General features: G+C 51.8%; 1 protein-coding gene across 1 annotated transcript; it reads right to left on the bottom strand.

The window, feature by feature from the left end:
* Positions 1–55,899: 55,899 nt before the first annotated feature.
* TRABD2B (TraB domain containing 2B) lies at positions 55,900–271,212 on the bottom strand. The gene is made up of 7 exons (XM_045548085.1): positions 270,781–271,212; positions 268,140–268,700; positions 90,233–90,379; positions 83,399–83,573; positions 67,667–67,757; positions 64,570–64,842; positions 55,900–56,386 (listed from the first exon to the last, which is right to left on the bottom strand). The coding sequence occupies exons 1-7, from the start codon at positions 270,880–270,882 to the stop codon at positions 56,158–56,160; spliced, it is 1,578 nt and encodes a 525-aa protein (XP_045404041.1). The 5' UTR covers positions 270,883–271,212; the 3' UTR covers positions 55,900–56,157.
* Between the last annotated feature and the right edge of the window lie 15,830 nt (positions 271,213–287,042).

Raw genomic sequence — 287,042 nt, 5'->3', positions numbered from 1 at the left:
GCCACTATCTTAGCATCTCCGGAACTAAAATTCCGTTTCAGAGAGTGGGCATTGGTGTTGAAGACTCCAACGTGGACAATCTCAGGGCCTGCAGGGTCTGATTTTTGCTCAGCACATGGAATTAACCTCAAAGCTTTCACCACCACACCCAACACCATGCATATCCTTCACAGTGAGGAATCAGACTCAGGAGGGGAGGGGGCTGCCCAAGGCCCCGCCACCAGGGTCCTGGCTCCAAGGGGCCTTAGACGGACAAGGCCATTGTGATCCAGCTCCTTGGTCTCTCTCTGAGTTCCTCTCCTAACCCTCCCTCCTTTGCACCCGCCTCCAGCCCCACTGGCCGCCTTCTCCTGGCACCTGCTGGGCACACTCTTGCCTCAGGGCCTTTGCACTCCTAGCTCCTCTGGCCTGGGATGCTCTCCCCAGACATTGGCAGGGCTCCCTCTCACTTCTTGCAGGTCTTTTCTCAGAAGTTACCCTATTGGTGAGGACTTCTGTGGCCACCAAATGCATAATTTTGTCACTGACCCCTTCCTTTTATATCCTTTTGCTTTGATGTTTCTTTGTAGCACTTATCTCACATACTGTACATTTTTCTTATTAGATTAACTGTTTCTCCCATTAGGACATAAACTCCAGGAGGGCCGGGATTTTGTTTTGCTTTGTTCACTGCTGTGTCCCAGCAGCTAGAATAGAGTCTGTCACACAGTAGGTGCCACTACATACATATTAAATGAATAAATGAAACGAAGTCTCAAACCCAGACCCTCTTCTCCCGTCAAATGCCACTGTTACTGTCTTTTCTTGCCTGAACACGGCAATAGCCTCCTCCCTGGCTCCCAAGCCTCCTCTTCAGCCCAGAGTGATCTTTCCTCTACGGTAAATATGACAATATCATTCCCCTTCTGGAAACTCTTTGCCCTCTTTTCTTTCTCTTGATTCTATCTTTCCTGATCCTGTAAAATGTAGGTCTAAAATAATATACATGAGTGTCTGACCCGTGGCGCACCCTCAGTAAGTGGTGGTTATTGTCATCCCTGATGACACAGGCATCTGGTCAGAAGGTGCAGTGAGAAGCGAGGAGGCTGTTTCAAGGTGTGGTGGGTGTGGGTGGGGGTGGGACAGCATGGACAAGCACATGGGCGTGGGACAGCGTGGTGTGAATGGAGGGACCGCAGCCAGGCCTGGCACGTCCATGGGTGCTCTGATTCCAGTGGGAGGATTCTGGGATGTTGGGTGAAAGAATAGGTTGGAATCAGGTCCCAAAAGGCACTGACTATAAAACTGAAGATCTCTGCCCTATTCTGCGGCAGTGGGAGACCTCTGTGAGCTCCTTCAGCAAAATTCAACATGTTGCCAAGCACTGAGTAGAAGGCAAGTACCATGGCGGCACTTTCGCTGAGTAGGCGCCAACGGAATCCTGGATCTGTCCTTAGAAATCTGTGTTACTGTCTCCATTCTACATATGGGGAAACTACAACACAGGGAGCTTGAATAACTTTCCCAGGATAACCCATACAGCAAGGATTTGAAGGTGATCTTAAATCTTTGCAATTTTTTTTTTATATACCATCCAGAGGCCTAGTGCTTATCAGAGCTTTGTTGATGGGTGACCCCAAACAGCCTGGAGGCTGGTGACGTCTGGCCCGAAAACCAGCTCCTCCCTGGTCCCCAGAGCAGGCTCCAAAGCTCCGAGCTGTGACTCAGGCCTTCACACAGCATTTTCTGGACTTGGAAGTCAAGAAGAGAATTCATAGTACTTTGGAAAACACATTTTCTTTTAAGGACCAATTTTTTGTTTTCATTTCAAACAGCCCTAGCTGGTGACGAGTGGCGAGCAGAGGTGCCCTGTTTTCCATCCCAACACCTATTTCCAGGTGGGGGTGGGGAGGACTCCAACCCGAAATGTTATTTCAAAACCTTTCCGGGCCTTGCAGCTCCATTTCCAGGCCACATGCTGCAAAGCAAAGCATGATTTCCCATTACATGCTGTTGCCCTTTCGGGTCTGAGCACCTTTCAAAGTGGGAAGACCCAGCCTGCTCCAACACCTTCCCTCCTGTCCCCATAAATAAAGTGTCACCACCTGATGTGGAGTTTAAATAAATAGTCTTGCCGGGCACCCGATGGCCACACTCCTGATAGGTGAGCTTGCCAAGAGCAGCAAACTCAGGTTGCTCCTCCCAGCCCTTCCAAAGAAAGAAGATGAAATTGGTGTTTTGCAAATGCTCCCTGCCTGCTTTCTGCCCTCTGAGGTGCATTCCAAAAAGGAGCAGGCCAGCAGTCTTGTCATCTGACGGGGTGCCGACAGAGATGGATGGTGCTCTCCCTGCCAGAGGAGGCCACATATAGACACTCCCAGATAGCCAGCTGCCACTTTATTAACAGCAAAGATCCCCATCTGAACCAGGCTGGGAAAGAAAATATTTATGCTTGCCTGTCAAGAGAACCTTCATTTTTCTTCTGGGGGAGGCAGCCAGGGTGCTAGTCTAGGGCTGAAGGAGTGTGACATGTCTGTGCGGCTGCTCCAGGCTCTTCTGCAGCCCAGCGTTGATGAAGACTCCAAAAGATCCTCTGCACAGCTCTGGATGGGGACAAGGGTGAGGGGGGAGGGGCGGTTTCAGGAGAGCTTGACGTGGAAGCTCAGGGCCTAAGAAACCAGAACACACCCTGGCTCCTGTTACACTGTGGATGAGAACAGTTGGGTGTGGGCGTGGGGGCTACAGTTAGAGATCTGGCACAAATGCACCATTAAATGATCTCATTATTAATTAAAAACAAGTAGCTTCACTAATCTGAGAAGCAACTTTGTACTGAGAATAAAATAATTTTGTATCATCAGAAAATGCCAGCACTGGAGCTGAGCCTGTCGTTTAAGCTGAGCACATATTAAAATCAGTTTATGCTGTTACTGTTACCATGGTCGTTATTTTGAACAAAAGTTGAAAACCAATTCTTTAATGGTTTCAGGCATGCTTGTGAACCTGCACCTGGAAGGACCGTGCCACTCTCTGGGAGACAGCTGTACCCAGTTGCAGTAATTGAGTCACAAGGTACCACCAGGCTGAACAAGTCAGGCAGCCTGGGGAATGGAGGCTTTGCCTTGTAGGTGTGGCAGGACTGTTCTCCTTAGACCCTAGTGAGGTTGCTCTCCCCCGACTCTGAATGCTCGATCACTTATCATCCCCACGGAACACGCTCATTGGAGTCAGGAGATCTGGTTCACATCCCAACTCTATCACTTAGCAGTTGTGCAACCAAGCCTGAGCACCTTATTCAAGTTTTAATCTCCTCTTTGATAAAATGGAGCTAATAAATGTCTTCCATTTGGGGCTTTCCTGAGAATCAAGTGGGGGAAAGTATGTGAAGTGCTCACCACAGTAAGAGATAGACATGTGATACGCAGCTGTGGGGGGGGGCACATGACATTACAGTATCTCTCTAGGAGTGTAGTGATAATTTTTATTGATATGTAATGAATGCGTACTAATGTGTGCAAGTATAATTCCTAGTTCATATCTATCTTAGTCTGCTCAAGTTGCTATAACAAAATATGGACTGCATGGCTTAAACAACAGACATTTATTTCTGACAGTTCTGGAGGCTGGGAAGTCCAGGATCAAGGTGCCCTGCAGTTCGGTTCCTGGCGAGAGCTCTCCTCCTGGCTTGCAGGTGGCCACTTTCTTGCTGTATCCTTGCATGGCAAAGAGAGAAAGAGTACTGGTCTCTCTTCCTCTTCTTATAAGGGCATTAATTCAATCATGGGGACCCCCCACCAAGACCTCATCTAAACCTAATTACCTTTCCAAGGCCCAATTTTAAATACCATCACATTGGGTGTTAGGGCTTTGGAACAAATTTTAGGGGAACACATTCAGTCCATAACAGTATCTATATGTGATATTTGTATAGTTCTTATCTGTACCTGCTTGTGAACCTATATGTTGTATAGGTGCTAATGTCTACTTACGTACTATGAGTTAAAAAATAGAACAATGATAGCACGGGTGTTTATAGATATTTGCATACACCTGTGTGTGGGCCTATGTACACGTGAGAGTGTAGCACAGGTTAAAGTCACAGGCTTAGATTGCAAGTGAGTGTGTTTGTGTGCAGCATGTGCACACGTGTGTATGCAGGCGTGGATAGGCATGGCCTGCACTGCAGCAGGCAGTAGGCAGCTACCCCTCAGCCCAGCATGGCAAGTCTCCTGTTGCCACCAGCCCATGGTGCTGCTGCAGAGACCTGGGCAGACAGACTCAGAGGGTCTCTGGGTCTGAGGATCCATCAAGCCTGACATCCTGGGCTGCAGGTGCCTGAGGATTTGTCCTGTGCTGTGGAAGAGCCCCTGACCCTCAGAGAACAGTTTGTCTGGGGAGGGGATATGGAGCCTGTTCTTAATGTTATGGGGAACTTTATTAGCTCACCTCCCTCTAAGCACGGGACCCATCGCCATCTATTCAAGTGGATCATTTATCTCATTGATAGCCTTCCAAGCTCCAACTCAAATGACATTTGCTTAGCAATTGGCCTATTTGAAAAAGCCGATGTGTTGGAGCTGAGGCACACAGACACTGCACCATCTTTCTGAGCTGGGCGTGCAGGGAGACAGGCCCATGGGAGAGGGTAGGAGGGAGGTGCGGGGCATTCAGTTGGTCAAGGATCCCACGGAAACAGGCAAACACATTATCCACTCCAGCACAGGCAATTTTTTCTCCAGGGTGGCTAATTAGCAGGCTGCTGCACAGGTTCTCTACTTGACTTGCAGAATTAGGATGCTCAGCACAGAGATCTGTGTTTATGCTCAAAATCTGTTGTCCTTCTTCCCCAACCAGGAGAGGAGCTCTGTGAGCTCTGGAGCCTGGAGACTGCTCAGCTGGCATTTCAGGGGCCTGAATGGGGCTCCTCCTTCAGAGAAATTCCTTCTTTGTTGGAGGCTTCGGAAAATGGTAAGCCCCTCAATGCAGGCAGAGGCACAGATATCTCTTCACTTACATAAATGTGACACAAAGGCACAGTCACACAAATCTGCCCAGAAATATAGGTGCCCACCCCCAGACACACACACATGCACAGAGAGGTCCAGACCTTACACAGCACACCCACTGCACGCACTCAGAGATACCAGAGCCTACACCCATACCCCCAAAGAAACACATCCCTGCACACATACACCTAGACATATGTGTATAGCAGATGCACCTTCACAGGCTCCCGGGAACATATGTGTAGGAGCACACATGAAGACAGAGAAGCTGCTTAAACAAATCTACGTAAAAATTCTCAGAAACCAACATCGGTGACTCTAAATCAGAATCAGAGATGAGATCATTTGAGAATGAGATATCAGATGCAATATCAGATATCTGACAGCAGACTCAGAACTTATGTGACAATCAGAATTCTCCTATCAGTGTCACCAGGGAGCTTTTTATAAATACTCATATTGGGCTCCCAGAATCTGGTTAAGTCATCGATTGAGATATGATAGTGGCCATGTGAATTTTGAAAGGCTCCCTTGTATAATGAACACAGAACATTTTATCGTTAAAAATAAAATTAAATTAAATGGATCATCCCCAGCTATTAAGAGAAAGAACAATTTGATTTGGTGAGAACTGTTAGGATTTTTCCTAAGTGATGGCTTTTCTGTTTTGTTGTTTCAAGAACAGAATAACTTGGAATCAAAGTTTTCCTGGTTGACTTCTTTGTCTTTTTCAAATAGATAAGAGCAGTGACAACAAATATTATACAACTTGTCCAGGAGATTTTGATTCACCTACAAATCAGATGTTTCAGACTCACTGTCTAAACTGGGAGGGCCTCTGTTCCCACCCCTTCCTGCTACAGATAAGAAAACTGAGGTTCAGGTAGGGCAAGGCATTGCTCCAAGTCATAGAGCCATTAGTGATTTCTGTGAGTTAATGTATGCAGAGCACACAGTAAGTGCTCAGTAAGCGTTACTGCTATTATTGTTGTTACCATTATAATCACAAGTCATTATCATTAGCAGAGCAAGGCTAAGAATCCAGAACTCCTTCCTCCCCATCTGGTTTCTGGAGTCAGGATCTCCCTCCGAGTTGAGAAGACCCTAAGCCGGCAGTAGAAATCTCAGTCCCCCTTCCAGTCCCATCTTCCTTCTCTAATTAAGCCCTAATGGAAATACTCCAATAATTCCACTTCCCAGTGAAAAAGTGGAAGGAGGGGTGTTGGCATCAGTAAGGGTGGCAGCATGATAAACTCTGAAGGGAGGTCCTGTCTCTGTGAGATGCTTCAAAGGACAGCAGCCTCCGTCAGCAACCTTGGGGGAGGCCAGCCTTTACAGACACGCCTTTGAGTAGCATGGGCAGGACCCAGCTGTTGCAGGTAGTGGGAACGGCAGCGCCCTTTCTGCATGCAGCTCCCTGGGGAGTCTCTTCAGGCCAAGGAAAGCTTGTGTTCTAACCACTTCTCCCTGAGCCAGGACTGCTGGGTGGTCTAAGGGCAAGAGGGCAGAATGGGGGTGCGGCAGGGCAGGCCTGAGCGCCTTGGAGTGTGGGGGGTGGAATCTGTGTGAGTGGGTGGGGGGTAGGGAGGTCTGGTGCAAAGGGAGAGCTGGGGTGTCAAGAAAGTTTGGAGGCACTGGGGGAGTAGGAGGGACCAGCAGATGCCAGACAGCAGGGAGGGTTCAGGGAACCCAGGGGGGTCCATGACAGGGAGCAGGGAGACGAGACCCCCTTCCCAGAGACCCTGGCATCCCAGGTGGCTGGCGGGAGGGGTCCGCCGTGGGGCACTGAGACCCCCACACTGTGTGTCTGGGGCTCCAGAACATGTGGCCGACACGCCCCCGCCCCCCGAAAGGCTGCCGTTTGGAAAGCATTTGCAGACACATGGATTGTTTTTAAGTTAATGCTTTTTAATTCGCTGTTTCCCAGTTGTCGTTTTTTATTGAAAAGGCGGATTCTGCCGGTGTGTGTTCCTTTGTGGGGGCGAGGGGCGGGGGTACCCTCACCGACAGAGATCCGATGAGAGAGAGTCAGAGAGACAATGAGAGGCAGAGACAGAGACAAAGGCACAGCGAGGCACCAGGGACGGTAAACATGTCAGGGAGTGAGAAAGGCAGGCTGAGAGGGGCGCGGACGAGCCTGGGCCGAGCGCCGGGAACCCAGGAAGGGGAAGGCCCGGGCGCAGGGCGCACGGCGGCACTCCAGAGGCAGGGGAGGATTCCGGTTCCAGGGGACCCCGGGCGATGCCCCCACCTCCGACTAGGGCCCCTGGGGGTGAGCTTGCTTTCCTCCGGCTGGCCCTCTGGCTCTTTTTGGCGTAGACGAGGCTGAACTGGCTACAGGGAGAGGTCCGGAAACGGACTGAGTACGCAGGCCCCAGGTCGGCGAGGGCTAAGGATCTGAAATCAGAGAAAAAGAGAAAGGGAGAGAAGGGGACCTCGGAGTCGGAGGCGTTTCCCCAGGCCCGGGCAGACCCTTAGTGTTCGGGCTGGGCCTGAATCCCGCGCGGCTTTCGGAACTGGCGCCCGTGGCCTGCTGTGCCGCCCAGGGCGAGCGTCCTAACCCCTCTGAGCCCTGGCACTGCCACCTGTAGGAGAGGAGCGCTGGTGGCCCATTCGAGGAGGTGGCGGCGCTGGTGGCCTTCAAGCAGGGACGAAAAGGCTTGGGGCCCGGGAACACGGTTCAGTCTCCAACACCTCGGCTCAGCGGTTAGGGCAGCAATCCCGGGGATTCTCGGCCGTGGTCGCTGCCCCGGGGGCTCATGTTTATGCAGGACTCGCGGCGGATGGGAAAGAGCGGGGCGCTAGCGCTTCCTTCCTTCGCAGCTGAGAACCATTTGGCCCCCCCAGGCCCCATCCCGCGACCCCTCCTCTCCCCATCTGCGCCGGGTTCCCGCGAACCTTCCCCAGCGGCGTCTTCAAACACACAGCGGCGGACACACAAAGACTCTCGCATGCCAGCACGCGATGGTCGTGTAGACACTCGGGCACACACAGATACACGAACAGACACACGGCGCAAGGTCCTGGGGACTCGGGGTGGAACCCTGGTCCCCCAGTCCGGGCGGAGAGGGCTCCAGCGGAGGGGCAGCAGCTCCCCAGCCGCTTTCACCCTGGGCGCGCAGCTCTGAGGCCGGGAGTCGGCGAGCTAAAAGCCCGGGATAATTAGCGCTAATTACATGTGTGCAAACAGCCAGGCAAAGGGCTCGGGCTGGGGCCGCCGGGCCACCCCTCCCCCCGCCTGACCCGGGCAGTCCCGCCGCGGTGGAGGGCTGTCGCAGCTCCGGCCGAGGGCTGGGGGAAGGGCGCGCAGGAGAGCCTCGGGGACCCGGAGTCCGGGTGCGCCGTAGGCCTGCGGAGTCACCCCCGACCACACACGCGCGCGCGCGCCGCGCTCTCCAGAGATGGCAGGTCACAGTCGGGCCAGAGACTGAGACCAGAACTGGGTTCCGAACACCCCCTGCCCTTCGCACTGAGCGGGCCCGAGCGGGGTCGGGCTGAGATTGGGGCCCTTAGGCTTCTCCGATTTTTTTGGCCTCCGGAGCAACCCGGCTTCTGCGGAAGATCGGAAGCGACTCTCTGGTACCCGCTCCGCGAGCGCAGCGCTCCCGGGTAGAGCAGGCTGGAGCTCAGGCCACGGGACTGGGAAGGGACGGAGCCGGGTGCCGGCGTGGGAGGCCAGCCCACTCTGCCAGGATGAGGAGCCACACGAACCCCGAAAGCGCAACCCCTCTCCGAGCCTTAGCTTGCGCGTCCATAAAATGGGAGCGCGGGGGCCGTGCATACCTCGTGGGAGGGGCTGAGTCCTAGGGGAGGGAGAAAGGGCTTTACACCAACTCCTCACGCGTGGATCGGGTTTTACAGTCTGCACTGCAAGCCCGAACTAGCGATCTCATTTTGCGGGCTTGGGAGGCTGTCGCGGGCTGGGCTGGAGTGGCAGCGGGGAGAGGAATGACATTTCCGTAATTACAGACGAAGCTCAGAGAGGTCAAACGTCTCACTAGAGGTTCCACCGCGAGGAGGCAGCTGGGTTTTCCGACTTCAGATTTCAAGTTCAGACCGCGCAACTCTCTGCCACCCCTCCCGCACGCCCCTGGAACCCCAGGCACCTCCGGGCGCTGGGTGAAGACAGAAAGCCGAGAAGCCGCGAAGCCGCGGGCGGGAGCAGAGCTCGGAGGGGCCGCGGTCGGCGGGTCCGGTAGCCGGGGCTCGCTGCGGGCCCACGGCGCCCTCTCGCGCTCGTGGCCGGAGGTGCGCCCGGCTCGGGGTCTGGCGGGTGCCCGCGGTCCCGCTGGCCTTGGACAAGGCATCTGACTCCGCGGCTTCAGTCTGCGACTGTGCAGGCGAGGGTCGATTTGCTGCGGAGAAGGTGACGTAAAGTGACACGAAGATGCACTTTGTATACTGTAAAGTACCGTGCGCACTCGGTCACAGCGTGTCCACCTCTGTCCTTGATTTTCACGAGTCCAGCGACGCCGGCAAGGCGGGAATGACCATCCCCGGTGTACAGACGGGATAACCCAGGCAGGCCCACGGCCACCCACTGGAGAGCAGTGGAGCCAGCACCGGGCTGGGTCTGCTGTCCCTCCCTGCCTGGCACCTCGCTCCCTTGCTGGGGTTCTAGCTCTTGCCGACGTTAAGGAAAAGGGTCTTGGAGTCAGACAGACTCGGGTTCGAATTCCAGTCTTGTACTGACTGTGAGGCCTCAGGCAAACAACAGAACCTCTCTGGGCCTCAGTTCTGAATCTGTAAAACTGGGATGCTGGTGCCCCTCGGGACCATTAGGGGAGGGGTGGATTAATGAGCCTGGGCTGGTGACCTGAGTACAGCACCTGGTACCTGCACCATATAGATGCTTTAATTGGGGAAGATGGCAGTTGCTGTGACTACCCCAGCTGGGGGAGGGTGTTGGAGGCTGGAGGATTACACCCCTAACCATGAACCCAGTGTGGGGCGGCTGCTGGACTTGTGCTCAGTGCTGGTTGCCACTGCCAACGATCCTGCAATCCAGCGACCTTCTCCAGGGCCTTGGGTGGGTTGTGGGAGGCCTCCTCCTCCTTGCAGGTGGGGGCACACGGGCCCCAAGATGGGAGCCACTTTCCTGGAGCCACACAAGGAGAGGCCTGGGGCTCCAGAGACATGGAGGGCAAGGATACCCCAGGAGTGAGGGCCAGATCTTGGTGGGGGAATGAGCAAAAGGGGAGGTGGCAGGTAGGGTCCTTGTTCTTTAGAGACAAGACCCAGGAGGCTTACAGGACAGATTGGGTCTCATGGGCACCTAGAGGTGACACAGTGGATGGCTGAGCAGGAAGCACATTTGTGGCTGAGTGATAAGAACTGAAGAGCTGTGGAGCTATAGTCCTTTCCCATCTGCAAGACCCCGGGGGGCTGGGGCCGTTGTCCTCAGAGTGAACCGAAACCAGTGTGGGAGTGTGGGGCTTCCTGAGACCTAACTGGGAAGACAGGTACCTGGCTGCAGGTGCAGGGAGGTTGTGCAGTTTGAGCCCTGTGGTTCTCAAACCCCTGGAGCATCAGAATCACCTCGAGGGCTTGCTGCAACACTGGGGTTCTGAGGGAGCACGTTTGGTGTGGGTGGGACAACTGGCACTTCTAACAAGTTCTCAGGTGCTGCTGCTGCTCTGGGACCCCACTTTGGGAATCGCTGCCCTAACCTTTCAGACAGCTTCCCGGCAGCCTCCCCAGCTCACCAGCTCCACATTCACAGTTCGTCTGTCTGGGCAGCTCTTCTTTCAGGCAGGTTGTTTCAGAGAACATTCCCTGGCCTTGCCCTCAGTGTCAGCAGGAGGAAAGTGGCTGGGCCTCCGAGCCCCTCCCTCCTGGTCCCTTTACTCCAGTGGCTCAGAGAAGAATGACTTCTCCATCTGCCAGATAGGGCAGCCAGGCAGACTTCCTGGAGGAGGAGAACTGAGGTTGAAGGACACCCAGAGGTGAGTTAGGGCCACAGCCTGGCTGTGGTGGAGACTAAGCCAGAGTAAGACCTTGCAATGGTCGCGTGCGTCTGCATGGCAGGGACTTGGGGTCCTGCTCCAATCCTGCCCTGAAACACACATAGCCCAGGGCAACAATAAACACTCAAATGCATGAACTGTTGCCAGCCAGAAGTGTCACCTGGGACAGGCCCAGGTGGCTTCACAGTCCTTCAGGTGGTGGTTTGAACAGGAGCAGGCAGAGTGGCCTCAACGGCTGCCCTTCCTGCCTTGATTTCTCCATCTGAGGAATTCGCCTCATGTGTTTGCTGTTTCCCTGACCTTCCCAAGCTGCCAGCAGGGTAATATATGGAAATTGCTTTGACCTCCTGAGAAAAGAGGGTCTCCAGGAATAGAAAGTTCAGCCGCTAATCCTGTCCCCCCAGACTTCCCACTAATTCCTGCTTCCGATGTCAGCCTGGCAGGTTGAGTTTAGCAAAAGAAAGAACAACTTAGAGGGATGATGGTTTTTCTAATGGCCCCAGTTCTCCAAACACACCCACACACAATACACACGCACACACAGCCTGGTCACAGACCTGCCCACATGCACAGCCTTCCCCACCCTCACTCACACACATGTCTCCCACGGAGCAGTCATAATTGTGGAGAATAATTAAAACTAACATTTGCACAGTGCCCTGCCATTAACAAAGCAGTTCCACCCAGCGCTTTTGCTTAATCCTCACTCTGACCTGAGAGGCAGGGATTATTACTATTATTAACTGAGGCTCAGCAAGGTTAAGTGACTTGCCTAAGGTCACTCAGCTAGTAGGTGACAGGCATGGCTCCAACTTGGGTCTCCTGACTCCAAATGCTGTCCTCTTGCTACTGGCGCATGCTTCTGCAGGCAATCGTGCATGTTCGTTCGCTTGTTCATTTATTCATTCTTTTATTTTTCCCCTACCTCAACAAATATTTATTGTGCATCGGTCATGAGCCTGTGCGAGGTGCTAGCTGCTTTGCTGCACCTTTTCACCTGTCCTCAAAATGAGCTGGGGACTTTTTCCATCCCTGTTTTATAGTAGGAGAAATGGGGCAGAGAGAGTAAATAAGTGACAGAGTTTAGATCGAGCCCATGGTGAGACTCTTCCAACCACCCCTCTTCTAGGCAGGGCTGGAAGAGCAGGTAGCCTGCCCAGGCCCCATAGATCAGAGCCCCCAGCCCGTCCCTGTCACCCAGACATTTCAACTGAACAGGCCCAGAAAATCAAGGATAGGATTTTCTCCAAAATGCCATTGGCATCTCTGGGGACAGAGTCACATTTTCCTACTGATTACACAACACCGTAGCATTTACAATAGTCACTCCATCCGTCAATACCAGTCGGAGGCAGCAAGAAACGTCCCCCTTCCCCCTACCCTGTACTGACCCAGGCTGAGAGCAGAGGCAGGATGGAGGGAAGAGGGGACATGGCCGTGCCCTTCACAGAGCCCAGGGAAGGAGAGATGTGCTCCGCTGGGGAGTCGGTGGGGAGGAGGCTGGGGAGGAGGCTGGGGTTGTCTGGCATTGATGCCCATGGACCTTGGAGTCATAGACTTGGATTCAGATCCATGCTTTGTATTCCCTGGTTATGTAACCTTGGGCAGTTCAGTTACCTCTTCTCTAGAAGCCTCAGTTTTCTCATGTCCACCATGGGTATAATGACCCCTCCCTCTTGGGGTCTGTGCAAACTGGATGAGACTGTGTTCCGAGCAAGAATGATTTGCAGGCTGGTTGACCTGAGTGGAGACATGGTCTCAGACCTCAGCCTGGGCTGGCTATCCTTTCCTCTCTTGGAAGGGCAAGCTTGATTTCCAAATGGGATTATCTGGCATCTCCTCTGTTTTATGCCCCCAAAAGGGTCTAAATGAAGGCAGATGGTGAAGGGGGTGACATTTGTTGTGCACCTGTGATACCAGGACTGTGCCAGGCATGCTCAGAGGTCTGAGGCCAGAGGCCTTTTCCCTTGACCCTGAGCCAGTGGGTCAGGTCCAGGCAACCCCAGGGAGCAGAGATAGGATAAGACTTCCAGGACTTGGGACAAGGAGCCAGTGTCACAAGGGCTGTGTGTGTGTGTGTGTGTGTGTGTGTGTGTGTGTATGTATGTATCATCATGGAAAGAACATGGGTTCTGCTGCTTGGATTTCTTTCCTCATTTATTTAGTAAGTGTATATGTATATTGAGTAAATATAATTGAGCACCTACTATGTGCTGCTAGGTGCTGGGGCTACAACCATGAACAAGATGGGCAAAATTGCAAACCTTATAGAGGCTGGATTCTAGTCGAGGAGATAGATAATGTTTATGTAAACAACAACCAAAAAACGGGTCTTAGCTCTGTGGTATGTTTTAGGGAAAGCCTCTTGGCCTCTCTGAACATGAGTGCCTCTCTTTGGGATGCTCCATAATGACTCCTGCCTTTCAGTGCTATTCTAGGAGGATGTATGTAAACAGAAAATGCATGGCTGATGGGGAAGCCCTGTGCTCCCGTGCATGGCCCTGTGTGTGTAAACATGTGGGCTTGCCAGCACCCGCTTTCCTCGGCTCAGTGAGCACAGCACCTGTGGGACTCCGGAACTGGTCCCAAATTCCATAAAATCCACAGCTCCTCCCACCAGAAGTGTAGGGAGGAAACATATGGCTCCGATATCCTGACTTTGGGTTTGGTTTTGCCCCAAGACAACACATCCTGCAAATTTCTCTGCTTGGAATGTATTTTACCAAGCCAATCCTCTTTCTCTAATAGCTTTCGTGTTAAGGAGGGCAGAGGAGGCTGAGCTGAACACTGGGAATGCCCTAAGCCTGGGGATAGGTCTGGCTTGGGTGAAGGGGACATGGACCTGGCCCCAGGTGGTGGAAAAGAGCCCAGTGAGGGAGGACTGACAGCAGTGCTGCTATCATCAATGACATCATCCTCCAAGTCTTCCCTCCCTAGCTCTGAATAAGTAAAACACTCACACTCTACTGTACCCAAAGAGCTTGACACCAGTGTCTGAACACTGGCCTCACAGTGGCTCCCAACACAACTCATCCAACCCTGTTCAACTCCTGCCAGCACTGCCAAGCCAGCTCAGTCCAGCTCAACCACGTGCATCCCAAACCTTCCAACTTGGTCTAGTCCAACCTACCTGACACCTCTTGACCCAGTGGAGTTCCTCCCAGGCAACCCATTGCACCTTATCCCAACCCCGCCTAGCTCAATGGTGGTAGATACTGTAGAGTGGTTCTGGGGCCTTAAGGAGCTGACAGTCAGCAAGGAACCAGGGACCTCAGTCTACAACTGCAAGGAACTGGACTTTGCCAACAACCAGAATGAGCTTGGAAGTACATTCTTCCCAGAGCCTCCCCCTAAGCCCCCAGCTGGCTGACACCTTGATTTTGGCCTTGTGAGATCCTGGGCAGAAGATTCAGATGAGCCCACCTGGATTTCTGGGCTACAGAAATATAAGATTATAAATGGGTGTTGCTATAAGTTACTAAGTTTGTGGTAATTTGTTGCACAGCAGTAGGAAACTAATATGCCCAGCCTATTCCTACACTCTCAGAATTATCTTGATTTTCTTTCCTAATCAACTTGGGAGATGAATTATAGTAGAATGAGGAGAGTAGAGTATTGGGCACAGACACACTTAGGTTTCAATCCTGGCTCAGTCGGCCACCAGCCATGTGATTTCAGCTAAGTTATATAACCTTTCTAAGCAGAGCTTTATTCAGCAAAAAAATATGTAGATAATAACTTTCCTGGTCAGTTTGATTGGAAGATTAAATGTAATGCACATTACATGTCTGACACGTAGTAAAGCTTAAATATTTCTTTTATTTCTTTGGGATAGCAATTAGTTAATATTAAGTAACAAGTTCAAAGGTATTAGAGTAAGTGAAGCCATTGTTTTCACCACCATCATTAGTAGTAGGACAATATTAATAGCACAACAGTGACTTGGCCCAGAGGAAGAGCTACTAGTGGAATTGATGCTGCGCTGATGACGAGGGGTGCCCTGCAGACTGCCCTGCGCTAGAGGTCACTCAGCCTGTGTCTGAGCCTAGCTCTTGGATTAGACAACTGGAAACACGAGGAGCCCGGGCCACAGGAGGAAAGACACAAGCAGTGAAATGGCCCGATGTTCAACAGACGAGTAAATGCGGTGCTCTGGAAATGAACCCACTGGACCTCCCTGTCTGGCCAAGGGAGCAGCGGAGCCCAGCGCGGCCTTCCTCCCTCCGGAGCCGCACAGCAGGCAGCGCTGCGCCCACGCTGCAGCATCTCGCTCCCGACCACGGAGGCTATCAGGAATCAAGCTGTTTCCCGTTTTCCTCCCCAAGTCTAAACTTTACGAGTCATTGGCTAGCGCATGGAAGGAGCAACTTTTGCTCCAGGGAAGGATAGGCAGGCCGACGCCAAAGTCCTGCTCTGCTTAAAAAGGCTTGTGGTTGCCTGAGCACGTGGAGAAGGAAGACCTGCTTGATTTCTCAGAGATCTTGGGGGTGCAGCATTTTGTCTCTCCTGCTTCCTTCCTGTGCCCACAGCCCCACCCTTACCCCACTATCCCTTGGGGCTGCTGGGTTCAGTGGTAACATGTAACCAGGCTTGTCAGAAAGCTTGAGTTCTAGCCAGCAGTGTGCCCGAGCTGCTTTGTACCCCCTGGCGAGAGCTGACTGTTAAGTATTTCTGTCCAACTCCGCTATGCAGTGACCTCACTCGAATCCGCCATGGCGAGAGGACACCACAGACATTGGCAGGGGCACAAATCAGGTTTCAGTCCCCTGGAGAGCTGGTGTTAAACATTTACCAGTATGCAGATGCTTCTAGCCTCGGTGGCCTGGGGAGGGAGATTCCTGCCCCTCTCTGGCCTCTGTTTCCTCCTTAGTCAATGCCTTACATAGCCTCTAAAGGCCTTTCTTTTTAAAGCTCATTAGATGCCAAGGAAGAGAGAGGAAGTGCTGATAACTAAATTACTGCTTTCATAGTAATACTTTAAACAATAAAAATAGTGCTCAAAGTCATCACCTTTAGAAAGATTTCTTTCTATGCTAACTACCATGTTATGTATTTCATCCAAACCCCTCTCCTGTCTTACTCGAACCATGCACGTGCCTTATTCAGTCAGCTAGTGAGCTACTTCGGGCTGAAATTTTTTCCCCCTTGGCTCTGAAATTTGAATACTTGCATATAAATCTGGGCTCCACCACTTTCTAATTTACTTCGACTAAGTTGTTTAATTTCTCTGTCTCCGTTTCCTGTATTCTGTAAAATGGGGATAATAATAAGTTTCTACTTCCTAGGGTTGTTATGAGTATTAAGTGAGAAAATCCAGGCAAAAGGCTTAGACTAGTGCCAGTCGCATAGTAAGTAAGCACTAAATAAATATTAAACATCATTATCCTTTCATCTGCGGAGCCCACACAGGCCTGGTCCAGGGTTGGTCCCTGATAGACATTTGTCCAGGAAAGGAAGGGAGGCCGATGGATAAGAGATGATAGAGAGAAATACTTCCTGTTAATAACTAAATGGATCTTCCACATTCACATACCTCAGTCCTCCCCATTTACTGTCACTTACGTATCTCACGATTGCCCTCCTAGGTGTTCTAGAAGGAGTCGGGAAATCATTCATTCAGTCACTCCACAAGTATTAACTGAGCATCCATGGTGCCAGGCCCTGGCTGCATGCTGAGGCCACCAGCAGGAGTGGGCTCTGGGCTTCGCTGAGAGTCAGGGAGCCCTCCGGCCACCTGGCGAGAAGGCCCTGAGGGGCCGTGAGCTTCGTGCTTGCTGGTACAAGGGGTGGAGCCAGGTTGAGAAGTTGGGATGCCCAACTCCAGGGCCTGTGCCCTGTTTCTGCTACAGCCTGCCACCCTGGACCCTGGGTGAGACAATCCTGTGTATGAACCCTGGCTCTGATATTTATTTATGAGATATGTCACTTGTTCTTGGACAGACCCGCATTTTTCTAAGCCTTGGTTTCTTTGTAAGTAAAACAGGGGTAAAAACTTCCACCCGGCTTCAAAGTTCAAATCCCCGTATGTGAAGGGCAGAGGGGATGCCGGCGGCTGGCACACAGGGGCACACTTCGTACATACTCTTCCTCCCTCTGGACCACAGTCTGATGAAGGGGGGAGGCTCACATTTGTTAAGCTTTGTGCTTTAATCTCATGAGAATTTAATCACAGGAATTTCCCTGGTAGGTCCCTCATTTTTCAGATAAACTGAGCCCCAGAGAGGTGAAGAAACTTCCCTAAGTTGCCCAAATCTTGTGTGTGGTAGGGGAGCAGGGTTCCAGCCCAGCTTTGCAGCCTGAGGTTGGCCACGGTGTAGGCCCCTGTCCCAGCTGGAGGAGAAGCCACTGGGGACCTCAGGCTGGAGCAGGCCTAGGTGGGCCGCGGGGACGGGGGCAGGCCTGGGCCATGGGCGCGTGGTGAGGCTGGACTAGCAGATCGGCTATCCCCACACAAATAAACCCAGACGTGGGGGCCGGGCCTGGGACTCACTGGGGACTGCTCCAGGGCAGGGCTGGAGTTTCACTTTTCGCCCAGCTCAGATGGGGAGTGACAGGGCTGGGGGCTGCCTGACAGTTCAAAGAGGATATGTGGCTCGGAGGTCGCAGTTCAGTGGAGAAGTCATTCCCCAGCCCCCTCAGCTGGGAAAATGTGTTCAAGCTGTTCCCCCTCCTGGAGTGCTCTTGTCTCCCTCCCCTTATCCCTCCGGCTGCATTGCTGGGGGGTGGGGTGGGTGGGGAGACAACTGTGAGACCCACCAGTCCTGGCTCCAGCCCCTCCTCCTGCACGAAGTCTACCCTGGACACTCCTGCCCCCACCAACCTCTTCATCTCCTTCGCTCTCATTTCACTGAGCACCTACTATGTGCCAGGGCTATGCTGGGCACTGGTGACACTGAGACAGAAAAACCCTGTCAGCTGCAAGAGCTCATGGGTTGGGTGAGAGAAACAGACAATGTCAGTACAAATTGGTAAGAGCTAAGACAAAGGTAGTTTTTGTTTATTGAGCACTTGTGATGAGCCACAGGTTCATATGTATTATATCATTTCATCCTCACAAGAATTATAATCCCTGCATAGTTATTTTCATTTCATTTGACAGCTGAGGAGACTGAGGCTTTGGAGGGCAGCCTGCCCATGTCACAGGCAAGACCCAAGCCTCACTCTTTCCACCTGCTCCTGCCCTGAGCTCTGGGAAGGGAAGTGGGTTAGGAATCCTTCCTCAAGGAGGCTGTACTGGGCTGTGCCCTGAGGGAGAAGGCAGTGGCTGGTTGGCTTTCAGACGAGTCTGTGCAAGGCCCCAGGGAGCTGAACGCCAGGCCTCTCTTCGGGGCTGTGCTTTGTTCTTCTTACGGCTTTGACTGATGATTTTTGCCCGTGCATCCTCTTCCCAGGCCTTCCCCTTTTACTCTGCTTCCCAGCCCGCAGGGCCTCTTTCCCTATATGACCTCATCCATGCCCTTGGCTTCAGCTACCATCTCTCTGGCAGTGGCATAGGCGTCTGTCTCTGTCCCCTGAGCTAAGACCCGTGCATGCCACTGTCTACTTGACCTCTTCAGTGTGATGTCTTAAAGGGACTAGGAATGCCAACAGGCTCCCAACAGAATGCCTGCTCCAGGACTGTCTGTGCCTGGCACCAGCATCCCCAGGACAGAGTCAGCCGGGTGCCTTTTCCTCCCTCACCTCCCCAGCTGAGCCGTCGCCAAGGCCTGTGGATTCTATGTCCATCCATGCTGCCCATCTCCTCCCTGCCTGTGTCTGAGCTGTCATTGTGCCTGGAGTGTGGCACCAGCCTCCTCCCTGGGCTCCTCTCTCAGCTCCTGCTCTCAATCCAGTCCTCAACACTGTCGCTAACAGATCTCTTGGAAGCACACTCCGTTCTGCTGCTACATCCATGACTTGCGTCGCTTTTAGGATGAGACTCCAATTCCTTCTGTGGCTCCCAGGGCCCAGTGTGACCCAGGCCTGCCGACTTCTCCAGGGTTACCTGAACCATCGTGCCAACCACAGTGGGCTCTTCGTAGTTATTTGAATGTTCCAGGCCACCTCACATCCATGAGGCATCGAGTGCACAGATTCCGCTGCTGAGAGTGTCACTCCGGACTCTGGGCCAGCCCCAGTGACTGCCCCTGTACCGGCCAGATCTCACCTCAGACATGACCTCCTCAGGAAAGCTTCCTCCAAGCCTCGCAGTGGCCCACCCTCACATGTTGTGCTCACTGCCCCTGAGCTGTTCCATCATAGCACTTACCCATCGGTCACCTCATAGTGATTGAAAATGACACTGTTTCTCCACGCGGGCAGGACCATGTGTATTCTGCTCACTGCTGTACCTACCCCCAGCGCCCAGCACCATCAACACTTCCTTAGTGAAGTCTCCTTCCTCCTTCATTGTGCTCTCTCGGCCATGAGCTCCTCCAGGGCAGGGCCTAGGCCCGGGTCCTCTCTGTCCCCACGCAGAGTCCAGTGCCCTGGCCCTCAGCCAGTGCTGCCGGGGCAGATCCCCAGCCACAGGTGTGGTGTGGTGGCAGAGGCTGTGACAGTGCAGGCTGAGGCTGAGATTGGCCAGGGCAGTGCCGAAGGGCATCTGGGAACCGCACCCTTCACCCCTCAGAGAGGAGATGAGCCCAGACATCAGCACTGGCTTGCTGTGTGACCTGGGGCAAGACCCTGCACATCTCTGGGCTTTAAATTACTCAGGGGATGGGACCCATGACCTTGTGTCTCAGTCTGAGATTCCAAACTGATAAACTCTCTGATCCTGGAAAGAGACTGGGATGTTGAGGACCCACTTGCAGAAGTCTCTGGAGAGGGTTAGAATGGTTCTGAAGCTGTGGAAGAGAAAGGTCGGGGGCTCAGGGTCGATGATGCTCTGCGTCTTGCTCCAAGAGCATGTGAAGGGACAAGTACAATATGTCTCAGCCTCCACCCGCTCCCCCGTGCCTGCTAGCGCTCACCCCTGGGAGCAGCCTAGACATCTCCAAGGTCACTTTAGGACCGGGAACAACATACACCTCGTGTCCATAAAAAGGCAGTGGCAGCAGTGGCAAGAGGCCTTGGCCTCCCAGAGAGGTGAGTGCTGCCAGTAATCTTGCCTTTGTCCTTTAGCTCAGGAACCTGGCTTCTCATCCTATTTTACAGTGGGGTAAACTGAGGCCCCAAAAGGGAGAGTTGTCCCCCTGTGGCCACGCAGTCATGTACTGAATGGCAGAGCTGGCACCAGAGCCAGCCACTTGAGGTCGCTGCTCAGGGAAATGCAGGTGGGTAAGTCAGGACTGGCTGTGCCCAGGGGCAGGTGCACTGGACAAAGCCCTGGGCAGGGAGGCAGGAAACCAGGTTCTAGATTTCCCAGCTCAGTGTTGTGACCCGGGCACACTGACCTGCTTCTCTGGCCCCAAGTTCCCCACCTGCCTGATGGGAGAAGAGCAGGGGATCAGGCTGAGGGGGCACAGCAGGTGGGGGAGCACTGAAGGTGGTCCCTCAGCTCCCAGAGCACCAAGAGGGTGTGGCGGGTCCTGTGGGTGGCACAGCCTTGCCGGTGATAACACTGAGGGGCTAGGGGCCAGCCCCCTTTCCTCTGCAGGTCACTCATTTACCAGGGCAGAGGCCCCAGTGGAAGAGGCCTGGGCAGGATCTTAACAGGACTGACCAAGGAATCGGCAGCTGGGGGGCTGAGGGGAAAGTCGGAAGGAAGGAGGCAGGACACCACTCCCACCTCTGGGGCCACCTGCCTCCCTGGCTCCTCAGAACCTCTGGTCAGGTCCTCCCGGGCACAGCTGGCATTTTGGGCAGGCAATTCTTTCATGCAGGGCATTAGCATCAAGGGCTACTCACTGTGACAAAATGTCCCCACACATTCCCTAATGCCTCCTGGGGGTGGCATGCAAGTCCCTCTGGGTCAGAGTCCATCTGGCTCAGTGCACTGATTGAGGCCGAGGCCAGGAGAGGACCAAGGTGTTGTCCAGAGGGAGAGCAAGGTATTCATTGCCCAGTGGGGAGACTGCCTGGGTCTCTTTCCCCTGATCCTGTCACACTCATGCCGATGGCTGCCATCCAGAACCTGGGCCCCCCCTTAGCACACACTGCAGGCAGCCAGGACCAGGGCGAGCAGCACACTGCAACCTGTCAGGACTTTAATCCACAGTGGGGAGCTCCGGCATCTCCCCTTCCCTCTCTGAGCCTTAGTTTCCTCAGCCATAATGTGGGGAAAAATAGGATCTCGAAAGACACCAGAAGTCATTATCTTACCAGCCCGGTGGGTGCACACAATACTCTCCTCACCCCTACCTGCCAAGGGTCTGCCATTCCAGGCTGCCCGTCCCTGGAGAGACCAGCAGCAGGGTGCAGTAGACATCACGGTTTGAGTCCTAGTTCTTCCATTTGCTGCCTTTTACAGTTCTGCGGAGGTTACTTCCTCTCTCTGAGCCTCAGTTTCCTCCTTTGTAAAAATGTGGAGAAAGGAATACGTATGAGAATTAACATGATATCACTATAGTGCTGGGCACTTTGGGGGCACTTGGGGCATTCATTCGATATATACTGTGGCTATTGTCCGCATTGCAAGGGTGGAGTTGACAGAATAAAAGTGGGGGAGGGTAGCTGGTCAGACTGGGCGGCGTGTGGTGGGAGGCTGCTTGGGCTGCAGAGCTTCCAAGAAGCCCCAGTCAGACCCTGGGCATGAGCACAGCCCTGTCCACGCACACAGCCCACATGTGCACTCCTACAACCCAACTATCCACCAACACAAGTGTGAACATGACCCTGCTCCTCCAGAGCCAGTACCCCCTGCCCCACCTGTTTCAGGGGATGAGTCAGAGGCTGAGAGGGGGGAAGGGACTTGCGGCAGGAGATGGCAGAATTGGAAGGGCACCCAGAACTCCTGCTTCCCTGACTGGCTTGCCAGTGTGCCAGCTGTCCCACGTAGATGTACAGGGGCAAGGGTGCACACCCAGGTACGCACCCACGCTCAGGTGCGAATGCACACGGACGGTGCATTCAAACGGGGGCCCTCGGGGCAAAGGCAAAGGCACTGCATACACCAGGCCACTGGAGCTCAGGAGGGTGACCACGAGGGAGACAGCCCAGGGCACCGACACTGGACGCCAAGCACACCCGCCCAGCCGTCCCCCGCCCCGGCCTGCTCGCCGAGCCGCCCTCCTCCCCGCAGCCGGTGCGGCCCTGGCCTGCGCTTAACCTGGGCGGGCGGCGGCTGGGCCGGGGCCATTATGCGGGCGCATGGCCGGCCGCGCCAGGGCGCAGAGCAAACTTAACCTTCATTTGGGAGCGCCCAGCGGCCGGAGCGCGCGGCGCAGCCATCGATCGCTGCTAATGGCCTCGTCTAAATGCGGAGCGGCTGCCTCCGCCCCCCGGGTCAGGGCGCCCCCGCCCTCGCCACGCACTCCGTGCAAAATGGTGTTTACCAAAGTCAATATTGGCCTCCCCGAGCCCGGGGCCGGATCTGGGCCGCCACGGCCTCGTCCTCCTGGCGTCCCACCCGGCCCTGGCCCTGGCCCTGACGAGGAGACTTTGAGGGCCAGACACAGGTGAGCCTCGCCCAGGGTCTCCCAGGACGGGACCGAGTCTCGGGGCCTCCTCGCCTGGGCGTTGTGCAGCCCCGCCCCAACCGGCAGCGCCTGCCCTGGGAAGAGAGAGCAGGAGGCTTGTCCTGCAGTGCACCTCGGCTTGACTCCCGGCTCCATCTTTGTGTAAATCTAGTTAGGTCCCTTCCCCTCTCTGAACCCTCAGGGCCATCGTTTTTTAACACCTTTCAGGAAGGGTTGTTGAAAGGATGGCTCCAGATACAGCCATGTCAGGTGTTCAGCACTGAACCTGATCCTCAGAGGCGGCTCTGACATAAGGTAGGGTGGTGTCCGTCCCCCACCTTGTCACTCTTCCCTGTCTCCTGCCTGGTCCCCTTCTTCAGGGCACTGTTGAGTCTGCTGCTGTCGGCATCAGCTTATCGGGGGCAAAGCACAGACCCTGGAAGATTCTCCATCTGAATCTTGGCCTCACCGCGGACGAGCCTTGTGTCCTCTGATTCCTGGTAGGTAAGTGTGGGATCTCAGGGCTGCCAGGCAGATCTGCCCGCCCGGACAGGTGGGTGTCTGAACTGGGGGCGATGAGGACCACACAGCCATGCAGCACAAGTAACCTTCGTGAGAAGCCTGGAACGTGCTTTCCAGGCTGTAGCCCGTAAGCCAAGTGCTGAAATGGCTTCATGTTAAGTTCACTTCATAAGAAAATCCCCTCCTCATTCGGGTCCCCTTTCTTTCCCACGTTGGGGATCTTCGGATTGATAAGAAAAGCATGGTAATTGCAACTTCCCCTCACTCCCCTTTTGCTCTCTGTGCCTATCAGAGAAAGGAACTTTTAAATGAGAGCCAGAGAGAAGACTTGGGGACTGGTCCCAGAGTCTGAGCTCCTTGGCCCTCCGGGTTATGGAGAGACTGATAACCCGAGCCCGCCATCTGGTGGCGGTGACTGTGCTTACAGCCTTGCTCCTAGCATGAGGTCACGATGAGTCCCTGGGCACTTAGAATCGTGCATGAGATCTGAAAGTCACAGACTCCTAGAATCACAGGACAGTACTCCCTTAGGATTGGGGAATTTTAGATTCTTGAGATAATTGCATTCATGGAATGTTAGAACAGTAATAACAACAATAATACTATTCCTCGACAGCTTTCTCTGTGTCAAAGCTCTACAGAGAGTGCTTTGTGGGAGCTATTTCAATTCTTTCCCTTTCAACATTACATGGTGATTGTTTATCCCCATTATATAGGTGAGAAAACTGAGACTCTCATTAAGCAATTTGTCCCAAATTATACTATGATAAGCAGTGGGTTGAAATGTGAACTCCAGGTCTCCCAACTTCAGATCCATGCTGTTAAGCACCACAGTTTACTATAGACTCTTAAGATAGTACTATCTGGAACTGCCGAATTTTAGTATCAAGGGATCGTAGGGTACGAGAATCTTAGAATTGGAGAATCTTAAGATTTTGGAATCATAAAATGCTGGGAAGAGGGCATTGCAGGCTCAGGTACCATGGACTGGACTGGGAGGGTTTCTAGGGATCTCTGGTTTTGCACGTGAGGTCAGACAAGGAAAGGGCGTGGCTGCACTGTGCCACACAGGGTGGGAAATCAGGGCTTCCTGTCTCCTGACCCAGGGTTCTTTCCACTGTGGGTTTCTCAATCAAGGCTTTTCCAATTATGCTCTTTTACAGCCACTGCAATAAAGCTGTGGACTTTTGCTCCAGAACAGCACATAAAATATCCCATTATTTGCCTCTTAACCTGAGCTTCTGTTTTACATCTTAAGTCTAAAGTGTAAGGCTCATAAAAGGTAATCATCTAAGGCCTGTTCAAAGAGAAGCCATAAATTGGCCATTTAGTCCAATCAGTGTTTATTGTGCTCCTACGGGGTACCCAGCCAGTGCTGGCCTATGCCCCATGGAAAGGAAGGGGGAGCATTAACCTCAGCCGTGACTGTGAGCTGCTTAACTGTGCTTTGGGGAGGAGTGCAAAGACACAGAGTCAGCCCAAGAGACAGAAACATTGCAGGAGATGTCATTCGATGGTTAGGCAAGAGATGAGGTGGAGGACATGGAGAGGCCAGTGTGGGCTGTGACAGGGTCTTCACAATAATTTCATAAGGTTGTAAGGACAAACTGAGCCTCAGAGAGGTTAAGCAGTTTATCCATAGTCAAATAGCTAGTAAATTCTGCAGCTAGGATTTGGACCTAGGTCTATCTGATTTTGAACAGTTTGCTTTTAACCACTGTGTCACACTGCCTTGGAGTTGAGCCTTACATGACTATATGGCTGATGAATAGTGACCCTGTGAGGTCTGTGGATGTGCAAGGCTGGAAGGCAGGAGGAGGGTAAGCTCAGCCAGAAAACAGCCCCTCCTCCGTGCCCACTCGCCCTGCTCACTCGAATCTCATTCTGACCTTCAATGCCCAATGCTTGTGAGTTCAACAAGAAATCAAGTCTTCTTGTAGGCCTGGCGACCCAGAATTCAGCTCCATCCTTAGCCTGCCTTGGGTTGGGCCTAGGCCAAACGACCTTAGGCAGCCAGGGGACAGTCAAACCCTGTTCCAAACCTAACTAGAGGATCCTCCTTGCTATCTCCCCACTTTCCTACCAACTCCGAAACCTCCCCAAGACCCACAAAAGCCTAGGTTCATAGCTCAAAACTATTTTACAAACTGAGATTGTCATATTACTATTATTTTACTTTTTAAACTTCATACCTGTTGCCTGTCAAATTATCACAGAAGTACAACTCTTAACAAAATAATGCTGGCCCAGCACTTTGAGATGACGCCAATACATACAGAACAGGAAAAATTGAACTTAATGGTAGACTCTAGGTAGACTTAGCTTGAAAGCCACTTTCTCCAAACCTCCCTTGTTGGTCACATGTGGCTGAAAGGATTTTCACACTGACTGTGACTCACCAGTCACTCCCTCTGACGTGAGAGCAGGACAGGTCTATCCTGGCACCGAGGGACAATCAAAACCTAACTGTAGGATGATTAATAGGTGATGCTTTTGGAGAAAGATCTTGATCAAAAGGGGAAAATGTGAAAGTTGTCAAGATCAAAAGGGAGTCACTTGTATTAGAAACCCCGACAAATGGAGTCAGGGAAGATCATGAAGGGAGGGTTCTCATGCATGAATTTCTAATCATGAGAACTACCACAAAGACTCTACGAAAGCCACAACCTTGAACAAAGGCCATTGCAACCTTACACACACATGACTACTCCTGCAAGGATATCTGCCCAGCAACTGCCTGTGCAACCTTGGACTGGCACTACCCTTGTTAATAATCCTTATAGCCAAGGATAGTTATCTCAAAACAATTATATAATTATCTTCATTTTTTTCTTTAGAAACCATTGTCTGTCTTTACCTCCCTGCACATAGTTTACTTTGGCATGCATATTCCCATTGCGATGCCCATTCCCTAATAAATATCATTTTCCTTTAGAGAGCCCTTTAGGTTGACCTTAAACGTGGTCTGACCTATGACTGCTTTGACCAATAGAATATAGCAGACGTGACATTATGCCAGTCTGGGCCTGCCTTGAAGAGGACAGGCAGGTTCCACTTTGGTCTCTGGGAGACTTGACCTACCATGTAAGAAGTCTGGTCATTCTGCTGGAGAGGCCATGTGGAGAGGCCCTGAGACTTCATGGACCGGAACCAGCTGCGTTCAGCCCTCCAGCCATGCCCACCAAGACACTAGACATCGGCATAAATCTATCTTGGATCCCAAGCCCAGTTGCTAGCTGAAAACTACTGAGTGATCTCACTTCACACTCTGTGGAGCAGAAGAACTGCCCAGCCAAGCCCTGCCTGAATTCTTGACCTATGAAATCAAGAGACATAATAAAATGAGTGTTGTTTTAAGCTACTGAGTTTTGGGATAGTTTGTACATAGCAGTTGGTAACTGAAACAATGACCAAGGGCTATCTATGTGGGCTTGGAGAGAAAGACTCACTACTATTGGTATTTTATGAAATATTGTAAACTATATTATTAAACGTCTAATGATAAGATGTTGAAACTTTTCTTAAATATTTTAACGTGTTATAAACTTAAGCACATTGTTTTGCACAGCATAAACTACAATTACACATTTTATAATATATTTTTGACTCTTCCAAACTTGTGAAACAAACAGATAAAACATATACAAAACAGAATTATTAAAACATATGACTATGTTGCCATTTATACGTATCCTAAAGCATCAGTTCCATGGGCTCATTTATTTCTTTATTACTTCTGTACTTAATGTTATACGATCTTAGTTTTTATCTATTTATCTTGATACCTAGCTAGGGTGTAATAACTTTCCAGACTGAAAAGAAAAGTAATAGTAACTCAGCAGGATCTGGGTTACCAACCATGCGATTCTTGATTGGGCCTGGAATGTGGTTTCTTCTCCCAAGGGTTTTTAAAAGGAGCCATGGATCAACAGGCTGGGCTGCCTTTTTTTTTTTTTTTCCTTAATCTTCACTTGTTACATCAGTAAAATTTGTTAAATCTGATCTTCTACACTGTCTTCAGTTTTTATTGCAACCCACTGTCTCTCCCCCAAATTTTATACATTGCAATTCTTGCTTGGCCAGTGTTACATTGTCCTGTCATTGTGACAAATGGATCTGGTCTGTGAGCATTATTTAAGACCACTAGATAGCTTTTATTATCTTGTAATTAGTGGGGTCATCTAGAGGTTTCATAGGAGGTGAAGGATTGGGGCTGCACGTCTTTTCTCCTCCCTAAGACATTCAGCCAATCCATCACCGAGGAACACCTGGCAGGAGGCTCACTCTGCTTGGTTACCAGCCCACGTGCCTGCCGCGGCTGGCTCCTCCGCCCAGGCTCAGCCTCCACCTGACTGCCAGTGAGACCCGCGGTGCTGCACAGTCCTTGTGGTTCGCGACACAGTTCTTGCCTGTTCCATAACTTCTTGGCTCACGCATGGCTTCCTGTGATCTTTCTCTCCTGTTTCTATAGCTTGAAACAAATATGTGGCAATTCTTTATAAAGACACACATTTACTAAAAAAAAAAAAAAGACAAAAACAAAATATCCATATGTGAACATCCCCAACTAATTGAAAAAATAAAAATGAATGGATATTATTATTTTACCTTTTAATTACAACCACCTTTTTGTATACTTTTTATTAACTTTTTTTTGGAGTGTCAGAATTCATGGCTTTTCATTAACTTATCTTCTTCTAACAAACTATATTTCTTCGTCTCCTTCCTGTCTTCCTTCTTCTTGCTGTTTAGATGATCACAGCTTTGCCAGTGGAAGGTACCTCAAGCTTGCTCACCCCTTTATTTTTCATGCTACGCTGATATCCTTTAAAGCAATCTTGGTTTCTGGCAACAGCAGGATGCTTGATAGCCATTCTTACTTTTTGTTTTTTCTCCAAGGCATAGAACCACCTACCATCTGAAAGATCTCAATTCTCTTTAGTGGAGGATAATATTAGAGCCCGGGATCTGGGTGCTGTGACCCAGCTCCTCTGTTCAAGCCTCGTGTCATGCTGCCACATGGGATTGGAGGTGGCTGTGCTTCAGACCCACGGTGCTCGGCTAGGGCATGCTGCTCTCACCACCAGGGCCTTGGCAAGCAACAGCTGCTGCTCTCCCCTCCACTAATCTGGCCTAACGTCCCCCTAATTTCTTGTGGAAGGGTGGAGATAGTCTATATCTTTTGATGGGAAGGTTCAGAGACAATGGAGGGGTATTCAGTAGAGAATAACATAATTTCTACTACCTGTGGTTTCTCCTAGAGCCCTAAAGTCTAGATGCATTCTAAGATCACTTGCAAAGCATTCCCTGCCTACCTCCCCATCTGTCTCTACAGAGAAGAGGCTGGAACACTCCCTCCCCTGCCCTTAGCCAGCCAGAAATCCACTGAGGGTGTCTATGTTAGAATTTTGGACCAACCACCACAAGGCCCAATGAGAGGGAGTTTTCTCTCATTTCCAGTCTAGCGGACACTGGTCCATCCTCACCAGTGTCAGGATCGATGGCTGGCCTGGATGATTGGCAGTAGGAATGTCCATTTCCTGATCCTTTTTTAAAAGAATGAGGTCTTATCCTAAGTGCCCAGGACAATCACATCATCAGAAAGCAACCACTGAACATCAATCAGCACATTTCCAAAGTCTGAGCCATTTAGGCTAAAATAACCTGTGGAGAACATCCGTAGCTCAGGTCAGTTTGAGCCATGTCCAGCCTGGCTGAGTTCATTACTGCCATTGGTCCTTCAGGTATCCTGTCTGGACATCTCTCTCTAAGTTCTCAGTTTAAACTGTCTGGTGAACTACTATTAAACAAGAACACACACGCACACATATAATGAAGTCTAACTCACACAGAGCAAAAAAATTTTTTTTTTATTTCTGTGGGGGTTTTTTTTTGAGACAGTCTCTGTCGCTTGGGCTAGAGTGCTGTGGAGCCTGCCCCAGCCTCTAGAGTAGCTGAGACTACAGGTGTGCACCACCATGCCCAGCTAATTATTTCTGTTTTTAGTAGAGACTAGGTTTTGCTCTTGCTCAGGCAGGTCTCAAACTCCTGACCTCAAGTGATCCTCCCACCTTGGCCTCCCAGAGTGCTAGAATTACAGGTGTAAGCCACCACATCTGGCCTTTATTTCTGTGTGTTTTTTTTAAAGGACAATAAAATCTACAGAAACAGCATTCACCACAACCACATGTGACAATTTACATGACTAAGCTATTTAACATGTTCCCCAAGAAGAAACTGGAGGGTACTTGCTTTATAAGATGTTACTAAATGGCCAGTTTTTGTGTTTTCCCAAAATGAATAGATATTTTTCCCCAAAGCCAAAAATCACATGTAGATTTTTGTTTTTCTAAAAAAATTATTTATTAGCCAGATGTGGTGGCATGCACCTATAATCCTAGCTACTTGGGAGGCTGAGGTGGGAGGATCACTTGAGCCAAGGAGTTCAAGGCTGCAGGGAGCTATGATCATACCCCTGCACTCTGGCCTGGGAGTCTCTAAAAAAAATTATTTTTAAGATAGAATGAATTCACATGACTCTAACTATAGAAATTATAGAAAGATATAAAGATACACAATGAAAAGCCTCCTTCCCACCCCTGTCTCCAGCCACCGCTCCCTTCCTGAGGATCCAGTGTCCCTTTCCACAGATATTTTATTCATTTGCAAATGAATGTTTATATGGTCTTCCCCCACTTCTTAAAAACACTGGTGGGAGCACACCATACACTGTGTTCTGCATCTCACTTTTCCCACCTAACAATGTATCTTGCAGATCATTCTGTAGCAGCTCATAAAGAAAGTTCTTATTCTTTTCCATGCCTGCAAAGAATGGAATTGATGAATGTACCTCAATATATTCAGTGTCCCCATTGATTAACATTTAGTTTGTTTCTAATTATTTACTATTACAGATGCTGCTTACAGATAATTTTTATACCAACATCACTTTGCATGTGCATTGTATCAGCAGGATAAATTCCTAGAAATGGAGTTGCTGGAACACAGAGTATGTACATATGTGCTTTGATGTTGCAAAATTGCCATGCAAGGGAGCAGAACAAGTTTGCACTCTCCCAGTGATGTGAGGCAGTTGGCTTCCACATATCCTTGCCAACAGAGTATATTATGGAACTTTTTGATCATAGTCAGTCTGGTAGGTGTAAAAGAGATCTTGGTGAAGTGTTTTTTTTTTTTTTTTTTTTTTTTAAGAGCTTCTGCTCTGTCACCCAGACTGGAGTGCAGTGGTGTGATCATAGCTCACTGCAGCCTCGAACTCCTGGGCTCAAGCGATCCTGCTGCCTCAGCCTCCCTAGTAGCTGGGACTACAGACATGTGCCAACATGCCCAGCTTAGTGGAGTCTTAGTTTGCATTTTTTTCCTATTGTAATTGTGAGCATCTTTCCATATATTTAAGACCTGCTTAAATTTCCTTTTCTTTGAATTGTATGCCATATCTTTTGCCTATTTTGGGAGGTGGGGTAAGGTGTTGATCTTTTTAACTGATTTTCAGAGCGTACATTTTAAATAAAACTTACTTTTGCCTGTGATATCAGTTGAAAGTATTTTTCCCAGTTCATCATTTGCCTTTCAACTCTCTTATAAATAGTTTTTAGATGTTTTCTTTTCCATATGAACTTTAGAGTTTGTGAAGTTCCAAAACCAAAAAAAAAATTCTGTTGATACTTTTATTGAGTGTTTTTACCAGGAAGAAAATATATAGTCAAGTATCAGGTTTTTTCCATTTGTGGCTTCTTGATTTTGTCATATTTAGAAAGGTCATCCTTGCTCTGAAATTATAAAGTCATTCTCCTATGCTTATTCTGAACTTTTATTTTTTACATTCAAATCTTTGATTCATTTGGAATTTATCCTGGGGTAAGGTGTGAGGTTAAATCTAACTTTCATTTATCCCAGAAGTCTACCTAGTTGTTTCCATACCATTTATTGAATAATTCATCTCTTCCCTACTGATTTGAGATGCCACCTTTACAATACACTAAATTCCAGTAGGTATTTTGCTCCTCTTCTGGAATTTTAATTCTGTTCTGTTGATCTCTGTGCCAGTGCCACATTGTTTTATTAAGTGTGGCTTTATAAATGTTTTAACTGTAGGGTTAGTCATCCCTCCTTACTCTTTTTTAAAAGATTTTTCCAGAATATTATTGCACACATTTTACCACATAAACTTCAGAATTGAGTTGTTCAGTTCAAAAAAAACACTGTTGCTCCTTTCATTGGGATTACATTAAATTTTATATAAACCTAAGGAGGACTGACATCTTTACGATGCTGTGTCTTCCCATTTGGGAACATGATCTGCCTTGCCCTTTGTTCAAGTATGTTTTTATGTTTCTCAGGAACGTTTTAAGGTTTTCTTCACGTAGATCTTGCATATTTCTAGTCGAGTTTATTCCTAGATATTTTATTTTTATTGTTGCTATTGTAAGTTTTTTCCCATTACATTTTCTGATTGAATGTTAGTTGTATAAATTGTAGCTATTTATTTTGTATCCAGTTGAATTACTGAACTCTCTTAGTCTTTCAGTTGGTTCTCTCTCAGGTTTTTACCTCCTCCTTTTCATTTTTTTATGCCTCAATTTTTCTTGTCTTGTCTTACTATTATACATTGGCTAGTACTGACAGCTTCAGGGAATGCATTATTTTTAGTGGCTGCAGAATATTCAAGTAAGTGGATTTGCCATAATTTACCGAGTCAGCCTTCTATTGTTGGGTGAGTTGGTTGTTTCTACATATTTGCCATTATATGCAATGATGGACTAAGTATCTTTATGCATGAACCTCTGCCCACAGGGTGAAATCACTAGACCAGTTTTAAGGCATTTGTTCCAAACAGAATAAAGCCTGTGATTTTAGAGAGAGAGAAATGGTAGCTGAGAATAAGAGAAATACTTGTTTCCCCTCACATGGTTTCCTCTGTAAATGTAGGTTCCTCTTGATGCCTAGCATGGGGCCTTAAGTATTGTTGTTGCTCTTGAAATATATGCGGTATTGTAATAGCAATGAAATTATTAGCTAAAGTTAAGTAGAGAAAATCAACTGGAGAGAGGGAGGGAGAGACAGGCAGATCGAGTGCTAGGAGAAGATTCCGCTTTGAACGACATTCATACCCCTCCCTGCCCTGCCGCAGTTTTCTGTTTTAAAGTCTCCACTGCGCACTTAGGGGATTGTAGAAATGGTGATGTCTCAAAGCCAGGAAAATGAGGTGTGAAGTCCCAAAGACGTGCCCAGAACACGGCGTAGAGCAGGCCAGGGCAGAGCTGGGCCCGGCTGGGCTGGACAGCCGTCAACTGCTCCGGGGTCGGCCCGTCTCACGGGCGGACTGTAGGTGGCGCTGTGGCCGCAAAAGTTTTGGGCTGAGGACTTTTGGCAAAGCTGTTAGGAATCTCTTGGAGGGAGAGAAGAGGGAGAGAAGCAAAGGAGGAGGAATAGTGGACTGGAGAGAAGAAGACACACACACACACACACACACACACACACACACACACACACACACACACACACACACACACAATAACTGTGAGAAGGAGAAAGGGGATGCCCCAGACTATACTTGGTCCAGAAGAGATAAGATAAACTGAGGGCTCATTCATTCGTTCAATCACTCCCTAAGCATTCACTGAGGCCCACCTTGGGCCTGACGCAGGATGATGGCGATAAAGGGTGGGCTGAGCAGCAGCATCCCTGAGGTCGGGTGGCTCGTGAAAAGCGAGAGTGACCGCGTCCACCAGGCCCCAGGAGTCAGCAGTGGCTTACTTGAGTTGGACGCGGTGAAGGGCTGTGATGAGGGACGGGCCTGCCATTGGGAGAGGGGGAGGATTGCCGGAGATGGCTGCCCAGGGGAAGGTACCTGAGGTGAGATGCGAAGGGAGCCAAGAGTGAACGAGGGGAGGAGGAGACTCGTGGGCGAGAGAGGAGCACGTGCACGGGCCTGCGGGGAGAGGAGACAGGCGGGCAGGGGTGGAATCCTGGCCAGGCCAGAGCAAGGGAAGAGGGTGGGGGAGGAACCTGGACGGGGTGGGGAGCACCATGCAGCGCCCTCTTCACACCAGAGAGGTTGGTCTTTGTCCTAAAGGCATGGAAAGGGCTGAAGGGTTTTACGCAAGGTAAGTGATGTGCTCAGAGCTGGTTTTGGAGAAGATTGCTCTGGCTGAGGTGTGGAAATGGATCGGGAAGTCGAATAGAGACAGGGAGACTGTGGGGAGTCCGTGCAGCAGCCAAGTGAGCTGCCTCGGCTGAATGCACTGGATGTGGATGCAGGATGTGTGAGTGAGAATCCCGAGGGGTAAAGTTGACAGCACCTGGCCGGTGAGTAAGGATAGTCCCTGTGGTTAGACTCCTGACATTGGCACCTGGAGGGATATTGGTGCATCATGAGGCAGTGAATCTCAGAAGATGACCAAGTGTGGGGAAGAAGATTATGAATTTGATTTTGGACACTTTTACAGGGACAACCATTTTCCTTTTCTGTTATGCCTTCCCTGGCTCATGAAATAGGCACACCCATGTCAGGAAGAGACGCTTTCTTCTGTCTGCCTCCTCCCTCATCAGGAGGGAAATGACTTATCTGTGTGGTTACAATGAACAGGTGTGGCCTTGCCACCTTCTCTTTTTCACTGGGATCTGCTTGCCAGGAGTGTATGTTCTGTTCTGCTCCCTCTTTCATGGAGAAAGCACGCTGGGGCCAGAATCCAGCCTGCCTTCTGGAGCCATCTGGGGTTTTCACCCCCTTTGCTGTTCCCCTTACGGTGGCTCAGTGGCATATGGATGTGATTCTGTCAGATCATGTTTGCTTAACTGACCCAGTGCTCACCAGTGCTCACCAGGGCTCATCACCCCCAGGACTTGAGTCAGGGGAAGTTTCAGGAAGCAGGATTGTGGCCATACATCTAAGTGGCCTTTTCAACCTGGAGTCACCAGTACTAAAGCTGGTATTTTGATCTTCTGTTATGATCCAATATCTTTCCACTGGTTCAGAATGGAAGAGAGGAGAGAGGTTTATTGCTCTAAAGACATCTAAGTGCAGACGTCAAATAGATTGGCAGCTTGGAGAAGAGGTCTTGCCAGAGAGAGAAATGTGAGTCACTATGAAGAGATGAGAAAGGAGGAGACTTGAGAGGCCCCTAGACTGAGACTTGGGGAGCTACAGAATACAAAGGCTTGGGACAAGCGGACAGTCTTGCAAAGTAGACAAGACAGGGAGGGTAGAAGGAAACTCAGGAGGAGGTGGTGTCACTGAAGCCCAGAGAAGAGGGTATTTCAAGGAGGGAGTGGCCAGCAGGGGCAGGTGTCTGTTAGGGAGGACATTGACCTTGGCAAGCCATGTTTGGAGAGTGATGGGGGCCCCATAACTCAGATTGTGGTCGGGGGAAGAGAGAGTGGGAGGTGGAACAGAGGTAGCTAGTGTAGACAACTCTTTTGGGGAGTTTTTAGGAGGTGTAGGAGTAGACATGTCATTCTTTGTGGTTGCCCAGTAACTATAGCATGTCCTTATGTTTGGAGAATTCCCCGTCTATGAATCTTGCTGAGAAAGAGAACCTGTCTCTCCATACATTAAGAACCAGATGGGTAGTACTTGTCTTCCCAGCTGCCCTTGAGCTAGAATGGGCACAGGAAAGGGCTCATCTATCAGAAGTGTCACCCCAGACTTGAAATCAGGAGCTAGTGAAGCACAAGAGGAAGGACATGGAGGAATGTTTTCTAAGAGCAAGGGTGGCTGTAAAAAGAAGAGTTCCAGGGCTAGCAGAGGCAGCAGAGCTGGCAACAGTGAGTGGGGCTCTCCGTGGCACTAAAGGAAAGGGGAGTAGGGGTGGTGGTCATGGTGATGGTGGTAGGGGTTGGTTGTGGTGATGGTGATGGTGTTGGTGGTGGTGATGGTAGTGGGGGTGGTAGTCATGGTGATGGTATTGTTGTTAGTGGTGTTGGTGCTGGTATTGGTGGTGGTAGTGGTGGTTATGGTGATGGGGGTGGTTGTCATGGTGACGGTGTTGCTGTTGTTGGTATTGGTGGTGGTAATGGTGGTGGTGGTGGTTATGGTGATGGTGGTAGGTGTGGTTGTCATGGTGATGGTGTTGTTGGAGGTGTTAGTATTGGTGGTGGTAATGGTGGTGGTGGTTATGGTGATGGTGGTAGGTGTGGTTGTCATGGTGATGGTGTTGGTGGTGGTAATGGTGGTGGTGGTGGTTATGGTGATGGCGGTGGTGGTCGTGGTCATGGTGATGCTTAGTGATGGTGCTGTTAGTGGTGTTCTTGTTGGTGGTGGCGATGGTGGTGGTGGTGTTGGTAGTGGTAGTGGTGGTGGTTATAGAAGCCAATCCAAGCTGGTTTCCTCATCCTCCTGGGAATTCTATAAGCCAACCAAGTATTCATCTATGTATGTATGTATCTATAGTTTTCTAGATCAACTTCACTGAGGTGTAGTTCAATGAGTTTTGAAAAATGTACACACCTGTGTGATCACTTCTCTAATCAAGATATAGAAGTGTTCCTCCAAAAAGTTACCTTGTGCCCCTTTACAGTAAATTTCTTCCCCCTCCAGGCCCAGGTAACCACTTATTTGTTTCTATATCTATAGTTTTGCCTATTCTAGAGTTTTATACAAATTCAATCAATATTGCTGTATCTGACTTCTTTCCCTCTGCTTAATGTTTTTGGATTCATCCATGTAAGTGTATGCTTGCCGAAAGTAAACATGTTTATCCACAGTAGTTCATTCCTTCTTGCTGCTCGTACTCTACCCTGTTTAACATGCTGCAGTGTGCTTCTGCACTCACTGGGTGAATATGAAAGCTGTGTCCAGCTTTTGGCTACTATGAGTAAGGCTGCTATGAACATTTGTGTACAGGTCTTTTTGTGAACATATGTTTCAATATCCTTTTAATCAGTTCCATTTTTGCTTAAATCAGCAAGAGCTGGCTTCTGTTACTTGTAGCTAAGGGATCTGGCTGCAATAGAAGGAGAGAAGGGAAATTAGCTGGCAACTGGAAGGGGATGTTGGGTCAAGGAGAGGATTTTATTTTTAAGATGTAAAAGACTTGAACATGCTTAAATATTGATGCCCATGATCTGTTTGAGAGGGAGCTGTTGAGAGAAGAGAAAATTGATCCTGTGAACCCCTGCAAAGCAGGGAGGGTGAGAGCCCAAAGCCCAGGCAGTAGGAATATCTTGGGAGGGGAGCACAGGCAGAGCCTTGAGTGGAGCAAGGGGAGATCATGAGAGGACGAGAGGGTGAGTGTGGAGGGAGGATAGTAGGAAGTTGGGGGAGCTTCCATCTGAGGGCTTCGACTTCCACAGGGAAGCAGACAGTACGTTAACAAACTGAGACTGAGGGAGGAGACAGGCTGTCAGAGGTCTGGGGACAGGGGCAAGTATGCCATGGTCATTGCAAGGAGGGCAAGAGGGCACTGACTGGAGAAGTGAAGCAGCAGTGCCTGGCTGCGTTAAGAGCACAGCTGAGGCTAGTGACTATGACATGGAGTATTTCCATGGGAACCCATTGTTGATGCCCCTGCAGAGCTGAGGTGCTTGGAGGCAAGCCCGGGGAAGGGGCTGAGGGCATGGGCAGCTCTTCCAGGAATTAGGGGGCTGCATTGAACATCCTTGCTCTACTACAAGGATCTAATACAGTGCCCTGCATGTGGCAGGTTAAATATTGGTTGAATGGATGAATGAGTTAGAGGCCCTGGGGAATTAGAGCTTAGCACTGGTCTGGTATAACCTCCCCACTGTATAGAAGAAAAACCTGAAGTATGGAGAGGGGAAGGGGCTTGGCCAAGGTCACACAGGCAGAGATGGGATTTGCTCTCAGTTCTGCCCAATCTCAAGTACAGAGCTCTTTCCACGACCTCTCCAATCACTGTTGACTGAATGGACAAAGGTCTGTGTTCAAATCCTGTCTCCAGCTGACGTTGGGCAAGTCACTTAAGTGCTAGAAAGCATTATTTGCTCCATTTTATAGATGTGTATACTGAGTCTCAGAGAAGTTAAACGAGACTAGGGCTCTGTAGCTGGGAACAGGTAGAGCAGGGATTTCATACATTCCCTCATTTAACCGTCACTTATTGGGGAAGATTAAATTTTTGGTCCCGCGTCTTCACTCCACCGTAGCAGGACTACACATCCGCACTCTTGGCCATGTACTTTTGCAGTGAGGGAGGTATACTTCCTCCTTCCTGGCTGAACTTGGCCACATGACAGTGGAGAGTTAGTGGGTGTGACATGGCAGAGGACTTCAGGGAGCTTGTGCTTTGGTGATTGCCACAAGAAGCACACGCTCTAGAAAGCCACTGTCCCTTCAGCCTGCCCCAGAATGCACATACATGGGCCAGACCTGAGCCCAGCTGCAGCCTGGAGCCCAGCCTGCTGCCCTTCAGTCTGGACACCGTACTCCACTGAACCCAGATTAGCACAGCCATGCTGGCGTTGACTTGCCGTCGGCTCCTGAGCAGGAGAACAAATGCCTGCTGTCCTAAGCCACTAAGTGTTGGGTGGCTTGTTACGCAGTTATTGTAGCAGCTGCTGACTGATAGAGGACCAGGTCCTATTCTAAGTGCAGACTTGGGTTACAGAGATGACTCAGATGTTGTCTCTAGTCTTGGGGGCTCACAGTTTATTGGAGGTGGGGGTGGCATCACTTGAGGTTTCTTAAAAATCAAATTCTAATCTCTAAAATTCATATCTAAGAGGCAAATGCAAATTTTCTCAGTGATTCTTTTAAGGGCACCCTTAGATTATTCTTGGAAGATGAAACTGACATTTTTTTTTTTTAAACTTGCTGAATTTCTGCAGTGCACAAATGACAGAATCTGTTTTGTGATAACAAGAGGCAGGTGAGCTGGGAAGGTGACTTTGTTGGATGATGTCATCCAACAGTGTGTTTAATGGGCTGGAAGACAAACCACAGCAGCTGGTTTAATGAATGAGGTTAACTTGATTCTTGATCCTAGAGTTGTGTAAAAAGGTGGATGGTAATGATTTCACCATTTTATTACTTTTTTCTCAATGAAGAATAATGATGCTTATGAAAACATGTTAGTTTGCAAAGTGCTTGAAGCAATTTTCAACAAAACATGAGTTTTTAGTGAGGGTTGAATCCACGGGATGAATCCACAGCTGTGCGATCCCACACAGAGGCCATCTCCCGGGGCCAGAACACCTTACCTCCGTGGGGCTGCTTCCCGATGTTCCATAGGGGAGCCCGGCTGATTGATCTTATTACAATGTAAAAATAGTGACTTTAATGTTCATCTCTTAGAGTAAATCTGTAATGAATGCACAGAGGCTCTTTGGGGAGAACTCAGAAGATGCTTGTCAAAGTTCTCAATCTTAGGGTCAAGTTTTTTTTTTTTTTTTTATCAATCCCTTGATGGCTGACAGGGTGGGAGGCATGTGAGCTGCTTTTGCACTGAAGGCAGGAGCCAAGGAAGAGGGGGGCTGAGACAAAGTGGGGGGAGCTATTGATGATGGTTGAAGATCCTGGAGAAGGTAAAGGGAGCGGGGTGGGGTCCTAGGCAGGAGTGGAGGGGCCGATCTTGGAAAGGGAAGGGGACTCTCCATCCCTTGACCATGTGGAAGTAGCTCGTCTGATGCACGTGGGATGGTGCAAGGCAGAAAGCTGAGGAAGTTCAAACCAAAGGCCTCAGTGAAGTAGGAGGCAAAGATCTTCCCTTGTGAGTGAGGGCTGGGGCTGGGAAAGAACAACAAGGGGGTGGCAGCAGAATGAGGGGGTGGCACAGGGACCAGGGGCTGACAAGGACCAGGCCTGGTGGTGGTGGTGGTGGTTGGCGGGGGGGTGGGGGGGTGTCCTGATGAGGCCAAATGCGTATGTAAGTTCCTGTCTGTTCAGCTGAGTGACTTTGCTTCCAGGCCTGTTTATTCTTCATGATTCAGCTCCTGTAGTGCTTCCTCCAGGAAGGCTCCTTTGATTCCACTCCCATACATGCTGGGTGCTCTGGAAACCTGGTGTGTTTCTCTGTTACAGAATTCTTCCTTTAGCTTCGTGTCCTCAGCCTGTGCAGTCCATGGATCTTGGCTGGTCCTGGGCCCTGGAAGTCTGGGTGGGGGCGGGCGCAGACTCAGCCCGGCTCCCCTCCCCTCAGCCAGACTGGGCCAGGGATGGACATAGGGCAAGTCTGCCTGTCCATCGCCCCTCGCCCTTGTTTCCCCCGTCCCACCTCCCCCGTGCCCTGTCTGCTCCTTCTCTTCTTACTTTACTCGCCTTTTGGCCCTTGGACTGAGCAAGTCCCATCATTCTGGGGCCTTCCTGCAGGTTGTCCATGTGCCTCCTGCCTGTGGTCCCGTCCTCCTTCAGGGACATAGCTTCCCCATGTGTAAGGCGGGACACCACGTGCTATCTGGGGTTGCTGGGGCCACTCACACGAGGCGATCCGCATGCAACACACGGCACAGAGCCCTGCACAGTGAGTGGAGGTCCCACTGGCCCCAGAGACCTCCCGTCCCCCTACCGAGGCCCTGCTCTCTGGCTCCTCACTCACTCGCACGCCAGCTTCCTTCTCCCGGCCTTGGTTTTCCATCTGTAAGTCACCAACATCAACAAACATATTTATTCCCCAGACCGTGAAGCCTGAGGGCAGGGCCTGTGTTTCATTCACCACCTGCAGCACCCCTGGTGCTCGCCATGGGGCCGAGGGTACAGATGCGCTCAGTCGCCGTGGACTTCTCACGGCTGTCATTATTTCTGTGACACTTTCTGTCACTGTAATCCCGAGCAATGCCCTTACTAGTACAAGGGTGCAGCCCGTGGTTTGTATCAGAAAGGCTGCTGTTAAGTGGGGTTCACTCCCACAGGGCCAGAAAGAACACTCTTTACTTCAGGTCCCAGCCACACCCTGAGCAGCAGGTGTCACTTACTGGGGTCCTCAGGGCCCTGCCAGGGCCTGACACTGAGCATACACCTCAGGTCTGGCCAGCAGCTCAGTACCTGAGTTGGGGTCAGGGACCAGGCCTCCAGCTGGCCTGTAATTATACATATCTTATTAAATATGTGACCCTTATCTCACCACAAACAGAGCTTTTCAACGTTCACAGCACAAACATTTTTTGAGAGCCAGCTTTTATTTTTTTAATAACTCAGGACTTTCCTTTGGGATTGTTCAAGCCATACCCTGGAATGAGAATTATACCCAGCTTACTATGTAGTCAACACAATCGTGTTTAATTGTTCTAACGGGCCACACCGTTGAATCCTGAGATGGGTCTCCTGTGCGCCCTTACGAATGACCTGGAAAGAATAACGATTGCCGACACCTGAGGGCAGGTCCTGGTGCTGGCCTGGTTTGGGTTCCTTTTCTCCTTGCCCTGCCTGGTGCCACTGTGCGGCCCTCTCCCATGGCCTGGTTTCCGAACGTAGCCTGCTTATTGATCTGGTTGGACCCAGAGGGGAACCAAGAGGAAACAACTTTAATTTTTTTCCCAACCACCTCCTTCAACAGGCTATGTGGCAGACCCATTCCCCATCCCCGGAGGACCTCTCACGTAGATCCAGTAGCTTTCCCTGGCACAGCCAGGTATTAGAAGAGTCTCCTTTTCATGTATAAACAATTCCCATCTGATCAAAATCAGTTTAAATTTCTCACCAAATTCAAAGTGTTTGTCTACCCCTAGCTCAAGGTCAGCCCAAACCCCTTGCCCTCTCTGGAGGCTGCTTCTGGCTCCTGCAAATGATGTGTAGGGAGGGGAGATGAGAGGAAAAGAGGACATTGGAGCCCTCTGTGGGGGATGTCCCAATGCTGGCTCTTTCTCCGGTCAGGGCTTCTGTGTGGGTTTTTTCAGTCACTGTGCTCTTCCTGATGTGGGTCCTCCCTGGCTGGTATCTCCCACCTCCCCGCAGCTCCTGCTCTGACAGTCCAGTCCCACTGCCTCCTGCCCCTGCAAACCCCCACCCTCAATCTTTCCCATCTGTTGGCTGGTTGGGACAATTTGGGGGGCATTATGAAGCTCTGAACCAGTTTTGCTGGCCCTTGGCAAGCCCTGCAGGGGTGGACTGGCTCCCTCCTAAATGGCGACGCACTACCTTTAGCTTTGAGGCCTCAGCTGTGACTTGCAGAGACCAGAAGTTCCAAGTAACATCCTATTATACAAGACATTAGTTCCTTCAACTCAGATGCTCAACTTTTATCTTAAGCGTGGAAGAGTGGTTATGTCTGCAGGTTCTGGAGTTTGACACTGGCTGGACAAATCATAACCTCTCGGAACCTCAGTTTCCTCATCTGTAAAGCAGGAACAATGGTCTTTACTGCAAGGATGTTATGAAAATCTACTTATTCTTTAGGTATCAGGTGGCACACAGCAAGCCCTCAGTAATGCAAGCTCTTATTTGTGCGTTTCTGAGGAGTCCTCGTTTCCCCCCATCCCAGAGTGGACATCAGCTCTTCTTGCTAATCCAGGCACAGCTCCCTCCTGCAGCAGTTTGCCTGGCCTGCAGGGCTCTCTTTGACAGTAACAGTGTATTTTGAGCATCACTATCTTTACACCTCAGGACAACCTTGCAGGGTAGATGTTATCATCATTCCTACTTAGAGATAACAAAACCGAGACTCAGGGAGGTTGCTCCACTTGCACAGGGTCAAATAGTATAAAGAGCAGAACTGGGATTTGACCCCAAGCCTGTCTAATTCTAAAGCTTACATGTTCTCGCATTCATTTTGCCTCCTTAACCAACTCGCTTTTTGTCCTATATCTTTGTTCCCTTTGCAAAGAGCAACTCTTCCACACTCTATGGACATATTGATAATAGTGGATCCCTTTGAATGAAGTCACTTCCTGGTTAGAGTGCACCCTGGAAATGGATCCCCCACTGCCCAGTAGAATGACACTTCCTGTGTTACATAATAACAAATATACCCACAGCAGCTTTGCAGAGGTAATATTGACTCCATCCATTTCCTGTCTACTGGTATTTAAACTATATAAAGTTGCCATTTTCATGGAAAGCGTCTAGTTACTGTTGATTCAGTGTCCGCCAGGTACCCAACATGGGATTAGTCAAGAAGGGGAAAGTGTGTTCTGATCTTAAACCTAGAATCTATTATAAGAGCTAAGATGTAAAAAATTGCCAGCGATGCCAAGATATATATGGTAAATACCTGTGAAGGGGTGCAGGAAGTTAATACCAGAGGAACTCAAAGCAGAGACCAGTCTGGTGGCGGGGTGGGTGGGGACGGGTAGGGTCTAGGAGAGGAGGTCACATAAGGCTTCCTGGAAATTTGGGGCTGGTGCTGAGCCTTGAAGGCCGGGTAGAATTTGGAGAGGTGAAGGCGACAAAGACATATTTGGTGTGTTTGCAGCAGAGAGCGAGCAGGGGCCCGCAGAGGCAGGAACCCAGCATGGGTGCAGGGACGCATTCTTCCAAAAGAGTCTCTCTTTTACAACCGTGTGCCTCTTTGCTCCCTGCGTGGGGATTTTTATAACCCCATCCATCTGTTTGCAGTCAGCCTCAGGTTTGCTTTGAAATTCAAAAGCTGAAGGGGAAGTGTTATATTGGAGCCAGAGCAGCAAGCTGGGCAGCTTTCTCTGAGAAGGAGGGAGTGGCCTCATGGAGCATAAACCACTGCAGGCAAAGCACCTCTCCTGTTGGCCTGAGTCCCTGTGAAACTTGGGACCAGAAGTGTTTAAAGGGTGGTGGACGACCAGCTAGGGGAGGAGCTTCTGGCACAGGTCTGAGCTGGCAGCCTTCGTGCCCCCAACAGGCAGCCCATGAGTGTGCGAGGCCAAGTGCGGAGATTCGGGGGTCCCTCAGCGGGGGCTTCGTGCCTGATCTGGATCTGTCCGTCCTGTGTTTGTTTCTCTTTCCTGCTCTGGCAGACGGGCCTGGGCCCGCTGGGAGAGTTGGCTCAGCCCTCCGTGCCTCCTGAATTCCCTGGCCCAGCTACCACCCCTTGCATTCCTTAGGAGCCTCGGTGTCCCAGAGAGACAAGATTTTTTCCATCCTCTCAAATAAAAGGCTTTTAGTGGCAGTCATTGATTAAGTCCAAGATCCACAGTCTGGACTTCCAAGTCCTGCTCCAGACCCCCCACTTCCCTCAGCCATAGGTGCCCCAAGACCGCATCCTAGCTAACGTGCATGGCCTGCCCTGACACCTCCCCTAGCACGTCTCTCCACACACTCGCACTCCTCTGTCATTCATGCGGCCACCAGAGGTCCACAGCCCCCCTTTTGAAAGTGCTCCTGGGTGGCTCCCCTTTACACAGTCTGTCCACACCCTACACTGCATGGCTGCTTTCCTGCCTCTGCTTTCAAATACCCCCCGAGTCTGCTCTCCACGCCACGACCAACCACTTCCCCTGGCTGTGCCTCGGTGCCTCTGCTCGAAGGTGTGTGGAATGCTTCTAGCGTGGATCTGGAGCTTCCCCACGTGGCCTGGAGAAGTTAAAGGGCCCCTTTGAAAAAGAGTCACACTGCCAGGCTGGCAACAACCGGCTGGTGGGCTTTATTTAGCATTTGATGCAAATTATTTTTTTAGAAGGAATGGCTTCAAAGCCTAGAAGTTGGAGGATGGAGAAAGATCTTGAAATTCTAGCCTGTCAAAAATTAGAAGGCTCTTTATAGATCATCTGCTCTAATTCCTGCATTTTTCAAATGGGGAAACTGAATCTCAGTGAGGGGATACCCTTGGCCTAACGTTATTTATGAAGTCAGTGGCAAAACAGGACTGGAACCCCGTTTGGGTCCTGAATTAGCTATAATCTTCCAATCGTACCACTTGGGGGCCCTGAGTGAAGGTTGGGGGACCGGGGACATTCAGGGCATGTACTTCTTTCCTCTTTCAAGAACCATGATATCACGTGTTGATGTAGATTTTACAGATACGAAACACTTCAGATCTGTTGTCTGAGTTAATCGCTGTTACAACTCTATAAATTAAGCCAACTGTATCCCCGTTTCCCAGTGAGGCAAATGAGACTAGAGGTTAAGTGACATGCCCAAGGAAGAATACCCAGTAAGTAGTCAAAGAGGGTCTTGGGCCCAGGGCTGCTGCTCTTTGCAATATATCACATCATCTCCTATTCCTCGAAAGATGTTAACCTTTTTATGAAAATCATGTAGAAAAGGCTGAGGTAGAAAGTAGAATAAACGGACTTTAGTTCCGGGTCTCAGGGACTGGTACCGCACGCAGCTCAGTGCTTTTCTTTCCTCATAGTGGAAAGAGACATTTAGAGCAGGGGTGTTTACCCTTTCAGATCCAGCGTCCCATTTTATTGTTAGAGTGCCCCTCTGCATTGAAACGGAATCCATGGATAATATGACACATCTACACATGTGATTTTTAAAAAATTAATTTAATGCCCTAATTGTAAGAAAAAAGATATAGTAGGTTATAATAAAATAACATGTAATTGGGTGTATTGATGCTTGCGCACAACACCACTTGCAGACATAACGCAGTAGTCAAAAGCTGGCCTTGAACTGTTGAGTCACCGTGAGTATGACAGCTAAAATACAGAGGGCACAGATGTATGTTGTTCTGACACCTCAGATACACAGGCAGTGTTGTCAGTCAGGTGGTGTTCAAAACTGACGAGCAACTCCTGGTAAAGTTCAGAACAAAACAAAGTTCATTCTTCTCTCATTAAACATGGAGATTGCATGCCTGTAATATCCAGTATATATTAAAATTTTGCAAACAAATATTATGTTTATATAAAATAGATTTAGGTTCTAGGCTCAGATAATTACAAATGATTTTTCCCCTCTAATGAATGTTTGGCAAGATACACAAAAACAGTGCAGGATGAGGGGGTGATTCTTTGTATGGGACTCTTAGCAGGTCACTAAGCATCCTTGACCCATGACCACAAACACCCCGCTCCCCACCCCTCCCCAACTGTATGAAAGCCAAATTTCCCCCACAGATTTCCAAAAACATCCTCTGGGTGGTGATACTACCTCTGTTGAAAAACACTGATTTGGAGATTTTCTCTTAGAAGCGGGAAGGCTCAGACTTGTGTTATACCTAGATGTTTGCATTTCTTTCAGTTTTGCTTTTGATGAACATAATTTAATACCAATCTTGGATGACACCTAGTCTTCAGGCATGAAATGAATATTAGTGTCATGTCTGCTATTTCAAAGACTCTGCTCACTCAGGGGATGCAAAAATGAGTAAGACCCGGGCTCTGCACGCACAGGCTTTGCCTCTTTAAACATTTTAAGGTGATAAGACATACAAAAGCCACAATCTAAGACTGGATGCACATAAGGCTTGGGGTGTCTGAAGGGTGTAAATGCGAGGTGGGGGACCAGGGCAGACTGCTCTGCAGAGGTAGAAATTTAACTAGGCCTCTCGAGAGCAGGAGGCTGCATCTCTCTAGCTGGGAGCACAGTGCGTGGTGCAACGTAGGTGCTTATTCTTTGCTGAATGAATGTTTTGTTTTTAACAAATCTACATGTGCCTAGTTCTGAGCGTGGGACCCAGCACTCTGCAGGCTCAGGTGTGGGGAGTGGAAGGTTCCTGAGGAGAAGCGGACTGTTTGTCCTGTGCTCTATGTCTGGGTGGGCCACAGTGTGCTGAGGCCAGGAGGGGGCCTGGGAGTCCCCAGCTCGCCCCCAACTCGCATGCGCCAAGAGGCCTCGGGTGGGTCTGCCTGTGGTGGTCCCCTTATCTGTTCAGTGAGGACCTGAGCCCAAAGGCGAGCCCTGTCCTCTCCAGCTCCCACCTTCAAGCCTTGCTCCTTGGGGGTCACCCTGTGCAGCCCAAGGCCGCAGCCTGAGCAGCACTGCCCCCTGGTGGCAGCTGCCAGCCGGCAGGAGCACCAGCGCCACTCTCCAAGTCCAAACCGCCCGGTGGTTGACTGGTCTAGTGCCTGTGTCTTCGGGCATGGCTGAGGTGGGCCACTGCAGAGCGGGTGGCGCGGGCAACCTGGCAGGGTCGGTCCCTTCTCAGGGCACTCCTGGTGGTGCCGCCAGTGTCCTGCCAAGCCGGGACCACGTTACTTCATGGGTCACTCTGTCCCTGGGACCATAGGGCACAGGGGGAGGTGGGGCTTGGTAAATACCCTCCTCCCTCATCACCTTCGTCATCATCACCACCACCACCAGCAAAGGACTCTAGGCACTTGGGTGCTACAGAGCACGGGCACATCCACGTTATCCTAAGTCCTCAGGGGAACTGAGGGTCGGGGGCATCCTTTTCCATTTTACTGATGAGAAACAGACTCAAGGGAGGACGGGTGGTGGGAAGAGATGGCCCCAGGGCATCAGGCTTTTCCTCTGCATCACACTGCCCACGGGGAATGTCCCAGCCCACTCCCGCCTGTGCCCTCAGCGGCTGCTGGGAACCCTGCCCCTGGAGGGGGGCGGCTGCTCCCCGCCCCTCGGCCGGGGCTGCTGGTCTTCGCTGCCCGCAGCGGCAGCAGTAACAGCTCACATGTGCGCTGGGCCTTGTTTCCCAAAGCGTTTTTACATCCACTATCTCATTAAAACCTCACTGAAAGCTGTGCCGGAAGTATTTTTATTATCCCCAGCACAGCGATGGGGAAAATGAGGCTGAGAGAGGGGAAGGGACCATTGGGGACAAGGCCTAGCCAGGTCCCAGGCTCCTGGGAGCTGCCCAAGACCCTGACTGAACCTGGGAAAACTTTGGGGCAAGGATGAAAGGTGAGGGGCTGCTCTACTGAATTTGGGGAGCCGGCTGGCCCCATAAGCAACCTGTGTTTCCAGCCTCCCCGGGAGGAGGCCGCCTGTCCCGAGGAGCTGTCTCCAGCGGCCGCTGTGTCCTGCCCCCTTGTCCCAGGCCCCAGCCTGCGCTGTGGATCCCAGCCGGCCTGCGAGACCCTGCGGTGTTCCCATCCCAGCCAGTCCTACCTCTGTCCTGCCACCCTCTGCACCCCCCCAGGCCTCTCCCAGCGACTCCCTGTCTCTCAGCAGCACCAACGCCTCTCCTGTGTCCTCTCTCTGCTGCCCCCCTTCTCTGTGTCCTCGCACCCTCTCTGTCCATCTTTCAATGTATTCCTTTGTCTTTCACTTACCTCCTCCTAAGTTCCTCACGTCCGCTGTTGGTCACTGTCCTACTCAGCCCCGGTCCCCCTTCCCAGGTATCAGAGAGGAGGGGGTGAGGGAAAACTAGGAAGGGACGTCTGGGAGCCTGCAGGTCTCCAGCCCTTCCTTGCCTGGGAACTTATGTCTTCAGGTTGGAGATTTTATCACTCCTTTTTTTGTGGCTGATCAGGGAGGAAGAAATGAAGAAAAAAAAAAAAAAAGAAAGAAAGAAAAACACAGAAACTATTTTGCAAGCCCAGAACCGACCAACATGAAACAGGATTTTATGAATATTTTCTGAAAATAATTTCATTTTACAATGCCGTAGCTGTGCCGGCCTGGCCTGCCTGCCTGGCTGGCTGCACTGAGCAGCAGCTGGAGCTCCCAGCCCAGCCCGCGTGGCCTGGATTCCGCCCTGCCGGCCAGGCCGGGTGCTCCCTCTGCTGTGGCAGCCCTGGAAGGTGGTGGCGAGGTGGGGCACGGGGCTCCCTGCCTGGAGGGCCCGGTGGCTCCTGTATCCTTTAGCTCACAGAAGCCCGAGGCTGGCAGGTCTAATATTATTCCCATCTACCTGTAGCCCAGATGTGGCTGGAGTGTCCCTACTCCAAATTACCTGGTCGGATCGTCCAGGACACCATACTCCTGGACGGCTGGGTCCAGGCCCTCCCAGAGCTCCTGATCCCCTGAGCTCACACACTTGCCACCTTGGCCTCTAGCTCGCTGCCTCTGCTCCACCCCACCCACGTCCACTCAGAGCAGTGGGGCTCATGGCCCCTGTGACAAGGACGGCCGTCTGCAAGTTTCCTCCCCACTGAGGAGATAGATGCTCCATCACCTTCGGTTCCTCTCCATTTTCCGATCTCCTCACTTCTTGTCCATCTCTCTCCATTCCTTCTTTCTCTTGCTCTGCTTTTCAGGAGCAAATGATAAAATTCCTCCCCGATCATAAAGAATATCTTCCCTCGGCCGGGCGCGGTGGCTCACGCCTGTAATCCTAGCTCTGGGAGGCCGAGGCGGGTGGATCGCTCGAGGTCAGGAGTTCGAGACCAGCCTGAGCAAGAGTGAGACCCCCGTCTCTACTAAAAATAGAAAGAAATTATCTGGCCAACTAAAAATATATATACAAAAAAATTAGCCGGGCATGGTGGCTCATGCCTGTAGTCCCAGCTACTAGGGAGGCTGAGGCAGTAGGATCGCTTAAGCCCAGGAGTCTGAGGTTGCTGTGAGCTAGGCTGATGCCACGGCACTCACTCTAGCCCGGGCAACAAAGTGACACTCTGTCTCAAAAAAAAAAAAAAAAAAAAAAAAAAAAGAATATCTTCCCTCCACCTCCTTGGAGGTGGCAGAGGGTGGTTTTCCTTCCTACCTTGTGCCCCCACATGGAGGCCATCTTCCAAACAGAGGGGTTGGTATTTCTAAAAGGAATTTTAGTGAATACAATTTGCTCCACCTGCTTCATGCAAATAAGGAGACTGAGGTCCAGAGAGGGGCAGACCTGGCCCAAAGTCACACAGCAGGTCACAGCCACGCTGGGGCCGGAACCCAGGGCCTGTGGTCCTCTCCCGGGAGTCCGTCTGCTGCAGGATGCTGGCTGCTGGTGCTTCTGGAGAACCCGAGGTGTTCAGGGGTGGGGGAGAGAGGCTTCCGAGGACATAGGAAGACAGAGAGGCAGTGAGCACACAGGAGCGAGAGGTCAACAGAGAGAGAGACAGAGACAGGAGATGGACAGACAGACAGCCTGGGTGGGGATCCCTTCTCCATTGAGAATTCCCAGCTCCTGTTCACACCTTCCATGTTGAAGAACTCGCCACCTTCTCGGGCAGCGTGTGCTGCTTCTGGGAAGCCCTCCCTTCCCTTTGCTGAGCTGAAACCCCCCTCCCTGTAGCTTCCCCCAAGGGCCCAGCTCTGTAGCTACCTAGAGAGGCCGCCTGTCCTTATAGAGGTGTATGGCTGGGATGGGGTGGCCCTGACGCTAACGATCGATTGTCAGACGAGGCGTCCACTTTCTCCCTGGAAGAGGAGTTCAGTAGGGGCCAGCCCAGAGCAAGGGGCTCTGCCTGTCGGGCAGGACGCATTGGGGCAGGCTCCCAGTTAGCAGGTGCCGACAATCGAGTAAGTGTACCAGGTGCAGACATTTGGGTATCCCCTCTTGCCAGCTGCTGCCTATGTCCCCTTAGCCACCCATTCCATCATATCTGAGACCCCATTTCTTGGCCACAGCTTCGTCTCCAGGGACAACTTCTACCGAGGACGAGGGGCCCCAAGGAAGGGCGAGGGCCCCCTCTCCCACTGAGCTGGGGGGTGGATCCCAGGAGCCCTCTTCCCGTGTGTGTGAGGGGCAGAGACCCCAGGGAATCCTTGCACCACTGATGGCAACCCCTAAGGAGCATGATGGGGGTGGGGAGTGGGGCAGGGCTTTTTCTCTGGAGCTTTGCGCAGAGTCAGGGAGTGGGACAGAGCTCTGCGCAGGTGCCGGGACATGGAAGAGGCTCACTGTGTTGGGCCTCAGTTGGGTCCCGCCTTCGTCCCCCTGGCCTGTGAAATGTGGGTGCCGATGGCTGCCTTGTCCACCGCACGGGCCATGGCCCACACACGGCAGCACGGAACAGCCCGTAACAGTGAGGGCAACAGCCTTGGAGCTGGACTACTTGGATTTCAACCCTGGCTCCAGCATTTATGAGCTGTGTGATCATAGTCAAGTTACTTAACTTCTCTGCGTCTGTTACTTCCTCTGTAGAATGGAGATAAGGAAGAGAAGCTGTGAGTGTTAAATAATTTCACGCTCATAAACGCTTAGAACATTGTCTGATACGTAATAAACACTCTGCAAGTGTCAGCTCCCAGTTGCGTTATGATTTCCCTCATGTGGCAGTGGGGCCACCATGTGCAGTCCACGTTGTTCTTAGTGAGCTAGAAGCACTCATTAGCCATGGCCAGAGAATTGCCTCTGGTGACGGCTCCTGGGGTTTTAGCAACAAGGAGACTTCTTCCACGCCACACTTTCCAGTGACTTGTACCCCTTGCACTCAAGTTCCAGTCACTGAGTCTCTCCCTGGTGGAACATGCAGCACGACACCTTGTATATGATGTGCTGTGATATGATATAAAAGATACAACATTTTATCTGAAGGGCATCACTCTTCCCCAGGTTCCCACTACATACAGCGTCTGTATGGGCTATATAAACCGCACCTGTGGGGCCGACCATACAGAGTGCACACCTGTGGTCCCGGCCCTGGGAAGCCACGGGGATGGGTGGGCGTACACAGATCATCTTGGCACAGCATAAGTGCGGCAACGAACAGGGAGCTGTGGGGACAGAGAGGAGGCGCGGCTGACTCGGCCGGGGGCACTGTCGGGGTGGTGAAGGGTGGGATGGAGCTAGAAAACCCTGAGGCTGGCGGTAACTCTGGCGTGCTGAACCCTGGGAGAGGAATTGACGAGAGGTCACGTTCATTCAGGAGACATGGGGAGGGACCAGATCTCAGGGGGCCTTGTGTGACCTTTGTCAACAACACTGGGGGGACACTGAAGAATTTTAAAAGCAGGGGTGATGCATGGTCACTTCTGTGGTTTGTAGAGCTCACTCTGGCTGAGGGGAGAGTGGCCTGGAGGGGACACAGCGGTGGGTGGCAGTGGTTCCAATGAAGGCCCAGACCAGAGCGGGGCAGTGGGGATGGACAGAGGCAGCAGGCTGGGTGAGGAGCCACCAGCAGGTCTTGGCGAGCAAGGGAGCCGGGAAAGGGGGCCCGAGGGTGAGCCCAGGTGCGAGCCGTGGTTACAGCCCCAAGCAGCTCCTCTGCGGGGAAGAGGTCCCGTCCCAGGCCCACCGCTCCACCACCTCTGGCCTTGGCCTCGCAGCAAAGGCAGTTCCCCAAACCTTCCCCGGCAGGAGGGGGGCAGCCGTCACACACAGAAACACCGAGCCGTCGAACTCATAATGTCTTTTATTAATATATTATGCTACAAAAATATTTTTGGCAAAATAACATTAATAGCATCTTTCTTTGTCTTCTATTATACTCTTAAAGAACTCTCATGATAATTCACAGAGGCGAGGGGAAGAGGTGACTAAAGAGCAACACTGTGACTACCTTCCAAACACATTAAGATCTGAAGCTCACGTTGCACAGTGAGTCAAGTCGGGGACCCTCTGCAGTCTCTGGAGGCTCAGGAATAGGGCAGGGGCTCTGGCCTCCCCTCCTCTGGACTGGACCCGACTTTGGCTGAGAGTCAGCCCCTGCCCACCCCAGCCACAGGGGACCCGAGGTGTCAGACAGCGTTTGTACCTGGCAGCTCATGGGAAACATCTCAGACTGGGATCTCACTCAAAGCCCACTCTCCCCACAGCAGGACTTGGGATGGAGGGGCCTTCAAGGCTGGCTACTGTGTCACCTTTCCTGCCTGCTACATGCTTCCGATCCCATGGCAGCCTGGGGAAAGTCAAGTGCTGAGCCTGGGGAGGGTCCACACTGCACTTTCATGGAGCCCCAAGACTGTACATGTCACCCCCACGCCCCAGCCCCAGAATAGCCTGGGCAGGAAACAAGGGCTGCATTTGACAGATGAGGAAATGAAGGCTCAGAGAGGGGCAGGGGCTTGCCCAAGGTCACCTAGCAACATGGAGGAGGATGCAGAGTTCCTCCCGAAAGGAAGAGCCAAGCTCCCATGTGGAGAAAGGATGGGGAGAGCTGCCAGTGCCTGGAAAGGGCCAGGTAGGGGCTCAATCATCTCTCGTGAACCCTCTCTTCCCTCCCCCAGGGCCAGAGGGGCCGAGAGGGAGGGAGCTCAGGGCCGGGGCTGGGGGCCTGGGGTCCAGTCTGCCACCTCCCAGAGTCCCCTGCCCTGGGCAGCAGGCACGCCTGCCACTGCCAACTCACAGTGGGCCCAGCTGGGGTGTAAGAAGTGGGGAGGGACAAGAGGCGGTGGGGGGGGCTGGACTGATTTCTCAACCTTACTGGTTTAGACAGCCAGCCGGGGTGGGTTTTTTGGCTGTTTAAATGAATTTTTGGAAAAATAACAATGTTCAAAGAACCTGAGCAATATGGAGCTGGGAGTGACCCTCGATGTCATCTACACTAGTCCCCTGCCAAGACTTCAACTCTCCCACCACTTCTGCAGCCAGGAACCCTCTTCTGACAGGAAACTCACCACCGTGCGGGCCCCGCGCCACACTCGGACAGCTTTGGCTTGGTGGACAGTATTCCACTGGCAGAGCTGAGGTCTGCTCTCTCTCCTTTCCTGCCTCTGTTCCTTTCTTCCTCCCTCTCTCTTTCCCTCTCTATACATCTCTTGAGTACCACCTCTGTGTCAGATGAGGATACAAACACAAACTCACAGGACCCCCCCACCGAGTTGCTCACAGCCCAATAGGGCAGCAGAAACACCACTGGACAGCCACACCACTGGGCAGCGGGGATTGGGGTAGATGCTAAGGAAAAACAGAGCAACCAGTGGGGGCTTCCTGGAGGAGGTGTGGAGTGATCCTCAAAGGATGAGCAGTTGGGTGCAAGTTCCCTTCCTTGGGATGGGGAACATACTGTCTATTCTAGATGTGACTGTGATTCAGGCTGGCTAGGCACAGGGTAGGAGGGACAAGAGACGTGCCTGGGAGGTCAGCAGAGATGGATTATGGAGGGTATAAAATGCCAGCCCAGGACCTGGGCTCTTATCCCACTGCCACTGAAAAACTATCACCAGCGCCAGTTCTGTTCTCTGCCACACAGGACACCACCAAAGCTGCAATTCCCGGATAGAACTTCTCTTGTCCTTCATGATGTTTTTAATAAACTTTTCTTTTGGTAGAAGGACTTCTCCCTCCTCTTTGGGATCTGTTGTGACAGTGGCACTGGGCTAGGTACTGGGCAGGTGGGACAAGCGGCCTGAGCCCCTGGGCTTGCCGGAGGCCAGGAAGTCACAGAGGACAGAACATTCAGCGTGAGGAAAATACGCTCAGGTCCTTCAGTGCACGGGGGAATGTGCTCACAGCATGAGATTCCAGGCTCCGGACCTTTGACTGTCAGGGTTGGGAGGCCCGTGGCGGCCCCTGCAGCTCCCTGGCAGCCCAGTTCTTACCCCTCCCTGTGGGTGATGGAGCCCCCTGCCTCCGTCTGGCCAGCCCCTGGAGGAAGACCCAGAGACACGGCCACTCCGACCTCCCCGGAAGACATGGCAGTGCAGTCAGCTTTCCTGAGAGACGGGACCCGGGGCCACACCAACCTTAGGCAGGTCACTTAGCGGGTTGGGTCTAGGCCCTCTGTCTTTCCTGCCTGCCTCAGAGTGAAAGGCGAAAGTCCTCAGAAGTGTACACAAAGCTCTCAGAGGACCGGGGGCATTTTATGAGGCTGGGCATATAGAATATTTCTGGAAGACACACCAGCAGTGGTGGACAGATCATTCCAGAGGTCTGAGTGACTGCTTATAGAATGGCGGTTCTCTGGCAGACGAGAGAATTCCAGTGCCTCAGCCGTGCCCATTCCTGTATATGTGCCTCAGATCTTCGGAGGCATAAGTCAGCAAGGAGAGTTCGTTTCAAACCCTGGCCAGCTGGTGGTCCACAGGGACCAGTGAACTTAGCTCCCGATGTCTGACCCACACTGGCTCTGGCTGTGCTGCTGGCATATGTCTACCCAGTGGGTCGGTCCAGCCATCTTTCTCTAAACACTGGAATGTTCAGTTAGGGGAGAGTTTAGAATTCCCCAATCTGCCCAGAGGAGGGATCCGGGAAAGACTAGGGCTGAATCTGCTTGGAGTTGGGGACCAGGACAGGACAACCCAGGACTGGGCTGCTTGTCCCGTCTTGATACCGAGTTCCTCTAGGCCAGGAAAGGTGATTAGATCCAGCTCCAATACAGAGCCTGGCATTGCATGTGCTCGATAATTACACACTGCATTCATTTACTTCTTTGGCCCCATGCCTGGCACAGATCTGGGCACACGGTCAGGTGACTGGACTGTTTATCCGAATGCTTCACCTTTAATTAAGCTCAAGCTCCATCTCCATACGTCTCATGCCATACTCTGCCCCAAACAGAGGGGAATCTGGCCTGTGTGTTTCTAATTCCTTTACACTTATCTCATTCAAATAGCGCTCTGCACGATCCGTTTGATGTCCAACTTCTGAGCCTGCTTTATAAGTCAGCTAAACCCCTTCCCGCTCAGAAACAGGAAGTCACATTTTTGCCAAGGATAAACTGACTCCAGCCCTGGCCGGGGTCAAGTTCAGTTTAGAGCGTGGTGCCCGTGGGGCTGGCTGGACCCTCTGAAACAGAGCTCCAGGCTTCTGCCGGGTCTCAAGCTCAAACACGTCCACCAGGGCTGAGCTGAAAAGAATTCAACTGCCTGCCAAGATGCCCGTGGGACCCTGACCATCCCATGAGCCGCCAGCATTGTACCCTCTCACAGACAGCTGCCACACTGGGCATGATGGCACTGGGGCTGATCAGTCGCCACTGCACCTGCCCGGGAAACCCCTGGTGCAGCTGTGCAGCCCTGGAGAAGTATCTCCCCTCTCTGGGCCCTATTATTACTCCTGAAGTCACCTGTCAGGTGAGGGGTCCTTTCTACTCTCCAGTTCTAGGACTCTGTGATCAGCGAGCCACCAGCCTGGCTGGGGTTCAGGCCTGGGAGTCAGCCTGCTGGGTCCTCTGTCTCCTCAGCCACCGCCTCGGGGAGCAGAGGGGCTGGGCCGGTGTCTCTGAGGCCCAGTTGCCTGCCTGCCCCCACCGGCTGCCCTGCCTCCCTAGGCCCCCGCAGCTGTGCCCCACACCCAGCCTCTGATTTGGCAGGAAAGCCTCTCACCGGCTCCAGGATTTGACAAGTCAGGGCACAAGACACGTGGCACATGCTGCTGCCAGAGCCCTTTGGCCAGAGGGACCAACATGAGCCTCTTTGGCTGGAGTGAGAAGCCTGCGCTGGCCCCAGTTTGGGTGAGAGCTGCCTCCCTTGTGCCGTGCCTGGCAGACAGCATGGCCAGACATGGACCAGGAGGCAAGTACTGCTTCTGCACCACGCTGATCTGGGGCTGCATCCCGGCTAAGGGACTTTCCGCAAGTCCCTTCACCTCTCTGGGAGCCTCAGTTTCCTCATCTGTGAAACGGGGATAGTCACATCTCCCCCCGGCGTGAGGATCAGCAATGAAGTGAATATGCAAAGTGCCTGCCACGCTGCAGGCCTGGACAAGTGGCAGCTCTCATTGCATTGCTGCTACCACTAGAGGCCCTGGCTTAACACTGCCCTTGTGTGCCCACTCTGTCCTTCAGCCCAGCTAACTCCAGTTAGCCGTGACCTCAACAGCCACCCCTGCACCCAAGCTGGATTAAAGACACCAGAACACAGAGGTCTGGATTCCTGTTCTTGCCTCCCTACTTGCTGCGTGACCTTGGGCAACCCATCTTGCTCTCTTTGGATCTCGTTTAATCATCTGTTACGTGGGGCTGCGGGCAGCTTCCCTCCGCACCGGCATCCCACCCCCACCCCACCCCAGCGCTTTGGTCGAAACACCTACCACGAGCTCCGGAGGGCCCGTTCACAGCCACTCGGGAGGTTCAGAATAGCAGCATTGTCTTTCCTAAAGCACGTCCCCAGGCCCCGGGATGCGTCCAGGGGAGGGGAGGATGGTCAGCATTCAGACCTCTGGCTCCCAAATCCAGCTTCACAAAAGCTAAGCTTGTCCGCCTGCCCCTCCCTTGGACGTCCCCACAGTGGGAGAAGCCAAACCTGGACCGAGGAGGCGTGGGCCATCCCGGAGAAGCCAGTTCAAAGCCACAGTCCGCATGAGGTCACAGATGTCCCGGTAACCTTGGTTCACTCCTGGCTCTGCCCCGGGGCTAATAAAGGGGTTATAACATAGGCCACATAAAAATAGTTTAATTGGTAGAATAAATACATTTTTCTTTTTTAATATGGACATATATTTTACAAAAGAGCCCCATAGCACTATGGGAAATTAAGATCCTTCTACAAAAAAGAAGATGTAACTTAGGTACAATAAAGCTCTAGTGTTCTAACTGACCCCGTGTGGCCTGCCCTTGAGGTGTCGGGCACCCCTGGGAGTGGTGGCAGGAGCTGGGCTGTGGCCGCAGATCCTCGCGTGGCTGGTCTGGCTCCTCTGCCTGGGGTGGCCGAGGTCAGGAGGGCCTGAGGCTGTGCAGCAGGAAGGGCGCGGCAATGGTGGCAGCCACGGCGGGGAGGAGGCCCAGGGCAGGACGTGAGCAGCTGCTCACCGAGCTCGCCGAGCTGCTGGCCGGCCCGGGTGGGTCCTGCTGCTGGAGCTGGTCCGAGAGCTGGAAGGGGGGCTTGGCAGTCCCGGTGCTGTGGGTAGGCTGGAGGGGCAGGGGGGGCGGCGAGGCGGTGGTGCTGGAAAGGAGGAGACATGGCAGTGTGACCCGTAGCCTGGTCCTGGGCAGAAGCCCTGGGCTCAGAGGTCACTTTGTCGGATCCATTTTTTCTTATAAAATGGGGAAGGAAACAAGGGACTCGGAGAGTGTGCAGGGCAGAGCCATACAGCCAGCCAGGCTGAGCTCCAGGGCCACACGGACCCTGCAGTCCCAGGCAGAAAGAATTAGTGTCAGGGAGGAGATGGATCTGGGGCCCCTCGGGAGCTGTCGACCTCCACACCCCCATGCACAGGTGCCCTGCTCTCCTGCCGCCGCCCCTCCCAGACGGCAGACATACACAGACAACAAAGCCAGCAACCCCACCGTGTCCACCGCCCTCCTCATCATAACTACGATCTATTTGGCATCCACTGTGACTTCAGCAGTTTTCGGGCCCTCCAGACAAACCTTCAAAATGGGTCTCATCACTCCCTTTCCACAAATGAGAAAACTGAGGCTCACAGAGGGTGTGGGTGGGCAGAGAGGGTACATGGTGGGCAGAGAGGGTACGGGGTGGCCAGGTCACAGAAGTGGGGCAGCACGTCCCTGGGGCAGGAGCCCTGCAGTCTGCTTCACTTTGCACAAGCACAGGTGTGTGTAGTGAAAGTTGCAGAAGTTCATGAATTTACAAAAACAGAATCCCGTTTTGGAGGTAACAGGTAAGAGTCTTGGCTCCAGAAAGCCCACGTGACAGACAGAGTGAGACAGCAGGGATGGAAGGAGACGAAGTGAGGAGTGAGCTGCTGGGTGGAACTGAGCCCGCACGCGCAGGCCTTGGGAAGCTGGAGGTGGGGGGCCCGCGGGACTCAGCACCAGGTCACTGCTCAAGTCCAGAAAAGAGACAAATTGGAAATGGATGAACAGAGAGAGAGAGGGGGGCAAGACAGTGACCGAGGAGGGGAGAGGACAAGATCATGGTGTAACAGAGAGGGGCACAAGGACAGCAGTCTGCCAGGAGACCTGTGGACCAGAGGGACCGGCTGGCGGGTAAAGAAAAGGCTGGGCCCAGCAGCTGTGGCCAAGCCTGCCCTCAGGGAGCCCCGGCAGGAGGGAGGCAGATGAAGATGCACATGCAGGCAGAGGTGCCCACAAGCCCTATCACACAGGGGCAGCACAGGGGCACGGGGCACACAGAGGGGCCCCTGTCCAGTGTGGGGCCAGGGAGGCCTCCCGGGAGAGGGGACAGTGCAGCCCTGCCTCTGGGCTGGGCTCTGTGAACAGCACTTGCCATAAATTGACCTCTAATCATCATGACAACACTTGGGGGCAGAGATGGCTGCCATCCTTGTTGTACTTAGGAAGAAGCGGAGGCACAAAGAGGTTAAGTAACTTGCTCTTGGACACACAGCAGGGCCAGGATCTGATCCGGGCACAGAGTAGGTGCTCCCTTGCAGGTGGGTGGGCTGGGAGCTTGCCCCTCCCTGGTGAGCCCAAGGGCCAGGCTGGTAGAAATGGGGCGGGCAGTCTCCATGGGGTCTGCAGTGTGGGTGCCTCCGTGTGGGGCCTGCCCTGCTTCCAGCGCTTGCCCCGCTCGCCGACAGGCCGCACATCCTCAGGCTGAGCCATGAGGTCCTAACCGCTGGCCATAATCACAGTGGCTAGAGCCCATAATCACCACCAGAGCTCAGCCCATGCCACTGTCCTGCCCAGACACCTCTCACGTAGGCCTGCTCAGCCTCAGCCTCAACCTGGGAGCACATCCGGCCTCCACAGGGGCTCAGGCTGGGACCTCGGCTTGGGAGTGGGCATCCAAAGGGCCTCTGGGCACCCAGTCCTGGCCTGATGGGTGTCAGTAGAGAGAGGGGTCCTCACTCACAGCCCCGTCCCTCCCTGTCACTGTTACACTGGTGGTGTCTGACCACAGAACCCGTTGCGTCCTACACAGTTTCGTTCCACCCTGGAGTTTACAGGGGTGATGTACCATGATCTCCTGTCTTTAGGGAGTCTCAGAGGAGGTATCAGGAGAGGAGGAGGATGCAGGCACGGTGTTCCTGAGCAGAGTGTGTGCACGTGCAACCTGAGGGGTGGGCCAGGTGGCTGCCAGGACCCTTACTCACCCACAGAATGGAGTGTGCTGTGCCTCCCCCCTGTGCCAGCCTGACCCTGCCGGGCCACCCTCCCCTTCCACGGCTGTCCCAGCCCACACCGCCCTCTCCGCCACACCTGCAGGCTTGCTGCCATTTCCCCCTGGACAGGCCTTCTTCGGTCTGTCCTCCAACCCTCAATGCCACCTGGGGTCGTCAAGCCTCCCCCCATTTCTCATTGGCTTCTCACTGTGTCACAGGTCTCTATTTACTATACACGGTTCGAACGGGTTTCTATACGTAAAGTGCTCAGAACAGTGCCAGATGCGGTTGGCTGTTTCCAGCATCATCATTAATATTTTTGTGTCCGTGTTTCCCCCACTAACCACATCCTCCACTTACGGAGCACTCAGTAAGTGCCGGCAGATACTGCTTGGTGCTATTCGTGTGTCATTTGATTATTATTTCCACTTCCAAGATGAGGAAACTGGGCTTGAAGAACATTAGCTTCTTGCAAGAGACCAGATGTGCACTGTGGCCGTCTGTCTCCCAGCCCGAGCCGCGCCACGGTGCTGTCCCCGACGGGGCAAACCCTGATGGAGAGCCCGTGGCGGGAGCCTCGCCAGGGTCGGAGACCGAGGCCTCATCCAGCCTCCGCCCCTGCAGGGGATCAGGTCTGCTCTGCGCGGGGGTCACTATCTCAGCCCCTTTCCTCCCTTTCTTTTCTAATGAAAAGAACAACAAAAACCAGAAAAACAAAAGAACCCACACACAACACAAGAAGTCCATAAACATTCCTTCCTAGCAGCTGCCCCATTTCAGCCTGAGCCGTTGGGAGGCTGGCTTCGGGGGAGCTGGGGCCCAGGCTGGCCTCGGCCGCCCCCAACATGGGAAGGCAAGACCGAGTCGGAGTTATGAAAACTACGTCTCACAAGGCGCCCAAAGGCATTTTCTTTCACACTTTGAAAACCAAAGATGAACCCCCCTTGGAGCCCACGCAGGGTTTTTATTGCTTGGAAGGAGTCCCAGGGAAATGGGGTAGGATGGGGCGGGGGGGTGGGTGGGTGGGGGACAGAGGACAGGCCCCTCCAAATGCCCCTCCGCTGGCCCACTCTGCTCCCAAAGCTCAGTCCCCCAGTCTAGAGCTCTACCCCTGCCCAGCTCACACTGGGGAAAACTGTCTCACGGCAAAGCAGCCTTGAAGCCAAACCAAACACTGTGAGCATTCCCAGTTCCCACAGATGGCTGGCACCAAGGGACTGAGTCTGCTCTGAGTTGACAGGGACCCTTACGGGGGGAAGGGCCTCTCCACCTGGGCAGAGGCACAAGTTCCATTCTAGCCTGTACTACATTCCTGGTTCGCCATGTGACTTTGGGCAAGTGCCGTCCTCTAGGCCTCAGTTTCCCCATATGTACAATGAAGGAGCAGGAACAGACCCATGGGCTTTAAAATGTTTCTAAGCAGCAGAAGCCAGAGTGAGATCTAAGGTGGAAGCCCAAGGCTGGTCCTTGAGACAACACTAGCTAGCTTCCTGGAGCACGGTGGATCTTGACACTAGAGGGTCTCTGAGAACCATTCAGGGCTAGGTTCTGGGAGTCCCAGGCCTTGGCCTTCTGGCCAGTACAAAGGGCTGGAGGGCTGTGCCCTGGGTGACATCCTTTGAGAGTTTAAGGAGATGCAGGGGAGACCAAGTTTGGGGCACACAAGGCCAGGGTGATGGGCGGCCCCACTGCCTGGGATGGAGCCCTTGATGTGATCGGGCTGGAGGACCCTGCTGTGAGTCCGGTTTGGGGCTCAGCCTCTCTGGGCCAAGCAGGTCAGTTGCAGAGATCCAAAGCAACCCGTGTGCCTGCAGCTCCAGATATCTAGGGCCTCGCCACCCCGCACACCTTTAGCCACATTGTCTTCCTTGCTGGGAATGCCTTCACCCTTCCCTCAGGCTCACTAGATCATTTCCGACCAATTCCTTTGCAGGCACAGGGCAGACTGTCTGGTGTGTTTTCAAAGAGCTTCAGGGCAGACCAGAGCTGGGAGGGCTTGTCCGTCCCTGAGATGGAAAACTGGGGTCTGGAGAGGAGATGGGACTTGCCAAGGTCACCCAGGAGAGCTGAGGCAGGGTCTCTGGACTGTGGCTCCAGGGCTCTCTCAGGGGCACCATACTGGGAGCCATCTGTCCCTGGCTGTGACCTGAGACTCTTCCTGCTCCTGAACCTCACTAGTGCTAAACACAGTACGTGCCCAACACGCTTCTGTTACACTGCAGGGAGTTCAGGGCACCCACCCAGCTCGTTTAAAGCCCTGCAGCGGCTTCCTGCTGGGGCAGGGGGCATCTCAGCCCAGAGACTTAAAGTCACAGGCACGAGCCACACTGTTACCAAGACTTACTGGCGTCTGATGCCAGCTAAGAGCTGTCCAAGCACCATCTCTCTTAATCTCTAAGCCCCAGAGCAAGTGCAGGGAGGGGCTGGGTTTGAACCCTGTTCTGCCCAAATTTGTCTGTTTTTATTTACTGGGGGATTCTATTTCCTATCCCTCATGGGGCATCTTCTGCCTCTAATCCAATGGGGTCCAGGCCTCACATGGAGGCTCTGCCCGTCCTGGACCATCCTAGGAGAAGGCCTGGCCATGCTGGGAGGAACTGGAGCTTGAGAACCTGGGGGCAGGAAGGGCAGGCCAGTAGGAGGTGCGCAGAGCCACACCCACCCCCCAGGAGCAGGAACTCTGTGTCTCCTCCTCTCTTTAAGCGCCCAGCCCATCTGCTCAAACCTCAGGGGAAACAGAGGCCCAGAGGGCAATGACCCCGGGTGCACTCAGGTCCTGCAGCCCCACCCCTGCACGGTGGTACCCACCAAGGCCCTATGTCCCATCTCGGTGCCCTGCTCAGAGGCACTCTCTTCCCTACACCTGGCCATCTTGACCACGCTATCAGTTGGATGGCCCAGCCCTCTGCTCCCTCATTTATGCCCTACCCTGCCCTCCCAAGCCAGCCGGAGACTTGGAGAACAAGAGCTGGCATGACCTCCAGAGGCAAGTCAAGGCCCTACCTGCACAAAAGGAGAAACTGAAGGCTTGCCAGGGGTCCCAGGTTGCATAGGAAAATGGCCTCTGCCCTGGCTTGCCCCCGGGCACAGCACTGCCCTTCCCCTACCCGGCTCTCCGATGTGGTGGAATTCTCGGCCACATGCTCCGCCCTTTCCATGGGTCCCCATAAATCATCCTGCCACGGGCTGCTGCTTCTCTAAACTTCCTCCGGTGAGTGTTTACACCTTGGGTAATGAGGGGCGAGGGAGGCCAGCCTGCTCCAGGTGCTGTCCAGGCCAGGCGTGCGCAGGCCGCATCCCGGCTGTCTCCCTCCTTCTCCCATTCACTCTGGCAACCTGGAGCAGTCCAGCCCGGATCTGGTCCCCAGGGCCTCCCTGTCTAGCGACAAGAGTGGGGAACTGCAGTCTGTGCAGGTGTACCAGGACAGAGGCGTCCAGGGGTGCTTCAGGGAGGCCAGGAAGGGGGGGAAGGGCAGTCACATGGTGGGGGGTGATGATGGGGACCCTTACTGTTAGGCTGGGATGACTCTCCGCGTGGTCTCTCTCAAGCAAGTTACCTGATCTGCTGGGTCTGAACGGAAGTGACTGGTACGGTGGGGGAGCTGGGCTAATGTCTGCTGGCACCCCAGCCCAAGCAGAGAGAGGAGCGAGGACAAAGGTGAGCAGGTGGCCGGGGCATGGCCTGCAGCAGGCTGCATGCAGCGCTGGATGAGGCGGGAAGGCCCCGCACACGGGTGGTGCAGCAACGGGTTCTCCTGGCGGTGGTGGGGGCACTGCAGGGTCTCAGGCCGATGGCGACGTGTGAGGGCAAGACTCAGGGCCGGGAGACCCGTGAGGACCCTGCTGCAAGATCGCAGGCGCTAGATGAGCTGGGAGAGGTGACGATGGTGGGGGAGGGGAGAGGTGGCTCCAGTGGATTTAGGAGGAAGAAAATGAGCAAAGTGGGAACAAAATTAAAGCTCTAAGGAAAATGGTTTTGTTAAAAGAGCTACCAGTGGGCCCCAGGTAACCCCCAGAGAGGTCTTCTCTGCTCCCTCTCAGAAAACTGGAAACTTGGGGACCTTAGGAGGGTGCAGTGAGTCCCCCAGGGACAATGGAGGCTGTGCCCTGCATCTGAGCCTCTCAGGGAGCCCAGGGCCTCAGGGCCTGCTCCCTCAAGCAGCAGCGAGAAACTTTTAACGACCAGGCTGCCGGTTGGTGGAAACTTTCTTCTCCAACCCAACCAGATGGAAGAAAGTTTGCCAACCACTATTTACCTGTTGGAATAGAGAAGGGGCTCCCCTCTTGCCAAAGAAAAGCTGTTTTCTTCTCCTGAAATCAGGCTCTGTGTTTCAGAGCTATGTGTTGTGAGAAGGAAGCCGTTTGGAGCCATTTGCAGGAATTTACCTTTCAGACATGGTTAGGGGCTGCGAGGTTGTGGCTGGAGCTGACAGCCCCGCCTCCTGTCGTCCCATGAGTTGGCCCCACCACTGGCCTGGTCTCCTGGTCCCCTGGCGTGCTGATCAGTGCTCTGAGTGACCAGCCTAATTGGAGCTCTTAATGGGCTGCCAGCTCCTTCATTTGCCCCGAGTCTCCCTGGCAGCCCAAAAGCCCTCCCCGCTGCTGAAGGAAGTGGTTCTCGGTAACTCTACGCCCTTGCTCCCGGTTAGAAGGGGGCGGCCCACGCTGGGCGCGTGACCCAAATGTGTCATAGCCAATATAGCTGTAGTAACACCTCCGCCTTGGGCAGGCAGGGCCAGCGAGGGCTCCGCAGAAGTACAATTCCCAGAAACCCAAGTCAAGCACTTTGAAACCAATGTCCAAAGGATCAATGAGCTCCCCTCTTACTTGCTCGAAGTCTTTTTAAGGTAGTGTGCACCATGCATTTTAGTGCACTGGACTATTTTGTCAATGGCTCAGAGACCTGGCTGGAGGAGATTCATGAAGAGCAAAGTGCAAGAGGCAGCCCCTGATTCCTGTGTGGCCCTGGGCAAGCCCTCTCCCACTCTGGGCCTTGGTTCACCATCTATAAAGGCAGAGTTGAGTCAGTGTTTCCCAAAGCTGCTCAGAAGAAGCTCCAGGTGCACGTTCAACATACAGATTCCCAGGCCTCTGTCCTGCAGGTTCTGATACACGAGGTCTGTGGCAGGGCCTGGGAATTTGCTTATTTAACAAGTACCCAAGGTGATTCTCTCCAGGGATGCTTACAAAAGTCCTGGATGGGCGATGTGTAAAGGGTCCAGATACAGACTCCGAGACGGCAAGGGCCCACTGCCGGGAGTGTCATGTCCGGGGCTGGGCTTCCCCTTCACCTGCAGTCTCTCCCTGCGACATTCCCAGTGCTCTGGCAACACTGTTCACCAAATATGGACATTCCTGCCCCAAAGTGGAATCTAGGGAGACTGCAGGCAGAGGTTAGAAGAAAGCATCCTGCTGACAGCAGGAGCTTTGGTGACAGACAGGCCAAGAGGGGTGGTGCAGGTGGAAGGAAGGGGGTATAGGAAGAGGACAGAGGGGTCTTAGTACATTAGGATAACTTCTGTGCCTGCCCATTTTCAACAAGGTTTATCACAAATCCCCCATCCACTTCTGAGACAGAGCCCACAGCAACCAGGGCATCAGTCACCATCTGTCCTATCGCTCTCACAGAGCAGGGTCCCTGTTGCAGCTCCCTGGCAGGGTCTCAGCCACTCAGAGCTTCAAGGCCCCGGGAGCTCGTGGCCTTTGGCATAGCCAGCCTGCTCCATTTCCTCCCGGCTTCACCTGCAGTCCACGGACAAGTGGACCCACCGTGCACACCAGGACATCCCAGGAAAGCTAAGTGCCAAGCAGAATTTTGTCCACTGCACCTTAAGGAAGCTTCTACTTCCTCACCTTTAAAATGCAGAGAACTATGCTTTCTCTTGTTTTGAATGGGAACGTGCCGTACAAACCCGGAAAGATGACCCTGAGGATCCTCTGTGAGTGGGAAGAGCCAGCCCTGGAGCTTCCACGCAGATTCCCACCCGCCAGGTGTCATCAGAGCGGGGACTGGCCTGGTGGCAGTGTGCCCGGCCCTGGGGGGCCCGGGTAGGCTGCCAGGTGCAGGCGCCCTGGGCAGACCTGCCCTCCCGCTCACCTGTCCTCGATGCGGACCCAGAGGTCGTTGAACTGCCGCGGCCGCTGGTGTGTGCTCTGCCTCTTGTGCCACTTCCTCTGCCGGCCAAACTCCTCCAGCTGGCTGAGGCTGTCAGGGAGCAGGAGGTGTGGGGACAGGGCTGGATCCTCCTCCTCCTCTGGCGGGGCAGTGGGGGTCGCTGGGGGCACTGTGGGGATGGCGGTGGCTGGTGTTGCTGGGGCTGGGCTTGTCGAGGTCCCCTCAGGAGTGGGCGCCGGGCTCTGGGCAGCAGGGCTGGAAGGGGCAACAGCACAAGGAGCACCTGTGTTGGAGCACGTCGTTCATGTGTGGCGAAGAATATAATTCAGTGGCAAAGCTGTCACAGCAGGAGAAAATGCCAGGGTGCCCCTGCTGGGCCTGGTGACAGTAATCCAGGAAAGCCATTTTCTGGAGCTGAGAGACAGAGCTTTCATATATTTAGTCAACAAATATCTACTGAGCACCTACCCTGCGCCAGATACTATTCTAGGAGGTAAGGTAAGTACCAGCACGACGGAAACACACAATGCCTCTGCCCTCCAGAGCTCACATTCCAACGCGGAAGGCAGAGAGACACAGAGGACGTCAGACGGTGATAACTGCGGTGGATAAAATGAAGCAGATAGGAGCAAGAGCGTGGGGTGGGGCGTGCTGGTCAGGGAAGGCGGTCTGATCACTGGCAGGTGACAGGTGAGCCCAGACGGTGAGGGAACGAGCCCTGGGCAGGTCTGTGAGGCATATCTGATCTTGGTCGAGTTCTCATGCATGCAAAACTCTGGCTGAGGGGCTTTAGGCAAGTTCCTAACTTCGCTGTGCCTCAGTCTCTTGTTCTGTACAATGGGGATACTGCAGCAAACACTGCAAAAACACACTGTGAACTGTGCGTGTTCTCAGTGGAGGCAGGACAGTCTCAGGGGGTCAGAGCTGGAGCTGGAGGCAGGTTGATGTGGGTTCACAGCCTAGCTCTGCAGGGTGCCAGCCGCGTGACTAAGGGCAAGTGACTTAATCAGCTCAGTAGCAGTTGGCTGTAGCACAGGAGTAATAATGCTACCTGCTTCGTTGTCATGAGGATGAATGAGATGGGGTCTGAGTACAGTGCCTGTCACATAAGCCTCTGTTTGATGATGGCCAACAAGCAAATGCACCTGGCAGTCAGGCAGGCACTAAAGTGCCATTTGTCACATTCCATACAGGGATACACACATGCACCTCTTAGCCTGGGAACATCCTCTACTCCTCTGCCTTTCATTCTTTCCTCTCTGTGGTCCCAACAGAATTCCTTCTGGGGCCCTCTGACCCTGGGAGCAGGATGAGTGGGCAGCTTGCAAGGTAAGGCAGCACCCAAGACGGCGAGTGGCCTGTCTTCCCAGTCCCCTCTCACACTGCACGATGGGCGAGGGGCCAGGGGCTGCTCTCTCTCGAAGGAGCAAAGGGCATTAGCTCAGCCTCTCCTCCCCCAGCTCCTATGGCAACCCCAGATTCCCAGGGTCCAGGCTGCCAGGAGATGCGCAGCTGCTGGAGAGAGAATTCAAAACAGTCAGACAAAGAGACAGATCTAGGAAGCACCTGTGGCCAGTGATGGCTTATATTGTTGGAGCCTCCTCAGCAACCTCCCCGCCCCCCACCCTGCCAGCTCCCCTGCTCCCCTGCGCAGGAGACCAAGTCTGAGAGCCCTCGGAGCACAGCCTGCAGGGGAGTCGTGGGGCCCCCTCCTCTAACGCCTGGGCTCCGAGATGAATAGGATGTTCGCCTGCTTCCCCTGCCCCCCCTGCCCTGGCCTACACAGACACAATGGGCTTCAAGGGGAAGGTCCTTGGGCCTTCGGGGGTGAGGGTGAGGGGTGTAGTGAGGGGAGGGAGGGGAACTGAATACACCCTGAGACAAACTGATTTGCACTAGGCTCAAATGGTTCAGGCAGGAAGAGCAGTCTTGTCATTTTGACCCAGAAGATGAGAAGAGATGCGGGGCTGGGATGCATTCCCCACGTGAGGGTTTGTACGGTCCTCTAGAAGTGCTATGGAGCCAGCAGGAGCTAGGGGATTGGTGGCTCAGTGCTCTGGAGGACCCTGCCTTTCCCTAGGTGACCCAGGCCTCATCTCTGAAGAGCAAGGTCTCGGTCATTTCTGAACCCCCCAGAGTGGGTATAAGGTGCGGCTAGGAACCCAGGGAGGCCCTAGAGCCACACTGCCACTTACACAAGCTGTGTGTCCTGCTGCAAGTGACTTTACTTCTCTGGGCCTTGGGCTCCTCAGTGATAAGGGGGGTTACTCATAGTTCCTACCTCACAAGGTGGTTGTGAGGATTCAGTGAGTTAAACACACTTAGAGCCCAGCACAGAGCGAGCAGCCAATAAACACTGCTTTGATTGTTCAAGCTTCTTTCAAACTCCGGGTTTCATAACGTCAGGGAGGGGGGGCTGGAATCACACTGTGGCCGCCCCTGTGGCTGATGAGGGAGGGTGCCGCATGAAGGCTGGAGCATGGGCCGCACTGAATCCCCCGGGGCTGCCCAGGACCCAGAGCCCGGCTCTCGCGACACTTCGTCCTACCGGCCTAGTGATGGTGCTGGCGCTGTGGACCCGCAGAGGGACTGAGCTGGCCCCTGCCCTTGTGCAGTTCCCAGACTGGGGGAGGGCGGACAGGAAACACTCAGGGGGGTAGAGGGCGGCCTCGTGGCTCTCTGAGCAGAGTGCACGTGCCCGGGCAGGAAAGCCAGGCGTGAGGGGCACGGAGGTGGAGAAGGAGAAGGGGGGAACTGGGTGTGTGGGGCTTGACCCAGGGGAGCGGCCAGGCCACTGCTTGTGTTCCCACGGCTCCATCTCCACTGAGGGACAGGGCAGCCACCGAGTCCTCCAGGCGTCACTCCCCCCAACCCAAACTCACCAGTCTTAAATCCTAAGCGTCTCTCCCATCCTAATGCTACCCCCACTCCCACTGCCACGCCTTGGCCCCATCGCTACCTCTGGTCAAGGTGGCTCACCAGCTCCTTCCCTGTTTCCTGCCTCCAGCCCAGCCCCTCCCATGCAGGGCTGCCAGTCCCAAGACACCTGCCCCGCCGCCCCCAGGCCCCGGCTGCTCACCTGTGGATGGCCTGCCCTGCAGGTGTGTGGTCCACCTCCAGCCCTGCCTGCCGCAGGATGTCTATGACTGTGTTGTTTCCCAAAAAGTGACCTGGAATGCAAGAGGCAACACAGGCTCAGCCACATGCCAGGCCACCAGCCACTGGGGACAGCCTTGGGCCATCTCGATTTGTGTCTGGGCCAGTGACCTAAAGCAAAGTCGAGGCCCCAGACTCCCTGAGAGGCAGTATGGCACAGTGGGCAAGTATGGTCCTGGTGCCACCCTGCCTGGGTCCCAATCCCGGCTCTGCTGCTCACTAGCTGTGTCTCCCCATGCCTCAGTTTCCTCATCTATAAAGTGGGAATGCTCGTAACAGCAAGCTCCAGGGTGTTGTGAGGATTACAAGAAACAGTGGCTGGCGTGTACTAAGGGCGCTCAGTGCTTCCTGTTGCACTGCTGTGCCTCATACCATGAAGCTGACCCCTGACCCTCCAGGCTGATATGCCCCCGGGACATAAAGCCTGGCTCCAGGAAATCCTCAAGGCCCCAGCAGGCTGACAGCTCATCTTCGAAAGTTCCACTGGCAACTCTGGGCTCCTTCCCTTAGCATGGGAGTGGGGTCCTGTGTGTTCGTGTGGGTCTCCTCACCAGGATCCCATGGGGCCGAGACTGCATCTCCACCCCCTGCACAGGCTCTGCGAGCGCTGGTGGGACCCGAGCATTCATGCACTCATCTCTCCGCCATTTATGGAGCACACCTTATAGCCCAGGTCCTGCGATGGCCACTGAGGACTCACTGAGGGGTAAGATCCCAGCGGGGGAGACCATAAAACCCCGCTGATTGCAGGGTCCAGCAGACACTGACAGTGGCCTAGAGGAGGTACCAATGAGAACCGAACCCTCCAGAGCTATGTGTGGGGAGAGGGGGCTGGTCTCCATCTCACTCCCCACCCTCTCCTCGTTTATTCAGCAAACGTTTATGCCACACTTGTTCTGTGGCCAGCTCTGTGCTAGGCACCATCAACAAAGAAGTGGATAATTTAGTCCAGACCCCAGATGAGAGTGGAACTCACTCTTCTTCCTTGGGATGCAGGCTCAAGGTCTGAGGACACAGGGGAGGCCTTTCAGGGGCTTTGTTTAAACTCCACAGGTGGCCAAGTGACCGTGGAAGCAGTCGCTGCTGGGAGTCAGCACCCAAGGACACCCTCTACCTCCTGGGTCTCAGACTCCTCCACCTGCTCAATGAGGGCAGAGTGGGGGTGGCTGGGTGCTTGCCCAGGGCCCCAGGGTGCCCGGGGCCTTCCCTGCTGTGGCTCTGCCCTGTGGACCCCTCACAAGGGCAGCACTCTCTCCTCCTGCTCACTGTTCATCCCAGACCCTGTGGGGAAATCCCTGCACTATTCCTCTAATTGCCTGTGACGGGTGGTGACAGGTAGGAGCCGGAAGGTCAATGTGCTGACAGCCCCAGGGAGGTCTAGGAGAAGGAAAGTGGACAAGCTGTCCAGGAACAGAGACACTCCCAGCAGAGGGAGCCAGGCTGGGACGGCACAGTGACAGGAGCAGAGGGGCGGACCTTGCAGCCCTCTGGCCCCGCCAGCCCCACACACCTCTGGGCTGGTTTCAGGACTCCCCAGGAGGTCTCCCAGCCCAAGATCTCCCTCTTGCTGGCCTGCCACAGTCCCTGAAGTCTCACCTGAGCATCACTGGGAAAGATGACTGGACTGGGAATGCCAGGGGCTCCAGTCTGACATCCAGCACACTCATCTGACACCTTGGGCACAGGGCACACCTGTTACCCGGTAACGCCCTCGTTTTTCGCTGTGTGAGAGGGAGGCATTGGGCTGCATAATGCCTGCGGGTTCCTCCGGCTCTCAGAGTGTGGGGAAGGTTTTGTTTGACTCCAGAGACCGCTATGGAAAGACATTCCCCTCCCTCCTTCCCTTCCTTTCCCCACTTATTCGTTTCATTCGTTTAACAATCACTAAGTGGGTGCCTATCTTGTGCCAACAGTGGCAATAGGCAGGGTCCTGTTCCAGGCACTCAGAGCCTCAAAGGTCGGGCTTTTGGAACCCAGGCACTAAGTCTAACGCACAGGGAAGCACGGGAGCTTTTGGGGGCCCACAGGAGGCGTCTACGCCAGCCCAGGGTCTGGGCAGACTTCCTGGAAGGGGCATTGCCAGCTGCAGGGTGGGATGAGAGTTAGTCAGGTGAGGATGGGAGTGAGTGTCACTGAGGGGGAGGGTGTTCCAGGTAGGGAACAGCATGTGCAAAGGCCAGGAGGTAAGCAGTGTATGTTTGGGAGCCTAACTGTGGAAGAGACAAGAACAACACAGCCAAGAACAGACCCTTCCAGGGCTCTGGCCCTGACCCAGTGCTGTTGAGGACAGAAGACCGAGGCTCCTGCCAAGACTCCATGTCTCCCCCTCAACCTGTGATCCTGAGCAAGCAGCTTCCCTGCCAACAGCCTCAGTTTTCTTGTTTGTCAAATGGTCCTACAGCCCTTTGACGGACTCCTTGGGAGCTCTAAAGCCCTCACGAGGCAGGAGGAGTGAAGATCCTTTGGAAAAGCCCAGAGTGCAGTCCTGAGTGACGTGCTGAAGGCAGTCCCTGGCTGGGCCAGCGTCACTCCACTCTGGCTTGCCCCCATAGCATGCATGATGGGGCTGGACGGGCGAGGGGAGTGGTGGCCTCCCGCACATAGGCTGCGAGGACGCTCTGCCAGCAGCTCTTGGACTGCACTCCTGGCAGCAAAGGCAATTCCTTCTCTGCTCCATGGAGACTTGTTTAAAGAGGAGTCCTCCAGGCCCAACAGTGGTCTCTGTGTCTGCCCCGAGGATTTCAAGAGCCGCCAGGGAAAACAGCCCTGCCTCGGGCTGTACAGGAGCAGCAGCAAATATTTACTGACAGCTCTGCAGCTGCTCCAGAAGGAGCATTGCTGGGGCGGTGTGGACGAGACACTCGAGGGGCCCGGGCCCCGCACGGTCCCAGCCAGCCACCTGAGGGCAGGGCACCCAGTGGACTCCAAGCACTGCGTGGCAACGTTTCACGTGTCTGCTCATGCTCCCATCCGTCCCCTCAACCTCACGAATTCCAGACCTTTACTGCTCTTCTTAAGACTCTAACAGAAGACTTTACAGAAAATGAAAGAAATCAGGAATAATCCTTTCAAATTCCCATTCTCTCCTTCTCTAAGGCGCAACTACCTCCCTCTCCCTCCCTCCAAAGCAGGGAGAACGGTATCTGCCCCTCTCCCAGGCTGCTCCCTGCACAACTCCGGAAGCGCCATTCCCAGGGGGCCTGTGCCCCAGAGCTGTTTGGTGCAAGCCGTGCGCCTGAGCCCATGTCCCCCCACCTGCCCTCTCTGGGGCTTGGTTCCACAGCACCCCACAGTTGGGCTGGCAACACCTGCAACTTGCCCGGTTCCCACACCCCCGTTCTGTCCTGGTCCTCCCGGCACTGCTCTCGCTGCCCAGCCTGTCCTCTCGGTGGGCTTCTCCTGCCCAGTCAGTGTGGGAGCCCCTGCAAACCTTGCCCTCGGCCCACTTTTCTTCTCACTTTACTCACACTCCATGGACGAAGCGTCCACCCTGATGGTTTCAACTGCCACGCAATCTGGCCAGTCTGGAATGGCCACCTTAGCCCAGCCCCGTCTGTCTGGCGGCCTATTGGACATTTTTACCTAAACATCCTCGGAGCCTACAAAGTCCAACATACCCTCCTCTCCGAGGATGTCTTGTGTCTCGACCAAGCTCTGCTATCCAAGCCACACGAACCTTGTCTTGACTCCTCTCCCTCCTCATCCTCATACAGTCAGTCCCCAGGGTCCCCTGATGTTTCCTTCTAAATGCGCTTGACTCTGGACCAGGTCACAGCACCTTCAGCCTGAATCACTGCAGAAATTGTCCCCCTTGTTCTCTCTAGTTCACCCTCCTCCCCGCAGCTGAAATGCTCCTCCCACACCCCAGAGCCGACTGTCAGAATGAGTTCCCAACCAGCCACCTCAAGGGGGACTGTGAGCTTTCTGAGGGCAGGGGCCATGCCTGGTTCATCTTTGTCCCAGAGCTAAGGCTAAGTCCAGCATGTGACAGTGGCCCCGTGAATGTTTGTTGAATGAATGAGTGACAAAACCTGTTACTCCGTATCCTTTCTGTGATCTCATCCTATCCCCAGGGGACCTGAGCTCCCAGATCTCCTCCTCCAGTGACTTGGCCCCACCTCTTGGCGATGCTCCTCCGGACTCCCCCAATCCCAGGAGCTCGGCCCTTGGACCAGCCCTCGAGCGTAGGCCCAGCTCATGCTGTCCCCAGGGGCTGGCGGACAGGCTTAGGCTTGCCTCCAAGGTCAGAAATCCTCAAAAAGGCACCACACCCATCCTGGAACCTGCAGGGAAGGTCATGGAAAGTCTCCAAAGGGGCCCCTCAGTGTTGGGGCTTAGCCTGCATGGCTCGCCCAGGCTCCCTGGGACTCCTGGCCAGGGCTCAGCAGCTCCTTCCAGCACTGACAGCTGTTCTCCGGCCAGCTCTCTGCCTCTCTGCAGGAAGACACGTTCCATTTCATCTGCTGGGGCCGAGTGGACGAGGAGAGGAGGAAAGAGAGGGGCATCGTGAGGGCAGGGACACAAAGCCATGGAGACAGGGAGGGAGGGAGGGGAAGGGCAGAGCAGAGGGCCACGGAAGAGAAGAGAGCTCCAGGACCAGGGACACAGAGCAGAAGGAGAACGGGGAGAGGGGGAGGCAGGGGCCCAGAGACAGGCAGGGAGAGACTCAGAGACAATGGTAGGGAGGGAGGGAAGAGGAGAGACACTGAGACAAAGAGAGAAAGAGACAAGGACAGGGTGAAGATATACAGAGACAGAGATAGAGAGGGAAGAAGAGAAAGGGAGAAAGAGAACCCAGAAACAAAAACAAGGCATGGTGGGAGATGCTAATTCACTGAGGACAGCAGGGATGGCTTCCTGGAGGAGGAGGCTCAGGTAGCAAGGACTCCCAGGAGGGGTGGAATTTCAGATGGATATGCAAGAGAAGACAGGCAAAGCAGGGAGGAGCAGAGGCCTGGAGGGGGACTGGGTCTTATAAATGATGGGTCTGGGTTGGTGCTTCTCTCTCCTGAAAAAAGCCAGGGTCCCACTTAAACATTTGTGCACACACAGGAAAAGGTACCCTGCTCTGAGTCGGAGTGGGTGCAGCCCCTGTGATGCTCTAGCATGGAAGAAAAGGCTCCCTTTCTTCCTGGCGCGAGCAGGCTGGATCTAGCCCCTCCCCATCAGCAGCAGTGCGACAGCCCCACCAACCCTCTGACGCGGGAAGGCAGAGAAAAGAATCCTGTCCTGGGCTCAGGACCGAAGACTGTGCTCATCAGCTGACCGTGTGACCCTGGGCAGTTTCCTTCCCCGCTTTGCACCTCAGTTGTCACACATGGTGCTGGGCCACATGGTCTCATGGGCCCTCCCATCTGTATGGTTCTTCATTTGATGTCACGAACTCATGCCTAGTGGGCCTCTGGGTACATGGTGCCTCTCCAGTGCCGTTTCATTTCATCCTTGAAGCAGCCCTTCGAGAGGCTGCCAGTTCACAGGTGAAGAAGCTGAGGCTCAGCAAGGGGACAGCGACAGCACTTGCCCAGGGTCACGCACCTGGCAGAAGGCAAAGCTTGGCCTTCGATGTGGAGATGTCCCACCCCACTGCATGTTCCACTACACCCACTCTGAAGTGCTGGCGCGAGGGATCCAGAGTTCGTGTTTGGGGGCAGGAAATTGTCAGAGACGTGTGTACCTTCCAAGGTTCACCAGATTGGAGAGACGAGTGTGCGAGTGCTCAGCAAGAACAATGCGCCAATTAACAGGGCAATTTCAAGACCGTGTTGGGGGGCTGGGGGGAGAACCAGATGTTCCCACAAAGGCTTCAAAGTAGCACGGGCTCCCCTCGGCCAGCACACATGTTTTCTCTCCAGTGAGGACGCTGGGTTTCCAGTTTTCTCCTCCTGGAAGAGGCATCCCAAGCCCATATTTATGTTCCGTCTGAAATTAATGCAAGGGAAACTTTCAAATGCTAATCTAGCTGCCAGGACCGGCCGGCCGGATATCAAGCTATGGCGGTGTTTGTTTTCCCGAGGAAGTGTGACAGGAGAGCCGGACCAGTGGGCCAGTGGGTGCAGGGACAACTGGTCTCCCAAGGAGTGTCTGGCGGGAAACTGGCAGACCTGAGCTGCCTTTCTCCTGCTTTGCAGCCCAGCCCAGGGCAGGGCTGGGGCCTTTTCAGTTTATCGAGGACTGAGATGACACCTCTCTGTACCCAGCTTCGTGCCAGGAGCTGAGACACACGGTCCCCAGGCCTGAGGAGGTCACGGTGTGGGGGGGAGATGCACAGGCAAACACTCGCAGGACAGCGTGAGCCATGCAGTGACGGAGGGACGCCAGGGGTGATGGGCGTGAAGTGGAAGGGGTGGGACCCAGACCAGAGTGTGAGGAGTGAGAAGAAGAGAGAAGGGAGGGTGTTCCCGACTGCGGGCACAGCAAGAGCACAGGCACAAAGGGCAGAGATGGTGCAGCGTGTGCCGGCCCCACCAGCAGTTCTCCTTGTTGGATGGAATATAGAGTGAGAGGGAGGTGGGCGATAGCACAGGCTGGGGCAGGAGGCTGTGCCTCCCCCACGGAATTCTGATTGCCTAGGACAGGTTCACGCTGGAACCAAAGAATACTCTCCCGGGCAACTGATCAGCTGTAAGGGAGTGAGTGCTCCGTCCCTGGAAGTGTGTAAGCAGAGGGCCCATGTCCGGGTGGAATCAGAGATTCTGCACATTTTGGCAGCTTTTACTGCCCGCGGCTCTCTGGAGGCTGCTACAACCTCAATGTCAGAAATGGAAGGGCCCCAGGGCTTCAGCTGGCCAGCTCAGCTCTGCCCCTAACACTGCAAAGATGGCACAAACTCTAAGAACAGCCACCCGCCTACGTTTCTCCAACACTTAGAGTGTACCTAACACTTGATTCCTTTCTTACCTGCAACCCTGCTGAGGCTAACAGGACTTGGTCCTTGTCACACAGGCAGAAAGGGACAGGTGTGGCATGGAGTGTGTCCATGTCAAGGACCCCTTTGTGGAGGAAGCTGCCAGGACTGGGGCTCCCCGGGTGCAGGGGAAGCTCACTCTGGGGGCAGGATCTGCTCTGGGCTTCTGACGCCTGCCTGGTGCTTGTCCAGGCTGAGGGTCCTCTTCAGGACCTCACCCTGTTGTCAACTCCTCTTAGAAGATACCACCCTTCCCAGCCAACCCTCTTGGTTCTTCTATAGTCCTCTGGGTGTGAGTCTTTTATTTCCTTCGGATCAGATCCTCTTTCCAATTACCATTTGGTTTAGAGGCCAGGAAGTCCCCTCCCCTTGGATGGGACATAAGCCCTGGGGGCTCTGACCAGCCCATGCCCTCAGGGCCTGGAGTCCACCACGCTTTCTCCACCAGCCTTTACTGGGACCTAACATGTCAGGCACATGCCAGGCCCTGGGGACCCCAAGATGAGTCAGACGTGGACCCCTGTCTCCCTGGGGGAGAACTCTCCAGACCCAGCAAAGACCACGCAGGGTGATTTCAGGCCAGCTCAGGACGGAGCCTGTGACGGTTTCCGTGGACTGTGGGGCAGTGCACAGGCCGTGGCAGTCACTCTCGACAGCATGCAGAGGCTCCTCTCCTGCAACCACAGCACCCCAGGGTCAGCCACGTGGACAGGGACAGGGGCCCACCCCTCCTGAGCCTCAGGTCACTTGGAACCGAATCTGGCTCTTAGGGTTTCCCTACAGTGTCCCAGCTGGGTCCTCAGAGACCTCAGAACACTCTGTCCCCTCTATCCCAGGGCCCTCTTCTCTCCTGTGTGGGAGTCCTGTCCTTGAGGACTTTGGGCTATGAGGGGCCAGGGACCCTGAAATCAAAGTGGCAACACAGAGCTCCCATTAATGGAGGGTCTGGGCTGTACACGTGCTGCCGGCTGGATCGCAGCCTCCCGGCAGAGGGAAGACCCAAGGGCCGAGAGAAGCTGAGCAACTGACCTGCCCAGGCTACTTCTCATAAGGACCACGCTGGGCTCTAATTCACGCAGTCTGGCTGCAAGCCCACGCTTTTCATCTGTGACCCTTTCTTCTCCTCTTGCCTTTCCCGGGAGGAGGGCTGAGCCCATCGCTGAGATCCCTAAACCCTCATTTGTGATGGAGCAGCCCTGAGACCAGCCTGGGCCACCAGCACTCCATTCCTCTCGACTCTCTGTTCCAGAGGGTCAGGGCTGGCTCCAGCGAGGGACACGCCAGGATGGGATATTCCTCTGGCTGGCTGGGTGCTCTGGGGTGAAACAGGGATGGCGACTCTGGCCAAGGACTGTGGCCCACAGCAGGTGTGCCAGCTGCCAGATGTACGTATGGTGGGGCGCAGGGCCCTTTGAAGCATGTTGGAAACTCTGAAACACTTCCGGGTATTGTGGGAAGTGTGGCAGGCCGTGGGCGCTTGCCAGGGAGAGGAGAGAGCGGCTGGGCGTGTGCTGCCCCTTGTTTTCCAGGTGAGAAAGGCCCTACATGGACCACGGCCGCTCTTCTGTGCCCAGCCATGAGCTCCAAGGGGCTGGCACCAACTGGAGGGAGGTGGGGGGTGTGGGTCCTGTCCTGAGGACCAGGGGATGATGACAGGAACTGGAAGGCAGCTGGACCTGCACCAGGGAAATTTCAACCACTTCTCACCTCCTTCAGGAAGGCTTTTCTGCCTCCTTTCCGTGCCAGTCACTCAAACCTCTGCTAGGCACGCATGCACGCACCTGCAGAATGCTGGGGCAGAAGGGACTTCGACCTCACTCTGTCTAAGCCCCTCAACGTGCACATGGGGGAGGAGAGGCTCTGAGAAGGCCACGGGCGGTCTCAGAATGCAAGAAGTTTCCATGACACCAGGCTGTCTCCCTTTCCAACCCTCCTGTCCTTGACTTAACCCTCACCTTGCCCTACTTTCTTTCCCTCCCTTAAAACCTCCTGCTTGGCACTCAACTCCCCTCTCCTCTAGCCTCTGACCACATGGTTTACCCAGCAGTACCTGGGCCTCTCTTTCTAGTTGGTTCTCGGGTCTTTTCATTTGTCAGCCTCATCTTCCAAAGGCAGAAACTAGGGACCCGAGCTTCTCACCATGGGGGCAGTGGGTGTGGGTTCTAGCTCAGGCTTTGCTGTGGGGTAATGTAGGGGCAGGGGGCACTCCTGCTCCTGGGCCTCAGGGTCAGTGCATTAATTCATTCAACCAGCTGGTAATGCGCACCTTCTCAGTGCTCAGGGAAGGGTCAGCCCAGACTGGGGGATGACAAATGTGCTGGGCATGAGCAGGGCTGTGACAGCGACATCCTGGGGGACCACAGGAGCCCAGAGAGGAGGGGAAGGGCATGCTCAGCAGCACAGAGGCCCAAGAAGCAGCTGAATGGATTTTCTCCAGAGAAACTGGCCATCCAGGAGAACGGCTTACACAGTGCGACCATCATTTTGCTCCAGTTCTAAGACTCTGACTTCCTATCCACACCTTGATTTACTGCTCTGCCAAATGGAATAATAAATACCACCCTGTCTCCCTCCAAGAAGCACTGAGGATGTGGGGGCCATTTGAGTTGATGGATATGAGTGTTCTTCAAGCAGAATGGTGTCTACCCTCCAGGGAGCAACTACTATTGTTATTAATGAAAAAGATGTTAATGGTTGTTTGTATGTTGGGCTTGCAACTCTCCCTTCTCTCAAGCCTGAGGCTTCACCACTAATCTGCTTCTGTGTCCCAGATCCACAGGCATGTTTCTGATTACGGGTCTACAGCACTCCAGCTGGGGTAGGAAACAGAGGCTGGTGTAGGCCTGGGGGCCGAATGTGCTGGACGTGGGTGCTCTGGGATAACAGCCCCAGCGTCTGTCTCCAGTGCCCCCACTGCCGGCCTTTTAACCTTCAGATCCTCCTTTCTGCCTGGACTTCCGCTTCCTACGGGGCAAGTGGAAGCAGCCCTGCATGGAGGGGTTTCCAGGTGCTGGAAGGCTCTTAGCTCCATACGTCTCCCAAGGAATCTAAGAGTGTTTGGGAAAACTATGCTAGAATGTCAGAATGCTCTCACGATAGAATGTTAGGAAGTTAGAACCATGACATCTTAGAACAACAAGATTCTGGAATGTCAGAAGTTAGAATTATATTCAGATAATAGCACACTGGGATTACAGAATGTGTGAGAACTCCTGGTTCTCAGAGTTTGAAATGAATGGGCTGTAAAGTTACTTGCTCTACCCCCGAGTCTGGCCCATGCCTCTAACCTAGTTCTTCCAGTTCCTACGTAACTCACTCTATTCCAGGAAAAAAAAACATGCTAGAGTATTCCTGGATGGCTGAATACATGAACATCCTGAAAACACCTGTTTTCCTAGACCTAGGGATAAAATTACCATTTTCTTTTAATGCTTGGGACTTAACTCTCCCACCCCTGCCCCCAAGAGGCCTGGGGCCCAGGAGAAACCACAGGACCGAATGGAATAAATTTCATTTTGTGTGATTTGGTCAAGCATGTCTTTATAGAACATTTCCTGGGTGTTGGCAATTTTGAGACATACGGGCCCTGTCCCAGATGAGTGTTGAACAGTGGGTGCTAGGATAATATCAGGACGATGCAGGCCTGGGGGACAGCAAACACATTCACACCCTAGCTGTTCAGCGTTGCTGGAGATAACCTTACAACCTGCGACTTGACAGGGCCCCGACTGCGGGCAGCACCCCCGTGTTCCACACACACACAGAGCAGATGTGCCGCACGCTTGTGCCCATCCCGGTTTCAGCAGACATTACCAGTCAATCAGGACCCCTTCTCTGCTGAGCTCTGACGTGGATTTATCATCCTTTACACCATCTCTCTCCAGACAGCCACTGCCACTCAATCACAGTTGGCCTTGGCTGAAATCTATTGAACTTCTTGTCTGGTCAGCTCTTGTGGCCAGTCTCTCTTTCATTTATGTCAGATGTTCTCCCCTCTTCAAACCAAGAGCTCTGCCTCCTCCCTCCTCTTCCTCTGCAGATGACTTCACCTTCCACTTCAGACAGCGGAGCTCGGATAGAAGCCATCAGCTGGGAATCTGCTCCCCTTTCCACCACCCAATTACTTGCCTGCCGCCGCCTCCCTGCTTCCCTGCGCTTACAGATGAGGGGCGCCTTCCTTACCCAAGTACAAACCCTGGATCTGAGCGCCGGTCCCACCCTTTCTGCCTTCTTGGAACCCACGGCTTATACTTTCCCCCTTCTCTCCTCCGTATATCACCAGCCTCACCCCTCCTAGTGTGTTCTTTCCATCATGTTTTAAGCATGCTCAATTCTTTCCCATCTTATAAAAAACAGGTGGTAGGTGGGGAGAACAATACAGTTACCAGCTTTTTATTTGGCCAAGTAGGGACTTTAAGACCCCTATCTGCCTTCTATAACCATCATTTTTTCTTTAATGTAGAAGATATTTTAACTTCAAACACAGTAGAAAGCAGATAATTTTGGAAAATAAGCCTATAAATTGAACGAATTTAGCTAATAAAAAATTCCCACCTTGTACTTAATATTTTTCTCAGTTATTTACAGATTGGAGAACGGCCAAGGACCTGCATCTGCAAGTGACTAGACTGGAAGATCTTAGGGGGTCCTTCAGGCTCAACTTGCCAAACTGCATTAGCCTAGCAGTTGGGGAACAGGTCTCCTCTCCTCTGGGGCTAACACCCCCCCCACCCCCCCACCCCCCCCCGCCCCCCCGCCCCATGGCAGCAGCCTGCCTCCTTCCAGAACGTGTCTGGGCTTGCACATTGGCCACAGCCACCTCTCAAAGAGGCAGAGCTTCCATCTGGGCCCCTGACATCACCCAGGCCTGTGCAGAGCTGTCCCACCTGCCCCAAACCTGCAGAGTAACCTCTGGAAGAGGTCACACAGTCTACAGAAACATGACAGACACAAAGATTATTCTTCTGGGGGATGTACCAGCCAAATGGATACTTGTTTCCATAAACTCATCAATATTTCTCAATGTATATAGCAAGGGCATCATGTGCAGGGGAAATGGCCAGGACTGGGATGCAAGAGGCCAGGGTTCACGTCCAAGGTCTGCCTGCATGGCCGTAAAGAAGCCATACATGCCTTAGTTTTCATCTGCAAAGTGAGGATAATAAAACCCACTTTGTGGTGTTATGGTGAAGATCAAAGGTAATGTAATCAGAGGCCTGGAATGGTGGCTGGCACATAGTGGGGGGCTTATGACAAAAATCCCTCCAGCATGGTAGAGTGTTTTAACCCTGTGATCTAAAGTGAGCATATCCAGCACATCCCATGAGGCAGGTACGTTATCCCGATTTTATAGATGAGGCTCTGAGGCCCCTGGAGGTGCAATGGCTCTCCCAGGGTCTCAACTGACATCAGCAGGGCCATGTTTTACCCCCAGGCCTGCCGACTCCACAGCTCTTAAACTCAGAGCAGGACAGAGGCAGGGCCAGACTGCCATCAGCACTGGGAACCCCAGTCTGTCCTCTCGGGCTCTCAGGGTGGGATTCTGGGGCTGGGATGGGCAGGGGTGGCTCTCATAAGCACGGGTGGGGCCAGGCAGGCGGAGTTCACTCACCTCTGCTTGTGTGGTCCCTGCCAGAGCTCTAGAGCCACAGAGCCTCCAGGGCCATCCGCTGGACCTGTAGCAGGGGCCTGGCTGGGACATCTGGCAAAACTAGGCTGGGATGTCTTATATGGTGCGTCTGTTTCCTGAGACAGTTCTTAGAGATACCCATGGACTTTGGATCCGAGAGACCTCTGCAGGAGCACACACATGCCTGGGGGATGGGCAGGTGCATTCCCGGAAGTACAGACTCTTCCTCCTGCCCACGGCCTTGGGGGTCCTATGCTTTCTTTGAGGACCTGGCAGGGAACGGGAAATAAGAGCCCAGCTGCCCATCAGTCTGGGAGGACCCTGAGATGGGACTGCAGAGGCTCCCAGAGGGGAGTGTGACGAGTGGAGTGGGTGTGTCTGCAGGTCACACTCCACCGAGACAGTGCCTGGCCCCAGCCCTGCACGTAAATCCTCCGGCCTGTGACCGGATGTGGGGGTCGGGAATTCCATGACCATAAGAACGTAACAAGGCAGGAGTGGACGTCTCTCACCACACGCTTCATGTGGATGCGTTCCATGCCAACTCTCTGACTCTGCAGCAGGCCCACCGGGCTGGCTCGACGCCCCGCACACGGAAACAGAGCCCTTGGATCGCAGCTCCAGGGCCTGGGGTCCGGTCCTGGCTCTGTCCCAGCCTTGCCGTGAGCTCTGCCCATGTCCCTACCCTCTGTGGACGTCAGTTTGCCCACAGCTATGCTGAGGGGGCAGGCTCGGGTGCAGAAGCTCTGTCCAGCTTTGACGTTCACAGAGCGGGCTATTGGTTCCAGGCGTGGCGGAGCCAGGAGTGGCAGCTGCCAGCAAGATTTGCACGTGGCTCCAGACCTGTTGTTTTTGGAGAGCTGGTCTGTGAGAGAGGAGGCAGGGCTCACTCTGCCCTGACTCTGCTGCTGGCCTAGCCCGATAAGCTCGCCATTCGAGAAGAGAGCCGGAAAGGAGGCCGGGGCCGATGGAGGGTTGGGCCGGCTAGTGGCAGTGGGATGCACAGACTGGATTGAGGTCTTTCTGGTGACCTGTCAGTAGGACTGACCAGGGACTGACCAAATTTCAGAGATGGGAGAAATGAGTGGAGCATGATGCTTGGGTGCGAGCTTGGTGCTTGAGTGGACATTTGTGCCCCCACAGAACTGGGGTTTTAGGAAAAGGAGGTGTTTCCTGGGCTGCCCGCACCGCTATGACTTTTATCTTTAGACTCTCTTGATTCCTTGCCCATAGGAAAGCGATGGTGTTAACTACCCCTAGGCTGGGGTGACCTTGGTCCTGGGCCCTGGGGCAGGCGAGACAGGGAGGCCCAGCCACTCAGGCGGGGCATGCGGGATGCCGGTTCTCTCACTGGCCTCCTCAGTGACTGTCCCCTCTGGGGCTCCTCCTAGGCCCAGGGAAGAGCCTGGAGGTGTCTGACTCAGACTGGCTCCCCATTTGAAGTCAGCTGGGGACTGTCCCAGGGCAGGATACTTGGCCCAGATGCCCACAGGAGGCAGGGCTGGGGAGGCCGCTGGATTGTGAGTGAGAGGGAGAGAGTGCACTGGGAGCATCCCCCAAGCGGCACAGATCCTCACGCTGTGCTGACTTGCGCCGGGCAGCCAGCAGGTGCAGCCGGAGAGTGGCTCACCCTCTCCACGTGGTAGTCAACATCCTGCTCCTGCTGGCTCCTCTAGGAAGCTCCTCTAGACACCCCCTCCAGGCACCTGCCCCACCTCTGGAACCTGTGGCTGAATGGCCGTTGAAATACCAGATGTCCCAAGCCAGTCCTGCCCTTCCTGTTCAGAGGAGTAAACTGAGTCTATGAGAGGGGAAGGGACTTGCCAGAGGCCACAACAGGCCATGGGAGAGCTCCAGTGTGAGCCCAGAACTGTCTGCCAGAGGTTGGTCCCAGGGGGCCTGCATCCATTTCTGAGCCCCCCCTCCTCCCCATGGCCTCTACTGCACCGCATTTGCAGAGGAGGGAAAAGAGGCCTGGACAGACGGACCCCTGGCTCTCGCCCTTGAGTTATTTGGGGCTGAATGGGAGACAGACCTCAAGCAGTGGACATACTTCATTACGAAATCAGGATGTCCACAAGGGCCTTTGTGGGTTAGACTGACTGTCCCCCTGGAGGGCAGGGCGTCGGTGACAGGGGGAGGGGAGGGCTGGGGCAGAGCTGGGAGAGCAGCCCCAGGAGCAGAGAGCAAGCCACGAGCCCTCTTGCTTAGTCCTCACAAAGCAGGAGGCAAATTCTGGCAACTTGATTGCAAGTAACATGACGGAGAAATAAGTGTTTGTTGCTGTAAGCTACTGAGCAAAAGCCGACTAATAAAGAGGCGAATACATTATCCGGGTACCAATGTAGACATTGCTGTCCCCAGCAGAGACAGCCACAGAGAAAGGAGGAAAGGGTGAGGGAGAAGAGGGAAACGACAGGGGAAGGAACAGGGAGGGAGACGTGAGGTGGGCCTTGCACCTGAACATCCGGACTCCCCTTTGCACGAGAGGCCAGGTCCCCCAGAAGAAAGCGTCAAGTTTAAGGCCCCACACAGCTGATGAGAATCATGGTCACAGCTACAGTTTCTACTATGAGGAGGGTTACTTAAACGTTGTCACTAGTCTTTACAATGATTCTACAAGGTAGATATTTTCAATTCATCACATAGTTACTGCTATCACTGCCCACTTATAGAAGACAGAAGCGAGCCTTCCAGAAGATACCAGCCAAGGTGATGTGGCCGGACTGATATGTGGAGCCAGGACTGTGGGATGCCAGAGCCCAGGGTCTCCCCACTGGCCACAGGGTCCTCACAGCCTTGGCCCTGGCTCTGCTGGGCTGGCCAGTGGGGACTGGCTTCAGCTCTGGGTTCTCACATGACTGCCTGGGGCATGAAGGGGCCGCAGAAGCTATCCTGGCCTTGGCAGGGTCACCTCCCTCGCCCACAGGGACTGTTATGAAAGAACTCCTGACCAGAAGCCAGAGAACAGCTTTGGGTCCCAGCTCTGCCACCAAGCACTGCATGGCTTTTCCTGCCCCATTCTGGGCCCCGACTTTTCTCTTGGTGAAGTAGGAGTCAGCGAGGGGCCCGCAAATCTCCCAGAATTCTGCAAACTATCCCTTCCCCACTGTGGCCCAAACCTGCTCCGAAGGCAAAGAAGCAGATCTTGTCTTCGTTCTCCTGCAGAAGCGCCATGACCCTCTTCCCCATGCGTTCGTTCCTCTTGTAGATGAGCTCCTGGCGGAAGTAGCTGTCAATCTCCTGGGCTGTCACCTGCTCGTGCGGGGGCAGGGTGGTGTTGACGAAGTTAGGCAGCTGCAAAGGCAAGGCAGAGGCTGCCTTCAGTTCCTCACGGAGCGAGTTGGACTTCAGATAAACATGCACAGCACAGCCCACGTGGGGCCGGCGACTTACCTTTAAGAGGCCCCTACAGTGGGCCATATGTTTTGTACATGCTTCTTATCAATTCCCAAACCCTTTGAGACGACCACTGTTATTCCAGTTTTACAGATGAAGCAAGCGAGAGCGGCCAGATCCAGAGACATGAGCAAAGTCACCCAACTGGTAAAGCGGCAGAGCCAGGACGAGAGCCCGGCTGCAGATGCCCCCATGTACCGCTCTGCCTTGTGTCTGCCCTGTTCAGCCTCAGCTCCCAGACGCTGAGGTCCGGGAGGCTAGGACACAGCTCATCTCACTAAGTGTTCTCACTTCACCACCCGGCCCAGCGCTGGCACGCACAAGGAATTCAGTTCAGCAAGGTGTGCAGGGTCAACTGAGCTGCCTAATGCGGCAGAAAGGCCACGGGGTCCGGGATTAGGCTGACCTGGCCTTCAGCCCCTATTCGGATGCTGTGTGGTGCTGGACAAGTTACTTAACTCTTCTGAACCTGTTTTCTCACTTGTAAGATAGGAGCCATGCTATCGTGGGGATTAAATGAGAGGAAGGGTGCTATTGTGGGCTGCATTCAGCCCTCATCACCCTACAGAGATAAGAAGAGGGGTCATCACCTTTGGTTTTCCCAATGCGTGGGCCACCATCTGCTGCCACCACCCTCTCCCTATCCCTGGCTGCAGTACTTCCCAGGACATAACCCAAACCCCTCCGTCCCTTCTTGAGGACCTCAACTCCAGGACCACCACTCCCCCAGGGCTTCCTCAACAACCTGGCGTGCAGCTGCCCAGCTCTCAGCCATGGGCACCTCACCATCACCCCATGCTCCACACCCAGCCATGGGTCCCAGGAACAGCATCAGTAGCAAGTTCTGGAACTAGGCTGAGCTCTCTGGGTTCAGGGGCAGCCTTGCCATTCCTGGTCCCCAATGCCTGGCACAAGGAAGGTGAAGGTGAACCTAGTGACGGTTCCTTGAACCCTGAACATAAAGTTGTGCTACCCCTTCCTGGCCACTGTGGCCCCTCCTGAGTTCTTCCATTCCCAACACTCTGTCTTTCCAACCTGGATGGCAGGTCCAGGTGTTCCAGCACCATCTCCTCCAGCGTGTGCATGAGGTTGTTGAGGAAACTGAGGCAGTGAGGCAGAAAATGCCCTCCCTTTCCCCATAGCCTGTCAGTGTCATTCCAGCCTCCAAGCTATTGCTCACAGGACATCTTCCACCTGCTGTCCCCTCTTCCACTTCTCTACCTTCACCTTCCTGGGCACAGAGCATGCGATGCCAGGCCCAGCTGACTGCTGGGCAAGGCAGGTAGAGACCCTGGCACAAGGAGACTAATTTCCTGCAGGTTTTAGCTCCCAAAAGGGTCATGCAGCCCAGCCTCATGGCTTCTAGAGCCAGTGCAAAGTTGTCAACACTATGAGGACAATGGAGGTGTCAATAGAGGCTGAACACTGAGGAACTCTGAAGAGGCTGGGACATCTGTCTGCCCCTGCCATCTGCTGGCCAAGGACCAGTATGCCCCCCAGAGTGAGAGGGGAGGTAAAGGGACATGCACCATGGGCTTCTCTGCCAGAAAGGCCTGATTCACTGCCTTGGGATGAACAAGACAATAAATAACCTGCTTGGTGTCCGCTAACCTTGTGCAGTGCACAACCTGCACAGATGTATGCAGCAGCCATGCTAGTGCACAATCAGGGATGGCACAGAGTTGGTGCCCAGGGATGGTTTGTTTGGCAAATAAATAAATGAGGGAATGAAGTCCTTACCCCACCCTTCACTATGGAAGTGATGACTGGCAGCCTGGACACAACAGGCCACACTCAACATGTGTGCAGCTGTAGGAAACACCAAAGGCTTCTGAGTGGGGCAGAGCACAGAGAGACTGTGATTCAGAGGGGCTATTTCTGGAAATATGACCTCACAGGCGTCTCCCCATTCCTTGCATATGCGAGAGAATGTGAAACTATGTTGTACCAACAAATAAATATTTGTTCAGTCAGTGAATGAATGAATGAGCTGAGAGGCAGCAGAGGCACAGGGGTTATGAATATAGGTCCTGAAGTCAGACAGCCAGGACAATTTGGGTTGGAAGCCCTCATTTGCTGCTTATTAGCTGAGTGGCTTCTCTATAACCAGAAAGTTACTTGGCATCTCTGAGACTCAGTTTCCAAATTGGTACCATGAGGGTAATATATGTTGTTGTAGAGATTAAATGAGTTCTGGAAAGTGCTTAGCACAGTGCATGGCACTAAGGAAGTCTTGAATTAATGTCAGCTATTATGCAACTAGCCTGCGGGTGGAGCTGGCTTCATCACCTTTGCCCTGTGATGTCAGAGGCTGCCAGTGAAGGGCGGCCTCAGCAGGGGGTAGCGACAGAGATGAGAAATAGATGGCCTCCAGAACCATTCGAGAGCCATGAAAGTAGCATTCTGCTTCCCTTCCACTTCCTAGGCTCCCTGGGACCTGTGGACGTGTCCAGCCCTTCCTCCTATGTTTCCTGACCACAAATGTACATTTGTGCAAAGATGAATCTCCACTTGTTCTTTAGGGAGCAAAAAAACAAAAAAAAAAAAAAAAAAAAATTAACAAAGACGAGAACCCAAAAGTTAAATTTCAAAGCCATGCAGGAGTTGGGCCAGAGACACTCAGCTTCCCCAGGCCGCCCGGCTGCTGGCCAGCATGGTCTGTGTGTTCCCCGCTGATGGGCCTTGGCTCTGTGCCAAGGATGGGGCCTGGGTTTGCGCCAGGGCTGGGATGGAAGCAAATTAATGATGTCATTAGACTTGTCAGGGGTCTTAAATCTTCCCTGACAAGTTTAAGTGCAGGATGCACAATAACATTTTAAAAAGGACACGTAAGGTCCCCAGGGATGGGGTGATGAGGAGATGGGTCCGACAGGGTTGGACAGGGCTGGGTGGGGCCATGGGGGTGACGTCACGGTAGACTCTCCCCAAACCCATGACCAGGACTGGGTCAGGTCTGACAGTCAAGTACTCAGGTCTGCTGATGTCACCGACATCAATGGTCACACACTTCCCGCACCCCGTCCATCCAACAGACACCCCCTGAGAACTTCCAGAGGTCTGGCCCTGTGTAGGACTGGGGGCCACGGGGCACCCTCAGACTGGGTCTGCTGCCTCAGTGAGGTGCACAGCTTCTCGGGGGGGGTCAGACATGCCCATAAGAACACTGTGGGGCACATGCTTTGAGAGGACATTGAGGGGAAGGTGAGCCCCTAGGTGGCATCTAATCGCGTGACCACGTGTCTTGCTTTGTCCAGGACAGCCCAGGTCTGTGGCTGGAGAACATTGTCTCATGCCTGTTACTCATTTCGACCCTGAATTGTATTCGACCTTTCACTCTCAAAAGTCCCTGGGTTTGGACAATACGTATATGCAGCTACTCCACACTGACGGCCGGCTGGGGTTCCGGCCAGGCTCCCCAGGGCCCGGCCTTGGATTACCCTGCTGATGCCAGGTACTAACAGTGCCAGTGGGCTGGGGGCTGCAGAGGCCAGAGCCAGGGCCATTTGCGAAAATGGGGACGGTGGGGTCAGGGGACGGTGGGGCAAGGGTGAGGTGCACCCAGGCCCCTGTCCCAACACCATCAACCCAGGCCCTGCACCTGTCCCACTGTGGCCTCCAGAGGCCGTGTCATCACCCTCCGTGCTGCAGCCAGAGGCATCCCTCTGACCACATCGCTCTCGGGTTTGAGCTCCGCGGGGCTTCCAGCTCTCTGCAGGCGCTCTCCCCCGCTGTGCCCTGGCCTTCGCTCTGCCCTGCAAGACTTGGAGTCTTCTCTGCTGGCCCTCCACCAACACAGCGTGCTCCCACTGGGTGGGCTCCACTCTCAAGCCTGGTTTCCCTGTCACCTTCTCCCTGAAGCCCTCCCCGACTGCAGACAGAGTGACTGCGGCCCCACAGCCTCTGTAGACTTGAGGCCTCCAGCTGCAGACACAGCCCCTGCTCAGCCATGTCCCTGTGGGCACTGGATCCAGCCTTGCTACTGTGACACCCAGATAGGGCTGCCTGTCCCTCCCAGAGCAGCCAGGTTCTGCCTGTGCACCCTGCACCCTGGCTGCAGCATGGGTTGCCATTCTAATCTAGGTGGCCCAATCTACCTGGTCCTCTGTCCCACTTCAAGTATGGGAATGGTCACAAGACCCCTGAGGTGGTTCTGCTTGCCAGAGAAAAATCAGTGGTCTGAACACAGGTTCAAAGAAAATCTGAGCTTGCCTTCCCCTGAGGTCACCTCACGCCTCCCTTCCTCAGCCTGGGGTCAGCCACAGCCTGGCCAGGGCCTTGTCCTGCACACCCCAACTCCAGCCTGGCCACGTCACAGCTGGGTCCTCCTGAGTGGTGACCAGGGCACCCTCTGCACCGAGCTCTGGCTGCTCGGGACTCACAGGCCTCTCCCCCAGCAGATGATGGGTGGGGCTTTGCCACCAAGCAGGTCACCAGCGAGAGTCCTAGGAGCCCCTCGGTGTGAGGGTTCTTCCCTCCTGCACCACCTAGCCGGTGTTCTCAGAATCCCGAGCCTCCCGCATTGTGGCAACGTCTCCAGCTCCCCCTTCCCTCATTGTCTACACGGCAGCAAGTACACCACATGCCTCTGTCTGCTCATGCGGCAGTTGCTCCCTGCCACGTGCTCTACACCAGACCTGAGCTGGGTGGTGGGGACCAAGAGATGGGCAGCACAGCCTTCCCACAAGAGCTCCTGCTCTGGGCTGGCCGGCACAGTCGGGACACCGGCCAGCCCCGTGGCCTAGCTCGGCTCTGGCTCCAGCCTACACTCACCCCCCCACCCCTCTCCTGTTCTTTCTTGCCTCTGGCTCATTTGCACATGGCTTCCTCTGCTGGAACATTCTGCCTCTCCCATCTGCAGCCAACTCAGGTTCTTCCGTGACCGTGCAGCTTACAGGAATCTTTCCTTCTCTCTCCAGCGCCAGGCCCCAGCCCCAAGCCCATCTAAATTAGCTGTTCCTGCCACGGGCTCAAACTGCATCCCCCACCCCTCCCGCACAGCAGGGATCACACTTTGGGGCAATGACTCCTGGAATCTGCCGTCCCCAGTGAGACTGTAAGGCCCTCAAGCGCAGCTCTCCGGGTCCCCACTAGATCCCTTTTCATAGCACTCTGTCTAGCATTATAAACTACTTCATTCATTCAGCAAATATTTACTGAGTCCAGCTCTGAGCCAAGGACTCTCTAGCCAGTTTGGCTATATTGACAAATAAAACAGACCAAAACCCATACCCTCATGAAGCTTACGTTCTAGTGGGGAGAAAAAGACAGTAAATAGTCCCTAATCAATGTCCCAAGTAGATGGTGAGTTAGAGGCTGGCAGAGGCCATGGGGAAAGGGGAGCATGGTACACGGGGGTGAGAGTGTGGGCGTGGGGCCAGGCTGCAGTCTGGGCAGAGACTGTGAGATGTGCGTGTTGGGCAGAGAGGGAGTTAGCCATGGGGTCACCTGGGAAGAGCCTCGGGCAGAGGCAACAGTCAGTGCAAAGGCAGAGGCCTGAGAGGTGGGTTCACAGGCCAGCAAGGAGGCCTGTGGGTGGGGGGAGAGAAGACGAGGAGGGCTGGGGTGGGGGCAGGGCATGGGGGCCACACAGGCCATTGCAGAGACTCTGGCTTCCACCCTGAGAAAACCCGGGAGCCCGGGCAGTGTCTTGAGCAGGGAAGCGGCCTGCTTTCTGATCCCACTGCTTCTCGCATGAATGGCTGGTCAAGCACCATGACAGAGGAGCCACAGGCGCCTAGAGGTGCCTGGGAGAATATCTAACTCCACCCAGGGGATCTGGAAGATTTCGTAGAGGAGGTGACATTTGACCATGGCCAAGTGAAAGGAACCCAGGGGGAGGAGGAGCCTGAGCACGGGCACAGAGGTTTGGAAGGACAAACTACATTAGCACAGCTGCAAGTTCCACGGGTCAGCAGACCAAGGTCTGTCGGGTGGGGGACCTGGGCTGTGACAAGGCCAGCAGAGGGCAGGTCCTGAGGGCCTTGAATGCTGGAGGAAGTGTCTCGGAATTTACCCTGAGAGCATAGGGAGCATGGCAGGGTCTGAGCAGGGGTGATCCACAGGCAGCCCCTTGGGGTCCTACTCACTGTCTGAGCAGCCTGGTGGTCATCTTTCCTCTAGGACTTGAACCAAAGCAGAACCCAAGTCCAAGCTCTGAGTAACCGTGGGCTTTTCCTCCCCTGGGCCTACATTTCCCCAGATGGTGAACGGAGCCTCTCAGAGGCCTCTCTGGTCTTGCAGGCTAAGCTCCCAGGGTCCCAGGCCCCAGAGCCACACGGGCCTGGCTCAAGTTGCTGCTGCTCTTGGTAACTCGATAACTCAACAACTAGTAAGTCGTGTGGCCTTGGGCAGGTCTCTTTCCTTCTTGAGCCTCCATTTTCCCACCTATAAAAGGGGGATTAACGCTAGCTCCTGTTTACCACAGCTAGAGAGAAGATTGCCTGCGCCTGACACACAGTAGGTATGCAGCCACTGCCAGGTGGGTCCACAGGGACCTGGCTCGAGGTCTTTGGAGCTGGTGACCCAGAGGCTATCCGGGCGGGAGGAGAGAGCCTCACCTGGGACGTGTCGTGGTTGAAGATGACTGCGTTGAGGTCCCCGCAGTTGTAGTGCTTGATGAGGTCCTCCGTGGTGTATGGTGCCTGCAGGCTCCCTGCCCGCACGCTCTCATGCTGCAGCAAGGTCTGGTTCAGGGCAAACAGCACCTGGGCCGAAGAGAGAGAGGCGTGAGAGCTGTGCTCAGGGACCCTGGCTGGGCTCCAGGACCAGCCCTCCTCCCTCTGGACTTGGGGCAACAGGCCTGAAACAGAGAAGGCGTGGGGGGCCGGCACCAGCTGGCTGGGGCTGCACGTTTCCACACTTCCTGCCCCGACTCACTGGGCTCTGCACACGTCCCGCCTGCTCTCACCTCCAGCCCTCTGCCCACACAGGTCCCCAGGGCCGCTCTGGGTCGCAACAGCTTATAGTGACAAAATAAGAACCCTGCTGTGTCTGGATTTGGGGCCGCCAGGATTTTCTTTTGACTCCTTTGCGTTCCTGTGCTTAGTGGGGCTCTAGAATGAGGATGGACTAATTTGTAATTAACAGCACTTCCAAAGCAAAACAAACAAATGAAGAAAAACAAATAAAAATCCAAGTTAGTTGTCAAGGCCCAACCTAAAGGCCACCTCCTCGGGAAGCCTTCCTGGCCCAGGGCAAGGCCTAAGGAGCTGGGACTAAGGGTCAGATCCATGCTGGCATTGATTGCGGGTGTCCTCAGGCTCCTCTGTTCTCTGGGCCACCGTGCCTGGCCCTGGGGACACAGCTGGGCCAGCCAGATCTGCCACGCTTCAGGGCCACTTGGAGTGCTATACGAAAGTCAGACATGCAGACCTTACCCTGCGGGGTCAGAATCTCTGTATTTTTAACAGGCTCCCCGGGCACTTCTTAAGCAGCCTGACTACCTTTGGCATTTAAGGATCATGGCTCCAGTGGCACACAGCTGCCCGAGGCACAGGCGCCCTGAGAGATTTTCTAGTCCAGTACCCCCATTTTGGATGGAGAAACTGAAGCACAATGAGGGGAATGGACTTGCTCAATCCACGCAGCTGGGACCGGCACTAGCTTCACGTGACTAAGTATCTTAGACTCCTTTGGCCGACAGAAGGGAGGATCCTGACCATTATTTGGGTTATTTGGCAGAGATATAGAGAAAAACGTGTTGCAATTCCTGTGCAAAATGTCAGGAGGCAGCCTCAGGCCACCTGTCCCTGCTATTTCCCCAGCCCAGCCCTCAGCCCTCAGGCCCTGCTCATCCTGTTGGCACAATGCCTTGGACAACATGCCCTCAGCCTCTTCACCCACACTGATTCAGGCCCAAGCATCTCTCATTGGGTCCACTGCAATGGTCCTTCCCATCTCTCTGCCCCTCCCAACTATCCCAGCAAGATTATAATATATTTAATTCACACCCGTGGGGGCTGCACACACCTGCCCTGCTGCTTCTGCCATGGTCATCTAGTAAAAACGTAAGTCTGATGATCTCCCCCTCTCTCTTTTTTTTGCTCAAAACTTTCCTGGGTCCCTTCTGCCTGCAGGTTAAAGGCCTAGCTCTTCAGTGGCTCCTCGAAGGCTGTAATCTAGACCTTGCTGTGGTCTTACTTCATTTCTTACTTGGACCCCGTGCCTCTAAATACCAAAAAACTCAGCATTCTTTAAACAAAACAGTCTTCCACCTCTGAGCCTCTGCATATGCTGTTCCATACGCATGGAAAATCCTGACCCCTCTGTTCTCCACCTGCAACCTCGGCCTTGGCTGTCTAGACTCTGCTCAGCTGTCTTCCCCAGGAAGCTTCTCTGACCACCTGGGGGTGGGGTGAGGCCCCTTCCCGGGTTCCCCTGGTGTCTGTGGGTGGTAAACCGACAGATTAATGGCCCAGAACCATAACACCTCCCTGGATTCATGCCCTTTGCCATGGAACTTTGTAGCTCCTTCCCATTCTGACTCTGGATCTGTTTTGGCCAGTGGGATGCCAGTAGCCATTATAAATGAAGGCAGCTGTTCCGCTGCCCTGAGAAGGCCCAGGCTAGCCTGCTGGAGGATGAGACAAGATAAACAGAGTTGTCCAGCCACAGCCATCCTAGACCAAGCCCAGCCAACAGCCGGCCAAATCCCAGACATGTGAACAAGCCCAGCCAAGATAAGCAGAGCTTACCCACAACTGGCCCCAGATGCATGCACAGTAAACACTTGTTACAGAGCATAATGTGGCAATAGACAACTGACACAGCACCGTGGGAACATTATATTGCAATTGTTAGCTACCAGCCTCCTCCACTACATTATGAGCATCTTGAAGGCAGGAATTGTGTCTTATTCGTTTTTGAATCAGCACTGTGCCTGGTAAAGAGAGGGTGTCACCTCATGCTTTCTTTATTTCTTTGAGCACCTTCCTAGGCTGCTCGTTAAGCCCTCAGAACTAGCTCCTAAAACTCTGGCACTGTGCATTTTGAGGCATGTCACCACCATGTGGCAGAAGTTCCCACCAAGAGGCAACAGTCACTTGGTTCAAGAACACATAATCTTGAAGAAGAAAGCTTGCAAAATAGGTACACACAGCCTGGCCAAAACAGACACAGGCAGCACGGCCCAGCCTGTGCTCGTGAGGTCACTTCCACCCCCTCCCGCTTTTGCTAGAGGCTGGGCAGGAGAGCGGGGCTGGGCCGGGTGCAGCAGCCCAGGCTGCTCCCCTAATGAGCTGGCTGGAGATGAGGTCAGAGCCCCCCCACCCCACCTCTGGGCCTTTTCCAGGCCTCTAGGCTCTGGCCACCGCCACTGAAATCCGATCTGCAGCCATCTGGTGTGGGGTGTCGATGGCAGCATGGTGGCTGGGGATGGATCACAGGAGGCAGTGGCCCTGTTGCTGTGGACATTGCTAAGGCAACAGGCCCTTCCTCCCCTACGGCACATGCCTCGGGTGAAAGTGTCCGTGTCGAGCTGATCCACTCCCCTCCTCTGGGCGCCTGGGACACACAGACGTTCCGTGACCACACCCAGCGGCTGCACACACCTGCCCCGCTGCTTCTCAGACTCAGCCTGGCCAAGACACCACCTGACCTGTGGTGAGGTCATCGGCCCAGGCACCCAGAAGACCCGCCTGGAGGGGAAGTGGCTCCCGTGGACCTCACTTCATTCACAGGGTCACCTCTGCAATCCTGTGGCCCTCGCAGAGCTGGGAAGTGTTCTAGAGAATTAAGTGCGTTACAATCTGCAGGGTGCTACGGACAGTCCTGGCATACAGTAAGTGCTGGATAAGTGCTTGTTACATAAAACTTAGAAGAAAATAGACCCAAACCTTCCCAGATGGGAGCTGGAAGGGCCCCGGTCCAGAGGCTTTTCAGGCCTTTTATAGCCATGGAATCCTTTCTTCTTGTTGTTGTTTTCCAAAGGAACCTTACTTGGAACTCAAAACATGCAGCAGATAAAAATGGAAACTGCCCTGGTTGCTATAAGGGAGCCAGGCTGGAGCCTGAACTCCCGCCAGCTCAACGTCCCCCTGCGGCAGGGACTCCTAAGGCCTGCCTTCCTGAGGAACCCCCAGGTACCCTGGAGCCCAGTTTGAGAACCACTGATCTCACGCCCTCATCATGTAAAGCAGGGGAGGAGACAGGAGCCAGAGCAGGCAGGAGGAGCCTTGCCCAGGGCCACCCAGTGAGCTGGGGGCAGAGTGGGCTCAACTTCCAGTCTCCTGACTCCCGCCCAGGACCCTGTGCAGTGGGTCCACGGGCACAGTCCGCGTTCATCCACACACATTGCCACACCCGTTTCATTTTTGCAGCTCTGTGAAATAGCCAGAAAGATCCACGGAATTATTTATTGTTAGCCTGTTACTAATAAGTCTGTTATAAATAGTCTATTACTAAGATATAAAATTGAGGCCAGATCATTTAAGAGGCATTCCCATGTGCCACAGTAGGAGTGTGGTGGGGACAGGACTGAAACCCAAGCTTGTCACCCCCGACTTCCCGCAGTCGGGAGGTTTGGTGCCTCCCACAGACCCCGGTGCTTCGCTTGGCCTAGGCATTCATCCCACGAGTCGTCCGCTCCCTGCCTCCTCGTTCGCCACGGAATCCCAGGGTCTCCACAGCACTCAGGAAGGACGCTGAGCCTGGACACGTGCTCTTCCCCTACGCCCCGCCCTGGATCCACCCTTTGCAATTTATAAGGAGGTCTTCCTCCGTTCATTACTGGGATTACGAGGTTTACTGAGCACGTCCTATGTGTCAGGAACTTTCTATTTCTAAGATCATGTTAATTTATTTAATCTTTATAGCAACTCTGAGCTAAGTCTATTATTAGCTCCATTTAATAGATTAAAAAAAAAACCAAAACTACAGCAAGGAGACATTAAGTACCTTGCCAGAGGTGACAAAGCTGGAGAGGGGTAGGACAGGCATTTGGGTCAGCCTGGAATGCGTCCTCTTAGCTAACCACTGCCCACTGAGGCCTCCCTCCTGTCTCTCCAGGAGAGAGCCAGCAGGAATGGTGTCTTATTCACAGAGAGGAAGCCAAAGAGGTAGAGGGGAGTGACAGGCACAAGGCCACATAGCTGGTAAAGGACACAGCTGGGTTTGAAACTACAGCTCTCTGGCAGCAGCCTCGGTTCCGACGGCCAGGACTTCAGCAGCATGGGGGCGCCTTTGCAGCATTCTCGGTGCCTCCTGCAGAGGGAAGCCACACTCATTCACTCAACAAACGTTTACTATCAGCTGCTTCTCTGCAGGGATCTGAGATTGGTGGATTCACTGGACTGGGTTTCCATCTGTCTGGAGCTCATTTTGGAGGCTATGCCATCACAGTGAGGGTGGTTTATAAGGAAGGAAGTGCCTGGCCCTGCCTCTGCCTCCCTCTCATCCACCCTGAATTCCCAAGCCTGGAGCTGCTCAGACTCCCGGGCTGCGATGCTTTCTGCTCCCGGCCACTTTGCAATAACAAACCTTCCGTGCACGTAGCCTCAGTGGCCCGCTCTGGGATAATGTTTATGATAAGGCTTTGACATGGAATAACAAACACTGGGCAAAGGCTAGCGCCGTCTCACCGCACCCCGCACCCCCCCGATCGCCATGTGGGGGGGGCCCAGCCACCAAGAGCCCCCAAGCATCCCAGGTGGCCCTCCTCGCCAGGGCTTGCAGGGCACGAGGTGGCCCACGGCATCTGCTGAGTGCGGGCCCGGATGGAGTGAGGCAGGCGCCAGGAAGGTGGGGACAGGTTTATTGTTCCAGAGATGTCTAGTAAACAGTCCTGGATGGGCGGGGATGGTGAACACCAAGGCCTCTGTTCACTGCGTGGCCCAGCGACGGCACTGCGAGGACAAGGCAGCAGGACCCCTTTGTCTAGAAAGTCTGGGCCGGGGGCCCATGGAGACGGGCCTGGCTCTCAGGCTGGAGGTCTGAGGTGGGCCAACGAGCTCTGCTAACCCGCCCTGAAGCCCTGGGGAATCACAGCAAAGACCCCAATCCACTCCGCTATGGTTACCGAGCACCTCCCACATGTGCCAGGCACTGTTCTAGGTGCCAAGGAGTTAGCCAGGGACAAAACAGACACAAATCCCTGCTCTCACAGAGCTTACCTGCTAGAGGGGTAAATAGAGAACCAAATTATTAGTAAAAATATTAATGTACAGCATGTTGGAGGCACAACAGTGATTCCACTGAACTGGAAGTTAGAACTGCCACCCGGGCACGGTGATGCCTCAAGCCTTGTGCCTCGCAGTCAACAGGTCAAGAAGGGGGTTCCTGTGCTGGCTGTGGTGTTTGAGCCCGACTGTCAAGGGAAAACTGGGTTGCGACTCCAAGAGAGGAAGGAAGAGTAAGTCTGGAATACGGGAAATCTGCTAGGGCATCTCAGTATTCCCACACCCTGGGATTGAAGGCAACAGAAAACTACAATGACCCAGTCCAGGCAGGACGACTCACGGCCCAGACCATTCGGGAATGAAGGTTTGGGTCACCCTGCCCGGTTAAGAACCGTGACCAGTTGATGTTGCTGAAGGCAAAGGGAATACAGAATCGGCAGTAGAAGCAGAATGTGGTTACAAATACCAGCTACAACCACATGACCGGTTGTAGAAACAAGGACTGTCGTTGTCATCAGTATTACTCCTCATTTTGTTACAAATACGTGTGTGCATGTGTGGACGTGTGTGGTGTGTGTGTGTGTCTATCTCAAATATCTCTGATTTCTACCCTCTCTTATCCTCTTATGATATGTAACATAAGATATATTTATTGACTTTATATCACAGTGTTTAAGTATTGGCAACTTTACATCATAGTATTTAAGTTACAGGATATCAAGAAGAAGAATACATGTTATCCAAGGACTTTGTTTTCTCTTCTGGGGAAAGAGTCAGTGCATTTTGGTTTGTATGCAGTATAACTGCATCATGTTAGGTGGAACTATGACCATGCTATTGTCTTTATTTGGAGGCTAAGTACAGTTTAAGGAGATGTGTATAGGTGCCCAGTGACAAGGGCTGGACTTGTGATGGTTAGTTTTATGTGTCCACTTGGCCAGGCCACAGTACCCAGATATTTGGTCAAAGTATTTTTTAGATGTTTCTGTGAAGGTATGTTTTTAGATGAGACTGACATTTAAGTCAGTAGATTTTGAGTAAGGCAGATTATTCTCCATAATATGGGTGGGCCTCATCCAATCAGTCGAAGGCTTTAATAGAAAAAAACCTGACCTCCTTCAAAGAAGGGGGAGTTCCACCGGGAGACTGCCTTTAACTTGAACTTGAACTGCTGCATCAACTCTTCCCCAGTTGTCTAACCTGCCAGCTTACTCTGCAGATTTTGGACTTACCCACCCACCCAACATATGATGCAATTCCTTGAAATCTCTCTCTCTCTCTCTCTATATATATATATACACATACATTCTACTGATTGTGTTTCTCTCTAAAATGAATACAGGGTTACAAAAAGAAAATAAAGCAGGAAAAGGGGTGGGGAGTGAGGAGGGAAGGAGATCAACGGTGCAAGGGCCCTGTGCACACTGAGGACAAGCAGAGACCCCGGTGGCTGCAGCTGGGTTGACAAGGAGGAGAGAGAGGGGAGAGGAGGGCCAAGGTAGGGAGCATGCCAGATTATATGGGCCATTGCAAAGATGCTGGGAAACCACCCTACACCATAATCCTTTCAGGTAAGGATTGTTATTTCCATACGACAAACGAGGAAACTCAGGCCTTGAGGATGGTGAAGTCACTTTGCACAAGAACTGGAGCTGTGATTCAAACTCAGGTCCAGCTGGCAGGTCCTGGGTTCTTTTCTGCTATCCCTGGGCCCAACAGGCCCAGCCACCTCCACCCCGCCATTGGTTAGGACAGACATATAAACAGACAAACAGGGTCAGTCTGCGAGGCCCAGATTCTGAGTGATCAGCTGGGAAGGAGGGGTGTTAGAACCTCAGCCATGGGGCACTATGAGAGTGACATATATGGGAAGATAAGAGGTCACCTTTGCCAAGGAAACCTCACCTGGTACACAGCCTCCCTGCTCTGTTTTCACTCTATGTCCTGCCTGATAGAACCTTGTTCTCAACCCTAGGACCTTCATCTATGTGTCCCCTCTGTCTGGAACCCTCTCTCCACCCACCAGTTCGCACCCCCTTTGCACCTGGCAGTAGAGCTCCTTCCTTCAGCAGAACTGTCCTGAGTCACAGACTGGGCAGGGTCCCTGGTAGGTGCCCCCAGAGCACCTGACACTTCCCAGGCCATGGCTGGACGGGGAATGCTCTGAGGGCAGGCAATTGTCTGTCTTGGTCTTGAGTGTTTCCCCAGAGAGAACACAATGCCCAACACATGCATAATAAATGCTTGAGAAACACGTGTAGAATGAAGCAATGAACAAAAAGCCGAGTGAGTCACCCATCCCAGGATGCCCATCCTGAGCAGCTCCTTGCCAGGACGCAGCACCTCCCACGGCACAGAGCAGGGAGGAGCTGAGCCCCTGGACCCTGGGCCAGATGCCTCTGTCGGCACCCTGGGCAGGGCATGCGTGGCAGCTCCGAGGCACAGGAAGCCTTCTCCAGTGTGGGGGCCGTTTCCTCAGAGGCTAGCGCCGGCCAGGCTCTGGCTGAGGTTTATTTATTTATTCTCCTTGCCCCATCGGAGGCACCAAAGCAGTGCCGACGACTTCCTTGCTTCCTGTGCAGGATCCGGAGTCTTCCGGGTCCCCAGCACAGAATCCTGTCTCCAGACACTGGGCTACTGAGCAGAGGCATCCAAATAAACACAGGGTTTCCTGGAGCTGGGCTGGCTTGGAGCTGGGAGGTGGCATGAGAGATCTCGTCACCACCCGACTCTCCACTGTGAACCCCTGGGCGAGTCACTTTCCTTCCCTGGGCCTTGGTTTACCCACCTGTGAAAAGAACTAATTTACACATTCATTGAACAGATATTTAATGAGCACTTATGTACCAGAGACTCTTCCAGGCCCTGGAGGCACAAGAGTAAACACAGCAGTAAAGGTCCCTGCCCCAGTGGAGCTTTGATTCCAGAAGGAGTAAGCTGACAATAAAGAAAGCAATAAGTAAACTTTCTAGCATGTTGGGAGTGATAGTTGCTAAGGAGAAAATAAGGCAAATAAAATTACAGGAAGTGTGGGTGTCTTGGGGGTAGACATTTAAGAGAAGATGTCCAGGTAAGGCCACCGTGAGGAGTGACATTTGAGAAAGGACTTGGAAGAGATGAGGGAGGTAGCTGAAAGTATGGCTGGGAGAAGAGCTTTCTGGGCAGAGGGGAACAGTAAGTGCAAAGGCCCTGAGGCAGAAGCAGGCCTGGTGGGTGTGAGGAGCAGGGAGGAGGCCAGTGTGGCTGGAAAGGAGTGAGCAAGGGTGAGCTAGGTGAGCTCTGTCTCAGGGAGGGGCCCAGCAGGAAGCAGATGGCACATGTGAAGTCACAGGGCATATGCCAGTGAAGTCCGTTCCACGAAGTCAGTTCGACTGAAAGAGTGATTGGAGAGCACTGAGTGATGGGAATATTCACAAAGGTGTGGGCAGGGGATGGCAGAGCAGTGTGGAGTGGCAGCAGGGGAAGTTCTACTGCTCCTAAACCTTTAAGGGAAGGGGTGGGGCAGGGACCCGAACCAGCCCAGAGCCACAGGCTTTGGGGAGGGAGCACAGCTACCACTGTGGCCTGGACCTGCCAGTGTGGCCTGGACCACGGCAGTGCCCGGGAGGGAGGAGAGTGGTGGGTGGAGGCAAGAGATGTCTCACCTCCCTTCCCTGTCTGCCCGCCCATCTCCTGCCAGTTCTCCCACTGGAATCAGGATGAGGGGGAGCCCTGGTGATATCAGGTCAGCCCAGGACACAGAGCAGGGCAGGAGTAGTAGAAGGCGGATCGGGGAAGCAAGCAGGGAGAACAAGGCAGAGAGGTTACAGTGAGGTGGGCGCTGGGGGCAGGTCCTGGGGGCTTTGGAGCTTTGCAGGCCTTTGGCTTCCCAAGTGATGGGAAGTCATGGGGCGTCTGAGCAGAGGCGTGCTGGGGAGGCAGGGGTGAAGCAAGGACGCAGGCTGAGGATTAAGTCGGCTCTGCCCTCCTTCTTCCCTTCACCATCTCCCTGTCCCGATGCCCAGCTACGACCCAAAGAACCATGGACTCGGCCTTGAGCACAGATGTCCCCTGCCCCGTGGATGCCTGTTGGCAGGACCCAGCGGTGCTGGCCACACCTCCTTCTGCCCTGCAGTGTGGGCTGACTGAGCCCTCAGCGCTTTTCTGGGTGGGCATGGGGAGGCCTGACTCACCCTAGCTTTCTTTCCTTCTTTTCTCTGAATGCTGAGTTTCTCCACCCAAAGACCACCCTTAAAGATCCCAGTGTTCCTCCTCTGTCCTTCAAGTCATGCCAGGAAATGCTCATAAATCCGGAGCCACCCACATGATGAGATTAGCATTCTGTCGGGTAAGGAGGCTGATGGCTGGGACCGGCTGGGACTGGCCCAGAAGCTTGGGGTCTCCAGGAGAGGAGCTTACGTGGAGCCTGCCCCCCAAAGCATCCCTTAGTTTTCGGTTTTCAGCACAGAGGCTGAAGATCTGGACTCTGGTGCTGCAGGCTCTGACTCGGCCCAGCTGCAGGACTCACGCTCTGAGCCACAGGCCCCTTCTGAACCACGAGCATGTGGGGGGACATCTCAGCTCTCGAAGGCCTATTGAAAGAGCCTAACATTTTGGAACATTACACCCCACCCCCTCAGGATTTACACAGTCTGTGCTCCAGGCACTTTGCATGTAGGGGCACATGTGTTCTACATAACAGCCCCGTGAGGGCGGCAGTGTTGATCCCATTTCACAGACAGGAAACCCAAGGCTCAGAGACGTAAGTGGCATCCCCCCCTCCCCGGTGCTGGGGCCCGGTGCCCACTGCCTGAGCTCTGCCCGGGCTTCACGCATCACGCCCCCCCACCCCCCGTTTCTGCTCCCAGTAACCACCTCTGGTCTCCTAACTGAATACACTCTGCAAATGAACGAAAGGCAATAAAACACACTGGAACGTTCCAGAGAATCTCCTAGACTGACCAATTCTCTGTTTCAAAGCTTTGAGCAACTTCAAGGTGAGGGAGGAGATGGACAGAGGGGCAGGTAGTTATAACGTGGTAAGTTAATGGTAAAATACAAAGGGTTGGGCCTTGGAGTGGGTTTCTGACCCGGCTGGGAGTTGGTGATGGAATCCCAGGCTCCGCTGGGTTGTGAAGGATGAGTGGGGGTGAGAGGGGAGGGCACGGACCTGCACAGTGTGTTTAAAGATGTGTCAGGAGTTAGCCCTGGAGGGATCCGTGGTGCAGGGTCTTCTGTCTCTCACCACGGGCTCTGGACTCTGCCCAGCCAGCCTGCACCAGCCTCCTCCACCTGCTCTTCAGACACTGGACAAGTCACCTGCAGAGGCCGACGTGGATGGGGACCAGAGGTGAGCTGACCGAGACCTGCGGAGGGACAGCGGTCTACACGGGAGGCAATTGGTCAGCAGTGGCCATAGTCACCGTCGTCATCATCACTATTATCAAGCAGCTATTTCCATTGGCTCAAGGAATGTCATTTTTATTTTCCTGCCGTCTCAGACCTGCCCTGCTGACATAGCTGCCTAGACTTCAAAAGGCAAGTCCCCATTTTCATTTGCAAAATCAGTATGAAATTCCTAGAGGGCCTAATTCCTCTGGTCTGACCACACAGCAATTTCCAATTTGCGGGGGCTGGGGGGGTCTCACAGGCCCTCCAGCGGTGTGGGGCCCTCCTCTCTGCTTTGGTCCTGGGCAGCGGCCAGGGAGGACTGGTTGAGTGGGGACCTCCAGGTGGCCCAGCGTGGGAGGGGAGGAGCTGGCTCTGTGAGCACTGCATGATGAGGAGAGAAACTGTAACCCGCCTTGGCGTTTGTCTGCTGGGCCACGGGCTACCGAGCGCTTCAGAGACAAGCAGAGACAGAAGGGGCAGGGCCTGACCCAGCTTCAAACCTGGGACCTGCTAGGGACGGGCTGTGTGAAGCTCTGGTCTGGCTGTTTCAGTGATGTGCTGGCAAGAATGTGGGACCAGCCCGTATCCTCCTGGAGCCTCAGCTTACCCATCTGCAAGTGGGCAGAGTAATATTGGTCCTGCCTGCCTGAGGTTAACATTCTAAAACCCTTGCAAGGCTTTGCTGCCCTTCCTTAGGACACACACACACACACACACACACACACACACACACACACACACACACACATACTCTTTAAGGGAACTTCTGTTCCCTAAGCACTGGGGTAGGTCCCAGCTGCAGGAGGTGTTCTGAGGAGGGGCCAGAGTTCAGCGTGTGTGGACAGGATTCCCAATCCCTCTTCAGTGTGCAGTCTGGACTAGCGCCAGGCCCTGTGCTGGGTGCTGGGGCCATGGACCCCGATCAGTGCTCATTCCCTCCTTGAGGAGCTCGCGGTCAGAGGTGGGGTAGAGCAAGGGAGGAGGTTCCAAGGACTTGCGACAAGATCACACACACTTGTTAAAGCTGGGGCCAAGGGATGGACAAGGTGCTGTGACAGCCCCGTAGAACTGGCGGGGTGCGGGGAGCCCAAACAGGAGATCCCAAAGGCGGTGACTCTGCAGCAATGCCCTGTGGGGCATACATTTGTCACACGGGAAAGAAAGAAAAGGCATTCCAGGTAGTGTCAACAGCCCATGCAAAGGAATGGGGGCTGGTGAAGCTGGCAGGTGTGGGGACACGTCCATGATCGTCCTGGGCCGGAGTGCAGCATGTGGAGGAGGGTGCAGGATGGACCCGGGGCAGGGAACAGAGGTGGATCCACAGCTCAGACTCTACCCACGGACCATGGGAAGCACCTGAAGTTTGTAAGCAGGCGGTGCTCAGTCAGGCTCTGGATTTAGAAGCTGCCCTCTGGCTGCTGCGTAGAGGTCAGGCTTAGGGGGCAGACAGGGCAGGAGACAGTCTTAGCCTGGGCCTGGAAAGGTGAGGATGCCCCTCCTGGGCCCCGGGTGCGCAGGGGATGCATGGAGGAAGTGAGGGGCGGGTTAGAATTCCAAATCTTTCCAGGTTTGCACATTCTAGAACCCTTCAACTCAGGGTTCTGAGGCTCTCCCATTGCCTGTCTCTGTCCCCTCTCCCCTTTCCTAACTTTTGAAGCTGGGTCCTCCATCCTCTCCTCCTCCATTTAGGGATCCTGGAGCCCCCCTCGGGGGAGTGGCCGGACAAAACAGGGGCAGGCAGAGCGGCAGGAAGGAGAGCAGCCTGCGTGGGACCCTGTGGTGCTGACAGTCCAGGGAACGGCACTCCTCCTGGTGCATCAAAGGGACAGCTGCACAGAACTTGGCCTCGCAGACAAAACCAAATGCAGTGCCAACTTCTCTTGCTTTGAGCCTGTTTGAAGTCACAGGAGATACTTCCTGGCAACAGGATGGGAGTGTTGGAGACTTTGGCACCACCCAGAGACCATCAGACGAGGGGGAGGGGTGGTTCTTCGATCCCGTATGGCTTTTCATTGTGCAGAGAGGACACCAAGCCCCAGAGAAGGCAGGAAGGTGCCCAAGGTCACACAGCAAGCCAGGGGATGTGGACTAAAGCAGGAATGAGGCACCCATCTGCTTCACTTGGGCAGCTCGGGTCTCCTATGCCCCCTTTTCCTCTCTTTCCCCCTACCACAGAAAGGGAGAATGTTTTTAGACCCAAGGCAAAAGAATGTGAAACTGAAATCTGAGCCTTAAGTTTTGGGAAAGGAACACAGAGGAGTCAGACACATTCTGGATGAGCAAAGATCGGCTTACACTGCAGATGGGAAATACTCGGTGTTATCCAAGGCCCTCTTATTGCACAGGTCTGACCTGGGAGGGTGGACTGAGTGCAAGGTGATGGGAGCAGAGAAGGACCCCCAAGAGAGCTGGTTAAGGGGGCCAGCCTGCTTCCAGCATCCACCATGGGCACAGGGAGGTCCGCTCCAACCTCTTAGCTCCCAGCCCAAATCTCGTGGGGCCTTGGGCCCTTGCTGGCATCCCAGCATGGACGTGCTACCAGGGCCCTGCTAGAGTAGGGGCAGGGGTCCTTGCTGGCCCCACTTGTCAGCCCACACATCCATCATGCCCCAGCTGACAGCTCACCTCCTCTAAGAAGTTCTCCCCTTCAGCTCCAGTCTGTGTTTGTCTTCCCCTTGTGTGAGCTACTGCAACTGGCAGGCCAGAGCTGCTTTCTGCCCTGGGGTATCTGGGGCTCCATGTGACTGAGGGTTGGTAAGAACGTGTGTGCACTTGTGTGTGTGCGAGAGATAGAGACGGAGACAGGGATAGGTAGACTGAGTCAGGACAGGAGTGCGGACTGCAATGTGTGCTATCCCAGCCACCGAGAGGCCTGACCACAGACTCACATTCATGCATGTAACGAACGCGTGTGTTTGTTCCTGTTCAGGTGCTGTGCAGGGGTTCTGGGAGCCTGAGATTAATGGGGCTCAGTTGCTCCTTTCCCGACACCAACGGGTCCCATGGATCATTCTCCACGTTCCAGTCTTAAACTGGCCCACTAGGCCCTCTGCGATCTGGTCCCAGCCTTATTTGTGTCTTCAACCTCATCCCCCTCCATGCTCTCCCTTTTGCTTTTTTCCCTCCTTGCTGCTGGAGGGCACTGTACACCGTGGTCTCAGGCCCGGGGCCCCAGGGCCTAGGCTGTGTCTCATATCCTGAGCACTCCTGACCTGATGCGGGTCCCACTGGTTCTGGGCCTAACGGGGAAAGGGGATGCTGTGTGTGGGTGCAATATTTAAAAATCATAAATGAGACTACAGAACTTCCAGACTTAAATTCCACATGGCTCTCCCCTGGTCCAGGAATAACTATGACCTTCCTAGACACGGGCTGTCAGCAATACTTGGGAGGACGCTGCCTGTCCCCCAGACCCATCTAGCCCCCTGACCTCCTCCCTTGTGCTTTTACTGCTTTATGTGTTGCCTTTATAGTTTTTTTGAATGTGCTATTTCCTTCCACTTCAGGGCCTTTGCACGTGCTGGTCCTTCTGCCAGGTATGCCCTTTCTAGCATCCTTCTTTTTTCCTCACTGACTCTACTCAGAGACAGAGTTAACTAACTCGATTTCAGAGAGTGGCTCAGGGATCGCCTCCTGAACCTCCTTCCCTGATCCCCCAGATCAGCTCAGAGGCCCCTGTTCAAAGCTCTCCTACATTCTGTGCTCTTCCTTCAGAGTACTCACAATAATATGGCTTTATATATTTATGTGGTTAATCATTTGTTTAATGTCTGCTTATTCTAATAATGAATTTAACTACCATCGATCATTTGTTCTATGCCAGGCATTCTGCAAAGTTCATTATAAATATTATTTATTTAAGTTCTGGCAACTCTGTGAGGTGGTTTGCATTTTTATCCCCATCTTACAGATGAGGCAAAGGAGGCACGGAGTGGTTAATGACTTGCCTGAGGTCACACAGCAAGTAAGTGGTAGATGAACGAAGACAGTCTGGTAAAATAAGCCATGTCCCAAACGGTCTCCTACCAGCTTTTCTGCAGACATGACCAGGGTGGGCACCATGTCGGCTTTACTCATCCTCATATCCCAGGACCTAGTCCAGGACCTGCCACTTGTAGCCTCCCACTAGAGAAGAAAGGAATAGAGAAGGAAATGGGAAGGAAGGAGGGAGAGGAGGGGGCGAGGCTGGCGTGCCAGCTGTTAGAGAGGCATCTTTGCTCAGCCAGCCCCCCAGGAGACGCCTCTAGAGGCCAGGTTTCCCCCGCTCCATACACACCCCTGGCTCCCGGATCAGAGAGTGCCAGTGTTCAGAACCAGTAAGTGTGCTTGTAGGAACGTGCTGGGAGCCCAGATGAGAGCCAGAGCTGGGCAAAAGCCCACAGTCAGTCAGAATCTCGGGATCAGAGGGGCCTGAGAAATGGCACAGTCCAGGGGATCTGCACTGTGGGATTTCTCTTTTCAAAGTACACTTTTTCCCTCCACCCCTGGCTCTTGCCACAGCTCCTTGGGGGACACATCTCAGTTTCAGGCAGGGGGGTTGTCAGTGCAGTGACAGGGAGCTCGTCCCCTGCCTGGCCGGCCCATGCCTTTGCGGGGCATGGACGTGGCTGTGAAGAGGCCCTGAAATCCTTCTCCTCGAGGCTTTGTGCCCACTGGCGGAGCCCACCCTACTTGACCTGCTTCTGAGACTGGCGTCTGTTCCTTTGGAGGTGAGAGCCCAGGCCCTTCGCCCACCCCTCGCCACTCGCCGCCTAAGCCGGGCTCCGGCCAGGCCAGCCGCACCCAGACCCACGCAGCCCTCCGGTGCCCTTGGGGGCCGCGGCCAGGGCAGGCCTGGGAGGTCAGCGAGCCTGGGAGGCTTCCACCCCGGCTCCTCCACCCCCCTTTGAAGGGGATCAGGTTCCCCCACAAACATAATTGAACGAAAATATGAGAGAGAAAAGGTCTTTGTTCTCCCATTTACAGCGTCAGAAAATATGTAACAAATTAGCCGTTTATGAGGTAAGAGAACGGGGCTGTGCGCTGCGGCAGGGAGGCAGGGCCACCGCACAAGGGGGCCTTTCAGCGGGCGGCGCGGGGGACAGCGGGTGGCGGCCCTGCAGGGCGGGGGCAGCTCTGCCCGGGGCCCGCCTCGAGCATGGCCTGGCACCCACGGGACGCAGGGCTCGGGAGGCCCCGCCGGCGCCCTGGCGCAGCCTCTGGGCAAGGCTTGGGGGGCAGGGACAGGGCGCCCCGAGTGCCACTCTTGCAGGAGTCCGGCGAGGCAAGTGGGAAGAGGGGACTGCAGAACCGGCTTCCAAACCCGCCTCTGGCCGGCACCCCTGGGTAGACCGGGGTCTCGCCTCTCCTTCTCGGGACCTGTTTTTCCATCTCTAACACAATAATCTCTAAGGGCTTGCCCAGCGCTCTCAGGGCACGAATGTCCAGCTGCAGACAGGCCTCCGTGGCTTCCCTGCTGGTTGCTCTGAACCTTGGGGGGTGGAGGGAGTTCTTGGCATTGCACATGATCTTTCTCTCACACACCTTTGCGTGTTCTTGCAGGGTTTGATGGAGAACCCTGGCTGAAGCGGGGAACAGTCACTGAAGCCAAGGGGAGGGTGGCTGGCCAGGCGGGAGGCAGAGAGGGGGACGGGAGCTTCTCTCTTCAGCCTCGTCGGGGGCTTTATTCGCTTCCCGGGGTGTGCAGAGTCACGGGAGTGGGGGGACGAGAGCAATGTGGAAGACACCCCTCGGCCTATCCAGTTTAGTGATTAAGCATTTAATGTCCTCTGACTTGTCCTGCTGTGGCCCTGATGCCTCATGACACTAAGGCTTCGCGAGTCTGTCACTCACATTCCGTGGCTTTGGCATCTCCAGATCTGGAGTTCAGATTCTGTGGTTAGACCATATGTTTCTAGGGCCTGAGTTTTCCCTTCATTTTCTAAAAATTTTTAAATTTATGATTATTGTCTAGAGACATTCACTTATTTTTGAAAGTATAAACCATCTAAAGGCAGACAAGCCCCCGTTTGGGAAAGGGCTCAGTGTGACGAGGCGTTTAACCTCCAATACGGTCTCCCAGGGCCAGGGCAGGGCCGGCCAGTGACTGCCCCGCAGGCTCCGGGGCAGGGAGTCTCCCAGCTGCCAGCCCTGGCGATGGGACTCTCCCGCCCTTTCCCCTCCAGTCGCTCCAGAGACGGGAGGCCCATGGCCCGTGCCAGTCTAAGGCATCCCTGAGAAAAGCGGGGTGCTGGGCTTCTGCATGAATATCCTGAGTGTTTGGTCTGCAGTCACAAACACATCGCTTTCCTGGATCTGATTTTATTTATTTTGGTTGGATCTTTAACAGTTCTTCACAAGGCTGAAACTGAAGCTGCCTGCGGTCCCCGGGAGACTTGCTAAAACTTCAACTGCACCCAGTTTAGCAGAGCAACTTGAAAGTTAATCAGCGGTGAGGGACAATTTGCCTCATTATTTCCAGCCCTGGAATTTGGCGGCAGATGGAATTCGGGGCCTGGTGTGGATGCGGCAATGAACACAGCAGGGCCTGTCGCCCCTTGGTATGTCCGTGCAGGGTCTGGGCCTGATATTCCCTGTGAGGGTGCGTGGTGCCAGGAAGGATTTCCCGCTTGGGAGAACAAGGGCAGCAAGGCTGCCCCATCCCAGGTTCAAGGCCACTGCTCCTCACCCGTGTCCATCAGTCCTTTAGATAAACGATTCCGAGCACTTATCTGGGCTGAGACCTGCGCTGGGTTCTGGGGAAGCAGAGGTGGAACTGGGTCTGGTTTCTGTCCTCCAGGATGCAGACCAGAGACACTGGGCCAGACTGGTACAGGAGAATACACCTGCGGCTGGCACCTTCTCCACCAAGCTGCGAAAGACACATCTGTCCCACTTGCCATCACTTTCCCAATGGGGTCCACTTGGACCCCCTGACTTTAAATGATAACCCCTCCCAGGTACCGCTGGCTCCATTTACTCTGCTGCAACTTTTCTAAATGGACTTATCACCTTCTGACACACTACCTTAGTTACTCGCTTATCATGTTCATTGTTTAGCACATCACCCCCACCAGAAGGTAAGAGATACATCTCCAGCCCTGGCACATAACACGCGCTCGATAAATGTCGTCTGAACATAGGAATGAACCGTGTGGTATTTTAGAACCAATTATCATTTCCGGGCAGCCCCCCACCGCCTTCCGCCAGCCTCAAGCCTCCAGCCTTTCAGCAGCAGGGTGCTGGTGCCTGGGGAGAAGGCAAGGCGGTGCTCACACACCACCAAGGGCGACTGCTCACTTTACAAAGCTCAGAGACAGGCTGGGGCCTGCCCGAGGTCACACAGCACAAGAGCACATGTTTTAGACAGACCTTGGGATATGCCTGTGAAACCGTCTACTCCCCAGCCAGCCAGTGGGCACCTGGCCTACTCCAAGCTTGGTGGGGTCCCAGGAAAGTGCCCCCACAGGGAAGGTGGAGTGGGAGTTCTCAGTGAGGTCAGTAGTGGTAGGCCAGGCCCTGGCCGCCGGGCTGCCTTTTCCCAGGTCAGCCCAGCCCCTCATTGCTTCTAGCACCCAGCGTCCTCTGCCTCAAGTGCCCCTCTTGCCCTGTGGGTCTCACGCCCCAGTCTCCCTCAACAGGTAGGAATAATAATAATGTGAAGTCACTGGATACCATTTATTAAATACTGAACTTCACACACACACACACACACACACACACACACACACACACACTCTCTCTCTCTCTCTCTCTCTCTCTCACTCATTTCATCTTCCCAAATCCTCTGAAGCAATTATTAATATTTCAGTTTTAAAAACAACAAAACTAAGGCTCAGAGAGATCGAACAACTTGCCAAGGTCACTCAGGTAGTGGCAGGAAGTTTTGACCTTGGAGTTCTTCCCTTCCTCCTGGATCTTTGGACGTGCCTCCCCTGGGCATGTGTGTGCTGTGCTGGTGCCCCTACCTGGGTCCTTGCAGAACGTCCCTGCCACCCCCAATGAGCACAGGTTCTCACCCTCTGAGCTGAGAGGGGCTCTGTCGTTCCCAGCAGGCTCCTAAGCTCCAGGCATCATCTTCACCTGGTGCTGCTGAGCAGGCAGCCAGCCAGTCAGCAGCGACCCACCAGGTGGCTGTTCTGCACAGGGCTTTGCACTATGGGGACGTGAGAGGCGGACAGAGAGTCATATTAACAGTCAGAGGCCCTGGGCTAGAGTCCACTCATGCACGGTTATGGCAAATCAATTTGCCTCCCTGAGTCTTCCATGTCCTCATCTGAAAAATGGGTATAAGAAATCCCAAGACTGTTTGCGGAGCCTGACTCGGGTCTAGGACCTGGCTGTGGGAGCAGGAACCTGCCTGTTTCCCCAGGGAAGGAGTTGCCTTGGCGACATCCCTGTCAAGAGGTGCTCAGGGCCGTGTCATCCCTCTGAGGCGGGAGTTCAGCATCCCAAAGCAGCCTGCCACATCCCCAGACCACTCCCATTGCTAGAAAGTGCTCTTCACCCTGAGCTGGACCCTACCTGCCTGTCCCAGTCCGGCCCACTGGCCCCCAGAGCTCATCTGTGCCCTGTGATCCCGGACAGGCCTGCAGAGATTTGGGGCAGCGACCATCCCCTGCATCAGTCCTTCTGCAGCATGGATGCCAGGCCAACGCCCCAGCCCTGGTCACCCTCTGTACACCCTTCAGACTGTCATCATCCCTCTTCAAAAGCAGCAGATGCAGACATTTGAGGAGAAAAACCTTCTACAGGGGTTGGAACAATGAGGCACTGCTGACTAACTCTCAGCCAACCAGAAAATGTAATTAACCTCACTGCCCACCCCTGCAGCACCAGGTAGTGCGTTCTGTCTCTCCCTCTCGCAGACATTCACACACACACGTTCACAAACACGTGCACGCACACTCTCAGTCACATTCGCATTCTGAAACACACCACCGGGATCTTACCCAAAGGTATGTGTTGAGGACGTAGACACGCAAACCTAGGTGCACACAGCCCCCCAGGCACGTGTGCATGCACACACACTCACACACACTCACACACACACACACTCCTCCAGAGGAGACTCTGCTCGTGCCTAGGCCCGACCAGTCCACTATGCCTTGCTCTGGCCTCTCTTCCTCCCTCCCACACCTGTGGGCTCACTCTGGGGACAGAACTGTCCCCCTCTCTACTCTGGGCATCTATGAATCCCGGAAATAAGGCCACAGCTTGGTTTTTAGGTTCTGGTGTGAAGTGCAAGTAGCCCCTCAGCTGTCTTGGGGCTCAGGCAGCCCCCTTTAGGACAGTCCCCCCCACCCCGAGCTCTGAGCTTCGCCGTCACAGGCAGTGGGGGAGTGGGAGGCAGACAGGGATCAGACTGTGGAATCAAATCCTGGTTTTGCCACTTACTCCGTGACTTTGGGCCAGTCCCTTTCGACCTCTCTGAGGGTATTTTCTCATCTGTAAAATGGGGGTGTCTTTTTCGAAGGGTTGCTGTGAAAGTCAGAGATAATATACATACTATGGTTTTCATTTTTAACCCTTTTAAGTCCTACGAGATAGGTGCTATTATCCCCATTTTAAAGTTGAGGAAACTGAGGCACACAGAAGTTAAAACAGCAACGCATGGTTGTGATTATCATTTGTCAGCACGATCCTTTCCCCAGAGGCTTTTACATTTTGGTTCCAGCAGCTGAGGGACAGGACATCAGCGATGAGATCACGCTTGTGCGCATTACTGACCCCCGATCCAGGCAGTCTTGCAGGAGAGGCTGTGGCCCCATCCAGCATGCTGTACAGAGTGCCACCTAGGCAACACCCTCAGGTCCTGGAGTATTTGACTATTTCCAAGGTGCCATCTGCCCTAAAGGCGCTCATGGATATGGCGCTGGTGCGGCATTCAGGGCATCCAAGTGAGAGGTGGGGCTGGCCCAGCAGAGCCATTGGAGTGATAAGGTCTTTCTGTGCTCATGCGTCCCCTGGGACGCTGCAGGTTCTCGCCTGGAGACCCGGTGCAGTCCGGGAGGCAGAGGTACTGAACGGGTAGCTGCACGGGGGAAGCAGACGGCAGAAAGTCTGCCAAGTCACTGCAGCGTCAGCGCATTCTTGGAGCAAATGCACTGAAAAGCCGGTTCTCCTCCAACTTCACTTCCAAGTAAGAATGAGGGCCTTGCTGTCCCGGCAGGGTCATGCTGGGTCACTGACTGGGGCTGGAGGCTTTGGGGAGAGGGGAGAGGCCTCGGAGCTCTGCTAGCCACCGCTCTACTGAGGCAGGACCCTCCCGCCACATCTGGCCTCCCTGACACAGAGCGCCAGCCTCTCCTTGCATTCCCCTAGTGACGGGGAGCTCACTAGGACCTGGGGCTTCGGGGAAGGTTGATCCTTGGTAGGCATGCCTGTGTTTGCTGGGGCGGGCAGAGGGAGGAGCAGACGGATAGGGAGGAGAAAGGCACAGCCTTGCTGCAGATCGAGACTGGGGTGGTGAGAGAGAGGCCTTCAGCCCAGCTGGACGGGAAAGCAGAGACTTTGCTACAGAGAGTGGCATCAGGGCAGCGGAGATCATCCTTTGGGTCTAATCCTCTGGGTTTTCATAACGTGGAAACAAGGCCCAGAACTGAAGCCTGTCAGTTCCCAGTTCAGAACTCCTTCTGAGAGGAAGCCACTCAAGGGATAAGATTTGAGGGGCTCCAGGAATCACCCCCAACCTCAAGAGGGCTCCCCTGGGGCCTGGCTGAAATGGTGCCCTGCTCCCTCTCTGCTGGGAGGGCTGCAGGTGCCCACTACCATGGGCGGCTTCCCAGGTTCCCGGCCTGGGGGAAGGGGTGTGTCCCGAGTGCCCTCGGAGGACGTCAGCAATTCCCGCATCCTTCCTGAGCCTGGATTTCCTCACCTGTGAGGTGGGGGCTCCTCAAACCTACCCCACAGGCCTGCTGTGGGGGCCAGTGACACACAGGACAGCACTTGGCACAGGGCTCGGGTCCGTAGGCAACGGACCCCCAGGCTGGGTGTGGGGTCAGGGACTGCGGGGAGGCAGCCCACGGTCACACATTCCACAGCCTCTTCCCTCACTCCTTCCCTGCTGGAGAAGGCAGTGGCTGGGCAGGCCTGCCTCCTCGGGCAGCGCAGACCTGGAAGGCCACTTGCTGCCAGTTCTGCAGAGGCCGGGCCGGCGGAGACCCCTTCTGCTGTGAGGGCTATCACCTCCCTCTCAGCCGTCTGCAACTCAACCCTGAGCTCTGGTGACCACCTCCTGCCCACCCACCTTGTGCTGCACGTGCCCTTTGCCCCACATTCACACTGGTGGGAGTGGATGGGGTTGCCGTGCCTGCTTCACAGATGGGGAAAATGAGGCCCAGAGCAGAGCAGCAGTGTGTCCAGGCACCCAGCTCCCCTGGCAGGTGGAGGACGTGCACGCAAACCCGTGCGTGCCTAACTGCAAAGCGCATGCTCCATGCCTTTGGCGTGCAAACGTACTGGAAGCAGAGGACACGTGGAGAAGGACTGTGAGGGAGAGAGGTCCCTACCACCAAGAGGCGGAGAGCGTAGGTGTAGGATGAATTATTGAGGGTGTCATTCGAGGATCCCGGCCCTTTAATAGTTTCTTTCCTTCCTCCGTGTTCCATTGTTCCCAGGCCCGAGGGCTGCCTGTGGAGCAGCTAATCAGGGGCAGTTACCACCGTGGCACATCATAAACAGTCTGTAAAAGGCCCAGGGCGCTCGGCTCACACCCTGACAGAGCCAGGCGGCACCCCTCCCCGGCACAGCGCACACGGGCTGCCCACAGGAGGAGGCCACCCTGGCCGGCACGGGCCTGGCCTTGCTGGGTCCCTGTCCTGGCCACAAGCCCCTGTGAGGAGGATGAACAGCCAGCCCAGTTCTACCCATGAGTATGGCAGGCAGCTTTCCCAGCGTCACAGAGCGGGCTGTGGGAGGGGCAGGGACTGGATGGCTTTGTTTCACAGAGCAACACGGGCAGGAGTAAAGGCCAGCCCCGTTGTCTACATCTGAGGTCTCACAGACTCTCACAACAGCATTTTGTAAACGCAGGGGAAGAAAGTCTCGCAGGGGACGAACGGCCTCCCACAGCAGAACTGACCGCAGGGCCTTGCTCCGGCGCCGCTGTGGCTCCCACCGCCTCCCTACGCTTCACGGCCCGACACTGCCTTCCTTAGCTTCACTGTCCCTCACCCACCTCACGGTTCTGAGAGGTCAACTGACCACTCCTGAGTCCCCCAAGACCCCACTGTGTTTCATAGCTCCACACCGGGAAGGTTCCACCTGCCCGCTGCCCGCCTGCACTGAGCACCCATTCTTCATGGGCTACGTGCTGGGAACTCAGCAGCTTCCTCCCAGCTTAGTGCCACCCTGAGGATTCCTTGAGCCCTTAGGGTTGGGAGGGTGGGTACCTCCTGCGAGCTCAGACAGCGGTCTCCGGGGGTGGGGGCTTTCCTACTCTGCACCAAGCTCAGTGTTGTGAGCTGTGCCCAGGACCACTGTGTTCCTGCCCTTGCCGAGCTCAGCATCCAGGCCCAGAGACTCCTGAATTCCTCGGTGCAAGCCCGTGAGGTCGGCTCCAGCATCACACGCAGGCCGGGGCACAAGGGCCAGCCTGGAGCTGAGCCCCAGACTCACCTGTGGTCAGAGGAGGAATACCTGGCTTCCTAGATGGAAGGACCTTCTAATTTTATCACTGCGTTGAGTTGTCGCTTAACTCATGACATATTCATTTAATATAAAATATATTTAACTCATGATGTATAATGTATTTTACATGTGCAATTTATTTTAAAATGTTTATTTATTTTAAATAAATCAGAGAGAGTCTGAGCTGCTTGAGCCGATCTAGCAGGAGCCCTGGTGTTGTTGAGAAGCACTGTCCTGGGTGCAGGGATGCTTCCAGAGAGCCATTCTTACGGAAGGTAATGCTTGTGCTGGGGCAGGGGCCCTGAGTTCTGTTTCGGCAGTGGGGCTGCGTGTGTGACTGCGGGGTGGGGAGGACGAGGGGGCCCAGAATGCCACCCCTAACACCACCCATCCCAGCAGGCTCCCCAAAGTCAGGCTCTGGCAGCTGAGGTGTGTGACAGAGAGGCTGCCAGGGGATTCCACAGCCACCAGCCCAGGGCTCCGGAAACGTCAATGCATCAGGGAAATCTTCAGGCAGCCCGGGAAGATGCGCTTGATTTGTCAAATCCAGAGGTGCGTTTTCAGCATCTGTATGTGCTCCGCAGTGGGATCAAATGCCTGTGACATCACCTCTGTCTGTGTGGCCCATGGCAAGTCCCTTAGTCTCTCTGCTCTGCATGCAGGGCCCCTCAGTTGTTGGGCTGAGAAACATTCGGGGTAGATGCAGCCTAGGGAGCTTCTAAAGGCTCCAGAGCCTGGAAAGAAGCAGTTCCGTCTCCTCGGATTCTCAGGGGACCTCGCTGTCCCCATTTGTGGTGAGGTCAAGGTCTCAAATCCCTGAGAAAATGAAGGGCAAATCGAGAAGGGGCCCATTAGGGAAAATCATCAGAACGGCCACTTGTCACTGCTCTGAGAATGGGAGCCGAGCCCCCAGCAAGGGACGGCCACCAACACTCGGACCCACGATGAGGTTCCCTTGGTTTTTAAATAGGAGGGATTTAAATAAGTGATGTCATCAAGCTGGACATCACCACCTCGTGACAGCCACTCAGGACCCAGTCTTGACAGCTGAGATGCTGGGGCTGAGGGGTGGGGGTCCAGCGAAGTCAGACAGGCTCTGCCACCCTCAGCCCAGTGACTTCAGGCTGGGACCCTCAGTTTCCTCATGTTAACTGGGGACAATAAGCCCCTCCTTGCAGGCTCGCCTGAGGTATTGACAACCCAAATGGGGGTTCAGGGGCTCAGCCCGGGACCACACACAGTAGGTGGCCCTAAATGGTAGATGTTCCTACCTCTCTAGGGCTCCAAGGTTCAGCTCCCCTCCCCTGGTACCCTCACCCTCTTGGACAGCCCTGTCCCCCTCACTGGCAGGTCCCCGGAATTTTGAAGTCTTCCAAACTTCCCACCTTCTTCACAAACAGGCCCCTGAACTGAAAATCTCCCACCAAGCCCCTAAAAGCCTCCTCCCACCTGGCGTTCCTTAATTTGTCATGTGGCCCCCCTAGCTTGGGTGCAGTGCAGGCAGGAGGGGTGAGGGGCAACCAAACTGCTTGCCCTTACCCACTCCCCTCTCACTGGGCTAGAGGGTCTCCGTGAGTGGACAGTGCCCGAGGGTCACTCGGTCAGCAACTGCTGCAGCCTTTGAGGGACACATGGCCTGCAGTTGGCAGAACAAATAATAAAGAAAAACCACTCAGCAAATGGTTCCCTTTTGTGGCCTAGGTGTGCAGAGGCCAGAGGTGCAGGGCCCTGGGTCAGCACTTTCCAAGTGGCCCCTGCTAGGATTTGGGCCCCCTGCTAGGATTTGGGCCCCCTACCAGGATTTCTCCACCCTCAGTCTCTCTCAGAAGCTGTGCCTGGTCTTTCCTAGCCTGGACGGACTGAATTTAACCCAAAGATGAATCGAGCCTCAGTGAAGCTCCTGTATCCTAGAAAGTGGGGCCTTTAAGAACAGGGAGTTTCAGACTCGCACGGGAGCTGCAGCCCCTTCCTCATGGGCCCCCGGCCACCACAGGCTGCCTCTGTTCTGCGCACGGGCTCTGTGTGCTGTGCCGGCACACGCCGTGGGCACACACCATGGGAATGGGGCACGGAGCACAGTGCTCTCACCCGATGCCTGCTCTAAGCCTGCGATGTGGGCAGGGCGGGGACGGGGGTGATTAGAGCTGGGGAAACTGAGGACGACTGGCCCAAGGTACCCCACAGCGGTCCTGTGCCTGCCTTGTCTCTTACCCTGGGACATCAGGACTGGCCTGGCCTTGGCTTTTCAAATGCTTACAAGGAGCTAATTTTAAATATCCCAGGGGGCAAGACAAAAGGAATGTGCTGGCTCCTCAGAGCCTGAGCTGCCCATAGAGTTCCTCTTTCAAGGAGAAGCCTCCCGGCCGGTCCTGGAGGAGCTTCCCTCACCCCTGCTGCCCGGGAGAGGGCAGCGCTGGCGGGCGCTGCCCAGGAGCTGCAGCTGAGGCACCGGGCTGGGGCTCGATCACCAAATCTACCTCCCCACTCTTCAATCCACTGCTCCTCTCTGCCCCCGCTCTCCCGTTCAGATCCTGCCTTCCTCCTCCGCGCCCTTCACTTCATTCTCCATCAGTTCTAAGCTCCAAATCGAAACATGGCACCTATGGCACGTTCAATGAATATTCCATGAATAAATTCACCCATGACACTTAGGACACTCTAAAAAACATACATAACCAACAACAAAAAGTCCTCTGTTGGACCCCATTGTTCTTAGGATAAAGTCAACTTCGTCACTGAGTGGCAGGGCCACTGGCCCCCAGGGCCTCTCCCTCATCTCTTGTCACTGCTCACCCCACAGATACAGGTGGCTGAACCGGGCTTCTTTGTGTCCAGCCCTCTCTGGCCTCTGGACCTTGAACTTGCTTCTCTCTTCCCTCTCCAGCCTTTTCCATGCTCCTCTGCCTAAATTCTATCCATCCTTAGAAATCCCAGCTGAGCACCACTCCTGAGGCCCTTTCCTGCCTGGTCAGAAGTCCCCCTGTGCTCTCTGGGGTCTCACTGTCCTGCCCCAGGCTGGCGGGACCTCCCTGAAGGCAGCAGCATGTCACTCTCATTTACCCCTGGCCCTACTCCCAGACCCAAGACAAGCCTGGCCCAGAGGATACCCCCCATACATCTTTGATGGATACGTGGAAGACAAGTTGCCTGTAATGACATCAAATATTACCCTTGGCAAGACAGTCGGGACAGAGGGGGCTCAGGGGCTGCATGTGCACCAGGCATTTGCTACCAAGAAATGAAGCAACTTCATAACTTCACTTGCATGAGGAAACCCTCCAGGCTGGGAATCAGAAGGAACTGGGTTCTAGAGCCAGCTCTGCCTTGTAGCCAAATCACCTCCCTTCTCTAGGGCCTCAGTTTCCCCTCCTGAAAAAAAGGACATGCCCCTGCTTTGCATGTTTTTGAGGATCAGACAACATAATGGTGGTCAAAGGGGGCTTTGACAAGTCCAGAGCTCTAGCAAGACGTGCAGGATGACTGATATTATTCAGGCACAAAGAGGTTTCTCTGAGGTCTGTTATCTCTCTTTTATTTTCTTTCAAGGAAACGGCTCAGCCTAGCCCGCCTGCATTATTGTTGGCACCGCGAGCCAGGGAAAGAGGGAGGCAGAGAGGGAGAAGGAATCTTTAAGAGAGACTCTCTGGGGGACACTAATATTTTTAATAGTTTGTGGGTTATGAAGCAAATCTCTGTTCTCCGTATTATATATCTCAGCTGAGTCCGAAGAATGTTTCCAGCGTCTTTAATGAAACTGAAGCAGTAACCCAGCAGAGAGAGAGAAAGGCAGAAAGAGGAGATTTATTTGCAGAGATGTTTGCTCAGAGAGAGGAGAAAGCGGCTGGAGGCAGGGGGCCGACTCAGCCACATTCCCCCAGCCCTCGAGTGCCCTGAGCTGTCCCTGGTCGCTGCTGGACCACCTGTCCTCACCTTTGAAGAGTACGGGAGGCGTAGCCTGGCCTCCTCTCTCCCCATGGCTGGGGGGCGCCTGTGCTTTTCCCTCTAATTGTCTGGAAAGGGGGCAAACTCGCCAACAGTTGGGGGGATAGGCTTTTACAGCATGGAAGAAAGCTGGCTGTAAGAAAGCCGGCTGCAGCCCGGAGCCTCGCTGGGAGAGCAGAATTATTAATAGGTCCTACTGAGGCCTCGGGAAAAATGCAGGACTTCATGGAGTTTAAAAGGTCAGCGTGAATAACAAAAACAGACTTTCTGGGGAGTCAGAATGGATTTAAAATACACTCAGAGGAGCCTGGGGCTCCCTTGCTCCGGTGGGCGCAGCAGGCACGTCTTTGTGTGTTCGCGGGCGTGTGTCTACACCTCTGCGTTCTGGAGACATTTGTCAGCTCCCAGGGAGCTTGCGGCCTCACAGGGTGTGTGCTCCGGGCAACTTTCAGGTGCCAAGAATGGCAGCTCGGCAGCAGAGCTCTATAAAGAGAGGAGAGTGGATTAGCTGGTCCCAAGGACATTTCCAGCTCAGAGAGTCAAAGCTGTGGGGGATGGAAAGAACCTGGCTGCTGGCACCCCGGGGCCCCAGGGTCAAATCCCTGCTGGTCACTGACTGGCCAGGTGGCTCTGGGTGAGTCGGTGCAAGGTCCCATGGGCCTTGCTGTGCAGTTCCTGCATATAGGGCTATGGGGGGGGGGGTGGAGTGAGCAGGGTCTGCACGTGCCTGACACCCTGAGCACATGGCTTTTTCTCCTCATGCCAGGTCCCTTCTTCCAAAGTCTGTCATCACTCATCCTTTATCTGAATGTTAGAAGATTTATTCAATTAGATGATTATTTACTGAATGCCTACTGTGTGCCAGGTGCTGTTCCAGGAACTGGGAGACAGTCAAACACTCCTACCACCGGGAGCTCATGTTTTATGATCACTGGTATCCACCTGTCCTGGGGTCAAGTGAGTCTGACTCTTAAAGAAGCAGCTGCATGTGGGAAGTGGAGGTGGGAACCCCAGGTCACGGGTCTAGTCAGAGCAGTCATGACTGCAGGGGAGGCACATCATCTCTCAGAACCTCTGTTTCCCAATCTGCAGAATGGGGATAACAGTAGCAATCCTCTGTTGGGGGATGATTAAATGCATGGCACCACTAGGGGCTTAATAAATATTTGTTAGTTTAAAAACATATGTAAGCTTTAAAGAGCTGTAATTCTTCCTTCCCTCTTTCCCTTTCACAGTCTTCTGAACATTTATTAAGTTCATGTTAGGGGCTGCAGTGAAGGTACCAGGAAACCCTCACAAGTCCCAACAATTTTATAGTGGGGCCTGACATTACCTGCTGATAAAACACCTGATGCTGGGTGCTACAGGCATGGAGATGAATCTGGCAGGCTTCTTGTCCCTTTTATACACAGTGTGGTTGCGTAGACTCAGCTGCAAACACTGGGGTGGGACAGAGGGAGGCGCTGGAGCTTGTGGGAACCGAGGGAGGCATCTAACTCTGCCTTGAGGAGCTGGGAAGATTTTGTGGCTCCCTGAAAAAGTGACCCCCACCCAGCCGTCACAGTCATAGGCTCCTAGTCTCAGAGGGTCCTTATTTTTCTTAACTAGATACTCTTCCTTATTTTACAGGTATAGACATTTGGACCATAAAAATTGTGTCCTAGGGCACACATGGCAAGTGGCAGAATCCACCAGGACTGACACCCAGGCTAGTAATCCCTTGGAACTTGCATTTCAGGAAATCTGAAGTTTAGATACAGGTGCTTGGACCAGGCAACGATGTAGTGATATGGAATCCCAGGTCCTGTGGGGGATGGAGCCAGGGAGTCCTGATCTGAGTCCTGAGTTGCTAAGGAATTCTGAGTCCAGATTTACCTGGTCCTGAGCTCAAGTTAGCAGGGGAAAGTATATGTCAGAGATGAGGAGAACATGGTGCTGGGTTTAAGATAAGGTCTCAGGTCCTACCTGGTTGAGCAGGTAAAAAGTGCAGCCTTGAAGAGGCTGAATTTAAAAATTAAAAATAACTTCCCCAGATGGAGCCAGTGGCATTTGATTGAATTGAGGTAACCAAGACCCTGTCAAAGGTCTGGCGAGGGAATGACCATTGGGAGAAGTTGTCAGGTGACGGAAGATGCTCAGATGGGTAAAGGCACATGCAGTCCTACCCTCTTGGCACTGGAGCAATCTGGGATCTCCCTTCTAGTAATATTTGCCTGTATTTCAGTCTAGCTTGGTCATGCCCTTCTGAGGACTCCTGTGATCCTTATTATCAAAGCAATACCTTTTAGCACTTAGCAGATCTTCAGGATGTTGCCTTCTGCTTTCTCCTACACCCAACTTTCCCTTTCATGCCCATGTATCCTGCCTCCAGGCAAAAGCAGAAGGAGTTGGAGATCAGCGAACCACTGGGTAGAGTACGGACCTCTGAAAATTGTCTCCTTCAAAAAAGCACCAAGAACTCTAGCAAGAATGGTCAGAATCAACTTTTTCAGAACTCCAGAAATTAGCCAAAGGCTTGTAGGATTCCAGGGAGCATTTAATCAAGAAAAACAGCTAAATCTCAGTAAGAACAGCAAACTTTGTGGCATGTTAACTTGTCCTATTTCTCACACCCTTTCTGCAGTAGCCTTGAAAACCAACACTTTGCAATCAGTGAAAACCAGCAGCCTGGCGGTCACTGGAGGAGATGGGTTGGAGCTCCTTCAAGGTTCCATTTCCAGAGAATTGTTACTACTCGACCTGTCTGATGGTTCTCTAGAAGATCCCACTCCCAGTGCTGTCTGTATTTTCTGTATCTGCTTGGACTCAGAGCCTGCTTAGTGCAAACAGCTTTTTCCCCCAAGGGCAATCAGAGGCAATTGTTTAACATCATAGCAGTCTGGGGCATTGGATAACAGCTGAGGTGAGTAAGAGGCTAACCAAAAAGCTTTAAAGGAAAATCTGAGGAATCAGATGCCCATAAGGGGCTTTGAAAAGCTCCAACATATTCCTGGGAATCATGCAAAGGGCTGTGTGAATGCCCAGAGCTGTGCACATGCTCAGGAAAGTCCTGAGACGACCCTAAGCTCTCACCTTTGGCTAACCTTGAGGTTCTGAAAACAGGAAGTGAAGGCTGAGGCAAAGTTGTAAACTGCGTGAATGGGTGTCAAAGATTTGGCCAGACAGACACACAGAGCCCTTCAGCAAGATTGAGAGACTTATTGGTTCCAGAAATTTAAGGAAATCTCTGTCTAATCATTAGCTGATCACCAAGCTGAGCAGAAACTGCAATGACCACACATGACAAAGAATATATACTTTGCAGAATTAGTTCAGAAAAGTCACTAACTAACTAAACAGAAACAACAAACAGCAATAACTAAAACAAACCCTGAAGGGGAGAGAATATGATTTATGGATTTGTCACATTATATTCTTTTAAATGTCCAGTTTTTAACAAAAGATTACTAGAAATGCATAGAAACAAGAAAATATGGCCCATAAATAAGGGGGAAAAGCAGCTAATAGGGAGTATTCTTGAGGAAGTCCAGAAGTTGGACTTGCTAGGCAAAGACTTTAAATCAACTATTTTAAATATGATCAGAGAACTAAGGAAACCATGTCAAAGAACTAAAGGAAGTATGAGGATGTTGCCTCACCAAATACAGAATATCAATAAAGAGACAGAAATTATTTTAAGTAAAGAACCCAATAAACATTCACATACTATATAGTTGAAAAGTACAATAACTGAAGTAAAAAATTCACTAGAGACTCAACAGATTTGAGCAGGCAGAAGAATCTTCAACACACTTGAAGATAGTTCAATTGAGATTATTCAGTCTGAGGACCAGAAAGATAAACAAAAGAAGAAAAATGAACAGAGACCCATGGAATACCATTAAGAGTACCAACATACACATAATGGAAGTTTAAGAAGGATAGCAAAGAGAGAAACAGGATAAAGAATATTGAAGAAAAAAATGGCTGAAAACTTCCCAAACTTGATTAAGAAAAACATTAACCTACACAGCCAAGATACTCAATGAACTCCAAGGAGGATAAATTCAAAGAAATCCACATCCAGACACATCATAATTAAACTGTCAAAAGACAAAGAAAGAACTTTGAAAGCAGCAAAAGAAAAGTGCCCCATCACATAGCTCAGCAAGATTAACAGCTAATTTCTCAGCAGAAATCATGGAGGCCAGAAGGTGACAAATTCAAAAGTGCTAAAGGGAAAATAATATCAGTGAAGAATTCTATATCCAGCAAAACTATCCTTCAAAAATTAAGACAAACTTAAGACATTATAAGATGAACAAAAACTGAGAGATTTTGTCACCAGCAGACCTGCCCTACAGGAAATACTAAAGGGAATCTTTCAGGTTGAAATTAAAGGACACTAGACGGTAACTCAAATCCACAAGAAGAAATAAAAGAGCAACAATAAAGGTACCTATGTAGGTAAATATAAAAAGCAGTGTAAATAATTTTTTTCATTTGTAACTCTTTCTCTTCTACTGTCTGATTTAAAAGACATAAAACCATCATAAATCTGTGCTGATGAATTTTATAATGTATTAGGATGTAACTTGTATGACAATAATAGCACAAAGGAACAGGGAGAGAAACGAGCTATATAGGAAATCATTTCTGTATGCTATTGTAATTCAATTGATATTAATCTGAATTTTCAATTCCCAGGCCAACCACTAGAAAAATAACTCAAAATGTAACTAGTGATGGACCTGGGTTCATATAACAGAGCTGTCATTTCATTCTAGATGATGCTGGGCAAGTCATTCTCCATTTTTGAGTCTTAGTTTCCTCATCTGTGAAATTGCTATAATTATGCATGATCCACAGGTTTATCCAAAACCCCAATAAGGTAATGAATGTGCTGTGTTGTGCACATTAAAGAGAAGAGACTGATCAGTGGACTGTGGCAGGCCACACTGGAGACTTGGCTATAAATCCTGCCCCTCAACCTTCTTAGCTGTGTGGCCTTGAGCAAGTCATACAATTTCTCAGAGCCTCAATTCCTGCTTTTGTACAACAAAAGAAGAGACACAGCAGACCCTAACCTGGAGATTAAATGGGGTCATGTGTGTTGTCCTTATACAGCAGAGTGCTTGGTATATAGTAGGGATCCAATAAATGTTAGTGATTATTCTTAACTGTGAGCAACCCAAGAAACAAGGATGCCCTCCGCTATAGACTGAATGGCTGCATCCTCTCAAAGTTCATATGTTGAAACCTAATTCCCAATGTGATAGTATTTATTACGAGGCGGGGCCTTTGAGAGGTTATTAGGTCATAAGGGTAGAGCACTCATGAATGAGATTAATACTTTTATAAAAGAGATCCCAGAGAGTTCCTTTGCCCCTTCCACCACACGAGGATGCAGCAAGACGATGGCCATCTATGAACCACAAAATGGATCCTCACCGGACACCGAACCTGCAGGCGTCTCTTCTTGTACTTGTCATCCTCCAGAACTGTGAGAAATAAATTTCTGTTGTTTATCAGCCACCCAGTCTATGGTATTCTGTTACAGCAGCCTGCATGGACTAAGACCTCCTCTTAATCACTGCTAGGTCCCCAGAGATGGCACAGAACAGCTTCCTAGTAGATGGCTGTTTGTTCAACTGAATTGAAATTCGCTGTCCCCTTTGTCATCCAGATAGAAGCCCAAGATCCTGTGAAAGTTCACACCACAAGGGAGAGGACTGGGGCTCAGGAGGCCAGGGCTGGGATTAGGAGAGAAAAGTCGCCGGTGGATTCCATCCCTCTCCCCTGCTGGGCTCTGGGAGTCCACGGCCAGGCCCACAGTGCAGTAGGCTCCTTAGCAGGAAATGTCATAACCTCAGCACCAAGAGGGAGCAGATCTGCGTTTTTCCCACATTAGGACATCTTACTAAGAACGGGTTCCTGGCCCTGGAAGATATTTGTGATTCAAGGATGACCAGGCCTGTTTAAAATCTCTTAAAGGGACCCCCATGTCTCTCCTTGGCCCTGAGCTGGCCCCTCCTTCACAGCTGACTGCCACAGTGTCCACTTCCCATGTTCCCTCCTGCCCTCTTCAGTCTGACTTCCAGCCAGACCCTCTCCTGCCACTGCTCTTGCCAAGGGTCCAGAGCCTCCTCATGACTGCATCTGAGTCCAGAGCCTTGGACCCGCCTCCTGACTGGCGAGATCACCTGGACCATCAGGCCTCTGTGGGGAAGGAAAGAGGCGAACTGGGCGTCTAGAGAATGCACCTTCCATGACCTGACATCTCCTGAAAACTCCAAGAGTGATGAGTTGAAAATAGTTCCAGAGGGCGATTATTGCCCCAGGCTCGCACAGCGGGGCAAAGTAAGGATGAGACTGCCTGCTATGGCCTTTTCCAGGCTCTTTCCATGGGTTTCCCCATTTAATCCTTATAGTTGCCCTAGGAGGCAGATACTATTATGGCCCACCATTCATCCTGTGAGGAAACTGAGGCACAGAGAGGTTAAATAATGTGCTCAAGTCCACAGAATGAATGAGGAGGTGGAGCCAGGACTGGCATTCAAGTAATCTCAGGGCAAAGTCCAGCTCTTAACCAGAATCCCCTGGTCTGGGCAGGCAGCAGAGCCCTGCCTTTGTTTAAGTTAGGGCCAATTCACACTACCACAGGAGGAAGCAGGAGAGAGAGGAGGAGGGGGTGCAATTTGTTTGCAATCAGACTTTGTCACTGTCTTCCCTGCTCGCCCTGCCCCGCTTCTAGGGACACTGGTTTCCCTTGTCAGAAACACCCATGACTGGCTTCAGAGCCAGGCTAACATTTCTATAAGTTATCTGTCCAGGGACCTGAAAGTGTCTTAGCAAGAAAGCAAATGTTAATTGTGCTGCTTGGAAGATGGGGCAGGGAAGGCTGGGGCCTCTGAGGGAGTCACTGCCAATATCCGAATGGGCGTTCCAAGGAGTGGGTGAGCACCCCTCTCTAGAGGAGGGCCACAGAGTCTGCACCCCAAGGAAAGAGGCTGCAGATCATTTCTGAGGTTCCCGCTGGCTCTGTGAGGCTCTGATTCTGTCTGCAGCTTGCTGTGTGTCCTTGGGCACATCATTAACTTCTCTGAATCTTCTGTTTCCTGGTCAGCAACACAAGAGTGGTGAGCAATGGTTCCTAGTGTCAGTTGTGGCTGACAGGTTTAGATATTCACTTCCAATTCATCCACCGGAGGGGACTAAATGCTTTTGGGGACACTTGCAAAGAGATGAAGTGTAAAGCACAAATGGTAAGTGCTGGAAGGGTCTTGGCTATCAACTGTGCAGTCCCACAACTGACAGGTGGGGAGACTGAGGCCCAGAGGCAAGAGACTGAGGGCCACAGAGCAGATCCCCGACTGAGCAGGAGGAGAAGATGGAGGAGTGGCTCCGTCAGAGGGCCCAAGCTGACCCTACATTCTCCAGAGAGGAAGCAGAGACATGTCCCACCAGGGGCTAAAGCTGGATCTCCAGCCGTGCCCCCCACCCCCGCCCCACCCGGGACAGGCCTCTGTCTGCTAACCTCCTGCGGTGGGAGGGGCAGGCTGGGCACAGAGACCACCAGTCCTGGCTCACTGTCAGCTGTGAGCAAGCCGCCACCCTCGGCGTCAGGCCCTGTGGGACAGGATGGGAACCTGCTCACAGGACATTTGAGGGTTAAGGGAGAGTACGGATGGGACACGCTGCACAATGGGGCCCCACTGCAGAGTCTATTCTCAAAGAAGAGGCTACTGCAGTTAGAGCAGGGGCCTGACACACACACCCAGGACACCTGGGGTTGCCTTTAACCCTGTGCCAGGAGCCTGGCCTCTCCCCAAGCCTGCCCCCGTACTCCACACCACACAGGCACACACTCACACCTAGCCAGTCCCCCAGGCAGACTGAGTTGGCCTCTGGAATGTCTCCGGACATCACAGCCTCCTCTTTACCAAGCAGACGCCACCTGACTGCAGGCCTCACGGTCCTCCACCTGGACTAGCAGGTCAGCCTCCCCCAGGGATCCATGCAATCCCTGCTCCATCCTGCAGCCAGAGGGAATTTTATGAAATGCAAATGATACCTCTGATGGGAAGGAGAGAGAGAGAGAGAGAGAGAGAGAAAGAGCTAAGCATGTTCAGATCCCACAGCGTGGAGCAGGCCAGCTTCTGTGTGGGTACTTGGTGACTGTGAGCAGTGCTGGCAGGACCCCTGTCCCCACCACTGTTACTGCAACTGCCAGCACAGGCAGGGGAGGGCCACGTGCTCCACATCTGCACTCCAGTCTCTCCCTGGGACTCTCCCACAGCTACGAAGCAGAGCACCTGGCCGCCTGGTAGAGTCCAGGTGAGGGTGATAAGTGGGCATGTGGGCAGCGTTGGGTGCAGTGTCTGGCAGGGTGCTGCTCCATTGGCGGCCGAGCATGCTGCCATCTCTGTTGTCACCCTTCTGTAAGTCCAGGGTAATGTGGACATCTCCCCTGTAGACTGTGGTTCCTGGGGAGTACTCACCTTGTGACATTCGGTTCTAGGCCCTGGGGTGCATCTCAGGCCCTAGTCAGAGTTCAGGTTGGCCGAGCGAGTGATCTGAAGACCTTGTTTGAGTCTCTGTCAGGTTGTAAGAGCTCAAAGGGGCAGAAAGAGACCAGAGGGCAAGGTTGGCGAGTCCATTTTGCAGATGAGGAAAGTGAGGCTGAGATACTTTATGATGGGCATGTGCTTCCCCTAGCAGCCCTGTCCTTACAGGAAGTGGTTGCTTTATCTTTCTCTATATGCGGGCTATCACATAGGGGCTTAGGAAGTCAAGCAAGCCACTCCAGGGCCGTCCTTTCATTCAGTCAACAATTCATGTGTGCTGGCTCTGTGCTGAGCCTTCCACATGCATTGTCTCAAGCTGTCCTCACAAGGCCTCTGGAGGTTACGTGTCATCCTCTCCATGCTCAGAAGCACAGGCTGAGGCTCTGAGACATTCAGTAGCTTGTTTCAGGTCACACAGTCCAGCTGGTGAGTGGTGAAGCCATGATTCAAACCCACACCCCCAAGTCTTCCTCTAACATTCTTCTCTTTGCTCAGACAGACCCTATAGGTCCCCCTCTGTCCCTCCCAGGGTCTCAAGCAGGCCCCAGCCTTGGTCCCCAGCATCCTTCACAGTGCTCATGTTTGCAACTTTTGGCAGACCCACTGGGATTAATTAATTATAGGCCTATCTTCAGGGTGGCCCCGTTGGCTATCGAGGCAGCTGCATACCTGTTGATTGCATAATCCATAAATATATTTGACATCTCTAATTGAAATCAGACCCCCCCCCCCGAGGCCCTGCCCAGAGTTGAGTTATGTGCTCCAAACTCCCTGTTGGCAGCACAGAGATTCTGCCTGAATTGGGGCCCAGGAGGAAGAATTGACTTGGGGGGTGATGACATTTCTCAGGGATTAGGAAGCAGAGAAAAATCCACTGCTTAAGTGTCAGGATGGAGATCATCCTCAAGCTCTGTGGCTGTGGATCACCTTCCAGTCCCATTTCCCCTCCTCTGAAAGCCTTTCTGGACCTTCTGAATCCTGGGCTGCTGGACCCACAGGACAGCAGGGCTGTTACCTCGACCCGTGTTGGGTTTGACATGTGGCCTTCTAGGCTCTCTTGCTGGAGTCCCACATCCAATGTGCCTTACCCATCTCAGCTCCCCGGGCAGGCCAGGCCCCTGCCCAGGCCAACACACACACCAGATGTGGCAGCAACAAGACAAGACTCCCTGCTTCCATGGATGCAAGAGCCTCATCTGCTCCTAAGCCTCCAGGACAAAGTCTACATCCTGGAACTGTCACACAACCCACCCCTGTCTTCATTCACTCACTCATTCACTGTTGTTGGATGCCCATCAGTGCCAGGCTCTCCCAGAGGTGCAGGGTTCAGACATGGGGGGGGAGCTCTACTTGGCGAGGACCTCCCTGTCTAGAGGAGCCCATGGCCCGGTGGGTAAAGTGTAGACAGAAGGGCCAGGGGAGGCACAAGCCAGGGGGCAATTAAGTCAGCTTGGGGAGGTTCCCAGAGCTGGGGACCCTGAGCTGAGCCGGATCATTCTGGGCAGATCTCACAGGGCCTGCCCAACCTTCTCCTCTGCTTTATTTGATAACAAAGCTGGTTGCCGCGAATTTTTTTTTTTTTTTAAAGCTTGTAGAAAGTGCCTGGCACAATGCAGCTATTTATTTCTTTTAGGTTCCCTTTCCCAGTTTTAATCCATCTAGACCCACAATATTGGCAAAAGTGGCAGGGTACCCTGGGATAACAGACAGAGGCTGCCCATGGGTGGAGGCCGCTGGTTCAGGGGCTGTGTTCACTCCAGACCTCACTCCACCACCCCCAGGGTGCCGGGGGTCACATTTTGGCTCACCTATGGGGAAGCTCTTCCTCAGAGCACGAGACTCCACCTGCCCCCAGGCTCCCTCCCTGGGGCTTCTCCCCAACCTCCTGCCTTGATTTTCCTTTCACCTGGTCCCCCAGGGCTGTGCCCTCCCAGAGAAAGGGGACTAGTCCTACAGACATCTCCCCTCCCTCGCCCCCAGCACCAGCCCCGGCAGAGAGCCTCCAGGGGACATGTTTCGATGTCCAAACTCTGGGAAAGAAAAAGCAAGTTCTACGGCAGGGCAAGCACGCAGCCAGAGCTGGATTTAGTCCCCGGGGTGGGCACGTATCAGCTGTGTGACCTCGGGCAAGCCGTTTGCTTCTCTGAACTTCGTCTTCCTCCGCTACAATGCTCACTAAATGGTTAGTTGGATGCTTCATTCATCGGAATGTGTCTACTCCATTCAGAAACTGTTTTAGGTTCCAGGGACAGGGCAGGGAACAAAACAAACTCTAACGTGTTGAAATCTCCTTCTGGTGGAAGAGACAGGAATTGACAAACGAGTAAATACGCGGTGTGCTGGGCGGTGCTGACCACTGTGGCAGACATACAGCAGAGCTGGGGAGATCTGGGGGGCACGTGGGGCTATCCCACTCAGCGTGGTCAGGGAAGGCTCCACCGAGAAGGGGACATTGGAGCTGGGATCTGAAGGGGCTGAGAGAGCAGCCAGAGGGGTATCTGAAGAACATTCTGGACAGAGGGAGCGCCATGATGAAGGGGCACGGCAGGCTGAGGCACAGCAGAGGGCCGGTGCTGCCACAGTGCGGGGACAGGCGTGAGGAGGAGGTGGGGGAGGGGAGTGAGGGGTCAGTGAGGCGGGTGGTTACCTCGCAGGAGCCAAGCGCATGCGAGGACATTGGCTTTTCCTCAGAGCAAGGAGGGAGCCACCGGAGGGTTTTAAGCACGGGCTGACAAGGCCCGACTCACATTTCGAAAGCCGCCTGGCCTTCCTGTTGTGCCGGGGAGAGAATGCGAGAGGACCAGGGTGGAAGCGGGGAGCCCGGGGCGAGGCCAGTGAGGGAGAGGAGGGACCGTGGGGGTGGGGGCGGGGGGTTCTGGATGCAGCCTGGGGGTAGAGCCGGTGGGTGGGACGTGCTGACAAACTGGACAGAGGGTGCGAGGGTGCAGGAGGAAGAGGGGTCAAGGGCGGGTCCCATTGTCTTGAATGACCGACTGTCAGAATGGAGGGTCCCTCTCCTGACACGGAGAAGAAAATGGGCGGAGTGGGGACAGGTGGGGCAGGGAAGGACTGAGCTCGGTTTTGGGTGCGCACTTCAAGGTGCCTGCTGAGCGACCAGACGGTGTCAGGAGAGGGACGTCTGGGACGGAGATATACATCTGGAACACAACTTTAAAAATGAGTAAAGACAGAGAAGAGGCCTGTGGACGGAGACCTCAACGCTGAGAGGTCGGGGACGTGAGGAGGACCCAGCGGGAACACTGTGCAGGAGTGGCCAGTCAGGCGGGCAGTGACGAGAGGCGGGTGCTCCAAAATTCAGACAAGAGCTGTTTCGAGAAGAGCAGCCAAAGGCTGTGGACAATAAGACTCCCTGGCAGAAGGCAGAAGAGGTGTGTGCAGACCCTGAAAAGTGGAGGGAACCAAACACGAGGGAATTACCTCTCTCCCAAGATGCCAACTTGGACTGGTCGTTTTGGAAACTGAGCCTCTCTGGATGGGCCCCCAGCCCCAGCCCATAACCTGTGGAAGAAAGCCCCGATAGAGGCTGACTTTAGCCCTAACTCCTGGAATGTCTTTGAACCCCACAAGGAAAACCTGGAGCTCGGAAGCAGGTAATTTCAGCCAAGTGCACTGTGTTTGCTTAGAGTTTGGGTTCAGCAACCAGTTAATTACTCAAGTAAATCATGTCACCGTCCCCTGCAGCCCCAGTGTAATAACACTGCGCTGACCACACTTTTAAAAGTGATATAAGCCTCAGAGTGCGAGCTAAGAGGTTTTATAGGCCACCCTTTGAATGGGCCTCTTTCTCCCGGAGCCCACAGAGTCGTGTGTGTCCACGCCTGCCCAGCGGTGGGGAGGGAGGGTGGCTCCTGGGGGCCACCTTCTTAGACAAGGTCCATATGACTTGGGACCTGTCCAGGGCTGGCTGGCAGCCCAGCTGGGAGGTGGGAGAAGTCCATCTTTTCTGTGTCCTCCGCTCATGTCATTGTGACGTGTCCGTCCCACTGCACAGACACCGTTCAGCACGCCGACTGAAATTCACATGATTTCAACAAACACAGACTGGGCCAGGCTCTGGGTCGAGTGCTTAGATCTCAGGTGTGGCCAGGTACAGTGCTCTCACCTTCCAGGCAAAGGCAAAGATGGGCAGACACTGTGCCCCGGTAATGCAGAATGAACTAAGTGCGTCTGAGGAGACAAAAGCATAAGGTGGTGTGAGTCTCAGAGGGAATGGTGGATTCAAAACTTCTGTTGGGCCTGCAAGGACAAGATTTCCAGACAGAGTCTGGAGGTGAAGGAATTGCAGGCAGTGGAAGCAGCACGGGCAAAGGCCCAGGGACACGGGTGTGTCCTCCAGATGAACGTTCACAGCAGCTTAGCCCCCTTGACTTAGACACTTGGCGTCAAAGACTCCCAGGTTGCCTGAGTCACAGAGCAACCCTGTAGGGACCCTGGAATGAAAGAACTGAGGCTCTTTAAGCAAGACAGAGGTGCACCTGGTCACATCTCTCCCCCAGGGAAGGAGATCCCTTCATGTCACCAACAAGTGGCACCTTCCAAGATGAGTGGAGACGCGGGCCAGGATTCCATCTGCACAGGCAGCCCCTCAGCATCTTTGTCCCATCCATCAATCTCCAGATGCCGGCCAGGTGTGTCTTTGTGACCAGCTTTGCCCCACTGTGTTCCAGTGACCCTGCCCTGCCCCTTCCACTCCAAGCAAAGCTCACCTTCCCACCTGGGCTGGCTTTTCTGCCGCCTGTCATAGAAAGTGCAGGTTCATTAGCACGGCAGTGATTGATAGCCAGCTAAGATCTCAGGAGCCTGGTCTCGGGTCTAACCTGATCCTGACATATTTTACCACCCTAACCCATAATTTCCTCTTCTTTGCTATTAGGATAATAACAACGACAATAGCAAGCAATTATTTTGCTCTTACTTAGTGTCTGACACTGAGTTAATAGCTTCACAGGCACACCCTCTGCCAATCTCCATAACAATCTAAGATACAGGCACTGTTATTCTCTTCTTACGCATTAGGAGACTAAGGCACAGAGGGGGAAAGAAATTTGCCGATGGTCACCCAGCTAGTAAATGGTGGAGCTGGGATATGGACCAAGGAAGTCTGACTCCAGAACCTGCTGTTAATGACAATGAGAATAATAATAATAACTATTCCTCTCCAGACATATGTGTAGCAAATTCATTATATGAGTGGATATTTAAAGTTTATCTTTAGGGACTTTGGATATAAGGTATGTGACTATATGGCCAGAGGCAGTGGCTGCTGAGAAATTGTTATTTTTGTGTAGAGAGGAATACATTTTTATAATATGCATAATTACCTCCTAATGCGTTTAGTTCTCACTTAACTGTGGACTTCTTAAGGGAAATAAACATGTTTTACTCAACTTGAAATCCCAGAACAATGGCTGGCACATAGTAGGTGCTTAGTAAATGGCTGCCGAATGAGCTACCGTCCAGACTCACACAGGGGGCTTCCTCTCTCCAGGGCTGACCTGCACACGGGCCAGTCAAGGGGGAGAGGGAATGCCCTGGTCTTTATGCATTTGCAAAGGGGGTCTTGGGTCAGAGGCCAAGAGAGGCCTGAGAATGTCCCATGCCTGGCTTAACGGGACTACTTTAATAGCTGTTGTGCAAAGATGGCTAAAGCTTCTCAATACAGAAGTTAAAAAAAAAAAAAAGAACCAATGTGTAGCTAAGATGAGGTTAATACATTCAGCATGCTTTCCCCTCCAGCTAATTAGGAAACTTTATTACAGGAAAGTTAAAGTAGTTTTTCTTTCCAAGGGAAACGTACCAAGTTCTGAGAAGCAGGAAAGAGAGATGCCAAGAGCTGCCCTGTCATCATTTCCATCGTCCCAACTGCCAGTCGGCTCATCTGTGAAATGGGCTCGGTTGCTCCTGGGCAGGGAGGGGGCAGGAGCTGATGTGGCAAAGAGGACGTGTGTGCCACTAGGAACCAGGAGACTGACTTCTGCTCCTGTTTCTCTAGTCTGCCGCGTGGCCACAGCAGGGGCTGTGCCTGTTCTGGGGTTCATTCCCCACCTGTTACAGAGACTGACAGCGGCCCCCATGTCCAAGGTCCCGCGGAGGTTGAGTTAGACGGTGGGAGTGAAATGCACAAGTGGAGGCTGGGCCTCAGGGAAGCCAGCGCCTCTGGGCAGTTCAGGGAACAGAAGGAAAAAACCCCTCTAGGGACTTATTGGGTCCTACAGGCTAAACATCTGGTGAACTCACTGGGTTTTCCACAGATTGAACCATCTTTGAGCTGGTCCATGGACAACAGGTGACCACCCACATGCAGCTGCAATGCTCTCCTAGACCAGGAGAGACTCACACCCTGTAAGACATTCTGGCTGAACGTGATGCAGGCCAGGTCAAATCAGATCTCTCTTTCTCTCTCTCTCTCTCTCTCTCTCTCTCTCTCTCTCTCTCTCACACACACACACACACACACACACACACACACACACACACACACATACACACACACATACACACACACACATACACACAGGCTCACTCAAAAGTGAAGGCTGGGTGCCCTCTGGCCCTCAGCTCAACAGCTACCTCCCGGGCAGTGATCTTAGGGAGATAGGAGTATCCAGATCAAAGGACGGAGAAGGGCAGATTTATGGTGTGCAGGGGCTCCTCCCAGGTGTTCCTGCCCCTCCCCCTCCCTACTGGAGCATCCGGAGGGGAGGCATTGGCCTTGGGAAGGGAGAAAGAATAAGGGCCATTCCTGGAACCTGCTCCTTCTTGGGAGTGTTTCAGGGGGAACTTGGAGGTGGTCCTGCACTCTGGGAGGCTGGGCCCGCTGCCAAGGCCCCAGCTGGGTTGAAGGGGACACCACCTCAACTGAAATGGGTCCTTCCCGGCCAGGAAAAACGGACAGACTCATCCTTCGTGGCGCTTTTCCACCTTGCCTCCTTCACAGGAAGGACGGCTCTGTGTGCTCAAAGCGTGCACCAAGTTTCATAGGCTCTGCCCTCTTGGAGGGAGGCCCATGCTGAATTCATCTCTGTGCCTCTAATGCCCAGTACAGTACCTGGTATGGGAAGTTGTGCATGAAATAATGTGGGGTTGCAATGAGTTGAACAGTTTTTAACACTAGCATGTAGACTAATGTTAAACAGTGCCCTCTTGCTGGACAGATGGGGAAACTGAGGCTGCAGGAGTCAGCAGCAGATGTGAGGCTCAGCTCAGTACTCCCTCACGCCCACTCCAGCGCCCGGCAGCTCTTGCACACTGATCTGCCTTAATCCACTCAACCAGGCTGTGCACAGCCCAGTCAGGAGGAGGAAATGTCCACATTACAAAAATCATAAGAAAGAAATTATGGATGGAAAAATCATTACCTTATAAATCGGCTGAGCTGTTCAGAACTTGTAGGAAACAGGGCATATAAAATTCATATGGCACGTTGGGGCTTTGATAGCGCCTCATTACAGCCCTCAGACTCCAGTGAAAAATGTCCTCACCCAGAGAGGCTAATTTTCCTTTATTAATGACATGGGGTGGGGCTGACGCCATAAATTCCGGCTACCCAAGCACCCTGGGGTTTATGACAAACTCTTTCGAGAGACCTATCTCTCCAGGCTGTACTGCCCCACCCGTTTGACTCTGCTGCACCCAGAGAAAGCAAGATTGCGGGAGACAGCTTGCTCCTGCCCCAGGAGCCACCAACGACAAAAACACAGCAAGGAGAGAGGGGGATCAAGGGCTATCTTCGCTGATGAGGACCAGACCTGAAATGTTAAATAATTTAGACCCTCAATAAGAGGTAGAGGGCTAAGGAGAAGGGGATCCACATATTACCCCAAATTTTAGGTGATTCCTGTAATGGAAGTGGTGTGCATTACATCAACCACATTCCTCATAGCCGGTCTGTGAGCAGGGTCAGGGCTCAGGCTGTGACCAGGATCAGGGTTCAGGCTATACCGAGTAGGCAGGACTAGACCCTGGTCACAGCCCCACAGGGGATTCAAGAATATAGAGTCAGAGTCATAATATCAGAAAACAGTCAACCAAGCCTGACCACTGAAGGCAAACTTGGCTTCTAGCCCATGGTTTTGCCTTTCTGACAGCTGCAGTCAGCCCCCAGGGTTACACAGCTTAGCAATCTTCTAGTTTAAATTCTCTCCTTGTCCATGATACAAATGAGGAAACTGAGGGCTGGCAAGTATTCCCTGAATGCTGGGTGGTGACCTGGAAGGGCAGGGAAAGTACGTCCAGCTCACCTGACCCCCAGCCTAGAACGAGTTCCTGGCCACTGTCACTTCCTCTGCAGTGAAGGAAGCATGGTAAATCGTCACTGGGCAAAGCCTGGCTCTATGGCTGTAGCTCCTGGTTCTTCTTGACCGTCTGTCCAAAAGGGAAAAGGAAAGGGAGAGTGTGTCTGTCTTCTTGGATAGTCACATGTCCTTGATAATCTTCTCCACAGACGTGTGGCTTCCTGAAATGCCACAGGGGCCTTCATCCCTTTGGGTCCCCAGTTAGCAATCTTTCCCCATCTATATATGGCCATTGTAGGTCTCATGCATATTGTCTAACTTGAGCTCAACAGCAGCCTCTTAGTCCTGGTTTCGAGTGAGAAAAATGATTGAGCATCAGAGCAGTTAAGTGGTTGTTATAGGCTGAACTGTGTCCCCCTCCCTCCCAATTCATGTGTTGAAGCCCTAACCCCAGTACCTCAGAATGGGACTGCATTTGGAGGTAGGGCCTTTATGGAGGTGATTAAGTTAAAATGAGGCCATTAGGGTGGGCCCTAATAAAATCTGACTGTTGTCCTTATATGAAGAGGCCATTAGGATGCACTGAGAGACACCAGGGATGTGCACTACTGGACAACCATGAGAGGAGGCACCAAGAAGGCTGCTGTCTGCAAGCCAAGGAGGGAGGCCTCAGAGGAAACCAACCCTGCCAGCACCTTGACCTTGGACTCCAACTCCAGCACTGTGAGAGAATAAATTCCTATTGTTTAAGTCACCAGTCTGTGGTATTTTGTTCCGGCAGTCCGAGTGGATCAGCATAGTGGTTTACCCACGATCTCCAAGATGAGACCTGAACCTGAGTCCTCTGACTCCCAGCTCTGAGTTCTGCCCTACTGCTAGTGGGTACCTCGCAAAGCCCCAGACAGCTACAATGTAAGTTCTGAGATGACAGAAGTTCTACCTTTGCCACTATGTCTCTATTTGGCACCAGGAACTATTAGACTTTGCTGTTTTGTTGAACCTCATATGAACCCCTAGGGTGTCGGGTGCTGGGTGAGGGGCAGCGGAGGGAAGCCAGGGCAAGCCTGGCCCCTGAGGGCAAACTTGGCGTCCACCTGGTGCTTTTGCCTTTGTCACCGCTGTGGTCAGCACTGCGCATTACACATTGCCTAACTGCCTTCTTGCGCAGTCCCTGCCCCCTGCAGCCAAAAGCGGAATCCCCTAATGGGACATTTGGCTGAACCAGGGGTTTCACAGGCCTGTTCCTTCCAGAAGAAGCTGCAGGCCTGGCCAGCGCTGGCCCACAGACTCACAGGAGAATTGCAAAACCGAAGCATTCACTCCAGATCAAATTCCCCTGCCTTGGGTCTTTCAGCTACTCGTATATACAAAAGAAAATCCATTTCCCACCCTCAGCTGGGAGATGGCTGGATCACAGACAACTGTGTCACTGGGGCCTGCACAGGGGGTGTGGCTTCTGAGGGACCTTACACCAGTCACCAGGCCTGGAGGATGCTGCAGACTTCTCACAGGAGCCGGACGCAGAGCAAGTGACCCCAGTGACGGGCAGTGGAAGACCTTCTCACAGTCCCCGCCGTGTCAGGATGGAGCAGGCTGTCCCTGGCAGTGCTGAGCTTGCCAGCAGGGGTGTCAGCAAGTTCCTGCTGCAAGCTGAGGAAAGAACCCAAACACCACAGGGAAAGGGCCGAAATGACCCCAAAGACCACTTCTAGCCTTGACAGAGCAGAGTCACTCATTCAGTGAACATTCACCAAGCATCTATGAGGCCTCGGTTGTGATGGGTGAGACTGCCCTGCAGGAGCAAGTGGAGACAGAGGGAAACAAATGACCAGGGTGCAGTGTCACATGTGCAGTGACAGAGGGAAGTACAGGACGTTTCCATGGCAGATACCGTCTGTGCCATGCCCATCAGCTCCTCCCCGGAACGCTCCAGCTGCCGGCACCAGTGTTTCTTTGCCTGGGCTTTCTCTAGTCACCAGGTCCCCCTCTGCCCGGGCAGGCCAGTGCAGGGGCTAATGCTCCCCTCTGGACAATGAGCGACAGCAATTGGGGTACAGCTACCCCAGCTCCCGTGCTCTCACGCGGATCATTCCGGGGCGCGTGCGCTCTACTGTTCCAGAGTATCCCAGCACATTGAGCTCTTGCGCCCCGGTGATAGCTGGCTTTGTAGCACATCCTTTGTTGTCTCGCTTCCCTGTTCCCCTGGGTTCAAGTGCCCCCCAAAAAACCATATGTATTCAAACCCTTTACTCAAGGTCTGCTTCTGGGGAACACAATCTAAGACAAACACAGGATATCCTAATCCCCCTCATCCCGACTAAAGTGGGGTGGGAGGCTGTGGCCAGGGTTGACTCTCCAGAAGCGAGCCTTGGCCTAGCTCTTCTAAGAGGAGGAGGGAGTTTTCCAGGTGGACAAGGGTGACAGCCCAGCTGGCAGTGTGTGGACCGAAACCTCCTGACCAGTGCAGAGATGGAGGAGGAGGCTGCGGCAGGCCCAGCATGGCCTCCTTACCAGCCAACCGTGAGGCGCACTCACTAGACCAGCCTGGAGAAGTGGGCAGGCCACCCCTTGGCCCCACCCTCCCACCTGCCAGCGTCCCCCATCCAAGTATCTGCCTCCATCCACACACTCCTGACCTACATCTATCCAAATGTGAGCCCAACTGTCCTTCCCCCTCCTCCGGGAAGTCTTCCTGGGCCACCTCCTCATGCCACACTGTCACTTTGTCCCTCTCCTGCTGCATGCTCTCTGCCCTGTGGGCACCCTGCATGGACACCGTGGAGTTGAGCCCTGACCTGAGGCCTCTCGGACTCCAGCCTGTGCTCTTGCCTCCAGGCGAAGCCACCTCCCCACCTTGGTGCCCCAGGGCCTGACTTGGGAATCGGTGCAGACCAGGGGGTGAGCGAGTGTTTCCTGAGCCAGTGAGCAGGAGCCGCAGCACACTGGGCGGGGCCGAATGCATCCTCAGGGGGGCCTGCCCACGCGCCGCCTCCTCTGGCTCCCTCCGTGTCCCCCATACGGACGGACGCTCTACCTGAGAGCCACAGCCGGGGTCTGGACTCAGAGCACTGCCTGGTGGACAGTTCGTGTTCTCTCTGCCCCGGGCTGCCTTGGATTCCCCTGTACACTCACCTCTCTCCTCCTCCCGTCTCCCACTGCAGAACTCAAGTAGCTTGTCGGCCGCGAAAATACAATGAATAAAAAAACACCAAAATGGGAACCTTGCCTCTTAAACATCAGGGCATGTTGGGGTAATAACCATGTCCCCAGCCTGAGGAGGCTCAGAGGAATGTACATGAACCTGCAGAGTGGTGCATGCGGGTTTGTGACCACAGAATGGGGCACGGGTGGGGGAGAGGGACAGAGGGAGGGGCAGAGAAAGAGGGAGAAATTGATTTTTGACATTATACTCTGCAAGAAATCGAGATCTTCCTTTGAGTCATACTTGAGCTAGAGAAATACCAGAGAATTTTCTAGAGTCAGAGGCTTCTTTTCAAGTTGTTCTCTGTCACGTGCTTAGATAAGTGATATCAGTGTAATGGGAGTGACAATCCCAAGTTCCCAGGGCTGCTGTGGGAATGAGATGAGCGTGTGTGCGTCCAGACCTCACAGGCCGACGTGCTAAGTACTAGACAGGAGCAAATCGCTGCACGTGCATCGCTCTCCTGAACCCTCCCAGGGGCCCCCTGAGGCAGGGGCTGCGAGCGTATCATTTCATTGACGAGGAAGCCGATTTGGGGGAATGGCCCAAGATAACTCAGCTAATATGTGCTGGAGGTGGAACAGTCTGGCTCCAGAATCTGTGCTCCTAATCAGTGTGTCTGACATAGCAGGCCCTTGACAAGGGTCTTAGAAACGACAGAAGAGCACGCAGAAGGCAGCGCAAGCAAAGCAGGGAAAGCTTTCGGGAGCCATTTCAGAGCTCCGCGCGAAGGGCCAGGCTGGGAAAGCGAAACACAAAGACAGAATCTGTCCGAAGAATAACCCCAAACCCAAACACCCGCAAGCCACAGCTGTGGTCCCCAGGGTGCTGGCCTCCCAAGAAACCTCGGGGGGCTCTAAAATGAGAGCTGGGCCCAGACTGTGGCCTGAGACAGCTGAGGCCGGGCGGGGGATGAGGCCAGAGGGGCTCCCTGTCCCAGGCCTCCGCAAGCCTAAGGATTCTAGGGCTGCTTTGTTGCTGCTGGAGACTAGGAATTTCAGGCCAAAGTAATCTAACCAACCATGAACAGAATTAAGTTTCGGCCTCCCCATCTTCCGACCCACTATGGGATTCATTTTCACGATCCCCTTTCAATGGTGTGAGCCGGTTTCAGAGAACTGGAAACAGGCCCCATGTGGCCACACAGCGCCAAGAATCTGAGCCTTCCCTGCAGCCCACCAGGGCCACCACTGCTGGTCACGTCTGGCCAGAGCTCTCCCAAACGTTAGCTCTCAGCAGGACCAGCAGACTCTCAGAGCACACTGAGACTCCCCTGCTCTCCACTGAGCCTGTCCCTTCCCACTGTCTTCCAGGCACTGGCCATATATTCTTTCACTTAATCGAGGAGGAGGAGGTAGCATTGTCACCCCCATTCTGCAGATGAAGAGACAGACTGGGGTAGGGGGTGGAAGTTAAGTAACTCGTCCCACCTCATTTTCCCAAGTGTCATGGACTCAAAAGCTCCTAACAACCATAATAACTGCCCCAAAGCTGAGTATTCCAAAGTGTATTTTTTTGGTCATCTTCAAAACGGGGGTGATGGTGACTAATACGTCTTTGAAGGCCCAGTTGCAGTCTCATATTCTCTTTGATGTTGAAGAGTTTCACTTCCATGGCTTCCCAAAGGCAGCCAGGGCCGATGGGGCAGGTGGGGTGGGGGTGGGAAGCCTCCCCCACATCCTGGAAACATGCCTAGCAGAGAAAAGCCTTTTCTAATGAATGTTGGCTAAGCAGAGCAGCCACTGTGCAAATACCCTGAACAGGGCTTGGTTGATACAGGGGCGAGGGCCACTCGCTGGGGGGTGGTCAAATCGGGGAATGTCAAGCTGGGGGATGGTCAAATCGGGGAATGTCAAGCTCCTGGGGGGTGAGCAAACACAGATCCCTGGGAGTCCACATTCCTCGGCTTGCAGCCTGGGGCCCAAACCCACCAATGCGCCCCAGCATTGTCCGGCAGTGGCCTGAGTTGGCCAAGGGGCAGGGTCAATATTTGCCAGCACATATTGGGTCCCACCTCCAGCAGCATCTGTGTTTGGACAGCCTGCCTCCCACTGCCCAGAACCGCTCTCCAAGTGCACTCTGGGCCCAGCGGGTCTCCACAGGACGGTGGTCCCTGGACTCGGAGGTCGAGGGTTGGGGATAATTCTGGTGGGATTTCTCATGGTGTCTGACCTCAACCTTTCCACATATTTCAGAACCAGGAAAGCCATGCAAGGAAGAGTCTGAATGGATCTCTGGGAGCCTAGCTCAGGGCCTGCGTGGAGACCCTGTTGGTTAATATGGGTTTTCCTGGGAAGAGTCGTCTTTGGTTTCTCTACTCTCCTTCCAAACCCCACCATCCATCCATCCATCCATCCACCCAGCCACCCATCCAATATTTATTATATTTTAAATAGCTCTGTAAGTTTGTCAGCTGTCACTGGCGCTGCCTAAGCTTAAGCCCCTCTTTCCTGGACAACCATAACAGCTTCCTAACTGGGCTCCCTGTTTCCCACCTCACCCTGCAGTTTATTCTCCAGGCTGTGGCCAGAGTGCACATTCTGAACCACAGACATGATCGCATCTCTCCCTGCTTAAACCCCACAATAACTCCACTGCCTGTAGGACCAAGCCTAATTCTTTAGATCTGTGGTCCCCAAGCTCCAGGCCTCAGAGCGGTATCAGTCTATGGCCTGTTACCAACAGGGCCACATGGCAGGAGGGGAGCAGTGGGCGAGCCAGCGAGGCTTCATCTGTATTTACAGCTGCTCCCCATCACTCGCATCACCGCCTGAGCTCCGCCTCCTGTCAGATCAGTGGCCGCGTTAGATTCTCATAGGAGTCGGAACCCTATTGTAAACTGCACGTGCGAGGGATCTAGGTTTCGTGCTCCTTATGAGAATCTACTGCCTGATGATCTGAGGTGGAGCTGAGGCAGTGATGCTAGCGCTGGGGGGTGGCTGCAAATGCAGAGAGGTTGCAACATGGTGAGCTGTAAAATTATTTCATTACATATTACAATGCAATAACAATACAAATAAAGGGTACAATAAATGTAATGTGCTTGAATCATTCTGTAAACCATCCCCTCCATCCATGGAAAAATTGTCTGCTATGAAACTGGTTCCTGGTGCCAAAAAAGTTGGGGACCACTGCTTTAGATGGCTCATGAAGAGACCTTAATGACTTCACTACTGCTTCCTTCTCCCTCCGGCCTCACTCTGACCTCTTTTCCACAGTTCATATGATACAATAGTTATGAGCAGAGCTTTGAAGTTAGGACATGGGTTCTGGCTCTGCCACTTACTAGCTATGTCATTCTGGGCAAATCACTTCAATTTCTGAACCTCTATAAAGTGGGGATGGTCTCTTGGGATGAAACTAGGAGAATGTATGTCAAATTCTTAGCACAATGCCTACTGCCTCCAGAGTTGGCAGAGTCTGTCACGCTGCAACCCAGAGAACTGGGAAGCAGCCACTCGGAGGGTGTCTGAATGCCTTCCCCTCCCCTGCTCTCTCTCACGAGGCTTTCGCAGTCCCTATTCTCTTCCTTCTGCTGAGCTCTCTCCTCCAGAGATGCTGGTTCTGTTTCGATCAGGGAAGGAAAGTATTGGGGATGATGCTTTGGGCCTGTGAACTAAGACTTCCTTTCTTTGAGGTCTTAGAATCAAGATACAACTGGAGCAGAAATGTTTTATCCAGTTGGTGAAACTGAATCACTTGCTAACTGCCTGGAGTAAGTCATAGTCCTCTGCAATTTGATGGTGAGGGTCTCGAATCACAATGTAGGGTGCCACACGCCACTTTAGCAAGTAATAATGACACCAATAAGGTGCTTTAGGCCCTGCCAGCGAAGTGACATCACAGTTTGCATTTTGCAGCAAGCGGAGCTGGGAGAGGGAAGGTAGTGCTCCAAAGGTCACAGAGGCAGAATTTAAGGTCAGGCTCTGGCCTCTCACCCCTGAGCTGGTTTGTGTTTTGTTTGGTTTTTGGTCGTTTTAGTTTACAGTATTTTATAAAGAAAGGCTGCTTGTGTATTTTATTAAGAAACGTGAGAGGGAGGGGCGAGAGTGTGGCTTTGGAGTCACATGCACCAGAGTCTGAAGCTCAGATCTTTACCTTAATAGCTGTGTGACACTGGGCAAGTTGCTTGCCATCCCTGAGCCTGCTTCCTCATGTGTGAAGTGAGGGAAATAAGCCTTCCTCTTGGAATCATTGGAAGATTAAATGTAAAAAGGTTCAGTAGAGTGCCTAGCACAGCGCTAGTACTTCAGAGGCCCTAATGCTTGGGGTTCATGTGGGTTTTCGAGTCAGACTGTCTGGATTTTGTTTAAACATCTTTATTTAAAATGAAGTATTTCAAAGAAACAAAGAAATACAGAGAAATCTAATAAACGCCTGCATATTTACCACTGAGCTTTAATACACATTGCTCTACCATATTTGTTTCATGTATGTTTTAAAAGAAATAAAATGTACAGAATCAGAAGCCCCCTTGCCCCTCCTTGATCCCATCCACCTCTCCCCCCTCAAGAGATAATCACCCCTGAGGTTGTGGTGCATCCTTTTTGTCTGCAATTTTATTCTTTTATTACGTGCATGTGTGGGCATAAACAATATGGAATGTTGTTCTGGTTTTAAATTTGCATAAGTAGAAGACTGCGCATACTGTTTTATGATCTGTCTTTTTAACCCAGTATTATCTAAGTGAGGTTTACCCATGTTGACACACGTAGGTGATTCGTTCTAACCACTGTCTAGTGTTCTCTCGCATAAATATAGTATGATTCATTTATCCATTTATCTACTGCTGTGGACTGAATGTTTGTGTTCTCCCGAAATTCCTGTGTTGAAACCCTCATCCCCAACGTGATGGTAATTGGAGGTGGGGCCTTTGGGAGGTAATTAGGTCATGAGGGTGGAGCCTTCATGACAGGATTGGTGCCCTTATAGGAAAAGAGGCTACAGAGCTTCTTCTCTCTCTCTCCGCCATGTGGGGACACAGCAAGAAGACAGCCATGTACAAAGCAGGAAGGTGCCCGCACCCAGCCTGACTGTGCCGGCACCTGCCATGGGGCCTCCCAGCCTCCAGAACTGTGAGGGATCAATGCCTGTTGCTCTGTTAGAGCAGCTGGAACAGACAAGACGCTTGCTGATGGGTATCGCCCCAGCACTCTACTCTCACGGAGGAGAGAGGACAGATGCTACTTTCCCTGGGAGGATGGATAAGCCACTTTCTGAATGTGGAATGGACTCAAGGAAAGGGGGCCCCTAAAATGCTGTTCAGCCTGGATGGGTGGCACTGAGACAGCCCCATTTCTCTCACCCTGTAGGCGGGGGCTGGAGCATTCTCCACTGGGGGGTGGGAGAACATCTGGCAGGACCCCTGCCCACTTCCAGGCACCCCCTCCACACACACTGTGGAGTGCTTCCTGTCCCTTCTCTGGGGTCTGTGCCTCCCTTGCCATGGACACTGCTGCCGTGCTGCGAGCACAGTGCTTGGCACACCCAGGTGCTCACTGAGTATCAGCAAGTGAACGCACAAGAGGGTGAAGTGAAAATGAACGAGTGTGTGAACAATGAGAGGACTGGGTGAACGAATGCAGTTAGTTCTTGGATTTAGGCTACATTTGGGCTTAGAAAACCATCCCCACAACCTTGGGAAGGCAGTTTGGGGTGGACTGAGAGTCCCAGTCCTTGTTTCTAGGCCCAGCTCTGCTGCTGCAGGGCACAGCATGTCACTCAGAGAGTCTTTCTAGCCCTGATGTCCTGAGGGTCTGAGTGGACCACCTCACCCCTCCTGCATACCCCACCCCCATGCCCTGGTTATACACTGTCCACACACATCCTCTCATTTTTCAAGAGCACAGTCTGGCATGAATTCCTTGCTCACCACCTCTGGTAAAGGAGATTTATTATTCCCACAAACTCTTTTTATGCTCCTTCTCCTTCCCAGGCACTTTGATGGATTTTATCTTGATAAATGATGCAGCCCCGGCCCCTCGGGCAGAGAGGTGGGCGGCAAGATGTGAGCCTAAAAAGGAGAAGGAAAAGTAAAAGGCAGTAGAGCCTCTTGGCCACTGATGAGCCCGAGGAGCTGTAGCTCAGAGCGCCTCCGCAGCTGGGAGACCTGAACGGGAGATTTTTTGACAGCTGCAGCAATGTTCCAACAACCTGCCTGGTGACCACAGTAGCACTGCCTTCCTCATCCACTGGTCGGCCCTTGAGCCTGTTGGGAGGTAGCCTTTGCAGCCACGCAAGCTGTAGCCTCTGCTCAGCTTTATGTTTTGGACTTGACCATTATAAAGGAAACTTCTGCACCTAAATGGGCAGCCTTGGTGCATGGCCAGGGTTTTCCTGAAATGGCTTCCCCTTCTCTCAGCGCCTGGGCACTTAAGGAACCCTAGTACGCTGGAGCCACTCCCCAAGCAAGTGTGTTGCCTAAGCTCTTGTCTCCTTAGCCTGCAGAGTTAGCAGGTGCCCCGCTCAGGCACAATGAGCCCACAGTCTCTGCTTTGGCCTGGCCCTATGTTATGCTCACCTGGCAACCTCCTACTCATCCTTCCAGGTGCAGAGCCATAGACCCCTCCTCGGGGAAGCCATCCATGATCCCATGGACAATGGGATCACCCTCTCATTACCTACCTCTGGGTGTCCCTGCAAATTCCTCCTGACTGCTCTGCCTGAGGCCTGACTGCACCTGTCTGTCCCTTCAGGTGACCTCCCCGGGCATCAGTCTGATCCACGTCAGGGTCCCAGGGCCCAGCACAGGCTGGGCAGAGAGAAGGCCTCTAAGACTGATGAAGGAATGAGGGGTGATTGAATTCTCCCTAGGTCCTGCCCCTCCTTCTAGGTGGTCAGCTCCCTGGACATGGTGACTGGCCCTTACTTTTCTTAGCATTATTTTGACGCACAGTAAATGCTCAATAAGTGGTAACTACCGCTGGTAATGTCTGTGTGCCAGGCACTGTGCCAAGCACTTTGCATCTTATTTAATACAGAAGTTCCACCTTAATACAGAACCACCTTATCCGTGGTTTCTCTTTCAACAGTTTCAGTCACCCACAGTCAAGTGTAGTCTGAAATGGGTGAGTACAGTACAGTAAGATATTTTGAGAAAGAGAGAAACCACATTCATATAACTTTTATTATAGTTTACTGTTATAACTATTCTATTTTATTATTATTGCTGTTAATCTCTTACTGTGCCTAATTCATAAATTAAACCTTATCATAAGTAAGTATGCACAGGGAAAAAACATACACATAGATAGGGTTTGGTACTATCTGTGGTTTCAGGTATCCACTGGGGGTCTTGGACTGTATGGCTCATAGGTAAGGGGGAACTGCTGGATTCTTAATGGACCTACAAAGTGAAATTTGTTACCCCCAGTGTCAGATAATGAGGGTGAGCCTCAGCAAAGGGAAGCGACTTCCAAGGCTCCAAGGTCCACATAGTTATTAAGCACAGAACAGGATTCAAACATGACTGCCTTGCCCCTGAAGCCATAATGCCTTCACTCTGCCCCATCCCGAACAGGGGTGGACAGCCAGGGCCCAGCCTCTTCCAGATACCTGCAGGCAGGAAGAGGCTTTTGTCCTCCTACAGTGGCTGAGCCTGCAGACACCCCCAGAGAAAGCCCTCAGGCTGGGGGCCTGGCAAGGGATTGGGGGGTGTCTGGCCACAGCAGAGAGCACCTGTCTTGGCAAGGGGACTGTGGCTTGGTCAGGATGGCAAACTTGTCTGCTCTCTAAACCAAAGGCAGCCACAATTACCACCCTCCACCTACATACACTTGCTCACACCCTGGTCTTTGAGCCTGCAGGGAGAGAGGTGGTCTTTGCAGCCAAGCGAGCCGGGGCCTCTGCTCAGCTGGCAAGGACAAAGCGGTGCACCTGCTGGGGCTTCACCACCTTCTGGAGACAAGAAGCTGCCCCTCTTTAGACTGGCGTGGTGCGTCATTCCGGCAGACCACGGCTTTGCCGGCCTGAGCCTTTGGCTTCTCCATCCTTCCTTTGTTTTTCCTTCTCCTGGCCCCTCTAACCCATGTGGCTTGCCAGCCCACCTCTGCCCTCCCACTGCCAATGCTGCGGTCCTGGCGGTTACCCAGCACCAGCCACACACTGGCTGGGAAATGGCTGGGGCTAAGCAGGACCTGCCCAGCCCTGCTGGCCCATCTGAACTCCAGTCAGACCTCAGCCCTGCACCCAGAATCAGCCCCACAGCCCTGCCCACCCCAACCCTCCTAGTATACCTCTTCCCAACAACTGCATCTGAGAATAGGTTCATGCAGCCCTGGGCGTGACCTGCCTTAGTTTTGACTTGTAGAGCTCTGGCCATGGAATTCAGAAGTCTTGCTGCAGCGGCCCCTTTATGGCCTGGCCCTGGGGTCGGGAGAGGCTTCTGCGTGCACCAGCAGGCCTGCAGGCAGAGCCCGGGTGGAGGCCTGCCTTTGCTGCTCACTTGGGGGAGAAGCAGTCATCACGCCCCCATTCCTCCACCTCCACCTGCCTGAATCAGACCAATCCCACGAGGCTCTGCCCAGCTGGCCCTGTGAGCGTGAAGTTCTCAGCCTTGCAGCCTTGGCAGCGCTCTCGCAGTGCTGAGCTCATTCCCCGTGGCATGATAATGATCATTCCTCACGCTGGGCAACTCTTCATGGTTAACCAAAGCTTCAGCCCCATGAGCTCACTTAGCCCTCACCACAATCCTGTTAGTCTTGTCAACAGATGGGAGAGGAAGCTCAGGGAGGTGAAGTATCGTGCCCAAGGTCACCCAGCTGGAGACGTAGGGTCACCAAGATGCGAATCTGCTTGGACAGACTGCACTACCTTGAGCGCCTGCCTGGTGCCAGACACAGTGCAGGTGCTGGGGCCGGGACAGTGGACAGGGCAGGCACTGGTCCTTCATGTCCTGGGCTTTCATTCTCCTGGAGAGCCAAACGCTGGTCGATCTGAACACGCTCACATCGCTACCTCCACTCCTTCACTCTTCCTGTTTCCCTCTCCTAAAACTCTCCTTCGAATTCCCAAAGGGTCAGCTTAAGTCTGCTTTCTCCAAGAAGCCTGTTGCATCCAGTCAATAGTACACGCTCGCCCTCCTCTCTAGTTACTACTGCTGCGTGAGCCCTCCCTGCGTGTGCAGCCAGCACCATGACCTGTGTGAGTCGGAGCTACTTGAAGATCCTGTCTCCTTCCCCTTGTCTCCTAATGAGCGCCTCCTGGCACAGGGCTGGGCACCCAGAAAATACACCTTACAGACTAGCCAGGAGCTTGAGCCTGTTTGGAAAATGGCCCCAGCTGCCAAATCCCTGTTACAAATGACACGGAGACCTGAATGAGTCCTGGATTCCTGAATGACAGCAGGCACCTCACTTTTCTCCTCTGGGCCCCAGCGTCTTAGTAAAATGAGGTTCTACTATGGTCTGGATGTGGTTTGTCTTCACCAAAACTCATGTTGAAGTTTAATTGCCAGTGCAGCAGTGTTGTGATGTGGGGTTTGGATCACGGGGGCAGATCCCTCATAAACACACTGCTGTCATTCTTGCAGTAGTGAGCTCTTGCTCTCACGGGAATGGATTAGTTCCCATGGGAAAGGGTTGCTATAAAGTGAGGTTCTTCCTCCTGTTTGGTTCCTTTTTGCACATGCCTGCTCTCCCTTTGCTCTTCCACCATGTTATGATGCAGCACACAAGCCCTTGCCAGAAGCTAGTGCCATGCCCTTGAACTTCTCAGCCTGTAGAACTGTGAACTAAATGAACCTCTTTCTTTATAAATCAATTACCCAGTTTCAGGTAGTCTGTTATATCAACACAAAATTGACTAAGGCAGGGTCTCATAGACCAATGGAATTTTTCCCTTCCATGCTACAGGGGAGGAGATGAGGCCCAGAGACATTTGCTGGTTCCCAGGTGAAGCAGGACTACATCTGCTCTGGCTTAGGTGACTTCAATGACCCTTTTCAGGTTTTAAATTTTTTGATCTACCACAGTGGTTCTCAATCTGGGGGCAATTTGGCCACTCCCTACCCTTTAGGAGACATTCAGCAATATCTAGAAGGCATTTTTGGTTGTCACAAATCAGGGGAAGTGGTTCTTACTGGCATCTAGTGGGTAGAGGCCAGGAATGATGTGAAACATCCTATAATGCATAAGACAGCCACCCCCCAACAAGGAATTATCCATTCTAAAATGTCAATAGTAAGAGGACACAGATCATTAATATCAGAAATGAAGGAGAGGCCATCCCTACAGATCCCATGGGCACTAAAAGGATAATACTGGGATACAACGAACACTCTATGCCCACAAGTTTGATAACTCAGATGACATGGACCAATTCCTCCAAAGACACAATCTGCCAAAACTCACACAAGAAAAAATAGACAATCTGAATAGGCCTGTATCTACTAAAGAAACTGGATCAATAATTAACAACCTTCCAAAACAAAAAGCATCAGGCCCTGATGGTGTGAATTCAACCAAACATTTAAGGAAGAGATTATACCAATTCTCTGAATCTCTTTCAGAAAATAGAAGCAGAGGGAATACTTCCTAACTCATTCTATGAAGCCAGCCTCACCCTAATACTCCAACCAGACAAAGACGTTACAAGAAAAGAAAACTACAGACCAATATTGCCCATGAACATAGATGCAAAAATCTTCAACAAAATATTAGCAAATTGAATCCAACAATTCCTAAAAAGAATTATATGCTATGACCAGGTGGAATTTATCTCATGTACGCAAAGTTGGGTCAATACTCAAAAATCAATTAATTCATCATTTCAATACACTAAAGAAGAAAAAAAATCACATGGTCATATCAATAGATGTAGAAAAAGTATCTGACAAAATACCCATTCATGATAAAAGTTCTCAGTAAACTAGGAATAGAGGGGAACATCCTCAAGTTGATAAAGAATATCTACAAAAACCCTACAGCTAACATCACATTTAATAGTAGGAAACCAGAAGCTTTCCTGCTAAGATGAGAAACAAGGCAAGGATGTCCCCTCTTACCATATTTTTTCAGCATAGTACTAGAAGTCCTAGCTAATACAATTAAGGCAAGAAAATAAAATAAAAAGTGTACTCATTGGGAAGTAAGAAATAAAACTATTTTTCTTTGCAGATGACATGATTATCTAAGTAGAACATCTGAAAGAACTGACCAAAAAACTATTGGAACTAATAAATGATTATAGCAAGTTTACAGGATACATGATTAACATACAAAAGTCAGTCCCTTTCCTATACACCAACAATGAGAAAGTAGAATTTGAAATTAAAAGCACAGTACCATTTATATTAACACCAAAAAACTGAAATACTTAGGCATAAATCTAACAAAATATGCACAAGATATATATGAGAAAAACTATAAAACTCTTATGAATAAATCAAAGAACTAAATAAATGGAGAGATAGTCCATGTTCATGGGTAAGAAGGCTTAATGTCATCAAGATGTCAGGTCTCAACTTGATCTATAGATTCAATACAATCTCAATCAAAATCCCAACGAGTTATTTTGTGACTATTGACAAAGTGATTCTAAAGTTTATGTGGGGAGGCAAAAGACAGAATAGTGAACACAATATTGAAGGAGAAGAACAAAGTTGGAGGAATGACACTAGCCGACTTCAAGACTTACTGTGAAACTACAGTAATCAAAACACTGTGGTATTGGTAAAAGAACAAATAGATGAAGTGGAACAGAATAGAGAGCCTAGAAATAAAATCAGATACATATAGTCAACTGATCTTTGACAACAGAGTCAAGGCAATACAATGGACCAAAGACAGTCTTTTCAACAAATGGTACAAGAACAAATGATCATTGACATGCAAAACAAAAACAAAAACAGAATCTAAGCATAGACCTTAGACCCTTCACAAATATTAATTGCAAATGGCTCACAGACCTAAATGCAAAACGCAAAACTATGAAACTCCTAGAAGGTAACATAGGAGTAAATCTAGATGACATTCGGTTTAGTGACGACTTTTTAAGATAGCACACCAAAGGCATGATCCATGAAAGAAAGAACTGATAAGCTGGACTTCATTAAAATTAAAAATTTCTATTCTGTGAAGGACATTGTTAAGAGAATGAAAAGATAAGCCACAGACTGGGTGATAATATTTACAAAAGATATATCTGATAAAGAACAGTTATCTAAAATATATATATAAAAAAAACCCTTAAAACCCAACAATAAGAAAACAACCTGATTAAAAAATGGGTCAAAGACTGTAATAGACAACTCACCAAAGAACATACAGATGGCAAATAAGTATATAAAAAGATGCTACACATCATATGTCATCAGGGAAATGCAAATTATAATGATAATGAGATACCACTATGTACCCATCAGAAGGGCCAAAATCCAGAACGTTGACAACACCAAATGCTGGTGAGGAACTCTCAGCAAGAACTCTCTCATTCACTGCTTGTGGGAACGCAATATTGTACAGCCAATTTGGAAGACAGTTTGGTGGTTTCTTACAAAAGTAAATATACTCTTACCATATGGTCTACCAATCACATTCCTTGGTATTCACTCAAAGGAGTTGAAAACTTAAGTCCTCACAAAAACCTGTACATGGATATTTATAGCAGCTTTATTCATAATTGCCCAAACTTGGAAGCAACCAAGATGTCCTTCAGTAGGTGAATGGATAAATAAACGGTGGTACCTCCAGACAATGGGATATTACTTAGCACTAAAAAGAAATGGGCTATCAAGCCATGAAAATACATGGAGGGAACTTAAATGCATATTACTAAATGAAAGAAGTCAATCTGAGGAGGTTACATACTTCATGATTCCAACTATGACATTCTGGAAAAGCAAAACTATGGAGACAGTAAAATGACCAGTAGTTGCCAGGGGTTGAGGGGAGGGATGGACAGGTGGAGATGATGATTTTTAGGGCAGTGAAACTACTGTGTGATACTCTAATGGCAGATACATGTCCACCATTTGTCCAAACTCAGAGAATGCACAACACCAAGAGTGACTCTAACGCAAACTAAGGACTTTGGGTGATAGTGACGTGTCAGCGAGGTTCATCAGTTGTAACAAATGTACTACGCTGGTGGGGGATGTTGACAATGGGGAGCTATGCGTGGGTGGGGGCAGGGAGTATATGGAGAATCTCTGTACCTTCCTCTCAATTTTGCTGTGAATCTAAAACGGCTCTGAAAAAATAAAATCTGAAAAAAAAAAGTCAATAGTGTCGAGGTTCAGAAACCCTGGTCTGCACTAAGGAAAATTACATGATTTTCTCAAAAAACTCCTCCTTGTGGTCTCTGTGGCCTTTTCCCAGAGTGGTGTGAAGCAGCCTCAGTTTGCTAGTAGGAACAGACGGTGCCTGGCTGGGTTTTCCTCTTGGGTTGACTTCTCCCTCCCTTGCATCAGGCCTCCTGGGAGTCTGTCTAAAATCCACATGGCTCTGAGGAGGGGCTGCCCACTGACATGCTGAGGTGGCCTAGGCAGGGACACTGCTCTGGCCATGGGTGGTAGTGGAGAGTGGGCCCTGCTGCCTCAAAACCAGCCATCTGCCTGGAATCCCTGCCCTTCTCCTCCCCTCCACAGGTTGTGTGGATGGTTGAGGCTCAGTGACCCCAACAGCCCTCTGCCCTACGCACACCACCTCAGGCTGACCCCTGGCCTTAGCCTCTGCTGCTCTCAGACCACGGAGGTTGGGGTGGAGCAGGGCGATCTTCCAGGGAGGCAGGTGGGGGTTTGCAAGACCTGACTGCTGGTGGGAGGGGAGGTTGCAAGGGGGTCCTGCCCAGAGCTGGGCACTAGGCCTAGCCATCTGCTCACATCTCTTGAGCAACACTCCTCTGGAGGTCACCGGCCATTTCTGTCCTCAGCATCACAGTTGCGCCCAGGCCTCCTCTCTGAGTGGTCACCCCCTTGGCCTGCAGCCGGGATCAGGAAGCCAGGAGTGGGAAACATCAAGGCCTGGTTTCTGCTCACTGGTGGTCTTCCCACCCCTGCCAGTGCTTCCTCTGCTCGCTGCTTCTTTTCCTACAAGCTGACCTATTGGCTTCCCTCCTCGTCGTCATCGTCGTCGGGATTTATAGGGGCTGAACTTCCACCCTAACTCTGAGATGAGGGACCTGCTGGTAGACTCTTTAATTTACTTGGTCAACTAATGCTTGTGACAAAGTTTCACTGAAGGTTTAACTAGTGAAATTTTGTTAGACATTCGATGGCTCCACCTTTCTGGAAAAGAATAAAACTTCACCGCCGGGTGCGGTGGCTCATACCTGTAATCCTAGCACTCTGGGAGGCCGAGGTGTGAGGATTACTCGAGGTCAGGAATTCGAGACCAGCCTGAGCAAGACCCCGTCTCTACTAAAAATAGAAATAAATTATCTGGACAACTAAAAATATATATAGAAAAAATTAGCCGGGCATGGTGGCGCATGCCTGTAGTCCCAGCTACTCGGGAGGCTGAGGCAGTAGGATCGCTTCAGCCCAGGAATTTGAGGTTGTTGTGAGCTAGGCTGACGCCATGGCACTCGCTCTAGCCCGGACAACAGAGCGAGACTCTGTCTCAAAAAAAAAACCCCCAAAAAACAAAAAAAAACTTCACGGCATGAGCAGTTGTCCCAGAGACTCCAGGAAATATGGTTGTGGAAATTCAGAAGACAACTCAGGACACTGGATTCTCTGCCCAGCTCTGGTCCCCATCCTCTCTCTGAGCTTTGTCTTCTCGTTTGTAAAATAGGGTTTCTAACGGCCGTCCAGCCTTGTATCCTGGGCGCTTGTCCCTTCCTTCAGATGCTGGTGATAATTCAGACCAGACCACTGCTCTGAGGCAAATGTGCAGATGAGTGAGAGTGGCAGACACTTCCAGGGGCAGAAGGATGTCACTGTACACACAGCGGATTTGGAATCAGTCAAGCCTGTGTTCGCATCTCAACTTTCCACTTATTAGCTGTTACCCAGGCAGGTTTCTCTGTTCCTCCACGCTTTGGCCTCCTCATCTGTACAGGGAGACCCTTAGGAGTGCTTTAAGGATGAACAGTTGAATGAGGTCTGAACAAAAAGGGCCTAGAGGAGGACCGAAGTCAGTATTCTATTATGACTATTGTTAATCATCGTCACAGGTCAAGGAGCTCATTTGCACTGACCCTGTGCTCTGCCCCGTGCATAAACAGGAAGGTGAGCCCCGTGTGTGCTGGGCAGTTCCCAGTCTCGCAGATCAGCCTCGACATAGAAAATATCAGAAACGAGCAGGACTATGTGCAGACCCAAGTTCTGACATCAGTGTCTAAGGTGCTCTGCCCCTTGGAAGTCACGGTCCAAGGGAGGCAGACACAGCCCAACCATCTCAGTTCAGGGCTGGGTAAGACTGTCTAGAGCAAAGAGAACAGATTTCTGTTTAAGTCCCAAAGGGGAGCCTTTAATTCCTAGGAGATCAGAGAAGGCTCAAGAGATGTAATTTGACTTGGGGCATCTTGAACATTTCTCTACTTCCAACTCTCCTTCAAGGGAGCACTGTGAGGCCAAAAGGAAGCCCATCCTGCCTGCTTCCCCGGGGTGAGGGCTCATGCTCTGGAAGGAAAGACACTGGCTCAGTCTGCTTGATGCTCTGAACCAGTGAGTGGCCCAGCCAGGACAGCGCTCCCTGTTTGCCGACCCCACTATCACCAGCACAGACCTCCCAAACCCTTCCTAGTCTAGGAGAGTCCTGGAAAATTCCCAAGGCACGTGCTGGAATGAGGGTGAAGGATAAGCCAGCGGAGGCCCCTTGGCTGTGTTCCTCCCATGTTGTAGAACTTGGCTGCGCCTGAGATGCAGTTCAATGGCTGCACTCCCCCGTGGACCCCTCTCCTTCCCACCCGTCTCGTCCAAACCTGTTACTCCCTGACTTTCTAACAAGCATCCAAATGAAGGCAGGCTAAAAGGCCTCGGGGGGCTCAACGTCCAGGAACGGGCTATTAGTGGATTTCAAAGGCCCAGATTTGACTGCAAAGCTGCAGCCAGCTAGACCCTCATTCTCAGCCCGTCACAGCCAATCTGCCCCTCCCCAGCTGGCAAGAGGAGACTGCCCTACACCCGGCCATGCAGTCAGACTTCAGAGCCACCTGCCTGTCTCCTGCGAGGAAGCAAAATGTGTAATGACAAGTGCGTTTACAGTGCTGCCCTGGAGTGTGGACCCAGATGCTCTGAAATCATCCTTGGCTGTAATATTTGCAGTGGCACATCTGCTTAGAAATGAAAAAACATGGTCTTTAGCCGAGGGGGAAGGCGAAAGTTTTAGTCCTTTTCTGGATTTTACACCAACCTCCGGGCTTCCATAGCTACAGCTTTTTCTACAAAGTAAGCAAACGTGGTGTGGCATCAGGATGTGAAACTAGGAGTTGCTGGTGGGGGCAAAGGAAGGGGGCAAAGCCATAAAGATGCAACAAGGTGAAGGTTGCATCTGCTGTTTCTTGGCTGGGCAACCTGGGTCAAGTCAGTTTCTCAGAGCTTCAGAAGGGGCTGTTATGAGGATTAAATAAGATAATGTTTGCAAGTACTTAGCATTACATGCATTGGCTTCCTTCCATTTTTCTGGAAGGAAGGAGAGAAGGACAGAGGGAGTGAAGAAAGAAAACTGTGATTCCTTCCAAGGACAGGCAAACATGCCCAGTGGACATCAGAAGTGTAAAATTGTGTTTTGCAGGCTCCAGAATAACTTTCTTGTGACATTTTGGGTTTTAATGGATTCCAGAAACCTTAAAGTTTCTCTGCAGTCAGAACAGGATGTTTAACTTTCATCCTCTATGAGGGAAAAAAAAAAAAAAAACGTACTCACTAATCTCTTCATTCACTGGAAATATGTGGGAAACAATGAGAAATGGGCTTTCAAAAAAAAAAGCAAATGTGAAATGTGCCGTTTTTAAATACTAGCAACCAACAGAGAGATGCAAAACATGGCTTGAATCAATAACAAAACTTTTGGAGATGAACCATTGAAACTGATGCTTTATCAGGGTAAAATGCTTGAGAAGCTCCAATTTTGAGGCCTGAAAGAGAGTTTGGACTTCCTTTAGTACCCCACGGGCAGGAAGAGGAGATGCTTTTGTCAGAAAGGGGCAGGAGGTGAACCAGATGACCAAGAAAACACCATCTCCTTGTTTCTTTCTCTCAAATTCCTTCCTAATGTGAAATGGGGGAAAGGAAACTATTTTACGGAAAACAGCAATGTGGAGCAACTCAGTGCCCCAAGCACCCCTGGCATTTGGTATCTAGAGGGATAGATCATTCTTCAGTTTAAAATAACATGAATTCCTGAACTGGACACTTTATGGAGCCAAAGCCTGTGCTGATGTTGGATATCACCATTCCCAGAGCTCAACACGGCGCCTGACAGCTGGTGCTCAGGAAACACTTGTGAATGAAGGAAGAAAGGACAGAGGGAAGAAAAACTGAGGTCAGGAGACTCTGTAAGCTCTAAAGCATGGTCCAGATTGGGGGGACATCACTCTGCTCAAGTGCAATCAGCTCAGAAGCAGAGGGGTCTTTAAACCATGAGACCTCAACTGCCCCAGCTTGGCAAATGTCCTGTCATTTTTGTCAAAATTGAGATGTCTGTCCTCATTTGTTGGTAAACTAGAGACTCTTAATCCCAACTGTCCTTTCTTCTTGGGGCCTCACTCTTGCTCCTGTCCCTGAGCATCATACAGCAGTCAGGGAAAGGTTCGTGTCTCTGGGAAGGTCCTCTGACTGGTCCCTTCTTCTCTCCTCCCTCCCTGCTTCCCACAAATGAATTAGGCTCATCCTCCATCTGTGCTTCCCCCACAAGCATCCACATGCTGGACTTGTCTCTTAAAGTGTCCGTTTCTGCCACCTCAAGGACAGGAACTGTCTTCTACATATTCATATACATTCATAGTGAGTTCGTTCTTAGTAAGATTTTACTAAATGAATGGACAGATATTGCGAGGTTAGCAGGAGAAAGTAAAGGAAAAGTCTTAAGACTTTTTTTTTTTTTTTTGAGACAGAGTCTTGCTCTGTCACCCCAGCTAGAGTGCAGTGGTGTCATCGTAGCTCACTGCAACCTCAAATTCCTGGGCTCAAGTGATCCTCCTGCCTTAGCCTCCCGAGTAGCTGGGTTTACAGGTGCACAGCACCATCCATGGCTAATTTTTCTAGTTTTTGTAGAGATGGGGTCTTGCCCTTGCTGAGGCTGGTCTCGAACTCCTGGCCTCAAGCAATCCCGCCCCAGCCTCTCAGAGTGCTAGGATCACATGCATGAGCCACCACACCCAGCCAAGACTTGTTGAACACAAAACAAATCAAAATATTTTTTGATTTCTAGCAACAGGTCTGTCATGTGCTGCAAAGTAAACTTATCATAGCCACCAAATCAGTCAGCCAAGACCAGGTGTGATCATCAGTTTGAGCAAGTGTGTGCCACTGAGGTCCCCAAGAGAAGATGATGCTGTGGTGCTTTGTACCTTCCCTGAAGAGCACCCCGGTCTCCATGCTGGATGTCTGCAGCCTCCTAGGCTCAGAGATCCACCAAGGGGAGGCAAGGGCTGCTTTGCCAAGTCTTAGGGCTGTGGAGTTGACCAATTCTTGGCCACAGCTGCTTCCTCTTCGTCAAAGGAGAGGGCAGGGAAAGAAGGCTTGAAGAACATATTTCTGAGGCTCAAAAGCCATCAGATATTGCTCAAAATCACTTTGCCTTTGAGCACAGGAGAGTTCAATCAGAAACACATGGCACACATTCCCTCCCAATCACACACGGTTTGGGAAATCAAGGCAAATCACAACCAAAGAACACTTGGAGGCCATGGGGGCAGCCAGAGCTGGGTTCCAGCAGCCACACTAGGGAAGGAGGGTGCAGGGGCTGTGGAGGGGGAGGCACTCTGCAGGCCTGACCCACCAGACCAACAAGAAAGTGGAAGCCCCAGGGTATCAGCCAGCGTCCAGTCAGGAAATCACACAGCAATCTGAGCAGGTGGTAAGTGGCACTCCCAGTGTTCTAGGAAATGGGGACTAAAGATCCCCACTTCTCACCTTGAATGATGATTGCCTTTGCCTAACTTTCCTTTGCCAGGAAACCTCCAGCTAAACATTTAACATTTCACTAACCAATATATGAGCTGGTGTCTCTAGTATTCCCATCCCACCTGGAACCAAGGGAGAAGCAGGCCTTCACGTCAGCGTGGGGTAGAGACGGGCGCTAGGGAAGGGCCTCGAGGGTTACTGGATGGAGCATTCCCCACTAGAGATGCAGACCTGAACCCAGACAATAAACAACGCAGCATGATGATGTTCTTGCATTACACAGAGAAAACCAGTGGGAATTCTGTACTGGTGGTATTTGCAGAACAATTTATACCTGTAAAGCATTTTCATAGTCAGCTGGAAGCTCACACACTCACCTCATCTTCCTCAATACCCGACTCCCCTCTCCCCCAGCCTCAATCAGAATGAACCCCTGTCCTGGGTACCCACCTATGTCTGTCTATCTCTCTACTATGGTGTTGTCACCACGCATCAGAATTACTCATGTGCATGTGCCTCCTGTCTTCCAGCACACACTTCAGGAGGGAAACATGCAGTGCTCACGTCCCCTGCCCCGGGTCTTGTGCTTACGTTAGATTGCAAGGATGAATAAGTTATGATCCCTGCCCTCAAATGGCTCAGGGGCTGGCGTAGGAGACAGACATGCAAGGAAATAAATCATGAGACAGTGTGACATATGTTAAATGTGAACAGAGTAGAGCAGGAAGCCCAACTGGGACACAATTGACTCTCCCGCTTTGTGTGTCAGGGAGGATAGGTCATCTTGAGCTCAACCTTGAAGGATGCGTAGGGATTCTCTAGGCAGATCAGACAAGGAAGGCATTGAGGCAGAGAACAGCATATGAACAACGTGGAGGCATGGAGTTTTATACAGTGCCAGGACTGCGGGAATGTTCCTTAGGGTTAGAGTACACAGCATAAGAATAACCATAACTGTAATAGTAATGATAGCTACATTTACATATTTTATATCTTGTTTTCTATGTGCCAGAGTGTATTCTAAGTGCTTTGCTTATGTGAACTCTTCTGCACAAACAAGCCTGGGAGGTAGATGGTATTACTCCCATTTTACAGTTCAGGAAGCTGAGGTACCAAGGACAGGCAAGTATTATAGTAAGAGGCTGAGAGTTACTAGGGACGAAACTAGAGAGGTGGCAGGAGCAGGGGAGTGGGGCAGGTGAAATGCACAGGACCCAGGAAGCTCCAGCAACCTGCCCATCGGAGCGGCCCCTCCCTCTATCCCTGCACTAACCGGGACCAGACTTGGATGCGGGTTTGAAATCTGATAAGAGGCAAGCGGGCTCAGAGCCAGTGACAAAATCCATTCACTTCCAAGAAAATTACATTGTTGTTTAAAGAAAACACCTGCTGCCCCCATCCCCAACACACATTGGATGGCCACTGCATAGGATGACTTGGAGCCCTGAGTGAATGTGTGGTCGTCCCAAGGCCCTCTCGTCCTGGGCGGGCTGGTTCCTGCAGGGCTCACACTAGCTGTGCAGACACCTGGAGCCAGACACGGTCGGGACAGGTGGGAAGATGTGTCAGAGGGAGCTGGTCCTGCCTGCTTCACAGATAGGAACAGCAAGGCTGGGAGAAGGCAGCGGCTCCCCTTCGTCTCAAGCTGGTTAGAGGCAAAGCCTGCTCAGGACCCTGGTCCTCTGACCTCCGTTCCAATGCTCCTCCTTTATCACGTTCATCCATTCCTCCCGAGCTCCCCGAATGTCACTAACTGTCTGCACAGTGCTGGGACCCTGGTCCTCTGACCTCCGTTCCAATGCTCCTCCTTTATCACGTTCATCCATTCCTCCCGAGCTCCCCGAATGTCACTAACTGTCTGCACAGTGCTGGGTCCTGGTGCAAAGGCCAAATGGCCTCTGCAGTGATCAGGGGCTTCTCTGAGGAGGGGGAGGACCAAGAGGGCCAACAGGTGCCTGTGCTCTGTGCACTGCTGTGCTCCAAGTCACCCCAGCTCTGCCCCTAGGACAACACATGTCTATTCATGAGCTATTGGTCTGTGGGCTCCTGGAAGGCAGGGCAGCTCCATGGTCAGGATGGGTCATGTGTTCTATGTCAGCCCGAAACACTCTTCAGGAGGAGAGCAGCCTGCAGCCTGCGACGGGTCACAGCAGTGCTATTCCCACCCTCTCTGGGGACCCTGTCTCCCGTGGCTCATGTCTGTCTTGCCATCTGCTAACTAGCTCCAGCCCCGCTGGGCCTACGTCTGGCCCTTTCTGGGAGGTGGCTCAGGCTCTTGGTCAGGCTGTTCTGGTTTCAGATGACCTTGACCAGGCCGCTATGTCCCGTGGCCTCACAGACCCCACAGGCTGCCACCCTCCCTGCCACCCCAGGGAGACTGGAAAGAATCAGTGAATGCAGGAACGGACGGATGGATGAAGAGATGAATGCCAGGCCCCATGAGGAGCAGGGGCAGCAACAGGGCCAGCACCCAAGGGCCCTGACCCCCAGCCCAGGTCTTGCACTTACTCACCTCTCTTGTTTCAATTCCCCCTGGGCCTGGGGAGGCAGTGGGCAGAGCGGGGTGGGCAGTCGGTGACGATGGGCCGAGAGAATGGAAGATGGGGTGAGGGAGGGCTAGGGCCAAGGCCAAGGCCAGGGAGGGTCAGAGAGGGACTGCACTGTCTGCTAAGCATGTTCTTGTAAAGCTGTATGGACCAGCTGTTAGTCTCGGGCCCAGCCAGACCACCCACATTCACTCACTAGCCAGTGACCAGCAGGTTCCTGGACCTCTCTGTGCCTCCGTTTCTTCATCTAAATAAATTGGGTATGATATCGCTGCCTACCTTATGGGGTTTTATGAGGTTAAAGCTGTTGATATACTTTAAAGAGCTTAAGACAGAGCCTGGCACACAGTGCCTCGTGAGCATTAGCTCTCATTATTAACTACAGAAAGCTGAGCATTAAATGCTGTGCCTCTGAGAGTCGCCTCACGGCCACAGCTGTCATTCCCATGTACTGAGCAGGTCCCACCCACCACCCAGCCTTGCCTTTCCCAGGGGCCCTCCCTACTGGCTGCTCTCAGGGGGACCCACTTGCCTGTGACCCATCCCTAGCATGCATTCCAGGGAGCCCTAAAAGTGTCTGCACTCCCCTGGCTGTGGGGTGTCAGGCTGCCCACAACCTCCTACTCTCCAGCAATCGTCCTGTAATACCACGGGCATTTCATGCTCAGTGGCAAATAATGTTCCTTTATCTTAAAGGAACAGCTGAGGCCTGGGGAGAATCTGGTTCTCTCAGGGCTTAGAGAGTCCCCGGGGAAGACTGAAGACTGGTGGGAGGAAGGTGGTGGGAGAGCGCTGGGAGTCTGAGGTCTGACCCGGGGGTGGCTGCTGCCTTTGGGGCCCTCAGGGCTCCTGTCCCTGCCAGAAAATGATGCCTCCTGCTTTAGTCCCTTTGGGCTCCCATAACAAAATACCATAGACTGGGTAATTTACAAACAATATAAATTTATTTCTCACAGTTCTAGAGGCTGAGAAGTCTAAAACCAAGGTATTGGCAGGGCTGGTGTTTGGTGAGGGCCTGTTTCCTGGTTCATAAATGGCATTTTCTGGCTGTGTCCCCTATGATGGAAGGCGCTAGCTCGCTCTCTGGGGTCTCTTTTATAAGGACACTAATCCCATCATGAGGACAGAGCCCTTGTGACCTAATCAATTCCCAAAGGCCCCACTCTCCTAACACTATCAGCTGGGGGGTTAGGATTTCCACATATGAATTCTGGGGGGAACAAACATTCAGACCATAGCACCTCCCCTGCTTAGAGCCCAGGACCCGGGACGTGGATGAGGCCGGTGTGCAGCCCACCCAAGCACCACGAAGGGAGCCTTCCCAACGTGTCCACAATGTTGATGCCAGACACACAGTCTTTATTTGCCACTCTTTACAAGATTTATGGGGTGGATACATCCATTTCTGGCTCACTGTCTAAAGAGTGCCAAACACACGCTCTTTACAACCAAAAGGCAGCAAGGGCGGCAGACAGCACATGGCAGGGTAGAGGCTCGGTGCTACACAGAGCAAGCTCCCAGGGCCAGAGCGAGGGAACAGGGCGTGGGCTGCTTCCTAACACAGCAGTAGCTTCCAAATGTGTCTACACCACCAGATTTTCCTGTCTAGACCGTGCAACTGATTTTCCACTTCCGGTGGAGAAGATCTGAACATGTGTCAGCCCATGCACAGCCTCAGTGGCCCTGTGGAGCCCAGGAGAGGACCACACCAAGCATCTACTGTGCGCCGGGCCCTCGGGACTAGAACACTGCCCAGCACACTATTTATTTTACTAGTTCAGAACCTGCATGAATTAACACAAAGGGCTGAACACCAAGAGTGAGCTTGGGAACCATTCTGACACTAAATAAAATAGGTGTTCACTTTTTTCTTTTTTTAAGGTAAAACACTGGATTTCTATGCAAGAACATGGAAATGAGAGGACACAGATTCTGGGGAAAAAATGTGATTGGAGAACTTTCTGTCACATAGCTCTGAGCAGACCATGGTCAGGCCGTGACCTTGTCTTAGAGAAAGACTTGCCTGCCTAGCAGAGGTCAAGACAGAGTGCACGACTTGTAAAACCGGAAACTTGCAAAGACAGCCCTTGTCTAGTGCCAGGCAGTGGGTAAGGGGGTGAATTCCCACAGGGCAAAATGCGCCGATGAGTGAGCAACTTGGCAACTCATTCGGCCAAAGGTCAGAGGAAGCTGACTTTTGAACTACACTCGAAAAGGCAACAAGAGTTTCCCAGAAGGCAAGAGGGGGAAGCGGGGTCCTAGACCAAGGGAATGGCAGAACCAAGGAGGGGGAGGGGCAAGTATGCTGACCTTTGGAGGAAGGAGACATCACAAGGATGGCTGGTGTGCCCAGTGCAAAGAGGAGGGAGGCTGGAAACAGTCTAGGGGCCTGGTCTAACTTTCCTTCTGTGGCGATGCAGCCCCTGTGGAAGCCTGGACCTCAGGCCCATTTGCAAATCAATGTGCACCTAAATGAAAACCCTCTTGAGCCTTATGCTTGGCTGGACTGAGACTAAGACACAGCTTCTCTCGGGCACCTGCTTTCTGGATGCTTCACACTGGTGCCAAGAGTGCCCAGCAGAGCACAGAGGGCAGCATGGCCAGCAGCCTAGCACCACACCCAGCTGCCGTGCAAGGAGCTGCAAGGCATAGTGGGAAACTAACCTGGTTTTGCAACTGGAGAGTAGGAATAAAAGTTCTTTCCCTTATCCCTGTCACCCCTACACGGTAAACATAGCTCATAGGGCCTTTTGGAGAAAAAAGAAGAGAGCAGAGAGGAACATCCAGGAAAGCGGGAGACAAGTACAACACCTATACTCCCACGGCTATTCAGAATCCAGTGAGACAAGGCGTGAGTGGAGACCAGAGCTGGAAGGGACCTTAGAGATAAAGTAACTCAATCCTTCTCCTTGCCCTCCCATTTTAGAGAAGAGATGACTGAGGCCCAGAAATGAGAAGTAGGTTATTCTTGTCTCCTTACTGCTTCTGAGCCCGGGAGTTCCTCAACCCAGTCTCTCCTCACATATTTGCTCATAGTGACTTCCAGGTCCTGCAGAGGTTTTGGTGACAGATTCAGAGCTTTTGTGCAGGGCTCTGTGCACTGAGACAAAATCAGTGCTGTAGGGCTCACGGGCTCAGACTGAGAGGTTTGGAATATGTCTCCAGGGCAGGCTGAGCCTTAGGTGTTAAAAGGAGATCGGCCCCTCCCAGATAGGAAACAGTCTGTTCCAAGTTGTTAAAAGCATGTTAGCACTCCATGGAGACTTCTTCCTGAGTACAGTGGAAGCCTGAAAATCTCCTCCTACGGCAGGGGCTGGGGGAGTCCTTCAGTATTTTCTTTCTCTCTCTCTCTCTCCCCACCCCGCCCGCCTCTTTCTTTCTTTCTCTCCCTCCATCTCCCCCCCCCTCTCTCACACACACACACACACACACACACACACACACACACACACACACACACACACGGCACTCTGGATATACTGCCCACAGAGCTTTAAGGTTCTAGGTGCCAGTACATTTTCTCTTTAGCTGAGAAGGACAAAGTGACTCATTCTGTCCATGAGAGGACACTATACCTCCTCAGTGTCCCAAGTCCCCTGAGAGTTCTCCTCCTGTCTCCCAGCTGAGCTCTGAACCCAGTCCCAGAGCACGGCCGACTGGCCACAGCCTCTCTGTTCACTCACGTCTACTCATATCTGTGTTTCCCGCTGCCCCCTCCACAGTGCTGTGCTGCATCGACACTCAGTGTATACTTACGAAATGAACATGTGAAGGAATAACATCAGAGAACTCCAAGACAGACGGATATGCTTTCCACAGCCAAGAGCCAGGACTTACGGAAAACCAAAAGGAAACGGTGTTCTCTCCCACTCAGTAGGGGTCCCAGCCTGCCAGAAGGTCCCCTCCCCAGTCCTACAGTATCGGTGATGAAAAGGAGTGACTGGACTCGGACAAGCCTGACTTGCCACGGAGCTGTGTAGCCTTGAACAAGCGAGTCACACTTCTGAGCCAAGTGGGAAGAACAGTCTGCGATCGTGGGCTGCTGGGAAGAGTGAGACAGCACACCCCACGGGAAAGAGCCATGCAGTCCTAACCCAGGACGCTGCGATATCACTGTGGCTGGGACTGTGAGAGAACAAAGTATGGATCCAGTGTGGGGGCGTCTGGCCCCGGGCCCAGGGCACAGCCTCTGGCTTGGCCAGCCAACCCCATCTCTGGGGCATTCGTCATTAAGCCAAAGGGTCAGGCGGCCTCCCTCTGGGAGACGGGCTAGGCACATGGAAGTGGGGTGTGCAGTGGTGCGAGAGGCTGGAAAATCCCCGGACCCCCAGGATTCAGAGCTCTCTGGAGAAGGGGCACAGGTTCGTGTGGAAGGAAGCCACAGCCCTGCTCCCCAGAAGCCCACCTGCAAACATGCCAGAAACACCCCTGGCCCAGCACCAGCCCGTGGTGCCCAGCAGGGCTGGGAGGGGCCCAGGGGTGCGTGAGTGCTGCCCCCACCCAGAGAGTGCTGACAGCAGCACTCATTCCTTCCTCTGCTTGCTCATTACATGTGCGCATACTAAGCACCCACTGTGTGCCAGGCCCTGGGCTGCCTGCCAGGTCATTCACTCTTCATTCATTCATCATTCCTTCAATAACAAGTGTTTGTTCAGTTCTTCCTGTGTGTCAGGCACTGTGCTGGGCCCCGCAGATCTAACAGGGACCAAGTCACCCATGGCCCTGTTCACATTAAGCTTACAGTCAGCTGGGGAAGAGAGACAAATATATGTTGCAAATTGTGATCAGTAACATGAAGGGATCAAACTGGGGATAGGAAATAATGTTGGGGACAGGCAAGGGGCACTGGATTAGAGAGGGACACATGAAAAGGACTCTTTGAGTTGGTGAAATATAAGCAGCCCCAAGGACTAGAAGAACTCAGCTACGTGTACATTGTGACGGTGGGGGGTGGGGGATGGTCTGGAGAGTGTCTTGGGAAGAAGAAACAGCCTGCTAAGGCCACTTGGAAGGCAGACCTTGGTGTGTTTAAAGACTCACAGGAGGCCAGTGTGGCTGGAACAGAGGGAAGGGAGAGAGTGGCCAAGCAGGGACAGGTGGTCCACTCTGAGCGCATGCCCAGCTTCAAACGACAAAGGCTTTAGGTCCTTTGAAAGAGACAGATACATGTGTCCTTCCCTCCTTCCTTCCTTCCCTCCCTCCCTCCCTCCCTCCTCTCTCCCTTTAATAAATGATAGCAGCCTGTATTGGTAGGTGTTGTCAATTAGTGGAAACTTTCTGAGGGTATTCTGCCATCCCTATCAAAAGTGTTTGCACTTTTTGAACAGCAGTTCCACAGCTCAGAACTCACTCCAAGAAAAACTCACTTTGGAGGCATGCAAAAATTACCAGAAGGGATGTTTGTGGTAGCACCATTTATAAAGATATAAGTAATCTCAAAGTCAATCACAGGGAAGTGATTTTAAAAACATATAGTCTTCCTTAAATAAAATATTATGCAGCTATTAGGAACATGTCTGTAAAATGTTTTCGGAGGGTAGGTTATCACGAAACAACGCAATGTGCATAGACATAAGGGATCACACTGTGGTGGATTCACCCAACACAGCGTCACACAGCAGCTGCGACCAACTGCTGAGACAGGCAGCGGCAGGGAGGGTTTTTAGTGACGTGATGGTAAGTGAAAAAGCGGCAAGTCCTGGAAGTCTACACACGACATCATTCTCTTCTTAATGAAGCAAAAAAGCAGTCACAAACAATATATAGCATTTATATGACACGGCTATACATTGTCTTAGAAAAACGAAAAGAGTAAGAAATACAAAATTTAGGACTGAGTTATCTCTGCAGAAGCAGGGCCCAGAGCACACAGACAGATGTGAATTACTGGTAAGATTTTAATTCTTGGAGTGAGTGGTAGGTTCATAGTCATTTATTAGGTTATTTACAAATGAAACAAATAGGCAAACAAAAAAATCAAATAAAGTTATGCACAGACCAGTGATGATAGCATGTAGGAAGCATTATGATAATAAATGTTCAATTGTATGTAGCCTGGTCTCAGTGTTATTTAAAAAAATACACATACACAGAAATATACAGTCATGTGCCAAAAAGTGACATTTCCATCAATGATGGGCCACATATACAACAGTAGTTCTGTAAGATCATAATAGTGTATTTTCACTGTACCTTTTCCATGTTTAGATACACAAATCCTCACCTCTGTGTTACGACTGCCTGCAGTTTGCAGCACAGTAACAAGCTGCACAGGTGTGTGGCCTGTGAGCCACAGGCTATACCACACAGCCCGAGTGTGCGTGGGCTGTACCCTCTAGGTTGGTGTAAGTACTCTGTCATGTCCACACAACAACAAAATCACCTAATGACGCATTTCTCAGAGCGCATCCCTGCTGTTAAGTGACACGTGACTAGATACCTATTGAAAATAGACAAGAAAGCAATACACTGAAATGTAATAATCACTTCAGAATGATTTTTACATTACTTGTACTTTACTATTTCTACAACAAATTTGTTTTGCAATTAGAACAAACAGTTGTTTCAAAAGAGAAGGCTAATTCAAATGGCACCTATAACTTGTTCCGGAGGCCAAGAAGCAGAGAGGGGCCAGAAGGGGCGTGGGAGACCCTGTAGCCCGGGAGGTTGGTGCAGGGCTGGGGCTGTTACTGATGTGACCATGGGGAGGCCACCGGCCACCCCGTTCCAGGCTGAAATTCTCTCTTGCACTTTCTACCTCCCATTTTGGTCATCTGTGTTGATTCCTTGTCCATAGTAACAACTGCTTCACCCCTTTTCCCACCCTCTGCACCTAGGAGAAAGGAGGCTCCTTAAAGACATAAATAATGAAACGAATGGATCAATCAAACCAATTGACCATTCAGTAAATTCCTTTTGGCCGAAGGTTTTTATTTTTACTTTTTGAATCAGGAAACAATTACACAGAGACTGTGAGATAATCAATTTTGTTTGTGGTCATATTGTTACACAGCATAGAACACTGATACAAGGTCAGAATAGTGGCTGTGAGAGAAGAGAGGAGGAAGAAGCTTGTTTTTGGACATCAAGAAGGGCTTCCAGGGGGAGGTGCCATGGGGAAGCGACATGGCAGCATGGCGCGTGGACCAGCTCTCCTCTGCCCCTCCATGCCGCAGGCCTGCCCCCTCCAGCACCGTCTGGGGCCTAGGCCCTGGTTATGTCTGCCTGATTCTGGGATCCAGGTGGCAGGCTTCTTTGCCTCTCACAATAAGCCATGAGGACCAATTGAACTTTCTTAGTAATAAACATTCTATTTGGGCCCCCACTTGCTATCATTTCTTTTTATTTCTTGATTTTTGAGAACTAGAGGGTACTGTTCATTGGGGGTTCCCTTGGCGCACTGTGGGAGCAATGCAGTGGGGCAGAAGTGAGGAGGGGGACGGAGGGCACAGTGTGCATGTCCACAAGTTCAGGCTCGAGAAGTCAGACACAGGGCACGGAGCACCACAGAAGAGTCTGTGTGTTTTTGTGGGTGGAAATCACGCCACAGGGCATGTGCCTCCTTGGCCAGAAATGTCTTTGGTTTCCCTTAACTCTACATGGTTTGGTCGTATGCCTGTGATCCACGTGGGCTGCGGCGGTGGCGGGCCAGGCAGCATGTGCGCACGCACAGGATTACGCGGGCGCAGGTCTATGCAGGCTTGCTGCAAGCCCGTGTCTACAGGCCTGTCGTCTCCCCATGTTCCCACATGTCATCTAGTGGTACCTATGCTTCTTTGTGTGTCTGAATATATTGGGGTGTCCTATGTTTTCATGTAAGCCCATAACTTGTGAGGGTGTTAATAGGATAATATCAGTTAATGTTTACAGAGTGCTTAGTATGTGCCAGGAGTTCTGCTAAAAACTTTATGTTCATTTTCTCATTTTTATTCTCACAATGATACCTTGAGATTCACACCATTGTTATTCCACTTGACAGTTGAGGAAACTGAGATTTAAAGAGGTTAAGAAGCAAAGCCAAGGTCATACTTTTAGCATAACGTATTCAGGAGCAGAGTGAGGCTTTCTGACTCCCACCCTGGGTCCTCATTTGTCCTTGTGAGTCAGTGGGTATGTGACCATGTGCCTGGGTGTGCTCCTGGGTCCTGAATGCAGGTGCACCAGGTTTATCTGAACCCATGTGACCAGGCCATCCCTGTTTCCCCATGCGCTTGTAGGCACCGTGTGTCTGCATGGCTCGCGGCATCTATCTTTGTGTCCATATGTCCATGCACAGCTGTGTGCATCCTGGTGGCCTGTGCATACTTGTATGAATCAATGTGTCTGTGTGTTTCGGTGTGTCTCCGGCTGCCTCTATGTGCCCGTGCATCTGCACACACCCGTGGGGAGTTGGGCGGGACTCAGCCACATCTGGCTCTGACATGCTGCCCGTCGGGAGAGGATGACTGCAACATTAATCCCGCCGTGCGAGCTGTGTGTGCCTCCTGCCCTCAGAAGCTGGGAGAAATCCAACAGACACCCTGCTCTGCAGCAGGCAGGCAGGCAGGCGGCACTGCTGGGGGCCTGGCTGGGTTTATTTTCAGCGACCGAGGAGGCCCTGCGGCATTTAATTAATTCCACTCCCTATGTAAACACCAGCAACACAGGGCTGCAAAGGTAGAAGCATGTCCCGCCTTGTGCCCCCCCGCGCTGCCAGGCACGGGGACTTCACTGTGGTAACCGCACGTGTGTGCCTGACCGCCCGCCACGATGAGCTTCTCCATTCTGCCACTGCGTGTCCCCCAGAATCTGTCCCCCTCCTCTCCACTCTGTGGCATCTCCCCTGGCTCAGGCCTTGCCAGCTGCAGCCTGGACCCCTGCAAAAGTCTCAGAGAGGGAGTCTCTGTGCCCAGCTCTGTGCAGTGGTACACCCTCCTGTCAGGGAGAAGGAGGAGCTTCGAAAACGCAGGTCCGTCCCATGTTTGGTTCAGACAGTCTGCTGACTGCCATGCCCCTGGGGTGTGTGACCTGCGTCTCACACAGAGAGCACCTATGTGAGCCAAAGCAGACAGCCCTGCCACAGCTCCCGAGGCCTGGGTTTCAGTCTGGCTTCACCGCTGGAGAGCTCTGAATGCTGAAATGCCATGCAGCTACCCGGCGAGCAGGGGCCGCACAGGCCTCCAAACCAGCCCATCTGGAAACAGCCATAACTTGGTAGATTGTGGGGAATAGTTGGTAGTTTGTGGGGAAATTTTTATTTTGAGGAAGAGGAAGGTAAGAGTGAGCAAGAGGCACCTGGAGGGAGTCAGTGGCCTCAGGGATTGACAGGAGCCCTGGAGAAGCTGTTCATTCCCAGAACACTGGCAGGTCCCCACACCGTGTGCTAACAATGTGACTTTGGGCAAGTCACTTAATGGCATGCGATCTTTCTCCAACTGTGCGCTTTCCTTTAAAAACTTACAAATGATAATCTCCACTCCAGTAGCTCTCACTTTTTAAGACACAGTGCTGAGTGCCTGACATGTCTCAACCCACCTACGCCTCACAACACCCCGTCAGCCCTCTGCCTCCATGCCCCCAGGTTGTAGGCGAGGAAATGGGGGTTCAGAGATGTTAAGCATCTTGTCCAAGGCCACACCCAGGCTAAGCAGCAGAGTCGGGGTTTACTCCCAAGTCAGGCTTCTCCCAGAGCCCTGCTCTTGACATTGGCTCAGGTCCCTAGCTCAGAATACTGGTATTCCGGGCTCGACGTCAAGTTCATTTTCAGTCCTTGAGAGTTTTAATTCACTGAAACTCATCCCTACTGGCAACAAGACAGAGACGTAATGAGGGGTAGGAAGTAGAAAAGGAAGGCAGAGACAAGGCAGAGCTGGAGGAGACTCCATGATGGAGGTGAGCATAGCCCTGGATTTGGGAGCCCAACACAGGGTTTGGGGCTGCTTGGGGCTGCTTCTCTGAGATCCTGGAGGGACCAGGAGCCTGAAACCCTCAGCTGTGTCACAAGAACAGGACATCTGGATGGCTAGCCGGGCCCAGAATAAATGAACACCCCGGGGCATCTGTAGCATTCTGCACCAAAGCAAAACACATTTACAATATTCTTGTTCCAACTACAGGGAGGCAGATGCTCAGAGGATAGCAAATGCAAACGCACTGTTCAGTCTCCATGATGTCTCACTTAGATGTGTAAATGGCACTGGCTTTCTCTTTAGTTAGCAAGTTGTTTTTATTGCTCATGTTAGTGAAAGTAAAAAACATGCACAAACCATTTGGGAGGTCCATGCCTAACTCGACTTTCCCAGAAGCTCTGAAGTTCCCGAGCCATGAATTCTCTTTCCATGGGGATTTTAGGAAGCCGAGCCTGGTGGCTTGAAAGGGATGACTGTGCCCAACTCCCAGGGCTGGTGGGAGGATGAAATGTGGCCAGGTGCATGGAAATTACATTCTCAAAGCACTGGATCAACATTGTGACGCTTGTATAATGGCAAAGCCTCGCAGCGCTATTCGTTAGCATAGTCCATAAAAAGTCTGGTTCTCCAGTCTTCCCAGAGCCCTGTAGGGTGGCTCTTTCCTACCCGCTTTGAAAACAGCAGTGGCCATGTGATTTGCTTCCATCAGTGAAATGTGAATGGAAATGGTGCCTGACACTTCTGGGCAGCAGCTTTAAGAGCCAGTGTGAAATCTGCCTGACCTCTTTCCCTCTCCGTATCTGCACAGTGGCTGCTCTGAGGCCCCCAGCTGATTTGTGATGGTCACGTAGGATAGATGAAACATAAATCTTTCTTGTTTGAAGCTACTAAGAGTTTTAGGGTTGCTCATTCCAGCAGCACAGTCCAGCTATCCTGACGATAACCTCCCACAACCCGCTGGTGGTCCCCAGAGGCACAGGGGGAGAGGCATCTGGTTCTCCCAACTCTTCTGGTTGTGTCAGCCTCCGGCCCTGCGGTCCATTCTCCACACAGCAGCCAAGGTCCTCTGTGTGAGACACAAACCTGATCATGGCCCCCACCCCACCCCACGTGGAGCGCCCAGCCACTCAAAGCCTGACCACAGCACACCCCTCCCTGGCCACTCAAAACCACAAAATCTAAGGTCCAGGGACTTCACAGACCTGGCCCAGCTCATCCCTCCAGCCTCTGCTCTTGCCACCTCTTGCTTCGTACTCTCAGCCCCCTTCAGACCGAAATTATTTCACTCAAAGGTGCCACGCTTTCTTTCACCTCCGGAACTTCACACACTATGTTCCCCAAACCTAAAACATTCTTCCCTGTCCTCCTCACTTAACCAACTCCTACACATCCTTTGCACCTCAGCCTAGCTTCCACCTCCTCCAGGAAGCCCTCCCTGACTCACAGACCAGACTAACTGCATCCACTCTTGCAGTCTGTATCACCGTCTACTTTCTGTTTACTTGTAGCCCCTCCTTTTACACCGTGGACTTGAGAGCAAGGGCTGTGTGTGCTTTGCTCCCTGTGCCCATCGCAGCAGGCGCCCTGTGGGAACTATCAAGCACTGCGGGTGAATGGGTGGTGAGGCCCCTGCATGCACAGGTCCTCCGACGGTGGGCGGGGCAGTGGCTTAACGAGGCAGGGGCAGCTTCTCTGTGTGCCCTCCCCGCAAATCTCTGGCCTGAAGAGGGGAGGCAGGGAGTTCATAGCAATAAATGGAGGCCTTTCAAGGGGCTCAGTGGCCAGGACACTTGGAGGGCAGCAGCCTGGGGCCTCCTGGGGGGCTAACGGTGTTCGGGAGCAGTTCAGAAAGCAGTCCTGCAAACAGCCGAAGGAAAACAACCTCTCAGGCTCCCTCTGTCCTGAGTGCTCAGCCGAGATAGAGCTCAAAGGAGCTTAATGAATTATTATATCCACATTTCTTGCTGATAAATGACAGTCTCATGCTCCATTACCAAATGCTGGTTGTAATATTTAATCAAAGTCTAGTTTTATGCATCAGTTGGTTTTGGAAATAATATTTATGGGTCTGGAATGCCTTCAACCTTCAGGCATATGGCCGAAGAGAATCTTTGTTTTGCAGCTATGGGACAAGAACATAGGAAGTGAGATAAAGAAACTTTGAAGTTCGCTTTTGCTTGCTCAAGGCCAGGTCCTCTACCAGATATCAGAGATGCCAGCATTGACACGAACTAGTTCTTTCACACCCAGGACCCATCCTCAGGTCCAAACCTTTGCCCTAAGATGTTTCCATCCTCACTCAAACCCATCAGTTCAAACCTGATTCATCATCTAAATCACCTCCTCCAGGGAGCCCTCTGTGACCACCCAGCCCCCAGGATCTCCTTTAAGCTCCACCTGTTCTCTGCCACCACGTGGAGCACATGTGCTGTTCTGCAGCAGTAATGAACTTCACCCCTGCAAGTCCTGGGCCATTCCACTGGACTGTGGGCTCCCCTGGGGCAGGCACAGTTTGCTTCTTATTTCTATCTCTCCTCATTGCTGGACACCTAGCTGGCATTAGGGAAAGTCCACCTGATGGACAGAATTGAATTTATAGCCTTGGGACCTTGTGCACAAAGGAAGTTCAGAAGTTATCTGATTCCATTATAAATCACTCCCTGAATTTTGCTCTTGTCCCTGTGCTGTCTCAGTGAATATGAGCCACACACCTGGAAGTCATCCGTGAGTCCTCCCTCTGCCTCATTCAATTGTTACTTCCTTCATTCATTCTTCTATTCCTTCAACAATGCTAACAATAAAAAAAAAGGCATTATCTGTTTACTCGCTGCCAGGCCCTGTGCCCAAGGCTGGGGACAGACAATGGTGGATTAGCCAGAAGTTGTCTAGTGGGGATTTTACCTTCTACATGTTGTTCACATTGTTTTTCTTTTGTACATCCCCAAGGCCCTGCCTCCAGCCTTCTCTAACTCCACACCATCATTGTCACACCCAGTAAATGGTTTTGAGACTGTGGAACTGGGAGGGAGGGAGGGCAGAGAAAGCATGGAGGCCAGGAGGGCTGGGGTCTAGCTCCCTATGAGAACTTGGATGAGCCTCTCCCTCTCTAAGCCTCAGTTTCTTCAAATGTAAAGTGGGCTGATAATCTGCACCTTGAGTGTAGATCTGCCTTGGAGGCAGACTGGAAGTAACAATAGGAATCACATCTGAACAGACCAAGCACATTACAGGTATTAACTCAACCCTCACAACAATCAGAGGCAGGCAGCAGTTCCTATTACCACTATTCCCATTTTGCAACATGGAAACTGAGGCCCAGAGAGGCTAAGCGGCTTGCCCAAGGTCACACAACCGTAAGTGTAGAACTGGAACTCCACACACAGGGTTGTATACTCTGATTGACCCCAGAGGCCCTGATCTTAATCTTAACATTCTACTAGCTGTCTCAGCCTGTGGGGGGTGTACTTATTATGGCTAATGGCTTTATCTGTGGCTTTGAGTGGAGTGGGGCTAGGGAGTGATGACTCAGTTTCCCCTAAGTAGGGAACAAGTGATACCCTGTCTCTCAAGGTAATCGCACTTAAATCTCCAACTTGTCAAAATATTTTCAGGTTCTTCACCGTAAGTGAAGGGTGTGAAAGCCCTGGGGCCTTGGTTATGTGAGAAAGCCAATGAACAGCCCTAACCCGAGCAAAGCGCGGATCAGGCCAAGGGCACCGAGTGCAAACAGTATCACTGCAGACAGGGGCACCTGGGGAAGTCGGCCTGCTTCCCATCAGCGCTGGAGAGCCACGAAGAAAGGGAGTAAATCAGGCGAGGACGGGGGCCAGGTTCCTGTCTCCCAGAACCGCCTTTAGGCCTCTTCCCCAGCTCCCTCCAAACCAGGCCTAGGTGCTCCCCGCCACCCCCGACAGCTTCCTCTCTCATTAGGATTTCTCTGACAACCCTGAGGATTTACAACGTGAAATGTTTCCATTTCCCTGACATGATGTCTCTGCTTCAAAGCGCCCGCGCCTGCCCTCCAGAGCCCGGGATGAAGGTGACTTCGCGAGGGAGACAAATGAATCAAGGGCTGACACCCATCCCTTTCTTTCCCCTCGTAATACATCTGTTTATTATTGAACGGGGGCTTGCATGGTTTCGTGATGAATTGTCTTCTTCTCCGTAGCTGTGTCCCCAGACGGCTGGGAAGGCTAAAGTGTCTTCCAGGAGCATCTGCTTTTGATCTCTGGTCCTTTTAAATCTTGGGTTAAAATCTTTAGCCTGACGGCCCGAGAGGCAGCTTCCAGCAGCAAAGGAGCGTTAAAACCCTCAGAGAGGATCATCTGGGTTCCCTCCACAGCCGTGCAGGATTCCTTCGCACAGGCTGAAAATAGATGGTTTGGACGGGGCCCCCGCTTTGGGTCTGACGGCAGGTTCTTGTCTGCAGGTGCAGTGCCCTTGGCGCCCTGGGAGGGGAGTGGAGGCTCAGGCTGTTTGCCCGCACAGGGCTGGGTGCTGCCTGGAGAGAGGCTGAGCCTGTGGTCCCCTGGTCAAAAGAGCACCAGTCACCTGCCATTCCTACCTCCCATCCCCCCTGAAGGTCTCCTCTGAAATGCTGCTTCTTCAGGAAAATTGCTCTTGATCACCTCCAAACTGGGAGTGACAGTGACTGCCACCTGCTCTCCAGAACCGGACCCACATCCTCTTCTTCCTGGGCACAGGGCATGACTGCCTTTCCCAGCCTCCCCTGCAGGTAGACGCAGCCACATGACTCATTATGGCCAGTGGAATGTGAGGCCACTTCCAGGCCTGGCCCCTCGACCCTCCCCAGTGCGATTCTAGTCCCTTCCCGCAGATGCTGACTGGGTGTCTCTGCCCGGGGCAGAGCCTCTGTCCACTTGGGGCCCTGACTTTTCTCTGGCTCACCGGGAATACCCACAGTGGGAATGGGAAGCCACTGAAATAACAGGCTTGTTCTCACGGCAGTTAGTGTGACCCGAGGTTTGGTCTAGGGTGTAGGTCTAGGGTGACCAGAGTGTAGACTCTCGGGTCTACACTGCCCCAGCCCTGCACTTCTCAGTTGTACTCAGCACCTTTGATATCGTTTCACTCTCTGGCGAAATTTGTATGACACCTGTCTCTCCCACGAGACAGCGTCCTCCCCAAGGGTAGAGATGGTTTCTCTCTTTCACCACTGAAGATGTGAGCCTAACACAGCACCTGGCACACAGAAAGAATCCAAAGAACAACTATCGATGACTGGCTGAATCCCCGAGACCCAGGACACCCCTTAGCCCTGTGGCAGCTGCCTGGAACGTGGGGTCAGAAGCCTGGCTTAGAGCCCAGCTCCGCCCAGCCTCACAGGAGCTGAGTATCCTCGGGCATTTTGTGTCTCTTCTTTAAGCCTCAGTTCTCCCTATTTGCCCACTGAAACAGAATGTTCTCACTTCTCTGGGTTTTGGAGGAAATAAAGGACAAAGAGCCTATGGAACTGCCAAGTTCCGTGTGTGGCTTATGGGTGCTCATGTAACATTAATGGCAGGTACCTCAATCTTAGAATGGATAGGTGGGTGAGACCCCAGAAATGACCTGCTGTGGACATAGCAAGAATCCTGGGCACCCTGGACCTGAGAGCCAAACCGTCTCAGTTCACATCCTGGCCCTGGCACTGAATAGCACAACCGTGGGCAAATGACTGAATTTCTCTGTGCCTCAGTTTCTAGATAAAATGGTATGTGGTCATTGCGTTTGGGAGGATTAAACAAGTGAATCACATAAAACGCTTTGAACAGTGTCGGCACCCGCTCAGTAAGTTCTTGCTATTCTTGTAGCAGGGAACATGGCAAAGACCCTGTCCTCTCAGGGGTCACAGTCCCATGGGTAGACGACAAGGAGCACCTCAACAAGGAGCTACATAATACCTGGTAGCAGGAAGTGCCCAGAGAACAGCAAAGCAGGATACAGGAATGGGGTGAGACCAGGGTGAGCTGTTTGGGATAAGGCAGTCAGGAGGGCTTCTCTGAGGAGGTGATAATTGAGCAGAATGGTGAATGGATTTCTGACCACACAGGACCGAGCTGCGTGGCTGCCAGGGGAACAAGTGGTCCAGGCAGAGGAACAGCAAATGCAGGTACCAGGCCTGGTGAGCCCGTCCCCAGTGGGAGGCGTGCCTCCCTTTTATTTAACCTACAATCCTTTACTCAAACTCTGCAGAGCACTGGCGCGAACGGGTGGGATTTAGGACAGGTCTGTTATTCCCAGCTCACTTTGTCCTCCCCACGTTCCTATTCTCTGGCCCCCACCTCACCTCAGCCTTCATCCTTCCCTAAACCTGAGGAGGTCTCATCTTGGGCAGGGCAAGGCAGGGCAGGGTGGTGGGGGGCCAACAGTCTGGGCCCTGGGGCTTCTGCTCAGCCTTGGTTTTCCCATCTATGAAGTCAAGGGCTTGCATCCTGGCAGCATGGGGACGCTGTGGCTCTGTGATCTCCGGGGTGGTCTTGGAAGCAGGCACAGAGTGATCTCAAGAACAATTAGGGGATTCCACCAACGGCACGCTGCCTGCAGTTCTCCTTCCACACAGCCCCTGGGACAGGAAGAAACAAAGGGAAGAGACCTTCCAGGCTCCCTGTCACCACCCACGCAACCTGGGAGACTCACACAGAGGGGGAAGGCTCTGGGCACAAGTTGGACCACAGACAGCCTCACAGTCAAGGAGCTCAGGGGATGGGCTGGCTGGTTCCTGTAGTTTTGTTACAGGTGCTTTCTGAGCAGCTGATATGAGGAGCGGAAGATGGGTCTCTGCCGTGTCTCCAGAGGGAATGGCAGGACTCCAGGTCTTGAGTCTGAATCCCAGTTCCAACACTTACTGTGAGCCACCAGGAGTGACATTTCCCCTCTTTGGGTCTCAGTATTCCCGTCTGAAATGCAGGTGCAATGATAATCCCTGCTCATCCTGCCTCGAGGAGTGGAGGGCTGACTAATAATACTAAGAGTGACAATGTTGCTTGTATCTGCTGCAAGGCCATCCTGACCAGATCCGTATCAATATTATTGCACAAAACGGCTCTGGGCTCAGACACTGCAGATCCAGGCCTGGCCCTACCATCTGCTAGCTGTGTGTCCTTGGGCAGGTCACATCTTATCTCTGAGCCTGAATTTTAGCATCTGTAATATGGGCTCTTGTTACATGCCATAAATATTTAGACATGGCAAAATTCACCTTCTTAGCGTACGGTTTTATGATTTTTTGACAAACACATACATAGAGTCATATATCTACCATCATAATTAGAATACCAACATCACTCCCCAAAATTCTCCTCATGCCCCTTGCTAGTGATCCCTCCCCCAACCTCAGCAACCATGAACCAGTTTTCTGACCCTATAGTTTTCCAGAAAGTCATATACACGAAATCATATAGTATGTAGCCTTCTGAGCCTGATTTCTTCCACTTAGCATGATGCATTTGAAATTCACTCATTTTTTTTATGTTTATTGCTGAGTAGTGTTCCATGGTGTTCTCTGGTTGGAAGGCATTTGGGTTGTTTCCAGTTTGGGAAGATCATGAAGCTGCTATAAACATTTATGACCAGGTTAAAAAAAAAAAAAAAAAAGATTAGCTGAGAAACGCATGGGAAAGTGCTTCTTTGTGAGCTACGAAAAGCCTTGCACCAGTAGTTGTTATTATTGTAGCAGTGTGTCATTTAACGATAACTGACACCACCAGGGAGAAAGGGACTGTTCCCCTTTTCATGGGATTCTGGGACGCTGAGGTTCTGTTAACACAGCACAATGCCTGTGGTACGTAGGCAATTCCCTTAGGAGTTAGGCTCCAGGGAGGGGCTCACGACTGGGAATATAGGAAGTTCTGTACCGTGCTGGCTTCACCCGAGTCACGTGACCCACTTGACCCCCTGCAGACAAGGAGCACTGAGGCAGGCAGGCGGCCTCTCCCACAGCGGCTCTGCAGGGAGAGAAGCCAGGATGACGAGAGTTGGAAAAGGGGCACGTTCTTCTAGTAAGTTAACTAATCGTCCTTGGTACCTGCCGAGAGGAGACAACATGAACGATGCAGACAGAAGTCTAGTCTGCCTCACTTTGGTTTCCCCCAAACAGACTCTGCAATGAGGATTCAAGGTCAAAGAGCTAATGCGGGAGATACTCCCAAGAACACCAGTGAAGGGCTGAGGTGGGGAAGGGAAAGAGACAATAAAGAATCTGTGATGCAGCAAGTTGCCAGGTGGGGAGCAGTGGGTTCTCGCTGAGAACTTGGGGAGCCCACAGAGCACAGGAGGCTGGAAGTTATCTTTCTCTTGGGGGCCAGAGAGCCGGGTACTGGGCTCACCAATTCTCCTCGATCAGTGCTTGAGGGCTGCTCCCTGGGGCCGCCACTCCCCTGGCACTTGCAGCCTGCAACAGCGTTCAGCAGAGCAGACCCCCGCAGACAGAAAAAGCTTGCCAGCAAAGAGGTGCAGCTGAGCACTGCACTGCAGGCAAGAATAGGTGAGGCGCAGGGGTGGGGAAGTGTGGCCAGTGCACCCAGATCAGCCGCCCCACTGCCCTCAAGGAGAGTGCCGTTTATACAAGTCACACAAAGCCCTGACATAAAGCCGTGACGGACGGCTGCTGTGCACTGACCATTGAAATCAACCAGCCTAGATTCAGGGGAAGGGCAAACTCAGGTTCCATGTATTTTATAATTTGTGGTTTCTCTCTTAAATCTGTCACTTTTATAAACATTTCATTAATAGGTAATATACATAAGAAATCATAAATTACAGCTGGATGTAAACATTAAACCAGTGACCAGATCAAGAAACAGAACATATCAGTCGCCAGAATCAAGTCCCTCTTCCCTCAGGCAATCACTACTCTGACCTCTAAAGCTATTGATTAGTTTTTCTGTTTTTAAACTCCATATGGGCTGTGCATGGTGGCTCACGCCTATAATCCCAGCACTTTGGGAGGCTGAGGTAGGAAGACTGCTTGAGGCCAAACTTTGGGAAACCAAAGTTTGAGACACCAAAGTTTGAGACCAGCCTGGGCAACATAGTGAGACCTGGCATCTACAAAAAGTAATATTAAAAAAGAAATAGCATGTGGTGGCACATGCCTGTAGTCCCAGCTACTTGAGAGGCTGAGGTGGGAGGATCCGTTGAGCCCAGAAGTTCAGGCTGCAGTGAGCTATGATCACACCAGTACACTCAAGCCTGGGCAACAGAAAGAGACTGTGTCTCTAAAAATAAAATAAAATAAACTTCATAGGAATAGAATCATACAATGTGTATTCTTTTATATTTGGCTTCTTTTTAAAAAAAAACAAACTCAATGTTATGTTAGTGATTCTTTCAGAGTTTGCACGTAACTGTAGCTCATTTGTTCTCATTACTGTATCATATTCCACTGTGAGAACATACAGAATTTATTTATCCATTCTACGGTACTACTGACGGGCATTTGGGTAGTTTCCATTCTCAGCTATTAGGAATGATGATGTTAAGAACATTCTTGTCTGTTCTTTTGGTGAATATATGTCAGGTTTTTTCCACCAGGAGTGGAACTCTCAGGTCATAGCATGTCCATAGGATCAGTTTTAGCAGAGCCTGCCGGTTTTCTGAAGCGGTTGTGTCCCTTTGCACCTCCCCAGCAGCATGTGAGAGCTCCAGTTGTGATGGAGGACATTTCCAGTAGGGGAATGGACAAACCAGGAGCAAAGTATGTGGATGTAGAAGCAGGCATGGTGTGTTACTCGTTCCGCAAAGAACTTGGGGCAACTCAATGCATGCCCCGCGACATGTGCTAGGGACACAGACATGGTTCATATGATGCTTCTGCCCTCAGGGGAATGGCCAGACAGGACCACAGACAACCAGAATGCCAGGTAGGAGCTCAGGAAAAGGAGCTCAGGCAACGGGAGGACAGGAAGGAGGCTCCTAGCCTCCTACCTTCCTATCCACCACTGCTGTTCTCGCTCAGCTTCCCGCGGGACGCAGTATGTAAAAGTGCATCTCCAAGCGTGGGAGACACTCAAAATAGCCTCAGGACAAAGTCAGGTCCTGTAGTCCCTGCCTCACCCCAAGGCTGTAGATCTGCCACTCACCAAGGGAATTCCCCAGGAGAGGGCCACAGGGGAGGAAGACCTGAGTTTCACAGCCTAAGCCCCACCCTGGACACAGAAGGTGAGCCCAGGGAATGCTGGTGGCCTCTGGCGGCCCACTACCCCACCCCTAGCTGGGAAGTCCAGTATCACCACCAGCTTCTGCCCAGAGTCACCATAAAGCACAGCCTGTATCTGGTCACTCCGTGTGAGTGCTGAGCGCGCTGTGGGCTGCTGTGTTGAGCAGAGGGAGGCACACACGTTTCCAAGTTCAACAACCTTGATGCCTGGCAGTGGATGCCCTGGGACTGCCCAGCCCTGGACCCCACCGCCCCTCCCACCACAGCTACAGAAAGGCTCCTTGTTGAGCAGAGGAGCTGGTAAGGCTGCCTCCATGTCTGGCTTACCCAGAGACCAGGTGTTTTGCTCGGCAGCAAATCAGAGCTGTCCTGGAACCAACCCTGTTCAGACTTTGTCACCCCGTCCATCACCCTGGCTTGGCTGCAGGGCCCAAGGTGGCCCGAGACAGAGTTCACTCCTCATTTATTTTCAACATCCCCACTGGGCAGGCTGGATTAAAAGTCTCTTGGAATGATGGTGCCAGAAAGCCCTTGGGTGATCCTCTGGCTGATGCGGGGGGAACCCAGGGCAGAGATTTCCTGAGGTCTCACACTGGAGAGGAGGGACAAAGATGGAGATGGCACAGGTCCTGTGCCCCCCACAGAGCTCCCAGGCCTGCCTCCTTGTGCCAGTGTTTGCCTTCCTCCCAGGCCTGCTCAGAGCCCCCACTGGGGCTTGCCCCACCAGTGAAGGGGGAAAAACATCTTGTGTGCCTTGGCCCCAGACGGCAGGACTGGTTCCAGCAATGGCTGTCAGGGGCATGGTGCCCAGCCCTGGGCTGCACAGGCGCATGTTGTGATCTCCAGCCTCTAAGCCACAGGCTGTCCCTGCATCTATCAAGTATGATCTCTCCTGGCCCCGCCAGCCCCTCCAAACAAGCTATCTTTATGAAATGCAATGACTGCCCTTCATATATTAAAATAACACCTCCCCAAGAAGGACCTCACGTCAGGGCTGCTGCACAAAGGGACATTCACAGGCTGGCAGAGGGAAGCTGGTGGAGGCTTGGCCCGGGGCCCAGAGGGAAGAGATGATGGGGAGCTCAGGGCTCTGGGGTTACAGACAGGAGGGTGGGTTAAGGGAGGCAGGGATGGGGGCTGTGGAGGCTCAAGGCTAACAAAGAAACTCTGGGTTCAACTGAGCCATGCAGCTCAGGAACAGGCCGGGGCTCCCTCTGAGTGTGACCCTGGACATGGCTGTCCCCTTTTCTAGCCTGGCCCTAGTGACATGGTCTACACTGTCCAAACCTCCCTCTGGAATGCTAGCAGGGACCCTGGTGGGGAGGTGGAGATGGAAGAGGTCTCCGATGCTAGGATCTGCTTCCCAAAAGTGCTGTAGTGAGAGTGGGCTTAGAGGCCCAGCCTGTGGGGCCACCGAAATCAGGTGGGCTTGGGGACCTGGGCTTGCCAGCCCGTCTGTGTCCTGCCCACTGGCTAGTTCACCTTCTCTGAGGTGCCTCCACCTCTCAGCCTGGGGAATGCAGTGGAGATTCAGACAGGCCTGGCTTTTGATCCTGGTACTGCCACTTCTTGGGCGAGAAATTCCATCTCCCTTGGCATTAGTTTCCTCATCCAAAAACTTCGGATCATGACAACTCATTTAGAAGACTTGTCATGAGGATTAAACAAGCTAGTGCCCATAAAAGTAGCTGCACATAGTAGGTACTCAGTGCTAGTTTTCTTTCCTTATACTCTCCCGTGTATTGGGACTTTATATAAACTGAGATATTCAACTCAGCTCCCAGAGCTCTTAGTCTAATTAGCAAGGTTGAAAAGAAAATTTAAATACACACACACACATATACACTACTGCAAACACAGAGGAGGAAGGTACTAAGTAAAGTTTCTGAGGCATCAGAACAATATACACTGAGTCCCTACTGTGTGCTGGGCCCTGTTCTCGGTACTTGGGATGCTCGGCATACAGCAGACCCCAGTCCCTGCTCTCCTGGATCTTGCAGTGTGCTGTATGTGAAGGGGTAAGACAGACAATAAGCAAAAGACATAGCAAGTAACTTATATAATAGGTTAGACAGTGGGAAGTGTTATAGGGAAAGGAGAAAGTGGAGCAGGAACAGGGGCCTGGGGACCAGAGCACTGGGGCTGCAGTGTTAAATGGAGTGGTCAGATGACACTGGAACGAGGACATGCTGGAGAGGAGGGAGCTGGCCACGCCGCTTCCTCCGGAAAGTGAGTTCAAGGCATGAGAAACAGCCAGAGCAAAGGTCCTAAGGCGAGACCGTGCCTGGCCTGTCCCAGAAACAGCACGGAAGCCAGTGTGGCTGGCGCAGAGGTACTGGATGATCAGAAAGGGAGGGACTGGGGGCAGCACAGCATTCTGGGCCGTGTGGTCCTCTGTGCAGCTGTTCCTCAGGTGGCCGCAGAAGGGGTGACCTGAGAATGGTCCTTGATGGATGAGAAGTTCACCGAGCCAAGCAGCAGGCAGGCTCACAGGCGTGTCTAAAAAATAGGCTCTGCCACAGGTGGCGTCCCCTGGAGGGTGGCTGGCAGGATGGAAGGAAGGTTTGTGATATACGTTTTGGTAATCGGTGAATTGTGTTTGAGGAAGACATTGCTCTTGTTTTAGGCAAGGTGGGCCCACCACATCTCAGATCCCACCTTCACTGCTTCTCTTCGCAGGCACAAACCGGTACTCATCCCAGCGCAATCAGTGCCCTGCCTGCCCTTCACCCGCACAACACACACGCACACACACACACACACACGTGCACACACGTCTGGCCTGCTTCTCTGCCCAGCAACAGCAGGAACCCGATGCGCCAACTACTGCGGCAAGCTTATTCTGCCTCTCTGAGCCTGCCTGTATTCTTAAGACGGGACTGACCATGTCTTCTTCACAGGGCTGGTTGTTGGTAAGGGTTAAACTAACACGTGCAGTGCCTTGCAAACCGTGGCATCCTATACAAACAGGAGTGTTAGATATTGGCCTGATACAAGAAAAACAAAATTGAAGTTTACTTTAATTCTATGGGAGTTTTCCTTCTCTATCTACGCCGTCCCAATTCACTGGATAATCACTCCAACAACACACAGTAGGGCTGGCACATAGTGCATGCTCAGAATGTTTCTGCTGAACGAACAGATGAATTAGCAAATGCAGCAAAGAAAGAATCCGCGTATAAAAGCAGGCAGTCTCCTACATCAGACAGGATATCCTGGTGAGGAATGTGGAGGAGGCAACTTGCCAGTGAGGGGGCTGTGACCGCGCTGAAGCCCTGACCCCTAATGATGGCCAGAAAAACAGAAGCAACCTTCCCTATCCCCCAGGTGGCTGCCCCTGATCTTTGAGCCCAGGCTGCTCTGGCTGTCTCTGATAAAAGTCACTACCCTCTCACTTAGGTGCCATTAGGACTAATGATGTGTGATTAGACCTGCTCTGAGCCTCCCATTTGACTGACCCCAGGAAGGCAGAGGTTCGGGCTGGAGGCAGGGAAAGAAAAACACACAGAGGAAGGAGCCACCGGGGAACTGAGGCCCAGCCTAGGGTCTGCAGGGAAAGCCAGGGAGGCACCAGGCAACACAGTCAGGAGCAAGCTGGGTATTCTGCACCTTCAAGGGGCCTTGTTTGAAGCCAGAAGAACCTTGCTGGTAATACAGGCTTTCACTCCCTCACCCACAATTCTGAAATCCAGGAAGCTCTCAAGAACCACAGGTCTTTGGTAACTTGACCTGAACCTGCAAGAGGCCATGTATAGTCTTGATCTATCCCACTTTTTGTGAATATTCATGTTTTGCTGCACAAATGTTAATGCATTTGATTACAGGTGCTACTCCAGGCTCCAACTAGGCATTAAATGATATATGGATTGGTACCATGTTTTACCCTCTAATAGCCAAAACATTCTGAATTCTGAAATAAATGTGGGTTCAAGAGTTTGGGATAAGGGATTGGGGATCTCCTTTACTCAGCTGCAGATTTCTTTAAACTGCATGTTCCTTCATCGACCCACTCACTCATTCATTCATTCAGCAAGTCTTCACTGCTTTCACCACCTACATTTATCCCTCTGCTGCTGGAGAAGGCCCTGGTCATCCACTCATTCACCAGCAAGCGCCCACTGAGGCTTGCTGGATTGCGAGACCCTGAACTGGGCCAGAAGGGCTCATCTTGCACATCCCTCTGTCTCTGCACTTGTCCACTGGGCTACGGTTCTCTGTTTCCATCTGAATTCTGCTCCAGGCCAGGGTTCCTATGTGTGCAGGGCAGAACCTTCTTCTGCTTGCCCCACGGAGCCTGGCATGCACGTGGGTCTCAGCAAGTCAAGCGCCCTCAAGGACTCCTACAGACATGGAGAAGGCCCCTGTTCTCTAAGGTGTTCGTGCACACCTGGGGCAGCAGGCCACCCAGAGTGGGACCTGGCGAATCACAGACCTGTAGGACAAGAAGGACCTGCCAGCACTTCTCGTTCAGACCCTTCCAAACAACCCTTCCCCCTCAACCAATGCCCTGCCAAGGCCACCTGGACACAGCTGAGACCCGCTCCATTACAAACAATGCCTCTCAGGAAACCTGCTCTCTGATAAGAGGGTATCCAACTTCCTGGAAATCTACCCATGAATGTTGGGAGCAGTGAGAGATGCAATTTGTTCTAATGGGGGGAAACCAGGGAGGGCTTTCTGAAGGAGGTAATATTAGAATATATTGAAGAAAGAAAAGGATTTTGGTAAGCCTCGTGTGTTTGTGTGGTGGTGGTGGTAGGGGTGAGTGGGCAGACACAACATTCCAGGGAAGCGCTTGGGAAAAATGATGAGTCCTGGTGGTGGTACACAGGGTGATGCAGCCCCCAGATCCCATGTCCGGGAAGGACTTGTTGCCCCAGCTCCTGGCAGTGCTGTCGGAATGCAGCCTTCAACTGTCACTCCCTTCAGGGTTCGCCTTAGCTGCAGGGCTGCCTTGCTTAAGATCCAACCCTTCCATGAGTGACCCACATCCAGTGGGACCCGTATCCAGTGACGGATCAAGGCAGGTGTATCAAAGGCCCAGCCAGCTATTTCAGATCCACGTTCCCCCTTGGGAAAGCACTAGAACCTGCAGCTCAGCTTGACCTCTCCCTCTGCCCATCTGCTTCCTCTCTCCACCCCCTAATAAACATGTACACGAAACTGCCTGGAGTCTGCTCCCGGAGAACTCACCTGTGACACTAGGGAGGCTCAGAAGAGGGTGCATGAGGGGACTGCTGGAGACAGAGCTGGAGAGGCAGACAAAGGCCTCCATGCCCTTCAAGTGACAGGACCTGGCAGCCCACAGTGACCCTCTCCCCTCTCAGGCTTATGGTACCCAACACAGGGCCAGCCTACTCATATAGGGGCCCAGGGGAGGGTGCCAAAGCCACCAGCTGGCACAAGCCAAGCATGTGATGCTTGCAGACACTCTCCTGGGCACTTTGTGGCTGTTACTTAGTGGGACCATCATGACGATGCCACCTGTAGGTTTTACAATTCCTTATTCTTAACAGATGAAGAAACTAAACACTGGGGAGGTTCAGTAATTGCCCAGGTCATGCGGCTAGGAGGTGGCAGTACCTGGCATTGAATGCAAGTCTGACACCAAGTGCACAAGCCTGTATCATTCCCCCAAGGCAGCATCCAAGCCTCCACAGAACAAAAGCACTGTGATCTCTGAGGGGCAAACCCGTTTAAAAATTCTATGTTCTCTAAAGGGAGGAAGTAAAAACCTAGTTTTCTTTTCTTGGTGCTAGCTAAGGGCTCAGATGATGGCCAGGGGTCAGGGCTTCACGCCTGACCTGAGGCTGAGGCCCAGGGGTGTGTGGGATTTGGGGTTCAGTCTGAGACCACGAGATAGCATTTTTGTCTCAGTAAAATTAACTCACCATGACACTCCTGGAGCCATCCTGCTCTCTCAGTCCAAACACCGTCTTTTAAGAGAGAAAGAAGGCAGAAAGGGGTAGGAGGGGGCGCCAAGGAGCAAGGAGACGGATTTGAAGGGGTTCTATTCAACCTTTTATCCATCATCAAAACCCTCTGTCATTAGGATAGCTGTGCCCGTCTGTCCCATAACATTTACAGACAATCATAAAAGGGAAGGTAATGACTGCAATTACAACTGAAGGGCTGGTTTAATGAATATTAAACAGCTTTGAACATCAAAGTATTGGCTAAAGTGGAAACCTAATATCTCTCCTCTCAGCCCCTTCCGCCCCGCGAAAGGGCAAGACAGATGGCCTGCCCTTCTGCAGGGCTGTCAGGAACAATTTGCAAGAGTCACCAAGTGGCACTTTGAGCAAGTCCTTCTGCCTGGAAGCCGGCCCACGAAATAAAGGGATCTGCCATTATCTTCTCCGCAGCAATCTGCAGGGGCAGAAGAGCCCGTCTCATAGAGGAAACACGGAGCCCACGAGAGGCAGACAGGGGCTCCCCTCCTCGGGAGGCTGCTCAGGTAGGACGGAGGGGACAGGATCTTGCTCAGCAGCTCCTTTCTGCTTCTGTCTGCACACAAGTGCTCTGCCTCTGGGCCTGGCTGATGTACAACAGCCTCCACCGTCCTGACTTCACTCTTTTCCAGGTATTTAGAGAGCTGAGCAATCACAGCCCCTGCACTCAGGGAGCTCACGGTCTCATGGGAGAGACAGACACCCCAGCAGGTGATGCCAACACAGAGGGACCACAGCTGCGGGGCAGCCTCGCAAGGAAGAGTGGTTCAGGCTAGTGGAACAGTATGTTAACAGGAAGGTGTGTGCCCTCAAAGAAGCCAGAGTTTGGTGGCAGTCTGCCCGGGCAAGCGCCATGTGAATATCCAGGATGAGAGGCAGTTGGGGCTCCCTGACCAATCGTGGAAGGCTTCACAGAGGAGGTGGCCCTGGAACTGAGTATGGAAGAGGGAGACACTGAACCATGGGGCAAGGAGGCACAGGGTGTCCTAGGAACAGGCAGCCACTCTCCCCACTAAGCCTCCTCCTCCCGGTCCTTCCACCCACTCCCCCAGCGTCACCTTCGCCAGGCGGTTCCCCACGGCTGGCCTGGCGCCTGTTGCTCATGAACTGCCAAACACCTTCCTCCAGGCCTCCCGTAAGCTGCGTCTTCCCTTGTTGGCCCTGACCGGTCTTCAGCAAGAGTTTACTTGGGGACAGGTGCTGTGCTTGCCGCATTCTCACAGGATCCTTGGAATCTCTCAGCCTCAAGATTACTGAGGAGGCTTCCAATCCTCCCCCCGAAACCCGGTCCTCAGGTGTGTGCCTGTCTGTAAACCAGGGTCTCGGGCATAGAATGAGGTGCCGTGTTCCCGGGTGACTGCCAGGCAGGTGGGCAAATGAGGTCTAGAGAAGCACTGAGGCCCCTCCCACGGGAAGGAGGCTGGATCTCAGCAGGCCTTCTGCACCCTCCGCCGCTCTGCACTCAAGGCCAGCGCTGGACAGTTCCACTTCCTGTGAGGACGGAAGTTCTACAATACATGTGTCACATGTGGCTGCTGAGCACCTGAAATGTGGCTACTGAGACTGAAGAACAGAGTTTTAATTTTGTTTAGCTTTAATTAATTTAAATATGAATAGCTACATGTGGCTAGTGGCTACCATAATGGACTGCACAGGTCTAGCCGCAAGTTCATCCTGGTCTCTCAAACCTGCCAGATGTTTCCATGCCTCTGGGCTTTGGAATACACCTAAGACTCACCTCCTGGAAGGCGCCTTCCCCAGGCTGCGTGCAACGCCTCCTCCCGCCCAGCCCCACAGTGCGTGTCCTTCCCCTGGTCGCAGCACCCACTGCGTGTAGTGTTGTCCATTTATGTGTCCCTTTCAGCTTCTAGACAGTGACGTCTGGGAGGACGCCCTCTGAGGGTGTGCATCCAAATGCGGGGGGCTCCTACACATCTCTATGCCCGAGGACTCTGGAAAACCCCTATGCCTGGGGGCTCCTACACATCTCTATGCCTGGGGACTCCTGCACACCCCCTATGTCTGGGGACTCCTGCAGACCCCCTATGTCTGGGGGATCCTATACATCTCTGTGCCTGGGGACTCCTGAAAAACCCTATGCCTGGGGGCTCCTGCACACCCATATGCCTGTGGCTTCTGCACACCCCCTATGCTTGGGGGCTTTCGCACACCCCCTATCCCTGCTGTGAGACCCAGCTGTGCCTTTCCTCCTCCCCAGCTGAGCCTCAGGGTCTTGGTGACCCAGCTATTGAAGTAGTAAGAAAAATAGCTGAAATCATTGCTCCGGGCAGGGGCTCCTGGGCGGGGAGGAGCTTTGTCTGCATCATGTCTGTGTTCCCAGTGCCCAGCACAGAGTCAGGCACAGAGATGGGGTGTGGATTCTGGGAGGAGAGAGGGAGGGAAGCACTGGGAACTGCTGGGGCTGGAGTCAGGAGCTGAGACTCCAGCAAACAGAAGGCAGCCAGGGCCAGTTAAGAGTCTGTGATGGGGGTGGGGTCTGCGGGCAGGTGGAGAGAGCTCCCTCTCCAGATCCCCCAGGGTCCCAATGCCTCTCATTACCATAAATGAGAATGGCTGCTAAATCCTGCATTAGGCTGAAAACTTAACACCCAGTAAATATTTATTGATCACATGTAACCCTGATTAACCCTCAGAGTGCCAGAGGCTGGGCCAGGCTGGGCTCCAAGACCTGCCTGCCTCCTTTGGTCAGGCTGGGCCAGGTGGCTCTCCTGCTTCTGCCTCCTGCTCTGGGGCTCTCTCCCTCAGCCCTCACCCACGAGCACACCTCGGGCCAGGCCCTGTGTGACAAATCCACGACCGGAGATCCCTTAAGGAGCTCATTCTAGGGAAGAAGAGAGATGGGCACATTCCCCTAAAACCTAACTTGAGCATAAAACTGCATGAGCCTGCAGAAGAAGCCGACAGGATGTTTACAGAGGGGAAGTGAGGGAGGGCTTCCTCCAGGAGGAGGGATCTGAGTCTACCTTGAAAGACGGGGTGGGAAGAATGCGGTCAAGGGTCAGGGCCTGGGAGGCTAAGGGATGAGACCAGGGTGAGGACAGCCAGGATGGGGGGAGCACAGGGTGTGGGGGAGCACGGGGATTAGGAAGTGGACAGGGGAGACGAGGAGTTTAGGTTTTGTTCTCTGGGTGAAGACACCTGTATCATTAGTTCTCTCCCATTCTGGGACAACTCTCACTGGAGCAGATCCCCAGCCCCTGCCGGAAACCACGTCACTGCACGACAGCAGTGGAGAGACACGTGAAGCTGTGCACAAAGCCCACTAACCAAGTGCCCACATCCCCTCTCTCCATCGAGAGAGTCTCCTCTTCAGAAGAGGACCCGCATTCCCAAGGAGAGACTGGGCTGTCCGCTTTCTCTCCTCCAGCCCAGCCCAGCACAGGCCTGGAAAGCCGTGTTGACCCGTAGACCAGTTGAGGACTCACTTCCAACACCCATCTCTGCCCTTCCCTCTGCCAGGGTGCCCCCAAATCCCTCCCCATCATACCTGCCTCTATGCCAGAAATCCCACCATCAGAGCATTGCCCTCCACATATTATATACTCACTGCTTCCAAAATATAGTTACCTCCACCTCTCCCGACATAGCTGACTCCTAATGCTGCAAATCACTTAAATTATATTCAGTAAGCCTCACTGTAAATTAATCAGACTCAATTAAACATACTCCAGTTGAACAGAAACCAATCAACATGTTGAGCCCAGAGCCCGGGCTTCGTGTGGAGGACGCAAAGGTAGACAGAAGGCCGAGCCTGCCCTCGTGGAGCTCACAGTCAAAGGGGAGGAGGGGAGACTGCACAAATACCTGAAATCGTGACCACCAAAGCGGTGACTCAGGGGCAGGGTGTGCTGGAAAAAAGGTACTGAAAGAGGCAAAAGTGTATGAGTGCCCGGCTCATGCCTGGAGGGCAGCGCGTTCTCAATAAACAGTGGCTTAGTGTAAACTCCATTCCTTTCCTGCCTCCCTCAAAGGACCCAAGACTTGGGGAACACTACGGTGTGAGGAGCAATGAGAACCAGCTTCTCAGAGGAGCAGGCCCGGCCGGGGCACTGGCAGCTGGGATGGCGAGGGGAGTGGCAGCTCGATGTCTGAACAGGCAGGTACGAAGGTTCCCCCAGCTCAGTCTCTGTCTTTGGGCCTGTTTCTGGTTGGGGTTCTCAGGGAGTAAGTGTCACCACCTACCCCAACTCAGGCAGGGCCCCCCGGCCCCCACCTCCCGCAGCTGTGCCTCCACTTCAGGTGGGAAATCCACATTTCACGTCCTTCACGCCTGACGCCATGTCTCCCAGTCTGTTGCTCTGTAGAACCCCTCGTCTTTCTCTTTCTCTCTCTGCATGTCCATCTCTCTGCCTCCCTCTCTCCCTCTCCTCATTCTCTTTTCCCCTCTCTTCCTCTCTCTCTCCCTCCCCCGTGCCCTCAGCCCTTGGTCTCCTGGCACGCAGCATGAGAGAATACGGACATACACTTTTGGGAAGGATCAACGCACGGTCCCCCAACACTGAGCCAGTTGCAAAGCGAGCAAGACGGAGTGCAAGGCAAGGCTTTAATCCTGGGGAAGGGCTACCTGCTGGCGGTCACATCCCTCCTGGGATCTTGCCAGCCCTGCCCCCTGCACCTGCCACTCTTAGCCCCAGGCCCTCTGAGTTACTCCCGGGCTTAGAGGTCTTCACAGCGCTCCTCCTGCCATCTCTCAATTTTCTGTGCCCAGGAACAAGTAAACAACAGCTCAGAGAGTGGCAGATTTGCCCGAGGTCAAACCACGGGCTTGTGGCAGAGCTGGGATGAGAAGCCAGGCTTCCTGATGCCCAGGTCTGAGTGCCAGTGCTGCAATGCCCTTCCTGTAGCACTAAGGCCTGTGAAAGAAAAACAGCAACACTACATCGTGTGGTGCATACCGTGTACTGGCCACAGGGCTCAGAGCTTTGCATGACTCATTGAAGAAACACATAACTCATTTAATTCTGATAATCCTATGAGGTGGATACTATTATTTTCCCCATTTCACAGAGGAGGAAACTTAGGCTCAGAGAGGTTAAGGAACTTGCCAAAAGTCAACAGCAAGTACATGTTAGAGCTAGATTCAACCCAGGCTATCCTGTCCCCAGCTCCAAGTTCTTAGCAGGGGTGAGATCATGCTTTTCTGAGAACCAGGGATTCTGATCCCATGGCTGGGCCTCCTTCCCCTCCGCTCAGCACTGCTCTCCCCTGGCAGGGTGTGAGCATGGCAGGGCTCCACCAAACCTCCCCACGGGGACGGGACGGATTCCCCAAGCCTGGACCAGCCCTGCCGCTTGCTCTGCTCAGTAGCAGCCTGGCTGGGGGCTGTCAGCTGGCTGTCAACCACACCACAGGAAACTTGGGATTTCTCTACAGCTGCCCCTACAGTTCAAAGGAACAGAGGCCCGGAATCTTGGCTAGGATGGCCTGTATTATGACAGGTCCAGGAACCTTAAAAGCAAAAGACAGCTTAATAATGTAGCAAAGAAAACACAAGTCCCTTGGCCTGGCTCTTGAGGGCAGCCAGGAGCATAGCGGGGGGACTTGCCAGCACCAATCCCTTGTGCTGTCGGTTTCTCTCTCTGGTAACAGGCACGATGTGCCCTAAGGAAACACAGGCCCTGCCCAGTTTCAGACCCTTCCCCGGACAATGATGGCCTGGCCCCTGGAACAGGCTTGGAAGTCTCCTGCCTGCACGACAGGCAGCCCATGCGGGCACCAGCTGGGTGTTGGCGTGGGGAGGGGGAGGGGGACGAGGGGGCGAGTCTGGCTCCAATAATGCACATGTTCCAGGCACAAAAGTGCAGCTATTCAGGCAGGGATGCTATAACCTCCAGCAGCTGGGGCTGCGGGGCCCAGGCTGCCTTGGCAAATACACTTTCATGGTTATTAGAAACACTTTCTTTCATGACCGGGGATTTGGTTATTAGTTGGACTGAGCTACTAACATGGCTTTTTACGAGGGCGTCTTATGGTCACTGGATTTGCTTTTCTAGCTCTCCTCAAACCACTGAATAAAGAAGATGTTAAACCAAGAACAGGTGGGCCTACCTCTCTTAAAGAAAACCTCTGAGAACAGGGATTAATATAACATCAAAAATCGTTCGTTGAGTACCTATTCTGTGCCCTGCACCCACCAGGCACCTTTCACATTCCCTGTACTCCTTCCACTTAACAGATGAGGAAACTAAGGCTCAGACATGAATCAGGGATTGGGTCCCCTTGTAAATACGGAAGGGAGCCGGGATTTGAACCTGGTTTGTATGAGTTTCGGGCCTGGCGCTTTTTCCATTACACCATGTCAGGAGGGAGAAGCTGGTGCCCCAGCGCATGGTTTGTTCTCACTCTTCATCCACCTAAAGGAGAGGATACCAGGCCCCTGGAGACACGAGGGAAGCAGAAGGAAGAGTCCTTATTCCAGAAACCGAGTTGATAAGGTAATCTTCATGACGTTTCATTTGACCTGCTTCCCTTCTGTGTAACGAGCTTCAAGGGTCCTTCCAGCAATAAAGCTCGGCAAGTGCAGGACTTGCTGGAGGCATAGAGCCTTAGAACCCACCTGGTAAGGAAAGTCGGGGCACCTGTGTGTGGGTGGGATGAGGAAAGAGGAACTAATTAAAGGTTCTGCCGCTCCAAATTTTGTGGATGTTTTTTTTCTTTTCTCATTAAAAAGTAACCTGAGAAGTGTTCTCGCCCATGAAACTGTGGAAACTTGGGACTGATCTAAATGCATTCAGTGGCCATTAGAAATGATGCCCAATACCATGGATATGTATTTACTGGAGGGGAAAGATGTGCATGATATATGGTGAATTGAATAAAGGAGGTTTCTGCAGACTACTATGTATAGTAACAATCCCATTTTTATAAATATGTACTCATTTACATGCATATATAAAGAGAGACACAGATTTGCAAGGGGAGATGTCTAGAAGGATAGACATCAAATGTTAACAGCGGTTATTCCACCAGACGGTGGAATGTTATATTTTTTGTTCATGCTTTTTAAAGTGATTATATACTATATAATAATCCATGCTAGTATACTTTGTTTTTTAAGAGGAGAAAAATAGAAAAAAAAGTTGCAATCAGATCATTGATTGGGTGAACTGAGGCCAATCACAAAGCCCTCCGAGCTGCAGCTTTCTCCTCCCCCTACTCCAGAGTCGGTGCATGGGTTACATAAATCACACGAAAGGAACTGGAGCACATTCCCTCTGCACGGGCTCCTATTCTCTGCCTCCTGTGCCGCTCCCTTCTCTCATTTCCCGTCTCTCGCTCCCTCCGCATCCTCTTTTCCTCTTGTATCCTGTCTGCGGCTCTTTCCCCTCCAAGTCTCTCTGGCCTTTTCTTCAGCCCAGGCACACAAGCCCCATCAATGCCCCAGTAGGGCAGCAGCAGGGCCTGTGGGGCCCCGGATCCTCACGTCACATGTGTGGGGACAGGGCAGTTCTGGCATTCTGAAACACCTGCCCCTTGTGGCCCTTTTCCATGCTCAGCTATGCAAGGAGGCCATTTCTCAGACAGCTCTGTCTGAAATGCAGCTTCCAGAGATGGAGCAAACTTACTTTACTGAGCTGCAGTGCGTGAATCTAGGTTGGTGGAGAGAGGTGGATGTCAGGAAGATGTGTCTGACCTCTTCTGCCTCATCTCCTGCTGCCCCCGACTTCCCGCTTTCCTGCCCAGCCTCCGAGGGGCCCGTGCTCCTGCCGTTCCTTCTGCTTGGTGTGCTTTAACAATGATTGACATCAATTAAACACCTGTTCCAATTCTCACTTTAACTGTATGAGGTAGGTACTCTTAGTACTGTCACTGGTGAGGAAACTGAGGTTTAGAGAGGTTGAGTAACCTGTCCAAGGTCAACTGCTAGAGCTACACAGTAACTCCAATCTGTCCTCTAGGAGGGACTTCCCTAAAGCATGGCTTCCTCAGAGGCCTTTCCTGACCCCTCCTCTCAGCTGCACAGCTCTGTCTGTCCAGGACAGTCTGGGCATTGTTTGCTGGACTGGAACAGCCGTCAGTAACCAGCAAGGTTCTGGGATGGCCACGGGGAGTAGTGAGTATCCTGTCACTCAGAGAGTCTGAGAATGAGTGACCCTCAGCCACAGAGCCCGCAGTGGACCTGCACTGGGGAGCTGCACCCTCCCCCCCAGGAGTACCCCTGGAGCCCAAACCCTGTGCAGTAAAGGAGCGTGCTAGTTAGAAAGAGCAGGGACCTGCATGCTGTGTGACCCAGGCCGAGTCCTTTCTCTCTCCAAGCCCATGTCCTCATCCATAACACAGAGATAAAAATACCTACCTCATATGGCATAGACTGCGCTTTTACCCTCATACCCATTCTCTCCTTTTTCATACTAATAAAACCCCTCATTTTCAGCTGGCACGTGGCCACCCAGAGAGGGCCAACCTCCCAGTCTCCCTCGCAGCTAAGTGTGGCCAAGAGACCAGCTGCGGCCAGTGGGGCATGGGCAGAACTGACGGGTCCAATTCCAGGCTCTGCCCTTCTCCCTGCCCAGGCCCGGAACGCCCCAGCAGGAGTGCTGAGCCACCGCGGATCAAAGGCGATGCCTGACAACGGTGAAGACGGGAAAGCAGCCTGAGCCCACACAGCTCCCGCGGCAGAGTGCAGCCCCAGCCAGGATTCCTACATGAGGGCAAATACAAATGCCTAACATAAAGCCACTCTTCCCTTAGATTTTCCAACAGCCTTATGGGTCACTGTGATGGTAAATGAGATAATGCATGGAAGGGGACACCTTAGGGGGCCACCACACGTGGGGGGCATTCTGTTGGTTAAATGCATTGTCTCCACTGGGTGACCCTTGCAGACCTCTCTGCACAGGCCTGGGGGAGATGCCATACCCACCAAGACAGGTTCCTCAGAAACTGCTGGTACTGGTGACAATTTTCCCCCAGGCCTTTCTGTGAGAAAGTGAGACAGGACAGAAATGATAGAAAGAGACATTAAGCAGCAAGTGTCCTTTCTTAGAAAAAGAACAGGCCAAAGAATCCTCGAGTCACTGAAGCTGCTGGACTCAGGACAATGCGGCATCAGCTCTACGGGCAAACACCTCCCACATGTGGACGAGGCCCTGGATGTGGGTCCCACGTGGTCCCTGCCCCGGGAAGAGCTCATGGCTCTCACGAGTGCCCTGTGTCTCCTACAAAGCCACAGCTTCAGAGGGTGGCTGCATCTCTTCCTTCCTTGTTTTGTCTTTGTCCACCGAGACCAGCTACATCATATGCAGGGCCCAGTGCAAAATGAAAATGAGGAGCTAGAATTTTAAAAACGGTGACAGAAGAGCATTAAAATAAGCACGGAGCCCTGGTGACAGGCGGATCTCACGCCCGTGAGGCCAGCCCTGCCGCACTCGGGCCCGGCGCTCTGCGATGCGAGTCATAGCCGCGGAGCAAACGTTTGCAGGAGTGAGTGGGATCCGAGCGGGTCGTGCCACGCGCAAGTACTGGCTTCAGCATCAAAGCAGCTGGGCTGGATGCCGTTTTGTTTTTCTTTTTCCCAGGCCCAATCCTTTACATCTCTTGGAGGAGGGGGCTGAGGAAGGCATGGGGGTCAGAGGCCAGAGGTCACACAGAAAACAAACTTCCCCGAATGAGTGAGTGGGCAGGGGTGAGCAACAGGCATTTCTGAGCCGGTCTCCTTGTTTCTTGCCAGAAGATATAAACTAATCTATTTAGTTAGAAAAACATGGTTTATTGCAATCTAAGTAATTTGTATTTCTTTTTCTACCACAAGATGTAAACTAATCTAGTTAGCTAGAGCAAGTTGGTTTAACTGAATTCAGAGTAATTACCTCCAAAGCAAAGCGATGTGTGTGTTTTTTTGGTTTGCCCGGCGTTCCACCCCCCTTTCCCGCATTCAAAGGTCGAGACGTATACGTCCTTGCGATTAAATAAAACCCAGCCGTCGTTTGGTTTTGGTTTGCCGGGGCCCCGGCCTTTCTGGAGGGTCTTTAGCCTCCATCACCACCACCTGGGATTTCCCGAAAATGTGCTGGAGGTGGCATGGAAAATCCAGTATGTGCTCTGGTGGAAAAACAATTTGTAGCAACATTTCCTGGAGCAGTGGAGTTTTAGCTCATTGGGAGGGTATTCACCCTACGCTGGGAGGGCTTAGAGAGGGCAGCCCGAGGGCCGGGGAGGCACTGGGCCAAGTCTCGGTCACTTCGGGCGGGGGGGCCCTACGAGGCTGCCCCTCCGTGCACCAGCCCCACACGACCTCGGAAACTCCCTCCCCAGGCCCGCCACATCCCAGGAGCTGGCAAGGAAGCATCTCACGCTCCTGACCAGGACCCTCCCCACGGGACAGGGACGACAGAGGCTCAGAGGGAAGAAACGCCTTGTCCGTGGCCGCAGAGCCAGACGGCAGCACAGGGCGGCCCCGCGGCATTGCTGGCCCCGCGGACCCACGCGCCCCAGCAGAGGCAGGTGCTGCCCTGCTCGCATGGTAGGTCACTCACTGGCTGCCAGAGTCTGGGCGGCTCTGACTGCGACAAGGCTCTTCCTCCCTTCACCTGTTTCCCCACCAGGCCCAGCTCCGCCCTCTGCTCCAGGACAGCCCTGCAGACAGCTGGAGAAAGTGACTTTGCCCTCCCCACGCTTCTCTCCATGCCCAGCCCGGTTCTTGCAGGTGCTCGCAGCTCCCGGGCTTCATGCTCACCCTGCTCCTCTGGGTTGGATCAGTCTCCCCTGACCGTGCAGAGTGCCGGAGAGGGTGCGGCCGTTTATCCAAACTGCCCTGGGGCTGGGAATTCGGCTGGAGAAAGCCAACATGGGTTCCAGCAGTTACCCACTGGGAGATGGGCACTTGGGAGGGGCCCAAGAGTGTTCTGCACCCAGTAGGAATGAGACAACGTCTTATGGCAGAGAGGTGCCCAGTTGGTTCTGGCAGATCTAGCTGGTTGCTTAGCTAGTGCCTATTCTGCCCTTTGTCCTTAGATCAGGTGTCTGCCCCTCCCCACCTGACCTTCATGGATGAAACTCTGAGTGGCTGCTTTTTTGTCCCTTGAGACCCCAGCACAGACCCAGGACAGGAAGACACACAGCGGTTAGCAGCCCAGGCACACGAGCCCTGGCGCAGCAGTCTGGGGCTGCGTAGAGTTCCTACTGCCCTTCTCCCTTTCTCTCCTACCTGATCATGCTGCGTCACCTGGCTCCAAGGGACGAGCCACCATGTTCTCTCTGATCGAAATCATTAGGAAAAGAGCAAGAAACAAGAAAATAAAGAAGCTTAAGGAGAGGAGGGTTAAGATTCTTCTCTGTGCCTTCACAAATTTATTTTTCATCCTCATATCAACTCTAACAAGGGGCATTACTGCTGCCTTTTTATAGACGAGGAAAGTGGGGCACGGTTGATTGATTTGCCCAAGTTCAGCAACTGCCTGACTCCATGTCGCGTGTCATTCGCACAGCCCCTCGGCCGCCTGCCCGGGGAAAGGCCGGAACGCCGACTCTCACAGCTGCGTCCCACACACCACACAGCAGGGCCTGGATAACTGAAACGGGGGCAAGTCATCTACCTCTGAAACAAATTCCGGCCACTGGCAGGTGAAGCCGTGTCCTCTGACCCCTGACTGTGTCCCGGAAGGCCAAAGATCACGAACGCCTTCCTTTGCAGTCGCCGTGGTAAATCGACCCCTGGCCCAACGCTCCGAAGGCGAGAGCAGCCCCCAGAATGCAAGCGTGAGGCAGGCACCGCAGCCACAGGAAGAGGGGGTCTGACCCGAAACCTCGCACAAACACAAATGTTTTTCTAAGGGAGTTTCCTCCCCCTCAGCCTCTTCTCTCCGGCTCTCACTCCATCCTGGTGACCTGGACAGATCCCGTGGTGCGCGCTGCGGGAGGAGCAGGGGCCTCCTTGGGGACGGTGCGGGAGCCAGCGCAGCGCGAGGAGCTGCTGGAGTGAATGAAGGAAGGGCCCGGAGCCAGCTCATTTGCCTGTGGGCAGTTTTAGCAGCAGTGTGCAATTGGATAATTGAAATCAGGGGTGAGTGCTGGTACACAAGGAGCTGGCTTCCAACACAAACAGAGACTACTCCGGCACCTGCCGGCCCTCTCTCCCGCCGTTGCCAAACCTTCCAGGGTGTCTGGACCCGGCCCCCTGCATGGAGAGAAAGAGTCTGTCCGCTGGCATCGTTAAGAAGGCCGGAGTCAGCAGAATCTGAACCGAGCCTTGGTGGGAGCAGGGAGATGGGGTTTCCCTTCCTGCGAGGGCCGGGGAACAGAGCTTGCCCGGGCCCCTCATTCAGGCACTGGCTGGGCCTGACCATACCAGGCTCCCGGCTGAATGCTGGGGGGCCACGGTGAACCAGCATAGTCCTCTGTGCCCAGCGCCATGGTTAGACAAGGTCCCTGCCCTCCGGGAGCCCAGTTATGGGGAAGACAGACACGAAAGCAGCCCACTCCAGTACTGGGAGATAAACGACCCGAGGCAGATGTGTGTACCAGGGAATGGGGCACCTGGGAGCGTGAGGAGGGGCAGACAGGGCTTGCTCCCTGGTATATTCCAAGTGTGTGGACCAGTGCCTGGCACACAGTAGGTGCACAGCTAGCCTGCCTGGTTACTGCAAGGAGTGAGGCAACTGGGGAGAAGTATTCCAGGCAGACAGGACATCATGCCCAAATGTGGGGAGGTGCAGAGCAGGGGGTGACCCGTGCAGAAGACCAGAAGCAGCTCCCTAGAACACGACCTCAAGAGGCCAGGGAAGGGGAGTGGAGGCTACGGATCTTCTCACAGGCCCCTGACATTGAAAATACCTTGCTCAAGTTCATGCAGTCTGTCAGTGATGGATTCTGGAGCCAGAGGCTTGGGGGCTTACAGCAGTACACGTGCTTTATATCCAGGCCCTGCACTGGGTCATGCACACTAGTGCACAACAGGTTGAGAGAGTCTTTCCTGACCCATTTTACAGATGAGTAAAGTAAGACTGCAACAGGAAAGATAGATACTCGTAAGGGGCCAGGTTGGGATTCACAGCCAGGTGACATAGGACATCCATGCTCTTTCACTCCCAGGAACAGAACTTAAGTCTGAGACGGTGAGGCGGGAACAGGGTCAGGTCTTTGTGTCTAGCTGTTCAGACAGAACCTGAACTCCCCAGCTCCTCTGGAGCGGGGGCAGGTGGGGGGTGTCCTGTCAGTCACAGTCTCCAGTGTCGGGGCATAGGGGGCCGCTGTGCTCTGTGCCAGACCCAGGGAGTTGAATGGGCGGGGTGAGCCCTGCCCCCCAGGCAGCGACCCCAAGCTGCTGCGTAGCCATGGCTGACAGGTCTCTGGGAGACACCTGTTTTTCATTGCAGGCCCCTGTGGCTCTCTGGCAGCGGCTGTGTTTGTTTTGGGGGGAGGGTGCAGAGTGGGAGGGGACAGCCGTTTCTGCAGGGCTGCAAGGACCCGGGGTTGCTAAGAAGGCTGCAGACAGCCCTTAAGGAAAGGAGAGGGGAAGGTGTCCCGGGCGCAGCGTGGATGTGGCTGCTCGCAGCTCCTGCCCCCTCACGCGGAGCGGGGACTGCAGACTTGAGGGGGAAATGCAGTCAGCAGCAGAGGGAGACGAAGGCCCTGTGGACAGGCTTCGCTGCCTCCCTCTGCCGCCATCCATTCATTCAGCACTCCAGCACCCACTGAGCTTGCTTTTTTCTTTCTTGAATATGCAAAGGTTTGATTTATTTTTATTTATATAGTTATGCTTTAATCATTGTAGAAAACAGACTGAGTATCTTTCAGTGCTATGTTAAGTACAGAATGTAACAAGAAAAATATCTTTTTTATAGTACATAATTTTTTTTCATTTTTTAGCTTTCTAAGGAGCCCACCACGCTGGGAGCTCTGGAAGCACAAAGGTAGATCAAACACGCCCCATCATCAAGGGGCTCCCAGTCTGGTGGGGGACAGCAACGAAAGAGGCCAGCTGCATGCTCAGCACTGTGGCCAAGGGCAGCAGCGTGCAGGGCGGGGGGACACGTGGGGGGGCATGGAGGGCATGCCGGGGGGGCATGGAGGGCAGGGCGGGGGGGCGTGCAGACCGGTGTGGGGGGCTGCAGGGCAGGGGAGGCTAACTACGGGACCAGCCAGTCAACGACGCCTTCGGAAGGAGGGGGCACCGGTGGAAGAGGAGGAAATGATGTCCGGCACAGGGCGAGGGAATGGAAGCAGGAGAAAACTCCGCACGCTGGCTACAGGGCCTGCTAGGGCAGGGTCAGGCGGGGGCTTGTACCCCTCTCAGTGCCTTCCCACCTGGCCATTTCTCTCCCCACTTCCAAACCCACTTCCCTGTCGTCCTCCCTGTCCTGTTCCTATCCCAGCTGTGATCCTAAGAGGCACAGTCTAGAAAGCTCCTACCATATCTCAGGCACCAGCTAAAGCGTTTACCAGTTTAACATTTGTACTCAAGACCATTCTATGAAGCAAGCACAATTTTCTCATTTTGCAGCTGAGGAAACAGGCCCTGAGTGGCGAAGTGATTTGTCCAAGAGCACCCACAGCTCCCGCAGAGCAGAGTCAGGGATGCATCTGGAACTTACAGATGGTGCTCAGGTGTCAGTGACTGAGTCCAGCACATGGAGGACCAATCCAAGGACTTTCCTAGAAGACTATGGGGCACAGAGGCAAGAAGAGAGAGTTTCACAGGCCCTGGGCAGGAATTCCAGAAGCCACTAGTTGGTGAGCCTGAGATGCTAGAAGCTTATGTCCAGGATGTCCCTCCCAGATCCTAGCCCATCTTTCCCGCCACAGTGAAAATCCATTTCCTCATGCCTGGGCACAGGTGAGAAAAGCTGCTGTCGCTACCACTCAGGGAACATGCACTGTTCTGTCTCCTTCTCGCCACGGTTATTCCCACATTGCAGTCGGAAGAGCCGAGGATCAGATTAAAGGAATTTGGCAGTCAGAGGCACTACTTGTACTTAGAAAAAAAAAAGCCTCCTATTTACTCAGCTTTCAAGGGCCACTCAGAATGTCACCTTCTCTCTAGAGTCTTCTGTGGCTCCCCAGAGTGCCCTGTGTGCACCTGAGACCCAGGCTGTCCCACACTGCATGGGAGGTAAGGCTCACCTGCCTGTCTCCGGGGCTGGGCTGCGAATGCTTTATCTGTCTGGGCCCCCCGCCCGTCTCAGGCAGTCCTGTGCACCACAAAGCTGGGTGGCTGTGCAGCAAGCGGATGAATAATAAGACATGAGCCACCATATCTGGAGAACCCACTGTCTGTTAACAATGGGGACATAAAAGAATGTGATCAACCCGGAAAGTTACATGCTACTGGCCACAGTTTACACAGAAGAGAACAGGTTCAGAGGGACCTATCTATGGTCACATAGCTAGTAAGTGGCAGAGCAAAATCTGAATCCAGGTCTGTCTGATTCCAGACACACTGGCCTTAATTGCTATCCTACCTGATAAAGAAATTCTTGTTGACTTTATGACTCGTCCCTCCTTCTTCCCGTCTTTGCTTCTGAGGCAGGCACGCAGGGGTGGAGGGGGCCACGTGGAAGTACACACCCAGACACTAATTGGGAAAACGGGCCGTAAGCCAAGACAGGGCTGGAGAGAGAGACCAAGCTCTTCACACCCTGCCAGGCTCATCCCATTCTGCACTCCCATGTAGACTGGGAGAACCAGTGACCGAGGTCCAGAATAGCCACACTTTGGTTCCTTCTGCCCAGGCTGACCAGGTCAGGGGGATTTGGGAAGCTTAGGTCTAAGCAGCCCCAGAAAACCACATCAGGAGCTAACAGACATTCCTTCGTCCCCTCTCAGCTGGAGAACTGCTGCTTGTCCTTGGAGGCCCTGCTTGGGAGCCACTCCTTGGGGGGGTCCCCTTGGAGCCTGGTTGCTCCCTCTGCGGGGCTCCCACAGCCCCCCAGGCTGCCTGCTATACAGCACTGTGTGTTGTGGTCACTGTTGTGGTCACTGTGCATAGTAGCGTGTTGTGGTCACTGTGCATTGCGGTCACTGAGTGCTCTGGTCACTGTGTATTGTAGTGTGTTGTGTGTTATGATCACTATGTGTTATGGTTAGTGTGTGGTGTAGTGTGTTATGGTCACTATGCCTTGTGGTCACTGTGTCTTGTGGTCACCAAGTGTTGCGGTCACCAAATGTTATGGTCACTGTGTGGTATGGTCAGTGTGTGTTATGCTCACTGTGTGCTGCGGTCACCGTGTGCTGTGGTCACCGTGTGCTGCGGTCACCGTGTGCTGCAGTCATCTGCTTCACTACAGATTTCCCCAGTTAGCACAGGCAGAGTGCTCTGTGTTTGCCCGTTAAACAGATAGGTCAATAAACAAGTGAGTCAGTGAATAAGTGAATGAATAAACAATTAGATGAACAAATGGAAATGGAAGTAAATAAATAAATATCTGAATGGGAGGATGAAAGAGACAGCCAGAGGCGTGAGTAGCTAGCTGGCTGGGCCAGGGAATGCCCTGTGGGCCTCAGCCCTCCCCAGGGCAAGCTACCCAAGGAGACTGAACAATCTCTTAGCCACAGGCAGCTCCAGACATCAATCTAACGGCAGCCAAAGGGCAAAGTCTATCTTGAGGGATGCCTGAGGCTGCCCTGCTATCCCCGTGGGGGGTGGCAGGAGGCAGAGAGGAGCTTCCCACCCTGAAATCCCTCCCAGCGGAGCTGGAGAAAACCGCTTGGCTGTTGGGCTCCACCATCACCTACTGGGTGACCTTGAGGAAATCAGGCCCTCCCCGTGGGCCTCAGTCTCCCCATCTGTGAAACGAGAGGACTGGGCTGGACTAGACAGTTTGTAAGGACCTTCCAACAGGACAGTGCACAGGGCAAGAGTTCTGAGGAGGACATCACCAAGAGAAAAGAACTGGAAGCCCCATGTCAGTTCCTGGGCCCGAGCTGGGTCCCCTCCTCCAAGCAGCTCCTGTCCCCCGTCCTCCCAGCATGACACACAGAATGCACATTACTGCCAAGTGCCCAGAAGCAGGGGCCCTGGAGGGCTCCCTAGAGAATGAGGTGCAGGCGCTGGGCCGGGGAAGACGGGGAGGAGGTGAACAGGAGGAGAGGGGCAGAGAGGGCTTCAGGGTGTGTCACAGAGGTCAGCGAAGCCTGAAGGCAGAACACTCCCTTAGGTCAGGGAGATGAAGGGATGGAACAGCCTTTTCATAGAAAGCTCGAATGCCTTTACAGACAGTAGTCTGTTACTTCCTACTTGTGTGTGTGACTTTGGTCTTTGTACAGTGACATGGCACTCTCCATGGTACCTGTGTTACAGCATTTTTCTGAGGATTCAGTGATGTAATGCAGGCCCAGTGCCTGGCACACAGTAGGAGCTCAGCGTCTCTGACTCAGAGGCAGATGTTGTTACTCTTCTTGCACAGCAAAGGCAATGAGATTCAGGGCGGGGACGCGATGTGCCCAAGGTCACACAGCAAGCCAACCCTAGGTTTCTGGACTTCCTGTCCCCTGGCCTAATCCCCAGCAAATCAGAGGTCAATGGTGCTACAGGTTTAAGGCGCTAGCCCGCCCCCCACTCCCATCCTCAAAATGATGCATGACCTAGACTGTGTGACTTGAGTCTCATCCAAAAGAGTGCTTCCCCATTCAAGGTGGCCCCTAGGGAAGCTGGGTGTTTGCCCCTGGGGTTGTCCCACTGCCCTGCTCTGGAGGCTGCTTCATTGGAAGCCCCTCAGGAAGCTGAAAGCATTCCTCAGGATGGCTATGAAGGGGGGGAAACCTTGGTCTTCTGAGTTGTTTCTAGAAGCAGCCAAAACTCATCTAGTCAAAGCTCAGAGAGAAACAGAAATTAGTCACTGTACAGAGGTCCCTGGCAGTGGCCAACCTCTGTCCTGAGCTGCAGGACAGGGACCCTCTCTTCCTTATCAGTGTTTCTGCAGTGCTGGGCACAGGGCTGTACCTAATAGGTGTGCAGGAAGGAAGGAAGGACAGACGGACGGACACTGGGGGAGATCTGGAGGACTTAGACATCACTTGGTCTACCTCTTGTATTTTAGGGACAGCCTGGCAAGGGGAAGGGGCTTTCCCGAGGTCACACAGAGTCAGTGATGCATCCAGAACTGCAGTCCCCCCTCTCAGACTCCATATACAGTGCTCCTTCTGCTGCGTGACCTCCTCGACTATGGAAATTACCCATTTTATTAAAGAAATTTAGGAATACCTCTGAGGTTTGCATTCTCAGCTCGCTGCACCACATTTGGCCCAGAAACACACTCCCTGAGTGTTTGTTGAACTGGACCACAGAATTTCATCAGTGCTTGGAGCTCGCTGAAACCTTTCTCTGCCACGTCTGCACCCTTTGTGGTCTCTCTCCCCATCTTCAGACTCCCCAGGTATAGCAGGTCAGGGTCGACCGACTGCTGCGTCACTATGACCTGTGAATTTCCAGAAGCGGAGGCATTTCCAGGCTGGAGATGGCGATCTCCAAAGACACAAGTATGCAAGTTCCCTCTGCTGCCAGGGCCAGCAGTCCAAGAAGACAGGTCCCATGGTGGGGCTGGTGGGCTGAGCAGAAGCTTCCAAAGCCCTTCCTGGACCCTTCCCAACACTCCTCAGACTTCTGAAGGGTCTCTGGACTATGACATACACAGCATTCATGACAGGAACAAAACACAAAGCCATTGTCTCCCTCCAGGCATCCCAGACATCTCTGTCTTCCCACTCACCTATGCGGTGGTATCTCTGCTCCATTTTAGAACTGGATTCTTCTACGGTTGGATTTTTGTTTTATGTTGCAAAGATGCTTCTTAGAACCTGATAGTGTGAGGCTCAGCTGTCTCTGAACTCTCTTTGGCTCCATGATCTTTTATTGACAAAGCACCTACTGTAGGCAATGGAATGTGCTAGAAATTCTGATGCAATGCCAGGAGACTGTGGCTGTCACCCTTGTACCTCCAGCATCTAGTAAAGGACCCCACATCTATATACATAGTAGTTGTTCATGACTGTAAAGAAAATTAGGGGACCTAATTAGGTACTGATATGTATTGAGTACCTAATTATACTAGAGTCGGTACAAGCTCACTAATCCATACCTCAACTAGAAAAGTAGGCCCTGTGATCCCCAGTTGACAGGTAAGGAAATATGTTCAGAGAGGGAAACTAAGCTGCCCATGGCCACACAGCTAATGAGGAGCAGGGCTGGGGTGCAGACTCAGGAAAGTCTGCAGAGCCCCCACCTTTTCCGCCATCTGCACTGCTGTGGTCCTCCAGGTCCCTGTTTATCCAGTGGGATGATTAACATCTACACTCTCTCGCCTGGCTCCCTGGATAAGCAGCAGTGTGAGCTGGCTGGGCCCTGGGGCTCGGCTGAGTCTGACATGTGCCTACCTAGTGCCATGCTAGGACAGGGTGGCTGCCCGCTATCTCCATGGAGAATGACAGAATCAAAAGGTGTGGTCAGGGCCCCACCAGAGGCCCAGAACAGGACTGAGTGGGTGACCAGGATCAGGGCCTGGTCTGGTGCCAGGTGGCAATCACTAAGTCCTTAGCCCAGGCTTAATCCCAGGGTCAAGACTGAACCTGTGATCAAGGACTCAGAATGGACAAGGGGGGTCACAAAACAGGGCCTGAACTTTGACTTTATCAGTACCAGACAGAAAGAAGCAGAATTAAAGAAAACCAGCGAGAAAGGTATCCACGGGGGAGTCCCATGGGCCTGGGCCGCAGCCAGCTCCGCAGGTCACTGGCTGGCTAAGCCTGGGCACATCTCTGGGTCTCTCTGAGCCTCAGCTCCCCATCTGTAAAGTGGGATAACTGCCCACACCTTTGATCCCTCCCTTTCCTCACCTCCCAGATCCAATCCAACACAAGGCTCTGCCGATTCCACCTCCTTGATGTGCTCAAATCAGTCCCCTTCCGTCCATGGCACTTCCTGGGCATCTAGAATCATTTCCTAAGGTCCCACATCTACTCTAACCTCCCTCCAATCAGTTCTCTGCAGTCCAAAGACCGGTTTTTCCAAAAGGACAAACTGCTCATGGGACTCCCTTGTTTAAAACCCTTTCAGGGGCTCCCTGGAACCCTTAGGCTAATGTTAAATATCCTGAATGGGCTTATAAAGCTCCGGGTCTGGCCTCTGCTTCCTCTCAGCCTCAACCAGGACCGCCCTCCCGTACACACTGCACAACTGTGTGTGCACAGCCGCTTCCCCCCGAGTCTCAAATGTACCTAACCTGGTCCCACCTCAGGTCTTCACACTCACGGTTCCTCAGCCCAGAACCCTCCACTCCATCACCTCCCCTGGCGAACTTGCTCAGCCTTTGGTCTCAGCCTGAGCACGGCCTCCTCAGAGGGCCCCTCCGGCCCTGGTCCCCGGCCAGGCCCCGCGCCAGTCACCACACACGGGCTGTCCTACTGCTCCTCTGCAGGACTTGCCACCCCGGGGATTAAACAATGACACATTTGGGCCATTACTCGCTCAAGGTCAGACACCACTGTATTCTCAAGAGGGAAAAGAATGAGGCCAGCTTGCTGGACAAGGTTCTTCAGTTCCCAACCGTGCCCCGCACCAAGTCAGGGTTCAGTACAACGAATCTGCAGAGTAATCAGATGAATCCTGGCCATCCCCGACTATTCCACAGGCTGTTACAGGATCTTGGGAAAGGACAGCTCAGAAAGGTTTTGTCCTTATAGCTGGCTCTTCATATGTGGAGTGTCGTGATGGTTAATTTTATGCATCAACATGGCTCGGCCATGGTGCCCAGATATTTGGTCAAACATTATTCTTTCTGTGAAGGCATCTTTTTACATGAAGATAACACTGAAATCAGTAGACTTTGAGGAAAGCAGATTACTCTCTATAATGTGTGTGGGCCTTGTCCAATCAGTTGAAGGGATTAATAGAAAAAGACCGACTTCCCTGGAGGGAGAGGGAATTCTGCTAGCAGACCACCACCGTGGACTCTTCCTCGCATCTCCTGTCTGCCAGCCCACCCCGCAGGTTTTGGACTCGCACCTCTACAATGTGCTCTCTCTCTCTTTCTCCATATACGAATACATGCACGCACACACACACACACACATATACACACAAACACACATATGTACACACCCTATTAGTTCTGTTTCTCTGGAGAACCCCGTCTTATACAAGTGTTGCCTGGGATTTATGTTCTAGAATGTTCCTGGCCCTTACTAGTCCCCAGAGGGGCAGTGGCAGAGCCTGGGGTCTGAGGTCCCAAGGTGAAGTTACGACCCTGCCACTTACTATGTGGTGGCCTCCCCACACCAGAGCCCCCGTCTGGGTTCCCCCAGGGAGAAGGGGGTCCCAGTGAAATTTGCCTGCTAAGGGGTCTCGGCTGCTTCCAGGAACCAGACTCGGAAGACCAAGGTTTACCCCCGTCAGAACAGCGCTGAGGAACGACACAGGGTCAAAAGCAGATGGAAGGAGGAGAGGACACAGCGCTGGGTTGTGAGCTGCAAAGTACAACTTGTGGGCTGGAAGGCTCTTCACCTCAGCTGACACCCGGCGCTCAGACGTGGACTGCGGCCTGACACCGTCCACTAAGGAACTCGAGCCAAGCCTGAGCCTGCTTGCTCTGCGGACAGGAGGAGTGGTCAACGGTCAGAGCGGAGGTGAAAGATGGTCCCGCCAGCCGGGACCGATGCGTCCAGCCCTTGCCACCTCTGTCTAGTCCCCACCTTCTCGGACTTGCCCCCTAGCCGGGTGGGTGTTGTCCGAACCCGAGGTGGACAGCCAGACAAATGGTGTGGCAATTTCAAAGCAGAGATTTTGTCTACTTTTAGCCTGAAAGAGGAACAGAAGTAACCAGGCAGAGGATACATAATTTCAAAACCTCCTCCCACTGTTCCGCTTGAATAGTTGCTTCTCCCAGTGAAAGAAGCTTCTTCTGGGGCCCTGGCAGAGGACGGGTGCTCCAGCTGGCCTGGCTGGTGGTGGGAAGGGTGCGGGCAGCTGTCCCCACCCTTTCTTAGTCACGGTCCTTTAGTGACTAAGAACCTACTGCTGCGAGAGGGGCAAGGCTCTGCCTGCAGCCAGAGGCAGGGCTCTGCTCCGTGAGGGCCAGGTCAAGTGCGGCACTGTCACCCCAGATGGCTTTGATCCCTGAGAAGTCACCTCACCCAGAAAGTAACTGAATCTTCCCCCTAATATTTCCAGAAAACTGATCAAGCCTTTTTGAAACCCAGTCTGGATCTCAGCTTCTCTCCTTCCCAAGACAGGACAGGAACCTCTCACGATTCCAGCTTGGATCCGTCTTGTTCCTTTCCCTCAAAACATCCCATCCCAGCCTCTGGGCTCCTTATGCAGTTTCATGAGGACATTACTGAAAATACATTTGAAAGACACATGAGCACTTCTCAGAGACTTTTATCCTTCATAAACTAGGAAGACTTGAGAAAGTATTAAAAGTTAAACTGAAAAAAAGAAGGGAAAGAATAAGAATCTGAAAGAATTTTTAATTCTATATTGAGAATAATTCTGGTTAATATTCTTAAATCATGAGATTCAAGAACTGACCTTCAAGTGAATGGGAAAAGTCTCTGTACTGTAATAGCAGCAGCGGCCAGCAAATAACATTTACTGAGAACTGAGAACTTCCCCTGTTCTGTTTCATATACGTCCTCTCATTTCATCCCCACTGAACAGCACCATGAAACAGTTACCATTAAAACCTCCATTTTAAACAGTGCTGAGGAGGCTGCAGCCTCATGCCCTGGTTTGGCTTGGACTAGACCACAGGGGACACAGTGTGCTCCAGGGAGTAAAGTCTTTGCTGGGGGATCGAGAGATGGAGCTCACCCTTCTTTGAGCACTTACTACATGCTAAGCACAGGCTAAGCAGTTTACAAGCATTATTCTGTCTAATTCTTAGATCAACATTTAAGACAAGTATTATTGTCCTTTCTTATAGACAGAAGAAACAAACACCCCCAAAGTCAGAGCCTGCCATGGTGCAGGAGGAGAAGGGTTAAAGAAGAGGCTGACATAGATCATCATTTACTTATATCTTTACTTTCTTTCAATACATTTGTAGTTTTAAGATAGAAGAATTACATCTCTTTTGTTCAACTTTTCCCTGTGTAGTTCATATAAGTGTGACGTTATAAATATTGTAATTATTTAAATATCATACTCCATTGCTGATACATAGAAATACAATTGACTTTTATATGTGAATATAATATCAAGTACCTTGGCTGAAGTCACTTGTTTATTCTTATAATCTGTCTGTACATTGTTTTGGATATTTTAGGTAAATCATATTTTATCTGTAAATGATAAAAATGGAATTGTACCCTCTCAAAAAAAAAAAAAAAAAAAAAAAGAGGAGGCTGGGTCCCTGCCCTCTTAGCTTCTTGTTAGGTCACAGAGGACAAGGCACCGAAGCCCAGGAGTAAGACTGGGTAAGTGAAATCTCACCCCACACACACAGCGCAGCTCCAAGTGCACATGCCCTCCCTTGCTGCATCTGCCCTGGCCGAGTCATGGCTCCTGGGGGTTGCTGGAGCCAGGGGGAGGAGTGGAGCAGAGACTTGCACCTGGAGGCTCTGGCTCCTGGGAAGGAGCTCTTGTGCCTCGACCCAGCTTGATCTGCCAGGGCTCTCTTATGTGGCAAGACTCTGGGTCTCAGCAGCCTCAGGCCAGGCTGTACTTCTATGATCCCTCCCCTGGCATCCACCCAGACACCTCCAAATCCTGCCATGAGGCTGCTGGCTGTGGGTGAGAGCTGGTGGCAGGTCCCTTTCCTGTAGAGGGACAGCACTGCTACCCCACAGTCAGGGAAGAGAGCGGCTGGGGAGGGGGTGGGGCATAGCTCCCAAACATTTTTATAGAGGGAGGAGGGCCAGGGCAACTTCCCTGGGGCATGCAGCACCATAGGCTGGGGCCAACCTCTCAGCCCCATTCCCTTCCTCTCCAGCGTCCCCCACCCCCGCTTCAGAGAGCTCATCCTGCAGCCTTTGCTAAGTGCTGACTGTGTACTCGGCTGAGGGATGCAGACACAGTACAAATCCTAGTTCCTAGGTTCAAGCAGTAGATGGAAAACAAGACCCACCCACAAACAAGTCCATGCAGCATACATCTACGCAGAGGCACAATGGCAGGCAATTGATGGACTGTGTGACACAGGCCAAGTTCACAGAAGGCACTGACAAGTGGGTGGGAAAGCTCCCTTGAAGGCCCTCAGAGGGTCTGAAAGGACTAAGATTGAGAATGGCAGAAAGATAGGAGGGCATTTTGGGGAGGGGCACCAGCGTGGGCACAGGTAAGGACAGAGGCTAAGCTGGCCTTGGTGAAGGCCTGGCACATGCGAACGGTGGCCCCGAGGGCTGGGTGGGCTGGGACCACCAAAGGTGCCAGGTGCAGCCTTCCTACTCTGGCTGACTCAGTCCTACAGTCCCGTTTCCCTGACAATACGGTAAATACACGGCCTGTAAATCCATTTGTAAACATCCACTCTTCCGGTGCCTTCTCCCTTCCAAGTGAACAAGCCCAAAGCCATGCTGCGGAGCGTGAACATGGCAGTGCCAAGAACTATGGGGCCGGCTGCAGGCGTGAGGACAGGCTTCCCAGGCAGAAGCTGGCCCCTCCCAAGCACCTCCCTCCAGAGAGCCCAGGCCCTTCTCAGTCTGAACAGGTTGCAAGTGAGGAACATACAGATGCCCTCGAGGCCTCTTGCAGCAGAAAAATGCCAAGGCCACAAAGGGTGCTTCATCCCCATTACGAGAAATGTGGGGGCCATCCATGATGGGGGTGCTTATTGAAGATGGTGACCCCCAGGGTGCCAAGAAGAGGCTGCTGAAGGGACACCCAGTAAGGGACAGACAGTAGGAGGTACAGGGAAGGACACTAGACCAGGCATCGCCAGGACTGAACAAACCCTGTTGCCTCTCTGAGCCTTTGAGGCCTCATCTGCAAAGAGGGAGACATTCTCCCTGCCCGACTTTGCACAGGAGCTGGGTGGAGTGGAAAGGAATTGCAAGATTAAGCTTGGTCTGAGCAAGACCTCTGCTCCCCTCCCCAACAAGAGTCAGTTTTCTTGGACAAGTGGGCCCTTGGAGAGGGTTCAGCTCTTGGAATTCAAAGTGTGGTCTACAGACCAGAAGCATCAGCATCCCCCTGGGAGGTTGGCAGAAGCTCTGACTCTTGGGCCCTACCCTGGACCTTTTGAATTAGAACCCACATTTTGAACAAGATCCTCGGGTGACTGATGGGCACAGTAAAGTTTGAGAAGTATTGTTCTAGCTCATGGAATCCGACTGCTTCCTGCTAGCAGTGAAGAAACTGAGGCCCAGTGGGAATAAGTTACTTACAGGAGTCCCCACAGGTAGTAAGTGGTAGACACAGGCCGCAGTGTGATACAAAGGAAGGATCGCAGGCCCTGAAATCAGAGCAACCCAGGTTCCATCCTGCCTGTGGGTGACATGCTCTGTGACCTAGGGAGAAAGCTCACTCCTTCCTCTGAGCTTGGGTTTTGCCATCTGTAAAATGGGAATGCTAATAGCTACCTTCTAGGATTATGGTGAGGATTAAGATGAAATGACGAAACAGATGCCTTGCGCATGCCTCGCGGTTCGTGTTCACGAGTTTTGCCTTCTGCTATACCTCACGAGCTCTAAACCCCACGCCTAAGACTACTGGACCCAAGAATCTGAAGAGACTGCTTTTCTGCCTCCAATATTGCAGACACAATTGCTGGGAAAAAAGAAACAGACAGGCAAGAAACAGCAGGGCTCTTGAAGTCTAGACTGCCTTCTCCTTTAAATTCTGAAAAGTTCCCACTCAAACTCTCTAGCAAAAAGCCAGTCTGCAAACATGACTGGTTAGCACCGTGCCTTAGCACAGTTCACAGCCCTGCTCAGTAAGGTCGGTGAAGGCAGGACGGAAAGGCCCCACTTGTGCAAACCCACATCTCCCATTTTCATGTGCCCAGGTCTGGACACCCTTCCAGGCCCAACCCAATCATCTCTTGCAGAAAGTCCAAGACCGATCCCCCTACTGGAACTGATCTCCCAGATAAAACCCTGACTGCTTTAGCACAGCCCCCAAGCCCTCTCAGCCTCACATTCTGACCCTCTTTGGCTAGACCAGATGACTTACACATACCTGGGCACAGGTGCCTCTTGTCCCAACACCTTTGCACATGTTCCCTTTGTCTGCAATGCTCTTCCCACAAATCCCCCTCTTCATTGAATTCCTACCCAGCCTTTATGTCTCAGCCTGTATGTTCACTTAGACATAAAGTTCTCCTGCAGAACCAGGACTAGGATGAGGCAAGCGAGTCACCTACAGCACAACATTTAAGGAAGTGCTCGCTCTCAGGTGCTGACCCCACATTGGTATGCCTCAGGGAGAGAGGGTCTCCTAAAATTTTGAGTCCTAGGTGCCTTGCCCTGGTCCCTCGGCTGTTTCCCTGAATCCTCTGCTATTTTAGAGCCCCTGCTCTGTGCCATCCCTCATCACATCTCCTGCTGAAGAGGACCATGACTGCCTGGGGGCCTACCAGCACCCCCTAGACTGTAAGCTCCAGAGCCAGGGCCACTTCTGCCTCGCTGTCCACTCCACTCCCTGAGCCAGGCTCAGAGCAGACTTGATTTAGTGTTTGCTGGATGAGCATGAAGTCTGATCTCCTTGCTCTGTGCTGGCAAATCTCACTGAAGGCCCAGTGTCCTAGCACTTGTCACCCGCTGTCTCTACTCCGCAAAGCTGCCCCTGTCTTGTAGGGGCCAGCCGTCACCTTTGTTTGCCCAGTACCCAGCATAGGGCCTGGCACAGAGCGGGTGCTTGCGCATGGTTGCTGGGTGGGGTTAGCATTGGAGGATGCTCTAAAGCTGGAGCTGCAGGCACCGCAGGCTGCTAGGACTGGACCCTGTCTGGACAACCCCGGCAATGTCCTCACCTCCCTCTTCTCCCTGTCCGGCTCCTCTCCAGCCAGACGGCCTGTCAGAAACACCTGACTGCCTCTGGCTCCCTACTGCTTGACATTTTGCAACAGACTCCAGTTGTGAGTCCACACTCCCCAAGCAAGGAATGCAGGGTGCTCTGGGAGGCCCACCTCTGCACACCCCCTCTGCCACTTCCCGCCAAGCCGCCTTCACCATCGCTGGCCAACCCTAAACGGCTGGCCCTTTCTGTCCCTGCCCCACCTTTCTCTGTCTCTCTCACCCCCCGCCCAAACACACACCCCTGTGGCATTTCACACACGTGTACCCTTGCCCACATCAATCTCTCTGGCTGGAACACCCTCTCCCTGGGTCTCACTTTGAGACTCCAAGTGGGTGCCTTCCCTGGCCCTCCTCTCTCACCTTTGGGCTTTTGAACATGCTGTTCCCTCTACTTTAATGCTCTTCCTGCTGTTCTTCACCTGTCTAACTACTTCCCTTCCCTTGGCTGCCCTGAGCTGAATGCCCTTTCCCGGATCCCCCGCACTGCTCCTGCTCCAGTATGGACCTGGCTGGTTATGGTGCAGGCCTGGCTCCGCAGCCCGCCCACCTGTGCCCCTCCTCATACACACTGCCGCTACTGAACTGCGACAGGCTGTGAGACCAACCCTCCCTTGTTCTCAAATCCCTAGCACCTGGGTGAGGTGGGAGCTCAGGTGCAGAGCTGGGCTGAACCACATACACTGAGTTTCCTGGAATTCACACCATGACCTTTCTCTCCTCCCTCCCAGAAGGTGGATCCTGAGCCATGGTCAGCCACGGTTTAGGGTCCAATTTCCTGAAGGCCTTTTGGTGTCTAACGGAAGATGCCAAAGAAGAGAAAGACCAGGAGGCCGGGTGATTTATGAGGGAGGTCTTGGCTCTGACAAGGTTTTAGCCCCAGAGATTAGGGCAGGCAGGAGCAAAGTTCGCAGCTCCTTCCTGAGGGGTGGTGGGATTTCTCTGGGTATCTGCATCTTGATCCCTCTGGATCAGCACTTACCTCCCGCTGACTGCGGCTACTCCCCAGCTCCGCGTCCTGGGACAGAACCCGCAGCTTGGGAGGTGGGGAGAGAGGGGAGCCACATCTCCCTGTCTGTCCAGCAGGCCACTGTGCCCACTCCCTCCTCCCCGCTCCCCGCAGGGCTCTGGAGGCCAGCAGGGGCCGCAGGACTGACTGTGTGGCAGCAGCACACACACCTTGGCTTGTAGCTGGCAACATGCAGATGGAGACTAACTTCCCCGTGGTTCCCTGGCCCTTCTCCGAGCCCCCCTCATCCTGAGAAAGGCTATTTCAAGGCTGCAAGTGGCACCAGCCTCTCCCCCTCCTAGTGGCCTGCATCTCCAGGTCCCTGGGGGTTAGAATACGATCATGTCCCTCGCTTTACAGACAGGAAACCTGAGGCCCAGAGACGGAAAGGGACCCACCCAGGGCCCCCCAGCAGCCTGTGGGCAGAGCTGGGACCAGGCCCCACAGCCGCTGACTCTCGCTGTGCTGCTCTGGAAGACCACACCCCACAGGTCTCCTCAGCACACCTGTCCAGGTGGAGGGAGCAAGTTGGGGTGTGGCTGCTGGTGGGAAAAGACAAAGATATGGCCACACCTTCCTGGGGCTGACGTAGAGGCTCTCTCAAGTTCTCCCTGCCCTAGAACACTCTAGGACTCACAAAAAGAAGGCGAAGCAAGAATAATCACCTCCATGTCTAACAGTAAGGAACGTAAAGCCTGCACAAGACAAGTGGCTTGCTCTACCCATAATATTCATTCATTCATCCATTCATCAATTTGTCCTGGTCTGTCCTATGTGCAAGGCACTGTTTTAGGTGTGGGGGATAAAGCAGTGAGGAAGGCAGGAAGGGCTCGGCCCTCACGGAGCCCCCGGGATATGTAAAAGGAAGCAGCTAACGACATGCTGGAACGTCAGTGTCATGGTTTGAAGGTGGCCGCAACGTCTCTGGCATTCCTCCCACCGAAAGGAGGGTCTATGCTCCGACTCTTCCAGCGATGGTGGGTTCTGTGCCTGCTTTGACTGAGACATGAGGTGGGGGTGATGCTGTGCCACTTTTCCGGCCCAGGACCCAAGACCACTGGCTGTTCCCACTTCCTGCCTCTTAGAATACTCTCTTGGATTCCTGAGCCACCACGTGGGACGTGCAGCTATGCTTCTGGAGACACCATGTGGAGAGCCCCTGAGACTACATGGAGAGGGCGAGCATCCCAGCTGCACCCGCCTTGCAGAGGGAAGCCTCTAGAACTCTGCACACCGGCCAGCTGCCAGGTGAACACCCGCGTGATCTCACAGGATGCTGCATGGAGCAGAAAGGCCCAGCTGCTCCTGCCCGAATCCCGATCCACCAATCAGGAGCATAATGACTAGGCCATAGTGACCATGAAGTCACTAAGTCTGGGACAGTCTGTCACGTGGCAGTCGATAACCCCAATGGTCAAGTGGAAATAAAGCAGAATGAAGGGCTGGGGGTGCCAGGGCCTCCTCTCTGAGAACACGACGTTTGATTGGAGGCCTTAACGGAGGGCGGGCCCCATCAGATGGTCCCCAGGAGAGCGTGCCAGCCAGGAGAGCAGTGAGCGCAAGGGGCCTGGGCTGGGAAGGAGACCGGCTCCTCCAAGGAATGGCAGAGCAGCCGGAGAGGCTGGAGTCAGGTGGAGAGAGGTCAGGAATGTGCTAAGAGACGCAGTGGGTTCAGGGGGGCTTGGAGACCACAGCGCAGGCTCCAGACTTCATTCCACGTGCGAAGGGAAGAAGCCATGGGAGCACTGTGGTCTGGATCAGTAAGGCTCCCTCTGGCTCCTGCAGGAGAAGCAGGTGTGGGGAAAACACACCGTCCCAAGGACATGCCCTGGGAGGCCACTGCAACCAACACGGGGGCCTGGCTGAGGGTGGGCGACGAGAGGGTGGCAAGAGGCAGGTTCAGAACAGAGAGAAGCGGAGGACCAGGACGCTCTGACGGTTTGGGTGTGTGGGTGGAGAGGAATCCAAGACGGCTCCGGGGGTTTCGGCTGAGCTGTTCACTGAGATGAAGCCTTGGGGAGGAATAGGTCAGGAAGTGCAAGAGGACACTTGAAATCAAGAATTCTTTGATTAACATGTGAAATTTAAGACGCCTGGTGGACATCCAAGAAGATCTGCAAAGTAAATAGTTGGAGATATGGGTCTAGAGCTCAGGAGCAGAGATCTAAATTTAGGAGGAACTGGCAAGTTGCCAGCTAGCTCAGACTTAGTGAGTCCTTTCACATCCTGGCCCTAATTCTAAGACCTCTGTGTGTGCTCATGATATAAATGACAGCGTAAGTGAAGTTGCCAACGTGGGACCCATGGCCACGGAGTTGGACGGGATTCCCTGGAGTGTAGACAGAGAGGATCCACCAAGGAGAGGACTAAATGACCAGCCACTGGATGTAACAAAAGTGGTGTCAGGGCAGCAGTGAGGACGAAAGGGTGACCGGACTGGGTTGAGAAGAAGATGGGAGACAGAGTGGACAGTCACTAGTGAGCTGAGCTGCATGGGAAGCTGAGAAATAAGGCAGGAGCTGGGAAGGGATGTGGGGTCAAGGGAGTCATTTCCAGATGAGAGACCCTACAGCCTGTGTGCTGAGTGACCAGCAGGGAGTGGGAAGTCCGTGCAGGGAGAGAAGGGATGAGCACAGGAGCAAAACTCCACACAGCAGGGGAAGGACCTTGTGAACAAGGAAACAAGCGGCCAAGCAGGTGCAGTTTTCCCACAGGAACAGCCTCAGAAGCTCAGAGAGGAGAGACCACCCGGGACAGTTCCGGCCCCGCTGCTTAATGGCTGGTTGACTCTGGGTAAGTCCCTGCTTCCTCATCTTAGCATGGGGATTAATTATCCCCACCTCCCAGGGGTGCTGGGAGGATTACACTTGCTAGCAGTGAGTAGCTCATGTGATCTGCCTTGTCATGCACCAGACCTCTCTGGGTCTGGGCTTTGTGGTTCAGCACCAGCGTGGGGTGAGGGACATGGGTGACATTAGCAGACCAGGAGTCGAATCCGGTCTCCTGCCTCCCTGGCATTCGGCACTGTCCTTGAGGCGGCCCTGGTTCCTGCCCTTCCCCACTGCACACTTTGGTGGCACTGAGCTTCTGCCCGTCTCACACGTGCACAAACACACGCTGCTGCATTCAGCTTATATCCCTGGAAATGCCGTCCTCCGCTGCTCCACTTGGAATGTCACTCTCCACCTCATAGCCTTTATGCAGCAGCTCAGGTCTGCCCCTCCAGAGAAACTTTCCTGGCTCCTTCTGGTCCCACTGGGTGTCCTTCCTCTGGGCCTAGCGTCCGGCACACACCACTCTGTCGCTACACTGTGTGCCCCTGGAGGGACAGAGCAGAGCTCCGACTGTCTTTGTAATCCCAGGGCCTGGCTCAGTGAGCATCTGCTGGACCAAAGTTTTCCAGGTAGCAGATGAATCAGGGGGCTGGACAGCACTGTCCCACAGAACTTTCCACAACCACAGAAATGTCCTGTGCCTGTGCTGCCCACTACGGCGACCACTCAACACACGTGTGTGGTTATGGAGCCCTCGAAATGTGCTGGTGCAATTGAGAAACTGAATTTTTAATTTAATTTAGTTTAAGTTTAAATAGTCACAGATGGTTAATGAGAGGGGTAGAAAGAAGGGGTTGGGAAGAAGGGTTGTTATTAAATACTTGGTATGTGCCAGACTTTTGACAGTTTAACATGTTAATCTTTACCATGATCCTGTGAGATGGGAAACGCCGTTATTCCCATTTTACAGACAAGGAAATTGAGTCTCGGAGAGAGGCAGTGACTTGCTGTGGTCCCTCAGCTTGAAGATGGCACAGCAGGTCTCTGATTCCCAAATCTCTGGTTCTTCCCACCACATTAGGCTGAGCGCACACCTCTCCAGGGCCTGGCTCTGGAGGTGCTTTTGTGGAGGACCCCTCCCGACTCCCACACCCCCTGTCGCAGTCCCTGCAGCACATGGGTCAGGCCCACAGCTCCATGGCACATGCATCAGGCGGCGCTGCTGCAGCCACTCGCAGACGTCTGGGGCACAGCCGAGTGTGGTGGGGCAGGAGGCCCCTGGCTGCCAGCAGAGGGGCAGGCGGGCCCAGAGCCTGCTAGCAGTCTGCTCCTTGGGTCCCCCTCGCGTGAGCAGCTTTGGGGAGTTCTCTCGGTGCTGTTGTAATTTATTGTTTCTGCTCTAATGATTGCTCCATGTCTGATTATAAATGCCTTCTGGCTGGGGGCCCAGACTCAGAAAATTCCCATGATCTGCTTCCAAAGCTGATGGAGCCACAAATAGGACTCATGTCTCTGTCTCGTCATCGGCCACATTTCCAAGAGAGGAGGATCCAAAGCCAGATGCAGGGCTCGGAGTGGGGATGTAAGAGGAGGAATCTGGTGGCCTGGAATTCCAGTCAGAGTCCCAAGAAGGAACTCTTGAATCCCGAAGAACCTTCAAGGTGACATTCAAATGAGCCTGCTCCCCTCCTCTCAAAGTACAAGGCAGAGTCTGAGTCAGAAGCAACAGATGACACAGTCACCGTGAAAGGGCCCTCCAAAGGGCACAGGCCAGCCCTGCCAATGCCTTCTCTTTATCCACCTGGCAAACACCCACTCATCCTTAAGGAGGCAGCTTTGGTGTCACCTCCTGCAAGAAGCCTGCTCTGACACTCCCATCCCTCTCGTAGATAGGTAGGTTATCTCTGCTCCCTGTAAATCTCTTCTAGCCCGGCACATAATAGCAATAATTACACCTACTATTGATATTTATTGAGGGCCTCCTCTGTGCCTTATCTAATCTTTGCCCATCCCTGGGAGGGTGGCACTGTCATTACCCACATTTGACAAAGGAGGGAACAACAAAAGCTCAGAGAGGTTAAGTGACTTGCCTCAGGTCAAACAGCTGTCAATTAATGGAATTGGACTTGAATTCAGAAGATTCCAACTCAAAACATAATCTTTATACCTTGTGTGCACACCTGTCATTACGGTACTGCAAGAGGTCATTTCATCTCTTGCTTCATTGGAGTAGAGCTTTTGGGGACAGCAGGCAGGTCTGACGCCAACAAGGTGGGTGCTCAGGAAATGACTGCTTTCACGTGAAGAAAGTCTTACTGCACAAAGTAGGTAAGAAAATTAGGACAGTCACTTATCACTGGCAGGATATTTAAGTGGACTCAAAAAAGCAGTGGGCAGATGCTTGAATGTGCAAGTGAGATAGGATTGCAGGAACAAATGCTGCATCTGAACAGGGACTGAGAGACCTGAGTTTTCTGGGTTAGTCCTAATTTTAAATACCCTAGCTCATTAGTCTCTTATGTCACTGGAATGGCCTAGAAATCCCAATATTTAGATATCTAAACTGTATCACTTAAATGATATATCATGCCCAAAAGAGGCATCCCAAAGGTCCCACTAAGTTTGGTAATTTGGGATTCAGAAAATAAAGCTACAGAGAAAAAAAACATCAACTTTAGAGGCAGGCAGACCCATGCTTAAATTCCATTTTTGTTGCTCATTAGCTGTGCAATTTTGGACAAACTATTTTCCTTCTCTGAGCCTCAAATGTAAAAATGGGCCTAAGAGCTGTTGCCTTACGGGCTGTTAAAAGCAGTAAACAGGAGAACACATGGGAAAGAGCCCAGAATGGCACCTGGCACAGGAGGGGCTCAGGAACTATGGGGTTTCTCCCTTGCTCTCAGCCTAGGTCAGAGAAGGGAGCCGTTCTTAGCAACAGACTCAGCCGAATGCAAACGGTGCGCTGCACTGGTAGACCAATGATCAAAGACAAAAGATTGGCTCACTTGGGGCTGAGATTGTGGATTGGATGCTTTACCATTTATAGACTCACCAAGAGTGTGGATCAAACACTAAGAGCAGCCCTATACCAGGGCAGAGTGAGAGAGATGAGTAAAACCTTACAGCCTCTCAGCTAGGAGCTCACAGTGTGCTGGAGAGGAAAAACAACAGGGGAGGAGAGGACCTAGCAGGTTGAGTACAGAGGCTAGTCAGACCATGAGGAGCTCTACCAGGCCTGGAGGTATCAGGCAGGCATGTGGAGGAGCTGAGTTTCAAGGAATGGGCAGAACTTGCATGAAAGAGTATCTCCAGTTACAGACGGGCCCCATATGGACAAAGGAGAAAGCATGAAAAAAGATGAGAAATTTAAAAAATTAGATTGCCACTATATCCTATTTTATTTTTTTAAGAGACAAGGTCTCGCGCTGTCGCCCAGACTAGAGCACAGTGCCACATTACAGCTCATTGCAGCCTCAAATTCCTGGCCTCAAGCTATCCTCCTGTCTCAGCCTCCTAAGTGGTTGGGACTACAGGGTGGCCCACCATGCCCAGCTAATTTTTCTTATTTTTTTTTCAGAGGTGCAGTCTCACCATGTTGCCTAGGCTAGTCTCAAACTTCTGGCCTCAAGCAATCCTCTTGCCTCAGCCTCCCAAGTTGCTGGGATTACAGGTGTGAGCCACCTCGCCTGGTACCATTATGTTTTAAACTTGGGAGGGAACTTAAAAAACAGACTGCACTCTGCTTGTTATCAAAGGTGTCCTGATTATGAGCTATGTGGTCTTGGCCAAGTTAATCATGCAATGCTTCAATTTTCTCCTCTTCAGAATGAGGATGATAACAGTACCTACCACACTGGAACACTGTAAGGAATAAGTATGTGGAAACCATTTACAACATACTGAACAATAAATAAGGATCCTCATCACCATCACCAGCATTATCATCACCAGCATCATCATCACCATTGTCATCATCATCACCATTGTCATCATCATCACTATCATCATCCTCACCATCATTGCCATCAGCACCATCATCATTTTTACATATGAGAAGACTGAGGCCCAGAAGAGGGAAGAGATTTGTCCAGGGTGACTCAGAAAGTTAGAGACAGGTCCCACCACTTTTACATTTCTAACACGCACAGGATGTTTTAAAAACAAAAATGAGCTTACTGTCTGTTGTGAGAGCCCAGGGATCCCTGAGAGGGGGTCAGGGGTCATGAGACTGGGCCTCCAGTGTTTACACAAAGGTATCTTCTCTTGAGGTCCATCTTCCTGCCTCCTGCCCTGCTGGTGCCAACTGCCCTTCAGCTAGGCTGTCACCATCTGCAGTCGATGACAGAGAATAGCATTCCAAACCCAGATGCCCAGGAAGAGGAATCAAATGCTCCCAATTTGGTGAAGGGTTGGGGTGGGGTGCACATCTGTCATGACTTCCTTGTTCCAAGAGGAAACGGGAGAAACTCCTGGCTCCCCACCCCAATCCCACAGCGGTCTCCAACAATATTATCATCCTCCAGTTCTACTGCTCATGATATATTTTGCCAGCCACAAATGGGGCCTAGATTACATACTGTAGCCACCAAACCTCGGGCACAGGCCCACAGAACAAGGCTCGAGGGAAATTAGGTGAGGCCAAAGGGAACACAGGCCTGGAAGAGACTAGAAAACAAACAGAAAGGGATGCGTGGTCCATTCTCAGGACCCTTCTCTCTCGGAGTCATTCTACCTGTGAGTGGGGTCAAGGCTGCAGGAGAGGAGAAGGCAGAGCAGGTGGAGTAAAGAGCAAGCAAGAGAGAGCAGACTCAGGAGCCCAGAGTCAAAACACCTGTGGTCATTTTAGTCCCAGCTCTGTCTGTCTCTGGAATACGGGTGCAATGGGCAGTGGCGGAAGGCACCTGCCCCAACCTGTCTTCTTTTTGGAACCACTGGACACTGGGAGAAGACACATCTCTCTCCTGCTTTGAGAAATAGTGTGCGTTCTATGACTTTAGCTTAAGAACAGCTGGGGGATCCCACAGGAATTCTGCCCTCTGGGATTGAGGGTGGGGAAAGGAGCAGAGGGATCTCCCACCTTCCTTTCACTGGAATCCTGTGTCCCTATCTGCAAAATGATGCAGCTGGACTGGATTCAGTGCAGCTCAAGCAGGAAGCACACAGCTTTGAGACCTGTGGGTGAAGATAACGTGCACATCTGGAGAGAAGGTCCTGGCGGAGTGCCAAGGGGACGTGTTCCTTCTGGAAGGAGGGCTCTGAGATGGCTTGTTGGAAGAAGTAGGATAGGAAATGGGTTCCAAACCCCACAGATAGAAAAGTAAGAGTGGATGAGATAGAAAGAGACAGACAGACACAGGGTGTTAGTCAGGAGGAAGAAACAGTTTCGAGAGAGATCTGGAGGCAGGAAAGAGCTTTCCAGACTTGGTGTATGGGGTAAAAATATTCAGGAAGAGAACAGGATGACTGAGATCACACTGTGAGGAGACTTGAGTTCCTAAAGACCCCCAGGAGTCTCTAATTACTGTTGATTAATCAATTCCACTTTGGATAGGGTTTGGAGGCAGAAATTGCAGGCAGAGAGTTTTCTGGAGGCAAAATCCAGTCAAAGCCAACATGACAATGAAGAGAAGACACTCTGAGCAGACTAGCGCATGCAGACAAGGACATGGGGTGCGTGTTGGGATTTTATTTAGAGAAACTCTACTTAAAAATGTTGTTATCATGAAATGGTAAGAAAAGATTTTAAATGACAGTAGTAGTAGTAATAATAAAGTAAGACAGCAATCAGTAGTGACACTGAGGGCTTACAGTTATGCAGGGTTGCTGCGTGCCAGGCGCTGTGTTCTATGTTGTCTGGACTCTCTCCCGTAATCCTCTCCGCAGCCCTATGGAACAGGGACTACTGTGATCCCCGTTACAGACCAGAATCCCAGTGGCTCTCCGGGGTGAAGTCACTCACCCAAAGTCACCCAGCTGGTAAGAAGCTGGGCTGGGGGTCTCACTCTGGTATTAACCACGAGACTATTTCAGTGTCATTGTTACAGACAGGAAAACCGAAGCCCCGAGAGGACAAGTGGCTTACTCAAGGTCACACGGTGAGTATGTCTCCTTTCCAAGTCCTTCCTTCAACATCTACTCCGAGCTTCCTCGGTACCAGACCCTGCCCTAGCTCAGACCTTCGGCACCTGCCTTCTGGACTATTCCACAGCCTCCTCACTGGCCTCCCTGCCTTCAGCCTCCCACCCTGCACCCAGAGTGGTCCTCCTGAGATCCAAGCAAAGGTAAAAACCTTGTGGGACTTCCAATGCCCCAGGAAAAACTCTGTCATTGAGGGTCCATCACTGTCTGGCCCTGACCTAATTTTCCAGCCTTTTGTCCCACACCAGCCCTGATGTATCCTTCATTCGAGAACATCAGGCTTCTTCCTGGCCCAAATCACCAGGCAATTTTCCACAGGGACCCTGCTCGCACTGTCTGCTCCTGTTTACACCTTTAGACCTCTTTCTGCCCTATAAATTCTGACTCTTTAAGACACGGCCTTGCCAAACCTCCCCTGGCCCCCGGGTAGGACGAATGATGCCCGCCGGCACCCAGACCCGTAGGGCTGTAGCACAGCAGCACCACCTCCTTGCCTCACAGGTAGCCTGGCAGCTACCTGTCTCCACTATCAGATCGTGAGCATCACAAAAACAAGCAACTGTGACAACGGCCATGATAAAAAGGGTGATGGAATTTGTTGGGGGTATACTATGGACAGGTACTATTATTATCTTATTTGATACTTTGGAAAACTGAAGTGCAGAGGCAGAAGGAACTGCCCAAGTCCAAGCACCTTGGGGAGGACCAAACTGAGGCTGGTGCAGAGGCCACGTGCCTAACTGCCCTGTCACCTTTGCCTCCCAGAGTGCTTTGGACAAGGCAGACTGTCACTACATGTTTCCTCCTGTGTACTGAAGAGCAGCCACCGCAGTGCCAGGACCTGGCAGTCCTCCTGAGCCCCGCTGTAGCACTCTGTCCGCATCTGCCAGCCGGGCTTCCTGGGCAGGACCCTGCTGCCCAGCTGCGAACCAAGTCATCTCCCAAAGTCCAACACAGACAGCAAGACCAAGGGACAGAGGCGGGAAGAAAAATAGGCTTCAGTCAGAGAGAAATAAAGCAAGCAGTGTGGGGTAAGTCAGGGGCATGGCAGTCCAGGAATTTGGAGAGGAAAGTGGCCATGATGGCATATTTTCCAGCAGTGAAAAACATTAAGACCCACTTTAAAAATGTAGTTCTCACCACAGCTATTCCTGGACTCCAGCCCAGAAGAGCAGTCGGGTATATGAATGGCACTCTCCGCCCACACTTACCCACTCCCAGCTGTCTGTCTGTCTCTGTCCCAAGACATGTTGTACTCAGCAAGCCTCCTCCATGCAGCCTTCCCAGACTCAACCCTCCTCCCTGATCACTGTGTCCCCTCCGTGGCAGAGAACACCAGAGAAGGGCAGAACTCCTGAACTCTCACCCTGCCCACCCTCAACCTAACTCAGAGAGACTGAGGAGAGGAGAGGGGACCTATTCAAGGTCCCAGAACCTCGGTGGCGGAGCCAGGATGAACACCAAGGTAGGGTAGAAGGCCCCAAGCTTCCACCAGCCACACCGTGTCTCATTACCCTCCCCAACCTACCTGACCTCATCCTAATAAATGCACACACACGTTTGCACACATGAATATGCACACGGGCACATATGTGAAGACACATGTGTGCATGTAAACACAAACATGTATGTACACACATGAAGATGCCTGCACACATACACATTCTCATGTGCACGCACACACACACACACACACACAGGTGTGCGTACACTTACATACACCAATGCATTCTGGTGCAGGAAAAACTGAACTTTATTAAGAGCCAGGAAACTCAAGTTCCAGTTTAGCTGGGCCCTGACTAGCTGTGTGAATCTGGCCAAGTCATTTTACAGCTCCAGTTCTCCCACTTACAAACCAGGCTGGTCATCCTTGCCTGCCTCTCCAGGCTGTTGCAAAGCTGGAAGGAGAGAAGGTGCTAACAAATTGCTGTGCCGACCTGCCTCCATCTCCTAAGACCTTATGACTTGGCAGCTCTGCAGCCCAGCTTCTTGGATCTGAGTCCCTCCTCTGCCACACACCATCTGTGTGACCTGGGCAGGTAACTTCACCCCTCTGTGCCTCAGTTTCCTCATTTGCAAAATAGGGATAATCACAGAACTTGCCCACTAGGTTTTAGTGTGAGGATTAAATGAATTAATAGTTGTCAAGTTATTAGTATAATGCCTGGACTATTATAAGTGTCCAACAAATGACAGTCAATAGAATACCACTGTCAAATTAATACTTACTGTCTTTGCTTTGCCAGGTGCAACACAGAAGCTCAGTAAATGTTTGTCTAATGAATAAACAAACGCTACCTGGGGAGGAGGAGGATGCAGTCAGATTTACTTGCCCTGGTATTGGAGAACTGGTCTGATATGCCTTCTTTTCTCCTCTGTTCTCAGACTCCCTTACTCACCAGGAATGCCAAGAGCCCCTGCTATCCCATTCAGGTTGTCATAGTTTCCCCCTACGCATGAGCAGAAGCCTCCTGCTCTCTTTGGAGAATAACAGGGTAGTTCCTTGGCCCATCGGCCCAGAGCACTCAAGCACTTAAGAGCATAGTAGGACCAGGGCTGGGAGGGGCTAGGGTGGAGTGAAGGGCCCAAGTCGGGGAGGCAGTGGCTCCATCGCTGTGGTATTTACACATCTGTAATTTCCTGCTCCAGCAATGTGCAAGCACTACCCTGTGTTGTTCCTCTGCATGAATCAAAGGAGCTGGGGCTGCAGCTGTGATGACACTCCCCAGAGAGACACCCCTTGCCACCCACCTAGTGCCCTCCAGCTCATGATATCTCCAGGATCTCAGGCTTGGATCAAAACAATGACAATGAGGACAACAACAATAACGTTAATGATAATAATTGCTAACACTTAGATTACATATTTACTAGGTGCCAGACAGGCACTGCATTAAGCTTTTTATGCATATTAACTTATTTGATGCTTATAACAACCTAGGTGGCAGATACTGTCATTACACTTATTTTGCAGATGAATTAATGGAAGCAGAGGAGGTTGGGGAAATTGCTCAAGACTAGCAGGGGGCAAAGCTGGGATCTGAATGAGGCTGGCAACTTGAGAGCTGATGCTTCTTACTTTCCATACCCGTGCATTCACTGACTCGTGATTTCTAAATGTTTTAGAGTTGTTATTGGATTTTGATTTTCTTTTTTGAAAGCCTGAATCAAAAGGAACTTGACCCAAAAGAAGAGCACAGGGGAGCAGTAGGTTCAAAATCCAATCATTTATTTGGTTGTTCTGAGCCTTTAGGAAAGTTTCTCCCTCTCTCTGAGCCTTGGTTTTCCAATCAAAAAAAAAAATGCCAATAACATTGGTTACCCCAGAATGAGCTTGTGAAGATTCAGTGAGGATACACACACACAATTCCCCAGACTCAAGGACATGGCACATGTCTTCTGTTTAATAAATGTTAATTTTCTCCTCTCTTTTCGAAAGAAATTTCACATGTGGGTGAAAGATAGCTATGTTGTCCCACAGGTAAACTGTAAAATGTAATTGATATCAAGTTATAAAGTATTTATTGAGTGTCTAATTTCTGTTATTACAAGTCAATATTACAGACTCTCAGCCTTCATGAGGAGGTAAAAAAAAGGAGATAAAGGTTAAAAAAAAAAAGCACAAATAATTTCAAGCAAAAAGCAAATGCAAATTCATTTCTATTGGTTCTACCCTATACTGCAGGATTTTCTGTAAGGATCCTGGAAATCGGAGCCCAACTCTTTATTACAGATAGGGAAACTGAGGCCTGGAGGACAGAGTCACATATTAAGATATTGGCAGAGACCCCCCAGGCTGGAACTTAGGTCTCTTGACTCCAGCCTGGTGTGTTGCCACCCACAATGCATGCATATTCTCATCCTCTGTCTCAAGGCAGAAGTTACACAATGTAGAAGATTTCACTCTCTCTCTCCTTTCCAACTATACATGAGATGCATCAGGGAAAAAACACACACACAGAGAATACAATGGCAAGAAACATCAATTCCAATTTATGAGATAGGCCATCAAAGAGAATTTACTGGAAATCAACCATGAGCATTTACCACACACCTACTGCCTGCCAGGCCCCAAGCTTGTTGCTTTACACACGTTATCTCTTCTAATCAGTCCTGATAATGGTGATGTGAGATTCAGTCAGACACTCAACTAGCAACTTCTGCAACCTGATACATGCTATGCACTGCTGTGTGTGACAACCGGGACCAGGTGCCATCAAGGCCGGCTTCCCAGACCTGACACTTGTCAAAGCCTTAAAGGAGGAAGCTGCCTGGGGAATAAGGGATGGCACTGCAGGACACAGGAGTGCATGGGCCACAGGACTTGGGATTGCTAAGGGTGTGTGGGGAGGGGTGCGGGGAGTGGCAGGTAAATCAGATGCAGCTGGGCTTCCTGGGATGAGAGCAACCTTGGCACTGAACTGTGAACGGTGGGCACTCCGGATGGTGGATCTCAAGAAGTATTTGTTGAATGAATGAATAAATGCATGAATTAAGAGTCAGTGGAGGAAGAAGTAAAGACCTACGGGAGAAAAAGAAATAACCAATAGGAAGTCCTTCAGGAAACAGAAGCCAAGACAGAGTCCGAGGTGCAAGCAATTGATGGTGGGGTAACGCTTGCGAAAGGTAGGGGAGAGAAGCAGCACAAGCAGGCAAGACAAACCTTCAGGCCAGGCGTGGTGAAGAGAGAGGGTGGAGGAAGGAAGGAGGACCAGGCAGGGAGAGCTGCAGACTGAAGCCCTCTGAGAAAGTCCCAGCAGGCCCAAGGAGAAGCACCAGTGCGAAGATGGCCCACAGAGGCGTTTGGGCAGAAATGGCCCGGCTGGGCTGACGGCTGGGAGTCCGCCAGTTCCCTGCACTCCTGGCAGCAGGCTCTGAAGGCACGTGTGAGCAGTGCCCGGCCATGGCTGCCACAGTGGGAGATCTGACCTGCAGGCTGATTCGGGAACTCCAAGGAGGAAACAGCACCATCTCAGGGGAGCCTTAGAGGTTGAGAAGGAATTCATCAGCTAGAAAGAATGGGGCTGGAATTCTTGGAGTAGGCAACAGCCCCCCAAAGGCATCAACGTGGGAACGTGTCTGACTTGTGCAGCAATACAAAGTAGTTTGGTGTTTCTGGAGCTTAGGAAGGGCTGGGGAAGCTGGGGGTGGCTGGGTGGGAAACAGATCGCAGAGGGCCCTGTGGGCTATGGGATGGATTCAGACTTCATAGCGCAAGCAATGGGGAACCTCTGAGAGGGGGGCTGTGTGTGCATTTCTATCTGAAATCTCTGTAGCAGCATTTAGAGTGGACTGAAGGGTAGAAGGCAGGGAAGTGACAAGGAGGCTACTGCCATGTTCCAGAGAGATGGATACACCTCCCGGGTACACCTTAGAGGGGACCGGGATGTAGCAGTAGCTCTGAAACTGATCTGAGAGAAACAGGCTTCGAGAAGGATTTTACCAGATCCAGCAAACATGTGCACGCCCTTTGCCTGTGCTACAGACCTTAAAGCTTTACTAACCTCCTCTCACAGCATTTATGTTTTTCATTATAATAACATAATTTAGATACAATAATTGCACCCTTTTTAGTATATAGTTCTGCAAGTTCTGACAAACACATAGTCATGTAACCATCCAAAGTGATGTATGTAGAACAGTCCCAACGCCTCAAAGAATTCCTGTGTCCCTTTGTAGTAAACTCTCCTCCCTCCCCAGCCCCTGACAACCACTAATGTTTTCTGTCTCTACAGTTTTTCCTTTTCCAGAATGTCATATAAATGAATCATATAGTATGTAGGTTTTTGGGTCTGACTTCTTTTCACTTAGCATCATGCATTTGAGACTCATCAATGTCCCTGTATCAGGAGTTCTTTCCTTTTTATGGCTGCGCAATATTCCATTATTTGGATATGCCACAGCGTGGTTATCAATTCCCCAGTTTAGGAACATTTGGGTTGGTTCCAACTTGGGGTGATTAGAAATAAAGCCACTATAAACATTTGTGTACTGGTTTCTGTGTGTCCACAGGCCTTGATATCACCTGGCTAAATATCTAGAGGTGGGATTTCTGGATGTGCTAAGTATATGTTTAACTACATAAAAACTGCAAAACTGTTTTACAAAGTGGTTGTACCATTTTGCATCCCCAGCAGCAATATATGCGATTTGTAGTTGCTCATAATCTCTTGAACACTTGGTATTATCAGTTTTAATTATAGCCATTGGAATAGTATGGAGAAGTATCCCACTGAAATTTTAATTTGCATTTTCCTAATGACTAAATCTGTTAAGCACCTATTACTGTGTTTATTGGCCATCCGATATCTTCTTTTGAGAAGTGTTCAAATCTTTTGCTCATTTATTTATGGTGTTTGTTTCCCTATCATTTAGTTGTGAACATTCTTTCTTTATATATTCTGGATCCAAGTTCTTTATCAGACATGTGATTCACCTTGTTCCTTATCTTAACTGCAAGTATTCAATTTTCACCATTATGTATGATGTTAGCTACAGGTTTTTTGTAAATGTTCTTTATCAGATAAACAAAGTTCTCTTCTAGTCCTGGTTTATGCAGAGTTTTTATCATGAACAATACTGAATTTTGTCAAAAGATTTTTCTGCATCTAATGAGATGGTCATGTGGGTTTTTCTTCTTTAGTCTGTTGATTTAGTGAATTACACTGATTGACTTTTTTTGAACATTAAAACCAGCCTTGTATTCCCAGCATAATTCCTGGGTCATAACATATTATCCTTTTTATATTTTTCTGGATTTGAATGGCTAACAATTTTGTTGAGACTTTCTGCATCCATGTACACGCCACAAAGGGGTATTGGTCTATAATTTTCCTTTCTAGTAATGTCTTGGTCTGGTTTTGCTATCAGGGTAATTCTGGCCTCATAAAGTTGGGAAGTAAGTTAGGAAATGTTTCCTCCTCTACCTTCTCAAAACTTTGTGTTTTCTCTATTTCACTACTCTTTGTGGTCTCTTTCACCTGGGTTATCAGTTTTGCTAATTCAATTCACTTCAGAGAGTCAGTTGTGCTATACACAACAGCCCGGGGCATGAAAAAAGATAAGACTAGAGATTTTTCCATAAGAAAGTAAAGATAAATAATAATAATAGGTACCACTTATTGAATGTCTGGTCTCTTCCATGCATTTTACTAATGTTAACCCCAAACCCTTGCTATAACCCTGTCATGCCAGTTTTAAGGTTTTTAAGGATGAGAACATTGAGGCTTGGAAGAGTTAGGTAACCTGTCTAAAGTCACACAATTCTCAAAAGAAGAGCTGTGGTTTGAAGCGTATGTTCTTCCCACTTTATTTTGTCATCTCTACTAATATTTATGAGCACCTATTAAGCGCCAGACATTTTTAATGCTTTATTTTTTGCCACTGTTCATCTCTGCAACTTTGTAAGGTATGTGTTACTTTCCCCGTGTTATTAGGTTATTAAGTATGAATTGTCTGATTTCCTTAAGTACTAAGTTTGACAGTTGACATCTCTGACATTTCACTTTGACACTTCTTGTTTTATTTCTTGCATTCCCTGTGCATTTGAGCACTCCTGCCACAAGACCGGAAGACAGGGCTGAAGGAGCTGGGGTGTCAACTGAGTTAAAAGTCAGCAAAGGGTGGACAGGGCCCACAGAGCAAAGGAAGCCACAACAGGCAGGTCATGCAGCTGGCCTGTCTGGTGTCATGATGCTGACGCCAAGCAGGGCCAACGTGCCTAACACAGCAATAGCTCACATCTGCCAGGCACTTTCCTGCCAACACATCATCTCTTGGCTCCTCACGGGGTGGCCGTTTGTTAGCCACAGGTTACACGTGGGGAAACCAAGGCTCAGTCGGATGAACTGCTTGCTGATTAACTACACTCAACCTACCAGAAACACCAGGCCCGACCTGACTCCCAGTCTAGTACTCCTTAGACAGACAGGCAAGCCACAGAGCAGACCCAGTGTCATGGACATGAAGGCAGATATGCACCCCAAAAGGCTCTGGGACTTTGGTGACACAGGCTGTTAAAACTGAGGCAACAAAAATTCTGGAATTTGGAAGCCATGGGCTTTGGTCAAAAGTTCTGAATCCTAATGACACAGGCTCTAAAACATTGGGGTCAAAGACTATGAACTAGTGACGATGGGCGCGGGGGCAGTGGGGACAAAGAGACTCCAGCATGCATGCGGGGCAAAGGTCCTATTATCCTAAGGGCATTTCCTGGGTGATGGCTTGCAAGGGACGTCCTTTAGGGGGAGCAGATAGACCACTAAAGGCCAATCAGTAAATGGCTCTGCAAAAGGCAAAAGAGGTCTAGTCAAACATTAAACTACCCAATCAGGCTGGAACTGTCACCTCAGACAACCTGCCCTGCCTGGAGCACCAGGTGGTAAATGCACCTCTCTCAGGCCATTAACTTTCTACCTCCTGATGCTCTGGCCAAAGGGCCAGGGATGGAGTCGAGGGTGGAGTACAGCTTTCGGGTCTAAACCCAAATGTCTAGGCCTCTCTGCTTCTCTCCACGATTTAAAAAACGAGACCATATTTTCACTTTCAGGAGAGTGAGAGAGAGGAAGTCCCCCACCAAGACCTCACCCCAAATTCTTTTCTTTGCACTTCATTTGTTGGGAAGAGGAATGCAAACTTCTTACCCTTCCATAAGCTTCCAAGACCCTCCCAAGTGGCAGCACAAGACGATCTCTCTCCTTAATCTCTGTATTCCTCTCTCAACATTCAAGATGTCTCCCTTCCTCTTGGTTACTTACACTCCCATTTCTCTGCTCTCAATCACCTACTGTCGGTGGGCCCCACCCCCCAGCCAAGCCTCCTCATCACCCCTGTCACCCCAGTCCCCTCCTTCTGTCCCTACATCCCCAGCTCCCAGGATTTTGCTAAGCGTTGGATAAGCAATTTTTCTTTGTTTTTTGAGACAGAGTCTCACTCTGTCACCCAGGGTAGAGTGCCATGGCGTCAGCCTAGCTCACAGCAACCTCAAACTCCTGCAATCAAGCGATCCTCCTGCCTCAGCCTCCCAAGTAGCCAGGACTACAGGTGCCTGCCCCCCACTCTTGGCTAATTTTTTCTATTTTTGGTAGAGACAGGTCTCGCTCTTGCTCAGGCTGGTCTCGAACCCCTGACGTCAAGCAATCCTCCCTCCTTGGGCTCCCAGAGTGCTAGGATTACAGGCATGAGCCACTGCGCCTGGCCAGGATGTGCAGTTTTTCATTTCATCCTCATGACAAATCCCACAAGGCTAACATACTACCATTAACCATATTTTATAAGTGAGAAAGCTGAGAGGTTCAGGGAGGTTACATGACTAACTTAAGGACACATGGGTCGTAAATGTTAGAGCTGAGTTCAAATAATAATTTCAGTACTAGTACTACTAATAATAGTAAAAACTGCTAATAGATAATGTTAAGAGCCATTGTAATTAATGTTACCAGAACACTTACTATGGGGCAGTCATTATTCTAAGTACCTTTTACCTCTTACCTCATTTACTCAGAGCAATCCTTGAAGGCAGTATAGTTATTATTATTCTCACTTTATAGACAAGGAAACTGAGGCCCAGAGGGCTAAGTAAACTGTTCAGGGTCCCAGAGGTCTGTTTGGCTCTGAAGGCTGGTCACCTCCCCTCCCTGCCCAACTCTGCTGGCCTCTCCCCATCGGGCCAGTCTGACTGTACTTCCCAGGCCATGGTTCTTCAGATCTGTGTCCCCAAGGTCTCAGAAACTTTCTAGAGGAAACAATGAAATATTATGAGAAAAAGTCCTCCAAAATCAAGACACGACATTTCAGATCTCATTCATTCATTCATTCATTCATTTACAAAATGCATGTTGGCCCGGTACGGTGGCTCATGCCTGTAATCCCCACACTTTGGGAGGCCAAGTGGGGAGGATCACTTGAGGTCAGTAGTTCAAGATCAGCCTGGGCAGCATAGTGAGACCCCGTCTCTACAAAAAATAATAAAATTAGCCAGGCGTGGCAGGGTCTGCCTGTAGTCCCAGCTACTCAGCAGGCTGAGGCAGGAGGATTACTTGAGCCCATGGGCCTGAAGTTGCACTGAACTATGATGACGCCACTGCACTCCACCCGGGGTGAGAGAGCAAGACCCTATCTTAAAAAAAAAAAAAAAAAAAAAAAGCCTGTTTACCAAACTCCTAGAACACGCCAAGCATAGGGCTACATTCTGGTGGGGGAGACAGAAACATAACAAGCAGGCAAATAAGTTCTATAATTTCAGGAAGTGACAAATAATACAAAGCAAAGAAAGGAGAGAAAGGTAAGGAGTTACGAGCATGGGCAGGGAGATCCTTTACGTTCGATGGGCCCCTTCTCTGTCAAGGCCCCGACATACCAGGGCAGGAGAAGAGGGCTCCAGGCAGAGGAGCTCGAGTGTGAAGGCCTGAGGAAGCAGTGCACACAGCTGAGAGACTGCGGAGATGGAATAGACCAGAGGAGGGAAGGTGAGGGGACGATGAAGCCGGAGTGGTAGGCGGGGGCGGATCACGAGGGGGCCAGGCTGTGGCTCTGGGTCTACTCTGCGTGTGACGAGCACCTTCAGCCAGGTTCCAAGGGGAGTGAGAGGAGATGGTAGCAGATGAGCAGGCAGGGAACATTGAGGTCACCTACAGAGGCTGCCTGGTCACCCTCAGCTGCTGCTGCCACCCATCCTTGCCTCTACCAGAGTGGGAGAAAGACGTGCCCCCAAAATCTCAGCCACTGACGCCTTGCTGTGTGAACCTGGCAAGTCATTCACCTTCCAGGGTCTGCACTGTTGCATCTGTAAAAGGCAATGGCAAGTCAGCAGCAGTGGTGGGAGGAGCACGGGGGCTCACCTGGGGCCTGAACCCTGGCCCTGGCTCCAGGAGGGAGGGGAGCTTCCCTTCTGCAGGCACAGTGCTGGCACACAGTAGGCCTTCGATGCATTTTTATGGACCAACAGGCTCCAAACTGAGAGATCTGGAGGTCACAGGGGCGTGGCAGCCCCAGAAGGCCTGCGGGCCTGGTAGGCCAGGCGGGATGGATGGGCCAAGGCCTTGGGCACCTCCTCTCCCCTCCTTCCCAGCAGCCACGCCAGGCGGGCAGCAGCAGGCCCACTGGACCAGGGGCAGACAGGCGGGCGGGCAGCCGGGGGCGAGCCGTCGGGCACAGGGAGAAAGGAGGGCATTGTCTGCCGAAACCCAACCAAGGGACCAGGGCCACAGCGCGGGGGATTCTTTTGGGAGAAACAGACATGCCTTTCTTTCCACCAACTGCTGCTAAAACAGCCCATTGGATTTGATTCTCTCCCATTTCACCCCAAACAAATGATAAATAAATAAACCTCCGTTAGCTCAAGAGTGCCGGAGCCAGGATGTTGGCCCAGAGCAGACTGGACGCCACCCTCCGGGGCCAGGGAGCTGCTGTGCCAGGTAGGCCCGCCTGTCCTCCTGCCGCCAGGCATACGGGCGAGTCTGCCCAGAGCCAGGCTCCGGGCTGGGCTACCATGGCCTGAGGAAATGACTGCAGATGTGGACGCAGCTGGCTGGGCTGTGCCGAGCTCAACCCAGGGAATGTGGTGGAGAGGGTGGGGCAGTGCATCAGAGGAGGAGACGGGGCCTGGCCGCAGGGCAACAGGCTGGGCAGCCCCTGATGGCCCAGTGTCCCCTGCCCTTCACCTTTGCCCAGAGGCTTGTCCTGGGGACACCATCTGCACAGTCCCCCCAGAAGCCCAGTAAGGTCAGGAGCAGTGGTGTAGCCTTCTCCCCACTCTATAAACTAGGCAGTGAGTCCCAAAGTGGCATGCCTTGTTCAAGATCACAAAGTGAGGCAATCACAGAATGCCAGAGATCTCCTCCAATGTCCTTGTTTTCTAGGCAGTCAAACTGAGGCACGGAGTGGTCAAGGACATTGCCCGATGCCATAGGGGCTGGGTCTTCTGACCCCTGATTCACTCAGCATCCTCAGTGCCCTGACTAGAGAGCAGCCACTCCTATTGCAGGAGCCTTCTCCCGACCCAAGGATCCCTCCCCAGCCTTCACTGAAGTTCGGAGAAGTGCGCTGCAGCCTCATTGGAAGCCCCCAGTGTGCTATGTGCCACTGCCAGGCGCCCTGCAGTCTGAGGCCCCTGCCATGTCGTGTTCCCATTCTGCCCCTGGTTCTTTGCTCCTGTTGGGCTCCTACCCTGCTTTCCTTCCTACTTGTCCAAACCCACTCTTTACATTGAGGCCCTAAGCACAACTCCTCCTCCAGGAAGCCACCTCTACTCCCTCTTGCCTCTGCTAATCTAGCCCTCCCTATAGCCTCTGCTGCCCATCCTGACAGCTAGGCTTCCCTGAGACCCCAGAAGAGACATCTGGCAGCCTTTAGATGGGGTGCAGAGGGCAGCCCAGCCGGCACTGGCCCCAAACCAAAGCATGCCAGGCAGCTTCAGGCCTCTGGTCCCATCCATTGGCTGCTGCTCCCTGTATCTAAGATAATTTCTCTTGTTAAGTCAGCTCCTCCTCCTTTAGGGCTCCTTACTGACACCCAGAGGCTCAAACATGCCCCTCTATCTCAGCACCCATCACCCACTCCTGGACTCACATCTGCATCCTGTCTCTGCCCCCGGACCGTGCAGAGTACACAGTGCAGAGACCAGAGCCACCACAGGGCTCCCGTGACCCGGGCCCTCCTCCACTCGCTCAGCACCTGCCGAGCACCAAATGAGTAAGACACATGACACCCATGCTCACAAAACTGCTCTCCCACCTGGCCTTTCTCCTGGAGGACACCGTGCCCACCCCAAGGGCCGGTCCAGTCTCTTTCTCTTCCGGGTCTTCCCAACTATTAGCACCCACGAAGAAGGCCTGGGTCTCCTCTCTGTCTCCTGTGGCGGCCTCATTCTGCCATGACAGAAGAGGAACTCTGCCTGGCTGACACCTCTGGCCCCAAGTTCCAGCTCATTCCATGGACAACTCAGCAATCCCCTGCCTTCATTCAGGGTTGGGGGAACATTTGCTTTGTTTTGATCTTCTTAGCTCCGTTGACAGTGCGTAATTGAAAAATGCCACAGAGGATCACCTAACCAGCCCAGGAAAACGGGGCAAGAGGAACCAGGCGCACAGGGCTTGTCCCGGCACAGATGGAGCACAGAGGGGCCTGGACCAACTCCGAGTGAGAACCAGCAGCTTTTCGAGAGAAATCAGGACAGCCAAAATTGAACACATACATACATGCAAAAGCCTAATTCCTTCCTTGGAGCTTTGGAGAGATACTTTCATAGCTTTTCATGACATCATGTCAAATATTTCCAGGCATCCAAGACAGAGAGTTTGGCCCTCAATACTGTGTATTCAAATTACACAGTCGTTTGCTCTTAAAATCACAAGGCTCCACTGGACACAGGAAGCTTCCCCCACCCTACCCCTTCCTGAAGGCTCACTCCTGTCCCTTCTCAGACAAAAGAAAACCTCTCCTACTCACAGAGGCCTCCAGGCAGTGGGACGGCCAGGCATAGATGACCAATGCAGCTCTGGACTTGGGAGAGAATCAGTCTCAGTGACGTGCAAGAGACACACCATCAGGGAAGCTGTAACTGACCTGCTCTGGGACCTCATCAAGTCACTTCACCTGTTTGAGTCTCCCTATGCTCTTAAATAAAATGAATATAATGAATCAGTTCATACGCCAGTATCCCAAGGTTGCTGTGTGGATTACCGAAATTAAACGAGTGCTGACCTTTACGTATGGCTTCAGAAGACACTCAGAATATGTGTTTCCTCTTCCTTTACCCAGCCTGGGAGTCAGTGACGGAGTTGGGGCTGATGCCTCCAGCGCCCCAGGGCTCTTCCCAGTGAACGGCACAGCCTCCCTCCTCGGTGTGCAAAGGACTTCAGAGAATCACACAATATGGGCTCCACTCTCTCTCTGGGTAGCAGGCAGTTTCTCCTCCAACCATTCTCATTTTACAAATGGATACAATTTCATTCAAACAAGTATTTTCCGAGGGCCTACTCCATGCCCAGGTACAGGAGAAGTTTGAGTCACAGCTTCAAAGGATTGCAGAGACAAGAGATGATGCCAAGTAACAGGGAAAGGCCAGTGAGGGTCACCCAGATTCAATCTGTGGTACAGGTGGTCAGTAGGTGACTGGCAACCTGGAGATGAAAGATTAATTCCTGGCAGCTAGAACCGTGGGGGGTATTATCTCCATCGGACTTTCTCCCCCACCACCTTGCACTCTGCAGGCTTGAAGGCACAGCCAAACACTCAAGCGCTTTTTCAGACCTCTATTTGCCCCATCGCCCTCTCTCCCCCTGCAAACTCTCTCAACCAGCTGACATCTGCTCAAGGGTCCCGACTACAACAAGTGCCATCCAGGGCTATGGCACGGCAGAGAGGGATCAACCTGCAAAGCTCACAGTCCGGTGGTGACACCCTGAATAAAGCAGGCAATTGCAATACAGCGTGACAGGCGCCAGGAAGAGGGTGGGGAGGGGGTGTGGACGCACAGAGGAGCGGGTAACTCAAAGGGTGCTTGGGGCAGGGAGCTGCTGAGAGCTTTCTGGGGCAGATAACATTGAAGCTGACACTTGAAGGTCATGGCGTTGAGCTGTGGTGCATGTCTGTGTGTGTGTCTGTGTATGTATGTGTGTGTGTATGTGTGTGTCTGTGTGTCTGTTTATGTGTGTATGTATGTGCATGTGTGTCTGTGTGTCTATGTGTATGTGTGCACTTGCGAGTCTGGGTGTGTCTTATGTGTGCATGTCTGTGTATATGTATGTGCATGTGTGTTTGTGTGTCTCTGTATGTGTGTGTGCACTTGTGAGTCTGGGTGTGTCTTATGTGTGCATGTCTGTGTGTATGTATGTGTGTGCACGTGTATGTCTGTGTATGTGTGCATGTGTGTGTCTCTGTGTGTGTGTATGTGCACGCATGTGTTGGGGGGCATGGATTCCAGCAGTGGGGCCAGCCCGGGCAACGTTGCAGCAGCTCCTAGAGACTGGGCACAGCAAGAAGATGCACTCTCCTTTTCCTCTCACACCTCTGGCCACTGTGACCCCTGCCTTTTGAGGCCACTACATCTCCTCTCCCCCCTTGGCCCTGAGGAGGGCTGTGGTCCCAACTTCTGTCACTGGTCTCCTCTTGCTCTCTGTGCCCATCCCTCCACGCCCACAGCTTCAGCTCTGCCCAGAGGCCCCAAGTCCCCACCTCCAGGCTACCCCCCACTCCCTAGGCCCCAACTGCCCGACAGCTCGTCCACTCGGGCCTTCGCCTTCACCTCAAGTCCTGCGGGATGGAAATGGAATTCTTTTCTACCCGCAGCTGGCCTCCCCCACCCCCATCCACATATGTCTTCTGTAGCTCATCAGCCACCAAGCCCTAGGGCTTTTTCCTTCCCGATATTTCTCCCATCTCTCCTTTCCTCACCGTTCCCACTGCTCCGCCTAGGCCTTTTCACTTTCCAGGCTACGATTACAGCTATTAAGTTACGAGCCTGCTCCAAATGCTTCTAGTCATCTCCTCCCCAAGCCCTTTCTCCCCCCACCACCTCTCCGGAATCCCGCCTCTCCGTTGTGATCCAACTGTCTGTACCACAGACATGGAGAGCAGTGGAGGCTCCACGCCACATCTGGTTCATTATCCTAATGCTCAACTCGGACTACAGCTGCCTGCTCAAATGGCCAGCGTCTCCTGAGACTGACCCCAGGCTTCTACCCTACAAGCACGGGGCGTCACTCTGTTCTAAGCACATAAGCTGACTCCTATTTCTGGATCTCATCGTGCCCAAGTCCACCTGAATCTTTACTGGATGCCCTCCCTCCACCTGGAATGCCTCAGCTCTGACCAGCCAAGTCTAACCCTCCTCCTAAGGCCCTCATGAAGCCCCTCCCACCCCAACTCAGTGGCCCCAGATGTGTCCAGACCCCAGCCTCCCTCCTGTGCAGGCTGCAGGTCCCTGCTGACTCTGCTCATGTGCTCAGGCCAAGCCTAGCAGGCCAGGAGCAGCCCCAGGGGAGGGGCCTGGTGGTCTGGGCTCCACAGACCTGGTCTCAGTCAGGCCTGCGAGAAGCTCTGGGCAGCTTGTATCTACTGAGCTTCTGCCTCAGTTTCCCCACTAGCACTTAAATGAATCCCTATGCCGTGGCCTGCCTAGTTAGTGCCTGACCACCTGCCGGATCTGGCAGTTTCCTGATGCTGTTTGCTAAACTCCCCGCTATTCAGTAAGTGTAGGGGGTGGGGTGTTCAGGGGTGTTTGTTGCTCAAAACTAGAACCAGGAGAAGCTGCTGGCCACCCGATTTCACCTATAACTTCCTGCCTCTACCACCACGGAAACCCACCCACCAGGTAAGACCTAAGGGCTACCAAGAGCTACAGCTTCAGAAACCCAACTCACACTGATCACAACCCACCAAACAAGGTATTTCCAACCACAGGTACTCCTTCTGCCACCCCTCACCCCAAACCTTGGCCAATGTGCAATTTCAGGAGTGGAAGAGTCCAAAAACATCACCTACTGTCCAACAGTTCGCTCTGTCCCTCAGATCCTGACACCTGCCCCATCCTCCCCTTAATTATAACAAATAGCATGAAAAAGAACTAGCACTTAATTCGTCCTCACCATGTGGCAGACATTGCTGTAAACACTTTACATATATTGATTGATTCATTTAGGCTTCACAGGAACCCTTTGAGGTAGGTACAGTTATTCCCCCATGTTGTAAATGAGGAAACTGAGAAACTGGTCCAAAGTGGTAAAACTAGCACATAAACCCAAACAATCCAGCTTTAGAGTGTGTGCTCCTTATCTCTGTGTCTTCCTATATCCCGTCCACACAGTGGGGCCACCATGCACACTGCCGCAGTCTAACCCCCACCCCAGAGCTCCTGATGACAAGCCGTGCATCCAGCACGGGGCTGTGCCCACTCAGGGGAAAGGACGTCTACTTCCACGTCACACAAAGGTACCACGCAGGCAGGCTGCTGCCCAGCTGTGAAACAACATAAGCCTGGCCAACTGACCTCTGAGTTGGAATTGACTCTCTATAATTCATTCATTCACTAAAAATTAATCATATGCCTGCCATTGCCAGGTACTAACTGTGCTGGTGCCAGGGCAGTGAGCACGAACTGACTTAAACACGCATATGCATTGATCTAATGGGTTTTCTCCCAAACTGAGATTAACAGGTTCCTGGGAACAGGGACCATCTCATAAACAGGTGTCTTGCAATATGCATTCCCTGTGTGCTCAAGACATGCTTGTTGAAGACAGTGACAGATGGCAGGTGACACCTGGACGAGGCTTGGACATCCTCTACTAGCTCCACCCCCAGGTTACAGGTGGTGCACACAGATACCAGCAGGGCTGGGCACCAGAACCCATCCCTCCTGACTCACAGGCCAGAGCATTTTCCCACCACCTGGAGCTGCCTCTTAGGGACCAAAGCACTTCCGAGAGAAAGAGCAGGCCCTTCCTTTAAACCAGGGCATGAGGAAATGGGAGAGCAAACTCAGTTAATCCCAAATGTGGGAAGAACTCTGAAGGTCAGAGGAGTGGAAAAGGTAAGTCAAGAAAAAAGTTGGCATTCAGCAGTGGAGATAAACTGAGCTGATAAACGGCCTTTGAACACTTGGGTTATTTATTTATTTGCTTCCAGCGCTTGTGTGGTTGTTAATTCCAGCAAAAATTCCCCAGTGCCTTGCTCACATGTGTGGTACATTATGTACCCATCTGGCAGCAAGACTGACACCCTCCCCTGGCAACTGCGCTGTGAAGTTTCAAACACACTTACATGTTTGTGTCCCAACAACAACAACACAGAAAGGAAACAGAAAAAGAACACCCCAGGGCTTATTGCGCTGACCCTCTGGCAGCGTTAACAATGTCTTGTCTGCAAGAGGAGCTCAGCAAACATATGAGGAAGGGAACGTGGGCCAGGCCCAAAGGCTGGACTGAGACACTTCAGGGAGCAAAAGAAAGATCTGGGCCGTGGTAACCGTGAGGCTACAATCTGAGATCCCCTTTGCAGAAATAAAGATAATTTGGTCTAGAGAATCTTTTATTTCTTTTTCTTCACATTCCCTCTGCTTAACAAACCCTGGTGAAAAGAACTTCTGCTCTGATCATCCATGAAAATGTTCCCTGGGATGTTGGACCGAGTCTCTGGAATGTATAGATTTAATGAGCCAATTCAGAAATTAACGGAGACAAAAAGGGAGCATTATGGTCACATTATGCACAGAAATCACGACCGAAGTCTAGTGCAGGAGGCCAAGGAGGTCCCTTCCCATGAGCAGGCTTAGCACGTTCCAGACTCAAAACCTTGGCCAAGCTGCAATTTTAGGAATGGAAGAATCCGCAAAGGTCACCCATAGAATTTTCAAGGGAAGGACACATCTTCACAAAGAATTCTGAAACACTAAAAACATGGTTTCCAAACTTTTTACTGAGAAAAGACCTCCCCAGCCTTAGTCTACTGAGTGGGTCGTGTTTTGAAATATTTTCCCTATTTACCAAACCACATCCCTGTCCCAAATGATTTTGTCAAAATGACAGTCCAGGCTTCTGATCAGGAAAAAGATCATAGAGTCTGAGCCATGGATATTGATATATTTGGGGGGTAAAAACTTGAAATCTTTGTTATCTTTGCAGTTTTGCTTCCAATAGTTTTGGGTTTGTTTGTTTGTTTGCTTGCTTGCTTGCTTTTAATATTGAACAGCCTTGGGATTTCAACTGTAGTGTTCCAGTACTACAGTGTTTCTCCCCGGCCAGGGGCTCAGGGTCCAGGCTGGGCTCAGTCCCTCCACCCAGCCTCTCTCACGTTGCAGTGGAAGCCAGAAGGGGAAGTGACGCCCCCATCAGGGGCCACACAGGTCAGGGGCCCTTAGAAACCCTGCCCTGGGAGGGTGCTGTCCCCTCACTCCAGGCAGACTCCACTTTTCCTCACCCCAGGGTTTTACCTAACTCTTTAGAGCCTTCTTCCCTCCATTTGTGGCACTGAGCCATCTGACTCCTCTTCAAAGAATAAGTCTTTTTTGTTTAGAAATGTATTCAGGGACTTTAAACACTGCACATGATTCTTCCTCAATAGCCTTTGATTTTTCTTCCAGGACTTGATCAAGAAGGTTCAACTCAAGCATCAAGACCAGGTTGCGGTTTCGACCCAAACTCCCTGGGGAAGAGGGAATAGCCCATCATATGGGAGGAGTGGAAGCAGTTTCAAAAATCTGACTTTTCTGGGAACTTGGGGCTACAACTCTGCATTACAGAGTGATGGGGTGTCTGGCAAGGTCCAAGACCAAATTATAGATCTGGACTTGCAATCAAGCATCCCCCTGACCCACAAAAAAGAAAAAAAAAATATATATATATATATATATATATACACATATATATATATATACACACATATATATATATATATCCCCTTTGGGGCCAGAGAGTCTAGTGAACCCCTGTGGAAGAAGTGGAGGCAGAGAGAAGGCCCCGATGCCCGTCCTCCCTCCTCCCGAGGATAGCTGCCCAGCTGACTCCAGCCACCCCAGCAGACTGTTCCCGTCAGGTCTCTAACAAGCTGCCCTGTATCTAACCGTGATGGCACACACAGCTCCTTCCCACTCCAATACAGGGGGAAAGGGGGCTGCACCTTCCTTCCAGGCACCATGTGACCTGGGGTTGTCTCAAGTCAACATGGAGCCCCTCCCACTTGGACCTGCTCAGGATCCCAGGTCAGGAAGAGCCAGGGTACTTAAAGAAGGGCTCTGGAAACTTGAGGCTGCCCTTGGGCTATGAAGAATAGAGCAGGGAAGGAAGAACAGCCCCTCTCCCCTCTCGATCCTGTTAAGAAGCATATTTTGCATCAGACACTCCTCACGGATTATAAAGCAGGGAAGGAACCCAAACAAACAAGCAGCCCCAGCCACGCTCTGCAGTACTGTCACATAAAGCCACACATGTCGCTTGAAGGACTGTTTGGTGCTGTTTACAAAGATGCCTATTAAGTCCTTTTGAATGTCGGCACAGGGTCCAAGGGCTTGAGTCTCATACAGTAACTCGGGCACAGACGGTGGGGAGGTGGCAGGGCTGCACGTGAGGACACCTGGAGGCACCAGGGCAGCCCAGGCAGCAGGGCTCTGGCCTGGCTGTGGGAACCCGGCAGCTGTTCCCTAGTGCTGCCCCGTAGCCCGAAGCCTCCAACGCCTTTCTGGGAGGCGGTGGGGAGGCACTTGTCAGTATTTATGGGCTTACAGTGGGACTCTTGACTTGCCTGGCTGTCCGCTGACATCAAAGGAAATGTCATCCATCTCCAGTTGTATAAGATGAAGAGCTCACCGTAGGAGGCAAGGAGGGACATGTCTCCACTCAGCTTTAATGAAAATGACTGAGGAGATGCCTGCAGACTGCCTGGTGAATACCTGCAGAATTACCTAGCTTTGCCCAATTTCAAGAAGAGATTTTAAAAATCACTCAAGTCAACCCTTGAAATATATAGTTTAGTGTACTTTGATTATATTTCAATAAAGTTGAAAAAAATCTTAAAAAGTTAAAAACCAGGCCAATCACTTGACAGGTGTTTAAATCCCCTCAACTGTGTGCTTGGGTGACTAGTGACCTGGCCTCCTCTGGCACAGCGCCTGTGACAAGAACTCACAGCCCCCAAGGCAGCCGTTCCAAGACTGGACTTCTCTGATTATTGGCAAATTCTTCCTTCACTGAGCTGAAACAGGCCTCCCGGAAGCTTTTATTCACTAAGCAGGGCCATAAAGTACACATCGGACCCCTGTGCCTAGAGGGAGCCCTTCAGAAACTGAATTAACTGAATCACCACACCTCTCCATGCATCATGAGTGTATGTGAATAAGCACATGGGCGCATGCACACACGTGCACACACACAACACGGAAGTCCTCTATCTAGCAACTTCCTATATCACATGTTCCAGAACACACGTTCAAACAACAAAATTAACACCACACCACACTCATGCACTTGACTCCTAGAAGAATGCCTCAGTATCTCCAGCTGAAATTAGTTAGTTTAGCTTCGGATTCTCTTTTAATAAGTCTGGTTGTCTGGCTTCCTAGTTCACAAAAGATTAAAAGCAACCAATACCTTGCACAGGATGCTGGCTCCAGCAAGAAGTCAAAACGTTCTGCCTAACTCTGAAAAGGGAGAGAGGTAAATGATCAGAAACACCCCCAGGAACGAGGGACTAGGGTTGTCCCAAGAAAAGGCAATACTATTACACACTTCATTATGTGATGTCCAGGACAATTATAGATGACCCCAAGTCTCCAGGAAAAAGGTGAATTGATTGAAGAGTTGGCTGCCGTACATGACAAACACTTTTATAAGCTTTCCATACAACGGGGTTATGTCAGCTAACATCATGATACCTAGGGGTTACGGTTTTATTATCTAGATTATTTTTGGTGGAAGAGCTCACTCTACCCTGATGTTGCCTAAAATGAGGTGTCCCTGTGTGTTATCTCACAGTGTACAGCATGGTTTTCAAGGACAAATGAGACTAATGATGGTAACACACGGTGCTGCAGTGATGGGCATGTGGTGGGCACCACCCTGGTTGACTGGTTCCCATGGCAGCTGGAACACAGCAAGAAACTATCACCTACAAGAGACACTCACACTACCTGCTTTCATAGAGATAAGAACTTTAAATTAGCATATTAATATTTGATTCAAAATAAATAACATCCCTGCCTTGTGATAACTACATGTTCATAACCCAGATGCACACTTCCTCATGAATATGTATTTTCCATTCTAATTTGCTCAGCAAATCCTTTGACTAGAGAGCCCAAGAAGGCAGACTGCAGGCTGCTCCTATGACAGTAATTGTGGTTTTACTCCCTCTACAACCCAAGTCCCCAAACCAGCTGACAGAAGGCCAGGACCTTAGGCATGAGCTGCCACAAAGGGACAATAACTCTTAGTTATCTGGGCAGCTGGTAAAAGTACAGCTAATGTCAAACAGTGGTTAACCCAAAGTCATTCATCTTGGGTTCAGGAACACAGGATCACACCCGAGTGTGCACATGTGGCATACACACACAAATACACACACTCCAAGACAACACACGCCTCTGAATCACCTCACCCACTCACCACACATGAGCCCCCTGCACGGAAGCTCCAGCAACAGGGCTGGGAGGGGTCACAGGCTGCCCTGGCTACATCAGACAAGACTAGCTCTGTAGGGTGCACAGATTTCAGAGCCTCTTCACCCCGTTTTACTCCTGTTTCCACGGCACACATTACTTTCCAACCTACTGTTTTATTTACTTGTTATGTTTATTATTTGCTGCCTGTCTGTCCCCACTAGAACATAAAGCCACACGAGGGCCCTGAACATGGTTTTGTTTTAGAGTTGCAATCTCAGTACCCAGGACACTCCCCACCACAGAGCAGGTGCTCAGTAATAGTTTGTCGAATGAATGATAAATGTCTGGGCGGCTGATCCTGTAGCCTGAGGAAAGGTATCGGTCCTGGCAAGCACATGCCACCTGAGGTGTCGCCTGTGCCCATCATTAGGTCATTACAGCCGTGTCCCAGTAAGTCCAGGGTCACTCTCAACCCAAGATTTCATGCAGCCACTACCATTAGCCCCTCGTTAACATAGGAAATGGGCTCTGCTTACTGTTCCTGGCCCAGGCTGTTATCAGGAAGCCTGAGGGTTTTGTTTGTTTGTTTGTTTTTCTTTCCCAAGTGAATCCACAGGCAGGGATTTAACTGTCTCCTGACCTGAGGCCAGAGCAAATAAATGCTCATTGGGTAGGTGTGCTCACGTAGGCAGGGGCTCTGGGATGCATCCACCCCATATCAGGTAGGACCTACACTTGGGGCTTGATCTTCATCTCTCCGGGCCCTAACTACTTTTCAACTTCCTCTAAGTGTTCACATTCAGCCTCTCCCACATGCCATCTCCCAGGACCTTCACAGCTTGCAAGGGGGGGATGAAATCACCTTTTACAGGGGCTCAGTCAAGCAGTGGCTCGCTCAGGGTCAAAGCCACCAAGGGGCAGAGTTGGGATTTGAACCTAGGCCTTTCAGTGGCCATTTCACAGGTGAGCAAACAGGCTGGCAGAGGCCCGTGATGTGCCGAAGGGACTCCATGCACTGCTCCAGCAGTCATCAGTGTTTCCCCACACTCAGCCCAGGGACTGGCCCACAGCAGATGAATGAATGAAGGCATGGACACAACGCCTAAAAAGACTGGACAGCTTGGCCAAAAAGGAAAGGGCAAACAATCAGAATGCACAAACCTAGTGGCCCTTGCAGAATCAGCCTTGGGGTTCAGTGGGAGGACGAGTAACACTGTCCTGGTCCCAGGTGAAGCCAGCAAAGATGATGGTCTTCCTGCCACATCCTCATGACCAAGAGAAGAGAGTGGCCCCCCCCTTGAGGCTGCCCCTTCCCAGCTCCCAGCTTCCACCTCCCCCACCATTCCTCACTCTCACATTCCAGCCTGACCTCCTTGTCCATGGCCTCTTTTCCAAAATGAATGCAGAAGGATCCTATGGATCTCTTGTTAAGCTCTGTCTAGGCCCAATCCCAGATTCAAGCACTTATCGATTTTAAGAGCTTAGCAAGCACTGGTGAAGGAATGAATGGGTAAACAGGTGAATTATCAGAGACTTCTATTGTCTAAGTCCTCATTGTCAAGCATCCAGATAATGTTGTTATACATTTATTCATTCAACAAATATTTATGAAGTACCTATTATATAAGGCAGGGTGCTAGGCTCTGGAATATGGCAGAAAGCAAAAAATAGCAGCTTTCCAATAGGTCTTTTGACCTTTAATCCCCTCTTCATTTTAACCATTTTGCACTTATTTTCAAATTTACCCTTCAATGGTTGGGTTTGGATCTCATCCCTCCTGTACTCAACAACTTTCAACGCCTCCCACTCCCACTCCCATGTCTATTGGAAAATGGCTAAATGCCTTACACTGACATTTAAGACCTTCTAAGATGTAGCTGAAATCTATACTCCCAGCCTCATCTCCTGTCCCTCACTCCCGCTTTCCCTCCATTACATGTTTATTTTATGGTCCGGCCCCTGCCTGAAACACCCTTCTCATCTGTACCACTCAGTACTGCTGTATTATAAACCACCCCAAGCCTCAGTGACTTAAAGCAATGTCACTTATTCTCACTTGCATGTCTGTGGGTCAGCTGGGGGTTGGCTGACCTGGGTTGGGCTTGGCTGGGCTCAAGCTGTATGTGCATCTGGGCTTGGCTCTGCATGGTGGGCTGAGCTCAGGTCTGCTGTGTTCACTCTGGGACCCGGGCTAAAGGGGCAGCAACTACATGGGGGACTCTCTTCCTGTGGCGATGGCAGAGGGACAAGAAAGTGAGCCCAACTAAGCAAGCACATCTAAGGCTCTACTGGATATGTCTGCTAATGTCTCATCAACCAAAGCAAGTCACGTGACAGAGCCCAAAGTCAAGGAGCAAGTACACTTTGCCCACCATGAAGCCACAGCAAGTCACGTGGTCAAACCCTACATCACTGGAGGCTGGGGGAAAGGAGAGGTAGGGAGTGAGTATTTTTGAACAATAATCTAATCTAATGAAATTCAGTAGTAGGGTAAGAGAAGTCAAGCATGGAAGTGGAAGGCCTGGGTTTGTCATGGCTATACATCCTATTTCCGAGAGGCCCAGATACAGTATACTCCCCAAATACTTCATTCATTCAATACACATGCACGAAGAACCTACTATGTGTAGGAATACCATCCCAGACCCTGAGCCAGACTGGCGAACAAGACAGACATGCCCCTGCTCTCCTGGTGGTGTGAACGAAGATCTTAGCCCTTTGAGCGTCAGCTCTCTCAGTACATGGGAAAACTTACAGTACGTGAGAAAATCCCCGGGAAGCAGGCCTTGGGTATGGTTATAAGTGGAGAAAGGTTTATTTCCTTGGAAATGATCTCTCACCAGTCTGAATCCTTAAAACAATTACCAAGCAATTAAAGACCCATCCCATCAATGAGAATTCATCCAGGGCCACCTTGTGCCAGGTAGGCCTGCCCAGCCCAAACTCCCTGCCCCCACAGGCATTCCATTCTAGCAGGAAGACAGATGTGTTCTTCCTGGCTTCCCTGAAACAGCACCCAGCCCAGCGCCCTGCCCACCATAGGTGCTCCATACACACTGCTGACTCCAGAACCTTCCCAGTCCCTTTCTCACTCTTTCCCGGAAACAGACTTAAACACCGAGGTTTCCACCAAAGCCTTTCCATTCACCCAGAAAGAAAAATGCAGTTAATCAAAGCAATCTGCTCTTTTCTTTCCATTCCCACCACCCTTCCCACCCCAACCCCAGACTGAAACCTCCCTAAGTGATTAAATGTTATAATAAGGATTTGGCACATTTATCTTGTCAAACATTGTGCTGTTGTGGTATCTCATGGGGCACACACAGATGAAAGAGCCGACAGAGAGACTATCAGAGAAACCAACGAGGAAAGGAAGCAGCAAAACCACAAGATAAGTCCATAACTTCTAATCACACAAAGATGGGGCCAAGCATGTAACTAACTGTGCTTTCCGGCAAAAATAACACAAATTAAGTAGCTACAAAAATTATTATGATTGTTAGCAGTATCATTATTATTATCATAAATTAAATACTGGCTAAAAATTCAAGTCTTTCTTCAGGATCTGGTTTCTTCCAGTTTTCTTGTGCGTGGGCTATATCCGGCGGTGGTTCCCCATTGCCCATGGGAGCCACTGAGCTCCTCATTCTGGCATTAGTGGCCCTCCAGGCAGAGGTATCTGCCTTTTTTTTTTTTTTTTTTGAGACAGAGTCTCACTCTGTTGCCCGGACTAGAGTGCCGTGGTGTCAGCCTAGCTCACAGCAACCTCAAACTCCTGGGCTCAAGCTATCCTCCTGCCTCAGCCTCCCGAGGAGCTTGGATTACAGGCAAGCGCCACCATACCTGGCTAAGTTTTTCTATTTTTAGTAGAGACAGGGTCTCACTCTTGCTCAGGCTGATCTCGAACTCCTGAGCTCAAGCAATCCTCCTGCCTCGGCCTCCAAGAGTGCTAGGATTACAGGCGTGAGCCACACACCCAGCCCGACTTTTCAATGACTCACTCATTCAACAACTTGTTTTTCATTGCTGTTATGAACTGAATTTTGTGCCTCCCACCCAAATCCATATGTTGAAGTCCTAACCCCCAGGTGATGGTATTAGGAGGTGGGGCCTTTGGGAGGCAATTAGGTCATGAGGGAGCAGCCCCTGTGAATGGGATTCATGCTCTCATAAAAGAGACTCCAGAAAGCTAACTAGCCCTCTTTCCTCCATGTGGGGACACAACCAGAAGACAGTAGTCTGCAACCTGGAAGAAGGCCCTCACCAGAACCTGACCATGCTGGCACCTATTCTTAGACTTGCAGCCTCTGGAACTGTGGGGAAAAAGTTTTGTTGTTTATAGGCTACCCAGTCTATGGTATTTTGTTACAGCAACCCGAACTAAGACGTGCACCTATTTTTGACCCCCATGCTAGTCAATGAGCCACAATTTTACCTCTTCAACCCTTTTTTTCTCTAATCCCCTAACAGAAACCCTGGCCACCTGGCCCAGTCCCATCAATGCCCTTTGGATTTACAGTTCTGTTTCCTTCTCCTCCAGGAACCACACGGAAGCCCTCCCTGGTGCCTGCAGGCATCTCTGAGGATGTGTGCTCTCTCTCCTGTGGGTGACTGCATATGCATGGGCTCTAGTCACACACAGACAGGACATGCTCCACACACACATCACTTGCCTCGTGTATGCCTCATCTGCCCACCTGAGCAGGGGTCAGGGCCCACGCCTGAGACAGCATTGCACAGCAGCTGGTGTTCCATAAATACTTGTTGGCAGACTTAAATCAACACAAACCAGTGGTTGCTTGCGTAGTGGCAGCTAGGATAGGAGAAAATAAATTCCTGTGGGCTGGATACTAGGAGAGGTGTCCTGCTCCATGCGGGGCATGCAGGTCTGAGCCCAGCAGGGGCAGTCCCAGTAGCCAGGCCCCCGGGCAACTGGTATGTCTTTGCACTCAGGATCCCTTCCACGGACATTGGACGCGTGCATCTCCTATGTCAAGAGTGTGGACTGCTGAGGGAAAAGGGGCATCTGAATCAACAAAAAGGACATTGTTCTAACCTTTCCAGGTATACGATGCAATTCAAAGATGCTGCTGACGATGTTGCCAACAAACGGGATTCCAGCAGAGTTTCTCCAATGAGTCATGTGGTATTGGTACTTGTACCTTCTGAACTTGCTCCTCCTCCAGCCTCCCCTAATTTCAGTAAATGGCACCACCAAAGACCAAAGTGTGCAAGTGCCACAAGCACCCATCGGATGCATCGTCAGCTCCACCTCCAAAAGGGAGTCAACCCCACCTCACTGCTCCCCCAGGTCAACCTGCCCTCACACCCCCTGGACTATTCCAACAGTGTCCACTCTGGCCTCCAGGACAGCCCATCCTGTACACCACAGCCAAAGCGATCTTTTACATAAAAAAGTAAATTAAATCTCCCCCTACTTCAAACCAATGGCTTCCACTGCGGGAATAAAATCCAAGCCCCTTTCTGTGATCTGTAGGCCCAGGGAGCTCTCACCCAGCCCCTCTCTGCTCCATCTCCTGACTCTGTCCGGTGCATGCCTGGCTCAGTTACATCCTTTCTGTCCCTTAAAAGGGCCTCAGGGCCTTGGCAAGTGCTGTTCCTTCTGCCCAGAAAGCACTTTCCTCAGGTGTCCTTGGCCGGCTCCTCCTTACCTCTCTGGATTCAGTTCTAAAAGCCCCTTCTCCCAAAAGCCCAAGGAAACCAAGCAGCGGTCCCTCTCTGGCCCATGGCTTTTTGTTTTTCACTGTACCTCTATCATACCCTAACATTACTTGTTTATTCATTGTTATATTGTCACTAGAATGAAAGTTCCCTGCAGGGAAAGAATCTTTTCTGTTTCGCTCACCACTACATTTTTGGCATCTGTAACAGTGCCCAGCGCAGACTGAGCCTTCAAAACACATGTTTTACGAGGGAACACAGCTCCCCACTCCTTAGGAATGGGCCGCTCATAGCAACTTCTTTCCAAAGTGTACAGAATGCAAAGATGGAGGGAAAAAAGGGTAACTTCATAGTGAAACAACCTGACGAACACTACTTCATCCAGGTGACCAAGGTTAATAATGAACAGAGATAGGTCACGTTGACAGTATGTACCCTTGATATCACGGGATGAGAAGAGCACTTTACTCTGTGGTCTTCCCCCAAAACACACATAGTTCCAGTCTAATCGTAAGAAAAACATCAGACAAATCCCTACTGAGGGACAAACATCTGACCAGTGCTGTTCAAAACCATCAAGGTCATCGAAAACAAGGACAGTCTGTAAAGCTATCATAGCCAAGAGGAGTCTAAGGAGGGACGACCATTACATATGGTACAGTAGCCTAGATAAGACCCTTGATTGTGACAAATGTATCATATTAACATAAGATGGTAATAGGGGGAACTAGATGTGGGGAATTCTTTCTATGATCTCAATAATTCTGTAAATCAAACACTGTTCTAAAATCTAATGTTTATTTAAAAAACACATTTGTTAGGTGAATGAATGGACAGCAATAAACACTGCACAGATCTCTTCATGTCTTTTTGTAAGAATTTACTGAGCACAGACTCCAGCATGATACTGGAAAACAGGCTAATTCCTGATGTCTCTTAAGCACTGCCTGGGTCCTACTGTTTGCATCGTTACTTTGCACACTCGAAACACTGTAAAGGCACACGTCAGCCACCCCAACTAAACCACCAGTGGTCTGAAATGAGGAGAGCTCGGGTCAATGACAAAAATAACAAATCCTGCTGGCGTGGAGGACGCATCAAGTTTTCTCACTGCTCTCAAGTGCATCCAGCCACACGCACGGCTGAGCGCCTACCGTGCACCCAAGCCTGCGCCTGTCCTAAATGGGCAAACACAAAGCTGGTCAAACACAAGACTGTTACAACGGGTCAAATGGTACAGTACAGGCTGCAAACAGCACAGATGTTCCAAGACTACGCATCGTGGGAGCTGGGGCAGTCAAGGAAGCCTTCCTGCAGGAAGGGTCAGGCTGGACCTGGAATAGGAAATAGGATGGCCCCAGAGTTCAGAATCAACCACAGGGAGTAGTGTGATTAGAGCTGTGGAGTCCCATAAAGGGGTAATAGAAGAGGAAGTTGGGAAGTTGAGCTGGGGCCAGACCACAAAAGGCCTTCCAGACCTTTAAGCTCCCTGCTTCGTCCTTCCTTTTCATATGTTATCTGCATCCTTGCCCCATCTCCCCTACCCAGCTGCAAGCCTCCTGCCTCACCTCTGCCTGTTCTATAAGGTCCCAAACATAGTAACAGCTCAAGGCAACATCTGGTGAATGAATGAAAGGAAGAGAGAATTAATGAGTGGATTATAATCTAAGAAGCCAGGATTTTAGCCTTTACACACTGGGAGGCCTGCAAGATTTGGAGAAAAAAATCAGGATCAAAATGACATTTCTTTCACTATCTCCCCAACCCCTCCCTCTGCTTTGCCTCCCTTCAGCATTTACCCCTCTGACTTCCTTCTAATCATTTGTGTACGTGTTTCACGTCTGCCACCTCTCAGTCATTCAGCAAACATTAACTGATTGCTTACTATGCACCAGGCCTGTTCTGGGTGCTAAGAACACAGATGACACAGACAAAAATCTCTACTCTCATGGAGCTGACACTGTAGTGACGGGGGAAGAGCAATAAGTAAGAAAATCTATAGAATACAACAGGCAGCAGGTGCCGTGGAAGAAAAAGGCAGGTAAGAAGGACAGTAAATTCAAGGGAGAGATTCGCAATTTTAAATAGGGTGGTCTGGGGAAACCCCCTGTGAGTACCTGAAGGAGGTAAGCTCAGGAATTTTTTTCTTTTGTGTTCACAGCCACAAGCTTAGTACCTAGAGCAGTATCTGGCATGCGGCAAGCACAGAAGAATGAACGAATGAGTGAGTGAGAGTGCAGGGAAGCTTAATCCATTGTTTTAATTAAACTTTTTATTTTAAGATAACCATAGATTCACAGGCAATTATGAGAAACAATACCCTTCCCCCAGTTCCCCCCAGTGGTAACATCTTACATAACTATAGGACACTATCAAAACCAGGACATTGATGTTGATAACAATCCACTGATGTGATTCAGGTTTCACCAGTTTTACACGCACTCATTGACACGTGTGTGTGCACGGTGTATTTAGTTCCATGCAATTTTAAGGGTTAATCTATTTTTAATGGGAAAGTTAGGGGGCCACTTGAAGGGTCTAGGGCTGAAGGAGAGCTGGGGGGAGCAAACCACCCGCCACTGAGCAGGCTGGGCACTTTCACACGCTTGAGCTCCATCTGCCCTCGCAACCATCTTAAGCAGACAGGTATTCTTATCCCCACATTACATACGTGAAAACTGAGGTGCTCAAAGAAGGAACTTGCTGGAAGTCATACAGTTGGCAGCCAGAGAAACCAGAACCCCAAACCTAGGACTGCCTAGCTCCTTCCCTGGGGCTCTTTCCTGAATACAAGAATGGTCTGGATGAAGAAACACAGGAAGCAGAAACCAAGAAGGAGGACAGGCTCCAGGAGATGCTGAAGGGGAGAGGAAATGAGGGGAAGTTGCTAAGGATGCCTCTGGGATTCTGAGTTAGGGAGAACAGAAGGACCATTCATAGGAAGAGGAAATGAGAGCTAGAGGGTTCTAACGTAGAAGAGAAGGGAGATGTCCTGGTTTGGTCCTGATTGCATGTGTGATCTCGGGCAAATTGATTTACATCTCCAGGCTTCATGTGCCTCATTGTATAAGGGTGGGAATGGCCATCTCATTCCATTCACCACTGCTATGCTCTCAATGTCTACAATTGGTGGACATTCACAAAATTGCCTCCCAAATTTGTGTCCCCCTCCAAAATCCATATGTCGAAATGTAATCCTCAGTGTGATGGTAATAGGAGCTGGGCCTTTGGGAGGGGATTAGGTCATGAGGGTGAAGGCCTCACAAATGGGATTAGTCTTCTTATAAGGTACTGAAAAGACCAGAGTTCTCTCCTTCTGCCATGCAAATACACAGTGAAAAGGCACCATCTATGCACCAGAAAGCTGGCCCTCACCAGACACTGAATCTGCTGGTACCTTGATCTTGGACTTCCCAGCCTCCAGAACTGTGAGAAATAAATTTCTGTTATTTACAAGCTACCCAATTTATAGTATTTTGTTATAGCAGCATGAACAGACTAACACAACCACCTAGGGTTGCTCTAAGACCAAGGAGAGATGAGGAGGTAGCCCTCTGCAAAACAAAAGTGCTAGACTAGCTGCCAAAACCAGAAACAAGGCAACCCAACAAAGGCTCAGACTGCCTGCGGTATCCTGACTCGAATGACTGGCTGGCTTTCCCAAAGACGAAAACGCAGAATTTAGGTCAGCACACACAGAGAATCTCACTTTGTTTACATGAGACAGAGAGTGTGTGTTCCTATTAAATGCCTTTGAATCCCAGCGATGATGAGAGACCCAAGGCTGTTTATGGCTTTGAATATTTACTTTTCTCATATACAAATCAGCTCGGGTGCCGTCAGAGCTGATGCCACCTCACATTGCAGTCCTCTGACGTCCCAGCTCCTCCCCAGGGCCCCACACATGGTTTGAATTTATTGGTTTTAGCAGCTTTCATTTATATTGTGTGAGAATCACGGAATGACCAGCAAACAGAAGCTCTGATTCGTGCCCTGGAAAAAACACAGACGCTTAAGGAAGAAAGTTGCGGGGAAGAGCTGGGAAGATTCCTCCAATCCAAAGAGAAGTAGCTCCTACCCACAGGGTGGCCCAGTCAAAGGTCTTAGGACCCCTGTGGTAATGAAGAATTAGTGAGATACCACGGCCCCCAAGGAGGCTGAGAAGGATCTCAGTGGTCACAGCCACCCAAAGCCAGAACACCTGGGGGCTGCAGTGGGAAACGCAGGTGGCTGCCTAGATGCTTGACCTCCTGGAACCAAACACCTAAAAACCTGGGAACAATGGGGGCGGGATTTGAGGACTCTGTTCCACCTGGCTACTCAGGCGACGATGCGAAGGTATGGCTGATAATTTTACAGCTGCACACAGAATCCCTGAGTGTGTACTTGAAGCCAGGCCCCAGGGAAACCCAGATTCATTAGATGAGGTTGCTGCTCTCAAAGAACTTTAATCTAATGAAGAATACAGATGTGTTAACATATAAAAGACAATAAAATTTAAAATGCCACTTTCCGATGAGGTCAGAGCCAGCTTAGAAAGTGGCTTTGCAGCAGCAGGGCTGCGGTTTATGGTTTACCAACCAATCTCACACCCACGAAGGGGTGCAGCAAGGGAGTGGCCTGCCCTGGCTCATGCTGCTGGACTCCCAAACCAGTGCTCCCAGTGCTCTCACTACTTACAGACCAAAGATCCTCCCATCCCCCACTTCTGCTAGGGGAGCATTCAGGAACCACCTGTCTCACCCTACCCCCACTTTGAACAGCTGGAATCCCCTGCCATCAAATAAGTCACACGAAATGCAGTTATGTCAGAATGGTGGTCAGGGTCTTAGGCTCCCGCACAAAACGTCTTGTAATATATATTATAACTACTCTGGTCTCATTTGGCTGCCAGACCACTTTTCCAATCTAGTTTCTAAGAGAAAACATGTCCCTGAGTTCCTGTTCCAGAAGCTGGGACCCCCGCTCCCCTGGCTCAGCAGTGGGAACATCTAGACCTGACAAGGGGAAGACTCTCGTAGGGCAGCTCCGGTCCCAAGCCAAGAAGCTGGAGAGGGTACAGGCAAGCCTGGGCGACGTGGTTCCAGTTTGACCGACGAAGGAATGAATGAGCAAGCCACGTATTAACCAGAAGAAATTCTGAATTGCACACGTGCGGGGACAATGGCCCCCCAGTGCAGCCAGGATCAAGCCCAAGCTTCTTACCATGACTTGTGAGGCCTCCATGGTGTGGCCCTGTGTGCCCTACGGCAATTGCCCAGTCTCCCCACACCTCCCGCCAGTGCTCTCCCCACGTGAATAGTGTGAATAATGACGACCTCTCAGTCTGCATCGATGGCACCATCAGCAGCCCCCATACGTGTGCCCCTGTGAACCTGAAGAACACCCCAGGTGTTCTTCAATGCTGAGCTCAGATGGTGTTATACTGAAGCCAAGCCAGGTACTCGTAAGGAGGGAGGCCTGTCTACGGTATACAATTGAGATCTGCAACAGCAAAGAGAACTCCTGGACAGCAAGGACGCAGGCTCACCCATCTGGCAGCATCCACAAGACCTCTAGATGACCTGAGGCCCTGCAAAGCCCCAGCTGCCAGGGGGATGGGGGGCTCAGAAGTCAGTGCTCAACAGCGCCACAGTGGACAGGATGATAGGAACTGACATTCTGTCCAGCTACTATGGCAAATTGAGCAGGGATTCCTCAGGTCTGGGGACTTGGGCGTGGCCCTCCATCACATTTCCCCACTCCCGCTCCCACACTAGAGAGCTCTGCAGAGAAGCATCCCAGCCATCCAGACCGGTGCTCTTAACAAATTTGCCACCTGTACGTCTCTTGGGCCCCCAGCCGGCCCTGCCATCCCTTCACCTGCCAAGGTCAGCTTCTGCTCTCAACTCCCAGCAGTCTCTCTCCTTACACCCCCTCCTCAGCCTAGCTCCTGGCAAACGGACTACCCCTCTGCTTCCTCAGGAGGAAACCCCAGAATTCTCTCAACTCCCTGTCCCTGTCCCCTCCCAACTCATTACCTTTGACACCTCCAGTCTCAGAAGAGGAGCTATTCCACTAGCTTCTCCACCTCCTCTTTTCATTAGATGCAGAGAGGTTGAGAGCACAGGCTCTGCAGCCAGACTTTCTTGCTTTAAACTCCAGATCCTCTACCCATTGGCTGTGTGACCCCAGGCAAGTGAACTACTCTGGGCCTCAGTTTCTTTACCTGAGAAATGGGGCTGAATGTACCTGAGAGACTGTTGTGAGGATGAAGTGGGGCAGTGCCAACAGAGAACTCAGAATCACTCTTGGCACTGCAGTGAGGCCCCTCTCTTGGGTCTCTTTCACCCCTCCCCTCCCCAGCAGCTTCCCCTCAGAACCTGGAACTGAGCCTGGCACGATATAGTTCTCAGCAGTGCTTGGCAAATAAATGAATGAATAAACAAACAGATGAACAGTTTAATAATAACTAATTCAATTCACTAAGTGTTTACAGGGTATTTCAGTTTGGGAGAGGAAATCCACATGCACACCTAATACCGCTCAGAGCACAGAGCACTTGATGACTAATAAAGTCCTTCCTAGGCTTTATCTCACTCCATTCTCCCAATAAATCTGAGTTTCTGCTACTAACATCCAACCTGTCTGAGTAGTGGAGGAAAAGGATGCTTCCAGAAGAATGAGACCCGGGTCATAGATCTCACCCATGGCAGAGCTGGGCCTCAATCCCGGGTCTCCAGCCTCAACTTTTCAATCCCTCCTTTTTTTGTGTCCCCACTCCAGGGAACAGTGGGAGACCACAGGGAAGCTGAGCCACTTATGCATATGGTCAGATATCACACTCTGCAGACGGTCAGAAAATATGACCGTGCTCTGGGTGGTCAGACCACACAGTTCCAATCAAGCCAACCAGCAACCCACCCCAGCTGTATATGGTGCTCAGTGTGTGGGAAACTAGGGATCAAGAACCATCTTTTGTACGGGATGGGCTTCACCTCAAGACACAGACATTGTAGAAATGGGCCAACAATAATAATTAAAATGACCACTACTTAGGTCACCACAGCTAACATTCCTTACCTCTTACCAGTGTGCCAGGCACTCAGCTATGTGGCTTGTGTGCATTACCTCATCTACACCTCACAACAACCCAGGGGTAAAATACCACTATGAGCCCCCTTTTTTCAGATGTGGAAACAGATGCTCAGTCATCCAGCCACCCAGCCAAAGTGCAGGAGCTGGATTTCCAATCCCACTCCAGTTTCTTTCTTAAGGTATCAAAAGATCTAAGTAGAAATCCCGGCTCCATCATTTTGCACAAAGTGCTTGGCCTCAATTTCCTCAAAATAGGGAAAATAATGCTTACCTTTCAGGATTGTTTTAGGAATTTACTGTGATAAACCCAAGGCACAGCACATAATAGGCACTAAATAACAACAGCTCTCTTGGGGGCTGGAAAGCAGAGGGAAAGAATAAGGCCCAAGGAGGGAGGGATAGAAAGGCTTTTTTCCATGCCCTCCACATTTTCCCCATCCTGGCACTCGCGGTAACAGTCCCCTAGGAGCTGCCCTTTCCACTTCCAGCCCCAGGGGCCCAAATCCTATTCAACATGCTAGGTCCCTTTCAAAGCCATCTCCATCAAAAAGCCAGCATTCCTTTCTCACCACCCTCCCCACAAAACTGGGGGGATGGAAGCAAAACAAAATAAAATTACCTGCAAGACCACCAGCAGCCCTCAGCATGGGGGTTCTCTAGTGCAGGGTCAACTAAATGTCACAGTCAAGGTCAAGCACAATGACAGAGCATTGTTAACCATGGATGTCCCAAAGTGCCTCAGTTTACCCATCCACAGTATCTCAGCCCCAATACAGAGCCTGGTGCTCTGCATAATCCAATGGATGCTACAGCCACCCAGCTGGAGATGGGGGCCAATAGGAGTCTGAACACTTGGCAGTCTGAGTGACCAGGAGCAAATCCAGTCCCCTTCAGAGCTCAGTAACTATACTAGCAAAAAAAAGAAAACAAACATACAAAAAACCCCAAGAGGCCAGGAAATGGGTCTAGCCCCCTTCTTGGTGTCCTGGTGGAGGACCAGAGAAAAGCCTCTGGAAATTGCAAAGCTAAATGCAAATGGTTGGAATTATCATTGCCAACTAGGCTTTTGTCTCTTCTCAAACTCAAGGCCAAGCAGCACAGGAAAGGGAAACCGTGTGAACTAAAGCTAAAAGATGAGCTATACAGATTTCCAAAAGGCTTTCTCCGCCTGTATCTTTCTCTCTAAAAGGGACTTTCAAATGGGACCCAAGGCTTAAATTACTAAGGGCCCCGGAGGCACATTAAGCCCCCCGGAGATAACACTGTCCAGGAAACTTTAAATAACCTTAATAGGGAGGAAGGAGGTAAATCCTTTAAACAGAATAAGACGAAAGGGAAGGGAAAAAAAAAAAGGCCTGGCCTTTTATCTTCGCACCGTGGTTCCCCGGACAGAGCTGGCCGGGCGGCGCAGACGCGTCTCCTCCGGAGGTGCCGGCCTGCCTGGCCCCGCCGGTGTCGCCGCGGCCGCCTGGCCAAGGATCGGGCGGAGATGCGCGCGCTGTGGCCCTTCCGCCGCGGCCGCCCGGCCGCAGCAATGTTAGGAAACGTGCACTTGAGCTCGCGGAAGCCGGTCCAGAGAGGCGGACCCTCGGCCCCGCGGCCAAGCGCGCCGCGACACGGGCCGGCGGGCATGGCTGTGCGCGCCGCCCAGAGGAGCGCCGCGCTGAGCCGGAGTGGGCAGACACCAGCAGGCGGCCTCCCGCAGCCCGGACTCTCTCCAGCCGCCGTCCGCGCAGCGAGGGGCCAAGATGAACCGCAGACAACCCCCAGAGGCACCACCTACGCTCTGGCCTCCGGGCTGGGCCCTCCAGTCTCCTGAGCCCACAACTCTGCAGCCTTTCCAGCTTTTTACCCCTTCCCATCTGGCTTCACCTGGGCTTCCTCCAGGAAGCCTTCCTGGATCTCCCGGAGGCTGAGGAAACTGTATTCCCACAACACACCACATGACCTGCCACAGCGCCCCTCACCCCGCTGCACAGTAAGATGTATGCCCCCCCCCCCCACTATGCAGGAAGCAAGCACCTGGGCGACAGCATCATCATTCTTGCTCACTTTGCCATCTCCAGCACATACCCCGTGTCTGGCACACAGCAGGAACTAAAAAAAAAATTCTTGAAAAATTATATAATGACATTTTAAAAATGAAACAACTATGAGCTAGTATTTACTGGGCATTCGTATGTCTGACATTGTACTATGGTACATTACATTAATCCTCACAGCAATCCTATTAAGTTGACATGAGGAAACTGAGGCAGAGGCAGGTTTGTAACTATCTTGAGGTTACTTATACTCCTGTTAAGTGCATTGAATCTGGGCACTGAAGGAGCCACCGCAGGCCAATGCCGAGAAGCTTTCCAGTAGAGCAGATTCCTCAACTGAGTGTGTGCGATGATGTGTCAATGTATTTAAACACGGACTTCTGGTTCTGGAGGTAGAATCAGATCAGGATGTTCTTCTGAATAAGGGAGGTGGGAGGGAGCTTTAGGCAGAGAACACAGGCTCACAAGGTAAGAGCAAATGGAAAGTAAATGTTAATGCTTCCTGCTGCCCTTCCTGACCCAATGTGAAGAAAAGGGAGAATCCCAGGAATGAAAGGTGACCAGGTCTCAGCAACTGTGGCAGGGAGTACTTGCACTGCCTGCAGGGGAGGGGATAGTGGGCAGGTGCTGATCTGAAAGCCCTAGGTTCCCCCACAGAAACCACCTTGCCTAAGTCAGGCCGGGGAACCTAGCAGTAGGTGCAAATGCAGAGACTGCACATGTCCTAAGGCCCTCAGCTGTCCCTCAAAGATGGCCCCAAGGCCCAGACCTTGATGGGCCTAGTCTGATGACCTCCTGGCTCTTTTCCAGGGTAGCCAGGCATTCACTGTGGCCCAAGTATAGTTCACACACCAGTCCCTTCAAAACACAGTGCTAAAAGCCAATCATATTATTGCATCTAAACTCAAACCACTGAGTTATGATCAAGTGGCATCAGCCCACAGGGGACAGTCCAATCTGACGACCATGGACAAAAGTCTGGTTACAAAGTGGTATTTGTTTGAAAAGCCCAAGCTTTTAACATGGACAGTCCTCAGGGACCCTTACCAATACAGAGGAGTAAGAATTAGCCAGACAATAAAAACTAGGAAGGGGCTCTCAGGGAGAGAGAACAGTGTAAGTGCATGGAGGCATGACCAAGGATCGTATGTGAGACACAGGGAGGGAGAACTCATATAGCCCGGCATCACTGGAGCCCAAAAACCAAGATAGCAAATGAAGGATAAAATTAAGCATTTTAAAATGAAAATAGTGGGGGTTGTTGGAGTACGCCTAGAGAGGATCACGCGTGTTCTGCGTAGTAAAGAAGAGAAAAAAAGAGACCTTTGTTTGCAAGTAACAGATGAAAAAGAGAAAACAACGAAATATGCCAGGATGGAGAGTAATAAATCCAACAGGGACCTGTGGATGTTATAAAGTCCTGACCAAATGGGCCAGCAACAGTACTGAACAGAACTGAATGTGTCTCAGGTGGAAAGTCAAAGAGGTTTCTTTGAATACAGAGGCCAAGACATAGACCCTTTTTAGCATCCAGAGCTGCCAACACCCCAACCACAGAATACACCACAAAGCCCTAACTTCAGAACTGGAGCACATTCAGCCTAATTTTATAATCAATTGTGAGCACATTTTGAGCTAGGTTTAAATCAGGAAAGAAAAGACTGCCTAAGCAATAATGATAAAGTAAAATAACATGAGTGCTGAAAGAATGTCATAAAATGCCATAAAGAATTCCACGGAGGGAAAAAATATAAGTGGCTGGGTCGTTTATGAAAGCTTTTGACCAAGTCTTCCTGAGTAGATTGGACCTGGGAGCATTCTAGGAAGACTTCCTGGAGGAGGTACAGCTTTGAGCTGAGCCTTGAAAAATCTCAGGATTCAGAAATAGAATAGAAAAGAAGGAAATTCCTGGAGAGGGAGGGGGCCTAGTACAAGCAACAGTGTTTCCAAGCTTGGGGCAACAGTTTGGTGTTCCAGCGGATATACTGCACAGATTTAACAGCCTGCGGATCCTGGAGGAGCTCAGCGAGACGGCTTGGCAGCCACTTAGCAGAGCTGAAGGCTGGGCCACCGGCTGCCTGTGGATTAAGTGGGCGGACAGAGAGCCAGTGATGGGAGATAAAAGGGAGTGAAGTGGATAATATTTAGAAGCAAACTCGAGGGGAAACGAACGTCAGCAGCTCGGCTGGCAGGCTGCGGCACTTGCCGGCATTCTTCAGTTTCCTCCCTAGGAAAGCTGCATTACCAGGCAACCTCTTCCTGGCTTTGAGAGATGTCCAAATGGGAACTATTAACAAAGGCACGCTCCCATTTTTATCTCCGTCAGAAAGTGCTTTGCCGGTCAGGCTTTCTTCCTTTGGCCTGGGATTGGAGGGCGGGTTGGGGGAAGGAGATCAGACACCGCGTTTGCAGATGGGGCTTCTTAGGAGTTCTTGAAAATCGGCCTTTCCAACTCTAAGATATTAGAAGTCTGTGTCTATGAGCTGAAAATTCTTCAAAGCAAAGAGGCTAGGGTTTCATGACGTGAAGATTCTTCCAGTCCAAAAACGCCTCTGAGCCTGATGTTCTAAGATTTTGCCATTCTTAGAGTCCTTGAGCCTCAGAGTTTGGGCTTATGGTTGAAGATTCTCTGAGCCTGGAATTTTTCTTGCTGTGAACTTCTGATTCTGAGACTAGAATATTTCATGACATCTTGGTCACCTCTGGCTTTAGGGCCTCACTCTCCTTTGACAGAGGTGCCTAAGCCATCCTGTGCTCCTGCTTTGGAGATTTCCTCCTACATTCAGATAATATAGTCAATGTTAGGGTCTGAGGAACCAGGTCATAGAGAGAGGATGGACAGGGCTTGCCATGCCCACAGGGGGCTCTTCACAAACAGCCGCCTGGGCACAGAAAGAATCGGAATATACACCTGCCTAGGGATCACTGCTAGGGGGTTACCCAAGGGATGTCCATACCATGTGACAGATGTTTGCTGAGCAACTCCCAAACAGAGGGCTCTGTGTGGGAGACACAGTGGGGGTGGCAGGTAGCAGAAGCAGAGGGGGAAGGTGAGGCCTGTTTCCCAGTCCAGCTTCTGGAGTTACACAGCACACACAAGGCCAGCCCATGTTTAATCAGACTGAGGAGCTCTTGCTCTGTGAGTGACCTATGGGATAAGAGGTTTCAGCATGGTCTCAGGTCCTCCCGGGGTGCCCAGCTGCCCTGGGGGAGTGCTTGCTCCCTCCACTCTGAGGAGGGCACATAGATCTGACAAAGCCACAGGGCAGGGTCTAATGCTGTGGGCTCCAGAGCTGTCACAGAGTCTCAGACAGGGCTGGAGGACTCAAGAATAGCCATTCTTGGAGGACAGGAAATTAGAGAATGGTTCTGAAAGGTGGGAGAGGATGAGAGGAAGAGAAAGGAAGAACAGGGTCTCTGTATGAAGTGTGGAGAACCAGGAGACAGGAGAGACTAATACTCAGGTGCTCTGTGCCTCAGCTTCCACAGCTGCAAGATAGGACCGATAATATCCACCTCTCAAAGCAATGCACACTCGCAGGTAATGAACTCTCCACAGGCAAAAACTAGGCCATTGCCAGGCCTCTGTTCCCATTCCTGCACTGGCCCGACACAGTGAGACACTCGGATTGAATGTGTGAGGAGGGGAGAGGACCCAGAGCTGGGCTGGGGCTCTCTGCTCTGCACACGGGCAGCAGGATTACCCACCAGAACCAACAGACTTCCAGACAAATGGGTGTCGGCAGTAGCTGCCAAAGACAAGCTTGCCAGCACCTCCCAAATGCAGATAACCCAGGCTCAAAACCTCAGCGTGGGCTGGCCCAAGCCCGCCAAGATATGGGAGCTAAAGATAAGCATCACAGAAGTCAGAACTGGGCCGACACTGGAAATCGCCATGCCCAGTGTTCTTGTGGGACAGAGGGGACAACTTAGGCCAGGAGAGGACCAGCCCAAAGTCACAGGCAAGGTAGTAACGGGGTCAGGATTAGAGCCTGCTTTTGATGTGAACTACCCATGCTATGGTCTGAATGTATATGTCCTTCCAAACTTCACACGTTGAAACCTAACTGCCAACGTGATAGTATGAATGGGTGGGGCCCCTGGGAGGTGATTAAGTCATAAGGGCTCTGCCTGCATGAGTGGGATTAGGGCCCTTATAAATGAGGCCTGAAGGAGCTTGTTCACCCCTTCTGCCAAGTGAAGACACATAGAAGGCGCCATCTATGAAGAACAGGCCCTTGCCAGACACCAAATCTGCAGGCACCTTGATCTTGGACGTCCCAGCCTCCAGAACAGTGAGCTATACATTTTTGCTGTTTATGAATTACCCAGTGTAAGGTATTTGGTTGTAGCAGCTCAAATGGACAATTTTACATTTGATTACATAATGATTGTGACATTTTTTTGTGACCTTGTAGGAAAGCCTAGAGCTACTGAAGTTCAAGAAAGGGGCTCCTCATCGTGGTTTATGCAACCTTTCTTCACACATTCATTCCTTCAATAGTTCTGAATGGTGGAAGGGAATTAGGGATGGTCATATCATGGTTTCTGACCATTTGCTTATTAACGCATTCATTCCCCAAGTATTTACTGAGCACTTGCTAATACCTGCTGGGGCCCCACGGTGAAGATATTGGAGCTCTGACTGTGGAGCAAGGAGACCTTTCTTTATTCAACTGTGCAGGCTTACCCTGTATTAGGAGTAGGAGGATGTCTTCACAGTGGTCCCTCAGAAAGCTGGGGACACATTCTAAGGAGACAACAGGCATCCAGAATGTCTTTGGGGACCCCTATTTTAGAATCATCTTCAGATCCAATTTACAAGCCAGGGAGAAAATCTGTTTCAGCACTTTTCAATATATTCTCTCTCTCTCTCTCTCTCTCTCTCTCTCTCTCTTATTTTTTCAACAAGCAACAATGACCTACTCCCACTCCAACACACACACACACACACACACACACACACACACACACACAACATACACACTTCACCAGAAATGTCACCTATTAAAATCAACTCCTCTTTCAGATACTTGAAAAGCACAGGCTTTGGCAATGGACACACCTGAGTTTGAATCCTGAGTCCACTTGACCTGTCTGTGTAATCACAGCCAAATGACTTAACCTTTTTAAGTCTCAATTTATTTTCTTTAAAATAGATACAATAATAAACCTTGTAGCATCTCCATGAGGATTAGGGGTAATGCACTTAGGAGGTCTAATGCAGCACCCTGTACAGAACAAAGCTCAATAAATGGTTTTTGTGGTTTCTAACTCCCTAGCGAGGGGCCTGTAGAATTTGGCAGGCATGCCCCAGTGTTCAGGAGCTACACATGCTGGATGGGTAATGCCAGTGTGTTTACTTTGCTAAAACACAGCAAAGTACAGAATGGCAGGGTCCTTGTCCACAGAACTTCAAGGTCTTCTCATCCAGCGCCTTCCCCCATAGGGGGAAGACTTAGGCCCTCTAGAGGAAGAAGTAGCATCAGCTGGTACCAGTCCCTGGAGGCAGCAGGCAGAGCTGATAGAAATCTGCAGGTCCCAAGCCTGGCATAAGATCTGAACTCAAAGCTCAGGCATTCCCAGGTCCCCAAGAGCAGGGGCTCACCACCACCTCCTAATGCTCCAGCTTTACTGTGTTTAACACGGGATGAACAGTGGATACCGCTGCTGGGAGGGCTGTTTCCCACCCAGCCTTCCTCTTCCTCTGCCCTGGAGCTGACCAACTACACAGCCAACACACAGGTACTCATTTCACCCTCTCAGCAACCTCCCACAGGTAATATCTTCTCACGGCCTCACAAAACCAGCTCAACTTTGAAAGGCTGGTAACTACTGCCCCACTGGATAGATGGGGACACCAAGTCTTGCCTAAGATTACATACAGCTTGTTGGTTTTAGTCTCAGCGCTGGGACTCGAATCTGTAAGCAAGTCTCCTATCTCCAGCCCACTACGCTGAGCTACCCGCAACACATCAGGAAAATCTTTGAAGGAAGTGCCTTCTCCACACCCACTCCAGCCTCATAGCCAAAGGAAATAATTTCTCTACAAGTATAAATTTTCCAAGAAATATATTTGTAAGCCCTCAAGTCCTAGAGGGGAGACAGAAACAAAAGAAAGAACTCAGGGGAGAATGACAGGAAGAGAACAAATACCTTGACAGGAGTAAGTCTAGACAAGCAGTATGGGGCGGCAGAGAGAGCGCATCCTTCTTAGACAATCAGGCAGGCTGGCTCTGTTCCTTCTCAGCCATGTGACCTAGGGCAAGTCATTGAACTTTTCCGGGACCCACCTTAGAAAGCCATGGGGTTGCTATGAGAATTCAAGGAAGTGGGAAAGCACGTGGAGCCACCTGTAGGGCACCTGGCATGTGGCACTGATTAGAACTGTCCTATGGAGTGTCAGGGCTGGAAGGGGCTTGACAGGTGACCTAATCCCCGGGTCTCATTTCACAGACAGAGAAAACAGGGCCCAGGGAGAGAGGAATTGACTTGCCCAGGGTCACACGGCAAAGTCAGGCTGATGTTGGGTCTAGCACCCTCAGTTTATGTTGAAATCAAAGACCAAAACCTAACAATAGAGCTGATCTTCTAAGCTGTACAAGAGGGAGAGAAGCTTTTTCAGGGGTTCTTCCAGCCCATGGAGGCCCAAAACTTAAGCTTTCTTTCTACACTTAACAAGCAAAAATGTGATATTTCTGCCTAGGAAAAAAATATATAAAAATTTTTAAAACACCAACATTAAAACTAAAATCCCAGGCCTTGACAAAACACTCATTTAAGCCTTATTTTTCCCGCCTTCTTTTCTCACTGCCCCCCCCCAAATATTTTGCAATAACAGTAATGCTGTGAGGAAAGAAAAAATAAAAATCTGATGCACTTAACAGATATTTCAGTACAATAATGCATCACAGATGTTCATATCAAACTGTGCACGCGTGCATGCAGTTTTACTGAGGAGGCTATTGCATTTCTGACTTTGGGTTTTGGGATCCCTAACAACCCCATCTGCCCAGGCTCCAGAATCCTACCTTTCCCAGTTAGTCCAAGGCTGCCCAGGGGGAAGGAGGAGAGATTTCATCACCTCCCTCCAAAATGATAACAGGACAAATTGGCGTGGTCGGACACTCTGGCAGGTGGTGAAGGGTGTGTAGATTAGGAAACTGAGAGGAGTCCTGTTTTCTTTTGTTCGGGACTTGCTGTCTGCAGCCCTTCTGAGGAGCTGGACCCAGGAACAATTTGAAGAGCGGGCCCAGGCTGGTGACGGGTTGGGTGCATTTTTGAAACAGAGATTGGAGTCTGTTTGATCTTCAAACATGGGCTTTGGGGACTGTCAGCAGCCTCCTTGCCGGCCGATGAATGGCTCTCAGGAACTTTTCCTAAAACATAACCTCACACACTTTCCAGCAAATGTTTTCAACCTACCGAAGCCGTCATTTGGTTGAACAGCAGTGTTTCCAGACCCCGAAGAAAGATAGTTTTGTTGTTTTAAGGGAGACAGATTAAAGCCAGGGGCTGTTTAACCAGAGAGTTTGTGTGCTCCCTTCAGCCCTCGTCAGATTCCTCTGTGGTTGGTACAAAGAGGGTGTTGAGAGTAATAGTGGATTCCCCACCTCCCCAACCTAAAAAAGATATCGAGGCCAGACACAGGCCTCTGAGCAGAGAGGCCTCCCACAAACCTGCCTCCAAAACGAGATGGGCGTTGAGCACGGGGGCGCCCGGCACAGATAATATCAGCTCCTGAGGCTGGCAAGGGAAAAGTCACTTCAGAGGGAGAAAGCCGCTATGTTCAGAGGAATCAACACTGGGCCAGAGAATACACAGGATTTTCCCCCATGGAGAAGGAGTCAGGCGTAGTCAGAACCCTGCGGGGCGTGACTAACTGCCCCAATATTCCTGCCACCGGGGCCCTCTGGGTAAGGACTCCACAATTATGGGAGAGCCAGCAGGAGAACCGACAAACCCGCCTTTCATTTGGCCGGCAAATCAATCTGGCTTCTTACCTCCCTGGGGACGATATTGCATTTCCCCTGGAAAAACAAAGGCCAGAGATCTCGGAAGGGGGATCGGTTTCTGCTGCTGTTTCCCTGGTGAAGAGCTTGCAACATCTCAGGAACAGCAAGCAGGTCTGATTCCACTGGTAGATTTTCTGGCCCAGCCGTTTTATGGGGCTGTCTCTCTAACAGGGAGCACATCTCTGGGCCACACCTCACTTAGGGTATCAGCCCAAGTCCCATCTTGGGGTCTCCTTGCAAGAGCCCCCATCCCAGGACTGACAGTCCCGTTCTCAAGGCACAGATGTGAACACATTGTTCCCATGGCCTCAGAGTTAGGTTTGGGGCCAGTGAGTAGCGAGTGACCTCTGCCCATGGAGACGGGGCTTTTAATGACATTTTGCTGGATCAGATCTCTGACAGCCAGAGACTTTAAACCTCTTAAGCCCCTCCCTTCTCCCTGCCCCGACTCCCGAGGTTCAGAAATCAGAACTGTCAACCTTTAAGCAAACACACTTCTCTGAAATTATTAACCCCAAAACTCTCCTGGCTGACTTTCTCTCAGCCTCCGGGAGGCAGTCCGAGGGTCGCCTGGAGCTCTGCACAGACCCAGGGAATCCAGCAGTGCTTAACCTCAAACAGCAACCCGGTGCTCTGTGGATGCCAGGACCCGGTACTCCCTGTCAGCCCAGCCCCGGAGCCAGGCCTGCCTCTGCTTCCTACACACACACACACACACACACACACACACACACACACACACACACACACACACGCTGCTGCCTGGCACTATGCACACACCAGCTTCGCGACAGCCTCCAGGGCCTCGGGAAGGCCAGATGCAAACCAGCGCCTCCCTCTTTTTGTTTTTGATCACTCTGATGCTCTGAGGGAAATTCTTTCTGCTCAGGCAAGCACAGCAGGTGGGGAGTGTATATTCCCAACATATAACGCCACTGAAATGAAAGCAAACACCCAAACTCTTACCCCAAATGCTAGCATACGCTGGTTTTCCCACCAAAGCAGCCAGAGTGCTGCCCGGCAGCCGAACAAACCTCTCCCTGGGGAAAGGACTTGGCCCAGGCTTCCCACTAGAGGAGGAAACACACAAGAGGACCGAGGCGCCTGGGGGCCGGCACTCCGGGCTGGGGCGCCGCGTGCCTACCTGGGAGAAGTTGAGCCCGTTGAGCGGGTGGCACTGCTCCTCCACGCGCTCCACAGCCCCGGTGCTCTTCTTCATCTTCTCAGCCTGCTGGGCCAGGTAGAGGTCCAGCACGGGCACGCCCCGGGAGCGCACGTCCGTCTCCGTGAGCGAGTTCACCATGAGCATCACCCACACCGGCCTCTTGCGCTCCCAATTGCCTGCGATGGCATTGAATAGGTAGTCGGCATAGAGCCCCTTGCCCCGCTGCGCAGGCGTCATCCACGAGGGCATCATCAGCTTCACGTAGTCCAGGTGGCGCTTTAGGCGCCAGTAGAGCTCTCGGGGCAGCACGTCCTGCAGGTTTTCTCCATGCGGCAGCAGCTGGCAGCTGGCCAGCGCCGAGATGGTGTAGGGGTCTGTCAGGTCCAGCTCAAAGTAGACACGGGCGCTGGCCTGGAAGGCCGCCTTGGAGTTGTCTGGGATGAAGTCCCAGACTCGGGTGTAGGGGACGTGGATGGTGCCAAATAGGTAGGCCGGGGGATCACGCCGAATAGTCCACAGGAAGGAGTTCAGGTCCCTCTGCTGCAGGGGGAGAGGAAAGGCAAGGCAGTGAGGCTGGAGGCAACAGGTAGAGCCAGGGTTGGCACAGAGGAGTTACAGGAGGACATAAACACGGGAGGCAGAGACCTACACAGGCCACGGAAGCTCACAGACCCACACTGAAATCCTGGCTTTGCCCTGTCTTAAATGTATGATCTTGAGCGAATGACTTCACTTCCCACAGACTCAGTTTCTTCATCTGTAAAATGAGAGTGAAAGCAGCTACCTCAGGGGTTGTTGAGAGGATTAAAAGACACAATGTAAGTATACCAAGCCCTCAGAGCAGTGCCAGGCACAGAGGAAGTCTGCAATGAAGGGAAGCTCTCATTATGATTAGCTTTCGCTGCGAGTGCCAAGCACTGCCACACCACCTGAGAATATTCATGCTCGGCCAAGCCAAACCTTCACCGGTGGTGTTTCATGTGGAGGGTGGGGAAAGGGGGACCAAGAGTCCTGCTCTGGCAAGAAGGGAGGAAGTCATATAACTTTTAAATCCAACCATTAGAAGATACATGCCAAGAGCACTTTGAAAGCAGAACACCTATTAAAAATAGCATACCTATTTAAACAGCTACTTCCCATTCATCAGGGTGGATACAATTTTCTTTTTGGAGGGCAGGTCTGAGGTGTCAGCGACTTTGCTCAGCCAGCTGAGACCATAGATGAGAAAGTGCTTTAAAGCCTTGCAAGGCCAAGTCCAGTCTCCGTATCTGGTTTGGGAGGCAAGGATCCCATTATAACCAGTCCCAAGAAATGTATATAGTCTGGGTGTTTTCCAGGCTCCTCCCCTAAAGTGTATACCTGGTCTCCAACCCCAGTTCTCTGTCATTTTCTATGACCCAAGCTCTGACTATGTGTGTATGTGTGTGTGTGTGTGTGTGTGTGTGTGTGTGTGTCTCGGGGTGAAGGAGGGGCATACAGACAGGGCCGTTTGTCCAGATCCAGGCTAGGGCCAGGGATAAGGGGCATGCAAAGGGAACTATCATTTCTCTTAGGCAAAGCCATTTTCCATCCAGAAAATCCCCTACAGTGCCCCCTCACCACTTGCAAGCTTTAGATCAACTCATAACATTTTTCTGCCTGCTTCTGGCACAAATGAAATGTATGGGGGAACAGTACCTTACTTTATTAACAACCAAAACTGTAAATCCCAGCGTACTGGAGATAAACTGAGCGCCCAGCCAGCGAACCAGCTCCCTGTTTCTCCACAACGCAGGCCACCTGAGGTGCACCTTGCCCAAGGTCAACCAATTCCCTGCTAATAGGGCAGCACACCTCCAACAGCAGGACCCTATAACACTATTTCCTGGCCTCCGGGCCTCCAATTTAGGGTTACCATTAATGCATTGATTGTCACATAGAGGGAAGGATACTGAGGGAAATCAAGGGATTCTTAGTTCTGCAAAAGGAAAATTGTAAGAACCAGTAATTAATTACTCGACCCCCAAGGAAATATTAGGCCAGCACATCCTGGCATTGCCATGTCCTCTCCTCTGAAATCCTCCCCCTTCTCACGAAATAGGGGCATTTTGGAGAGAGTAGGTGCCGGGGCCTGGGCTGCAAAGGAAGAGAGAAGCCGGAACCAGCACCAGGGAGAAAGTTCGCCCCAGGTCAGAGGGGAAGGGCAGGGAGAGAGAGGGGAGCCTGGGAGGGGGCAGAGGTGTGAACCCAAGAGCAAGAGGGCGGATGGAAGTCGGAGAAGAGAAGGGCAAGGAATGGTAGGAGTGGGCAGAGCGACCAGAAGGGGTAAAAGTGAGAAAGAAGAGAGTCAGGAAGGGGCACAGAGCGAGGAAGAGTCCAAGCAGGACCAAAAGTCAAGAGGAGAGCCCCAGAGCGGCAGCGAGCGGAGAAGGGACAGGAGAGAGGGAGTGCCCATCTCGGCGCAGGCTCCGGGCTGGAGCCGGGCAGGCAGAAACCAGGGAAGGGCGCCCGAGGCTGAGCCCAGCGGGCGTAGCGGAGCGGGTGGGCTGCGGTGGGTGCGGAAGGCAGGACCCAGCCATCGTCCCCACGGGGCTGGAGTGCCCCGGCGGGCGGGAGAGTGGCGGGGCAGGCGCTCGCTCACCGATCCGGGCGGCCGGCACTGTCCTCCGTCCGGGGGCTGCGGGCGGGCGCGGGCGGTGGCGAGGAGGGCGGCGAGCAGCGGCCCCGCCAGGGCGGCGTGCATCCTGCCGGGGCCCGCGGGGCGCGGGGGACCCTCCTGGGCGGCTCCCCCTCAGCGGGGCGGGGAGCCCCCAGCTGGGCACGGAGTTTCCTCTGGAGCGCAGGGCTCCAGCCGCTGGATGCTGGAAGCCCTCTGGGGCGTGGCTGAATGTCCCTGCCGGACCTGGGGGTTTCTCTGGGGCGGGGCTCCGCCTGTTGGAAGAGGGGGACCCTCTGGGGCGGGGCGCCTCACCAGGGCGCTCAGCCCCGTTGGCCGAGCCCCGGGGTTCTGGGAGCGTGCGGGGGTCCTGGGACGCGCGGGGGTCCCGGAGCTGCGCCGGGGTCCAGGGGCGCGCGGGGGTCCTGGGTCAGAACCGAGATCCCGGGGTGCGCGGGGGGTCCCGGGATTATGCTGGGCACCCAGGGCGCGCAAGGGTCCCAGGGGTGCGCGGCGCTCCAGGGGGCGCGCGGTGGGACAAGTGCGGCGGAGGGCGCGGCGGGGCTGAGAGTCGGGTCTGGGTCGCCCGGCTGCCCCCGAGCCCGGCTCAGAGGGGCGGCGGGCGGCCGCGCGGCCGCTGCCCGGGCTCCGCCATGCTGCTCCGCGGCCGGGAAGGAGGGAGAGAGGAGGGCGGGAGAGCGGCGCGGAGCCGGGCCGGGCGGGGGGCTGGGGCCGCCGGGGCGGGGGGAGGGGAGGACCCGGCGCGGGGGGCGGGGGGCCGGGGCCGCGCCGGGCCGGGCCGGGCCGCAGGGAGTCGGGGCGAGCTCCGCGCCCGGGCGCGGCGAGGCGGGGTCTGATGGGCATGGCAGACGCTCGCTCGCTCCTCTCGCTCCCTCGCTCGCTCCCTCACACACGCGCGGAGGGAGGCGAAGCCCGCAGCAGCCACTTCCCAACTTTCCAAACTTCCCAGCGCAACTTTTTCCTCTCCTCCCCTGCCCGCGCCTCCTCCTCCCCCCTCCCTCCTCTTCCCCTCGCCAGCTGCGGCCGGGCCGTAGCTTCCGCGTGCGGCCGCCAGAGGGCGCCCGGGCTGAGGCCCCGCTCGGCCAACCTCAGCCGGCTCAGCTGTGCAGGCGGCTGCGTGAGCAGCGACAAGTGTGGGGATGAGGACCAGCCTCACCCAAAGCTTCGGGCCCGGCATACTGGCGGGAGTGAGCAGCGACGCGGGCAGGAGTTGCGCAAGCACTTCGAGACTGGTAGGGAAGGCAGCACACAAAATTCAGGGAAGCTGGTATTTATTAATACAACCTGGTGTCATGCCTGCCATGGGCATGCACTTAGTAGGTACTCTGCAAACACCAGCTGGATTTAAAAAAAAAAAAAAGGAAATGAAATAAAACGAACTAAAAAAACCAAACTAATCATCCTCAAAATTCCGTGGAATCTTCCATTTAAGCAATCCTCTCCCATCTGTTTCCTTGGACCCATGTAGAGTCCCTGTGCCCAGCTCTGGAAGGGTGAGGACTCATATCCCAGTTTCTTAGACCATAAGATTGAAAAATCCCTTAAACCTACCTCCTGTTCATAAGAGTCAAATGAAGCCTAGAGAAGGCCAAGGGGCAAAACCGAAGCTTCTGAACCATTTCCAGTAAATGGGGAAACTGAGTCATGGACACCTTGGTGCTGTGCTATTCTCCTTGCTTGGTTTTGTTAAACAAGGGTTTGCTGACTCTTCTTATCCTGGAAACAGAGGAAGGATGAATTAGGTGATATTGTCAGGAGCCCACAGTCTAGAGAGGGAGACAGGAACAGATATGCAACGAGGCAATTAAAATACATATGGTGGAACAGAGGATACTAGGGGCTGGGAAGGGTGGGGGAAGGGAGGAATAGGGAGAGATGTGTTAAAGGATAAAAATTACAGCTACATGGGAGGAATAAGTTCTAGTGCTCTATACCACTGTAGGATGACTATAGTTAACAATAATATACTGTATAGTTTCAAATAGCTAGAAGAAGGACATTGAATATTCCCAAGACAAAGAAATGATAAATGTTTGAGATGATGGATATGCTAATTATCCTGATCCGATCACTCTATATTACATGTATCAGAACATCACTATATACCCCATGAATATGTACAATTATTATTTGTCAATTAAAAAATAAAATTAAAATAAATAACAAATAAAATACAGGTGACGAATGCCAGGAGGGACAGAAGCACAAGGAAATGGGAGCAGAGAAGTAGAGCTCCTAACACAGCCCAGAGGCCCAGGGATGACTCCTGGAAGGGGGTCTTCAGAGCTAAGTCAGAGATAAGCTGGGTGAGGGAGATGCACAGGTCTCCCAGTGGAGGAAGAGCAAGTGTGAGCACAGGTGCCTGCAGGGACTGCAAGAAGTTAGGTGTGGCTGTAGCAAAAAGCAAGCGACAGAGGCTGAAGTGTGTCTTCTGGCCAGGCTGGGAAGTCCATGCCTTTTATGTACTAGGTGATAGGAAGTCATTGCAAGATTTGAAGTCGAAGGTGGCTGGAGCCGATCTGTGCTCACAAGGGGCATGGATTGGAGGGGGCAAGTTAGAAGCAGGGAGACTGGTGGGGAAACAGGCAGTGAGCAGGGAGCCAGGGCCCAAGCCTAGGCCTCCTGACTCCCAAACCAGTGCTCCCACTCTTCTCCAGAAGGTTGAGTGAGGAACACTGGCTCTGCTAAAGGGGCAGAACAGCTTTCCGGAGCACAGGATCTGGGCCATTGTTACGAACACAAGAAGGGGACATCAGGGAATAGCAGGTTGAACCTCATGAGCCATGTGAAATTGCCACTTTTGTAGCTCAAAAATTAATGAATGTTGGCAATTTCATATGGTTCAACCTACTAGGTGTCTGGAGCAATCTCAGCCTCTCAGCTTCACACACACAACTGGTGACAGATGCTGAGCAGGCCAGAGTGCCCAGGCGGTATGAGGGCTCAGGGCAGTGCCATGCTGCCCACACATGGAGCCCTGAGAGCTGCAGCAGTGACAAGAGATGTCCTTTAAAGAGCCTCCACTTTCTGAAGTTCCAGAACTCCCTACAAAGCCACCAGTAAGGGAAAAGGGAAGTGAGAATTTAATTCTGCTGGAGGGAGGGTCATGGTCCCCATTGGAGAGTTAGAAAACACCAGGCAGATAGTAGCTAAGAAAGAGCCTGATCTAGTTAAAAGGGATGGTGCACATGAATATGTGTGTGTGGTTTTTAAGTCTCCCTCTCCTGTATTGGAAGCAAAAGTTCCTTGATGTCTTTTTTCCCTAAAATTATAAAAATGTTGTTAGCTAATCATCATGAGTGCCAGCTATGACTTCCTCCTCATAGCCACACGTGAGGGCCGTGACCGGGGCAGAACAATCAGCTTCTCTGTGCCTGTCTTTCTTCAGTCAGCTTCCCATCCTCCTTACTATTTTTTTGTGAGTCAGTGTATGAAATAATATGTAAAGATCTTCATCGGTATTGTCACCGATACTCTTTATGAGATGCAAGAACAAATAGTATATACCCTAGAGAATTAAAAGCACATCCACACAAAAACTTCTATGTAAAGCTAGAAGCCACCTAATAGCCAAAGGTGGAAACAACCCAAATGTTCATCAACTTATGAGCGAATTAACAAAATGTGGTATATCGAGACATCATGTTGTATGCTTTAAACATATATAATTTTTAAAATGTAGTATATTCATATGATGGAGTATTATTTGGCCATAAAATGGTATAAAGTACCAATAAATGCTATAACATGGATGAGTCCTGAAAACATTATGCCAAATTAAAGAAGCCAGTCCTGAGAGGACGTATATCATGTGATTCCTAAAATTTATATGAAATGTCCAGAGTAGGCAAATATGGAGAAGCAGAAAGTAGACGATTGGTTGCCTAGGACTAGGAGAAATGGGGAGACTAAGGCTGAAGGGCACTGGGTTTCTTTCTGAAGTAATGAAAATATTCTAAAATGGTGATGGCCAAATAACTCTGTGACTATTAACTAAAAATCATTAAATTATACACTTTAAATGGGTGAATTATATGGTATGTGAATTATGTCTCTATAAAGCTGCTATTTAAAAAAGAACAAACAAGTTTGGGGCCCCAGGAGAGACTGCTCCTCCAGAACAAAGGTCTCAGTTTTTTTCAAACTATTTTTTCTCCCACCTGGTGTAGCGAGAAAGAAGCCCTGGAGGATACGAGGTCCTAAGTCCTAGAGACTTGCCCTGCTTCTGCTAATGTCTCACTGGGTAGCTGTGGGTAGTTCAGTTGCCCTCTCTGGACCTGAGTGTGAGCTGCGGTTCCATGTCATCAGCATGAACAAGCTTGTGGAGCGGGCAACCTTCGAGGGCCTCTGTACCCAACGCTGGAGCTGCAGGTTCCCTGGGCACAGCCTGCCCCCGGCCTTTAGGCAGGATGGGAAAGGGCACAGGGCTCCGCAGGGAACCAGTGGACTCAGTCGCCTGCCTCCTCTCTCCTGGGGCACATCCGGCCCACTTTCCTTTTATAGCATTTTAATTAAGTTGTTCAATCAGATCGGTACCAGGAATCTGTAGGCTGTAACAGCCAGGGCAGGAGCAGAAGCCTTGTAGCGGAACTAAACCAACACAGTCTGCCTCCTGGGCAGATCCAGGAGCCGGCGCTGCTGAGGGTGTCTCTCTTAGGAAGGGAGATGACTGCAGGAAGGTGCCTTGCTCTGGCCTGAGGGCTGCACACCTGGTGGGCCATTGCCCTGGCCGTGGGCCACACTGGCATTTTCAGATAGGCCCAGCCTGGTCTGACCTCCAGCTCTGATTCCTACCCCTGTCATGCCTTATCTTACCCACCCTCAGCCTCTGTCTTTTCCGCTCCCAGCCTGGGTTGGAAGTTAATCCTTGGTGATGGAAGGACATGGTTGCCTTGGAGCTGGGGGAGAAGGGCAGCAGCTCCAGGACCATGCAGAGGTTGGCAGTGCCTAAAACAGTCTAGAGTCATGGAAAGAGCCAGAAAAAAATGTGGACACTGGGCTGATTCAGAAAAGGGCATTTCTCACACCAGTACGAAAGTAGGCACATAGTCACATAGGCACAACAAAGGACTAGAATTGCTAGGTAAGATGGCATTCATTAAAAATGGAAAACCTCGCCTGGGCGTGGTGGCTCACGCCTGTAATCCTAGCCCTCTGGGAGGCCGAGGCGGGTGGATTGCTCGAGGTCAGGAGTTCGAGACCAGCCTGAGCGAGACCCTGTCTCTACTAAAAAAAAAAAAATAGAAATAAAAATTACCTGGTTGACTAAAAATATATATAGAAAAAATTAGCTGGGCATGGTGGCGCATGCCTGTAGTCCCAGCTACTCGGGTGGCTGAGGCAGAAGGATTGTTTGAGGTTGCTGTGAGCTAGGCTGACGCCACGGCACTCACTCTAGCCCGGGCAACAAAGTGAGACTCTGTCTCAAAAAAAAAAAAAAAAAAATGGAAAACCTCACTGCAGTCCGGTGCTGTTGGGGAATGGGGTGTGCCCAGGAATCAGCCCAGGGTTTTGTCCATAGGGAGCTTGGCACTGCGGACAGAGATGCAAACAACAGGGGGTCTGGGAAACAAATAGAGGGGACAAAAGGGGCAACTAAGTCAGCCTTAGGAGAAAGGAGATCAGCAAAGGTCTCTGCCAAGAAGGTGATGTCTGAGTTCACCTTTAAGGATGAGCAGGAGTTGGACAGGGAGGATGAGGAAAGGAATGTGAAACAGTGGGAAGAGCATATGCCAAGGCATGGGGGTGCCAGCGTGTGGCACATTCAGGGACTGTAAACAGTGTAGGGGAGAGGGAGGATGCAGGAGAACCACTGGGGAGAGTCAGAAATAAGACTGTGCCCGGAAGGACTATGCACAGGCTTGGAAAGCACTTTATCCTGCCACTCAGAGGAGACAATCTTCTTAGCTTGCTCTGCATAAATTGTGGGTGATGGTTGAGGGTTGAAGGTTGACGGTTGAGGGCTGATGGTTGAACCTGACATGCCAGGTTCCAGACAGGCTGTGTGCAGCCCTCGGAGCTATAACAGCAATGGTAGGCTTTATCTCTGTTAACTAACAAATATTTATCGGGTCCCCGTATGTGCCGCAGTGTCTTAGACGGGAAAGAGTATAGTCCGGCTCTCTGGATACTTGTCATTTCTGAACAAGACAAAAATAAGTAGGTGGCAAGTTCAAATGCATTTAAGTGAATAATACTGCAGTGAACACAGTTGGGGGCTGGGTACAGATATCTCTTCCACATACTAATTTTATTTCCTTTAGATATATTCCCAGAGGTGGGATTGCTGGATCATATAATAGTTCTATTTTTAATTTTTGAAGAACCTTCGTACTGTTTTTCATAATGGCTTTGACAATTTACAGTCCCACCAACAGTGTACAAGGATTGGTCAAAGTACTAACTTTCCACTTATAAGATGAACAAGTTCTGGGGATCTAATGTTACAGCAGGGGCAGTGAGGAAGGGGTTAATTAATTTGATTATAATAGTCATTACATGATGTGTACATATATTAAATCATATTGTAAACCTTGAACATATGCAATCTTTTATCTGTCAATTAAATATTTTAAAAGAAATAACATTTAGAAATCCTCCCCCCAACTTCCACATAAGGGCCAGGTGAGCGATGCAGTGTTGTAAACATTCAGGCAAAGTCTGGGAGAGCATCTTCCTGCAGGAGGCAAGATCTGAATTAGGCTGTAAAGGAGAAGTAGGATTTAAATAGATGGAAAGAGCCTTGCTTGCATTCCAGGCAAGGGGAATGATGAACGAGAAGGGGCCAAGGTGGGCCAGGGAAAAGAATATTCTGGCTGGAGAAGAAAGGGTGATATTGAGAGAGTGGCCCAGAGTGGGGACTGGGCTGGGTGGCATTGGGTGGTAGATTGGCCAGGGAAGGAGGAGAAGGAGCTGCAGGTTATTGCGGACTGATTCTGTGCCAGACCCTTTATCTAAAGGGTCTCAAGGATGTTGTGAGACAGATACTCTTACCTGTTCATTTTATAGATGAGAAAAGTGAGTCCCAGAGGGGAGACCTGACATATCCAAGCCACACAGCTGATACTTAGAAGGACTGGGCTGTCTAGTTCTTTCCACTAAAGCACTTGCTTCCTTCAAGACACGAGTGGGAAGGTAGTGCGGGCAGCACAGGCCAGATGGGTATGGCTTGTGAACACACATGCACACACACAGTCACTGGGGGACACATGCCATCACTGGGGGGCACGCTCATACCACACATGGCGATGCCTCGGTGTGTCTCCCAGGCTAATTAGTAGGATGATTGTCATTTAGGGGGCTTTGGCTTTCACTTTAGCCCAAGCTATGCGAGGCTCCATGTCTCTATTCAGGATTCTATAGAAGTATGGAAAGGGAAAAAAGAAATGTGATGCTTGAAACAAAATACCCCATCGAGCTGACCACTAAATAGCACTTAGACCCCAAGTATACACACAGCTGCTTTATGTAATGAAAGCTGCGGACCATGTTCCTGGATATAAAATAACAAACCACATATAAAGTTTTACGTTGCTGTGTAATTAGCACGGATCTGTGAGTGTGCGAGCGGGCCAGGAGGAGGGGAGGGGGGCTTGGGCCTCGGCGCAGAGAGCACGAACCGTGGGGCTGAGAAGATGGGAGTCTGAGTCCCTGCTCCACCGCTCTGTAGCCCTTTGACCTTGGGCAAGTGATGGAAACACTGTAAACTTCTAATTTCGTACCTGTCAAAGGGGTACCGGTACATGTCATAGCAATGGTTTTTCCCTCCTCCCTGCCCCCAGGGAGAGTGTACCATTGTGACACTTGACAATGTCTGAAGACTTTTTTGGTTGTCAAAACTGGGAAGGTGCTCCTGGCATCTAGCAGGTGGAGGCCAGGGTGATGCTCAATATCTTACAATGCACAGGACAGTCCCCCTACAGGATTGCTATGTGGTGACATAATCATTACGAACTTTTATTGAGCCTTTACTGCATGTCAGGCACTGTTCCATCGCTTGATTTAAGTGTGTCAACTCTTACCTGTTCACAGCGAACTCTGAGGGAGGCCCTACCATCATCCTCATTCCCCAGACGAGGAAACTGAAGCTCAGGGAGAAAACTTGCCCAAAGTCACCCACCCCGTAGGTGGTGGGGCCAGGGTGTGACCCACGGTGGTGTGGCCCCAGAGCCTGCCACCCGCGAGCGGGAACTCGTGCTCAGTAAGTGCCTGCCTCAGTGCCTGGCACGTGGTAGTGACGGTGACTTCCGTGAGGAGAGTAAGAAGAGTCAGTCACACAGTAGTGCAGCACCGACGCATTGAGGACCTACTCAGCGCTTGGTACTGAAGAACTGGTGGGCTAGATAAGGTCGTTGTTCCCATAGCTTACTTTCTAGTTGAGAAGAAAACTCAGAAACAAACAAATAAAAAAAAAATGGAGGCAATGTAAGTGGTAGAGACGGTCTCGGGAGTGGTGAGGAGTCTGCCGCGGGAAGAGCATTTCCGCAGAGGGAACAGCTGGGCAAAGGTCCCCAGGCAGGCAGCCACCTTGGTGGGTTCAGGAAACAGGGCTAAGTCCAGGGAAGCCCAGCCCAGGTGAGGGAGGGAACGTAAGGGATGACGTTAGAAAGGAGGGGGCCGGGTGAGGTAAGAGCTTGCAGGTCAAGGTAAGGAGCTGAATTCTAGCTTCACCGAGAAGCTGCAGAAGGGTTTTGCAGAAGAGTAACATGATCTGATTTACGTTTGTAGAAGGTCATTCTGACTTGGGTGTGGAGCGTGGGGTCGTGGCAAGCAGGGAGTTTAGGGAGTAATTCAGTGAGGACCCTGCAGCAGTGGTCAGGTGGGGATGACGGTGTCTCTGCCTAGGGTGATTGTCATGGGACTGGAGGAAAGTGAGTAGATTTGGTTCATGCAGAATTAGAGCCAGTAGGGACCATGTTGTGACAGGTACAAGGTGGGGGTGAAAGGAAGAGAAGAATGAAGGCTGGTGCTGAGGTTTGTGTCTTGAACAACTGGCTCTGTTAACCGAGACAGGGAAGCCAGAGGCAGGAGTGGAGGTTTGAGGGGGCGCAGGGGAGCTATGGAGAGTCAGTTTTAGGTCATGTTTAGCATGAGCTGCCTGCTAGGACCCAAGTGGAGGTGTTAGGAAAGCGGTTTATAAATAAGCCTGGGGCTCAGGGGAGCAGGCAGGGCTGGAAGGATAAATTTAGTAACCACTTAGTATCCATTGCACAGAGATGATATTTAAAGCCAAGGACCTATGAGATAGAGGAGAGAGAATGAATGAATTGAAGAAGACCTAGGTTAAGTCAGAAGTCAGGGGACTCACTCATTTCAAGTTTGGAAGAGAAGCATCCATCAAAAGAGACAGAAGTAGGAGAAAAACCAGGGGAGAGAGGTGTCAAGACATCCAATAAAACACAACAAAACAGGGAAGTGACCATTAGGTTTGACCACAAGAGGTTGACATGAGGCATTTCAGTGGACTGTTAGGGACAGAAGCTCAAGTGAAATGTGTTGAAGATAAAGAGGGAGGTGAGGAAGTGGGACAGCCACTACAGGCAGCTTTCTCTAGGAGTTTTGTGATAAAACGTAAAGAAATGGAGTGGAGTAAGAGCATGAGGTCAAGGGAGAGACTTTAAAAACATAAGTCGTATAGTGCATTTGTGGGCTGACATGAAGGAGCTAACAGAGAGGGAGGAACTTCCAATCTCAGAGAGGGGGGAGTTCACTGGAGAAGCCCTTGACAAGTCCAATGGCGGGAAGAGGCTTGAGACCCCGAGGCAGTGGAGGGGCTCATCCTTATTAGGACATTGCAGCTGCGATTGCAGGAGGAAGGCAGCAAGCTTGTGAATGATGCAGGTAGGCAGGTGGGTAGATGAAGCTGTTGGAAATAATTATTTCCCCTTTCTCAGAGAGGAAGTTTGGAGCCCTGACCTGGGCCACTGGTCAGCCCCCAGCCCTGACCACTGATACGGACTAAGCCTTAATCCTGGCCCCAGACTAGTTCTGCCCCACAGACCAAATGTCTAATCCTGTTGATAAGAGAGATCCTGGAAAAGGGATGCAGATGACTCAGCATCACCACCTCTACTGCTGAAAAGAAAACTTGAAGCAAAGTGAGGTGTAGGTTGAGGGCTGCCTTCAAGGCAGTGTCAAGAAGGGGAGTGCCAAGGACCTTTCAGAGGAGGGGTTGGTAAGACTAGACCCTCACATGGGCAGTGTCGTGATAGTGGAGAGCCAAGACCAGGAGGCTATTGACATGGGACAAAAGTTGGGCTTCCTTGGAAGGAAAGGCCCAGGCAGAGGTGGGAATGGAGAAATAACCGTGCCTGGCACCAAGGGCATGCAAGCAGCGCTGAATGACGTGTATATGGCTTGGGTGGGGTTACTGGTGGTTCCCCTAAATCTAAGAATACTGAGTCTCTTCAGCTTTTTCCTTTTTAATGGACTCTTGTGGGCCCAATGTGGCCTGTGCAAATAGTGTTATACGTTTATATGGTGATCAAGACTTTATAACTGCAAAATATACGCTGCATAAGAAAAGGCTTCACAACTTCCCAGCTTAATCCCTCCAGACCTCGATTTTCTCATCCGTAAAGTGAGAGCAGTAGCAATGTGTAGCTCACAGGTTTGTTGTAGGGATCAGAGTTAGATGATGGACGTGAAAGCAGTTTGTGTTCTGTAAAGGGCCATGCATATTGCTTTTGGGATCATCAGTATTAATGCTAATAAGAAGAGGCCTCTAAAGTGTCTCCTGTACTAGGATAAACACTTTCATGCTCTTCTAAAAAGTTGCAAAAGGGCACGCATCCTCTGCAATACGGATGCCTTATGGAGGAAGTCGTGGAGGGTCTGTGTTATGGTGACACCCAGGGCCACTGCATTGAGCAGTGGGGCAGGTTGCACCTTGCAGGAGGGTGCTCTGCTGAGGAAGCCAATGGGCAGTGAAATCCAGCCAGCGTTGCACTTGTCAAGCCGTGTGCCCTGGCAAGGGGCTGCGTCTACGTGTGATTCCACTGGGCACCATGTAGGCTTGTAGCACTCAGCAGGCTTCCTTAAATATTTAGGTTTGCTTGACCTATAATGACCAAATCCAGTCATGGGGAATCAGATGACTTTCTGTCTTCAGCTACTGGCATTTTGTGATGACTTTCCAATCTATGTCTCCAGCCTGGTCTCACCTCTACTGGAATGACCTGCCTTCCCCTCACATCCATGATGTCCAACTTCACCCCTCCATTTTTCTCAGTTCAGAAATTGGGCTGGATTCTCTATTCCCGTGTTATGTTTGAAACCCCTTTTCATCAGTCTTATCAAGTTGTTGTCTGGACACTGCTTATGATATTTAGTTACAAGAAGTGTGCTGCCTCCCCAGGTAGTCCATTCCACTTTGAAGCAAATCAATAGAAACTTCTATATATTGACTGTACCTGCCTATCTGTAGGTTCTACCCATTAGTCCCTGGTCCCCCCCCCCCCCCCCCCCGCTGTGGAAACGTGGAGCTAATCTCTATTTTCTTCATGAAAGGTATTCATAGATTTGGGTACAGGGACTAAGTTACCCTGTGTCTTACTGCTCTTGATTCCATTCCTTATATAAAAGATTTTGCTTCTTTTTATTCTCCTGATCATCCTTTAAAAAAATTCCTTGTGTCTAAAAATGGCACCAACATTTTATGTTTTTTTCATTCATTGATTTACTAACTCATTCATCTGGCATCTATGTGCCCAGAGACCCAAGGCTAAGAGAGATGAAGATTGCACAGTTCCTAAGCTTATCTCTGCCTCTAGATCTGTGTTATCTCACTACATCACGGTTGCCTTTATGTAGAAGCAGCGGCTTTGGGATCCAGGCGACTTCTAAAGTGCAGAAACTTTTGCAGATTTGCTAACTTTGTCAAGTCTTTTTGTTGTTTTGCATTTTGCTTTGTTTTGGGTTTTAGGTTTGTTTTTTTTTTTTTCCTCTGAGCTTTTTCTTAATCTATCCATAGTGTTTAGCATTCCCATCTTTTTCTTCCTCCCTTCTCAAAACAGCAGCTCATGGTCTAATCTATTCAATGTCAACTATTAGCTCACAGTTCTAGATTTCTTTTCCTCAGGAATTTCCAGTAATGCCACAGCTGGGATGATTACCATTTCTAGGTACAATATAAAGGATTAGCCCAGGACTAGGGAAACACGAGTCCTTAAGAGAGTGAATTCAAAGGATTATCATATATACAAGGAAAGAGTATAGTTAGACAGAAGCTTCATGAGGGTAGAGACCACATTAGAGTTTTGTATTTTGCATAGCTCATATTCATAATAGCTGCTACTACTAATTGCTATGACTAAGTGATAATATATTGGTGCACTAATTATGTGTCAGGCATTTAACAATACATGTGACTTCCAGTTGTCACCTCCCCACAGACACTTGGTCTTATTAGTAATTACAGCCATTCTAGTGAATGTGAAATGGTACCTCATTGTGGTTTTAATTTGCATTTGTCTAATGATTAATGATGTTTAGCATCTTTCATATGCTTATTTGCCATTCTTATATCTCCTTTGGTGAAACTTTTGTTCAAACCTATTTTGCTTATTAATATTGGGCTGTTTTTTGGCTTTTTATGATTGCATGGTTTTTTATATATTTTGTATACAAGTCCTTTGTCAAATATAGTTTTGCAAATATTTTCTCCCAGTGCAAGGCTTGTATTTTCATTTTCTTAATGGTGGTTTTTGAACAGCAAATATTTTAATTTTGAAGAAATCCATTTATCAGTTGTTTTTCTTTTATGATTTGTGCTTTTTGTGTTCTATTTAAAAAATCTTGGCCTAATCCAAGATCACTGAGATTTTTTTTTCTTTTGTTTTATTCTAGAAGTTTTATAGTTTTAGGTTTTACTTAGGTCAGTGATGCACTTTTAGTTGGATTTTGTATGAGTTGTGAGATAAGGATCAAGGGCAAGTATGCTGTTACTCCTCTTCCTCATCTCCTTCTTCTTCCTCCCCCTTCTCTTCCTCCTCCTCCTTTTCCCTTCCCCCTTTCTTCCTCTTTCCATCCTCCCCTTCCTTTTCTTCTTCTTTTTGCAAATGGATATCCATTGTCCCAGCACCTTTGTTGAAAGAGTATTTTTTCTGTATAGAGTTGCCTTAGCACCTTTATAAAAAAATCAGTTGTTCATTTCTGTGTGAGTCTGTTTTGGATTCTATTCTGTTCTATTGTTATGTAGATATATATTTACAGCAACACCACACTATATTACTATAGCTTTATATTTAGTCATGAAACCAGATAGTTAAATTTCCAATTTTGTTCTTCATTTTCCAGATTTGTTTAACTATCAAGTCATTTGCATTTTCATCCAACTTTTAGAATCAGCTTACCAATTTCTGCAAATGAAAAATCTGCTGGGATTTTAATTGGAATTGCAATGAATGTTGAGATCAGTCAGGAGAGAATTTACATCTTAATAATATATATTTTTAAATTTATTTCAGAGTATTACAGCAATACAAATGTTTTGATTACATAAATTGCTTTTGTACAGTATGAGTCAAAGTTATAAGTGTGCCCATCACTCAAATAGTGTGCATTGTACCCATAAGGTGTAAATTTACTCATGCCCTCCTCCCCCTCCCACCTGCTTGATTTCCGATTGATTTTATTTCCATATGTGCACATAAATGTTGTTCAATTAGTTCCAATTTAATGGTGAGTACATGTGGTGTTTGTTTTTCCATTCTTGTGATATTTCACTTAGAAGAATGGTCTCCGGTTCCATCCAGGTTAATACAAGAGGCATTAGCTCGCCATTTTTTATGGCTGACTAGTACTCCATGGTATACATATATCACATTTTATCAAAAAATCCCAAAACAACAAATGCTGGCATGGATACGGAGAGATAGGAACACTTATACACTGTTGGTGGGACTGCAAACTAGTACAACCTCTATGGAAAGCAGTATGGAAATACCTCAAAGAACTAGAAGTAGATCTACCATTCTACCCAGCAATCCTACTACTGGGTCTTTACCCAAAGGAAATAAGACATTCCATAATAAATTCCATAATCTGTTTATAGCAGCACCATCCACAATTGCAAAGATGTGGAAACAACCCAAGTGTTCATCAATACATGAGTGGATTAATAAAATGTGGTATATGTCTTAATAATATTGAGTCTTATAATCCATAAGCATGATTTATCTCTTACATTTTCTTTAACTTGTCTCAGAAATATATTGAGGTATTCAGTATACATATCTGCACATCTTTTGTAAAATTTTTCTAAAATATTTCATGATTTTTGGTGCTCTTATAAATAGCATTTAAAGATTTTCAATTTATGACTACTCCTTGAAAGCATATACAATTAAATTATGTATAGTATTCTTGTTTCCTACAACGTTGCATTTTCTGCATCTATTGAGATGATTAAGTGGGTCCATGAAGATATCCCCTCTCTCATTCTTGTTACTGGTAATTTATATCTTCTTTCTTTCTTTTCTTGATTAATTAGATTAGAAGTTTATCAAATTTATTGATCTTTTCAAATAGTAAAACCCAGCTTGGGTTTTACCGATGTTCTTCATCATTTTTCTGTTTTCTATTTCCTTGTCTTTATTCTTATTTTTGTGATTTCTTTCCTTTTACACTTACTTTGGTTTTAGTTTTCTCTTCTTGTCCTCATGACTTAAGATGTAAACTTGGCTAATTGATTTTAAAATTTTCTTTATTTCTAATATAATCATTTAATTCTATATATTTTTCTTTATCTGTATTTCATAAATTTTGATTTTTTATTTTGATCCAATTAAAAATATGTTGTAATTTCCCTTTTGATTTCTTCCTCAACCCATGGGTTATTTAGAAATGTGTTGTTTAATTTCCAAATTATTGGGTATTTTCCAAATATCTTTCTGTTATTGATTTCTAATTTAATTCTCCTGTAGTCAGAGAACATACTTTGTTTTATTTCAATCCGTTTAAATTTATTGAGACATCATATGGCATGGAATAAGATTTATCTTAATAAATGTTCTGTGGACCCTTGAAAACAATGTTTGTTTATTGTTGTCAATTATACTAAGTTGATTGTATTATTTCTCAAGTCCTCTCAGTCTTTACTTATTTATTTATTTGGGTCTACTTGTTCTGTCAATCATTGAGAGAGGAGTGTTGAAGTCTCCAAATGTAATTTTGGAGTTATCTATTTTTCCTTTCAATTCTGTCACTTTTTATTTTACGTACTTAGAAACTTTACTATAAGGTACATATATATTTTGGTCATGTCCTTTTTTTTTTTTTAATTAATTAATTAATTTTTTTTTTTTTTTTTGAGACAGAGTTTCACTCTGTTGTCCGGGCTAGAGTGCTGTGGTGTCAGCCTAGCTCACAGCAACCTCAAACTCCTGGGCTCAAGCAATCCTTCTGCCTCAGCCTCCCAAGTAGCTGGGACTACAGGCATGCACCACCATGCCCAGCTAATTTTTTCTATATATTTTTAGTTGTCCAGCTAATTTCTTTGTGTTTTTTTTTTTTTTTTTTTCAGTAGAGATGGGGTCTCCCTCTTGCTCAGGCTGGTCTCAAACTCCTGAGCTCAAACGATCCACCCACCTTGGCCTCCCAGAGTGCTAGGATTATAGTTGTGAACCACCGCGCCTGCCCTTGGTCATGTCCTCTTGATTTACTGATCTCTTTATCATTATGAAATGACATTTTTTATCCATGGTAGTATTTCTTGCTCTGAAGTCTACTTGGTTTTATATTAATAAATCTACTTCTGCTTTATTTAGATTAGTGTTAGCATGGTGTATCTTTTTCATACCTTGTTTGTAATCTACTTGTGTCTTTATATTTAAAGTGGATTCCTTGTGGGCACCATGTAGTTGGGTTTGCTTTTTTGCTCCAATCTGACAATTTTTTATATTTAAGGTGATTATGTATCTGGTTGAGCTTAAATCTACCATTTTGCTGTCTGTTTTCTATTTTTTCCATTTATTCCAATCTTCTTTTATATTAATTGACTATTTCTTATTATTCCATTTTATTTCTTTTATTGCCTTCTTAGCTTTCTTCCTTCTCCTCCTCCTCCCCATCCTTCTTTTTCTCCTTCTCTGATTTCCACTCCCCCCATCCATATCTTTCTCCTTTTCTTATTTTCCTTTTCTTTTCTTTCTTTCTTTTCCTTTTTTTTGAGACAGGTCTCACTCTGTGGCTCAGTGGTATCATCATAGCCCACTGCAATCTCAAAC

The sequence above is a fragment of the Lemur catta genome, chromosome 3 (assembly GCF_020740605.2).
Source record: "Lemur catta isolate mLemCat1 chromosome 3, mLemCat1.pri, whole genome shotgun sequence".
Classification (NCBI taxonomy): domain Eukaryota; kingdom Metazoa; phylum Chordata; class Mammalia; order Primates; family Lemuridae; genus Lemur; species Lemur catta.
The sequence above is the reverse complement of the archived record's forward strand: the minus strand, read 5'-3'. Positions and strand labels throughout refer to the sequence as shown.

Coding starts and splice junctions, on each gene's coding strand:
- TRABD2B (XM_045548085.1), bottom strand. CDS start 270,882: ATGCACGCCGCCCTGGCGGGGCCGCTGCTCGCCGCCCTCCTCGCCACC. Junction 90,380..268,139: donor ACGGGCTCAACTTCTCCCAG/GTAGGCACGCGG, acceptor TCTTCGGCCCAG/GTGCTGTTTGCCCTGAACCA. Junction 56,387..64,569: donor TGGGTCCGCATCGAGGACAG/GTGAGCGGGAGG, acceptor CCTCCTTTCCAG/CACCACCGCCTCGCCGCCCC.